The sequence below is a fragment of the Ixodes scapularis genome, unplaced genomic scaffold (assembly GCF_016920785.2).
Source record: "Ixodes scapularis isolate PalLabHiFi unplaced genomic scaffold, ASM1692078v2 PGA_scaffold0__279_contigs__length_252992795, whole genome shotgun sequence".
NCBI lineage: Eukaryota > Metazoa > Arthropoda > Arachnida > Ixodida > Ixodidae > Ixodes > Ixodes scapularis.
Window position 1 is genome coordinate 252,000,874 of NW_024609835.1, and position 288,358 is coordinate 252,289,231.

Below are 288,358 nucleotides of genomic sequence, written 5' to 3' on the forward strand. Positions count from 1 at the left end.
ATAACCCAGCTTGAAGCTGGGACCAGGTCAACCAACACGACCAGCATGCCAAACTGGGCATGATGGGGCAATAACCCAGCTTCAAGCTGGGACTAGATCAACCAACATGATCACTATAAGCAGTATGACCAGTATGACCAGATCAACCATCATGGCCAGCATGCCAAACTGGGCATGCTGGGGTAATGACCCAGCTGAAAGCTGGGACCAGCTTTAGCTGGTTCCGACTTAAGCTGGAGAACCACTCTGTGCGTCGGTTAGTATACTGTGTCAGCTCACAGAGAATTCTCGGTGCAAAACAAGCAATTTTATTAAAACCGGATTGCTTATTTCTTAACACCAAAAATACTAGACACACGCCAAAAACAGGCAATGTATCAATAGTAAATAATACAGGTATGAGAGTAGCGAACCTGGGTCCTCTTGCTTCGTCGGCAGAGGCGGGAAATCCGTGTGGCTTGGATGGCATTGGCGATACTCCTCGGCACCACGACATTCACGAGCACACACACGTTCGAAGACACGAAGCGACGCCTCAGTCGGGACTTCCGACCTCTTCTCGCACTAAATTAACTGCCGCTCGTTGTCTCCTCAAAACCCGCTACGCTTGCACCGCCGTTGAAGTAGTCTCCAGACAACGCACACAGAGCCGTCCCTTCGAAACTCTGGCCAAGATAGCCAAACGTGTCTCGAATTCTCTGTACCTACCAATCTCTCTCTCTCTCCTCGCAAACAAAGGAAGCTCACAGCGTGCCTGAAGCGCCAGGTTGTTCAGCAAAAACGAGAGGACAAAAAACAGGGCGTGGCCTCGTCCCAGCCCAACCCAACCTTGGCCCGCGCGCTCCCATCAATGCCAGTTCGGCCATCTCTAGTCGACCTTGGCGTGCGCACTCCCAGTAAGACCAGCTTGAACACCACGGTTATAAGTTTAACCAGCTTCAGCAGCTTGTCTCCCAGTTTGACCAGCTTGTCTCCCAGCTTGACCACACTGGCTCCGTGGAAACCCGGTTTCACCAGTTTGACCACTTGGCTACACAGTATTGAATCTAAAACCAGATTCTAGTTAGACCATGCTGGTTTTTAATTAAACCAGACTGACCAGCTCAAGTTCTAGCATGCCCAGCTTAAGACACTTTGATTGCCAGTTAAACCAGTTTGACTACCTCATTCACCAGTTTGACCAGCTTAGTTACCAGCATGACCAGTTAGATTTTTCTGCTGTTTTTAATAGGGGTGACATGAACGACCGGGTGCTCTCACATAAATAATTGATTAATTTGTTTTTTAAACCATACTGGATTTAACAACAGGATTTAAACTGGATTAAACAAGTGTAAATTAACATGATGGTAAATTCATAAATGAAACCTTTGCCACGTACACTAAACTGTGAAAAACTGTTCTGAAGTGATTTTATATTTGTTTTTGAATACACTTCACTGGGTTAATTTATCGCTCAGAGAAACATCTATTATAAATATTTGGCCATTAATACACGAAGAGTGTTGTTCAACGTGCAACTTTCAAACCACGCCCATTCCTTATTATTTTTTGCGCCCATAGTGCTCGCGTCTCTACTGTTTCTCTAGTTTAGCCGCTCATTTTAAGAAGACGCTGTTTAGGACAGTTGTGGTCTCTCGTGGCGTTTTCCCAAATTTTGTAGTTTGGGTTCTTCAACCTCATTAGGATTGTCTATTCATGTTGTTCTAACATGAATATTCTACAAATATTTTCTGAAATTTTATATTGCGAATGTCGTCCTGCATTCCAGCACAATTGTGATATAGAAAAAAAAAGCTCAAACTAAACTTGATAATTTAGTTTGAGTTTGAGCTTCACAAGGGTGAAGCTTGCAATTTAAGGTTATAATTATAATGCAATTAAATGCAATGGTTAGCTCAGTTGGTAGAGCGCTCCACTTGTAATGGAGAGGTCCTGGGTTCGATACCCGGACCAGGCGGGTTTTTTCGGTCGCTCACCAGTCACCTAGCTGTGCTTGGAGATCTATATTTGTCCTTTGTCCCTCTTGTTCCCCTTCTCCAGGGATTACTTTCGTCATTCTTGTCCAGCTCGCTTGCACCTTTGCATTTAATTGCATTATAAATAATGGAAAAAGGTCACCATACAAAGTCTTCAACAACTAGTGACAATCACAGAGCATTGCCGAACGAATTCGCACTACTAGCAATGTCTTAGTAAACAAAACAAATCTAAACACTGTACACAGTCACGCCTCACTGAGTGTAGAATAACTGATAATTACTAAATATTCTTACGAATAAAATAGGATATGAATGAGAAACTGAAAAGAAGCATTCAATGAAATGAAATCATGAGTACGAACTTAGAGTTAAGCATAGCAGCATGTTACGCCGCATACAAAATGATCGACAGTTCCGAAGCAGAGGCAAACGCTGCTTTTATGCACGCGGCGCGTTCAGATATCTTAGAAATTAAAACACTCGACGACATAAGTGAATGGGCGAGAATTTTCCAGGAAAGTAATGAATTATTGAAGAAAGATTCGGGTCAAGCGGCGTTCGAACCCCGTTTCTCTGCATGGCAACCTCGTCCCGCTGCGACCTTCACCGCGGACACGGCAATATTACTGAAGGCAAACACAAAAAAAAGCTTAAAATATTAGTCACATGATATTAATGGGCCCGACATGCAATAACAATGTAACTTGCGTTCACTTTATGTTTAGACTTAGTCTTCACACAAATGTCTCCAACATCCCCATAGTTGTCTAGAAATTAAGTTACAAGCTTTGTTGTTCCTAATATGCTTGCATCATTGAATTAATATATATTTAATATCTGAGAATGTAAGTAGTTTTTCTATTTTAATATTTTGAGGATAGAGCTTACAAAATGCTTCTTGGTCACCTTTGGTTTGTTTACATATTTCTATAATAATAATAATAACAATCAATCAATCAATCAATCAATGGTTATTAAAGTGTCCAGGAACAACCAATCGGTCTTAGTGCTGGCACACTAAAAAAATGAGCAAAAACACACGGATACAAACACGCATACACACGAGTGCAGAAGGAGGACGTAGTTCTCCAGTCTGAGAATAAAAATATTAACAAGAATGAGAGACACTCAGATCAGCAAGGGAAATCAAAAGCACAAAATAGAGACATCACCAGGTGTGAGAGCGAAAAGCAAATACTACATCAACGCTTCAACTGATCAGCCCTTTTCCTGCGAGAGGAAGATTTTAACAGCATTTCCGAACTTGCTCACGCATGAGTTAAAAATATCAATTCTGTCAGAGTAGCGATTATAACACTCGGCCGATCTTTGGGTCGGGTTTAAGTGGCTAAAATGTCGAGCTATATAAAAAGATGATTGGAGCCGTGGAGACACACGTGGAACTCTGAGGCTCACCTCGGACAGAAGGCTGGGAGAGTTAATCGAGCCGTGCAGGGTCTTAAACAAAAACAACAAATCTGCCTTCACCCGACGCTGCTGCAGGCTCAACAAGCTGACAAGTTGCGAGTTACACACACCGTTCAGACAAGGATCACCTTTCTCAAGGTAACGATATTTAAAGATAGAAATAAATTTGTTTTGGACTCGCTCGACAGATAAACTGCTAGTTTTGGAAATGCCGTTCCAAAGAACCGAGGCGTACTCTAGCTGGGATCTAACTAAGGAACAATACAGCGTAAAAAAAGCGGACGGGCTTTTGAACTTCTTTGTTATGCGAGACACGGCACCTAACGTGCGCAAGGCCGATTGAACCACTTTGATAACGTGAGTGTCAAATCTCAGGGTTGAATCGAAGACAGCTCCAAGGTCCCTCAGTTCACGTACACGTGACAGCAGTTCGTCATGATAACTTTATGGAAAGAATATATCATGGGTCTTGCGAGTATATGTCATTATTTTTGTTTTAGAATGATTCAAACGGAGGTCATTGTCTAAACACCAACGACCGAAGGAATATGCGTCATTCTGAAGCGCGATGCAATCTTCTAAGGTCGGTATTTGTTTGTAAAGTTTTATATCATCAGCGCACTGCAGAAATGAAGAATTTAATATAAATTAAGAGACATCATTTACAAAAATATTAAAAAAGAGGGGGCCCAAGACAGATCCCTTAGGCACTCCAGAGCTTGCCTCGTACAAGAACGAGGTAGTAATTTTGACGCGGACGTAGGCTTGCCTATCAGACCAATAGCTTTTTAACAAATTGTATACCGAACCACATACTCCGTACGAGGAAAGCTTGTATAAGAGGATGTTGTGGTTGACTACGTCGAATGCCTTACTCAGGTCGAAATAAAAAACGTCAAGCTGACCTCTATTACAAACTACTTCAGAGGGAGCTGACAATAATAATAATAATAACAGATAATAATAATAATAATAATAACAACAATAACAATAGTCCTATAATAGTCTATATTTTATGTGCCCACAAACAGCGCAGGCCCTTTTGTGTGGTACACAGCAAATGCCGACAAGTTAAAAGTATAAGCACTGAGAAAACAGAGCTATCGCACGAAAGCACTTTCAAAACTAACGTAGAACACATAGCGAAATCTGAGAAGTGAGATAAGGTAAACGAAGAAGAGACACTAAATATACTAATACAGCAAGCAAAAAACGCTCCAACTGCAAACCACTGGGATCATGCAAACAATATACTCTCTAGGTTACGCCGAAAAGTTGACTTGTCACTGAAAAATTCTAGGAGCGAACAATCCAAGTTATTAAAATCATGCTGCGGATGGATAGAAAAAGTTGCGATTACGGCTCGAACGTGGTGGGGCGTGAAAGTATACATAACCTAACAAGACAGGACAGTCGGCAAGCCCATTGACAATTTTTTGTAAAAACAAGATATCCCGACAGCGTCGTCTGTCAAACAGAGTGCATAAAGCCCCTTAAGCAGCCGATCGTGATTATATTAAAACTTGCGTAAAAAAGCGACTGAAAAATATGCGAATAAAACGCTTCTGTACACGCTCAATAGAAAAAGATGTATCATTTATGCTATTCCACACTATACATGCAAACTCGAGGTTTGAGCGAATAAAATAAAAGAATAAACTTCGCATGATACATGCGTAGGAAGAAAATTGTCTTGTGAAACGTGAAACTGCTCCCAATGTTCTAAGTGATGCGTTGCATGTGACCAACACGTGATGATTAAAAATTACCGCCTTATCTATAAAAACTCTAAGGTCACGAGCAACACCCACTCGTTTGATAACGACGCCATCTAAGACATAACTGAACGCAAGGGGCTTTCGCTTTCTACAAAGACCTATAGCCTGTGTTTTATGTTATTTAAGGAGAAGATCATAATTAATGCACTACCGAGTTGTTATCCACATCGTTTTGAAAAAGTGTTCATTCAGAATGCGAACTAGCATGACGAAACGGCTTTATATCGTCGGCAAATAAAAGCACTTTAGAATTTGTTCCCGAAATAACAATGTCATTTCCAAAAATTAAAAACAAAAGGGGACCCAAGTTGCCCCGCTGAGGCACCCCTGACGACGAAATCAAGGTTTTAGATACACATCCCGATACACGAACACAGTTTTTTACGATCGTTAGAGTAGTTCCTACACCAATTACAATACAATGAGCGTAGGCCGTAGTCCTCTAGTTTACGCAGGAGCCGATCATAATTGACCCTGTCGCACGCCTTCGACATGTCAAAGTAGATGACGTCTACTTGTTGATGGCCCTAAACAAATGACACAGCATAATCTAAGAATGCGCACAAATTTGTTTCCACCGACTTTCCCTTCAAGAATCCGTGTTGCTCAGGACACAAACTAGTAAAGAGGGGTATAGCCTTGACATGCCTAAGTGCGGCTCTAGAAAGAGTTGTAATCACCGGAGGAAAATCAGTCTTGAACGACAATCAAAATGATTAAGAGACTTTCGTACTTACCGCCTAATCGTTTCCCCCCAAATAAAACATTACAAATAAAAACCGTCCTAGTTGTTTTTCAGTGTAAGTTTAACTTCTCAAAATACCTGAGATATGATTATTTGAGATTCACTTACTTTAAAAGGGTTTAATAAGCTTTTGGAATTCAGCGAATATTTAGCGACTTCCTGGCGGATCTAGCGACTGTTTAGTGGCTTCCTGGTCTCCATTTAGCGGCGGCCGCATGAAAAAAAAAAAAAAAAGATGGCAACACTGCCGGCTTTCTCGCTTCCCCAACATCGCTCCTCGTCGATTTTTTCGTCGGCCCGCTCGCTCGCTCGTTGCGTCTTTTTCGTTTTTCTGTTTAATTCTAGATATTTTTTTTCTAATAATGAGAACATAACGATGTTAAAAACATGCTTTCACGGTAGAAACATTAGGAATCTATGCCGATCGGTGGTGTTCATCACGCGTATGCAAGCAACAGACTTTGCATCGTAAAACATTATTTCATGGTTATTTCTTTGGAAAAACAATCCAATTAATCGAGTTCCGAATTCAATCTGTCTCTAGCGCAACCGCGCTACGCACTTACAAAATATAGATTTTTTTAAAGCTTTTTTTATTTTGTTTGGTTCTTACCCGTTGAGGCGCGGCACACCCGACTTTTCATGAATGGGGGCACGGGGGTGGGGGATGACACGGGATATTATGGTATGCTCATTACACAACATATCTTTTTTCTAAGGAAAGCTTAGAAGTATTTGAGTATAAAAACAATATATGGTTTCAAACTCTATCATTGTGACTTAGAATAAACAAACTTGAATACAACAAAAATTTATATTTTTCTTCAACCTCGTAATAAATGTGTGCAACATGAGGTGGAAATTGAATTTCAAAGCGAAGTTATTGAACCAGGTGTTGTTTCATTAAAATTTAGTTTTACAATATACTGGAGTGGTCTCAAATTCTACCAAACGAAATTGCACCAATTGTAACAAACTTTGTACCATCGCTCCCCCCCCCCCCCCCTTTATGTAATGCCCGTCAGGACCTTTAGGGTAAATACATATTACAGAAGGTGTACACCGATGGATTTATTGGCCCATTGGGTAACACATAGTTCTATTTAACATTGGTTAGTTCACCTCTTCACTACTGTTTTCTTGTGTGGGGGAACACTTCAAAAACAAATGTACAAACCCTGCACTTACTAAAAAAAGCATTGCGCTATGTTTATAAAGGAACGGTACTTTAGTCACTCCGCTCTACTATCTAGAAGACCGAAGTTATTAATCATTCAACATATTTAAAATTTATTAAATTTCGTCGTGTATAACCAAATCATACACGATCCAACTGCCTTTTTTTATTAGGTATCTTTAAAAAAATCACTCACACAATCTTAGGGGCGCGAATTACACAAAGGAAAGTATAACTACAACCAATTCAATACAGAAAATAAATTTCTAAATACACAACCTTCCCAATAAGCTCCCTGATCGCATGATATCATTTTCGAGGGATGTGTGTCTCTGCAAACTCTAAAGAACGTCTATGCGTACATTTGTCCCTTCAATGGTGACGACTTTTTTGGAGATGTGGAGAAAAATTATTTTCTTTATGAGGTGTAGGTAAATCTTTGTCTTGCAGTGTGCTGCTGTATATATTTGTCTTGTGTGTGTGCGAATGCATTGCATGGTGAAACTTTCTGTGCCGTTTTATAATGTCCAATGAGATGATTATGTTGCTTTGTCGCTTTATTGGTGACTGCCTGCCTTTCATTTTCGTTGTATCGTCCTGTTTATGTGGTATTTTTATGTCCACCTTTAATGGCTGGCTTCTTCCGGTCACATGTTTTACTTGTCTCTGTTGAACATCCTCTTTCTGTGGGCTTGTTAAATGATGTTACCGGGGAAGGGGCGCTTGGAGGGTGCTGCCGCCTTGCCAGGCATGTCTTTGCTTTTTGTGAAGCGCTCCCGCACAATTGCGCTACCCGTCGGTTGTCTTAATAAAACTGATTTTGAATTTGATTGACGTCTAAGTGAACGAGAAAAGAGCATAATCGTGTGGTTTCAAATTAAAACTCAAAAACGTTTTTAATGCATGGTGAAAATTACTTTTTTTTAAGTTTAAAGACACTGCAAACCTTTTAGTAGCAAAAGATATCTGAATGCGTGTAATAAACATATGGAAGCAAATACGATCACATAAGAACTCACATGGCCCATATATGCGCCTTATTCAAGTTATAAAGGTTCTAATGAGTGTCATAGGTAAATGATATTTTTTTCTTTTTTACAGTCCTAACGTCTGCATTGTTTGGTTGTTTACTTACACAGCTCAACTAAGAACAGCTTATGATATATATTTAAAATATGAAATTCTTATGTAAATGGCATTTTTTCTTAGTGCTCGCTCTATATTTAATGGAATTGCGTATCCTCAACATGTGCTCTATATTGTTTTCCTTAATATATTACAGACACATGTTACCGGAAAGATTTACAACACAACCGATCCCAAATAAAGCTTGCGCTGAGTAGTGGTCCCGGTACAAAAGGGCATAGTGGGAGTGGGGACAAATCTGGAGTCCAGAACAAAAACAAAAGAGCTGGTCAAATCAACTGAGGCCACCAATGTCAGGCAAATTCAGCCTTGCCGACGAGTAAGCTTCTTACAAAATAGGGAGACGGTAGATGCCCGCCACACGAGCGCTTCAATTTTTGTCGTTGCACTTAAAGAAGCGCGCGATATTGCCCGGCTTGCAGTGAGGCCCCGAGCGCCGCTGATAGAGGTCGTCTCCCAGGACCACTACGCCTTGGCCGTCTTCGGGGTAATTCTCGGCTCGGCGGCCCTCTACTTCGCCTGCTACTGGATAAGACTAGCCAAGTGAGCCCCTTCGAAATCAATCAGTGGAAGAAGAGTGTCGGTGCACAGATGCGGAGTACTTATAGATTGAAGTTTGAGCTGTGCTTAACTTCAGCTCACATTTAAGCTGCACAGGAAACAAACTCCAAATGTACTCTTTCAACTTGGAGTCTCTTGTTAACCCGTTCCATGTACAGTGTGTTGATTGGTGACATCAATTAACAACTTGCCAAATGCTTTTCTTCGATTTGAGTTTCGAAATTACAAAATTTCTCTCAAATTACTGGAATGGACGCATCTTGGGGATCTGAAGTGGAGCCGTATTGCCTAATATGAACAGTATCTCTATAAAATAAAAAAACTAGTTTTTATGCAAATGCCTATTTAGTCAATCAAATATAGTTAGGTTATATTGCCCCGGTTTACACACAGGTGAAGAAGGGCCAGGGAAAAACGCTGCAAGGTTGCAGCTTGACAGATTCCTGACACCTTAAACACAGGAAGGACGTTAGGCAGGAAACATTAGACACACCCAACCGGCTCGCCTAGAGCCACTATATAATGCTACGCTTAGAGTAGCGACACTCCGCCATTTTGGGTCGTAAAATCAACGTTGCCAGACGTCGACGGTTTTGGTTTCGGTTTCTCTTGTGCGTGAGCGGTTGAAGCCTCGTTTATGCTCCAAATACAAACTAAAAAGTAGGAGGTAATAGACCTACTTTTGGAAACTCAACTTGAGCCAAAGTTTTAATAGTTTTGTAGGTTGTTATTTTCCGATAAACAATAACTTGAGTATTCAGCAGAAACATAATGATGTCTCAGGTGGCGATGAAAGACGCCCATCTGCGTAGGTTTCTAAGAGGATCTCTATGTCATTGTTATTGCCCAGTACCGTAAATTTCGGGGACAGTAAAACAATGATTCTCTCGGTTGGGTAGAATTCAAACCAGCCACCACGTCACGATCGTTTTTTAAAGGATAGGCAAAAAAACATGAATGGATTTGTTTATGCAGCAATGCTGAAGTGCAGCTTCATAATTGAGTATGCTGTAAATTTCATTTTCTGACATCTATAATATCATATACATGTTTTTTTTTTCTTATTACATCGGTTCTGCTGTAGCAATTTTAAATGAGCTAGCACTCCTACACTACAGGTCGCAAGAAAATAAGGAATCAGAAAAAAGTGATCAAATACAATTTTTTATTCAACAGACTCGCACAAGAGCAAAAATGTTCGATCCCTCAATTACAAAGAATGTGATATGTAAAAGCAGACGAGCTGTCCAGTATTGTCTCTTTAATATGGTTCCCGTTAATATATTCCCAGCAATATAGACTTTCGGAGACGAATCGAAAAGAATGGGCATTTTCGTCTCGTTACGACACATGACAAAAATATTTTTTTTCTTTCAAAAGCTGTTAACTTTGCTGTATTATGAGCTATAAAACAAAATATTTATATGAAAACAAACCCTTACAAATAAATAGACACTTATACAGAAACAAGTCATTACAAATAAATAAAACATTTACACAAAAACATACCCTTACAAATAAATAAAAAAAAATCATCCACGAAAAGCCTCATATAGAAAGTTTTGAGATATTCTGACTGAAATTAGGTCAAGAGAGATTCATGAGACGGTAGTAGTTTGGCATGGTAGGTGAAACAGCTTCAAAAACCAAGGACAACAAAAGAAACGCAAGCAACAGGATCAAAGTGATACACAATTAACAGCTTTCGTCCTCTCGCTCTTGTTTCTTTTGTTGTCTTTGTTTTTTGAAGCTGTTATACATTCTACATCAAAAGACAATAATCATGTCGGTTTTAGGGTGCTTCGCGAATCTCTGACACAGCTGCCCTCATCCCAACACTTTTGGATCCACATTTTGATCTCACCATCTTTGCCCTGCTGCTCAGCTTTCGAAGAGTTGATTCTCAGCCGAAGCATTAAGAAAGCTTTTGTCAAACGCTGTTCTAGGTCGTGAATCCGAGGAAAGTCCCCCAGGAGTTAGTGAGACCCTAGTGTGGCCTTGGTCAAAGAGGCCAGAGAAATGTCGAGCACATTGTGTTCACAATTGCGAAACACCTTGTCTGCATGTTCCAACTAACTGAAAACATGGCGAGAGGGGTGGTCCAGGCGGTTTGGCTTAGATTGCGACCAATAGGATTTCATATTCAAAAGATGATCGTTTTCTTCCATTGGATCAGCCTTCAAGTAGTCCTCGCATGTGCGACGCAGCTTGAATTTCTTGGTAACACTAGGAGTGATGTAGCCTGAGACATAAACAAGAGACTCTATCTCCACATCGTCAAGACCCGGAGCTTCATTCTCCAGAAAGTTGTACTCTACCAAAGAGTTATCCAATGTGTGCTCCATATTTTTTTTCTGACGCAGCTTTCTTGATTTCGACAAACTCGAACAAGTCCAAACTTTCTTGATTTCGACAAACTCGAACAAGTCAGAACAGTCATCTATTGCATAGTTACCCTTGCGGCTAGGCTTAAGAAACTGAGACAACATTATGAGCCGTAGAGTGAGCTTAAATTCCAGGGCCCTTTGCATTGGATTCTTCGATCGGACGCAGGAAAAGATATTCTCGAGAGCACCCTGTTTGAAGCGGCCAAGCAAAAGAAACTTAAATTTGTGCTCATTGTGTAGCTCAAGCTGAATGCGCAATGGGCTTGTTCTTGAGATCAACAGTCCTGCCTGCACAGGTTTGAAGCATGCTCCTTGATTTTTTTTCTTATGGAGAAGCGCGAGAAGAAGCTTATAAACTTCTCTAGTAAAGTAACCGCCTAGTCATGAGAGATTTGCTTGAGCAGGCTCATTCCCATACTGATTCCCCGCGACGTCATTAGAGAGAACCAATGGAAGACTTGCTCTACAAACCAGGCGGTTGGAGGGCCTCCGGTGGAAGGAGTCCAAACAGACAAGCACCCGCATTGCACCCCCAACACCGTGGTTTACCACAGCTACCGCTGATGTCATATTCATCTTTTCAAAGTGGCTTGGGGCCAAGTAGCTACTCTTAAGGTGAAGTGCCAGCTTGAAGTCCCTCGCAGCATCAATTTCGGCCTGTGCTTTGGTGTGCTCCACCGATACTTGAGAGACACAGAAGAAAATAGAAAATTGTTAAATACAAATCGCCTGATTCAGTTAATCGATGACTGCACAGCCATTAAATTTGAAATAAGTCTGCACAAGTGCAGATGGTTTTTGCACTTTTACTTACTTCGTTGGTTTGGAGGTTGTATTTGGCGACAGTGTCGTCTGGCAAAAGGAACGATTGTCCTCTCGCCAGACTACCCCTGATGTTCTTCTGAACAAGTGGCGCATCAGTCAAGAAAAACAGTTGTCGGTTGGTGTCGGTTGCGCATGGGTGGTGGTAGGAGACTACAGGTGCTGTTGTCCGGGTTGCAGAGATGCCACAGTGGTTCTATAGGGCTTTGTTGCTCGGTTCCATGTCGGAAATTACTGCGTCCACACGACAGCCGGCTTCTTCGCACTTCTAATCACAGAAACGATTAGCTCCTTCAAGAATGACCCATGAACTGAATGCCCTGGAAACTAAAGGAGCGCGAAACAAGATAACAATGCATTAATACCCAGACGGTTCGTAAATGTAATATGGTAACACCTGGTCGCTGTCAAATTGCATCGCTAATGCTGTTTGCATCTCGATTCAATACTGTTTACATCTCAACTAATACTGTTCGCATTATTTCATGTCTCCAAATGTTTGGAATTTAGGAGTGCTATTTTGATTTACCAGATTTCCTCGCGTCAAACTTCACAACATTGCTCCGGTCCGTGCATCAAGGTTCACCGCTTTGCACCAGCATGCTCAGAAAAGCGTTTGCCGTAAACACAGCTGGCTAGCTTGTCCCATATATTTTGCCTTGACTAAGCTACCTAGTATAAGATGCAAAGGATTGCCTTTTTAGAAGTTGGCAGACATCAGATTATATGACATACACAATCTAGCTTAATATAGTTGAGTAGGTACACATAGAAACGGATGCTTGCCTGTCATGTGTAAGCAAGAACCTGCTTCCAACGAGAGGAGAGTCCGGTGAGCATGATGACCAGGCCGTGTGTAGCGAAGTTCAAGTCACCCGAGCGGGCAGGTTTTGCAAGTGGAACGGTTACCAGGCCAATCGGTTTCTTTACTGTTGGGTCAATATCCAACCCATCAGTAACCTGCATCTCAACCACCAAGAAGGCGCAATGTCTCTCCTCCAGTCGCATGGTTTCCAGCTTAGAGTTGAGTGCCGGAAGGATTTCCACAAGAATTCCTTTAAAAGAAGCAGGTGTGTAGCAGATCTGAACATGCCGTGATACATCTCAAAATGGCATTGACCTACACACCTGGCTCAAATTTGACCACCTCGATGCATCTCGGCAGTGTCCGTTCAGATGGCAGAGGCAGGACCACATCCTTGAGGAGCTCATATCCCCTGCTACCACACGTCAGCCGCACCTGCAGAGTCTTTTGCACTGTTTGGTTGTTCCACCTGTTGCCACGCTTGTCAGCGTTCTGAACACAGAGCACTTGGTCGGGAGCAAGATGCCCATGTTTACTGCCTAAAAAAAAATACATGAACAAACGGTGAGATCGCAGCCTTTTCGTTATTGCAGAAACTGCAGCATGGGGGGGGGGGAGAGTAAAAACACAAAACATTGCACAAGGAATTTGTGTTAGCGTCATAATTCCGCATGCGTGTGCGGTGGCCGAGTGGGAACCGCACTTGGCTTTTAGGCAGAGGTCCCAACTTTGAATCCTGGGAGCGGAATCAGTTTTTTATTAATTTCTAAACCTGTGGTTTCAGAAAATTTGAGAACGTTCTCGTTTCTTCTAGAACAGAATTTTCTAGTGTCGAATGTTCTAGGAATATTCCAGAAAGCGAAGTGACTATCGGCAAGGAGATCGAACTATAGGGCACTTTGTCGGGCTTGTTTGCCACACAGCTGAAAGTTTACGTGCAGCATCATCACTCTCTGCGTTGCCCTTAGCAAAACACTCCACATCGCTTTCGATGGTCTGGCAGTGGGTGCGTCTACCGGTGCATTCTTCAAGCAAAAACCTTTACATCAACACATTTTTGTACGCCCTCACAGCCCATGAATTGTTGTTTTTGGTTCATCAGATAAAAAAATAAACAATCAAAATATGTTTGTTCTCCACAGAGCTGGAGTGGGCCGCTAGAGGCTTGACTGCTCGATTTTCTCCCCAATAAAGCAACAGCCCGCGTAGACATATGCAGTCAGTCTATTACCAGCACTGGACCCTGGTGTCACACCGACATTTGAGGCCTGCGATGGTGGTTAGCAACATAGCTAGGGTAGTTACGTACCCTTCAACATGAGTACATAGCTGTCGACAAGTGAGCTCAACACACCTAGCAAAGCAAACTAAAACTATGGTGTCAAGCTAGCACGCGCTAAAGTTGCCGCCGTTGGTGGTGCGATTGCGCCACTAGCAGAAAGATTTGATTTGAAATGGGGAAAATCTACTTCTTTCACTTGATGGGACCATGTTTGATACCACGAATGGGCAGTATTTCAAATACAAGTATTTAAAATACGTATTTCAAATACTTTGTGTATTTTGCATTTGTATTTAATTACAAATTGGGTAATGTATTTGACGAGTGTATTTACATACTAAAACGTGGGCATTTCAAATACAATTGTAATTAAATACAATTTTGTGAGCAAAAATACATCCCTCAAATTCATTGTCACTGTCCAGAGCAGGAAGAAAACTATGTTTTGCACCGAATTCGGTGTCTCTCAATCAAACACAAGCGTTTAGTGACTTTGTGATTACGGTGCTAGTCTAGGGCAAGAATAGTGTCGAAATCGACGTTCACGGGCAGACTGGCTAAATAAGTGCCTGTGACAACTTGTGATGCTTTCCAGCCTGATGTCCATCCATACTTTTGCCTCGAACATACTAAATGCCCGAGTCATCCAGATTTTCCTAACTGTTGCGAGCTGTAACAATAAAAAATTCTCTAGCTAGCGCTGCGCGTCTTGGTCGTCTAGGTTCTTTGTTGGTCTATACCAAAAATGCAATCGACAAAAAAAGCTCCTTGAAGTTCTGTACTTTTTTCGCCTATTACGTCCAAGCTGATTACATTTTTTGTGATTATATTTCTATTACGTTACTAGAGCCTCGCACGCTAACTCCCGAGCGTGCGATGCAAACTTAAAATGAGATACCCAGAAACCCGTTCCAGGTGCCCTGAAATCGCTGACGCAAATTTTGAGGAAGGTATTTGGAAAAGTATTTGGAGGAGTCCAAATACATTTGGTTGTATTTGTATCTTGTACTTAAATGCTTTTTTGGAAATGTAATTAGATTTGTAATTAAATACATTTTTGACGAAGTATTTTGTATTTGTATTTCGATACATACTTGCATGTATTTTGCCCATCCCTGTTTGATACTAAGGTGGGAGGTTTTGACGTGAATCATGTCGGCCAAACCAGAGCCGTGTATAGAGAGAGTTTGGTCAATGGGAGGCGCGGGCAGAGCCAAGGCGCTCGCCAGATTCAGAAGGAGGGTTCTACCACTGATCTCTATTGTAGTAGGCTGGATCGCGGACCGCGGCCTCGGCAGCTGGGGCCGAGTGTCGCCACCGGCGGCCATTGATTGACACCAGCCAATGCATGGGACTCTAGGGGAAGAACGAGAAAAAGTGACGTTTTCCCCTGTTTCTAAGCTATTGTCGGCACTGAAACTTTTTGGATGCTTTTCGATACGCCCGCCAAATAGCTTGCGTACAAACATTAAAACTGACAGCCCTCGCAGTTCTTATGAATAAATGTTTTGTGGTAGAGAGTGACTCCGCTGTAGTGCACCTCAATCAGGCGAAAGTTACCTAGAGTTTTCGCGGAGTCGGTGGCGGTTTTGTTGAGTTGGGTTTAGCAGACGATAAGCTCGAAGGCTTTGCTACGCGGAATTCGCTCACTCCCGGAAAGCCGCCGTAGAGATGGAACTTCTTTGTCATTCATCAACTTGTGGGCTTCCCTGAGGACGGTCTTATTGACGGCAAGTTCCTTTGTTTACTCCACTACGAGAGCAAGCTTGCCAGCTCAGCCGTAGGTGCTCCGGTACGTATGATTTTTTTTATTCGGCGACCGGACGTTTAGCAATACCGATTCGATCTCCAAACACCCGATGTAAGGATCGCAGCGCACCATAAGATACTCGCCTTTGAGCACAGCGTACATGCTTCAATATGATTACTTTTGTGCGTTTCTCTCATAGACTTGCGTGCATTGCCTGGTGTCAAGCAATGGCCGCTGGTGGCGACACCGACGGGCTCCCGATCCGCGATCCAGCCTACTAAAATAGAGATCAGTGTGTTCTACATGATCTCTTGACCAACCAGAAGCTAAAACGAATTCCCTAGCGGTGGTAGCAAGAAACAGTTTTAAACAGAGGTATATAATTTTAATATGCGCATAAGAAGTTAAATGACGTAACCTTTTATGGTTGAAAATAGGGCACACGTGATTCTTCGATTATGATCATGCAGAAAGATTTAAGAAAGTAATGTGCCACTCGAACTCTGTTTTGCTCGGACAGAGTGCGACCACTTGGACGGCAGATACCGGCCCTCGGCACCTGGCGTACGGATTATGAAAATCGTTCCGCTAGTCAAGCTCTTCCAACATGATTTTTGATAATCGTGATAGAAACAGTAGGTGCACCATATTTTCAGTCACCGAGAGCTACTCCGACGCATTTATCATTTTGCTTCTTGCGACCACTACCAGGGTATTATTTCTGGCGTCTTGTTGCCCACATTCAAATTTGTAAAGACGAACTAGAACACGCCCAGCACACTTTCGGTCAATGATGCCTCCTCATTCGTCTCCTATACTTCTCAATGAATGGCCAAACTTCCTACATGTACGGCTCTGGGCCAAACATGCTTCAATGCGCAGGAGCAGTTTATCATGTGTAAAGGCTGCCCCTTTGTGTTGGTGGTGGCTGAATGTGGGCTATATAAGGAAGCGGACTAAATAAACCTGGTAGCTGAGTTTGAGACGTCATCCTGCACTTTTCTGTTCCTTCGACTTATATGCTCATTTCTGCCCCAGTCTCAGGTTTATTCGACATGATTAGCGAGACTAACTATATCGACGTAGTTAATTTCATTGACTTATAGTTAAACGACGGAGGTCGTCGTTTACCTGTAAAAAAAAACACTTTTCTCCTCTTACTTAGGAAATGGTTTGTGTATGTTAATTTCGCCTCTTCTTACGATGCTTGTAACTTGCGAACATCTTAGCCAACATATCTTAAGATGAGACGCTTCTTGTCGGCCTCTGATTATCAGCATTCCACACAATTGTACAATTCTTATAACTGCTGATAATTACAGGCTCACCAAGAAGAGCCTTCAACTCCTTTTCCAGCTTCCTTATCTTCTTCTGCTGTAGATTTAGCTTGCGCTGCAACTCTACAATAGTAGTCTGGTGCACACACAGATGTCCACTGCATGGTGCTTCCTGAAAAGAGCTCTTTGCCTCACAAAATGTTCAATCAACAATGCAACCACATAGAGCTAATAGAACAGTCCGACCACTCCTCTCCCCACTCCAGTGATTGGGTAAGTGCCGTCAAGTGGTGGGTAATTGAAATGAAGCCGCTAGGGCAGCACACTTCGACGAAGAAGACTCCTTGAGGCAGCCAGTTTCTTGAGGCAATGAAACTTTTAACTCTCCCCATGCATGCCCAATTATACTATAGCATAGTTTCATAACTGTTTCCGAAGTGTTTTTACAAAAAAAAAATAATAAAAATTTATAATAACAAACATTATTGCAGGGTGGAAGCACAAAGTGAGAGGTGTACTAATTTCGTTTAAACAGTAACCTTGGGCCGTTTGATGTTTAAAATGGTATACTAAAAGAAACAAATGTACAGGGCGCTGCTAATCTGCGAAAATGCAAAAATAATGCACAAAGGTGGCAAGAGAACGAAAATGGAATTCATATGGCCTATGTTCTATGCGAAAAGTAGTTGCTTCCTACATACCTTTTCAAGAGTTTCGCACGTGCCTGGAACCTTACGCTGTTGCTCACTCGTCACAGTCATCCGAGGGCACTACGTTTGCTGAAAGTGCAATAGATCCACAGGCTTGTCTGTATTAGACATGTAGAGTACCTTGTCGAGGATCCTTCTCAGTTAAGAATTAAATAATCCGAGCAGTAAATGTCGTACCATTTAATCGGCCGTTCATATAGTTCAAAAAACAACAAAAAAACCTCCTGCCTCCTCGTCGTCTTCCAGGTATAGCTGTCGTTTTCACTTCATCCTTCTCGATTTTCCACATCCTCCCGAGACGGAGAAGCGTGATGAATCTCAAGGAGATATAGCTTTTGGACTGGCCTTTGAAAAACATCCGTGTTGGTCCCTGACGATGCACGCTCGAACGTGACCATCTTTCTCTTTGACGTAGTCCTGTAACTTTTACCAGTTTCCAAAAATACCGTGGACATTTCTTTTCTTCAAGAAAAGAATAGTTACCTACATCCAGGTTTGTGGACTTGATATTGGGGTAGTGATGAGCAGATCGTAATTCCAAGAGGTATTCCTCTCTCCACCTGGTCCAAAAATGGTCCAGCAGCTGTTGTCGGTATCGAAGCTTCTGATTTGCTTGACATTGTGTCAGGGGCGTCAGAATCTCGTCTGTGCAGTTCATTTCTGGTAAAACAGTCAAGTTTTGTCCAACCAGAAAGTGAGCCGGGCAAAGTGGTGCCGGTTCGTCAACTTCTGATCTGACGTATGTTAAAGGTCTCGAATTAATAATAGCTCCCACTTCAGAGAGGACTGTTGACAGCTCTTCGAAACCCAGGCTGCATCTTCCTGAGTGTTGTCTTCACTGAGCGCACCAGCCGTTCCCACCACCCTCCCCACCAAGGAGCTCTTTCAACAATAAATTTCCACCGTATTCTGTGTTTAGCAAGGCAGGAAATGAAGTCTGGGTGGTTCAGGCTTTTCAGGATGTTCCTCAAGTCATTTGATGCCTTCTTCAATGTTTTAGCATTGTCGGAGAATATAGTACTGGGGACTCCTCTGTGCGAAATAAAACGCCGAAATGCCAAAAGAAAGGCGTCAGTTGAAAGATTAGTTGATAATTCCAGATGAACCGCTCTCGTTGTGGCACAGGTGAACAAGACTATGTAAGTTTTAGCATCGTTCATTTTTCAATTCTGGTTTTTCGCATAGAGTGGTCCTGCAGAATCCACTCCCGTTACCTCGAAAGGTTTTGTTTCGTTAATTCTCTCGGCTGGAAGTGGAGCGAATTGCACCTGAGTTGGTTTAGTACTGAACCTACGACACTTACGACATGTACCAATTATCTTCTTGGTTAACTGTCGTGCTCGAGGTATCCAGAATCGTTGTCTCAAAACAGTCATCGTACTTGTCACACCTTCATGAAGCAACTGGTTATGAGCATTCAGAAAAATCAGTTCTGTAAAATGCTTGTCGTTCGGCAGAATGATAGGATATTTCACTGCACTTGGAGCGTGCAGCTCCTGTAACCTTCCTGTTACCCTGGGTATACGATGTTCGTCCAGAAAGGGGTGAAGATCAGCCAGGGGTGAGCTCTTTTCCACTTGATGGTCTCTGGTCAGAAAGCTGACTTCCCTTTCGAAGGCGTCGTTTTGAACTTGCCTTATCCAACATTGTTCCGCTACGGCATAATCAGCAGCTTTCAAGTGTTCTTTTTTTCTTTCCCGATTTTCGCTCCTGCAATTGCTGACAAACCTGATAACCTAGGCTGTAACTCGAAGCAATCTCGACAGGCTACTCTACTTCGTCACATCAAGGATTGCCATCGCTTCAAGACTTATAGCTTGAAGGTATACTTTGGTGATGCAGTGCTCGTTGCTTTTGAGTTCTAAGTGAGTATCTGAAGTAGGTAGGTCTTTAGGCCATTCAACTGCATCTTGAACAAGCCAGCGGGGTCCTTTCCACCACATGGAGCTATCCCACAGCGTTGCTGCTGATTCTCCTCTCGTGAGCAGGTCCGCAGGGTTCCTGTTCCCAGGGCAGTGCCTCCAGTTTTCAGAAACACTTTGTGATTGGATTTCTAGTACGCGATGTTTTACGAAAGGCTTCCATCTTTCTACTGAGGCCTGAATCCAACTAAGTACCACGGTGGAATCCGTCCACATGGTATATCGAAAAGGAATGTCAGGGTACGTGTTGAGCAGGTAGTCTAAGAGTCTCGTTCCAACAACAGCTCCCATCAGTTCCAGACGCGGTAACCTTAATGTTTTGATCGGCGCAACCCTTGATTTAGCTGTCACTAGAGCCGTTGAAACTTCTCCGCTTTGAGTTTCGATTCGCATGTAAGCACATGCTCCATAGGCTTGTGTACTTGCGTCGACAAAGATGTGCAACTGCGTCTCTATGACTTCTGTCAGCCCATTCTTGAGGTGTCTTGGAACTAAAATATCGTAGAGCTGAAACAGCTCTGTACACCATTCTTCCCAGTCTTCTCTCTGGCGCTCCGGAAGCTCTTCATTCCATTTTAGTTTAAGCCTCCACAAACTCTGGAATAGAACCTTTGCTCGTATCGTGAATGGTGTAATCATCCCATTGGATCGAATACTCGTGACGCTGCTTGTACCACATACCGTTTAGTGTCTCGTTTGTTTTGTGGAAATGAGATAGCACTATCCACTGAGAATTTGAAGCAATCGTTGACCTTCTCCCAGGTCATCCCCAATACTTTCGAGATCCTCGAGAATCTTCTGTCAGTGTCTTCTGCTATCACGTTTGTCTCTATTTCATCCATAATTTGCTGCAGTTCAGCGTCGTTAGAAGACCATTTTCGTAGCTTCATGCCTGCATCGTTCATGATGATCTTGGAGGTTTTCTAAAATTCGGTTGCTTCTTCCAGCCTATCTGCACCCACAAGAAGATCGTCGGAGTAGAATGAGCTCTGTAATATTTTTGCAATGTTCTCTTGATCTCTAGTGACATTCTTCAGATGGTGCTGTATGGTTGCAGACAGCATAAAGGGACTCGACGTCGCTCCAAAAGGAACTCTTGTCATCCGTCCTTCCTGAATGTTTTTAAACTTTATCTGGGAAAGAAGCTCGTCTTCAAACCACAGGAACTTGAATGCGTTACGATCTTCCTTTCCACCTTCGATTTGTAGAAACGCTTTCTCGATGTCTGCAGTTAGTACAATCGCATGCGCTCTAAAGCGAGGAAGGATTTGAAGTATTTCTGGATTCAGGTAAGGACCGTTTTCGAGGAAGTGATTAAGCGGTTCGCACCCTTTTTCGTAAGATGAAGCGTCAAACACCACCCTCAACTTCGTAGTAACAGACTCTTCTTTGAGGATTTCCCGATGTGGCATGTAATATGTTCGTGTCTCAGCTTGATTGTGCTGGCCGAGCGGTACTAGTTCCGCATGTCCCATCTTCATATACTGGCGGATTGCCTTGTCATAACGCCGAAGTAGATCGTCCTGGATCGCAATTCGTTTGATCAAGCGGTGTAGGCGAGTCAGAGCTATCTGTCGATTATCCTTCAACACCTCCACACAGTCCTCTTTCCAGGGCAACGCTACTTGGTACCCTTCACCAACCATGACAATACTCTTGTCAAAGCGCGATACTACACTCTGTTGAGTGTTAGATGTCTCCACGTCTGTGATGCCCATGCTGTCAAGTTCCCAAAAAGCCTTGAGAGTTTGGGTCGCTGTTTCCTCGTCGGTCATGGTTTGTGCGCTGAGGACACTCACAATCAGGGTCGTTTTTAATAGTATTTCCTTTTGTATCGAGGGTCCTTGGAGAATCCATCCCATCGCAGTGTTTAGGGCTACCAATCCACTGCTCTTCTTGGATCTAAGGATTTCACCTGTTACAAGCTTCCATAGTTGATCTGATCCGATGAGAAGACTTATTCCAGGTGTTGCTTGTACGGCAGAAAATACTATGTCATCAGCGAGATTTCTCTTCTGATCCTCAGAAAACGGGCGAAAGTGTCGTTGGCAATTAAAGTAGCTATATCCTGGCAAATTACCGGTATGGTAATTGCCTCGATTGTGCACTCAGTTTCGTTATACTGGCTTCTTATTCGAACCTCATCAACATTGCTATGGTGCAAGGTTTTCCTTGAGGTGCTAGCAAATGTATTTAGTGCTAGCTTCGTCTTTCTTAAGATTCTGAGATTTAGGCAGCGTGCGATATCTTCTGTGATGAACGACCGTTGACTGCCTCCATCAATGATGCCTCTGAAATAGCTACTGCCTGTTTCACTGATGGCCCACGCACGAAATGTTTGCAAGTGGATGTTATTGCTCTCATCTAGCTCAGCCGAAGTCTTCTGCTTAGGATCAGAGGAAGACACGCAAACGACTGAATCTTTCTTCATGTTTTCCTTCCTCGTCCCGGCGAATGACGGTTCACACATCGTTATCGCGTGTCGTCCGTTACAATTTGGGCACCATGACTGCCTTATGCAATCTCTTGCGCGATGTCCTTTGGTGGTGCAGCGGAAACATCTCATGGCTTTTCCCAGTAACTTCTTCTCCACAAGAGTCTTCTCAGAGTCACAAGAATGTGTGGCGTGCCTTTTTGAATGGCAGAAATAGCACTCGCCTGCTGTTTGCTGAGAACTATGTGAGCTGTGAAGCGCCGAAGCAGACGCACGAGATTCTTGCTTGCGCTCGTTTGCACGGGCTCCGCTGTAGTTGCTCTGACGTAGATGCACATGCAGGTGATGAAGTGGCGTTGCCCTCCTCTGCTGCTGCTTTGTATGGAGCCTTGTAAGAAACTTGGCTGTAGTATTGCACCACAATGTCATGAGGCATCGATGTGATGAGGATATCGCAAAGCATGGCCGCGAAACTTCCGGTCGGCACGTTTAGTGAGTTGAGAGCTCCATTGTTCAGCTGCATAGTGTCTTACAAGTTCCTCAGACCCATGGTGTCTGTAGAAGATCGAACACGGGGAAGATTTCGAAGGGCCGCCAGGTGTACTTGCTCTATCCTCGTTTGATCACCGAAACGTTGCTTTAGTAGTTGAATGGCATCAGCATAGCACGCTTCCGTTGTGGGTAGTCCTGCTATTGCAGCTGCTGCGTCTCGAGTCAGGTAGCGGCGCAAATAATGAAATGTATCCGTCGTTGACAACGTGCGATTTGAGTGAATTGTTCCTTCATACTGTTCCCAAAACATCCGCCACTGGGTGACGTCCCCTCTGAAGGTAGTGATGTCCAGTTTTGGTAGTCTGGATCCGCTCATCCTGAAGACTGTGTCATGCGCATTGGGTGTGGTCGTTCCTGTCGCCTGAACCATGGGGCGTCTACTGTTCTTCAATTCCGCAATCTTGAAGCCAAACTGCGCAATAAACATGGCGGCATGGCCTTGATATTCGGCAGCAGCAGCGTACTCGTCCTCGAACTCCTCCGGTGATAGCAGCGGCTCTAACTCCTCGTTAATTCTATCAAGCTCCGCGTTGCTCGTAGTCAGGCGTTCTTTGAATCCGATGAGCCTTCTCAAGTCTATATCAGGGCTGTTCAGCAGTGTGGTAGCGTCATTTATCATCCTGGTGTTTTGGGCTCGTCGAGTGGTACGCTTCGCCTTCAGTCTGTCCATTGCGATTCGTTAGGGTCGATTGGCTTTCGCTTGGTTGGCAGGAATCCCTCTTGAAAGATCTTCGCGTTACAATCCCGATGGTTTGCCTCCGTCGTTAAAGTCTCCGAGTTCCACTGTTAGGGTTAGCAACGAAAGTCACCAGTACCTGGTACATTTGCAGCTTCGTCTAGGCTCGGAGGTGATGTCGTGACGCAGTTTCCCGGGTATCAGCACCAAAATTTCGAGGATCCTTCTCAGTTAAGAATTAAATAGACCGAGCAGTAAATGTCGTACCGTTTAATCGCCCGTTCTTATAGTTCAAGGTATACAACAAAAAAACCTCCTGCCTCCTCGTCGTTTTCCAAGTATAGCTGTCGTTTTCACTTCATCCTTCTCAATTTTCCACATACCTCATTGTGCAATGAAAGCAAAATATATTTATTTTGCTTTTATTGTAATATATAAAATTTAGTTTCTAGCGATCAGCGATCCTTGTAATATATAAAATCTAGTTTCCAGCGATCAGTGTAATATATAAAATTTTGTTTCCAGCGATCTCAGCCATGTTCCTGCCAACTTTTTATAGAAATAGCAAAGATGCAAGCGAGCTGGTGAACTTTCAACATTGTAAAACACGAGATTTAGAAAAAAGAAATTAAAATAGGGAGAACACAGACGCAGGTCTCTGTGTTTGTGTTGTCTCTTTTTTGTTTTATTTTTCCTATATCTCTGGTTTTACGAAGTTGACCCTCCTATGTTTCTGAAACGTGCACGAGCAGTGGCATCTCTCATCACAAGAACGTAACTTTGGCTGATGCATTTTTCACCGAGTGTAATCTATATTGATCCATTCAATGCTTTAAAGGGGGGGGGGGGGGCTGCGCTTTTTCAGTGGGAGGGGGGGGGGGGAGAGGATGCGCCGTTTTGGTGGGAGGGGAGGTGGGCGGATGCACTTGCAATAAAGCTTTGCTTTTTGCAAGTGACTATGCATTTTTGTCGTCCTTGCAAGACAAACTGTACGAAGCTTTTCATGACAATGTTGCATAGAGAAACATGCCAGCGCCCATGGATGAGAAAGAATCCTGGTTTACAATGACGGAGGCCTTCATAAGCAATATTAAAGCAAAAGGCATGTTGTCCCTTACCATTCGCTGCAGACAATTCTATGTCTTCCCCCTCGGCCGTTTGGTGACACGTCTCATCCACCAAGTTTAAGAATGAACCTGTTAATGATAATAACATTATGCATATTATTATGAATATGTGTATCAAAGCTGCACTAACTAGGGAGCTCTATCCTCCCTTACTAGTTTTATCAGGCATGGCCCAAGTGTCCAATGGGATATCTCCAAACTCCAGAATGCACTCACGCACTCGTGAGAAATTTCTCAAACAAGTTTCCAGTTGTAATAAGTTAAAAGACAGTTTTGGTTTTCACCCTGCTTTCTTCTAGCTAGTCTATTTCAGCTATCTTTACTTTCCAGCTGGTACTTACTAGTTTCCTCAATCGTAGTTGAGATTTCTGTTTCCATCGTTGACAGCAGCAGTGACGTTCCAAGGGGAGACGTGCTCTGCCCTTCACTGGCTGTCGCAGGGCTCGTAGCAGCTGGAAATGCATAAATTACTTTATAGTAATGCAAATCACTGTACACTGCCCTAGTGTCACTAAGCGTAGCTTTGTATAGTGGCTCTACACTGCCCCAAGCTAGCTAATGTTTTTGTAATTTTGAGGTGGCCGATGCTAGCAGCGAGGTGGTGACCCGTGAGATGCTGACGTGTACCGGCGCAGGATTACGTGGGTGGCCTTGAATGGCGGTGGTGGCGATGCCTTGCCTTGTTGCTGTAGGGATAAAGCAGCTGCTGCTGCTGCTGTAGCCGTGGTCACGGTCGGGTTTGAGGCGCGTTGAAGGCAAGACCCGGTAACGGCCGGGGTCCGTGTTCTCTCCGGACCCCGCCGAAGGCGAGGAAGGACCCGTGACTGTCACCTTATTTAATCCAGATCCCAGGGTCAACTGTTACAGATCGATACCAGCACGAGCCGAGCATGCGCCACTGTGAGTGGGGCACGAACTTCTCTCGCTCAGAATTCCCGCTTGTACGACCGCTAAACTTAGAATACTACAATGGCCGATCTCGCCAGTCTGTTTGACTACGCCACCGCTGCCGTAATGCATCGAGGGTGCTTTAGTAGGCATGGGTGAATAGAGGATTTTGGGTCCGAATAGAATTCGAAGCGAATAGTGATTTTGGCCGAATAATTTCGAATCGAATTTTACAAACAACAAATACCACAAGATATCTTTAAACTATCGTTTTATATTTGCCTTTACTTGGTATTAGAAGTATTGCAACTCTTAATTTCAAGTGTACCAAGTTTGGGAGCACGAAATGTTCAAAATGGTCGGAAGCTTGTGCCACCTATCCGGATATTCAAGCCAGACTATTCGTAAAGGTAGAATAATTCGATATTGTCGAATAATTTAATATTGTTGAATACTTAAATTCGATTCGAAGCGAATGCTGAATAGAACAGAATTCGATTGGCTATTCGTAATAACCGTATATTCGCCCATCCCTTAACTTTAGTCTTTCTGCACGTGCGACAACCCCGCTGGAGCTCTTGTGCGCCTTGAGCACGAGACGGCATGAGGTCTCGCCGTGCGTGGCCGTCTGCCTCCTGTAAATTAAAGTTATGGTGGCGTCACGCTTGCGCCAAACGCTTAATGAGTTTGGTCTATTGTTCAGCGTGAACAACATTCTGATTACTTGGATGGACACAGAAGAGAACGAAGCAACAGAAGTCAGAAAGTGATGAAGTCAACGATGATTGAGTTCAATCAACCACCTTGTGGAAGCTCAGTATAGCTTAGGAGACCGTAATTACGTCTTAGTAAAACAGCCTGAATTCCTCAGTTAATTCAACTTGTAATTTTGTTCTACGACTGAAACTGACTAGATTCCTCGGCTGCCGGTTTGATTTCGAGTACTGCTGTTTATGACTGCACTGCGCTGTCTTGCCCTGGTGTGACCTCAGGGGACGCTCTCCTTTGCAATTTGGTCAGTGCATCAAGGCTGGTTGCTGCTTGAAATGCATGAATTATGTCTCATATTAGTTGTGTAGGTTACTAAAAGAACATGCATACATACATACTAAAAGGGCTACATACCGTGGAGGTGACCATTGGTTGACTTTTTCCGGACTTTGGCTCTTGCTCTTTTCTGTGTATCGTCAGATGCTGAAATTTTCGGCACAGTATTCCTCTTGAGCAGCCGTCGACCCTCCGCCCTTTTTACCTTAGTCTCTGAGTCCTCGAAATGGTCCTAATCAAAAATAGACAAGGTGGAGACCACTAAAAGGGACAGTTTGTTTAGATGAATAATTTACAAGGATACACTCTACTCATTTTCATATTTCTAGCTGGATTCGCAATTTTTGAAGCACAGCAACTTCACGTTTATATTGGCACTCTATACCAGACCACTCCACAATTTGCGGATGCAGTCAGACGCATTACAGTAGCGTTTATCTACTTTTGAAGTCGTTGCGTCCAGATGTCCAATTAGAAAACACTCTAACTGCGTGCAATTATGTCGAGATACAACTACGGGTTATCAAGAAACTGTGCTTCCAAAGCTGCAGGGCAAATAACTCATGGGGTAGCTTGACACATCGTACGTACATGAAGCACGGACTCCCCGACATCTCGCTCTCGAATCTCGATGTAACATAGCCAAACAGTACTGTGTGAATAGATCCAGACGCGGGAAAAGTTATTGTCACATCGTATAATACTCTCAAGTTGTCGGTTCAAGAATTCCGAGAACGACACGGTGCGCTAACCACACATGGGCGAGCGATTTCAACGGACTGAATGCTCCCCAAAAACGAGCGCTTGACCTGTGGAAGCGCATGCTCCCAACAAAAGCGCTTGAACCAGTATGAGTGAAATGATGGCAAGTTGATTTGAAGAGTTATTTGCACAACCGAGAAGCACGGCAGCACTGGAGGATCACTTTTCTGTACAATGCGCTCGACAAGCCTGTTTTGGACGGCACCCGAATGTCATCAAGTAATGAACGGTTTCAAGAAGACATCTCTCTCTACATTAGACATTTTCTGGAAAGGAACATACCTCGGAGGTCCTTAAGCTTGGCGTAGGCTGAAAATCTTCGCGGTCGGTGAGCTTCACACAAGCTCGCAGCCTGACCCCGTCTTTTTTGTCCAACGGAAAGCGCATCAGGCGATTTTCATTCTCCTGGCCAGGGACTCAAACCAAAAAATATAACGTTTCGGTGACGGTTACGGTTACCACTTCCTGTTGATAACGGTTTTGTTTCAGTTATTTACGGTTTGAATTTTTACGGTTTCAGTTACCGGTTGCACGTTCCTGAACACCGGTTTATTTTGGTGCATCCTCAGGCGAAGGGACGAAGGGCGAAGGAAACCCAAAAAGCCATGCGTCGCGTGGGCCCTGCTCGTGTCGCTTTATCCATCCTCTAATAAAATACTTTTAAGTGGAACAAGTAATACAATTAAGAGCTGAGCTAGTTGGTGAAAGTCAAACACAATGTAAATGCAATAACCCAAAACAAGGAAGACTATTCTCTCGTGGAAATGGAGTGTGCCGGTTAAGTTACGGTGTTTGTGGAGAATAACATAGAGGACGAAAACCGGACTTCCGGTTTTCGTCCTCTACGTTATTCCCCACAAACACCGTAAGGAAGACTAAGGAGATGAACAAAGAAAACAGTAACAACACAGAAACCTGTAAAAATATGTTGTGTTATTCATTCCTTTCACTAATCTTCGTTGTTGTGCCATGTTACACCTACGTCATAACAAAAAATTTAAAATGAAGTGCGGGCGTACTTTATATATGTATTCGAAAATATGCAGATGAATAAACACTTCATCGAATGAATCAATGTTTTACAAAACCGCCGAAAGTCAAAATAAACCGCGGAGCTAGGATTTGAACTCTCAGCCTCCCAATGTATTGTCGGGTGTGGTTATATTACATTATATTGTATTATATTATATTATATTATACTATACGGGCCGCGGGCCACTTGACATTTTACACTTCTCTTTGCGGCTCTGGATTTCTTTTTTCTTCCACCTGTTTGACACAGTTTCAAACCGAATTCCTCTTGCACCCAATTGATTTCCCTTTCTTCTGCTTGTTTGGGTGACATTGCCGCACTGCCCACCGCTCCACCTCCCCCGCTACCCGACAGCCCATGGGGAGATGCCTCCAGGGCCGGTATGGGGTACTTGTTTGTAGGGGACTGTGCGCAGGCAATCGTAGCCGCTCTGCCGAGGCCAATATACTTTGTGGTAAGGTTGCCTTGCTGCATGCCCATCCGGGAGGAACAACACGTAGCCGGGGTTTCCATAACGAGAAACTATATTTATTAGAGTAACAGGAATGGGTTGTTTGTATCAACGTAAAACATTGCCGGAGCGTTCGAACTGCACGCCTCCGTGGCCACGGTCCGTCTCCCCCTTCTGTGGGCGTGTGCCCTCTTTTGTAGGCTACTGCGCCTGTCCCACGTGCGCTGTTGCGCGCCTCAGATATTCTCCAGTTTGGGCGGCCGGCAGCGGCCTCTGGCCGTGGTGGCTGACTCTCGCTCCCACAACCTCTGGGAAGGACTCGCCGTGTTCTGGTGCGTGTTCACTGGCGTGAAAAAGACTCTTCTACACACGGACAACACAGCTTTGGCTCTTGCGCTGGACTGCGGCCATGGACGAGCTTTTCCTTCGACTATTGCCAGTGCCGTCTCTCTTTTTTTTTTTCTTAATAAAGACGTATCAATAAAATGGGTACTGTCGGTCATGAGCTCGCCGACGTGTCTCGGCTCGAGACATCTTTTCCTTCTCGAGCGGAGGGCGGCGGAAGGATCGAAGAAACGTCCGAAGGGTTTCCCGAGGTTTTCAATAAACGTGAACAAATAAGTAAATGATGAAAAATGGTAATGGCAATAGCCCTTGGAAAAGCTCGTCCATTGCCGTGGCGCAGCGCGAGAGCGAAGTTCTGTTCTCCGTGTGTAGAGCCCCTTTCTCGGCAATACACAAGCACCACAAAACGGCGAGTCCTTCCCAGAGGTATATAGGCCTCGGCGGAGGGGCGATTATTGCCTGCGCACAGTCCCCAACACAGGTAGCCAGGATTCTACGCCGTAACCGACAACGAAGGCGTCTGCCCATGCGCTGTTGGGTAGCGGGGGGAAGTGGGAGTGGTTGGCAGTGCGGCAAAGTAGGCCAAACACGCAGGAGGGAAGCCAGTTGTGTGGAAAAAAAATTTGGTCTGAAACTTTGTCCTTTGTCCAACAGGGGACGAAGAGGACAAAAAAACCAGAGCCATAGAGAGAAAAGTAAAATGCCAAGTAGCCCGCCGCCCCCTGGAGCGCCTTGAGGGGAAGCGGATGCTCCAGCCAGCGACAGACACGAGGAATGGCTCGAAGCCGTTCTGGCGTGTGCGAAATGGTGTCATCGGCTGTGTCGAGCCTGAACCCAAGAAGAGCCATGCGTCACGTGGGCTCTGCTTGTGTCGCTTAGGCTTAATGAAATCCCGGCCGCAGCCAGTCCTCCACGAGGAGGCGCACCATAGACGCCAACTTGCCTGGGTCGGGATGGACGCACAAGAAGTTGTCTATGTTTGAAGAAACCCAGAGTCCACTCGCGCGCATTTCCGTGGCACTGGCTGTTGCCAAGAGCTGCATGTAAAACGGCGCCGGGCGTATCACGAAGGGCATATACGGCCAAAACGGCAGTAACGGCGGCCTACTCAAAAATTTGGTCAGGTTACAGGAGGAGGGGTGAAGCGTGACATTGCAAAAAGACATCGACTAGGTCGAGCTTCACCATATAGGCTTGGGGCGGGAGGGGGTTTATTGTGATGGCCAGGGGTAGCGGAGTAAGGCGGAACTGAGGTGCCTGGAGGTAAGGAGTAAGTTCTGCGCAGTCTAAGACAAAGCGGGACTTGGTGGCTGACTTGGATACGAGGAAGACAGGGTTGAGGTAGGGACCACGTAAGGAGCTTTCGATGATGCCACCAACATGTTGTTTACGGCGGCATCGATCGTGGGGACCTGGTCAGGGAGAGCGGGGCGGGCCGTGAAGCAAGAAGCCTTCGTGCTTCACGGGCGGCCCATTTTAGCTACATGCCTCACTAAACACTGCCTTGTTGACTTTAGGTGCCTGCTGGGTCGGGTGGACTGGAGGCGGAGGTCCCGTCACTTTTGACTTGTAGGCGGTGCCACCCAGGTCCGACTCGGAGTCTCCGACGTCGCTTTGTTTGTCTGTAGTGTGTTCCTTTGTCTTGGTGTGGTTTTTCTCCTCGCCACTGTAAGTGTTGAAGGACTCGTCATCGGCGTGGGGCTTGATGACACTGTGGGTGCAACTGAGTCACTCCAGGATTCGCTCGGCGGCGGTGGCCGTGGAGTCCGGATTCAATGGGTCGTTTTCTTCGGTCGAAGATCAAGCACGGGCAAGGTCGGCCGAGACGCCAGCCTTGCGAAATGCATGGGCGAGAACGTCATCACCCGGGCAAACGTCCAGGAGCATCGAGAAGACGACCGTGCCGTCGATGACGGCACTGGTGGGTCTCGAAGACCCAGAGTAGCTGCCGCACTCGCTTAGCATTAGAGGGCATCTTGGACTTGGTGCCTGGGCGATAGCTGGTGTTTGCGGAGCACGCGACGTGCGGCGCGTCGAGGCTGGTTGGGTAGTTGGTCGGGGAGCTCTCTGAAAACCTCAGACTCGAGCCTGGACGTCTGGGATAGGATAGCCGCCCTCCAGTTCCCTCTCGCGACGACGTGGAAGAATGTGTTTATCAAAAATGATGTGCTGGTGTTCGGGCAGCATGGCATACCCCAGTAGAACCGATACGGGTAGATATGCCGGATCTCGTGGACATATCTCGTGGACAACCTCCTGGTGTTCTGATGGAGGTCGCGCAGAATTTCGTAGGCGTGACGGACCCTCGCTCCGGGAATGGGGGGTGGGAGCTCTACCGGAGGTAGTCGGATAGTGTTGGTGGCTCTGGTAGAAATGATTCCCGTAAAAGCCATACCTCCGGCGGAAGCAGGGGAGGGCTCTGGCGATGCTGGATGTAATCTCTTGGCGCGTCTGTGGATGTTCGAGCTCACCGTGCTGATGTTCGAATAGGTCGCGTTCAGAGTTTTCCGACAGGGACTGCTGAGACTGCTGGCCGTGTGGGGCGAGACCGGCCTTGGCATCGACGATTGGAAGCAGGGCAGCTCCCTCTCTGTTGGACGAGGGAGGCTCCGTCATCGGCCGCCAAATGCGTTGCCGCGTTCGAAGACAAGGCATCCTTCTCCATGGCTTTTTTTATTGTCATGCTGAGATGCGTGGCAATGCCAGTGGCTGCCACTCGGTTCGAAAAAAGGTATCGGTACGAGAAGGAAAAAAACAACTCGGAAACCCTTTTTTGGACGTTTTTTTTCGTTCCCTCCGCCGCTCTGAGTTTGAGCATATATATATATATATATATATATATATATATATATATATATATATATATATATATATATATATATATATATATATATGTATGGCCGGTTTCATTCAGATTCAGGCAGTGGGTCGGAATCGTATTTTTTGTTTCTCTTTATATTTTATATGTTGTGCCGCATACTTTACCTAGAACAACGCTTTTTGCTTCAATCGTCGGAAAGTTTTAGTTTTCGAGAAATAAATTCTCAAAGGTGCGGGGAAGAACAATGTACTTTTGACCGCTGTCGCGTGCAGCATGTTTGAAGCTCGTTCGGTTCTAGACTATTGAAAGCAGAGTCTTTATAATATTTTGTGGTAATCTAAGTATTACTGAGTGTTAGTTTCTCTAAAATTATATTTTCTACTGATAATTGAATTTTTTTTTTTAAGATAGCCAAACTTGCCACCTCTCACGATTATGCACGAAGATTCAGAATTAATTTTATGTGAAACTTTTAACGCATGACATTCATTTTTTTTCTCTGACAGAGCATTTTATTGCCTTTTCAAAAATCTATGTTTCATTTGTCTATGGTTTTTTGTACCGAAAAATAAATTTTGAAAATTATGAAGTTTTCAAAATTAGGTCAAATTCAGCGCGCCATTAAAAAAAGGCTATTTTTAATATCTTTTTAGTTTCTTTTATTTTACTCTACTGATATCCTTATTTTATCAGACATATATTTTGATAGGTGCACAAAGCAGTAGTTGAGCATTGCCGAGCGTCTCAATATGCTGTAAAACAATAACCACTGACAGCAGATTTTATAATACCTGCCGCCTCTTTCAAGAGCAAAGTTCTCAAAGAAAGTAAACGTCTGCAAAATCGTCTCAGCTCCCATCGGCAGATAACGCTCGTTTCTGCTGTGGCGATACACTCTAAAAAAAAAGGGTATCACCTTACACCCTTTTGTCCCATATAATACACCCCAAAACTTCATTTCGACGTACAGCGCCCAATAGGCGAACTGACGGCACCAAATTTTACCAGTGGCTTGATAACGGTGCGATATAACTTATTAAATTGCTAAAGTTCGTATCAAAGACCAAAGAAAGAAAACACGGAGCTTTTGCAGTACAGCCAAGAAAACTCCAATAATCTTTTTTGTAGTTATTAATACGTACATCAGCTATCTTAATATCTTGTACCACACGGCTATCAAGCCCCTCGTAAACTTTGGGGCCGCCTGTTCGATTATGGGGCGCTGTACGTCGAATTGAAGTTTTGGGGTGTATTATATGGGACAAGGGGTGTAATAATACACCTTTTTTTCTGAGAGTGTAGAACCGCTTCCAACGTTACCGAGTTGCGTGGTCACCTGTGCCGCGAGATGGACCTTGAACCCAGCAGTGCGAGTACTCGACAGCGGGATACCCGAGCTGCCGCTTCCGACCTTGAGCCATGTTGAACGTTCCTTGAACCCCGCAGAGCTTGAAGGGAAGCTCTCACGTATCAGTTACGTAATTTGTGTGTTTACTGCGGAAGCATCCCAACCGACTGTTAAAGCCGTTCCACGGGAAACGCAGAACATGGAGAAACTTGGTGGAGCCCAAACAGGGGCCAAATATTTATCAGTGTTGTATAGAGTCTCTGGCACTTAGTCCTAGCCCCTCGTGCAAAGAAGGTTTGAAACTCATCGAGTGGAACCGGGAGCGTTTGGCAGAATACTCTTTCGCGTGTGTGCGCGTACGGACTATCTACGAATGCTATGGCTGAGACGTACAGTGGGAAGCGCGTTTTCTGCGCGGACTATCGACGACGGCATAAGAAAAATGTGATGTGGCAGACACGCTTCAGGTCTGTGAACGATCTCGATCTGAAAATGCTCAGGCAAGTTTTGGATCCTTCAACTATCATCTCGCGGACGGATCAGCTGTGCCACAACTGCTTCAGGTATTTCAGCTCCCTCGTTGTAGATCGGCATGAAGCATTCAAAGCCGGACTCTCGGATGCCCACGACGAGGACTTCGTTGACAAAACAACGTCTGTCAACGAAATACACGAGTGCGTATCATTGCTGCAGATAGAGATCTCACCAATCAGGATGCCAACTGAATTGAGCAAAAAAGTCGGCTCGTTTATACGCGGAAAAAAAGCAAAGTCATGTCGAAGAAGCGGTGAAACGAATGCGGCGTAAGATCAGTGACGCGTATGATGTGCCACAACAGACAACTGGAGCATCTTCGTCCACAATGTGAGCCGAGTGGGAAGCAAACGTGCAAACAGCATTCCAGAAGAGCGCGTCTATCAGTGAAAAATGTCAGTTGCTCACACTGTTTCCAAACGATATGAGCAAGCAGCAAATAATAAGCGTTGTTCCCGAGGTAACCATGTACTTGATCAACAAAGCAAGACGGCTTAAAGCAGCCCAGGAAGTATGTGCACTTCCTGATCCATACACTGCGCACAAGCTCAGGGAATCGGATATTGCGACGGCTTGTCGTGTTTTCTTAGAAGACGAGATGGGCTGCTCCATTCAAAGTCCGAGCAAGAGAGACGTCATCGCGTTAAAAACATCGGGGTCGAAGGAGTTTGTAGAGAAACGATATATGACGCGCTCGATTCGTGAATCCTACTTTCTTCTGATGAAAACCTATCCGGACATCAAGCTCGGCCTAACCAAATGTTATACGCCGCGTCCGAAGTGGGTGAAAATTGCTCTGTACAGAGACCAGTGCGTGTGCGCGATTTGTGCGAACTTTCAAATCGTGGTGGCATCAGTCAACAACGCCTCATCCCGCGCTTTCTCTGAAAAGGACATTACCTCTCTCTGCATATGCTCCTACCATTCAGAGGTCTGTATGCTGCAAAATGCAAAGAATGCCCTAGAGTGAGGAGTCTAAGTGCACGTACACTATATCTTCATTGTCAGGAGGATATTCAACTGGCGATTTGGGAGTCGGGAAACTTGATAAAGAAGACGCTTACTGTGGCCGGTTTCCTCAAGCTGACGAGAGATTGCGTGGAAAAATACATTCCTCATGAATACATTACGAATATTCAAAGAAAACCAATACGAGATGTTAAGGCGAATGTAACACAAAGGTCAATTATGTTACACTTTGACTTTGCAGAAAATTGGAGCATTTTTCTTCCAAACGAAGTGCAAGGCTACTACTGGCGTAAAAATAAAATCAGCATATTCACATGTGTTGCCACAACAGCCAACGGAGCAAGAAGCTTTGCCACACTTAGTGATGATCTTCGACACGGTTCTGCGCATGCCCTTCTGGCGCTAACCATCGTCATGATCCTTGAAGAGGAAGAACCCATCTTGAAAACGATAATGTATGTGTCGGATTGCGCCGTGATGCACTTCAAAAACAGATTTCAGTTATATGAAATGGGGAAAATCGCGTCCTGTGGCGGTGGTTGTTCTCTGCAGTGGCCAGGGAAAGAACGCCTGTGGCGGCGTTGGTGGCCTTTTAAAGCACCATGCCACATTACACAACATCAGAGAAAGTGCTAATTCTGAAATCCTGACTTCTCTTGACTTTGCGTCTGTCCTAAAAGTGAAGCAAGTCAAAACGCGCGTTATCCACTTGCCCACCGAAGAACTCACGAAGTTCAGAGACGAAATAAAGGATCGAAAACTGGAGCGGCATTCGCCAAGCGCCTGGACTGCGTTCGTGTCACGTTTGGTATAAGCAATCACCTGAAGCCGCCATCGGAAACAGGCTGCACGTAGCTAGGACTCGAGAAGAAATTAATTTTTGAACTAGAATCATTACTTCGGTTTCGAAGAGTGCCTAATGTATAAAGTTGCATTGTGCTATGCCTCCAGCATTCAGCTGCCTAGCTTACACTAAGTAAATATATCTTACGGCGCTGAAGCGAATTTAGTTTTCATGTTTCCATGTATATTAGCTTTTCAAGGAACAACTGATTTAATTACATTATGAAAAATGTTTGACCATAATAAACAGTATGTATCGTTAAAAGATTCTAATTTAGCGTGACCATAATGTTGTTCTTAAGTAGTATTTGATAACACAGCAAACTTGGTTACATTAGCTCTGCTATATTGTAAAAAAGAACGTGCCAGAATGTCCAGCTCCTTCCCCCAAGAAAATACTCTGTGATTACTCTAACGATCCTCCTCACCGTCAGCAAATTCATCCCCGCCTACTTATCTCTATTTGTTTCCCCTTTCTCTCCCTCCCCAGCCCGCCCGAGTGTTGTGACTGCCAAAGTGAGATAACATTACGCGCAAGCATACCTCTTTCCCGTTTTCAGATATGCAACAACATCAACAACTCCCAACGGTCCCGACCTTCGTATCCCCATATCACACGTCCATACTGCTCCGCAAAGTATCGCACTCTTCCACACTTGGAATGGAAGTCGCTCAGTTCCATTTTTCTTTTGCCTGCTCGTATGCACGAACGCAGGCACAAGTTCAGGCTCTTCGGTAAAAACTCGTAATCTTCCGTGAACGTATTTCACAGCTGTGATCAGGTTTTCGGAGCTTCGGGTAAACATAGTTTTTTCTTTTTCGCAGTTCAATGCGCAATGTCGACAGATACCAAAGTCATTACTTATAAATCAGGTGTGATGTTGTCCTTTACGTGGTGTCGAAACTAATTGATAAGCGTAAAATCACAAATACAATATTTTTCGGGTGTAGTTACAGTTCACAAAGGCGTACGTGATGTTTTTTTTTTACAAAAGTCAAGTTCACCGATATTATTTTTTTTTTAATATTTGTTGGCTATATTTAGATTGCTAGAAAACAATGTACACGTTTTCTTAACACTACGTTATGCTCGACTGTATCAAACACGGCGCTGATAAAAATTCGCTCCAAAATTCGCCGTTGGCGGCTGCTGTTTCACAGCATATTCAGACGCTCGGCATTGCTAAACTACTGTTTTAAACCTATCAAAACATGTGCTTGATAAAAGAAGGATATCAGGAAAGTAAAATATAAGAAATTAAAAACTATTAAAAATTGACTTTTTTTAACGGCGCGCTGAGTTGACCAAATTTTAAAAACTTCATCAATTTCAAAATTTATTTTTCTGTATAAAAAATTATATACAAATCAAACATGCCTTTTTTGAAAGGGCAATGCAACGCTCTGTCAGAGAAAAAATTTTGAATGTCATACGTAAAGGTTTCATCTGAAAATAATTCTGAATCTTCGTGCATAATCGTCACAAATGGCAAGTTTGGCTATTTAAAAAAAAATTCAATTATGAGTAGAACATATAACTCTAGAGGACATAACACTTAGTAACACGTAGAGTACGTCACAATATTATAAGGGCTCTGGTCTTAATAGTATAGAACCGAACGAGCTTCAAACATGCTGCACGCGACAGCGGTCGAAGCTAGAGTATTCTTCCCCACACATTTGGGAATTTATTTCTCAAAAACTAAACCTTTCCGACGATTAAAATAAAAGCGTTGTTCTTAGTAAAGTTCGCGGCACAACATATAAAAATATAAAGAAAAACAAAAAATTCGATTCCCACCCACTGCCTGAACCTAAATGAAACCGGCCATATACATATATGTCATACAAAACGCCAATGTCAAACCTCTGGCATTTTTTTCGTTCTGTGTTGTTTCAAATTCGTCACTCCGGACACGTTTCAAACTGAATGAGTACCAGGTTTTTTTTCCGCCAGCTCTGCATGATGGTCTATTTATCTCGTTTCTTCATACTGACTACTGAATGTCTAGAACATCGGTGGTTTTGATAGAACCAAGTTGGATGCACATCTGAGAATTCTAACTTATTAGTTCATACCCTGAAGGCGACACGTACTGAATACATATAGCGATGTTGGAGTGTGGGAGATTTAGAAATATACTTTTTTATTATAAGCTCGACCACTGATTCCAACTAAGTATTCTTAATACTAAAGTTAGATAGAACAGAAATGTATTACTAAATGCACCACCCGCTGACTGTACCTCTGTCAAATGGCCACGACATTTCAAGATCCGTCCACCAGGTCATACTTGAGAAAAACTAATTTTTATTTTTTTCGATTAATATCGCTTAAAACCGGTTACCGGTAAATCATTTACGGTTACGGTTACGGTTTTTATAAATTTCAAATAACGGTTTCGTTCCGGTGATGGTTACTGACAAAATTTCGTTCCTAAACGGTTTTCGGTTTCGATTACGGTTACGGTTTGAGTCCCTGCTCCTGGCAGCTAAAACAATCGGCGACGGAGCAAAACGGCATCGCTGTTGTCTCTTGACCGCTTGTCTGGCGCATGAAGTTAGAAAATCATCTCAGTTCATGCGTAAGACCGTAACCACAGCGCCTGTTCCCCCCGTTAATGCGCACACGAAGCTCTACGAGCGAAAATGGCATTACCCTCGAGCAATCATCGCGAAAACAAATCCCACGTGACCCGAACGGACGAATGACCGCCGAGGCGGCGTCAGGACAGTTGGGGAAAAGAGTGCCGATACTCTAAGCGTAGCTTCGTATAGTGACACTAGGCTCACCCATTTGCTTACTCTTCCATCGTCGTTTCTTGAGGTGCCTTTAACTGTTTTTAACATAGTTCCTAAATATTATTCGGATATATAGTTATTCTATCCCGGTGTATGGCGCACGCAAGTCCATCTTTTAAAAAGTGTGATTTTATTTCGTGGCATCATCCTACATCGATTTGAAAGCATTGATATTGCAGAGGAAAAAAACACCACGGCTAACTCTCGTGGTTCGAAGGTAGCGAAGCGGTGGAGAATACAAAAAAAAAAATAAGAAAATCAGCCCGTCTGATTTTGATCAAAATATACAACAGCATGATTGCCTACACTTCTCGTCATTATCAACATTTTTTTTTTGTGGGATATGATACTGACGAATTTAACTTTAGCACAATATGTGACCGAAATCTTGTATATTTTAAATGTTTGAATTTTGGAAGGAGTTTATCATGCACGCATACTTTTACCTATTTTAATATAGGTATGTGTCAGCTAGTTTTCGACTTAAAATTTAGCAATTAATGCTACGTACATCCGAAGTCTATGCGAGCAATCGCCGCGATCAACTAAATATTATTACCTTGTTATGACTAAGGCCTTGTCGCTTCTTACGAAAGATCATCATTTCGGAATACCTTATAATCTTATCTCTTTACCGTTTTCTTAGATTGCGTTTGAAGCACACACGTCAATCAATTCCATTCGCTGTTCTGAAACGAACTAAACGTTTAAGGGGGCGAACTTGTGCTCAAAACAAGAAGGAAACAGGAGAAAACAATTGAGCGTCGCGGGCGTCGATAGCGGCGTAACAGCAGGATCGATCGCCGCGGCGAGACTGACTCCGGCTCGCCACGCGGAGCACCTTTTGTACCCGCGTGTGTCTCTGGAACATTCACCCTAGAACAATTCGGCGCTTAGAACATTCGGAACTCGACCAGACGAGAATGTTCTCGAGCTTACGAGAACGCCAAGTTGAAATAATAAATAAAAATGCAGTCCGCTGACTGGAATCGCACCTAGACCGTTCGCGCGAGAGTCAAGCACGGTAACCATCCGGCCACGCATGCCATCGCTCAGCGACGCGCGTGGCAATATGGTCACCCCCAGCTCGACACGTAAAACACTAGTTTTGAGAAGAGGGGAAACGAGGGTCAGATTGGGCAGAGTTAATGAATATTTATTCTATCTCTCTCTCTCTCTCTCTTTGTCTCTCTCGCCTTGGCAGAAAAATTACAGCCGAAGCCCGAAGAGAAATGAAGCTGTTTCAGCTTGTCAGACGCATGCGCCACGAAGACATAGAGCAATAAAAGACCGTTGCACACCTTTTCAACGTGTTTTCCTCTCTTCCCTTGTCAAGCATAAGGAAGCTACTTAACATATTAAGGAGATCCCTTTTTAAGAAGCAAGATGGATGTTTCGGAAGCATGGTGTTTTCACGTTAGATCTTTCACGTCAAGCTTATTGTGTACTAAGATATTAAAACAACATGCTCTCTTCTCACGAGCTTGACCTTCCTTACACAGTATGATCTTACACAGTATGACCGGTCAAACCGCAAGTATCTATTAGCGATGAACTTTTTTGTTTTTTTGCTTCACGGGTTCGCCGCCTAAGAGGCACAGATAAAGGCGTGGTGCCTGACAAAGCCTATGTTCCCTAAAGTTAAGCAAATCAAAATAGTTACATCATAACAGATTCTGCAAAACGTTATACAATTAAAATAAAACAGAAAACAAAACAAGTCAAAGAAACGAGGAAAAATAAGCGGGACATTCATTTGGTAAAAATACACTATAAACTTCAGTAAGTGGTGGTCGTGAAAAACCGAAGACAGAAACAACAAACAAAAAAAAAGGCTCGAGGTACACTTAAGCCCTCCTTATGAGTTGTGAATTCGAAAGCACGCACGCCGCTCTTCGCTCCCTTCTTTAGTCGGCGGCGTACACCCAACACCTCCTAGAAGAGAAGGCCGTAGCCCTCCGACTGCTTACGTCACAACGTCGGAGAAGGAAGTCCATAGCGCAACTGCGTAAAAACCTTTTCTGACATCGACGTGAAAAAAAACAAAAAAACGTTTCTATACTTCGTTTCAGCTTCCTTCCGAGCGCAGCCAAAGGCTGAGGGAGGGTTTGCAACTTCGAGTAGAGCATTCCTACGCAGCACAAAGTAGTCCGCAAACGTTTTTTTTTTTAATAACTGTTTTGTGCTTAGACATTGCACAATACTCCAGATGTGTAGTGCTGAGAATGATTTGCAACTAAAGGAATTAAATATCTGAAGTTTGTTTTTATTATTATATGTAAATACATGTGGTTTGGTGAAAACACGTACATACGTTCGCAACACGGCTGCAGCGCTCCGTTTTTCTGTGCGATTTCGTTGCCATAATGGCCGAATCATGTGCTTCGCTGCTTTCCTCACCGAGTCACTTCAAAACGTCCTTTCGAAAATGCACGTTTGGGCGTCAGGCGTGAGAGGTCGTGATGAATGTCTGCTTTCAAGTTCGGCAGGAGACTCCGGCCGCGTCGTACCGCGAATGCGTTGTAAGCAAGAAAAGCGTCCGGGCCACCCCAATAGGTGACATTCACCTGACGTCACTCGCTAGGTTCGCTGGCATCGCCCACCACGGTCGCCATCTTCGAGTTCTCTTTTTATCGCGGGTGTCGTCTGGCCGGACCTTTTGAGCGTGGTTAAGCAGCATTTTACAACATTAAAGGGTCTTTCTGACCGAAACTAGGGGTTATGCTTACACTTTGGTGCTTTTGAAGCGCCGTAGGAATATTTTTAGTGTGCTTTAGTTCGTTTTTGTCGCTATCGGACTCGTTCACCGCGACCGGGTTGCTCCCTCGGCTCCATGACGAGCTCCGTGTCGCGCGCCGTGCCCACGGCGGTAGCTCTTGCAACAACTGATTTTTCTACTTTGGTGCTTTTGTAGCACGGTGTGATTACTCTTTGATTTGTTTTGCTAGTTTCTTTATTGTTTTTCTCTAGCAGATTTTCTGCACTACGGCCGTGTAACCGTGTTGCTCCATCGCCTGTGTCGTGCATACGTCGTGAATTCGGTGTTCGTTCCTGTGCGGAAACATACCGTGCGGCTCACAGAGTGCGCAGCTTAGGAAAAATGCGACGCTCTTTTCGTTAGCCCAAGCGATTTAAAAACCGCATGTAAGCGATGTGACGAGCGGCGAGACAAGCGACGGCGACCCGCTTCGCTGCCGCCTTGCTGCCGCTCGGTCACTCGCGCGACGAGACAACCGCATGAAAGCGACGGGAGCACACGACCAAGGCGATGAGCGCTAGGTTTTCTAGAAATCTCAAAACCGAGCTACGCGACGAGCGACAGTGAAGGGTGAGCCGCATGTAAGCAATTTAGCGAGCGACGGCGACAGCGACGGGAGTCGGCGACGAGCGACGGAGATTTCTCACGGTCGGTGGTCACGTCGCTCGGTTTTTGGATTTCTAGAAAACGTCGCTAATTGCCTTTGTCGCTTGCTCCCGTCGTTTTTATACGGTTTGCCTCGTCGTGCGAGTGACCGAGCGACAGCGAAGCGGGTTTTCGTCGCTCGCTAAATTGCTTACATGCGGTTCAGCCTTTACACACGGTACTCGGCGGCCACAAGAAAACTAAAACGGCCCGCCCCCGAGATAAACCTTTTTCCCTCGTTTGTTCAACGAAGCTTCTTCAACTATATGAAACTAGCACACACTACGAACGTACGACCGCGTACCCAAGCCAGTCAACCGCGACTTCGAAGATGGCGGATCGACGGTGGTACTCCCTGGCAAAATCAAACTTGCAGGCCCAGTCAACCGCGGGACTACGCGCAATCCCGCAGATCCCCACACTTTTCGAATGAACCGGTCCGCTGCGATTTTTTCATCCCTCGTATACGGGCTCTGATTCTGGTAAATTTACGTTGTATGTGAGCTGCTGTCTAAAAAGGAACGCTGAGACTTTCTGAAAGGAAGGGAAACGAATAGGAGCAAGAGTTGGGTCGACGACGTTAAGCCTCCCACATCGCTGCCGCCCGCTGCTCTCATATGTGTGTGCGTGTGTGTGTGTGTGTGTGTGTGCGTGTGTGTGTGCGCGCGCGCGTGTGTGTGTGTGTGTGTGTGTGTGTGTGTGTGTGTTTCTTTTGATCCTTCCCCTCGTTTCTTGGTCGTCGCCACAGTTTCGGGTAGTTTTTCTGTGTTCGCTTCATATTACGGCATTTATGTTGATTCGCTTAACAAGTCCTGCTACGGTTTGAGTGACATGTGTGGCAACTAGCCAACGATGACACTGATCGATTATCGATAGGCCTCTATTCCGACAGAGAGAGACTTAAAGTTCGTGTTCAAATGTTTTCGTTGCGGATATTGTGGGACGTATGGATACGATCGACAGGTAACAGCTTATTTACGGGCTTTCTTGGTCACGTGGGACGCGAGTAAAGTGCTGCAGTCGGGTTTTTTTTTGTTTTTTGTGATAGACTGGCATCTCGGTCGTCGTTATCCGTGTGCGGTTGCGTCGACATTTGTAAATATGCGTGTTAATATCCTACTTTTCACTGGAAGGTGAATAACAAGTTTGTGTGATCATACAAAGTGCGTTGTTTGCGCTTATGTGTTTATTTATGGTAATGTTATTGTATTGATTTTACCGATCTTATACTAGAATCTTAACTATATTAATGTAATAGTTCTATTGTATAGAAATTAAGATATTTTGTTCTAAGGCAGCCCGAGCCCATAGGGAGAAGTAAATTATTTGACTGTAAATAGTAAGTTTAGCAGCCCTGACACACGGAAAAGTTAATGTGCTTTCATTAAATGATATGGGAAATAGCCGAAACCTGATTTATCGACCCCATAATGTCATTCAATCGAAATTACGTTACTTTTGCCATGTGGCCGGGGTATGATGCAAGAATTCAGTCACTGCACGCGATAACCTCGCTTACATGATCGTAAGTGACACTTGTCTAGCCGTGTCCGCGTTCACTACGTCTACCTGATTTTTAACTGTGATCTGCGTTGCTGTGTCTAATCACTGCGTGTCTCGCCATTTTTTCGAAGTATTTCTGTGTAAAATATGCATTCCTACAGCAATAATTCCGTGACTCAATATTTTCTCTTTTACGCCTACCTCGTACTATTTCATACCGATTATTAAGCGGCGTAATGTTTCGCCCGTGTAATAAAATATTTTCGAGACCCCTTGCTATGTGCAGATTTCATTTTAGCTAATAAGACACGCGCATGTGACTAGAAGCGCGTTACGACGGTCGATCCACGCGTGTTGCCTTCGCTTCGACGCGCGCCCCCGATGGCCGTCCTTCGCGACGTCACGAGAAGAGCGCTTCGGCCTTCTCTTCTAGGCGGTGTTGGTACAACGCGCTGACTAGAGTTCCTGTATAGGCTCCCTACGGGAGAACCGTAGGTAGCATATACAGGAACTCTAGCGCTGACCTTGGGCGTGGAACGGTGGAGCCGCTGCCTCGCGGACACGCAGCGCCATCGGGTGAGCGATCGTTCAAACTGTCGTGTGCCTTGCGGCGCGAGGAAGGAACAGACAGCAACGTAGTTCCCAGAAGAACGAACCCCTTGGTTTATACCAGCGCCGTATATGTTGCCACGCGCCGTACAACCGATAAGAGGTAAGCGAACGCGGTGATCAGTGATAACACAACAGTCTGATTACACAGTCAGGATGACACCACACAAACTGACGCGTAGTGGCCAATGGGTGCCTCGTCGACACGCGCCAGCCAATGGGACAGAAGTGTAAAAGGTGCGGTTGGCTAGCTTTGCACGTGATTTCATTAAGGTGCTGTTTTCCATGGTTTCCAAGCTGATGACATCGGCTCGCTCCATGAGACAGTTAATGCTTTTGCATTAAAAATTAAAATGCAATCTTATGTACCTCCAGCGTATCAGCATCAGAAGCAAGTTCAGAAGAAGCTATACATTACAACATATATTTTTGAAAATAGCTGTAGCTTGTGACTATGTTATTGGTGCAACATAATATCCAAATAAAAATCCGACGAGTGTAAACATTTTTTAGTCCATTTACATTATGTTTATGATTCTTGTATTTAAATGTATAGATGTAAACTGACCTTCACCTTTCATTTTTTTTATTAAACGCCTGCCAATCGTAAAAGTTGCAATAAGGTTGAATGTCCTCCATCACAATAGTTTTTCGCGTACCCCGTAAGCCTAGTCATCTTATTTAGTGTGTTCTTTGTTTAGCTTCAGCCAGGTTAGCAATCCTGAGAGCATCTGCTAGCTTATCCTTTCTCGCAAACATTTTCCCACCCGAGGACCACAAAAACTTACAGCAAACCGTTTTATTCTTGGCCATCGCGGCGCTGAAAATGTTTTTGTTTGACCTCGTCAGATGTTTGTTGACGTCAAACAGGGCTGTTGTTCCCACCATAGTTAAAAATTGAAGTTGTCATTTTCTGTTTTTTCGCTTTTCGAAGAGTTTTATCTCATTTTGTGCATTGCACGAAGCGGACAATAATGTTCTTTTCAGAGGGCTTGAAGGTGGGGACGCTGTGACATATGTCAATACCCGGTCGAGGATCGGCTCATTCAGGAGACTCCGAATACCTTTAACAACGTCCCATGCGTCACCTTCCTCTGACACTCCTTTTTATTTCAAGGTTGTTACATCTTCAATACTTCTCAAGTTCTTCAATTTTTTCGTTTAGCCTTCGCTTCTCGACGGTTAGTTCTTCATTTTTGTTTTGTTATTTTCTTAACATCTTTTCGCACTTCCTTCATATCGTTTTTTATTTCGTTTACTCCGTCACAAATGCCGTTACAATACTTCACACTGTCTTTTAGAGTTCCGAGTTCAGCCCTTAGTTCGCGTCTTAGATCTCCAACGGCTTTGGCAACGGCTTTCGTTTCATTACTCATTATAGATCGGGAAACAAAGGAGCAACACCCGACGGCACGGTATTTCGTCACTCTCACGAAGACAGCTTCAATATAATAAGTGTTGATACTGTGTTGGGAAGCAGTGCACAACCGCTTTACTGAGTTTATACAAGAAATACGTGGTTGTCATTTGCAGAAACACAGATGGTGAGATGTTGCTTCGGTGCGCACTGCTGCCGAACTGAAGTCCGGGATGCCGGGCAGGCTTCCTTTGAAGATTATAGCCGTCAGTGGCACACTGGTCCTGTCCGTCCAGGCACATGGTGCTTTCGGCGTTGAACGATGACGGGCGATGTGTGGCGCAATCAATCCTCGCGCAGCCAGGGTACTGCAGAAAAAAAATGATTAGATGTTGCTTTAGTGCCCACTGCTGTCGAATAAAGTCGAGGATGTTGGGCAGGCCTGCTTTATAGAACAAGAAAAAGAAGACAAGGGATACCGGAGGCTTGTTTTTTTTACGATGCTGACGAGGTGGTAAAGGAGCTGAGTAATGGCGCATTTTGTTCAACCAATCGCTGGGGCACTTGTGTTTGTGCCCCATCAGTGACCCAGTACGAATGAGAGCTTTCGTATTAACACTTATGTACAGTGTGAAAGCAAAAAAGGTGAAGTGTGGCGATTGGGAATGTATGGAATATGTGCCTTGTCGGTTTCGCGGTGAATGTGTTTTCCTAAAAATTAAACCAGTTATAAGTTGCGCTCTTGTGGTGTGTGTCTCTTCTACACGTCCGTCGTTTTTTTTAGAATTTTAACCCCTCAAGATGTTCAATCAGCTAGCCCAGATTTAAACCCTTCTACAGGTGGTCTCTCCTGTCCATTTTAGTTTTCCTAATTTCCGTCCTTTTCCGCCTCGCTCAACACACCAATATGGTCAAGGGCTTCAAAAACAAAGAATGTCTACATTTCCAACTCACCGGTCATGTGACGTACGAGCAAAAACGATTTTCTTTTTTTTTCTCTCTTTTTCAACGTCTTTATATTTCTCATATTGCATTTGTTTTGACACAGGCACGATGTTGTAATGGCTGACGTTGTGGCCGGATTATATTCGTTGGTTGCTGATCTGGAATGTTATGTGAAACAGCAACGGCGATAGCATGACTTCATCTCGACACTGCCCCTGAATGTGCGTTTTGAGTGGAATGCGCAGAGCACAAAGTGTGTTGTTGCGGAGTTTCAGTTCGACATAGGACTGCTCAGATGGTCGGTTACGGCGAGACTCAAGGACGAGTCTCGACGTGTTTTCAGTAACTCAGTTTTAGCGATTTAGGTGGCCATTTATAGTGACTACTAGACTCTGGTGTTGAAAGCGTACTTTCTACAAACGCTTGAAGTTGTTCCGTTTGAAAAAAAAAGTATTAGTATTTAGAGGTGTTTGGATAAATGCTCACATAATTTCGTGGGGGCAAATTACGTCATTTGTACTTGAAAAATGTGAACGCATCAGTGTTTGACAAGATAGTTGGGTGAATCTGAGTTAACACACTCGTTAATTAGTATTCACAGAAGGCGCGAAGCTCTCCTATGTAATGTCTGAACGGTCGTGGCACATCAAAGAGTTGCCAGTTCCGTCCGAGTTTGGTCAACACTTTTAGCCGTGCTTGGCTAAGTGCGCCGATCCCCAAGACGAGCGAAATATCAACTGTCTTCCTGGCGAGCATTTCTTATGCCTTCGGGGACTAAAACATATATACAGGTCCGAGGCAGACTAAAGGCCGCTTTTGCTCGCTCACGCCACTCGGTTAGCTCCTGTCGAGCGCAGTTAGTCTCGCGCTTTTGAGCACGATACCTAGCTTGAACCAGAGGGTCCTTTCGGGGAGCAACTGGGATTTCAGAGGACTTAGTGCAGCCGTTAGTCCTTTTAAACCATCTTTTTCCTTAGAGTGTACCGACCCTTCGGGAGTTCCAGTACAAGGTCATTGTCACGCCCAAGTAAGTTCTAGCCCTCAAGCAATGCAAGGCTTACATTGGAGGGTCGATACGAGGGCCACTGCAAAAGGAGCTCAAGGCAAGCTCCGTAAACTGTCTACTTGAAGCGCAGAACAGTATCATGTTATGTAACAACAAGAGGGACGACGCTGTAGTGATAGCCGGAATCAAGTGAGTTCGCTTCCCTGGAGGGTACCTGGCGGGGGAGGCGTACCATGTAGCACCGAGAGAGAGCACACACCGCGGGGGATCCAAAGGGTCCGGCGGAAATTCATGAACAAGGAAATATTGAGGAAAACGGGAGCCGCGGCTTTTGAGGTCCTTGATGCGAGGAGGCTGAGGCGGCCGCAGTCGACCGTCATAACCTTCGCCACGAAGAAATTTCCATACGTGGTAGACCTCGATTAGATGAAGACACCGTGCTTCATCGACAAAAAGATCAGGGGGTATATGTTTGGCAAATGTTTCTTTTCTCCTGAAAGTAATGGAAGTGACGTAATCGCGTCTGAGTGGTCAGAGGCTAAAATGACGATAGTTCCCTATAAAAACGTGGGCGGAGAAGGGTAAACCGAGAAAACATTAAGATGTCGCTTCCTAGCTGTTTCGTCTGAAAAGAGAACGAGTCCGTCGATGGTCTATTTTGGCGTGAAACCTATTGCCTTTGTCTCATTTTAGTAATTGGTGCGTTTTTATACCGGGAGCGAGGCTCGGTTGTGTTTATTTGTGTGTGTGACATGAATGAAGAAAGTGTTACTGGTATCTGCCGCTGGCAAAAGGCGCTTCAAAATGGATAGTGCTACCGCGTCTTCGAGAGCGCAGTGGTGAGGCCGGCGACGCTACAACGGCAACGTTCGTGTCCTGCGGGGGCGTGCTCGTTTTACCACTCACCTCATGCAAACAAAGCTGTGTTGGTGCCGTTTTGTTAACGCATCGATTGTGAATTCTAGCGATACCGGCGAAACACCCAGCATTGCGTTCGTCTCGGCAGTAGACGTACTACGCCAAGTTGCCACATCGAGATCGCCGTGGACCGTGTACTCGAGTTCACACTCCTGCTAACTTCTGCCACTTCTGCATATGAGTTACCGTCAATTCAGCGTTACTACCACGGTACGTGTACTTTTTCTCCGTCTTCAGTGCTAGTCATTTAGCCGTGGCAGAAAGCATACCAATATTACGTTGTCCCACCTGTTGTTTTGCTGTACTCCTAATAATCACAGTAATAATACCTATGTTTGCTTGACATATGCGTATCCGAGAGCGAACATGGCTTGTGCACAGCTATGCCCAAATAATGAGTCGACCTGCACGCCTGAGATGCGTCCGAATAGATTTATGACCTGCCACGGGTGGTGCTTTTATCGTACCATCTAACTTGTCGTTCAATCCTGAAAATTAGCTGCTGAGGAATATGTCAATTTAAGCTGGGTTCGTTGCAGTAAAATCTCGCTAACTGGTACAATCGTGCCGCACGCTTCCCTAATAATCCCAATTTTAGGGCCTCCACAGTGCTCTGCATCTATATTACTCTTCGTGTTCTCAATCATTCCGCACGCCAGCAACATTGAGGATGTATGTCTGGTAGAAGTTCCAGATTGTCAGACAGTGAATGTAGCTTGAAAACCATCCGTGAAGATGGTGGTCGCTGCTCAGGGTTTCAGCTTAATCTAGCTACACAGCATTGTCTAATGAGTCTTCTAATTAATTTTGCAGGTTACGACAGTGATTCGCCCCCTGTTGGAATCCATCCCAAATCTCGGACCGGTGTCGTGCAAAGGATCTTGCTGTTGGCGTGACACATTTGCCAAGGTCTCCAGCTCCCGCCATTCTGAAAGATCAGTTCCCTATTGAAAATAATTCTAAAGGGCCCATCAGCCTTGAAGGATTATGGGACCGCACAGGCCTTCAAAACCCTTCAAAAATACCCTTCAGATATACCCCTCAGAAAAAACCCTCCAGCCCCACATCCCTTCAACCCCAACCCCTTAGCCCATCAACCCTTTAGACGCCGAAATGACTGTGAACCATAGACAAAATTTCAGTTCAAAACGTTATTGAAAATTTATTGCGGACATTGAGTTTTACATGCGTATTAACACTCAAAAAGACAATAAAAACCAACGCTTGTTCAAACCCGGGCGCAAGCAGCTGTCGACGAAAGAGATCATATAAAATAGGAACAACTAACTTCTTTATCACAACGAAAAATATATTTCAAAGTACTCACAATGCCGTTGGGTAAATTCCTGATGTACGGTAGTTCAGCTAATAAAAGGGACCAGGTACACCTCACGTACACATACACAGTCTCAGTAAGCACGTTTAGCGAAAACCACGAACTCGCAAGCAGATCCCGTCACCGTTGAGAAATTCCGAGCACAGTCACGGTTTCGTCCACGATGTCGTCGGGGCGGCGTCTTTGACGTATTTTTCGCTCGCTGGATTCTTCTGAGGCCGGTCGGACGAAGAGGCGCAAAGAACAAGGCGGGACAGCGGCCGTCATCCGCCGTCTCAGGACCCACAGTGCCATGATCCCGGTGCGTAGGCACTACATGCGGTTGAACGCTGATCCCGGCTGCCAGGCTTGCTGCGAGTAGGCCGACACCGGCCACAGTCTCCTTGAATGCGCTGAACACGATGGTGCTCGAGCGGTGCTGAAGGCGGCCAACGCCAAACTGGGGTTCACCTGCGGAACCAAGGAAGAAATGGCACGGATTAAAACAGACCAAGGGGCGAGCCCTGAAAGCAGCGCTTACCTTTCTGGATGTAGGAAACGGTGTGTTCCAGATCTCCATGGCGGTGAGAAACAAACCGCCCACGAGCGGAAAGAAAATGGCTATAGCGGCCTCCTGACTTCTTCGGCTTCCTCACACCACTCTCTCCCGCCGACCATTGGAGAAGCGTGCCGTCCGGAGCTGGCGGTATTGCCCCCTCTCCCCATTGCCGGGGGGAGAGAAGCGCAGTGTGTGTGTGTAGGCATTGTAAAAGGGGGGGGGATTTGAGTTGCCTGTTCGTGTTTTTGGCGACGGCGAAAAAGAGAGGACTTCCGACTCTGGTGAAAAGCAAAATAGTTTTGTTTATTTCCTTTTTTTCCTTTTTAGGGACAGTCCCCCGCGGGGAAACAGGTTCCCGGCACGAGTCGCTGCCGCTTCGCCCTCGGAACCTCCCCAGCGCAGCGTCCCTGAATTTGGGCAACGCGCTGCTCTCGGCTTTCCCTTTTTATTATTATTAGTGCAACAAGTAAAGCTTGTTCTCCTCAAAACGCCGCTCGGCCAACAACACTCGGCCCGCGCCTTGTTGATTCTCCACATGGGGCGATCGAACCCGTAGCCCCCTTGGCGACCGAACACCCGGCCACTGACAGACGGGTCGAGGAGCCCAGTTGTGTTTGATAGAAGAGCAGTAATGAAAAACTGACCGTACAGACATACGATCGACATTCTCCATATAATTATTTGTTTTCCCTTTGTGAACAATACGTAGCTATGTTCTAATTCTGCGACATGTATTTTCTCCACCTTGGCCGTGTCCCCACAGAGATCTCAAGAAGCCTGAAGGTTTTCCCGACCCTATTAGAAAAGTTCTTGACACGGTTTCAGACATTTCAAGGCATTGTAAAGGTTACTTCAGACATTTCAGGAGAGCCTCTGACGGGGCCAACGAACCCACCAGGAAATATCGGTTCACCTTTCAAACACCACAAGAATTCCTGAAGTCCCCTTCACACCCTTTAAAGAATTCCTGAAGTCCCCTCAGAGCGATTTTCAATAGGGTTCCCAAGGTGTGAACCTGTCGGACTGGCACTTTCTGCCACCTGATGAGTTTACCAAGAGTGCATGCACTTTCCCAGATGGCTGCAATGTAGCAGTGGCGACAGCAGTATCCATTAGAGCTGCCGTCTGTTACGCCAGAAATAAATGAAAGTAAACCAATGCTAGATATTTCTTTCTTAAAAAAGATTGTTATTTTTTTGCTTTGATTGGAAGTAGCTTGACTTGCCAAAGATCAGGTGAAGGTTTCTTTGTTTCACTCCCCTCACATAGCGGAGCACTTAAATTCATAAAATCTGCACACTTTGAGGTCAATAGCCTGAAGAGATCACTGGCCCAACAGGGTTTGAAGCTCTAGACGGCCCACGGATGATGACCACCAAATGGAGCTTGAATATCTGGTTGATAACTGCAACGTTTTGTGTGTCCTTGTCCCGTTGTCTGGGCGATCAGGCTGTTTGAAATAACAGTAAGACAGGAATTAATGACTTACAGAGTGTAGAGAAATTAAACTAGTCTGCTTATGTTTTAAATAACAGAAGTGGTCATGTGTACATTCCCGATGGAGTATTCCACACGTTACTCCAAGACTGTATGGAGCTTCACACAGCTCGTACTAGCAATCCTTATATACTGTAATTAAATTCCATACAAGGTGACTCAAATATCTAGAGAAGGTAGCAATGTCATTGACCTTCTGACGGTTGTCGCCGTACATGCACAATGGTGATTACATATTTGAAAGTGCCCGGCTAAACGCGAAACTGGAGACACCGCAGGATGTGCTGCTATTTGTTATGTTTTTGGCGAACTATACACATTACATTCTAACTTCGTTTCACATTGTTGGGCTATTTATAGTTTCTTCAAATCACACGCTCTGTGCACGTGATGCTCACTCCTCATACAGGCTGCTCTGGTGGCAGTGCTCATGGGAGGAAGCGCAGGCACTTGAGATATAAATTTTCAACACTTTTAGGCTGTAAATCGAAAGGATGGGACCTTCTTATCCGACGGGGAAGTTGTGTAAAGTACCTCCAGTTAGGAATCTGAAGCAGCTGGAATGTTGCGGAAGCGAATGCGCTAAAAATAAATGCAAATAGAAGAAAGCCTAACAATAATATAGCTGGAGAGAGGGAACAAGGGGGACAAAGGTCAAGCACAAATATCCAAACACAGCTAGGTGACTGGGGCACGATTAAAAAAAGAATATGTGTGGTCCTTGTATCGAACCAGGGCCCTCTCTATTTCCTGTGGAGCGCTCTACCGACTGAGCTAACCGGATGTTCGATATTAGAACCAGGCGGATTTTTTCAGTCATGCAGCAGTCACCTAGTTCTTTTTGGAGATCTGTGTTTGTCCTTTGTCCTTCTTGTTCCCCCTCTCCAGGTATTATTATTGTTATTCTTGTCTAGCTCGCTTGCACCCTTCCATTAATCTCATTATCACCGAAGAAAGGTGACAATTGTTTTGCCTTTATGATATTGCTTTTTAAACAAAACCGGACAACTGGGAATCAATGAACAAAATGTAGGGGCGCAAACGAGCTGGTGTACATTGCACATGGTTGAAAAAATCCCGAGCCTGCGGGTAAACGACACAACACTATAAAGTGTTGTGTCGTTTACCCGCACTCTCGGGTTTTTTTTAGCCATGAACTGGGAATAGTTTTCGGAAGAAAGAAAAGCTCGACCGTTCTAAGGTTTAATAGGTACTGTGTAAAAAAACAATGCTTTCGTGACCAGTTTCTGGGAGGTGCAATGCAAATAGTTGGTGCATAAGTCGCATGCTTTGGAAAGCGGCGAACACGGCTGCAGGATTGTTCGTCGAACGACAATTCGTCGCACGTGAACTGGTAGCAGGGCTCTTCGTCACCTAGGGCAATTTGTGAAACAATTATCTTTTTTTCCCGTTTTTCTGGCTTTTATTTTTTTGTTTATTGAACGCAGTTCTTCCAAGTGAGTAGAATTACCGGCGACCTCCTTCCTTCGTTTAATTATGTTTCTCGGTAGAAGAAATTAGACTTTTACCAATTTCTAATGGACACTGACAATTGTAAAATTCCGTGCATCTGGCCCATTTTACACTAAGTGCCCATTCCCAGATTTGTAAGAGCTGAGAAAATACGCACAGCACATTTATATATAATATTAAACGGTACAAGTGCCATCCCCCATTTTTCCACAAAAATCACAATACTGAGTGGCGCGTGCCCGGTCTTTTACGATACTTATCTGCCTTGTTCACCACAATCTTGGCACCTCTCTCAGTCGCTAATCGAAAAACAATCAATGGAAAATTGCCAGGCAATCGCGGAATACTGCGTGAAACGTTTCCATCGTGCAAGCGCAGTCTGTGTCCGTCCCGCAAGCGAAGTGTTTGGCGCGCACATGGATCAGCTACATTCTTTTCGTGTCGCACATATACCGTATCTGTGTCGTGCATTGTCAGTCCATGTCGCACACGTGGACGAGCTATGTAGAGGGCGCGTGGCGCAGTCAACTATGGGGCGCCGTCTAGGTTGACATAAAAAGGGTGTACGTGGATAAACGGGGGCTTCTTCTGCCGGGTACTCGGAGCGTCCGTCTTTCCTCCACGGCCCTCGGCTCCGGCCGCCTCCTCCGCCGCTTCGGCTCGAACCCGCCCACTACAAAGTGTCAGGAGCGGGACCCCTTGTTCCTGCGGTGCGACATGGCTGCTAAGGACGCTCCAGTTCCTTGCTGCCGCCAGTCTCCGGAGCCCGTCCCCATTCTCCTTCGATGATGCCGGCAAGTGGCTTCCCGGGTTGCAGCAATTCGAAGACTGCGCCTTCGCCACCGGCATGCACGTGGCGCCGGACGAGACGCGGGTTAGGACCCTCCTCTATTGCATGGGTTAACGGGCACGCATCGTCCTCAGTTCGCTGATGTCCGACAAACAGGCCTACCAGTCCTACGCGGATGTCACTCGCCGGATCACCAGCTACATCGTGCACCCCGGAATTGAGGTGCATGAGAGCTCCTGGTTCTACAAGCGGACGCAACAGCCAGGCGAGACCGTCGACAGCTTCTTCACTGCCCTTCGGAACATGGTGCGCAAGTGTAACTATCCGTCACCAGCCGTTGAAGACATCTTGTTCGCGACCGTTTCGTCGTGGGTTTGGCGGATCCTCGTCTCTCGAACAAGCTGTGCCGCAACCCGAACCTTACCTTGGACGACGCACTTGAGCAAGCCCGTCAGCACGATGACGACGAGGGAAAGAAGCAACGCCTGTCCCTCACAGCTGGTCAACCGACAACGCACGTGGACGGGGCGACTTCACGTAAACCCGCGCATCGCGCATGGCGCGCACACGGACGGGACTTCAGATGGTACTATAGCAAATCTGCGTCACGTGACAGGCCCGAGGGTTCTTTAACCAGCAATGTTCAAGAAGCTTCTAGAAGCAGCCAAAATGCGCAGTGCCTCTTCTGCGGTCACGAGTTTCACCGCGGTCGGACTGCCCAGCTGCCAAAGCGGTCTGTAACCACTGGACGTGGGGACCAGCGCAAGCCTCAGCATTTTACACGCTCAAGACTATGCTGTCCTCAGACATCTGCCTCGCAAGGTACAACCCTGCACTCCAGACAACAGTCTCCGCAGATGCCAGTTCCTTCGGGCTGGGTGCAGTGCTTCTTCAAGACCAGCCGTCAGGGTATCGCCGACCAGTAGCATACGCCTCTCGTGCACTGACAGAAACGGAACGAAGATACAGCCAGATCGAAAAAGAGACACTCGCTGCCACCTGTGCCATTAACCGCTTCGACGAGTTTTTGGGGGGCCGTCATTTCACCCTGGAGACCGATCATCAGCCGTTGACCAAGCTCCTTGGAGCCGCGGACATTGACCTCATGCCACCCCGGATCCAGCGCTTTCGCATCCGTCTCCTCCAGTACCAGTTTGACATCAAGTATGTGCCTGAAAGCAGTTGGCTACCGCAGATGCACTCTCCCGGGACCCGGTCAACCAGCTGCCCACGTAGGTTGAGTTGTACCTCCAAAAAGCGCTCCGCGCTATCCCTCCAACGTTTTCGGTCCTTCTCGACGACTTCCGTGCCCACCAGGCTGCGGATTGGGAATGCGCTCAGCTCAGGGCATACTGCGAGCAAGGGTGGCCGTGGAAAGAAAGTGCTGAACTCACTATCGGCGACGCCCTTCTCCTTTGCGGGGATGTCTACTGGTGCCTGCTCCTCTGCGGAAGCACGTCCTGTCCCCCATCCACGAGGGACACCTCGGAGTGAACCGTTGCCGCGCCAATGCCAAAGAGGCTGTCTGGTGGCCGACCATGGAAAGCCAGACAAAGACAATGGTGGAGAACTGCCCCAACTTCGCCACCACGCGGGTCTAGCGAGAAGCCACTGCTTCCTACAGTGACGCCTAACCACCCCTGGGAGAGAGTCGGTGTGGACATTTTTCATCACGAAGGAACAGACTACCTTCTCCTCGTCGATTACTACTCGAGGTACCCAGAAGTGCTGCCCCTCCGCACGACGACGTCCACGGCGGTGATCTCCATTATTAAAAGCGTCTTCGCAAGGCATGGCATCCCGTATACTCTCGTCAGCGATAATATACCTCAATTTTTATCAGCAGAGTTCCGTGCCTTCTCCCAGAATTACGGCTTCTCCCACGTCACCAGCAGTCCCAGGCACCCCCAGTCCAGCAGTGAAGTTGGGCAGATGGTGCAGACTGTCAAGGAACTTTTCAAGAAGTCTCCAGACTGGCCCTTGGCCAACTTGGCCTACAGCCCCGCTCAGCTGCTCATGGGACGCAGCCTCAGGACTCGCCTCCCAGTCCCAACAGCCACGTTGGTTCCAGGATCGCCACTTGCTGAGGATTTCCACAGGCGCAACACTGCCCAACGACGTCGCCAGCGTCAGGATTTTGGCCGCCGGCATGCTGCGCATGATTTGCGTCCCCTGGGGGAGGGGGAGAGATTGTGGATACGCGACGGAGAATGTGCTGGCACAGTCCTTAGCCCAGCACAGCGTCCACATTCCTGCGTGGTCCAGACGGATGCAGGTGCCCTCGTCCGCAATTGAGGACATCTGGTACCGCAGCAATCTCCATCAACGGGTGGTCGCGACCTTGGCAGCTCCTGTCCAGGGCCGCAGGGATCTCCAAGTCCGTCACAGACTCCAAATCATCCAGAGCCTGTGTGCGGCAGTCCCACTCCCAGTGCAGCTACTCCTCTACCAGCAGTATCACCACAGGTGGCCCCTGCTGCTCCCTGAAGACCACCTTCGTCGGGTGTGCGCAGTCGGTCCGGACGTTGCATTAGGCCAGCGGTGCGGCTGAACTTATAGGACGCCATGTGGCATAGGTCATTCATTATGTTACGAGGGAGCTTAGTGTGGCTTTCTTTTATTTTCCCTAAAGGGGGGATGTAGAGCGCGTGTGGCGCAGTCAGCTAGGGGGCGCCCTCTAGGTTGACATAAAAAGGGTGTGCGTGGATGAACGGGGGCTTTTTCTGCCAGGTACTCTGAGCGTCCGTCTTTCCTCCGCGGCCCTCCACTCCGGTCGCCTCCTCGGCCGCCTCGGCTTGAACCCGCCCACTACAGCCTACATTCTATTTGTGTCGCTGCGGTTGTTGTATTTTCTCCGCGTTACTGTGACTTCGTGCGGATGGCAGTGTATAAAAATCCATCACGGAGTAGCACGTCTCCTACTATTTCCAGCTGGACGACTTCCATGGTAACTTCAAAGATAGATGCGCGAAACCAAACGTTTGCAGATTCATGAACAAGCCAGTGGAAGTCACATTTCAAAATATCCAATACCTAAGCCAACAGTGCTGAAGAAACGAAAGGGTGTGGGACTTAAAAGGAAACAACTAGACTAAACTTTCTAAACACGACCTGAATAACAAAAGCAACCAAACGTTAAAAGAGCTAGTACGCGAGCAACAAGATCGTCAAACATTCGACAAGCTGTATTACTGACAAATCACCTTAAGATGAATTGCCCTGTATGACGAACTTCACGGCTGCAAGTTGCCCTCTTACGAGTTGTCTTTCGACGAGTTCATTCAAGCTCAAGTTCATCCTTAGTAGAAGTGCAAAATACAGTCCGTTTTTTATTTGTCATAATCTGATGTCAAAAATAAGGATCTAGCATTTTTAAATAGCGTGCTAGTTTTCGTCTTTTCCCATAAACGATATGCATGACGATATTAACCCCTGGAAAGGCGAACAAGGGGGGCAAAGCACAAACTGAAAACTTCGAACAGAGTTAGGTGACTGGTTCCCGACCGAAAAAATCCGCCTGATGCTGGTATCGAACCAGAGAACTTTCTATCTCCTGTGGACAGTTCATAACGATATGAAGACATTAAAATTATTTCTCAAAACGTTTTATGCTCACTTTAATTGAAGCCAGATTTCGGGAAGCCGTGACCTGGCATATCTCGTGACCTCAAGATCAATTCAATTTCACGGCTAAATTTACCGAGAAAAATGATGTCACATGACTTCGTGTCGCTTGACCTTTAAACAAATTCAGTTTCGCCCTAGATTTAGCAGGAAACTAACGCCACGTGATTTCTGCGCCAACACAGTTTCCCCGCTAAATTTAGCGGGGAAGATGAAGTCACATGACTTGATGCCACGTGACATATACACAAATTCAGTTTCCCCGCTAGATTTTTCGGGAAAATTGATGTCACGTTATCTGAACTCCAAATAAGTTTCCCCGCTAAATGTAGGAGGGTGAATGATGACACGTGAATTCATGTCATTTACCTCTACACAAATACAACTTTCCCGCTATATTTAGCGGAAAAATAAGGTCACGTCACAAAATGTGACAGGACCTATGAACAAATTTAGTTTACCAACTAGATCTAGCGTTAAATTAACGTCACGTGACCGCAATGCCAATTTAGTTTTCCCACTAAATGTAGAATGCAGAATAATGTCACATGACATCATATTGTCACGGGTGGTGACTAAGAACAATAAATGAACAGGAAGAAATAAACGTTTACTGTGGCGAACTTGTGCCAAAAATAAAAGAGTACAAAAGATAATAATAGAGCGTCGCGGGCGTCGAAGTCGGCGTGGCAGCAGTGTCGAACGCTGGGGCGAGACTGACTGCGCTCGCCTGGTGGAATCCCTTATGTACCCTCGTGAGTTTCTGGATCGTTCGGCGTAGAAGGTTCGGCGCGTAGAACATTCCAACCGCGAATCAACAAGACGGTTCTCGAATTCACCAGAACATCAAATTACACTGTCAACAAAAATGTGTGGCCGCTGCAAGGAATCGAACCCCGGCCTTCTGCGTGAGAGGCAAGCGCGATAACCGTTAGGCCACGCGCGCGCTGCCTACTTGGCCAGCTGCGCGCGCGGCAATATCACGTGACCTAAACATAACTGAGCTCCCTGCTAGATTGAGCGGAAAAAATTGGTGTCACGTGCCCTCAAACCAATTCAGTTTCCCCGCTCAATTTGGAGCGAAAAATTACTTCACGGCTTCGTGTCACATAACCAATACACGAATGCAGTTTCCCCACTAGCTTTAGCGGTAAAATTGACTTCACGTGACCTCAACGCCAATTCAGTTTCCAAGGTAAATTTAGCGGGAAAATGATGTCACATAACTTCGTGTCACATGACTTACAGGCAAATTCAGTTGCGCAGCTAAATTGAGCGGAACAAATGACACCACGTAACACGATATAACTTGACCTATACAAAAATTCAGTTTATCTTTTAGATTTAGCGGGAAAATTAATGTCACGTGAACTGCATGCCAATTCATTTTCCCCGTTCAATTTTGCGTGGAAAATGATGTCACCTGATTTGTGGGACGTATAACCTATACACAAAAAGCGTTTCCCCTCGAACTTTAGCGGAGAAATGGACGCCACATGGCACGATGTCAAGCGACCAATACACCAGTTAAGCTTCCCCGCCAAATTTAGTGGGAAATTTACATTGCGTTACGCCGATTGCATAAAGATGCAGCCACGAAGTGCAACCGCTCCGAGTGGACAAATTCGGATAGCAAATTCTGTCACGCATACGTTTAACTCCTACAACTCTTAAGCGTACTCCCAGTACGCGTTAAACTACCGAATGAAGAGCGCCGTGAGAATATCGCTAAACGTCCGCGATACTCGAACGTCTTACGTATGCAACACTATTGCCTAGCAATTCGGTTAACAACGTGTTTTAACTCCAGCGTTTCGGGACCGGTCGGATATTGAACGTAATGTCATTGTGCCGTCCTTTGGGACAAGGCACAATGACAGAACTATTCTGTCAATGTGCCAGTTCACAAAGCTGGTAAGAACATTGACATAAAGAATAGACCTTTTCCAAGAAGCGTTTTGCGCACGCGCGAGCGTCCAATGCCAAGCGGCGGAATTCGGCACGAAAAATCGAAGAAATTCGGAAGGAAGCTGTGGGTCAGCGAGTAGAACACGTAATTGCAGCATAAATATTATTGTGTTACACAAAAAAGGAAGGTGGATGGAAAGAAAAACACGACATTTAGGTGCACGCCATGGATGCCCCTCTTTCAAGTCGCGTTGGGCACTTGCCGCAGCTCAGAGATCGAAGAAACTGGTAGCGTAGCTGCCATTATCGATTGGTAGCACAGCGTCACTTCCTCGATTTTTAGTTCGTGCAGCCACCGCCTGGTGCCGTCGGGATGTGGAAAAGGTTCATTACACACCGGTATCCTTGCTGTGTGCTTCTGCGGAAGTTTTTCAACCCGTTTTGTTTGAACATTTCTCACGATTTTTTCAATATAAAGTTAGCATTCCACAACATGGTTTCTTCTCTAGCAGGTCTGTAGAGACCAATCTAGTGTCATTTTTGTACTTTGTTTCGCCAATTGCCGATCAGCGTTGGGAGGTGGATGCCGTGTACTTTGATCTGTTGAAGGCGTACATAAATTGGGGACATATATAGTAAATACCCAGCTTCGCAATTCTGTTTTCAAACTATCTGATGGAAAGAAAAAACTTGGTTCGAATAGTAGGACATCATCTTAGACATTGTGTCTTCTTCTGGTGTACCACAGGGGTCCATACAAGGGCCAATTTTATTCAATGTTTTTATAAATGATTTGCGCTCTTGTATCCGCCATTCACATTTTTAGCAATATGCTGACGACATCAAATTGTTTACGCAGGTGTGATTCAGTTATGACTGCGAAATGATACTCAAGGATGTTAATGCTGTGCACCATTGGTGTTGCAGCAATCTGTTAAAACTAAATCCTAAAAAAAAACTGTAGTTATGTCATTTTCTAAAGGATTGGAAATCATACGTTTTTGTTACAATCTTGAGAACCTACTTCTGCGTAGGGTTGAATGGGCAAGAGATTTAGGAGTACATGTTGACTCATCAATGTCATTCAAATAACATGTTTCCAACATCACAAAGGCTGTCTATCGGACGCTAATGTGTTATATCGAGAATAACTCGTGAATTTCCTTCGTGAGGTTGTGTATTCATTTCGTGTATTGCATTAGTACGTAGCAAGATTGAATGTGGTTCGGTTGTTTGGAATTGTATTGGTACTGCACACCCGGCAAAATTCGAAAACGTGGAGCGACGTTATACTCGTATTATTTATGATGGCTACATTGGCCCGCAGTGTTTATTATGAGTATAACAAGCTTTTAAGGCAATGTGGTTGTATTACACTAAGCTCGAGAAGACTTAAGCACGATATAATATGTTTGTATAAATGCGTTCACGGTCGTATTGAGTGTGCAACCCTCACATTACCTATTAGTATACCTGTACCTCGAGCGCAATTGTGAATAAATCCCACTTTTTCAGATTAAAATATCAACCTTTCAAGTCCCGTGAACCGCATCCAGCATTCTTATAACATGTTCAGTACAACCAGCATCGACATTTTCAGCACGGCTTCTGGAAAATTTACTCGTGTGAGACTCAACTACTGGCCGTTACTAACGACTTGTTCTCTGCTATGAATTGTTTAATTCCAGTTGACTGAATTTTCATCGACTTTTCTAAAGCATTCGACACTTTCTCTCATAGTCTACTCCTCTGTAAATTAAGAAAGCTTAACTTGGACCCTAATATTTTAAAAGGGGTAGAATGATTTTTGTCTAATCGCAAGCAATTTGTACCTGCCAGCGATCACAACTCCCCTCAACGTCCCGTAACGTCCCGTGTCCCGCAGCGGTCATTGCTTGGGCCCTTGCTTTTTCTTGTTTATATTAACGACCTGCCTAACTGCATTTCTTGATGTATACAACTTTTTACTGATGATTGCGTTTTTTATTGCCACATTCTAGATCCTGGTGATCGTACCGCCCTTCAGTCCGAACAAGATATTTCATCTTGGTTTGGTACCTGGCTAATGAAACTTAACGCTACCAAGTTCAAGCCGAGGAGTATTTCACGCCATTCTAATCATGTGTTACCGTGTGACTACTGCCTTGACGATGTTTGTTGAATGCAGGTCTTCTACTACAAGTATCTATGCTTTACGATTTCTGATACCCTTTCATGGCGAAATCACGTGGACCGCACCACAAGAAACGCTAATCGTTCACTCGGTTATCTACAGCGTAACTTTTCTGCAGCCCCATCTGACCCAAAACTTCTGCTCTATACATCTTTAGTCCGATCAAAGCTAGAATACGCATCATGAATCTGGGACACTAATATTAACCCTCTTATTTTACAAATAGAAGCAATCCAGAACCGTTTGGCGCGTTTCAACTTTTTAAATTACTTCCGTACTGCCAGTGTCTCTTCAATGAAATCTAATCTTAACTTGCCCGATCTGTCATTGCGTCGAAAATGTCCCGTCTTTGTATCTTTCATAAGATTTATGATTTTAACTCTTCCCTCAGTGATCCTCTCTCTTTGCCACCATCGTATATTTCTTCCCGCAGTGACCAGCTGTACAAGGGTGGCGCGCCAAGCAGCCGCACTCACTTACATTTCTACTCCTTCATTCCCAAAACATGCGTTGACTGGAACCACCTCCACGCCTCCATCGCCCTGATCACCGACACCGTCCGCTTCAAATCTGCCATCTGCAACCAGTTTTGTCGCCCTGATCTTGTGATTATGTTGACGTTTATTATTATTTTTTTTTGTTTATTTCGCCCGCTCCTCCTGTAATGCTTCGGCCTTGAGAGTAAATAAACGAAATGAAATGAAGTGCTCAAGCGTTTAAGCGTTCAATGGCTGATATTTAACCGTTACCCATTTCCTGTTCCCCGTAAAATATATTATTTGTTGCAAGTGCCGTAGATTTTCGTGTGTACTCCCTTTGACTATGTGCATCATTACTTGGGCTACTCGCCATTCATGCGCACGGAAAATGAATGAATGAATGATTCATTTTTCCCAAAGAAAGTTGTCCCCGAGAAAAGTACACATATCTGCACCTCCGTTCCCCCTCGTCCTATCAATGATGAAGGCCTTCATCGTTGGTGCAAGTACGAAGTGGAGGCGTTGTGTGCGACAGAGTCCCTCACACAATGAGAATGGCAGGGCGAGTTTTCTTATCTAACGCCCGGCCTCGAAGACGCGCCTTATGCCCTTAACCGTGCTTTGGCTGCGCTCATGTGCTCCAAGTGCACGATGCGCCGTGGCGTTGCCGTAGCTAAGATGCCCGCACAGGCGGCGGGGAAACGGAAGCTCCACCCCGCCGTTCTTACCTTGTCAGGGGCTATATACGGCGCGGTAGACGTCCCATGGCTTAGCCTGATCACCTTCCGCTCTCCCTCTTTCGCAAGCGTCGCTTAAGTAGCACCGCCATCATCACACTGCATGGATGGCTAACAAAACTAGATTTAGCGACCTCTCCTGACCGAAGCATTGCGCAATGCATTCTCTCACGCTTAAAACGATTTTGTTAGCGTGAACAGCCTTAAATGCGCAACCTGCGTAATGCTGTTTTCCTTTTTTTACAAAAAGTGTTCAGCACTTACCTGTAGTATCCTTTTTGAAGGTCAGCTGACGAGAGAAAGGCGCCACTATTTTGTGTCCCTAATTTGTGAGGTTCGTTTTTTTTTTGTTTCGTTCTAATTCACTAATTATCGAAACCTTTCTTTGCTTCCTTCCAGTAAAATTGCGATATAAAATGTATACTGGAAACACATGTCAATATACTTTTCTTATAAAAAGCCCTGCCTAGGGTTATCAAATCACTACCTAAATCAAATATTCCTTCCAGTTGGAAGGGAAACATTTCAATAAATGGCGAAACAAGGAGAGAACTTTGACGGGGTGCAAGATTTAGATATGTAGTCGGCATGCAAAGAGGCCCGGTGGCTCAATAGTCTTAGAAATAGCGGCACACCTTTCAGTTGTCCTGACATTGTGTCGATCTGTTGGCTCCTCCTTCGTGAGAGTTTTCTTTACTTCGTACCTACACTTACAATTTTAACTACATAATGTGTGAGCTTTAAAGGTAACACCAGAATTAAACTGTTATCATCGATGAGCTCGAGGTTCAGGGAGGTGACAGGAAAGCAATATATTGGTTGTTTTCTCTCATCCGTTTTCTTTATTTCGTAATTGTTTTTCCTCAAGTCGCGTTTTGGAGGCTTGAAGAAGTGTCACGATTGTCGAGATCGCTTACGTTTAATGTTGGGGATAACACACCAACGACAGCCAAATCATATTTAAAAAGGAAATATTTTATTCCTTAAACTTTTCGAGCATAAAAAAGCCAGAAAGAACGTAACATGATCAGCATAACTTGGGCAACAAGAGGAACTTGAAAATGTACATGAAGGTTCACTTCTCCTTTCTCGTAGCGCCATCTGGCACTCAGTGCTCGCAAAGCAAGCCACAGATCAAATTCAACAAACGAGGGACAAAACTAGAACTACGACAAATGACGCCAAATTATCGCGTACAGAAATGTTCGCTACGAAGATGTCTTTCTCGCACCGAACACTTTGCTGAGTTCTGGGGCTCATTTAAATCCAGCGCGCGATTGGTAAAGGCCCGTCGGACAAAAGGCGGCCCCACTACAGAGAAACCGTATGTACAACCGGGCGCACCACCTGTTCAACATTCGGAAGGATGTTTTCATCGGCGCCTCCCTCCACTGCGTAACCTGCCCATTCTTTGAGAGTCCCTCGATGCTCTTGCGCCTCTATTCATGCGGTTAATATAAATAAACCAGAATGAACCATGTGTCTCTGAAACGATAGCGATGTCAAAGAACCGAAGGAAGCAACACTGGTCAAACATTCCGCGGCCGAAACTTTGAAAAAATTTGTCCTCATCATTGAGTCAATAGCGTGCTAGGAGTCCGCCTGTGATGAGCGCTGTTGTTCAGAGCAGAGATGACCATCATAGTAAACAATACGCACATGATATTGCGAGGTGTCCCCTCAGCGTCACCTGAAGTGCTTGCACTTTATAAATATTTCTCGTGACACACTTAACACACATTAGCACTGAATGATATGAACTTAAAGTTATAACACGGTGTGAGCCATGTCAATGAATAAAGATCTACCCCACGTAAAAGTATCTTCTGTCGTCTCTTCAACTTCACGTGTCGGTATATGCCCGAAAAAATTAGAAGTGTAGAAAAAGAAATTAAGCTCCTGGGCGAGTCAATTCGCTTCCCCAAAATACGCGCATCTATTTTCAAATGTTTTGTGATTTAAGGGTTTCTATTTTACGTGTTAGGTTAACTTGGTCGTACCGAAGCTACCATCACCTAAGTTCTTTTGTCCACCAGATTTTTCTTGAGAGCGAGAAAACTTGGTTTATCATTATTTCAGTCTTCCTGTGACATGTAAGCGTCCCGTATTCTTATCCGCCTTTGCTATGTCCACAACCCGTCTTTCTACCTCGTCTCAGTTCACACACATCCTGAATGTGAGGGTGTGTGATGATTTTCCACCAATCATTGGGAGTAAAATGCTATCGCCAGTACCTATCATACATTTATAAAATATATGTATAAACTGCCAGCGCACCAAATTTCACCGGTATTGTGGCCAGCGATACTTGTTTAGATCGCTAACAAAAGACGTAGCTCGCCAAACAGTGCGTGGACATGCTATTTTCATACCACTGTACAGATAAAAGGAATCTTAAAAAATATATATATATATATATATATTTGACCTCAGCGCAAAATGGTGACTTCCACTCTATAAAGCGACTGAGTGACTAGCCTGCATTCGCTCTAGTTCCAAGGGGATTGAACTACCCTGTGCCGACTATGACGACCAGACTTTGGAGGACTACGGACGTGCCGATTATTTTAGAAGTGGATAGAACAGGTGCTAACGACTTGTGCTGTATACGTTAGTGCAAGCAGGAAGCAAGAGACGCTGCACTTTGTTGCGATTCCCTTCTCAGTGAGGAATATGCTAATTTATCTACGATTGAAATCGACGCAGTCAGGTCTAATGGAAGTAATTTAAGGTCCCTCGAACGAGTCGACATGTAAGATTTGCAAACTCGGAACATAAAACGATAGCTTGGAGAGATTGTTACACTAGAGATTCATTTTTCGCATACGGAATCCCGAAGGACTGCCGAATAAGATATAATGAGCGTCCGATGCAACAGTCTCTGGAAGTTTTTTTTTTTTTCTAGGCCGTGCATGAGCACACTGACTCTCCGGTTTCGTGATTCATGAATGTATTTTTCATAAGGTAGGCACACGGTATGAACAAAACATTGTCATTTTTGTGATGAGACTTTCTTAAAGAGGCGAACAACACTAAGTCAGCGCAGACCAGCCGGTACCGGTTGGCATGGGAGGTAGAAAGGAAGCACGTTTAGTATGTTGCTTTAGAACTGAATAATCATTTTTTTTTTTTATAATTTCATCTTTTAGCGTTAGAGCACTAGAGAGGCTGCAGTTCGTAAACATTTTCGTTCGCAAAAGGCGAAGAAGGTGGCGTTGCATTGTCAGACCTTGGCAGACTCAGTACCTCGTTTTTCTAAGTTACGGAAACAATTTTCATCGCATGCTAGTATCTTGATTGGAACGATTCTCAGACTGGTGTGTTTCGCGTCCACCCAGACGTTTTAAGTTGTCCCGAAAGATTAACAAATAGTGCCACAGGAGCCGGCGTGCTAAGCTGTCAGATCTTGTGGCGGTGTGTGCTGCAAATTCTTTCGAAAGGTACGAGCGAATTCGAGTGTCACTCTCGGTGCAGCTTCAAAGCATCTGGCTGCTAAAACTTTTATGAACTGTCATTTACTTTGCGACCTACAGCATAATAGGAACCAGCCCCGTCTCTCTCCACTGCAGTGCCACCGCCAGAATTGTGGCAGCCAACAGCATGACAATTAAGCGACATCATCATATCAAAATAGGAGAACCACAAATAAGAACAACATAAAAAAAATGACGTCGGAAGGGCGCTCGAGGCACCATACTACCTAATAATAGAGGTTGTGGATCTCGAACAAACATTTTCCAAGCTATAATAGGCGATCCGTTTTAATTGGAGAGACGGGGGGGAGGGCACCTGAAGAGCGAGTGTGTCGCGGCACTTAGCAAAGATTAAACATTTGTACAAAAACGATGTTGCCTTAATCTTCCATCGTGGCATTCCGGTCTGATTCACGAAGCGATGAATGAAGTTTAAAACATACTGCTATCCGTTCTAAACGACCACTCGAAAACTAAACGAGTTATTGTCTAGGAAAAACGTGCACGCTAAAATTTGAGCGATATTGGCATGATTTTGACTTTTCGGATTTTTAATTTTAAACATAACACTGATATTTCACGCTTGAAGCGCCATATGTTTTTTTTATGAATCAGCTATGAGCAAAGGGCATGGTTTGCGCTTTTAGCCGACGACGACAAAGCGACTAGACACACACGAGCGGTGCGTGTATCTAGCCTCTCCTTCGTCTTCGTCTAAAAGCGCTACCATGACCTTGACATTCCAACACCAACTAGCCCAGCATTCTGCATTGACAGATATGAGTGCATGTAGTTTTAAAAATAGTTGCCAGTACGCATTGCATACACCTGAAATATATATCTTCGAGTCTATATAAATTTACTTTTGCCACTGTGGTGCCAACGGTTGAAAGTCGATGACAACAGAGATAGAGAACTAACAACTGCATGGTGTTCGTGTGTCAATTAAGCAAATAAAAAAAGCTTAGTGAAACTACTTCTTAATTTATTTTGTTTTATTTACCATCCAAATATCTTGTCTAAATTCATTTTGATATTTCTAAAGCCAAAGTGAAACACAAAATGGTATAACTCTATTTGAACTCTACAAATTCAATCGAACTTTTTATATCTTTATCCCCTCACCCTGTAATAGAAAATCTAAAAATTGAGTGAAATTGTGGCATGGCTTTTTTCAAAGATGCGAACAATCCCGACCTTCAACCCTTACAACCCCGCCCTTTAACCTTAATAATTTGAGTGATTATAATCTGTGTTTGCTCTGAGAGTAATTATCTTAATTCGTTCTTACAAATTAAAATCCCGTTTTCTTGATAGAGAGCCGCGAACAAAAACTTATTGCAGCCATCTCAACCTTCGGACCAGTCACTTTCTGTATTCAGACGCCGAAACAATTAGGCTCCGTGAAAACGGCCATTTTGAATCATTCGTAAAGTATGAGAATCTGAGTTCGTAGTGACGTTGCACGTGCCCCATTATGCGCACATTTTAAGCACAGACACATTCCCAGCTTAGAATGCCCAAACGCGCATCGTGCCTTTCCGACAAACACAAGTTCCACGGAACACAGCTATGATTTACTGGTTGTTCGTTTGATTATTCTTTGACTGCGAAACATTTGTGCACGCAGATACGTCAGGAAGGATGCTTGCGTTTTCATTCGGGGATATGGTCTGTTTTAAATGCACGCGTGAACATTAAGTTGCATGTTTGTCGCATTCGTGCACGTGAGAGAGTCTGCATCGGTTAAGTAGCGCAAAGCAAGATGTCAAAATTGTCCAGAATAATATTACAGCCGGACGGACAATTCTTCATTGAGAACTCAACTGAGTTACCATAAAGTCTATCGCTTGCTCACATGGCTCAAATTAGGCGGACTATCTTGTCTTTAGTGGGATCATAAATGTGTTCCTTTATTGGGTTAAATATGTTTAGTTTGAAACTACTTCATTCTTCCATAAATAATACTAAATTCTTGCTTAATTACCTCAGCCTGATGATGAGATTGGCCTTTAAAATGGGCGCGCTTGGTGCTTTTATCTCGAAAATTGCATTCAGTTTGCCGCAAGTCGCATGTTACTCAAATGTTTGCAGTTGCATGAAGAATTTACGGACTCGAACCAAGTCAAACTGACGCAGCAAGAATTTTCACGAATACTTTTGAACCAGACTAAGTTTCACTAAACTCGCATCAATACGGGTGAATGTAGTTAGCAAGTTGGCTTAGTTACCTTCCGGCACCAAAGAAAGCAGCCTGACCCGGCTGCCTGCTAGGTTTAATTAGCTTCAGCAGCGGCGCGCTGCAACTCTTCAAGATACTATGTAGCTACTTTAACCTCCATGCAGGTATGAGAAATGGTAATATTCAGCAATTAAAAGTGCACTTCTTCCAGTGTTTGCGGAACTAAACATTTTGCAACAGTTGGATACATTCGGCTGAAAGTGCACAGAACCCTTTTCATACATTCTAAGTACAGCAACGTTCGTATTTGGACGGGACGGTACGCGCTACAAGACAAATAAATAATCCCCAAAGTTGGTCTTCCATAAAAGAGTGCGGCGTAAACGTGCATAATGTGGGGTTCGACACCGGTTTCAATACATCGCTTTCCCAGTTGATGTAGTATATATCAAATACCGCTGCCACGTGATGAGGTCTATGGGCGGCAATGATGCGATAATGTTGGAAAGCAGTTTCAGTATTCCGTTGTGCACTTAAGGAACGTTGTGAGTCATGGAGAACTTAAGGACCGCACGGCGTATTATCTTCGGGGGTTGTTATCCGACGTTCTTCTAGACGGTCACCCGATTGGCTGCAAGACGTTCGGAACTCGCTCCAAATTTATTAAACCTTCCGTGACTAGAGACTCGTAATATATGTTTGTTTTTTCTACTTATACCCAGATAAAATTAGCGGTCAAATACTCCAACCGGGCGCCTGGAGAAGCTTACAACGTTCGGCAACACGGCCCCAATATTTCCGTTAGTCACTACACACAAAAAATAGCGAATTTCTTTATCGGACAATTTGGCATGCTCGCTCGACGGCGCGCTATAAGATGACGACGGCATGTTCGATCACGAAATGTTTTTGGTCTTTTGTTCTTCATTTATATGAACCTGTTCTAGAGCTTAATAAAACGAAACTGGATCGTGAGTTCTTTGCCTGTTATTTCCACCCACTTCTCACTCATTTTTCCGCTGTTTCATTTTTCTTGTACTCTAAATGCATTACACCGAAAAACCTGCTTGGATAATGTTAATAAACCACGCACTGTTATAGTCGCAGACAGGTTGACAACGGCAGGGGCTTTTCATTTGTCCTCTCTGCAGCGCAAGCGTCGCAGCTCCACTAACGGCGTTTGGTGAACCTTAAGCGTGCTCGCGAAGCCAAACCTCGACGCAACAAGCGCATAATGTGTGTCCCGAAGAAACGCCCTGCCATCCTCGTCCTACCCGAAACTCTAGCCCATGCGTCATGGCTCCCTGAGGCTAGAAACGGAGTCGAGAGACTGACCTAAGAACTCGAACCCAGCAATCGAATGGCGCCCCACAGGCTCGGTTTGATGTTGAGTGCAACTCTGACGAACACTACTGTCTGCTTGCCACCGACAGAGCCGTTCGTCATTCGCTTACATAACGGAACATCTTCGCCCAGCCGTGGGAAAAAACATTTCACTCTGGCGCGAATCCTTTTTTGTCTACCAATTGCACGAATGTTTTACATGTACTCGATAAATTGCTCGACTACGGTTATTTCTTCATAAAGAAGCTTACATTCTTAAGAATCATTTTTATTTGGGGGATATAGTACATGTAAATTAAGCGTCCGCGTGGAAGCGAAAAATGCAACTGATAAGTGCATCTTTAAATGAACTGCCAACTTATCCCGCGGCATTAAATAAAAAATGTCCCGGAATGACTCAGAACGGCCGGCGACGCTCAAAAAAAAAAGAGCTATCGTTTTTTTTTCGTGAGCGTTTTATTTCAGTTTTAAAAGTGCAGGAATTTAAGTCGCGATAAAAATACGCCTAGTACTGAAAACGTCAAATGACGAAAATAATCCCTAGGGAAGGGAAATAAGAGGGACAAAAGACAAACACGAATCTCCAAACACAGCTAGGTGACTGGTGCGCGACCGAAAAAATCCGCCTGGTCCGGGTATCGAACCCGGAACCTCACCATTTCCAGGGGAGCGCTCTACCATCTAAGCTAACCAGGGGTCAGACATCGGTAGAGCAAACGGGTTTTATCAGCTGCCACGAGTCTAACACCAACAAGAGTGAAGCTTGCAATTTTAGATTATGATAATAATGCAATTAAATGCAAAGGTGCGAGCGAGCTGGACAGTAATGACGAAAATAATCCCTGGAGAAGGGGAACGAGAGGAAAAAAGGACCAACACTAATCTCCAAGCACAGATAGGTGACTGGTGCGTGACCGAACCGGGACCAGGCGATCCCCGGACCAGGCGGATTTTTTCGGTCGCGCACGAGTCACCTAGCTGTGTTTGGAGATTCGTGTTTGTCTTTTGTCAAAGTTTAATGCCTTCAACCCCCTTTAAACTTCATTACCACTTTTATAATTCGTTACTGCTCGACTTTGCTTTAAGTTAATTTGTTTTACACATATGAATGTAGTACGACGCTTTTGTTGGGTTTATTAGCTTTCCTTAAGTCTACGACTGCTTACGGGATGCACTCGGCTGACCGAGGTGTCCAACGGGAAATATTAGAAATTGAAGTGTTCGTCTATGAAAATCTTCTACAGCAATTCTATGCGATGTACTAGTAGACTATATTCAGGAGATTGCATTGACATCATGGAGCACGCTGCAGCAAAGAAAAAAAAATGTTAGAAGCGAAATTAGGTGGCAGGAATAAAAAAACATGTGCGATTCACAGGACAAAAATAACGTCCAATGTAAAAAAAATAATAAATAAACGCATCGGGGGAGTGCATTAAAATTGAAACAATACAATTTTCTTGACTTATTGTAATCTTACCATCTTAGCGTGTTTCTTGGCAAATTTATAGTTCTACGAAATATCTTTAAAAAATTATCGCTTATGTTTCAAAAGGAATTGTGGGGTTTGACTTATCCACTGGGTTAAAATATCATAAATCATGGCAATATGTTTTTTTTTCTATTCCCGACTGCACAAGAGAGTGCACAATGAATTGGTGAAAATGAAATGGCCACTTTATTTTCATACTGCCACTAAAACGCCGGTCATTGGTTTAAATGAAGCACGAGTTGAGTTTGCCAAAACATAGCTGGGCTGTTGTTTTGTTTTTTGTTTTTTATTTATATTTTAAGATATTTAAGCATTCTTATTGTTTTACTGGATATCATGCTTCAATGCTCTTTTCTATGTGGAGGCAATCATTCTTTCCTATAGGTTGTAATGTTCATAATGTTCATTACATTAAAATTTAATAAATGAAACACGGTTGAGCTTGTGTCAGAAGTGTAATGTAAACTTTAAAAAAAGGAAAGCTCAAATTCATATATTGAAAAAAAAAATACTAGAGTGATTTAGTAATACCTGATCCTAAAAGCAACATTTTCCATAATTTACAAAGAAGTTGGCGTTGATCATATAGATTTGTCAACCAGGTTCATGGCGAATTTGAGCACATTCTTTCGGATTAGCAGCTTTAGTGCCATTTGAGAATAAAAACAGCCTATAAAAGTCGGTAACCGCGTGATAATTGAAACCGTGTCGCGCTGGATAATTTCCAAATGTCACAGCTCAACGAAGCGATAAATATTTGTCCCGAAAAGTCCCTATCGCTTTGTTAAATGCTGTTTATATGCTTCAAATAGTAAGGATTGCTATCTATGCTTCATCACTGATTTATATAAGATTTCGTCATAATACTGATTTTCTGCACTTTTCATAGTGGATGTGTGTATAGTGCCGATGCCGAATTACAGGTTTGTAAGAGCTGTGTCCAGGTAGTTTGTGAAAAAGTACGGGCGTGGTTAAGAAAGAAACGGGCATTTTACGCATAGTGTCGCGATTATGTACCTGCAAAATAATGGGATGGTTCCTAAAGAAACCCACAATGATATGTCTAGAGCTTTGGGGAGTCTGTTGTGTCATTTATTAATACAAAAGACAATGCCGGGGACTTAAATGTTAGAGAACATCTTATAAAAAGGATAATTGTAGTGGCCTGTAAAAAACTGTTAGCACACAAGAAACCGCCAACAACATATATGCTATATCGATGCAAGATCTACGAGAACCATCATGAATATAGCACAGAAAACGGGTGTCTCATGCCATGTGGTACACCTAATATTTTCAAAAAGTATTTGACATAAAAAGTTAACAGCTAAATGGGACACTCGAACTTCAGCCACACAGAAGAAAACGAAGGTGATGCTTTGCGTGCAACCTTTACGGACTTTTCGGAGGAAGAAATAGAACTTGCCTAACAAACGTGACGATGGATGAATCCTGCATCTAACAGCGGGTTTTTCTCAATAATAACGGAGCATGTGCGTGTGACAATATTTTCATCGAATATTAAGATGACGGTCTGCAGATGCGGGTTCTGCAAAGGTTGGACAAATCTTCCTGGAAGAGGCTGAAATGTAGGATCGCTAGGACAAGTGTACTCGATTTTAGAGAGAATAGAGAGAATACGTGAAAAAGGGCGTAGGAACATTGCCAGCCTTTCTTCGAAAATGAGTCAGGGTTGGAGCATAGGGATCATCCTACTTCTGAAAAGCCGATTGAACAAACTACTACGTCAGTGAAAAGGGGGAAAGGGGTTGGGCGCCTTACAGAAATAATGCGATAACCATCTCTTCTCTGTCTTCGACATTATTGAACGTAGCATCACACAATTTGCTATCCGGTAGTGACCGATAAAGTTTTTATATTAGTATATTTCCCGTTAATCTTATATCCTATATTTACTTTATTCAGGAAATTCCACGCGGCTTACGAGACGTCTATTAATAAATCAACTTTTTAGATATCTTAAATAACAAAGTTTTTATTGTGACTCTATGGGGTGTTCCTCACTATGTCGTTCGGCCCGGCCGGATAGAAGTTGCTGCCCATTTCACACAAAAGCCTTGTAAACGTTTCACCCATAAAAAAGCCATTTTATCTATGCATGCGAATATGATATCTACGTGTGTAATTTCGCCCGCTCTCTTGTTTTTTTTTCTATTTATATATATTTGTATTTACCTTCAGGCACACCATGTTATAGAAATAGGGCGCATATAAAAATAATGGTGAAAATAAGACATTGTGAAGTCAAGCTGCCGCTGTTTTAACTGACATCTATGCTCTCGCAAAATGACTTTTCTGGCTTTGTGGTACTGTAACAAACAATAAAAGACGTGCTAATTGTATTATTCTATGAGCTAATTGGCGAATTAGAAAAAATCGGTCTCCACACTCATATGAAAGCTTTATAATGCAACTCATGGAACGCCAAGTACACCAAAATTGTTATCAAACCTTACACCTTTACCTACACCAAACCGGTGTAGGAACAGGTGAGAAAGGGAAAATGGTTTCATAACCAAAAAATAGCTTCAAAATACAAGGACACAAAGAAGGAAACACACGGGAGAAGGCCTTGACTATCAATTTTCTTATTATAAAAAACACATTCTAGTTCACGCAGGCGTATGGTCTTTTTTTCACTCTGTGGTTGCTTCTCTCTGCTTTCTTCGAATGCGAATTTCGAAAAAGGCTATCACTCTATCCCTGAGGTTCACAGATGGTCAGCTCCCGCACGCTGTTTTGGATTTTTCTTTCGTTACTCTATGGTGGGCCCTAACTACCTCCCTAGATAACTGAACTTTATGTTTGTATATGCCATTTGTGCTTCGGGAACGCGGTTCGCAGCCGCAGTCACGGCAATGCATTGCTAAAAGGAAGAAAGCTCCACCTTTTAACGAACAATGATGTTCGCGAAGTCGGATTTCCGCGTGAACAAGAATCTGTTTTCCATAACAAGCAAATTGATATTCAGCGCCTTCTCTTGTCTGACTGTTTGTTCTCTCCTTAGTTTCCTTTTATTTGTTCTGTTTTTCATTATGAACGTATACCAGCTAGCGCAACTCTTCATTTAAGTGAAATGTCTACAAAACAGCTGGTTTGTAGACACTTCTTTTTGGTGAATTTCACGTAGGGCAATGTCTCACAATCAATCAAACAATGTACTATTTAACGTTTGAATTGCAGCATAGGCATTTTGTTTATTTCATGTCGGCGTTAAAACACTGCATGGTACGGATACTTGTTTTCCACATTGAGGGGAGAATACGTTTGCGGTATGACTGCCAAATGTTCCAAACAAATGGCGAAAACTACAGCTAATTTTCTAAAACGAATACATTCACCGCGGACGATGTTCCCCACAGATTTCGTGACAGCAATACGCAATAGATATTAAAAATAATCGTTTAAGAGCAAACTTTATAAACCGTTGGGGCAAATCTGCAAGCTCAAAATTCGAGGCGAAATTTCGTCAACAGGAACCTCCATTATAACCTTAAAGGCAATCCTTCAGGGAGAACACTTAGCCGGGGTTTGATGAGTTCCCTGTCAAGGCAAAGTCTGAATAAGCAAGTCAAGAAAGTGTGCGTCTCTGTGCGCGTAACACAACAAAGTAGCAAAAGTTACAACTTCCAAAAGCGTAAAGTGCGCGGCAGGGGTGGAGAGCTTCAAAAATATACGTTCTGTGATAGAAAGTGGGCAGCAGCGGCGAAGGCTCTTCCCACCCCTCTGTTGGTGATAGCTACCACCGAACCTCTGTGGAGTCCACGCATGCCTATGTACAGTGGATGGTACCTGTCGTACGGACGAATCCAAAACCACAACCGCAAGTGACTCGCCTCCATCTAGCGGAGGTTTTTTTTTTTTTTTTTTTTTGCGTTTTCCCGCTGAACCAGTTACAAACGCGAAGCTAGCGTGAGAGAGTGCCATTTGTGTAACTTGTCTCACAAACGAATGCTGCCAAGCAGTTCCCTCCTCTTTTCGTACTAACGGATATCCGCTCGTCTCTAGTACCAAGGCAGCCTAGACAACTACGAACGCATTATAGTGGTGTACACCATTTTACCTGCCCTGTCGCATTTCATGGCAAGGGAAATGTTTCATATTTAGTTTCAAATAGAAAACAATTTTCCGTCAGATTCCTACAGTGCCAAGTTTCGCTGTGAGAATTCTTCCGAAAATAACGTTTTCGAGCGCGATACGATGGGAGGGGTGGGTCCTACACACCTTGAAGGAAAGTAAATGAAGCTAGATTCAAGACAGCGCCAGATATTGCAGGAGTAAGTGAAATAGGTCATACTAAAACTTTTTCAGTGATAAAGCACAGCTATCGCATTAACTTGCTTTGCTAAAAGATTCAGCGGGCCCTCAGCTCCAGATGTGTGGCGTTCCGCACTAAATGACAATAGCGTAGCCTACTCTCTGGAATACAAAATGTATCTGGAAACAAATGAAAGCTCTCTACATAGATGAACTTATGATAGACATCATTAGTGGCACAATATGTGATTTGCTCTCGAGTATATTCAGTGTACAGCTATCGAGAAGCTGGCGAAGTGCAGACAACCTGGTTTTCTCATGAACTTGTATCCTCGATGTCTAAAAAGCAATTACAATTTTATAAGCGCTTGTATTATAGAAAAATCGCTGTACTTGTAGCTCCCAGATAGGTCAAAATTAGGTTTAACAACCTAATTCCAATGCGGAATGGTGTTCTGTACCATAACTGAAACTACGAAAGGCAACTGCACAGGTCAGCAAGCTTTCACCTCAAGAATAAAGCGTATGTTAACAAGTTTTTATAACTTTACAAGGAGTCCCTTATCTTCTTACTTTCCAAAAAAAAAAAAAAGGCTATTAGATTCTTAACAGGTTAGTTGGCGCTGTCCTGTTGAACGGTATTGTCTCGGATGATGGTAAAAAGCGCTTTCCTTTATTATTATTATAGAAGACATATAACTACAACTGTGAGTATCGAAAAACTTCTCTTTGCATTTGCCCAGTGGGACGTCCTTCGGTTTACTACAGCACAAACTACACGCTCCTGCGTTGGCTTCCAATGCGATAAAAGGGAAACGCGACGATATATTGCGCTTCATCTTGCATAGAGTCGCCAACGTCCCCGTGTCTTCGCGCTTGCAAGGTCTGGGAAAAGGGACATATTTCATTGCTCTCTGCAATCGCGAGGGTCGCGTGTTTCGGAGCACGTTATGGCGGGTGCAGATGACACCAGTCCTCGACTACGATGAAATAGGTTACATGGTCGGGTACAAGTTACATTTCAAATTGCCATAAAGCGGCTGGCCAACTCTAAACAAACTTCTATATACTATAAAACTTTCGAGAGATCAAAACATCTGTACTAACCTCCTGCAAAAATCGATTCGCAGATAAAAATAATCTTCAGCACGTTGAGTGATGGTTCCCTTGAGGTCGCAGCCATTTTACCAAGGAAGCAAAGAACCTAAGAAATATTCAAACTTTTATTTCCTGCGCGCTCGCCTGTCTCTTTTTATGAACTAAGTGACATATCAGCCTGAAAATCAAAGTGTGGTTTTCGCCAAGACAGTCCTTGCAAAATTGAATGGCCGAATAGAAAAAAAATGTCCACCTTAATAATGGACCAAAACAAGCTCCCACCCACTTTTTTTTTTGGTCATGTCAGAGTAACCAACCCTGAAATTTAAAATCCAAGTATGGCTTTTACATGTCTCCAAAAAAATTCAGCAGAGAGGAGAAATTCCACTTCTTATAACCACGTAGTTTTTCTTTATGCAGGGCCGAATATTATATGGAAAGCTTTCGAATCATTTCGATACCTTTTTGTTTCTGTTTAATATCTAGCACTCCTTATCAAAGACAGAAGGTTTGCGGGGCCTAAGGTTGGTGTGGAACAATTGCTTTCTTTGAAGCAAGAATTTACAGCAACATGGCATCTGCGAATCTCAAGCACATCGTTAAGACTCACAAGCCAGGGCATTTCCAGTCCCAGAGCACTTTCGTTGCTCCTTCGGTAAAATGGCCTGAAGTGCGAATACTCAGTGGACCGCGTCAACCCTACATAATTCTCGCAGTGATTTGTACACACGCCGCTCTTTGTTCGCCCAGTCACACTGCGTTGCGAAGACCGGTACGCACGGCCTCCATAGGGAGTGTCTAGTACGTACGTCTCAAGTTACATTGCAGAGAGTATGGCGGATATTTCCGAGAGAACAGGAGCGCCGTAATCTGCCGCATGCCGCACCAAGCCGCAGATATGCGATCCTTTCTGCAAGCGAATGATTCACCATGGACATTCAAACTCCGGTAACGCTATACAATTTTTCCCAAGCGCTTACTTGCAATCTCCCGCCAGGTAAAACAGAGTAAGGCTTTCGCGGGACGCGCCCAAGCATGCAGGGCGTACCTGCAGAACACACACCCATACGCGCAAGCACCAAACCCGGGCGGCAGAAAGAGAGATCCAAGGCGCCACACGAGGCGCCGCGGGCGCTAGTACTCGATGAGCTTCCAGTTCTCCTCTGCCAAAGGCCCGATGGCGGCGTAGGCCAGGAAGAACCCGAACGTGAAGACGCCGAACAGTACCGGGAACACGGTTCGTGAGAAGTAGTCAATAGCTTTTGCAATACGCGGCTTGGGCGGCAATTCGGTTGGGAAGAGTTGGGGCCGTCGGAGCCAGGCGAACACCGAGGCTACGGCCCGGAGTCTCTCAGTCCTGGGCCCGGCCCCGTTCCCCGTCATGGCGGCCGGCTCTCCCGTGCTGAGGTCGATGCCCGCTGCATCCGTGGGCGTGGGTGCCGACCCCGCTGTGGTGCCTAACCCGGCCAGGCCCGCCGAAGCAGAGAGCGGACGCACAAGACTGTTCACGTCGTGCGCTGCAGCCGGCTCCTGCAGGCCTCCTGAGCTCGCCTTGTGGTTACTGCTCTGCTGCTGCTGCAGCTTCTCCGGGAAAGCGGGGAGCAGGAGGAGGGAGATGGAGTGGTTCGTAACGGCGGGGAGAGCATGGCACGGGATGGGACGCGTATGGACCACGGAAGGGCAGGAATGGGCACAAGCACGAACCAAATCAGGGCACGAGGAACCAAGTGCGCACACGTTGGATAGATACAAGCCGGTCCAGCATAAGCAGGATTCATGTCCAGTCGCATTGGGTAATTATAGTGCAGTCGTAAAAGTGATCAGCGTTGAGCGTTTGAAAGCAAATGGGGACATCAGTTAGTGTCAAATGTCGGCAGTGTTTAGCGGTGCAAAATTAGGTCATGTGTATAAGGAGTCGAAAGAAATTATTTCAGATGTTAATTCATTGGCGACGAGGAGGGACGAAGTATGTGTTTTTATTTATTTGTTGGTTTGTTGAATGTGTCAATCCAAGATACGAAACAAAACGCCGTTTGTTGAAGTCATTTCAAGGGCCGGATTTAGCGAGATGATAAGAAGGTAAAAAGAAAACATATAGAAGCACCAAATGTGCACAAAAAAAATAAATGCGCGAATATGAAGTCATATTATACAAAATAAGATTATAAAATAGGGATGGTAGCAAAAATAGATTGGCATGTATGTAAATAAACGATTGTAGGATATGCGGGAAGAGTGTTCAATAGAGGGTAGTGCGCATCACAAAGGAGTTGGGCAGTGCAATTTGGTTTGGGAAAGGAGGAGAGGATTTTGGAAGAGAAAACAAGGGTAGGACACTATGTTATTGACTCGTACACGTATGTCAAAATACATCCTCAAGTTGCGCGCATATCGAATCAGATGTAACAGCTTTGAATCACGAAGCCCTTACAGACTTTTGAACTTAAGAAATAAAATTCAGCCGCTAAGTCTAATGTACTGCGCACACAGTACATGCCTAAACTTCTTGAACACTGCAAATATTAACACATTCATTAACAAGTGGCGTATTATATTCTTTTAGGTATTTGAAAGTCGAGCTTCTATTTATTCTTAGTGCATTTCGTGAGCCTTTTATTGACGGAAACCCCAAGTAGTAGCTTAAATTTGGAGTATTGCGGTTCTTGCCCTAATTTGAAGACTCAACTGCAAAACACAAGAACAAAACATTCTTAGAAAACCTGTTGAGTATGTCATAGATAAAGGCGCACTTTAGAGCGGACACATTTCATGTCCGTCTAAGGCGGCAGAACTGTTGTGAATTGCACTGAATTTGAAGGAATGGTGTAAGGAAAAGGTGGGCTTCAGCGATAAGCTTGATGTGGAAAAAAGAGTTCATTTTGGCGAGAACGTGCAGGTGGAAGGCACCGGCGCTGCTCCTAGCCAGAGCTGTGCATCTTCAGCAAAATGCCAGTCAGGGGAAAGAGAGAGAGAGAAAGAGAGAACGACGTGCATAAGGAGTCTCGATGCAAAAGAGGAATGGTGGGGCGAATAGAGGAGAAGTGAGAGAGAAATAGAGAAAATATGCCGAGGAGGTGTCGCTGCTGAGTGGAAAAGGTTTACCTCAGCCATGGACCCCCTGGTGACGTCTTCTAGAATGCTTCCTGAGATGTCGGAGCGGGAAGACACCATCAAGGTATTGTAGTCGTGGGGCTATACCGTTTGTTAGGGAAGGAAGGGACCAGAACGAACCAGCATTGTTAGTGACCGCGTGGTTCTTCTGGTCGGTTGGACAAACATAGGTTATGCGGGGGTCAACGTGCCCACTGCTATCCCTCTTCCTTTTGAAAGTGACAGATATGCGGCGAATTTGTGGGGTATGACTAGTTAGAATAAATCGCCTCATCAAGTATCCCGGTTATCATTAGGTGAAACTATCAAATGAAATCGATGTCTCTGAAGGACTACCTGACTAGCGTAATGTGTGTAACAATCGGCGAATGAATTGAGCCATATTTGGTAAAGTCTCAAATTTGGAAACAGGTATGCCTTCGTCCACGTGGCAATTAAATGTCATGGGAATGGCTCCACCCTCGAAGTGCCGTTCTTTGACAACGTCCGTGGTTTAGGAACATGGTTTTGTAGATAGTATAGAAATTAGAGCTGTACCTCGGTCATAGTTTTAAGACCACCCTCGACAAAGCCCTGCTGTGACTGTAGCACCAATACAACGGCCACCAAATCTGTATTGGCAACTCATAAATAGCTCATAATAGAAATCGTGAAAAACCCATAAGAACGCTAAATATTATTCGCAGGACAAAAAGGACATTTTAACGCAAGTTGATATAATTAGTCTAAAAGCAGTATAATAAATAATATAACCTCTATAAAGGAGCTATATGTTGTTTCTCACAGATAGCTTTTATATACAGATCGTTGTCCACTACATGATCTTACTGTTAGCAGGTGTTACCAGGTGTATTGTCATTTAATACTTGCCAACGTACACCTAGAAATGGTACAAAGGCGTGCGGTCAAATTAATCTATGTAAAATTCAAAAGGTTATTTTTTCCATCACAGTTCATCAAAGCAAATAACCTATCAATGCTTCAACTACGCAAAAATCTCGTCAGGTTGAAATTCTTATTTTTTAACTAAAATAAACAAACAATGTTAGGTTTAATACGCATAATTATTTTTTCCACTAATATCACAGCCTTCGTGGAACCATAACGAATACTAATTAACACCCATATTTGCAGGCAACAATAGTTTCAAATTTTCGTTCTCTGCCCACGCCATCTTGGAAGGAAAGTTCTTACGTACAAGCTTTTTTAGGCTAACAATTTTTGTGGTGAAATTTGAATTTTTGTGGTGAAAATAAACACAAATAGAAATACAAGTAAGAACGTGTCGAAATACGAACACAAAATGAATAAAAGCAATTGTATGCCACGAGGCTACACCAGCAATACTAAAGACGTAAATAACAAAATTTGAAATCATTTAAATTTCATGAAAAAGAAGGGACCTCCCTTCTTTTTCATAAAATTATATGATTTAATTTTTTTAATTTACGTCTTTAGTATTGCTGGTGTAGCCCCGAGATGTACCATTGCTTTTATTCACTTTGTTTTCCTGTTTCGACATGTTATTACTTGTATTTGTATTGGTGTTTATTACTATTCCCTCCTGCTTGAGCCAGTTTCTGGCCTGCAGAATGTTCCAAATAAATGTCACATAAACCTCCATTGTTCTGATTTTTAGTGTAATATTTGGTGGAAGTTCAAAGGGTCAGTGAACAGATTCACGCGATTTGCAAACGTTTGTATTTTCCAGGGTACCCGACTTGTCTAACGTAATTTGGAACTTTCAATAACATGTCTGAAAGCATAGAATCCTAGTTCCTCTGGTTTCTGAATGTCTCTGTACTGTTCACTAGACGCATTTCACCTGGGTGACTTGGAAAACGTATTAATGTATTCACGTCCATCTAGAGCATATATTAGGTTCGAGATACTATTCTATCAATTGTGTCGGAAGTGTTACTCCGACGTGCAATAATATAAATGACGGTAAGAAGAAAGGATGACCCAATGAGGCTAACCTACACTATAACTTTGGTTATTTATAATTTAGAAATCTAAACTAAAAACATTTTAGACTGCTGGAAGAAAAGAACAAAAAAACGTTATCGTGACGAAAAGACAGCTACACGTCCCGTCACCCGCAACACTGCTGCTGATTTAGTTGTTTTCCCGCTAAAAAGTAAAAAAAATGAAAAAAGGCGAAAAAGTGAACACAGTTAAGGCAAAAAGGCAAATTGTCGAGGAACACGAACACCATTTGCAGATGGTAAAAATACTAAGAAAAAGATTGAAGATAAAAGAAACATAAAATTTGACACCAGGTTACTTGTCGTCAAATCGTGAGATTAAGGTTGCAAAGTTCCTTATGCGATAAGGCAATCGGCGTGCCGCTGATGCACACAGCCCCACTAGAAAAATTATTCGGGCTTCATACAGCTCGCGAGTTCTTTAAGACCTGAAACACCTAAGGACTTTTGGTATGGTTAAACTTCGCAGTGCACATACAATCCCTTACGTGTATTGCTAAGTGGCCAGGTGGTGACGACCTCGAGGATAAGGCATGCTCTTGTAGCCGGTCATTGAAACATGTTCCTGTCTGACCCACATATATTTTGCCGCAGGTGAAAGGAATTTCATACACCACGCCTCGTTGGCAGTCGACGTATTTTCGCTGATGGTTCAATTTTTACTCAACTTACTGTGCTTGAGGATTGTTGATCCTCGGACACAACCGCTTGAGTTTGTCCAATGCAGAAAGTTCCTCTTAGACATTATATTTAGATGCAATCTTTTTCAAATTGTGTGAAATTCGATGAATGTTGGGCAGCACTGCTGGTCGGGGGTTCTTGTCTCATGTGCGCTCTCGATGTCTGTCGGATGTGATCAGTGGCTCAGGTACTTCAAACAATATACCGGCTGATTCAAGGATACGGCAGGCTATTTAAATCGACCGCAAAATTCGGTTTCTTAACCTATCGCGCTACGACTTTGTGCAGCGTTGCCCACAGATGGTGCTTTTTTTTTTTTTGTAGAATTTGCAAAGAGCGAACTTACCTGAGGGAAAAGTAAAGAAAGAAAAAGGCTTAGCTCCTATAGAAACGCCGCGACGCCACCGGTCTGCAAACAACACGGCACCGTTTCGCACAGGAGACAAGAGATGGCGCAAGCGGTCGCGACGCCAACTGCCGCCAACGAACGAGCAGACGACGCCGAGAGCCGGCGCATTTAGCAGACAAGAAACTGCAGTTCCTTGTTGTTACCGCGCCTGTTTTTGTTTCTGCGGCTGTCGCCGCCTGCGGAACGCGCGCCGCTTTTGAGTCGAAAAAATTCTCTGCTAAAGACGCTGGCTCTCGGCGCCGTATGCTCGTTCGTTGGCGGCGTTCGTCGTGCCATCTCTTGTGTCCCTTGCGAAACGGTGCCGTGTTGTTTGCAGACCGGTGGCGTCGCAGCGTTTCTATCGGAGCTAAGCCTTTTTCTTTCTTTACTTTTTCCTCAGGAAAATTCACTCTTTGCAAATTTTACAAAAAAAAAAAAAAAGAAATGCACCATCTGTGGGCAATGCTGCACAAAGTCGCAGCGCGATAGGTTAAGAAACCGAATTTTCCGGTCGATTTAAAGAGCCTTCGGTCTCTTTGAATCACCCGGTAGAATGTAGGAACCCCGATGACTTCAGACGCAGCACTTGCGCTTGAAAGATCCCAGCCGCTTAATATGTACACGAATCTTTCTAGGCAGCACTCATTGTACTTTTTACAATTCCTCTCTTTATGATTTTTGAGCGTGCCGAGTCCAATTGTAGCAGGCATGTTTTGGTTCTTGCTGAACACTTCCAGCACGTGCGCTTGTCTTTTAACATTAGTTGTAGATCCAGAAATCGAAACTTAAATTTGTATGAGACTAGAGTAAATTGAGCCCGATCACATTGTGAAAGGTAAATGTTACAGAGGACTGGAGCCACGCAAGACCATATACATACTCCTTTGTTTTGTAGGCAAGACGTATCTTCGTACGCTACTACGCTGGCCGATAGATAGAACCGTAAAAGTCTAGGATGGAATCTGCCAGCATTCAACTTTCATTTTAAAAGAACATAATCCCGTTAGCCTCAGTACACTCTTTGACAGATAAAAACATTTTGTTGTTTTAGATTGAATAAAAGAGTTCCTCCGCATCAAGTGAAAGCCCGTGTTTTATTGCTGAAATGCTCTGTTGTCGGTGTTGCATAACCTCCTCTGAGCTAGGGAGGAGGAATGGGTCGTTCACTTTGAGGTTAGACAGATGTTGCATGAGAATGACCAAAGGATGTGGGCAATATGATTTTAAGATTTGATACTGGTTCCTGAAAATTCTAAACAACGTCAGACGTGTTAAATATCTATACTAGAGAATATCACTTTTTTGTGAAGCACGCAATTCTGGTCGCTCAAGCCTTAAATTGCTAGCAAATTTTGAAATATTACATAAAACATAAAAAGTATTAAAGGGCAACTCCGCTTCATTTTTGGTTTTGAAAAAACAATGCAGTCCTCTTCAGTATCGCCTAGGAAGACCACACGTCAAATATTACGACGCAGTTCTGTCTAAACGTTTCTTAAACGGTCCGGCAAACTTTGCAACTCGCCAAGTTGCCGAAATCGGGTGACTCGAGCGGGCGAATTCAGGCGCAACCAACAGCGCAGTCAAGGCTACGGCATGGGCGGAGCCAACATTGAGCTAAACGTAATCATCATGGCCCCCTATTGCTTGTTTTTACTTCTCCGATCGAGCGTAGCGCGTGACGTCGCAGCGTTGCCTCTCGGCGCTCAGCGCTGTCCACGTGATTGGCGTACGCGCCTGCGCAGCGCGCTTCTTGGGAGCAGGCCAACCGCACGCCGTGGTCCCGCCGTTACCGCCGTCTTCCGCGTCACAACCACCGTCGTCGTCTCACCGTTTGTGATTATTGCCTCTCGGAGTTTCGTCCACACTATGGACACCACGTGCGCAGAGTCGCACACTTATGCCGCAGTTGTGCAGACGTCGTCGAATGCCGTAGACATCAAAACGTGGGGAAGAGTGCGGTGCAGACGACAATCGCGCCTGCCGCACGCCCGCCCTCCCCCATCCCGCCCGTCGGTGGGCCGAGGATCACGTGACCTCTCGTACCACGTGGTGGCCATTTACTTGGCGGCCCGAGGCCAATGTTGCCGGACGGAGCCGAAGTTTCGGTTTCGATTTCCGCTCGTGTTTAAAATTAGACTTAAAAAATATATATCCCATTTTTCGCGAAGCAAAAGAGGTAGTGTCTTTTACTGGGGCTTTTTAATTCGAAATCACTCATTATCCCGAAATCTTCGGAATCGAGCGGAGTTGCCCTTTAAGGTGTACGTTGGCAGGTAAGGCTAGACAAGAAACCTGCTTACAATATGATCATACAGTGGATATCGTTCTGTACAAGTACAGCCCTTTACTGTGATCAGACATTATGGCAAAAATCCTCATCGATGACCCTTCGATATAATCAGAAATAAAATGTTTCCCTGTCTTGTCTTGTTGAATTTGTCGCACTGCAATTCGTTTCGTCAACTACCCGCGCTGTGATGAGCAAAGGGTGTTTCTGCTTCCTAAAGACGACAGAGCTCTGGATCTCCCGCTGCAGTGCAGCCATTACCTAGTCCTACTGTGATACGTAGCGAATGCAATTTCGCATCTCTTTTATTAAAAAAACGAATTTTAGTAAACCAGGAGTACCCAGAAAATGGAATCACGCCACATGCCATCACGCATCGCATGTGTTTCACAAATAGACAAATTTCGCTTTTTGGCACCAATATGCCCTGATAAAGGCAACGCCGTACCAAACGCCACATTGTTTTTGTTTTTTCTTCTGTGGTGTTGTCGGCAGCTGGGATAGAGGCAATCCTATGACGGCTCTGACTTATTTTCGGTACTGTCCTTCAAATTTCTATTTTCCATCGCAGATACCTAACAACTCGTTGCGTTTTTTTTTTTTCTTTTTTACTTTGTAAAACAACTACGAACCACATTAGCCAGGGATTAGATTTGTAATAGTTCTCTGTACCAAGATGAATGGATGTAATAAAACCCTAGTGAGGTGTAGAAGTTTCTAAATGGCATAAAAAAATGTATGAACCAAGTTTAAACGTCTTTGTTTAAGTTTAAACTGTAAGTATAACCCTAAACAAACATACAAAAACTGTAAGTTTAACATGGTTACCAATCCCGCACAAAGAGACGAGGACAAACGAGCGAAAAAGAAGTTGCCTTCTTGCGAACATTTGACTTTGACTGAACTGTTTACTCTCTGGTGCCATTGTCATAAATCGTGCCACATCTTTCTTTTCTTCACTAAATATACCAGAGTTGTGAGTGCGCGCCTGTCTGTGTTCGGTGTTCCTTCCGCGTTTGTCCTCGACTCTGTGCGCGATTTGTAACCCAGTTCAACGTTTACCAACTCGCCCAGCTTACTACTTTACTGTAAGTTGAAACAAGTCTACTAACTTACCGAGGGTTATCTTTTTATAGACGAAGGCTGATCATATGAAACTTGTTTGTGCCGCGTCACGTAGCCTGGCGCACGGTGTCTTTCAAAATAAATTGATAAGCGCAGCCAAAGAACAAGGGAGCAGTGTTCATTCTCCTTGCATGCCCGGTTTCTGTTGACAGCGCTATCAACGTGGCGAGAGTGATTATGAATCCGTCGAAGCTGGGTCAGCGAGTGGTGATTCAATTCGCAACGACCGAGGGTTGCGAGGAGGCTACAGTCACCTTATAGTCCCTGTATGTGAACATGTTTTTCGTGTCTTCGAATCCCCAAAGAGAGCTTTAAAGTTACAATTGTACTGCGATGCGGCCATCAAGGCTGCGTTGACTAAATGGTTCAAGGAGCGCACACAGTCCTTTTTGAGGACGGTATACGCCGCCTCACCAAGCAGCGGGACGCGTGTCTGAATGCCTAGGGCAGCGTCTTCGAAAAAATCATGGTACAGGTTTCGTCTCTTATATATTGCTCCGTATAATTTTATTCCCCCCGCTGATGTACATACCTTGTTGTTTGCACTGCTAAAGGGACACGAACTGGTTTAATTTTGTTTCAGCATATAGTTTCTACACAATGCGGCCATGTCTCAACAAGAAGGACTCAAACGAGATGGGAGTGCGTGAACATCATAGACTAAAATCCATATGTTAGGCAGGACAAGAAAAGACACGACATCATTGTCTAGAGGCAGCTCGGCCTACACTAGGTTGCTTAAAAGCTACCTCTTTAGGGCTGTCTAAACAGAACACTTGAAACACACGCGAAGTGACGCTTCTCCGCCATAAGCAGAGCGGCGATCTGCTTCCAGCCATCTTTTTTGCCAGCGAGAATGCTTCCCTCCGCCACGCCAAATGTGTCCCTCAAGGAGGCCTAGAGCATGCTGATCACGGGTTTCCAGACAGCCACTCACGCGCTCTGTTGGCTGTCAGTCAATCGCTCAATGACTGCCCTGCGCTTAAAATCCCGGGAACGAGATAAGGGGGCGCGGCAGAAATGGTGGACAGGCTTACACCATTGGCAGGTGACGTGTGACGCCAAGTCTGACGAGCACTAAGGTCACAGAAAAGCAGAGATGGCGAGGACAAAAGACGTGATGGTTGTCCGGTGACTGTGCAGACGAAAAACGGCTTGCCGGACTTCGACTTTGACTTCATATTGCGGATAAGTGTGGCCTCACGCGTTTTGAAGTATCGAGTTTTGACATAAATTTACTCTTTGACTATGACGCAGTGATTCGTACAATAGGTAGTCATCGAATGCATACATTGGCTCGTCTATCTTCGCCGCACGTCCCGATTACTTAGGCTTGCAGTTTAATTCTCCGAAACTCACTTAAATTTGCATGTCTTAAATATAGAAGGCCCAGAAGTGCGCCCTAACATAAGCTTCCAACACGTCCTAGTGCCATGACCATCGACCGTTTGTCTTGGCGCGAGTGGGTCCTAAATGAAGGCCCCGCCGGATCATTGAGCCCCGCCGTAATCGTGCGGCACCGCGCGCAGCCAGAGAGGTGGCGGTACCTTTTTCATCATCTCGAAGTCCTGCGCCCGGCTCCTGGGTGCCTGCAGGAGCGGGGCCCGGACCCCCGGGGCCTCAGCGGCCGCCACCGCGCCGCCGGCAGATGACGAAGGTCGACTGCTCGGGTGGCCTCCGGCGCCGGCACCGTGGTGGGGGTGCTGTCTTCTGCCCAGGTTGCGGTACAGGTAGTTGACGATGATGAACTCCAGCATGGACGCGTAGATGAAGAACATGCAGACGCCGTCCCACAGGTTCATGGCGGTCAGGTTGGACACCACGGGAAGGTTCGAACGGAAGCTGCGAAAACAACACAGAGGCTCGCTTTTCGGACTGCATGAACTGGAGATTTTGTCATTCAATTGAAACGCAACTAAACGAGGCTTTCAACAATCAACAAGAGGAACTCAATTATTAGTTCAACGAGAAAAAACGAAAAAAGGTATTGTAGATAACACCCAGCTTCGTGTTGACTAGAAAAATCCTTATAAAATATTTTTTCTGCCCATTTGAACTAAAAATGGCGTCTTTCAATGTTTGAATTTTAGTTTAAGATAGGGCATCTTATTAAGTAATTAGGCGGTCCCTTATATTTGTCTGGTAAGAAACAGTTTTATGTTGGTTTTTATCTACACGGGTTTTATGCAAAAACCAGAAATTTAGAGCATGATATCAACAACAATAAATTCACAAAAAATCACAAAAAATACTTTTCTTTGAGTTCAAAGGCTTCTTCATCCAAATTAACTTTTCGCACAAATCCCAGACATAAAATATTTGCCGCGTCTCCATTGGCATGGAATGACCCGGCAGAAAGATCTGCGGCCCTGGCAGAACTCATTCGTACTTCCACAGATGAATAGGACCGATGGTGAAGAAAACGTGACCGACGTAAAATGGCTCTAGAGTCCTTTCACGACCTCCGGCCTCGGCCAACAAGAGTGGACAACTCGCCTATTGGTGGTGGTGCAAAAGTTGAGCATGGTTGTGACGCCGATCATGACACGGGCCGGCACGGCGTTAATGTCCAACCAGAAGCTGATGAAGGAGCTCGTGACCAGCACGATGCCCGGTACAAACACGGTGCTGATGTAGAAGGACTTGTCCCTCGTGAAGACCAGCAGCACTCGGAGGCAGCTGTAGTTACCTGCGCAGAAGACGGGGCGCTCAGTATGTGTGTGCACGCCCATTACAGATCACACATGTTTCCGGGCGGTTGTTTTAACGATGCGTCTCTTTGTCCTCGTGGGTATAAGAGACTTTTATGGTACGCAACCAGCTCTGTGGGGTCTGGAAATACATAAAGGTAGTGACTTTGTTAATTCTACGTATAAGCCTTTTGAAAGTGCAATTGAATTCTATTGTTGCGTTTTACTTTATATATATCTTGTAATTACCCCCTGATGTAATGCCCTAAAAAGCGTTTTTGAGGTATTGGGAATAAATAATTAAATAAATAGATAGATTTCTGCCCATATCTCACATTGGAAAGTAAACATATTCGACAGATATCTGCCTGGTTGGGTGAGAGTTAAAGTCTGAAAATATATCTCCAACCAAAAAATGAAAGGCAACCCGACGTTTCAAAACCAACACGGTTTCTTCTTCAGGGGTGACTGAAGGCGCGCGGACACAGCAGCAGCTCCCAACCTCTTCGTCTTCAAAAAAGGAAAGAAAAGAAAGAAAGAGAAAAGAAAAAGAGAAGTTAGGAAATTGGAAAAATTGTAAAATAACTTGTTAGTTATGAAGATGGTCATCTCTTCAGCTTTTCCGTCAGGTCACGGAGGCCATGTGCGTACACAGAGGGCAGAGCGCCCAGCGACCTGTTTAGGTTTCCTGGGGTGTGCTGGATGTGCCACGATTCCAAGAAAAGTCTTCTTCGAAAATTGGGCTCTGTGTCCACCACGTGCGCGTTCGCGAAGTCAATGCGATGGTCTAGGGTATCGCAATGTTCGGCGATGGCGCTGCGCTCACTGTCAAACTTCCGCACGTCGTTCTTGTGTTGGCGGATACGCTCGGGAAAGTTCTTCGTCTCGCCGATGTAGGTTGCGGGGCACTCTGAGCAAGGAATGGTGTAAACCACGCCCTGTGCTTTTTCCTTTGGTGGACGGTCTTTCGGTCTTAGCATAAACCTTCCCAGTGTGGACGTGGGCTTGTGGGCCACCAGAATACCTTTCTTTCCCAGTACTCGTGCGAGCGCTTCGCTGGTTCCCTTTACGTAGGGAACGCTTATGCGCGCGACTCGATGGGGCTGTCGTTCTTCTACTGGCATCTGGTCTTGTCTGGCGAGACCTTGCCGTCGGGCGATGCGCTCAATAAAGCTGCTAGAGTAACCATTTTTCTTTAGGTCTTCAATTATGGTCTTCTTCTCCTTCTTTCTATCGGTTTCCGACGAGCAGATAGTCGTTGCCCTACGCAGCAGGGTCGAAACCACTGAGGCCTTATGACCCGTTGGATGGTTGGAGACAAAATTTCCTAACTTCTCTTTTTCTTTTCTCTTTCTTTCTTTTCTTTCCTTTTTTGAAGACGAAGAGGTTGGGAGCTGCTGCTCTGTCCGCGCGCCTTCAGTCACCCCTGAAGAAGAAACCGTGTTGGTTTTGAAACGTCGGGTTGCCTTTCATTTTTTGGTTGGAGATATATTTTCAGACTTTATATCTCACATTGCTTTGGTCTCAGAAATACGATTAGAATCGTAGAATAAAACAATTGGAGAAACTTCTAATATAAGGGAAATAGACAGAATCAGTCTATATCAGAAGCTGCAGGCAAAGTAAAGTTTGGCGAAGGTTGTGCTAAGCGAAAATATGAAGGAACGAGCAAATCTTCATGGTTACGTCTAACTTTTAAACAGGTGTTTGGTGACGCTAGAATTGTTTGTGCTTCTAGTCGAGCGGTTAAACAATGAATTGTTTCGTTCCCGTCGAGAACGTTCCGCAATCTGTTCCATCGTAAGTCCGAGCGTGAGTCTAAAGCCAGTTGCAATGCAAAGACAAACTAACCAACTGAAAACGCTACAAAACAATGCATTCTTAGCATTTTTTTTAACCAGACAGCGGTAGCACATGCATCAAAACACGGACAATCCGCGCGACCTGGCACTTTCTCAAAGGCTTGATTCGCTCTCCGAAAAGGGGTGTAGTCTTACACCCTTTGTCTCACATAATACGCCCCAAAACTTCAGTTCGGCGTCCAGCTCACTGACGTCGAGCCGACGGTACCAACTTTCACAAGCGGCGTGATAGCCGAATTGTACAACTGATTAAAATAGCTAAAGTACGTGCTACAGACAACTACCATATCGGGTTTCCTTAGCGCTATAGCAAAATCTTAGTTTTTTTTTGTTTGTTTTTTTTGTAGTCTTTTATTCGTATGTTAGCTGTTGAGTAAGTTCTATTGTGCCGTTATCGAGCCCCTCGTAAAAGTTGGAGCAGTCGGTTCTACGACAGAGCGCTACAAATGGAACTGAAATTTTGAGGTATATTATATGAAACGAGATGTAAGGGTGTAAGACTACGCCCTATTTTTGAGAGTGTTTGGCCTACAGGCTCATAGCGTTGGTGGGAGGAAATGGAGCATATTTTCTAATCGGTGCAAAATTATATATTAATGTGAAACGATATTTTGCTAGGTGTTGGACATTTCGTGAAGCCTGGGTAAAAAAGTGAAGTCTACTAAAAGCGTGGCTTTTTGAGAGTGTGTGTGCTTGGGGTGGAAGGGGATTGCAGTAAAGAAAGCATAGGCGCCAGGCGGGACGCGGACGCAGACCTTGTAAATATTCTTTTCAACGTGTCACGACAATTTTTATATATTTATTCTGGTCGCGACACTTTCCTTTTCTGTATTGAGTGCATAAAACAGACTACCAGATCTTTAGGGCAGTCGGCGAGCTAAAGTTCCTTCATACACAACGACAACTCGTCCATCACTTTCCCGAGTAAGCACTACGTCTATAGGTTCAAAAACACTATTCACCTGGGCCATAGGCTCAGTGAAATTGTGCGGAGCTGTTTTTTTTTTCCGCTGAGTGGCGTACCTCCATGCGGGATTTCCACAAACCAAACAAGCATAACACCGTAATCGTATCAATATGAACACTGTCGTGTTTTGTTGATTTTTTCAAGCGCAAAAAATTGTATTGGGTGTGCGCTTATCCATAGGTATATTTTTACAGTTCGCTTTACAACATCCCAGAACATAGCTGCATCCCAGAAGTTCATAGACACATGCTTATTTTCTCGGGTTGCTTGCACAGTAGTTCACTGCCTACGGTATACTCCAAGAAAGAAAGAAGAAACAAGCTAGCAACGGCGCGGTTTTCTCCCTTCCACTGACGCGATCCCAAAACGGAGAAGAGAAGAAGGGAGGACCGAGACGTTTTCTTCTCCAAACAGACAGAGGAAAGGTTCCGCCCTCTCTCCTCATCTTCTGATGGTTTCTTTTTTCGAGCACCTCGCCCGCGTTGTTTAGTAAAGGTTGTTGACTTGATTCAGCTTCATCGGCAGCGAAGGCCGCCTGTATTTCTGTCTCCCATTCCATCTCGTATGCATTCACGTTATTACCACTAATGTTATCAAATGAGCAGGCGAAGCCGTAAGAAACAGCGAAGTGCCGGAATAGTGCTAGTAGCACTGGGCGAAGATGGCCGCCTTCGGATTGCGGAAAGACGTGTCGACGTGGACAACGTTAAAGAAACCGCGGAAACTGCGTCCAAGACGGACAGGTATTGCTGCCGGCTGCCAGCGTGCCTTTTGTTCCAAGTTCCGTTCTGCTTTCTGATGCCCAGTGCCAATCGCCAATCAACGTGGTTCTGTATTTTTACGTGTCAGCAACATAGCAGCAACAACACGATGACAGTGTTGCGTGTTGTGAACGAAGACTAGAATTTTCGCCGATGTGACCTTGTGTTCGCGTATCAGTGGTGTACGAGCAAGATGAGATGACGTAAATTGTCGGGCATTGATGCCGCTGATCGGAGGGGGCGTGCTATCGCATGTTGACATTCTGCTTTACATTAGGCAGTTCTAGCATAGCGTACGCTAGGGTCATAAGGTAGTTTTTTTAGTGCACGCTAAAGCTTTGAGTACGTATAATACAGCGTTGTCGCCACTGAGCGTACGCCGAACGCAAAATGTGGTCCCCGCTTTGTGTGCGCTATTTTAGCGTACACAATATTTCTGAAATTGCGTGCGTACGCAAACAGCCTTTGCGCTACGTTTTGCTCCTCCTAAGATGATTTGTGATGAGAAGTTGGCTAAAGCCAAGACCAGCCAAGACGAGCAGAGTTTAAAAATGGCGGCTTCCAGGATCGTGGCTGCAGTCGCTTTGGAAGAGCCGTGAGCGCGACGTCGGCGGCATCCTCGCGACTCCCATTTTCAACCGATGACGACATTGCACTCGGTTTGGAAGACCTGATAAGGTTGGCAACGATCGTCGGTAACTTGATATTCACGACACGCAGCGATTTCTCGGCGAAGGTATAGGTGTGCGAAGGTCAGTACCCGAGACCTCTCTTACCGAGGCGACGCAAGCGGACACGACCGGTTGACCGCTCCCGTTGTACTCTCACATGTTAACAAATCTAAAACGTTACTCTGGATAAAAAAAAAAAACTTTTGTTTCGCAAGTTAGAGCATTTCGTGCGCGAAATAAAAATTGTGATCATCTTGGTCGCGTTGCAAGCGCGAGATGCTTGGGCTTTTGCGTCGCCGCGGAGAAATGCTATTCTAGAACTTTGCGTAGCGTGCGCAAAAATTGCGCTCTTTATTCTAAAACTCCCTACTGGTGCACGCTAAAACTTTGCGTTTGCAAGGAATATCGTGCTAACCTCTGCGCGAAACGCTAACCACGCTTTGCGACGCTATTTTTCAGAAATTGCGTTCGTACGCAAAACGTCATTGGGTTCCTCCAAGGTGGATTTGTAATGAGAAGTTGGCTAAAGCCAAGACGAGCACAGTTAGAAAATGGCTGCTCCCAGGACCGCGGTTGAGGCCGCTTTGGCGGTCGCCATGAGTGCAACGTCGGCGCTATCCTGGCTATTGCGATTTTAAATATAGGACGACATTCCTCTTTTACACGAGGTGCACGTCACAGACGGTTTGGAAGACCCAGCCAGGTGGGCAACGATCACCGGAAACTTGCTGCTGGCTACGCGCGAATATTTCTTGGCTAACGTACGTCGGGTACGTCTGCCAAGGTCAGTGGACGAGACCTCTCGACCCCTCCTGCCGAGGCGACGCAAGCGGACACTACCAGTCGACCGCTCGTGTCGCATTCTCATATATAAACGAAGCTAAAAAGCTAACCCTAAATAAAAAAAGTTTTTTTTTTTTTTTTTCCAGTTGAATTGTTTCGTGTGCCAAATAAAGATTGTGACTTCATCTTGGTGGAGTTGCAAGCGCGAAATGCTCGGGTATTTGCGTCCAGGCGATTGAACGCTATTCTAAAACTCTATTTCGTAGCTTGCTCTAATGGCAGCTCTAAATTTAGCGCACGTCTGCACTAAAATTCCACATGTTATTCTAAAGCTCGCCATTAAAATGTTTTAAGCCCGCTTGGGGGATCACGGTGCAATCGATCGGCCTTCGGATATTCATGTTGGAACATTAATCTGAAGCAGCTCCTATCACACCCTGGTCAATGTGACTGTCGTCGTTGATATCCTCTATAGCTATGTCCGACTTTCAAGAAACTAGAAACAGAAGTGACGCAGGGGGGAAGGGGGGGGGGGGGGGCGAACGTGATTAAGCAACGGCGCCCACCGCAGAACCGCCCTCTTCGACGCCGAGACGACGTGGCAAAATTGGCGCTAAGATTGAGGTGGGCTAGTTGGATATGCACGATGAAATAAAAATTAAATAGCGCAAAGGTTACTCTTCTGTCACTCCTCTGAAAGACGTCGAGAGTCAACTCTCGAAGAGCGGAAGGAGCTACGCTGTCCCCGTGCCGTGCCTACGCTTTCCCAGCCTTACCTACTTGGAACCTAGTCTCTACGCGAGCGTCCGCTTCTCCGGTAACCGGAGGAGCTGTTCGGTTTCCTAGCCTAGCAGCGGAAGTCAATCTTGCGCGAGCTTGACGGTCGCGTCGCATTTTATTAGGGCGCAGCTCTTAGGGGCCCGTTTCCGGCTTGAGCGGCGTCGGCGTCGGCGTAACCGTGGGGTCACGTGACCCCCCAAGTTCACGTGACCCCCTCCCCCGAGGTCACGTGACCCCCTGACGTCCCACGACCCCCCCGTGAGGTCACGTGACCTCAAGGAGTAACCTATCCTTTAGTGCGCTTCCATCCTCCTCCTCAAAAGCTGCGCTCTAACCAGCGCTACAGGGAATTGTAAACGGCTTCATTTTTAAAATAAACTTCTAACAAAAAAACATTCCTCGCTACGCTGACACTTATTGTTGGTCAACATAGAGTGCTATATAAATAAAAATTTTAATGTAGGGCTAAACATATTGCGAAAGATGGTCCGAAGCTGTGAGCCTCCGCATCAACTGTTTCGGAACATGGCAGATGTCCGAGAGACAGCGGCCAAAAAAACGCCTGCAGAGTCGTGGACGAAACGTGCTATTGTTGTGACACCACCGTACTTGTCACAGCTACTTTATTGATTTCAATTAAGAACTTGGCTACTATTAGGGCCGCGTTTCCAGCTTCCCGAGCCCCGACTTTGAGAAAAGAATGTAGCGAACCTCCTAAAAATGAGGCGATCGCTTTCAAAATGTGCGACCGGTAGATAACTACGTCTCTGCTTACAGGGAGAAGCCAACTACGAAGACAAGTATTCACCTGTTATCGCACGTCACCTGGTGGGAGTGTCTGCTGACTTTCAGGTAACGAAACAAACACAAGTATCACTGATTTACAATCTGCAAAAATCGTTAGCGTGAAAAGGTGAGCTCGCTTAAAATATAATTCATGCAAGCTCTCCTTCAAAGGCGAGCAAAGGTTATGACCATGATCATTTTGCTCTTCAAGGCACGTGAGCGCCTGAGAGTGATACGAAGGCAACCAAGATAAAATTTCGCGCACGCCAGCACAATTCACAAGTTGTCTTCTTACAACACTTATGTCGCGGTCACACATTGAATCCATCAGATGAAAAACCGTCTGCAAACACTGTGTTTAATGACGGGTGCATTGGGCATACAACAACTGTCTGCAGACAGATGCGTACATGAGGCACCTCTACCCTGCTTGAGGCGTGTCCGCATGTCATCGTGTCCGCAGTAAACACTTCCCTTTGATGTACGAGCAGGGCGGCTCCACAGTTGTATATCCGAGCACGCAACCTCCACGGTTCATCAAGTGTGTGTTCGCAAGGATACCGGCCGCTCGTCGAAAGACAATGCGTAATAGTGCAACTCCTAGCAGGGAAATTCTTCATGTAGGAAATTTCGTCATAGGGTGATTCGCCACTTGACGAAAAAACGGAGATAATGTATAAAGCTCTTGTTTACCGCAAAATAGCTTTTTTAGCGTTCGGTCGCTTTCGTTATTCACCTCCTGTTTAATAAATTTAGACTAATTGTTTCCTTTAATGGCGCGTTCACACTGGAAGCGGATCCGCGTTCGCGAAGCGGATCCGCGCGTTCTCAACCGCAAAGCGGCTAGGATCGAGCGGTTGGAGCGCGTTTTTGCCAACCGCTTCGTTACCGATTTCTCCTAACCGCTTTCACGAACCGCAAAGGGGCAACCAATCAGAACGCGACGCTGACGTGACGTCAGTGACTTTCAAAACAAGATGGCACATTGGCACCTGCCGCTGGTGAGGCGTCCAAGGCGCTGCAGTCTTAGCTTTCGACAAATCAACGGAGAAACTTGATGTTCACGTCCGTCACTTGAATCCGCCGCGAAAAAAATTGACTCGGTAATTTTAACGGGCCTCGCACCGGTGAGAGTTTGTTGATTATTCCGGGTGCCACAGCCCAAGCTCGCCTGCCTTGTTAATCTCTGCCTATAAAACGTCGGAACCCGCCCCTGACCGACCGAAATGTCAGCTTTTCTACCCACTAGGATAGTCGCGTGAACTATCGAAAGCTTTCGACACCGTGCATGACCACCACGAAGGCCGATAGAGACGTCGTGAGCTTGATTGCGTAGCCAACGCACTACCGCAGAGGGGGCAGGGTACCTGCGCTAGCCCGACCTGTAACGTTTACTACTAATAAAAAAAATAAAGGGAACCTACTCAAGGAATAAAGTGTACGTACCAAACAATGCAGAGGTAATCCATACGGCGTTTATTTGAGCTTAATGTCAAACAAACAGTAGACTCGATCGACGAGCGAATGACGTGAGGAGAGTCCGCCACCAACGAAGCCACGACCGGCTAGCACCGGACATATTCCCCCGCACCACGGTCCACCCCACCGCTCACAACTTCGGAAATGATAACAACGAGGGGGGAAAACTGGCCCTCTATCCCAAAAACAAGGTCAGCTATTCATGCGGGAAGGGTCCACTTCGAAGAAAAGGTCGGGGGCATCCTGTTCTGTGTCAGCAAGGCGCGCCTAGCTGGGCTTTGCTTGTGAGCGAAGTCGAAAAAATCAGAGGCCAATTTGGCGGGTCCATGCTCCTTTTTTCGCTGCCTGAACTCGTGATGCGCGCGAACATCCCGGAGAAAAATATTCCGAGTGCCAAAATAGCAAAAGTTTGGCTTTGGATCTTGAATTAAAGTGGATTTTGGATTGTAAAACAGGGTTGCCAAACGCAAGTCTCAAAAGATCACGCGTGATTGCCGAGAAACCGCCAACCGCCTCTCGGTGTGTCTGAACGGGGTCGCTCGCGAACCGCATCCGCGACCGCTTCGCGAACGCGGATCCGCTTTCAGTGTGAATGCGCTATAAGTCCTCCACCATTGAGTTTTCTCAGCACTGTTAGCTTAGTTATTAGGTATCGTGAAATGTGAACTCCAATGACGCGTTCCTTAATCAGCTGACTGCTATAAAAGGTATGGTTTCGCGAATCTGCTTTTGAAGTCGTCATGAAAGTTATCCAGACGACGGAAAGAGATCGAGAGATGCTTGTTTGCGATTAAGTTTTATATACGTCATACATACGAAGCCACAGCAACACGGAGATAATGTAACAAACAACCACAGCGACACGAAAAGAATGTAGATCATCCACGTGCGCGACAGACACAGACTGCGCATGCACAATTGAAACGTTTCACGTAACCTTCCAGAATCGCCAAACAATTTGCCACCCATTTGTTTTTTTAGTAGTGACTGAGAGCGCTGCCAAGATTCTGGTGCAAAAAACATAAGTATAGTTACTGTCTAATAGAAATTTGTAAAGGTATATATCTTAAGTCGAAAAAAAATTAAATCAAGGAAGGGGTTTGTTTGTAGTTCTACTCACTTGGAAGAACTATGCTCGATAAGCATAAAAAATGCTAAAGAAACGGAAAAGACTGTTAAATAAACTTGAGGTTTTACGTTCCAAACGAACGAAGGGCATCTGGCACGCCCCAGCGGAGGATTGAGGATTAATTTCGACCACCTGGGGATCTTTTGACGTGAACCCGAAAGGTCGATTACAAGGTGCCTCCTCCGCAGTAAGCCTCCGTCAGATTGCGGGCACCTCGGTCGGGATTCGAACCCGTTACCGGAAAAAATTGTTAATGGTTTGACGAATTATCATTGTGACGAACTGCCTCCTTACGTATTGTCCCAGGTGACAAATCACCCTGCTACCAGCTCACGTGTGACAAATTGTCATTCGACGAACGGCCGTACAGCTGTGCTCGCCGCTTCGCAAAGCATGCGTGATAAGATCAAGCAAGGGACATTTCACCTTCGAGAAACTATTCACGAAAGCCTAGTTTTCTTGCACAGTATCTATTAAACGTTTAACGGTCGAGTTTTATTTTTCCCAAAAGACGATTGCCAGTGGTACGGTTTTGTTTACAAAGTAATAGAATAAAGAAAGGGTCAATGCAGAGGCTGCTCAGTTAGAGTGCTTGCAGGTTGTTTAGGTTTAGAAACACCAAGTGAAAATATTGAAGGCGAAAATTTGTCACCCTTCTTCGTTGATAATGCAACGAATGAAGACGTGCAAGCGATCTGGACAATAATAACAATAATAATCCCTGGAGAGGGCAACAAAATGGACAAAGGACAAACACAAGTCTCCACACAGAGCTAGGGGACCGGTGCACTACTGAAAAAATCCACCTCTTCCTGGTATAAAACTCCTGGTTAGCTGACTTAATAGGGCGCTTCAGTGGACATGGAGATGTCCCTGGTTGGACACCAGGACAAGGCGGATTTTTGTCGATCGTGCACGAGTCACCTAGCTGTGTTTGGACATTTGTGCTTGTTCTTCGTCCCCTTTGTTCCCCCTCTTCAGTGATTATTGTTGTTAGTCTTCCTTCCATTCGCTTTAATTTAGCGCATCCGCTTCAGTAACATTCTAGCTGCTTCAGATTCTTAACCGGAGGTACCTTACACAACTTCTCCGTCGGATGGTGAGCTCCCATCCTTTAAATATAATTCCAAAACGTGTTCGAACTCTCAATTGGAAGCGCGTGTACTTCCTTTCATGGTCACTACCGACAGAGAAGCCGTCATGCAAAGTGAGCGTCATGTGCGCGGGGTGTCTAATTTAAAAACTATAAATAGCCTAGCAATGTGTAACATCGTGTGAGTATAATGTGTATAGTTCGCCAAAGATGTAGCAAACAGTAACACCTCCTGCGATCTGTGAATTTTCGCGTTTAGACGGTCATTTCAAATATGCAATCACCACCGTACATGTACGGCGACGACCGTCGAAGGCATAATGAGATTCCTAAATTCTCCACAAAAATTTGAGTCACCTTGTGTGGAAACTAATTACAGCATATTAGGTTTGCCAGTACAAGCTGCGCGAAGTTCCATTCAGTCATGGTACAACACGTAGACTACTACCTCAGAGATGTACACACGATCACGTCCGTTACTTGAAACATAATCAAACAAGTTTGATTTCTCTACACTGTGTAAGTCAACAATTGCTACGTTCTATAGCTTGTTAAACCCGTCTTATTGCCCAGACAGCGTGAGAAGGGTACACATAAAAAATTCCAGACATCAATTAAATATTCAAGCTACAGCTGGTGGTCATCGTCCATGGGCCGTCTAGAGCTCCAAACCCTGTTGGGCCAGTGATCGCTTAATGCTATTTACCTCAAAGCAAACACATTTGCTTAACCTAAGCGCTCCACTATGTGATAACAGTGAAACCAAAAAGAAAACATTCACCTGATTTTCGGAAAGGAAATTACTTGAAAGCAAAGCAAAAGAAAAAAAATTGACAACTACTTTGTAATAAAACAATATCCAGCATTGGCATACTCTGATTTATTTCAGGCGTAACAGACGGCATCTCGACTGGATGGTGCTGTCGCCACTGCTACATCACAGCAGTCTGTCAAAGTTCACACGTTCTTGGTAAAATCGTCAAGTGGCGGAAGCTCCCATCCGCGAGGCTCGGGTATCTGCTGGCGTCTGGGAACTAACATTTCAGAATAGAGGGGGTTGCAGTCTTTGAGCATTGTGACACGCCAGTAACAATATCCATTGCACGACACCGGTTCTCGATGTGGGGCGGATTCCAAAAAAAGATATCCTGACGTAACCTGCAAATCTAATTAGAACGCTCTCATCAAATAATATCGTGTAGCTAGTTGAAACTGAAATCTGAGCAGGAACCATTGTGTTCACGGATGACCTTCATGCTACATTCACTGCTTGGCAATACTGTGTCATCTAGAAATTATACCAGGCACATATTCTCAATGTTTCTCGCGTGCAGCCAGCACTTTGAACATAATGAAAAAGGTGGATGTAGTACATTTTAAAGGCCCTGAAATTGGGGTTATTAAGCAAGCGTGTGCCGCAATAGTACGAGTTAGCGAGATGTCACTGCAACGAACAGACCTTAAAATAACCTGTAGTAGAGTAGTAAGCTGGCGGAGTTGGTAAACGTTGAACATGGTTATATTTCGCGCACACAGAAACGAGGACAAACGGGGAAGGAACACAGAACACAGACAGGCGCGCACTCACAACTCTGGTATATTAAGTGAAGAATTGTGTTCCTCACCAGAGTCGTAAGTGCGCGCCTGTCTGTGTTCTGTGTTCCTTCTTTATTTGTCCTCATCTCTTTGTGCGCGAATTTTAACCATCTTAAAATAATCTATTTTTCAGCAGCTAATTTTCAATATTGATTTGAAACGTGGACGGTAAGCTAAAGGAACCAGCCGTAGCACATGATACATCCATTCGGACACATCCCAGACGTGGAGGTGGACTCAATATTTATGCGTAGCTGTGCAGGAGCAATGTGCGCTCTTGAATAAGTATATCTCAAGCAAACATTCCTATTATGAGTGTTATCATTAGAAATACAGTAAAAGCAACATAGCAAATTTGGGAACGTAATTTTGGAATGGCACTCAGTTGGTCGACGAACGTTTTAGCGAACGCCGACTTTTCATCGAAAGACACGTTAGCGAATGGTCGACCGCCGCGGAGTGGCGTTTACGGGTGGGCCAAGGGTATTACCATTTATGTAAAGAGCTGCCATAGACTGCCGCCGCTAAGCGGTGTGAACGCAGCGTGTGAAAGGGCGGGGGGAGGGGGGGGGGGGTGTTAGCGCGCTTTTGTTATTCGTTAAAAGGGTCGATTCGCTCAAATGGCGCACATCGCTAAAACGTCGCTTGCTCATGTGATATGGACCCCGTAATTTTGATGAACTCACTGCCCACGGCTAAATCAATTATAACCAAATCACTGAAGGCGAAGAAGAATTACAGATACCGTGCTCGCGACGCTGGATTACCGGTAAGTTATTCGCACTAGTGACACCCGCTAGCACAAGCGTGAACCCAACTGCACGGTCCTTGACGATCTTGATATGTCCCCACGTCAACACGGCATAGTACATGAACTACCGACACGAACACAGCGCTGGGTGTCTCGGTGGTCTCGCTGGAACGCAAAACCGATCCGGTAGTTACACGACATCAGCACAGCTTTGTTTTCATAAAGGTAAATGGTAAAACGAGCACGACCCCGCAGGATATAAACGTTGACGTTGCAGCCCCGCTAACCTCGCCACTGCGCTCTCGACGACGCGGAAGCACAGTGCATTTTTAAGTGTCTTTTTCAAGCGGCAGATACCAGTAAAACTTTCTTCCTTCATGTCACACACACAAATAAACGCAACCGCGCCTTGTTCCCGGTATAAAAAGCACTCATAACTATAATGAGACAAAGTCCATCGGTTTCACGTCGAAAGAAACCATCGACGGGCTCGTCCCGTTTTCAGACGAAACAGAAAGGAAACTAAACACTTTTACTTTGTCGCGGGGGCTGTAGCCTTCACAGTTCGCCAAGTTATCGTGAAACGAAGAGCTTGTTGAGCAGACAATACGACTGTTGTGAGAGCCCTTTGGCGCGTTCCGCATTGTCCTCCGGTTTCCCCGTCCCCCGCGATTGTGGAGCCTAAGGTAACGTGGCATTGCTCCCGAGAAGCGTGGGATGGATCTCAGAGTGTCAGCCAATGGCTGGGTGACGCGGCCAGGGATCGCGCTGCGGGTGGATAACCGAGCTACTAATGAGGACGAGCGGACACCGTTAGCTCTATCGTGGATGTTGGAATGGACTGCGAACGAGAAGGACGTCCCCAGCTGCTGGCACGGACCCATGGAGGCGTCGGCACTGGGCCGCCACCCTGGGTACCGGCGCTGCCTGCTGATGACCCTGCCTGCCGCAGGCCACCCGACCACGTGGACGAGGGGCAACAGCCCCTCCAGCGACAACGGACGGCCACTGAACTACCATCGAGCCGAGCATTCGCAGGACCACACCGTGAGCAAATAAAATTTAACATGACAGCTTGCCTCCGATGTGATTCTATTTGAAGGAGATCGTTTGTGAACGTAAAAAGCACCGCAAGAAAAAGACTGCTTGAATAGCTTCTACGGCAAGAAATTTCACGGGCATAGTATTTCTTCACAATATTTTCGGTTGTGAAAATAAATTTTTTCTCCAGAATAAAAATTGGGCTGCCGGGAGTACCAAGGACCCGACCGTACCCAAATAAGCGAACAAGACGGGCAGCTTTCTCTCTAGTACAGGGCGGTGCTCGCTGTTTCCGCTCATGAATGCCAAATGGAGGCGCCCCTGGTCGCAGTGTTTCTCCGACACAAAAGGCGGCCAGACGCCCGAATGAGGCGAGTACTGGAAAGAACGAGATGTCTGGATCACAAAATCTAATTACGTCGTCCCGTTCCATTCATTTCCCCGATACCAACTCGGAGGGTTCAGAGCCCGGCCAACTCGGAAACAAATTAGTCTATTAACGGAGAGATCCGCGCCCGCAGTTTCGGGGAGCGGCATTTCTTAATGTTCCTTGCCCGACCCCGAGCGATTTTGTTTTTCGCGCGCTTTTGGAATTTTCAATCTTGGTACTAACAAAGAATACACTATATATGCTCGTTGCTCTGGGCCAGGGGGTGCGAGCCCGTCCGCAAGTCGCGACCATGTAAAGCATGCATGAAGCATAAAGTGGCGCTGCAGCGTTTGATTATGCACGAGCCACGGCGGGCGTTTATACAAGCGTGTGTCAGCATCTGTCTACGCGCAGTAACGGAACGTTTGAAGGAGCTCAATCCAGACGCAGCCGCGGCTGAGCTCAAAGGGCCCATCAGAGAGCGTCAAAAGCGCAAAGATCTTTCTACATCATTCAATTACTTTTTGTTTTCGAATGTAGGCGACAGTCACTACAATCCCGGAATTTTGTTTTTTCTAAGTGATTAGTTGGCGAAATCAATATTCTTTGAACCGACTGACGAGCTTGAGGTTTTTTTTTTTTTTTTTTTTTTCAATTTGCAAAAGTCTAAACAATACAAATAGCCTTGACTCTCATAATATACACAGTCGCCCAGTAAAATATCTTTTGCGAATAATTACACCATGTCTGACACACATTTATAATGTAGCGCTTATGACGGGACAGTTTCCAACAGCTATGCAGCTAGCTAGAGTAGCCGTAATCTATGAAAAAGGGTATAAGACTGACTTCGGTAACTATAGACCAATACCAATACTCCCGTTTTATTTTCTTCTAAAGGTTTAGAACGAATAATTCATTGCCGCTTCAATGATTTTTTCTTAAAGCATTTTGTAATACTCCATAGTCAGTATGGGTTTACTAAAAATAGGTCAACGGAACATGACTCGCTTGCCCAAAACGAATATATTTTGAACAGTTTTGAATCACGAAGTCTCACTCTAAGTATCAAACGCTTCAGTAAAGCGTTTGATACTCTAAATCATGAAATACTTTTTGCTAAGCTCGAGTATTACGGTGTACGAGGACACGCCCTCAACCTTATAAAATCATATTTAAGCTCGCGATTACAATATGTTGTCATAAGTCACTCTCGCGGCAATTCCCTTAATATTCATAATGGTGTCCCTTAGAGTAGCATCCTTGGACCAGTCTTGTCTAATATATAGGATTGTTCAAGTCACCAGGCTCGATCTAAAATGGACCGTAGAAATCGACCCCTGCACGTAGCAATTGATACTTTTCCTCAAAGATGTATTTCACAAGTCGGTTGTTTCTCGTAAAATTGCAAAGCGCAGTTCTCTTTCTGTAAGCAATAGGGCCAAAAACTTTCCAGGGTCTACGGCGGGCTGCTACGCAGACGACAGGGGCTCAGTAGCAGGGTGTGTTTGGCGTTTTTATTGATAGACGGCGTTGGGAGCAGCGTTCGAAGGTGCACCCGACCAGCGAAAGAAAGCAGACGACACGCAGACGAAATCCGTTGGCTGCAAAAGCACCGTCACTACACAAACACGTTTTTTTTCCTTTAAGTTTTGCTTTTATTGTCCTCGTTTATTTTTTAACCGAAGGTACGTTTCAAAAAGATTATGTTCATTTTAATCAACCACGGTCGTCGCGAATCGTCGCAATGAGGAGGTAGCGCCATATATCAATAAGAACGCCAAACCCCGCTACTGAACTCCTGTCGTCTGCATTACTGCCCGCCGTAGACCCTGGCAAGTTTCTTGGCCTTATATTTTACAGAAAGAGAGCTACGCTTTGTAATTTTACAAGAAAAAACCGACCTGTGAAATACACCTTTGATGAAAAGTTTAGATTTCTACGTGCAGGTGTCGATTTTTACAATCCATTTTAGATCGAGCCTGGTGACTTGGACAACCCTATATATATAAATGACATTCCCAATATTGGTACTCTTGAAAAATACGTTATTTAGGCTGACGATACGAGCCTTCTTTTTTTCCTCCTCCGACGTTGAACAACTAACTGGCGCTGCTAGCCGAGTATTGAGATTATTAGCACGGTGGTCATTAGTCAAGCTATTAAATATAAACAAAGAGGAAACTAAAGCCGTAATATTTCGTCCTAAAGAAAATCTTGTAATGCACCCACCACCCTTAGTTTTTAGTGATACCCTCATCGTGTACGTAAAAACGTTTAGATCTCTCGGTGTAAGTTTTACTGCAGCGATGGCCCATGGGACGCCCACATATTTATTTATTTATTTATTCCATAATACCTTGAAGGCCCCATTACAGGGCATTACACAAGGGATGGGAAAAAAACGTTTCAATGTAGAAACAGTAATACAAACTCGTGAGCACAAGGAATGGAAAACTAAACATTTTAATATATAAACACAATAATACCAACCAGTGAGCAGCGATAACAAAATACAAATTAATACTAAAAAATAAAAAAAATGAAATGCACGTTATTACCATGCTAAGACTCGGCATCGTTTGCGCAGGGAACTAAATGTTCACCTAGTGGCTTCTAGACATGTCCACATTGTCAGTTGTAACTATGTTATCAGGTAAAGCATTCCATTCTAGTATTGTCAAAGGGAGAAAAGATTTGGCGTAGGAAGTGGTGGAGGCAAATATGGGCTTGATTTTACAGCTTTTGTCTAGTCGTGGGAAAAACGAAATGGGACGTGGGAGTAAAGTTTTCTAAACGTAGGGTTGAGGTTGTAGATCTTGTAAAACTGAGTCAATCGAGATATCTTCCGCCTTAAAGCGAGCTCGGGAAGATTCGCTCGCTCTCGCAAACCAGAAACACTAACGTAAAAAGAATAATCCGAAAAAAGTGAAAGCCGTTAACGCCGAATTAGAGCGCAGCTCTTGAGGAGGAGGAGGGAAGGGTACTGGGGGGGGGGGGGTCAACTGGCCGGAGGGGGGGGGGTCACGTGACGATGACAATTCCGATGATGTAATCAGTGACGTCACTGATGTCATCAGTGACGATGACGATGCGGATACCTATAATGTTATTAGTGACGTCTCTGATGACGTCACCAGTGATGATGACGATGACGATGCGGATGTCGGTGACGTCATCAGTGACGTCATCAGTGATGATGACGATGACGATGCGGATGCCGGTGACGACATCAGTGATGACGATGACGATGCGGATGCCGGTGACGTCAACAGTGATTATGACAATGACAATGCGGATGCCGGTGACGTCATCAGTGACGATGACGTCATCAGTGATGATGACGATGACGATGCGGTAGCCGGTGATGTCATCAGTGACGATGACGTCATAGGGGGGTCACGTGACCTCAGGGGAGTCACATGACTTCGGGGGGTCACGTGACCGCAGGGGGAGTCACGTGACCTCGGGGGTCACGTGACCTTGGAAGGGGTCACGTGACCTTGGGGGTCGCGTAACCTTGGGAGGCGTCACGTGACCTTGGGGGTCACACGACCTGAGGGTCACGTGACCTTGTGGGGTCACGTGACCTGGGGGTCACGTGACCTTGGGGTGACCTTGGTTACGCCGACGGCGACGGCGACGCCGCTCAAGCCGGAAACGGGCGCCTAAGAGCTGCGCTCTAAAAAAAATCTCATATCTCAGTTTTGCACACTTTCTAGTTCTCGTTTAAGGTAGTTTTGCCATGGGGACCATACGGATGCAGCGTACTGTAGCTTTGGGCGGACTACATTTAGGTACGCGGTCTGTTTTGCTTTAGGGAAACGGACCGCGTACCTTCCGTTTCTTCGTAGAAAACGTAGTGTGCTATTTGCCTTAGGGATTACGTGATTAATACGAGTGACCCATGTTAAATCGCTTGTTATATGAAGACCAAGATGTTTTAGAATGAAGCACTACTGAGTACTGTGTCGTTAATATTGTAGGTGTAAGAGGATAGTGATAAAATACGAGAAAAGGTTAGCACTTTGCATGTATATAAGTTCTGGGGCATATGGCACTTGTCACACCAATGGGCAATGGCTGATAAGTCGGTTTGCAAGGATGAATGATCGTCACTATTCGTGATTGTGCGATAAATTACGCAGTCATCGGAAAAGAGGCGGACGGTGGAAGAGACACAGGGAGGGAGGTCATTCATGTAGATTAGAAAAAGGAGTGGTCCTAGTCCGCTACCTTGAGGAACGTCTGATGTTACGTTAGATCCAGATGACTCTGAGCTATTTGCGACGGTGTATTGGGAGCGACCAGAAAGAAATTGGGATATCCAGGCGATGATAAGGGGATCAATTTTAAAATTCGGAAGTTTTGTTAAAAGACGATTATGAGGTACCCTATCGAAAGCTTTTGCAAAGTCAAGGAAGGTGGCATCGACTTGTTTTTTTATGTTAAAGGTTAGAGTGAATGTTATGTACGAATTCTAGGGGTTGCGGTTCGCATGATAGTCCTTTCCTAAGTCCATGTACATTAACATTGAGAAGGCTATTGGACTCAATAGATTTTATGACATTTAAAAATATGATGTCTTCAGTAATTTTGGATGGGATACTAATGAGCGATATGGGGCGATAATTAAGAGGTGAATTTCAGTCTCCTGACTTATGTATAGGGATGACAAGGGAGTTTTTCCAGTCAAAAGGAATAACCAAAGCAAAGGATTTGCGGGAAACGTCAGACAGGAAGAGATATGATAAATTTTTAGTGTTGAATAGGGACTTGGAGTTGATGAGGTCATCCCCTGTACTTGGGGTAAGTTTCTGATTTTCTATGCTTTTTAGAACACCGAACGGGTTTATAGTAATCGCTTCCATTTGTAGGTGACTAGGAATATGAAGCTCCAGAGCAGTATTCATGGTTTCGTTCTTAAATACAGAAAACAAATATTTATTTAAGCAATCAGCACACTGCTTGTCAGTTAAAACCAGTCCTTCGATGTTAATAAAAGCGAGAGGGGTGAGAAGTCTAGGATTGATCATATTTCAAAAACTGTTTGGGATTATCGGACAATACTTTAATAGGTCTTTTTCATAAAATTTCGACATAGCTTTTGGAATTTCTTGTCTGTATAATTTTTCGCATTCTTCATATTTATTCTATGCCTCCTTATTGACGGGTGATAGCTTAACTATCTTATATAACCTCTTCTTTTTGTTGCCTTTTCTCTAAATTGCTTTAGTAATCCATGGGATCTGTCCGTCGGTTTCAATATTAACCAGGGGTACATATTTCCTGGCTAAAAAGGATAACTTGATTTTTAACTTGGATCCAGCTTCGTTCTACTGTGCGCTAGCGAAATGTTTCATGAAATTCTTCATAAAATATTTTTAATTATATGTTAATTGAAGTTTAGTCAGCTTTATTTTAATCCCTAATTTGTTTCTGATGAAGACATTTGCGTTTAGTAAGAACGGGAAAATTAAAATGTGCTATGAGGTGATCGCTGAGCCCAGCAAGTAATGAAAGGTTAATAATAATACTAGGATCTTGAGAAAGACAGAGTTCCAGTATGTTTCTGCTCTGGACAGTAATTATTGTTGCTTGATTAATAAGCTGTTTGAGGTTGAAATCTAAACACATAGCCATAGATTGTTTTGATTCATTATTGCTGGTAAATAAGGTGTCCTAATTAAGGGCGGGACAGTAAAAATCACCGAAAAGTACAGGAGTTGCTTTGGGAAATTTTGAAAATAAGTTGCTAAGACACTCGTGTAATTAAGGAACAAAGTCTATACTCGTGTCTGGTGATCTGTAACGAAGTCCAAGCCGTATCTGTGTTGAAGGTGATGAAATATGAATCCCCCACCATCTCCAAGCCAATTCCTGTAAAAACTAACGATGAAGAAGAGTGGTTGTTTATCGCTATCTGTACTCTTTTGCCGCTTCTGTTAATCCTATCGCATCTGTACATTGCATAATTTATGTTGGAAGGAAATATTTCAAAGTCATGAACCTCGGGTGTCAGCCAAGTTTCGGTTAGAAGAACGAAATTGGCTTGCAATGAGTCGATAAGAGAGTACATATTGTCACGTTTAGGAAGCACGCTCCTTATATTAGTAAACAAAAATAGAGTAACAGCAGAATCTATCGTCAGATCACTTTATTGACGAAGCAGAAGGAGCAGAAAAGACATGCTTTTTATTCTTGAGTTGCTATACGCTCCGGGGAATGACACAGTGGTTAGTATAATCATAACCGAAACAATTTACAACAGTCTATAGCTTATCAAATCGCAGCCTAAAACGACACTTTTTTGGTTTCACAAATGCAAGCCGTTTCCTTCTGGCAACACGTATGTTTGCCGGAAAGTCTTCGCCAATCGATGTAGTAGTGCCCTTCAGTTTAAAACCGGCCGAAAGAATGGTTTTTATTATCCTTTTTTTAAGAAATAAAACTTTGCAATGATTTTTCTTTGGTTTTCGGGGTTGAAGGAACTAAGACAATTTGTTCTGTCTGTGGCAAGATCATCCAACTCAATATCAAGTTTTTCGGCGCATTCAGAGCGGACGAGATGCTCCAATTCGGCCCAGGTTTCCGTTGCCTTGTCACGAAGACCATAAAACAGCAACGGAAAAGGCAGCTTATAACGTGTTTTCCCAAATGTTTTTTTTTTTTTTTTAATTATTATTATTGACTTTGATCTTCCTCGCCCACTTGACGCCTGCAGTTTTGTGGCTGCCTCTCCGTTTTCCCTCGGTCAGACTTTCCAGTGTTGTACATTTCTTTTAATACTTTTTTTTTCTGGACAGGTTTACGCTGGGGGCTTATTTTTCGGGCTAGGCCACAAATAATCGGCTTTTGTGGCGATAACTGTGTCGCGTCTATCGTGGGGCTCTTGAAGGTGCCAGTTGTTTAGAATTAGCATAACCCTTGACGTCAGGGCCCCGTGATGTAACCAAGGTGTGTCTATATTTCGTCAGATGTAACCGGTCTCGAAAAAGGTGTTCGCAGGCCGAAACGTCGACGAACTTTACGAGTAATATGTTTTAAAAACTTTAACAACCGTCTCAAGTGCGTTTTCTGCCGCATATATATATGTACATATGTGTGTGTGTGTGTGCGCGTTTGTTTGTGCGTCTGGGGAAGAAAAAGGCGGGCTCGTCGGGTCCTTCCCCCCCCCCCAGTAAATGGAGAACTTTTCGCCTACGTCCGTGAGTGCCATCGCTGCCCGTCTCAGGCCACGCGACTTCTATGACAAGGAAAAGGGGAACCTCGCTGAACTACCCGGACACTGGCCCCCGCACCACCATGCCATGAGCAAATAAACGTTTTCATGATAACTTTCTGAGATACGAATAAATTCGGAGGTGATGAGAATGTGGAACATTTTACACCCACTTACTTGGAAAACATCCCGGTACCAGTAAGAAGAGGAAACAGACAACGGGTGTGCTACCGATTGAATCAGCCGATTCAGAACAAACCGCTCAATAGGATTTTGTTGTTACCAAAATGCTTTCAACTATTAAGGGCTCCAACTACAAGGCCGAAACGCTTCACGAGGGTGCTCTTCTAGTAGAAGTTAACACCAAAGGCCAAAGCGCAGCAATTCTGCATCTGACCAAGATTGTAGACGAGATTGTAACCGTAAGCCCTCCAAGGACCCTAGACACTCTACGTGGCGTGCTGTCCGAAGACGACCTTCTTTAAAGTATCAAGGAGGAGATCCTTAAGGGACTTCGACTATCTGGGGCCGTCACTGTAAAGAAAATTATGTTCCGTCGTGATGGAAAGGAGACACCTAGCAACCACATAATTGTAACATTTGAGCAACACGCACTCCCCACCACTGTTAAGGCAGGATATCTCTATTGTCGCGTTCGACCTTATGTAGAAAATCGTCGACATTGCTTTCGGTGCCAGCGCTTCGGTCACGCGTCGAGACACTGTCGAGGTTCGGAGAACTGTGCAAAGTGTGGCTCATAAGGGCATGCCGCTGACGTTTGCGAGCAGTCCATCGAATGTTTCAACTCATCTTGCCAACACCCCGCCTACTCACGAAACTGCCGTATCTGGAAAAAGGAAAAGAAAATTTAGGTTTTGAACTCGACAGAAAACATCACTTTTCACAAAACCAAAAAGCGTCTTTCATTTTTATCAAAAGGTCAGAACACCAGCGTGGTGCACAGGGGCCCTGCACAACGTACGGAATCGAGAGCCAAACAGGTCTCGGTTGAAGTATAGCTGCGGCTCTCAAGGACCCATCTTTACAGCTGAAGAAGCCGCTTCCCCATTCCTCTGAAGGTGGTGCTCCTGCTGCTGCCTCCTCTAAAGACGAGACTACGGCCACAGCAGCCGTCCCCACCCTGCGGTCTTCCATCCTGGAGAAGAGGCGTGACGCTCGCCCCAGGTCTCGCTAGCGGGCTTCCTTGAAGAGGCGTCATCAAGCTGCCCCTCCTGGCACCAAAGGGCATTAAGAGGTCGACTTCAGCGACTCCTCACCCAGAACATCTCCCGATGCAGCGTCTTGGTCACGCCGTTGGAGGGTTTTGTTATCCGGTGCCCCCTGTTTTCCCAAATCTGGTGGGAAAGCCACCAACAAATCTTAGGGAGTGGAACACATGTACGAGGTCTCTGACCTGCTCATTCAATCTTCTGACCAGGAAGACATGGATGTGCAGAGAAAAATCCTAAAAACCTAGAACAAAAAACGAGTGACTGCGCCAGAGTAGACCGCCTTTACATGCCTGCTGCACTTAACTTAAATCTAAAGGGTTTTTTTTCATATATGCTTTATTTTAGTATATTTTTATATATTTATTTTGTGCAGTAGAACTGTAAAAACCTTTTGCACTACTATGACAATATTCATTCTTTGTTTGAAAATACCACCACATACTTGTCTGCATCAAGGAAACACATTTAAAGGAAAGCTAGTCAAATTTTCTAAGGCATTTGTACTTTTTTTAAGAAAGATCGTCTGGATGCAATTCATACCTCTAAAAGAGATCAAATAGTTTTGCAGGAACGCACTTCCTATCTTGAAGTTTCTCTTCAAACTGACGAGCCAGCTGTGGATGTCCCAATGTTATCGGGTCTTATCATAACTCTTTGCTTACTTTACAACCCTCCAAGTTTTTATTTAAAATAAAAAGATATTCAGTCACTGACCTATGCTCCCATCTCCTTTCATCATTCACGGCGATTTTAATGAACACAATGTTTTGTAAAGTAGCTGTAGACGTGACGCGCGAGGTGCAGTTATTGTACGGGTTCTCTCCTCTACTAATTTGTGTATTTTTAATACAATGCAACCCGCATATCGCAGTGCGTCCATCAACTCGTTTACATCGTATGACTTAACTATCTGTGACGAAACTCAATGTGCTTTGGTTTATGACAGGTTATTCATAACCCGTTGGGTAGCGATCACTTTTCCATCATTTTGACAAGAAAAAAATGCAGCTGTGACACTTCCAGCCGAAACTCAAGGGTTGGAAGTTTGAGAAGGCGGACTGGGCAGAGCTTAGCCAGTTATTACTTTTTGCACGTACTTCTGTGAACGACCTTCCAATTAATGAGGTAACTGAATTTCTAAGCCGCAGCGTCACCCAGGGAGCCATTAAAGAAATCCCCATCTCCTCAAGACACCTTCTCCAACGTTCCAAGCCCTGGTGGAATGAGGAGTGCCAAGAGGCGAACAAAAAACAAAACAGAGCTTGGGTATATTCCAACCATATCTTACACCTAATAATCTAGCTTGCTTTAAACAAATTAAAGCTCGTGCACGTTACGTTCGTGGGCACACCAAAAGGACAATTTTTCAAAGATATATGTCATTAATAAATAGTAATACATCCCCCAACAAATTAAGGCCCTCACGCACATACACGCATATCTAACGTGTTTTAATTGCTTAGATTTGAATGTCAGCCCACCCTAATCATTATTTACTCGTCTAAATACGAATCATGATGCCAAAATGCCAAATAGCACTCCTCGAAAGCGACCGAGGCGTGCGTAGTCGCGAGTGGCACAGGTTGTTAAATAATAATATATAAAAATCATGACTAATATCTAAATAATATTGGAGCAAGTAAGACAACCCTTTCTCTGGCACTTGAGAAGTTAGCCAATATTCTATGTTCAATGTCCCGCTTTTAACGGACTAACGGTGTGTCATGTATAAAGTTAAGAACGCCGATTTGTTATCATTAATATTACGTGAAAGTAAAAGGATGATTTTATGTCTTTTTGAAAGTAATCTAGAAAATTATCGTTTGAACTTCTTCTATTACAATCAATTGTGTGTGTGTGTGTGTTTTTTTATGCCAACGAACAAATGTACCAGCCTTTAAACCCAATTGTGAAGACGTCCGCCGTTTCGGACGCACTTGAACACGAAGACGTGTAGGCGTACTTTTTTACAGAACTCCAGGCTACAACTTGAACAAACTAGTACACAGGCGAATCACGACAGTTCCCAGCCGGCTTTAATCTTAACATAGGCTTCAGAATTAGCGACAGTGCATTAAACAACCGCAGCGTACCAGAGTAGCGCCTGTTTCCATCCTTCAAAAAACAACAAAACGCCGCGCGTGCATGTGTGCCTCACAGTCTACACGAGAACGGCTAAGGCGAGCTGCAGAACCCCTGCCTCCTCTCTCGTCTTCCCATCACAAAGCAGCGACCAGCGGCTCAAGATCACGCCGAGCCGCCCTGAAGCGAGCCGGAGCCGAAAAGCGCAGATAAATCAATGGGTCACATTTTCTCCTTGCCCACAACTCGCAGAGAACCAGCCATACGAGCTAACAGCGCCATTGTGAAGAGAGCGACAACTTAACTTCCCCGAAAATATACGAAGTCTCCTCGACGTCACCCCACAAACCCTCATCAAACCCATGGCCTGTAGGGACCTTAATGCATCGCCACACTTATAAACTTACCGACCTTGTGAACTCACACCCCTCACCGAACTCACAAACTCACGTCCTTCACCGAATTCATGAACTCACCAAACACAGGCCCCTCACCGAACTCACTGAACTCACAGAATTCATCAAAATAACCGAACTTATGAGCTCACCGAGCTCATAAACTCACCGAACTTACGCCTTTCACCGAACTCCCGCCCCTCACTCAACTTCAAACTTATGAGTTTTTTTAAGCTTATGAACTCACCCACCCCCACCTCACGCCTGATCGGCGAGAATCATTGCGGTGAGTGAATGCACTCATGTGTGTGTGTTTTGCCTAAGTATGGTAAAAAATATATCCAGTTTTTAGATTTTAAAAAAATTGTTCACCTCACGGTTGTGAACCCGCTAGATTGAATCAATGAAACCACAACTGGCAGCTGCTTTACTGTTTCAGTTGAAGTTCGAAGAAATGGTTACAATGTGTTCGAAGATTTATGTTGTAAAATAAAGGTAAGATCAACAACATTTTACTATCGTTTGTGTTATATGGCCATACCTGGATACATCCTGTGAAGACGCTTTCACGATAATCAACTGAGGGAAAAGTGATCCATTTTTCGGTAAGTTACAAAAAGCCCCAAAATGAGTTCTGGGAACGGAGTAGACGGCATGCACGCACTATTTGATATTCTCGCGTTTAGCGGTACGCATGACTGATATTCATCGTGTTCACCCTCAAATGTACCACATAAACCGGAATATGGATCGAATTTATTTTTGAAAATGAACCTGAAAAAGTCGATTCTCGTTTCATACTACGATCATTAGCGGAAAAGCAAAAATAAAGTCGCAACACTGGGTGGCTGAAGCCGCCATCTTGTTTCTCTTTGCAATCGCCTAACACTCGTCCACTTGTCATGATGGTCACGACTCACTTTTACTTGTGCTCCTTGGTTTGTTACATCTACCGTTGCTGCGCCCGGAGTGATAATGAACGGCTGTAGAAGCCTTCCAGAAGAAGGCAATCGCCTATGCAGAGATCTACGGGAATCTTGCAGAGCAGCGAGAGTTTGTTGGATCGGAGAAAAGCATACGCTACTGGCGAGGCCAGAGACAAAAACTGGCGTTGTGCAGCAAGGCAAAGGAAACTTCATTTCATGGAAGGACTGCGGTGTACCCCGAATTAGAAAGGAAGGTGGCAAATCTTATTCTGGAACTGCGCGCCAGATCGCTACCTGTTACGTCAGAGTGCATACGTACGAAGGCCTTCGTGCCTTCGTGCCCCCGGGCTCTTGAGGGCGCAATTTAAGGGGGCAGCCTCGTCCCTTTGAATTGCGTTAGTGAGCTCGTCGTCGGACGAAGATTCTGAAGAATTTAAGTACTAACGCCCGCGCGCTTCCTGTTTTACTGCGTGCGAAGCAATAAAATAATTGTGACGTCCCTTAGCAAAAAGAGGCTGTACATGAAACATAGATGAAATATATTGAATATGCATATTAATTTTGTATTAATTCTGTATTATCTGTCCACATTCGAAATACGCGCGTAAGGTATTCAAAATGTATCATAAATATTAATCAGAAAAGATTTTAAATGTACCAAAAATATAATTCATTACCCCTCAAGACGCCATTTGCGCATTAAAAAACGGTACACAACTTTTTTTTCATTTTGTTTGTAAATGGTGTCCCTGTGATATTTAAAGGTACTACTTACATATATCACACAACAACACATTAGAATCGAACACAAACACAAACGCCATGACGCACTGAACACCTGAATCACAGTCCCTTTGATTGTTCCAGAGACTTATATAGCCTACATACTGAAGGTAATCATTCGGCCGGTGACCACCTCTGGCCTTACTAAGGTTCCAAGTATTCGTTTTTTTCCTCGGGCGTCTGTCAACGGGAAAACAGTGTTTTGACGTTCGTGGACGATATCTCTTATTAAAAGCATTGGTACAGCTAATAATATTTCGGCGCAGTCGGTTAAAAATCATATCCACAAAAACGGCTCCTAGAAGGAATGTTATTGCTTCTCTGCATAACACCAATCAGGACGAAGCGATTCAAGGCAGTTTCTTCACCTAAAAATAGTTATTTCGCTTTTCTTTGCTGATTGACCATTTAATATGGTCATTGACGTCACTATAATAGAGTCACCACTCACACCACGTACAATGGTGAGTATACACAATCAGTGAACTAATACTGTCCTAACAGAACCACGTTAAACTTATCTACTCAGAGAACTTGCTGAATCTTTGCAGCATCTGCAAGTGTTGTGGTTGTAGTTCTCGAACCTCGTTTGTGAATGGTGCTCAAGAAACTCATCAGGTCTGTTCTTGATAGAAAAAAGAAAACAATAATATAAACTGGGCTGAATTATAAGTGCGGTGCTGCACAACTCTCATTGACAAACTAATCAAATGTTGCATTTAGGCACTTCAGTGAACTCCACATCTGCTTAAAGTGACCTTATGATAGGCGAGCTTTTCATAGTTTGGTAGTTTAAAAAACTACCAAAGTATTGAAGTGAAAATATACTTAGATTATAACACACTAGTATTTACGATTTCCAGGCATCTTTAGAGTATTGTGCACATATTTTGATCGCTGCATTTTTTTAGGGTTGAAGTATATTTTGCATGAAATAAATTAATATTTTAAGAAATCTATGTGAAAGGTATTTTGTGCATACTAATTTCGTATTTACATACTTCAGAACGCATGAACAGTACTTCAGATATAGTTTAAATAAAAATATTTTAAAAATACTTTAAAAAATATATTTTAGTGCTAAGTAAAAAAAAGAAGTCTATATTTTCGGTATATCTTTTGTGTACTTACAATTATGAACTCTACTTGAAATGGACTCAACTTAGAATGTGGTATATTTCAAGCGTCTTAGTTTCCGCTAAGGGATGTTTCCTCATCCTTCCGTATACTCGGCCAATTCTGTTACCAAGGTAAGGTTACATTGTCTCGCCATAAAAACGTTTTTTCGCTTTTTTCAACTTGTAAATTAAGGGGTCGATCGATATTCTGGTTCGACATATATTCCAGTATATACGGTAAGTTCCGTTGGCAACGAGCTGTTTCCAAACATTAACGTCCGTTCCGTTCCCTGAAAATCGCTTTTATATGAACATGCTGCTGATTGTTTGTGTTTTTTTATTCAATGCGCCGGAAAACAAAACGCTATTTCCTGTCAGAGCCATCATTTATTTTGTTCAAGAGTCGAAATTTTATAATACACTAGTTTACATCGCACACATTCGTTTTACCTATCACGAAAGTCGAAATTCATACTTCCATCACTTCTCCGAGATTGACAGAGCTGTTGAGCCCATTAGTTGATGTCGGTTGAAAAATATGGCGAGTAACTCTGGCGAGAAGAAGCACCACTCTATTAAATTACGGCCCGAGAACAGAAGAGACCATTTGAATTCGTCATAAGTAAATAAATATGATATAGTCACAATGTCGCATATACGTTTTAATCTCTCCTGCATGTATTTTGAAAGTTTCTGTTACTTTAAAGCACTTCATAGTGTCAACCTACCATTTTTTTTTAGTGTAAATAACTGTACATTGTTTTAACCTCAAATTTGCTCTCCACATGTGAACTGCCTTCGGGACCTAATGGTAAATCAAATCAAATAAATAAATAAATAAATAAATAAACAAACAAACAAATAAACAAACAAACAAACAAACAAATAAATAAATAAATAAATAAAATAAATCAGTAAATAAATATGCTAGAGTCACGCCGCTGCCCACGTGCTTCCGGTCCTCGGATTAGCAAGGCAGGTATTGCTTCGAAAGTTTCCCCTTGGCAGAGCACACAAGTACGTAGAATATCCGGCACAAAATGTTGAGGCACGTTGGTAATTCTAGTCCTTCTACTCAATATTGTTATTTCTATTCCAATTTATGTTATTTAGTGCTAGGCTCCCCTTTGAAATCCGTGTTACAATTTTCGTAATGTCAGGCTCAGATTTTCTAGAAAATATTTAAAGGCGAATACTCCAAGAGCTTTCATCCTGGTCTTGGGTTTTCGATTTTGAATGTTGAAAACTACATATATGCCCCACATCACATTCTTAGCCAACAACGCATAATCGTCGGAAACGTTTCTCAGCGTTCATTTCATAAAGAGCAGTAATGGGACATTTGGAAACCCTCTGCTTTCGTGTATTACTTCAACGAAAGATGTATAAGTACCCCTGTCAATGCGTGGCACCCTTCACATTGTGACTTCAAATTAAAAACCACTGCTCAAGGTTTTTATTTTATTAAGTGCATTTCAAACAAAATCAACATTGTTACGGGTTTTTTTTAATGTAGAAATAGTTCTGCGATCGCTTAAAAACCAGTATACCAGATGAGTATAGGTTTTAGTAGTACAAGTACCTAAGGGTTTTTAACAATTAGATATAGACGTATTCTGTATTATATATAACAAAACAGCGCAAAAAGACGCTACACAAAGTAGAAGTACGAAGGACATACGATGATTGTTTGTGTTCTGTAAAAATAAACTGTCATGATAGTGTCCTGGTAATGTAAAGCCTCACCTGTGAATTACTTTAATTGTAGCCAAGTTTTAACTGAGTGAACATTGCTCAATATATTTATCTTGCGTTTACCAAATAAGTAAGACTTCTTCGCAGCGCTTTCGCTTTTTTACTTACTAGTTAGCAATTGTCACTCGATGAAAGTCAAAAACACCAATGAAACAATACAAGTGTGAGGATATGAACGGGACTTGAACGAAGGAGACGAGGCGGTGGGAGCGCGCGCAGAGATGCGATCGTGGCAGAGGACCGAAGGCAGTGCCCGAGAACGAACGCATCGCGACACCGGTGAACCAAACAACCAAGTTTAACCCCGGACAGGTGTCGAAAGCCCTGTGGGGGCTGAAACTAGGCTTGCTGGGGATCTGCCGCCTGCTCGGTGTCATCGCCCTGAAGAATCAACATCCAGGCTGAAAGCTGCTGCCATGCCCAAGAAACCTCTCTGACTGACTTTATGTGGACTTGTACATAGCTCGCTGTGCCTCCCATGGTTCTGGATTCTATTTTTGTAAATAATATTTATTATTTTGCACACAGCGTTCTGGAATCCCGAGTCTCCATTTCATTATTTTTTTATCTCAACACGTTTCGTCTGAAATGTCCTTACTGATAGGTGATGTTAATTCGGGGTGCTTGAGACTTCATTAAAAAAACAATATATCTCAAACCATTTTTCAAAATCAAAAGCCATCATCAATTGGTGATTTTTAATAAATATTGTTTTAATGGTGTTTTTAATAAGTTAAAAATAACAAAAACAAACTTCTCTTTGTGTTTGTCTAACGTTCAATCTAACCTTGTTGTGTCAGCATCAAAACTTCAGAATGAAGGTGGTCATCACTTCATATGAAATCCGTGCACAATTTGAATCGTAACTAAAGAAAAATACGCGACCGGCCAGTACGCGGAGCAGTATATAAATGCTTTTGCTATCTAGAGAAAACCAGTATTGAGGAGTAAATAAAATATATTTAACTGGAAGACCTTCCGAAAGTCGTTTTCTACAAGCTGTGATGCCAAGGATTAAAGATTATCTGTCCTTGTATACAGAAATGCTCTGTCCACCAAGGAGGACTGTTAACAGCCATAATAATCTTTCTTTAAAAAAAAGCCTATCATTCTAAATTCAGATAGCTTATATTTTGATGCAGGTGTGATGTCGTTCTTACGGCCATGACCTACCTCTCCAGGTGTGCCTGGTGTCGCAGTAGCCGGTCTCGTTCTTGGCCAGGTAGGCATTGTGTGCGCGCAGCGAGGTGGCCGTGCTGATGGACGGGTCTGTCCAGTCGATCTTCAGCTGGCTCTCCTCGTATGACACTGCAAACGAACGAGGCCGTTCACGTCGCTGCGCCAACCTTCATGGCTCTTGACAGTTCGCTACCGTCGTGATCGCCTTCACTTGTATTCAACTTGCCCCACAAAGACCCGTCCGCCTAAATATGTAGTGTAGCAAAATGATCACGTGATAAACGGCTGCTGTGGCCTACAGTCACTACCAGAATAAGAGCGTAAAGGGAGGAGTTTCAGTTGTCCAAGGACGACCTTGCAAAACTTCGATGATGCTTCGACTTTTCGTGAGCATCGAGTGTTCATGCGATGCCAGAGCACGAGGAACGGCAACAAGTGCGGACTAGAGTCCAGGCGTTCAATACCAGACGCTGTCCCGTTCTCATTTTGTCGGTGATCGCGACTTGGCCACTTACATCAGTAACGTAGGGAGCCAATATATTGTCATGAATGACAAATGATGAGGCGGTGAATAACTGGAAAACTAAACATTTAGCGGAAACAAAACGTGTGCCCCCCCCCCCCCCAAAAAAAAATAATAATTGTAACACCAGGAGTCGTAGGCGAGTGTCGATGTCGGCGCAGTGGGAGGATCAAGCGCTCACAAAAAACTGACTACGTAGAGCCACACGGAGCACCTTTTGTAGACGTACGGGCTTGGCGAACATTCGACAAACTAGAATGTTTCACCTTCGAACATTCTTTTTTGTTAAGCCCATTTAATATATGTTTAATTGAGGCTTGGCTTATCCCGGTATTCTTGTTAATAGCTATTTTCCTCCTAATTTTACGGTGTTTCGTCAAGACAGAGACTATGCTAACACGGGTTTTGTAACTCGAGGGTAATGTCCTGATTGCTGTAAATTCTTTAGTTTCCTGCCACCGAAGGAAAGATCTCGAATCCTCTGCTGAGTGTGTTTGGGTTGAACTACAGGCAAGCGATATTTTGAACTATTAAATCGAAAATTACTGTTTTCCTTTTCTTTTTAGCGCTCTACAATTCATCGAACATTGTGAAACACTACAAGAGAAGTACGACCTTCCTGTTGTTGTTGTTGTTTTTGTTTTTTTTCAGATTCTAGGCGATTTGAACTTGCCTGGAATTGACAGTGGCACTGGCATTCCTTGCGAAACTGGCGTGACTTCTAGAAAAGCCGCCTGGTTACCTTCGTTTATAAATTGTTTCTGATGTTCATCAATACAACGCCATTCAAAATTATTGTGGAAACATTAGAGATATTTTCTTATCTAATGCATCGCTTGAGCCGGCTGTATCAGCTGCAAATCCATTCGTACCCGCTGATGTTTATGATCCACCATTCAAAACAAAGTTCTGCTCATTATATAGGCCACGTGTGAAAAGTAGTATTGTGAGGTATTCTTATTCTCAAGGATATTATCTCGGCTTGTATAAATTTCTAGAGAACTAAGGCTGGTAAATTGACTTAACTGATGACATAGTGGACTCACCTGCGGTAAACTTTACGACGATAGTTAAAGAAGCCGTGGTGCTTTCGTTTCTAAACGGTTGACACGCAACTCCCGTTATTCTAGTTGGTTTTCAAGGGATTTAAAAATCGTATTACGAAGGAAACCGCACTATCATCGCTTATACAAAAAGACAGAGAAGTGTTTATGGCATCAAAAGTTTAGTATTAATCGTTGTCTCGTTAAGAAACTGTATAAAGATAACTGTTAGCACTTGGTAGCATTCAGGAAAGTCTGAGAAAAAATCCGAAATACTTTTGGCGCTTTGTTAAGCAACACTTGCGTGGAAATAAGGAACGTATTTGTGTTCGAGATAATGATGGGTACCATTGTTTCACGGTCAAAATAGCGAACACCTTTGCCGACTTTTTCAGTTCATGTTTTTCTCCTCTTAGGACTACTTCTTTTGGTTTTACTAATCTAGACTGTACCACTTTTCTGTATTCGTTTACTGTTGGTGAAGATGAAATAGTAGAGGTCATGAAAGAACTGAAACCCAAATTGTCGCGCGGTTTTGATGAAACACCTATGTTGCTTTGTTTTGTTTTTTTTATAAAAGGCTGCTGTCCTTTGCTTGCACCTGTTTCGATGCACATGTGTAACTTGTCTCTTGCTCAAGAACGTTATCCCAGGCCCTGGAAACTCTTTGTAGTTGTTTCTATTGCTAAGAACCGTGATTCTACATTGTTTAATAAGTACGTCCTGTGTTATTCCTATGTAGTTTTGCAAAATATTTTTTCATTAATTTTTAAGCGTGTTTACTTCTTTCTCAGCCGAATGATATCAGCACACGGTTTTTTGAAATGGGAGTTCTGTTGAGTCAAATTTATGCTCGTTTTCAAGTTACTCTGCCCCAGTGGTGTCAAGTAGGGGACAAGTAGATGCGGTCTATTTTGACACGTCAAAAGCGTCAATTATGAATGTTATAATTTACTGCTACAGAAGCTTGCCTTGCATGGTTTCAGCCTGTAACTTTGCTGGTCGTTTTCCAGTTATCTAATCGGTAGTCGGAACTCTATTTACATTTCTAATAGCTATTCCGATGAGTTTATCTCGAGTTCTACTGTACCCCAGCGATCCATCCTGGGACAACTTTAGTTCATTTTGTTTATAAATTATCTTCTTCCAGTATTACCGATTCAGAAAGTATTTTGTTTTCTGATGATCTTAAACTTCTTCATAAGTATGAAGTCATTGTCGGATTGCTCCCTTCTCCAGGCAGACATAGGACGTGTTTCTTAATGGTCGGCCAAAATCGCTTGTCACTTAACCTCAATAAAACTAAATCCATTGTGCTATCCAGAAAGCGCGACGTACTGTATTTTTCATATAATCTGGGTTCCTCGAGTTTCTCTTATGATGCATCTGGGTGTATCCATAGATAGTTCACAGTTCTTTAATAATCACGTATCTTTAACCATTAATGCAGCACTAAGATTACCGGGAATGGTTTCATGATTGTGTCGCCAGTTTTCTAAACCCCATTGACTACTACAATTGTTCAGCACATTAGTGAGGTCAAGATAAGAATTTGACTCATTCATTTGGAATTTATTAACTTTACAACAGGCAGTTGCAATAAAAAATATGCTAAACCGAATTACTAGAATTGTGTACGACCATTAATTGTAAGAAAATATATTTTACGATTATGAAACGTTACTTGTTTGATTTCCGTTGCACAAGCTTGTCGTGCGGAGGCAATACAGATAGTTTATATTTTTTTCGCGAAGCTACGCACGGGGAAGTGAATTCAAATGATTTTTTGCGTTTTTAGATTTTCATGCTCCGTCAAGGGTCAGCAGGAGTGTGCAAACTTTTTGCCCATCTTGGATGTCTTCTGTGTCTCTTTTATCGAGGATTCAATTATCCTTTAATAAGGCTCATCTTGACGTTTTTCTTTGTTCTTACCAGTTTACATGTGCGAAAGTGGATGTCTTCCAATTACCTATTATAAGGCGGGTTTTGTGTAGCCTTTTCTGTTACTGTTATATCTTTTTATATACTTATTTTAACGTGTTTTCTTTAATTTTTGATACAGTACTGTGTTTTAGTTTGCTTTCTGTTCACCGCATTATAGACAGTAAAGTTGTTTCTGGGCACGAAAAAATAAAGATTTATTATTATAATATTATTAAATAAGAAGCTTTTCGGACCACTGCAGAAACTAATATTACAGCTCAAACAGTTGCGCGGATTCAGGAATCGGACCTGGGGACTCTGCGTGCAAGTAAGGTGCGTTACCTCTCGGCCACGCACCCGATGATATACATAAAAGACAAACCCTATTCTCCCTTCGATTGCGCGGCTTCTCGTGGTTTTACGTCCGGGATTTCAGGAAGCCCGTGCACGCTTAGCTCATATGCTTTTTTTTTTTCGCTGTACTTCAATTGCCCTTAACCAGCGTCAACATTAATGATGTAAAACTATTTTGAAATGAATTTTTAAATATTGACTCCGTTCAGAAACTTTTGTTTTTGTTTTGAAACAAAAAATTGTGATTCTCACGATTTTAAAGAGTGGAAATGCCTGTATAGTTTTAAATTTACAACTAGTTATTCTCCTTTGTGTTTTTTCGACGGTTTTCTGAATTTGTGTAGGAAATCGAAAGGTGTTTCATTTCCGTCAATTGAGACCAATTGGTGAACGTTCTTAGAAAATTCTGCTCCATTTGTAATGGCTAGAAGAAAAGTATATTCAATATTTTTTTTTTTCATATGGCAATAGGATTTCACAAAGTTGGTCCAGAATTGTTATGGCCTACATCAGATTCATTCGGAGATGGTCGGTAACTTTTGCGAATGGTTTGAGAGTTATTTGTCAATTTGATTTTCTGTTCCCGTTGTCAAAAGTAGTTAACCCCCAATTAAAAAAATATATCTATATATTGTCTCCCCAAGGATCGATTCTTGGCGCTCTTTTTTATTTATTTTTTTATTTTTTACAAATAATATAGAGCCGCGTTTCATAACTTTCTAAATGCAATTTTTTACGCATGACATAAACTTGTTCAAAAGCCTTCATAGTCTAAAAGACTCTGACATCTTACGAAATGAAGTAAAACGTATTACACAGTGCTGTAACCAGTTAAACCTGCCGCTTGACCTGAAAAAATAAATAAGATGCATTTGTAAAGACCCCACGGTTTTTTGACCAACTATTATATTCGTATATCACAAGTGATGTACGTGCCACTCGAGAGAGATTTTGGACTCCTTTTAGATAGTGCTACAGCTTTTAGACATTATGTATGTTAAGTCGTAGCTAGTGCATTCAAAGTATGTAATTTATGTCTCTTTAGGAATGGCATTTCAGAACCTCCTATTTCATACACCTCTTCAGTCATGTCATGAATAAAGCTCGCGTGTACCATTCAAAATTTAGTCCCCGATGGTGGGAAGACAGCTTGAAGACTAAACGATTACACAAAATAACAGGGCAAGACACAGACAAATCTGACTATTAATTACTCTTTAATTTTTCATCTTCCCTATCCATCGGCCAAGTATTCCTTCTCATTCACTTGACAACTACATGTATACGAGTTTTGATAAATTGAATACAATTTTCACGCACGTTGAGTACGCCATGAAACACATCGCGGAAAAAGAAGCAAGACATAATAACTGAAATAAGAAACTGTAAAAAAAAACACAACAACGTTCGCACACGCGTCACTGGCCTCCGCACATCACCATGCACTTCCACTACGAGTCAGTGGGCATCCACACATTGTAAGTAATACAGTGTATAAAAAATCCTTGCTTAAAGGCTTTCACTATGAGTCACTCTGTCGCCGCACATTCTCGAAATTGACTTTTTATGTTGTGAACCCTGAGTCAAAGACTGCTGACAGTCGTCTTTATTTTCTTCGATAGCTAGTGCCTCAAGCATTTAGTGACTCAAGCTGGTAGAGGCTGAACTACACTCCCGAGTCATGCAGTTGGCTGAATTGACAGGAGTCCTGCTCATCTGCTCTTCACCGCCGCTGCATGCTCTCTGGTTCAACCATTCATGCATGGGCCCGATGAGCCCATGAAACACTTTCCTGACGATATAGTAATGTGGTAGACCACCCCTGCTTCACACTGGGAATATGTCGTCCTGTGAGCAATGTTGGATGCCTTTCAATGGTTGGTTGTCTTATTTACTCGGCGACAGATTTAGTAGACTTTGTTTGGGGCAATGTGTACCACCTGCAAGTTTTGTAGTCTGTTTCTAAAGGACCATAAAGTGGAGATGCCCCTTAGGGTGGTTGTAAACGAAAACGGAACGTAGCGAAATGTTGTGTCTAAGTAATAAGATCATATGACTTGCTAGTTGCACAAATTACACAAATGAAGGTAGCACTAAAGACGCTTGTCCGCTTGTCCGTGTGTCTGTCTTCAACTTGTCCTCGTCTTTAGCAATACCTGTATGTGTGTATTATGTCGAGATTTCAACAGCATTGGTTAGGTCGGGTGTATCTTGATAAATACCTATCGTTGAAAACTATAAAATATCTTATTCCAATCATGGAAAGCAACCATGAGAGAAAAGGCTCGGTGTTCTCCATGGATATACATGTTTTATACTATTCTCTAGAAAAAGAAATGACATGAGCGCAGTGAAGGAGGTGTTAGAGTTAAATTTGGAAAAGTATCGAGCAGAATCGGGCGTGCTAGTGGATGGCTACCTTTCCGTGATGGATCTCTGTTTAATAAGAACAGTTATAGAACACGATAATCGAAAATACATAAAAAATATGTCTGCATAGGCTCGACTCACGCATCTTTGTTAGCTGCGAAATCGAAACTTCCCTCTGCAGTATGGATAGTTAGTTGTTTGACAAGAGGATTGAGTTGACGCCGGACGTTGCCTTCATCAGAAGATATGTTGATGATATTTTTATCGGCAAGCTTAAATATGGAAAGTCAGACAATCTTGAGAGGCTGATAAGGTCAACGGCACGGGAGCTGCAGTTCACAGTAGAAAAACCAGAGGATAACGTGTTGCAGATTTGGGACATGCGCATTCAGGAGAAAAATTGTTTATGTTGGGATTATGGTAAGAAAATGGCTAAACCGGTGCTTCCTAAAGAAAGTTATCACTAAGATTCTTAAAGTGGGACTTGCCAAATCACTGATTGGTCATGCGCTGAAAAGTTATTGTACCGAAAATCTTAGTCAAGTGTTAAAAGGCAATGGGGATGATTGGAAGGCGCGGAATATGACGAAACTTTTCTAAAACGACAACATTTCTTTCAACAAAGAACTAAGCAGGATGAGCCAAGTGTGAGGAGCCGACGAGCTCCTATCCAATATGTTCATAATATTTCTCATAAAAAAAAGCACCTGCGAATAAGTTTGGCGCGGGGACTATTCACGTCCAACTTCAAGTTATGCAAACTCATGCCTTTTGAATCAGGAAAGAAATAATGCCGAAAAATAACATCGCGAAAGGCCGGTTGCGTGTGAGAAATTTTTGGTTGATGAGATCCCTTCGGACTGAGAATTTAAGTATGCAGGTCACAGGTCGAGGTGTATGGTAACGCAGGTGTATGGTATTCAGGTGTATGGTAATGCGAGGTGTATGTTATGCAGGTCACAGGTCGAGGAGGCAGGTCACAGGTCGAGGTCGAACAGAAGCAGAATGTGAGAAACATCGTTTTCAACTTCGAGGAATTTCTACAATTTTAATTATATTATGTGCATTTTTTAAAGGCAGGTAATAGGTGGTTATAAAGGACGCGGATTTGAGTAGGCAGTTCTGAAGCGTTAGCAATTCTATGCGAGCATCATTAGGCTGCGTGGTTTGTTAAAGAAACCAAAGTGATATTCATTTTGGTGCGTTCACAGAGGGCAAGGTCGTTCCTTTGTATTCGGTTCTAGCGTACGCTGAGGAGAAGGTGGCCGTTCCGTTGAACTGTGACCCTTTGTGTAAATGTCTCGTAGCCGAGGTCAGGGGAGATAAAAGAAGGTTTACCCCCGTTTTTATTAAAACTGTGTGTGTGTTTATTTTGTATCTTTTTGTTTTATTGTGTCCTCCTTTTGTGAGGTTTTGTTCCTTCTGGTGATTGTGCTGACGGCGTTGAAGATGTGGTATATGAGGCGTGTACAAAATAAATTCGGCAGCGGAGTTTGAGACGTTGCCTGTTTTTTTCTGTCTTTCTTTTTGTTTTTCTTTTCCTTTCCCAGTCTCAGCTTTACAAAGATGTTAAACTTCCACCAGCTTGCCTGCACTGTGACGATTTGTTCGTTAAACAACTCATAGCAGCCTTTGTGACATTAGATCCTATATGTAGAGAAACGGAGCGCAGGAAAAAATTTCACAAAACATCAGGTTTCAGTACCACTTTTTTACAGCAAAAAGTGCGATGCTGGCGGACAGCTTGGGATTTATAAAGGCCGCCTCGGATTTATATTCTGTAACTGAAATTGTAAATAAAGTGTGTATTTGCAACCAGCCTCTGTCAGATTGCGAGACCTTCGGCTGTGTTTTGAATCCACTAACTCAGAATGCATACGCCGTCTGTTCGCCTGGGCTCCTCTGGAGTTGCCCTTAATCCAAAGTATGTCGGAATGGAGATGCGAAATCACTTTATGGACACCGCGTCACTATTTAGGCAAATATTCTCACAGTATACTTTAAATTAAATTTGTATCCTACTTCGTTTTTATTTACTTTTCGAAATAGGTTGCAGCTAGTAGCTGGGAACAAAAAGGCACCGTTTTATTTTCTTTCCCAGAAATTAGCGTGTATTAAATGCTCCCAAAAATTATATATATATATATATATATATATATATATATTTAAACTTTATTCTATACTTTTTTTCACTTTCACCAGAGAAGTATAAGTTCATTCAAGGGTACTTACTGCTTTCAACGGCGAAAGGGCATTTTGGATTGTCAAAGGGAAAAATCTTGAGATTGCCCTGACACACCAGGGTCATGTGCCTCCTGAAAATAAAAGAATGGGAATAAAAAATTAAAAATATTTGCCATTCACGCAGTCCTTTTGCAAGCATCAGACGTCATCTTTCGAATGAAGATTTGAAGCGCAAAAAAGACTGTCATGTTAAGGACATACATAAATCGCTCATCGGCAAACTACAGAAGTATGTAATTATGATGTTAAACAAGCCAACATTAATTACGTTCGTGTCGTGTCAACATTTTCAAAAAAGATTCAGAGAACACAACAGCCACTCAAAAGTAACTTTCTTCAGTTTTCATATATCTTAATCGGGGAATTTATTTTTACGTACAGACTCCATACGGCTCTTCGTCTTTGGGTTTTTGTTTATATTGGATCACCGACGGGGACTGAACAAACTCAGAGGCGTCGAAACAGAAACATTTATATACACCCCTTGCTCGGCTTCTTGACCACTACAAATATTTATGTTACAATGCGTAAACATAGACTTCTCACCTATGGGGGGGGGGGGGGGGGGGGGGGGGGGGGGGCGAAGCATTACCACCGCAAGTCGCTCTTCGCTGCGATCATAGAAGTAAGATTCCGATAACATAGGGTGTGAAGGAGGTGAAATGAACTATATCCGGATACTCTAGGTGAAACATGTAAGGCTACAACGGAGCGTGACTGCATAAATCAAATTGCGTGGATGTGGTACGAGCAAGCGCGAACATACCTCCGAGCAAGAACGCGAGATCCTTGCTTGCTTCATTGCGCTACGGTGATGCAAACTGAGTTCACAAAGCATTTCTTTCGCGTTCATAACTTATTTTTAGAACGAAGGTGCGTCTCCACTCTCGTTCGGAATGGCATCCCGTGTTTCTTTGAGTTTACCAAGCAATCATCCATCAAAAACTCCGACGTGGGTTATCAGTTTTGTTTATTTATTTATTTTGGTTTGCCATACGCGCAACTCCTGGGCGCCATGGCAACCCTTAGCGAAAACTAATACGTTTGAAATATACCACATGCTAATTTTAGTGCATTTGAAATACAGTTCATAATTGTAAGTACACGAAAAATAGACCGAAAATATAAACTTCTTTTTTTTTTTACTTAGTACAAACATATACTTCTAAAAATCATTTTAAAATATTTTTACTTAAACTACATTTGAAGTTCCCTTCATGCGTTTTGAAATATGTAAATACTAAATTAATAGGAACAAAATTCCTTTCACATATATTTCTTGAAATATTTATTTAATTCATGCAAAATATACTCCAACCCTAAAAAAATGGAGCAATCAAAAATACGTGCAGAATACTCTTAAAATACCTGAAAATCGTAAATACTGTTGTGTTATACTCTAAGTACCTTTTGACCGCAATACTTTGGTAATTTGACTTACACTACTAAAATATTGAAAAGCTCCCCTTCAAGAAGTTCACTTCAAGCAGATATGGTGTACACTGAAGCGCCTAAATATAACATTTGATTAGTTTGTCAACTGAATTGCGCAGCAACGCACTGATAAATCAGCCCAGTTTATGTTATTGTTTCCTTTTTTCTATCAAGAGCACACCTGATCAGTTCCTTGCACACCAATCACAAACGGGGTTCGGGAACTACAACCACAACATTTGCTGATGCTGGAAAGCTTCAGCAGGTGCTGTGAACAGGTACGTTTGGCGTGGTTTTGTTAGCACAATGTTAATTCACTGAACGTGTATACTCACCATTGTACGTGATGTGAATAATGACTCTAATATAGTGACATTAACTACCATATTAAATAGTTTACTACTAAAAAGGAAAGGGAAAATAACTACTGTAATAGACTTATTTTTCGCGGGCTCAATATTTAGCGATTTAGGTCAAAGTGGAGTTTTGGAATAAATCGCAAATTCTAATTTTCGCGACGCGCTGGGATCGCAATATAGATTTCCGTCCCCCCTTTCTATGTATCTTCCTCATGTCTAGATTTTAATGTTTTTGCATTTTGCCGGAATTGTTCACAGGACCCATTTTTCGGAATTGTAGGCGATTCGCGAACTTTGAGAGAATTAGGTCCTCACGAAAATAAAGTCGTTTACAGCATCTTAAAGTGAAGAAACTGCCTTGATTCGCTTCGTCCTGAGTGGTGCTACGCAGAGAAGCAATAACATGTATTTTATGAGCCGTTTGTGTGGATATTGTTTTAGGGACTGCGCCGAATTGTTATTAGTTGTACCAATGCTTTTTAGTAAGAGATATCGTCCACGAACTTCAAAACACTGTTTCCCGTTTGACAGACTCCCGAGGAGAAGATCGAATACTTGGAACCTTAATAAGTGCAGAGGTGGTCACCGAACTTATGATTACCTTCAATATGTAGGGTATATAAAGCTCTAGAGCAATCAACAGGACTGTGAATGAGCTGTTCAGTGCGTCATGGTGTTTGTGTTTGTGTTCGTTTCTAATGTAGCTTTGTGAGATGTATTTAGTAGTGCCCTCAAATACCACAGGACACCATTTGCTGACAAAATCAAAAATAAAAAAAAAGGTTGTGTAACCGGTTTTTAATGCACAAATGGCATCTTGAGTGTGAAGGGATAATGTTTTTGGTATATCGAAAATATTTTTTTATTCATATTTATAATGTATTTCGAATACCTTACGCGCGTATTTCGAGTGCGGCCAAAATAATACAGAATAAATACAAAACGAATACTCGTATTCAATATATTTCAACTTCGTTTAAGTACGGTCTCTTTTTGCTAAGGGAAGGGGAGAGAAAATTTCCAGTTCTCCAATGTATACCCTGTTTTCGATTAGGTACTCAAAGACATTTGGTTCACGAGCGAGCAATTGCTTCAGAGCTACGCGCTAGAAGTGCCCCAGTGTCGTACTTTTGAGTGACCGATGCGCATAGAAACGAACAAAATGTCCCAACTGAAGTCCTTTCGATTTTCTCGAGACGAGGGCGCCATGGACACTGCCGAGATTGGGGGATCGCTTGACGGCGGCGTTGAATAAAAGGAGCTCGCCTACTTCGATGTGCGGGCGTTAGATGGTGCAGATAATTCTGCTTGGTAGCGCCTTGACCAATTATTTCTGTACAACAATAAGTGCCAACCGTAGCGTTAAGGTACGTAGAGATGCAAGGTGAAACAGAGCTGGAAAGAAACTTTGAATTCCGAAGCAAGCAAGTCTAAGCATTAGAAACGTCCACGTGACAGAAAGGAAGCTTTAAGAAAAAACTTTCGGAAGATCTTCTACCAGAAAAAAAACCACCCAACTCTTCCACCCCTGGGCGGATGGTCGGCTCGGATCTTCGTTTCCCGGAGAGAGGGATGCCCATCGCGGTGCCCAGCCGAAGCCGTTCACAATGTGGTTGAAAGCGTTTACGGGCTTGTAGTTTCGCTCTCAGGTATATGGGCCAGGCGGCTCGATAACTAGTCGTGAAGATGCGCCATTATAACTGCCACAGGTTTGTTGCTTTTTTTAGCAAAAAATGCTCATTCTTCTTATCCAAGCGACCAGGAAGGCGTGTCCATCCAAAATGAGTACATTTCTGAAGGTACCGGAGTCTGTCCTCCACGCTGACACTTTGAAAGTACGCGCTACCCATTGGAAGTCCTAAAAAACAAGCAAGCCTAACCAATGCCCTACCCAAAGAAACGTATTCCCCACCGTCGTAATTGCAGTCATGTATCTGTTTTTTACCTTTAATTTTCATACAAAATGTGAAGCAAAGTTACGTTTAACGTTTATATGCACTAAATACAAAGCAAACACGGGCTCGCAAATACGTACATATAAAACCTAACAAAAATTAAAATTTACATTTTGGTGTGTCTCCTTCTGCCAATCAACTAAATACCACACAAGCAAAAAAGGAAAGGGCAAGATTTACCCACAAACAATAAAGTACTTTTACGTCAGATCGTGCAAAGATGGTCCGGGTAATTTTTTTTCTAGTTAAGTAAAAAATGTATCTTAAACCCAGGTTCTTGAAAGAAGCATTCTGCTATAGGCGAACGCCGCAGCTAGCTTCCTTTGTGAAATATAAACATTTAAACCCCACCCGCGGATATTCCCAGAGCTGGCAGTAATGTAATTACTGTAATGAAATTACAGTAATTTAATTACTTGTTCCAGTAATTAGTAATGTAATTCATTACTTTTTGTAGCGGGTAATTTAGTAATGTAATGAATTACTCCAACGACGGTAATTGTAATTAAATTACCTAATTACTTTTTCGCACCAGGCATATTTTTGTGTCCACAATACACAAGAGCGCTTTTATTTTTATTTTACTTTTTATTTTTCCTCTACACCTTTCCAAAAAACGCCCTTCGGCTGCCGCTATGTTGCTGATGCTAATGCGGCTGGTGCGACTCTCGCGCCCGCTATCAGCTAGACATTTTCTGCCACTCTCTTGAACTGTGAAAACCCGCTCAGCGCGATTCTCTACCTATGTTTTGCGGTTTTGCATTCGACGTTTTCTGGCCCCTCTTGAAAGTTTCCACTTACTTTTTCTGATGCATGCTGCGCACCCTCTGTGTGTTATCTTTTACTGTGAGAAATAGGGCTGGTAAGTGCCTGCCATTCGAGCTTTTCTGCTCGACATTCTCGGGAAACGAAGGAGGGGAAGTAGGTCGAACTAAGTAGAGCACTATATAGCTCCTTCGGAGCAGAGTAGCGCAATCTAGAACGCCGTCTCTCGGCGACTAGCGGCGAACGCCCGAAGGTTCCAACTGCGGTCAGAAATGCATGGAGAAGGTGAGAAAATCGTTGTTTCTTCAGTTTTGTGGGGATGTGCGGAATGGAAATCATTTTTGACATAATAATGAAACATTTTAGAATAATATGCGATAAGGTTTGTGCCATACAAGAACGTAACTTTTTTTAAAAAATTGCCTGAGCGGCATCATGCAGCAGACGACGCGGCGACGTCACACCATTCACGTGACCCGCTCCGGCCAACCCGAAAAGCCCATCTCCGCTGCGAGCAAAAATCGTCTGCTTCAAACGCCATTGCCTTGGAAATTGCCTTCTCAAAATTTGCACACGCATCCGATATTATTAAAACTTTGATAAAGTGTTTAGCACTTTACTGACTTCACGACAGGCTAGTTTTGAAAAATGTGAACTCGCCGTTAGTTTTTTAATCAGCCGTGTTATGTCGATCTCCATGTATTCTCCCATAGGGCGGGCCGCCTCCTGGAACCCTGAGTACCACGTGACTCGCGCCGAGCCGCTCTGTCGGCCATGTTGTCGGCAAAACACGGGGTTCAAAGGATTGCGCTACTCTGCTCCGTAGGAGCTATATAGTGCTCTAGAACTAAGGCCCCTGGTGGAACTAGAGCACTATATAGCTCCTACGGAGCAGAGTAGCGCAATCCTTTGAACCTCGTGTTTTGCCGACAAGATGGCCGACAGAGCGGCTCGGCGCGAGTCACGTGGTACTCAGGGTTCCAAGAGGCGGCCCGCCCTGTGGGAGAATACATGGAGATCGATACAACACGGCTGATTAAAAAATGAACGGCGAGTTCACACCTTTCAAAACTAGTTTGTCGTGAAGTTAGTAAAGCACTAAACACTTTGGCAAAGTTTTAATATTATCGGATGCGTGTGCAAATTTTGAGAAGGCAATTTCCAAGGCAATGGCGTTTGAAGCAGACGATTTTTGCTCGCAGCGGAGATGGGCTTTTCGGGTTGGCCGGAGCGGGTCACGTGAGTGGTGTGACGTCGCCGTGTCGTCTGCTGCATGATGCCGCTCAAGCAATCTTTTTAAAAAGTCAGGTTCTTGCGGGTCACAAAACTTAGCGCAAATTATTCTAAAATGTTCCATTATTATGTCACAAACGATTGCCATTCCGTATATTCCCACAATACTGAAGAAACAACGATTTTCTCACGTTCTCCATGCATTTCTGACCGCAGTTGGAACCTCCGGGCGTTCGCCGCTAGTCGCCGAGAGGCGGCGTTCTAGATTGCGCTACTCTGCTCCGAAGGAGCTATATAGTGCTCTAGGTGGAACAGCCTCGACGCGAATTTGCGAACAATGACAATTGTTCTTTCCCCCAGAGATAATCCGCGTAGGGTCCTCAGTCATCTCCAAAAATAGTTGTACGGGTTGGGGTGGGAAACGGATCAGTCGCGTGCGTTCCTCTGTCCATCGGTAAACATGCAACAGAGAGTTCTAGCTGTGTGCCATGAACTGTGTAAATAATGTAAATAAAGTTATCTGTAAGAGGAAGTTATCAATAGCTCCTTTATATCTAAAAGTATACAAAAGTAATGCGAAAGTAATGTCATTACTTTCAAAAGTAATTTGTAATGGTAATTAATTACTTTCTGGCTGTGGTGATTTGTAATGTAATTTAATTACATTTCAGCTATTTTCAGCAAAGTAATTAGTAATGTAATTCAATTACAAAATATGAGTAATTTGGCCAGCTTTGGATATTCCCAGGGTTCCGCTATGGTGCTTTCCACAGCTGTCAATTTCACAACGAAGCATCCACGTAGTTAGATTTTTCTACTTATTTCATGGACGGTACAAAGATTATCAAAAATTACATAAAAGATTTCTATGCAAAACACCTCACAAAACTTATCAAATAAACAGGTCTTACAGCCATATTCACAAATTATTTACCAACGCACTTCATCATATTAACCGACTCAGAATATTAAAAAAATCGTCCTTAAATGCATCTTACAAATATATAAGAAAACTATCATTAGCCATTATTGTCGCTCCGTTATGAATGGAGAAACGCAGCTCATTTATTGAAATGTGTCAAAGTTGCACGTGAATATTTAAAAAAGAAAAAAAGAACATCCGCTTCTTATTTTTTTAATCTCTTTCAACCCTTTACAGTCACTTCAACTAACTTCTGATGGCAAAACACCGAGTAACACATTGTATCCTTAAAAAAAATAATGACAACAAACCTTCCCTCAAAATTAGCGAGCGTGTCCTCGTTTTGGTTGCTTTGCCGCACAACGTCTGCTCCAGAAAGACATTTTCTGGAACCTTGGATATAATAGTTTTCAAACATTCCCACCACCATACTAATTGAAATTGTACTTTTAAATTTAAAAGTTATAAACACAATTGCGAAATGTTGTTATTAACCTAATTATATCAAACGCGTATTTTCTTCTAAATGCTCTTTGGCAGGAGCCAATATTACATCAACACTTTTCCTGTGCGATGCGTACTTTTAACAGGAACGACCTGCCCCCCGTTTTATGAAACACCTTGCATGTATAGCTAAGTGCTTCTTTCCGGGGCATAACTTTCGTATAGTATATATTTTACAGAAATGCAAAAGATGACTCGGAATGTCACTGTACCAACTGACATAGAAACTGCCCCCACCTCCTAAAAAGATTATGTTCCACCTGTGTTCCATTGTTGTACGCGTGGATACTTAGAAAAGGTAAGCCTGTCCTTTTTGTCGTGACGCAATGTTGAACACCGTGATCCCGACTCTCCAGATACTACTTCCCTCGCCTTGTTTTCGCCGTGAAAGATCTCCTTCATGAGAGGGCTTTGGGGTTTACAGTTATGGCTGTGGATCCACTTCTCAACTGCAAACAGCAGTGGCGTCATCCAACAGTCATTTCTGAGCTAATGAACCGTGGAGGAGGGGGAGGGGGGGGGGTTACAGGTCTTCTATTACAGTTTAGCGACCCTAGGTATTTATTTGATTTAGGGCACCGACGTTTTTACTGTAAATGTAATTTCATGTAGCCAATCCAGCCCCATTGTGCTTAATATGTTTATCTAGACACCGCTCCTTGGGCTCTCACAAAACACAGGTGTAGTACAAGATTGGCTTAACGTTAAAATAAAAACAAGTTAACTTTATTTTTTCAGAACAGTTACGAAAAGTCGTCTGAACACATTGAACACACGGATGGCTTAAGCCGTGATTAAGTGTAAGTGCGTAATACGGAAAAAATTTCGTGATTTAAAAGACTATATATTGGATTGGCATCTCGTTCTTGGTGCACAGAAGAAGAGCTCTTCATTGTTCATGAAGAATAACATAATCATTGCAAACCAAGAGCTGTGAGTCAGTGCTGAGTGACGGTTATTTTTCAGTGTGCCGTGTGTCCGTGTGTGTTTCTCTTGTGGTGCGCTCTACCGGTAAATAACATGAGCCCCAAACTCGCCCAGTCAGCAGCCTTTAAGGGATATTAGGAATTCGCAGCTTGGCAGCGGCGCTTAGGTGGGAAATAGTTCTAACCAGGGTCGTCAATGCGGCAGTGACCGTAAGGGACAATGTACCCTGGGTTGCTACATTAAAACATTTTGTTGATCCTTCGGATTGTCGGTAGAGACAAAGTGTGCTTCCGCGGCATTCTTTGAGACTTTCCTCACTTGTGCTTCATGTTTATTTTCCTTGATTGTATGGAGATATGCAGAAAGATTCGGACGAGAGCGCGGGGGACGTCAGTGAACCAAGCTCTGGTTGGAATGATTAGTGTGAAGACGACAAGCTAATGCGAACGCCAAACGTCGGCGTCAGGCGTTGGCGTTGGAGAAGACCATGGGACTCTAAACCGCGCCCCGCGGGCCAAATCCGGCCCGCTGAGTTCTTCCGACCGGCCCGTGGTTGGCTGTAGCCCTTCCAATGAAGCCCAGCCCGCGGCCGGATTCCAGCAAGCCCGCTGCTTCAGGTTCAGATATAAGCGGGAGTAAAACAACGGCTCAGCAACGCGCTACAACCGCGTAAACAAAAATATCAATCGAAAAACGATATAAAACTGCCATTGTAAAGCGTGCCCTCTCAGTATATTATTCATTGGGCATGGGCATCACCATCACCAGTGTTAGTCCCCTTTTTTTCATATCTCGATAACCGCGTACGTTAAAATTCCTTTCTCCCCTGTGCAAACATGGCAAAGCTCCTATGCGCTCTGATTTATGCCTAATGGGTTTTCTGCGTTCCAATTACTGTGAAATGTCTCTTTCGGCTAAGTATTAATTTTCGAAATAAAATATATGCCTTCACCCAGCACCGATGCTTTTGTTTAACTTTTATTTCGTATTTATATGCTTATCTAGGATTATGTATTTAGGTTTACCTCATTTATATTCGCTTATTTATTTTCCGGCCCTCGAGACATCGACAGGTCCCCGATCCGGCCCCTCAGCCAAAAGATGAAGGCCCCGTGGAGTACACTGCTTTCTTCCTTTTCGCAAATCTTCCGTTTGGTGCAACGGTAGGGTGGCTGGTCCACACTCTGGGGTCGTGCGTTAAATACATATTTTCTACTGAGGTATATGTAACACATTTCCCAGTTTTACACACACTGCAGCGCACTATTGAAAACAACACTCAATCCTTATACAGAAAAAATAACGCAAAATTCAAACAAACAGCGCTGACTGACAACTCGTTTGTATGCATACTTTGTCTTGTTCTACCTCTTGCACTACCGAGTTTCCAGAATACGCGCAGCGATCTCCTAGACGCCTAAAATTCTTTTCTCTTTTTCTGTCAGGTTTAAAGATCGTGTGCTGATACATTTTTTATAATTCCTGGCGATGTTTTCAGCTTCTAAGATATCTCTAGTTAATTGGTTACTGTTCCTACCTAAAATTGTACAAGATGGCAGGTGAACCTCGCACCCACAATCACGGCAGTATATGCCCAGATGGCCAGAGTTAGCTCTGGTGCTGCTATTTTTGTGTTCTTGGAGCCTATCATTAAGGCATCGTCCGGTCTGCCCTATGTATATTTTCCCCCACGAAAGGGGAAATGAGTGCACCACTTCTTCGGCGCACTCAACGAAGCTGTTCTGATGTTTTTTGGTACAGCTTACTGTTCGGTGGGAATATGGTGAGTTGACTTGTTTGCACAAGTTGGCAAGCTTATTAGGAGCAGAGAAGAAGACGTTGATGTTGAACTTGTTAGCGATTTTCTTGTTGCCATGGGAGAACCTGTGGAAGTAGGGAAGAACGACTGGTCTCGTGGTTCTATCTCTGGCTCTTGGTGTGACAGATGTTCCCTTATTTTTTTTTTTTTTTTTCAGGATGCTTTGTGCAATCGATGTTAATAACGAGATGGAATATCCGGCGGATGTTAATCTTGAAATTTGCGCGTCAAAGCTTACTGAAATAGATTGCTCGCAGGATTTTTGAAGAGAGTTGTTTAGACATAATTTTACGACAGACTCATATTATAAAAGCTGCAACGTTAACATTTCCCAGCTTTTTTTTCTGGTGTTCTATCTCACATTTTTAGGAGATCACATCCCTTAAACATATTAAAACGGGCTGCGTTTTTGAGGTGCTCGGTTGCAGACTATGTCGAAATGTGATAGCGTGCCAACGTTTCATTTATCAAGGCCATATTTGTATCATTATAGTAGACGAACCTCGTCCCCTCACTTGGCCATCGGTCGTAGCAAAACAAGTCCACATTGTCTCTCTCTCCCCCTGAACAAGCGCTGTTCTCTCTCTTCCGGTGTGTCATTCCCAAGCGCGTATCCGAGCAACCGCGTCCGTGGTCGAAAGGTTGTCGTGATTAGCTACCGCGCAAAGGGCCCAGGTTCGGTGCCTATAAGCGGACCCGCCTTTTTTGGTATTTCTCAAAATTTCGCGTTCTGGTAAATTCGAGAACCATTGTTGCTTGTGCGAGGTTCGAATACGTCGAACATTCTACACAGATTGTTTCAGAAGCCCAAACGTGTACAAACAAAGCACTGCGTGGCGAGCCAGAGTCAAGGGCGATTCACAGAAACTTGTGTCGAGTCTGACCGATTGCAATGCAACGGCTGGCAACGTACGTTGGGCTATGGCCACAGCTTTGTCGGCTCCAACAAAACCGGTTTTGGCACCGTTTTCTCTGAGCCAAACAACGAGTTGGAGCCGACGCAGCTGTGGTCGATGCAACCCGTCCGTCTTAAAGGGATACTGCAGCGAAACTTGAAATACACCTATTATGGTCAGAAATAGGTTCAATATGATCAATGATATTCATAAATCATAATCGCGCGTTTGTATTTTGAACGGATGGCTATATTTTTCACCCTAATGGGCCCGATTGGGCGCGCGCTCAAAAATCGGCCATCGGAGAGCGCGATGCGTCTTGGGATATTGGGCGCATTCGTGACGTCACTTGTGCCAGACGGGAAAGGCTACGGCATGAATGTTGTGGTTACGAGCGCTGCCACTTGGTGGCGCGTCGACGATTTACGACCTGTGACAACGTGGCCGTTTGACATGTGCAAGGGCTGCACGCACACTGCACCACGGAGAGTCGGCAACCACGGCAGCAGTGACAAAACCAGCTCTGAGGCCGGATTCTCAAAGCGAACTCACGACGAAAAAAGTGCGTACGACAAATTTGAGAGAAAACCCGTACTCTCGAAACGAAATTGTCGTAACCTTTGCGCAGGTTACGACAGAATCCTACGGCAGCTCCGAAGCTGTCTTACGCACATTTTACGATCAAATCAACAAGACCGACAGCGTCGCTCATTTACTTGGTATCGGCCACCAACGGACATTTATTTTTCTACGTGCTCTTCTCGTGCGTCCCGACTTCAACCAGCAAAAAAAAAAGGAAGGAGTACTTGAAACAGACCACGACAATCAAGAACGCAGGATCCACAAACACACGAGAAGAGCTACAACGGCCACGATTCTGCCGACCGAGCGAGCTCGGCAGAATATAGTAGGCCTAGCAGCAACATCGACTCGGCGCACCTTTGCTCCGGCGGTCCTTGGCCAAGACCGTCTGTCCATGACCTTCTGGCCTGCTGAATGGAATATGCCCGCGCGACCCTTGTGGACCCTTACCGGATGAGTAGTTTGATTCCTCAACTAAATTTCAGAGGTCAATATTTTCCCCTTGTCATCTCGATCTCCTTGTTTTCCGAGACAGCGGTGACGAACGCTGTCGTCGAAAAGGGACTCTCATTGATTCTATCTCCTTGTTTTGTGTGATAAAGAGCTGAAATAAACTCCATACGGATTACCTGCGCAACTCGGTATGTACACTCTGTTATTAGTATGCCATTTTTATTCTGACTCGACGCTACGTCACTGTCGAGCTATAGCAGTTCGTGGGAGCTACGCGATGTCGGTCTAGCCTTTCTTTGCCGAGTGTCATGTCAGTATCGAGTTGCAATCGTAAAAGATCGGTCCAGAAGCGCTTACCGAAACGCGGTCTAACAGAGCGAATCCAGCACTTCGATCAAACGCGCGTGTCCGCTCCGAGTGTGAACAGGTATTTGCGTGGCTCTTGCTGACACCCTCGTAGTTCAAACATATCCTTTGTAACGTCGGCTCGCAGCTCGCGACTCGCCGCAACTAATACCGGCCGTGCCAGAAGCATGCTCGGGTCGTGTCGTGCAAAGAGCCGCAACGAGAACGAGCTCACTGTGGCCAACTACGCTTTGGCTTTCTCCGCCAAGGCTTTGCAAACGCGTGCAGGCCTAGGCGAATTCTGCCGGCACGCCATATTGCCGCAGAACGGCGCTGCTATTATGCCACAAGTGATGTCACGAGAACTTCCCCCATCCACCAGATGAGAATTTAAATCCTTTAATTATGTTTAAAATTAGTTCTCCTGTGTTTTACAGCGCAATATTTATATTTCCGAGGTGGTGCCTGTCCCTAGCCCATATTTATGCAACAAGATCGGCGCTAAAATTTCGTTTCACTACCCTTTTAAAGGGATACTACAACGAAATTGCGGCGCTCATTTTTTGGTCTATATGTGTTCAAAAGAGCAGTATCACATGGAACATACCAATATCTTGTTAAAAAAGTCTCGAAAAGAAATTTTAAAACGAATTAAACAATTAGGAAAGAGCACTTGGTGGATGTCGCTAACGCCTCGTTTGTAATGCTCCTCTAGGAACCTTGACACTTAGTGACGGAGGTTGTCTCGTCTCCGGCCATGACGAGAGAGGGGGGGAAGGAGGAACTCCCCTCTTCCCGAGAAGGCCTTTTGTGTGTCGCAGAAGTCGCTATTGTCCCCCTAGAAGATTATAGAAGATTAACCCGTCACTCGAAATTCGTACAAAAGCAGCCGCGTCGGTGGCTGGAACGACTAGGCCATCCTCTCGACGTCAGCCTCGCCGTAGCTTTGCTCGTCTTGAGACGACCTACGTCACGACTGTGTTGGATGTCACGTGCTCTAAGCTGGGCCTTCTCCGAGCGCTTGCCAGAGTGGGCCGTTTATAACAAAATATACAGCCACCAGGATCAAAATACAAACGTGCGATTGTCTTTTAAGGCCTGTTCCCACATGCAGCGGAGCGCTACAAGCATAGCGCTTACCTCGCGCTAAGCGCGTGCTGATGGGAGCGTTCACCAGCTTTGTATCGCACCGTCAAAACTGTTGCTCATGGCAGACGATAAGTAGCTGACGGCACGTGAGGAGCGCTACATCAGCGCTTCGCTGCATGTGAGAACCGACCTTTACGGATATTGTGGATCATATTCAACCTATTTTTGAACACGACGGGAATATTTCAAATTTCGTTGAAGTATCCCTTTAAGCCTTGAGAGTCGCACCCGGTCCAGGGGCGGATCCAGAACTCCGTTTTGCGAAGGGGGGGGGGGGGGGGGGGGCAGAACATTTTTAAGGGTACTATTCTCCCATTCTTTCTTGTGCAAGGAGGGCGGTCCACCCATGTCAAATTGCCCTCTGAGAATGGGGGAGGGAGCGGGGTCGAGTTTGTTTATTGGGGGTGGGGGCTAAGAAAGAAACCGGTGTTATCAAACACCTGTTTCTTTCTCATATATTGTTTTTGTTACCTATACATTGCTAAAGGTGATTTCTCTTTTTTTTCCTTCGCAGTTGTCTTTTTAGAGCGCAGCTCTTAGGCGCCCGTTTCCGGCTTGAGCGGCGTCGCCGTCGCCGTCGCCGTCGCCGTCGGCGTAACCGCGCGGTGCATTATGGGTAAATTTTTCCGAAGGGAACCGAGGACTCCCGAAGGAACCCGAGGTCGTCCCGAAGGAACCCGAGGTCCTTCGGGAGGACCTCGGGATCCTTCGGAAGTCCTCGGGTCCCTTCGGTAGGACCTCGAGAGGACTTCGGGTTCCTTCGGGAGGACCTCGGGTTCCTTCGGGAGTTGCATGCAACTGGCATGCAACGAGTGGTATGCAACCTGTTGCATGCAATCCAGGCTGCATGCAACCTGGTGACGCCATCGTCATCCGCATCGTCATCGTCATCATCACTGATGACGTCATCAGTGACGTCACTGATGACGCCATCGTCATCCGCATCGTCATCGTCATCATCACTGATGACGTCATCAGTGACGTCACTGATGACGCCATCGTCATCCGCATCGTCATCGTCATCGTCACTGATGATGTCATTGGCATCCGCATCGTCATCGTCATCATCACTGATGACGTCATCAGTGACGTCACTGATGAAGTCATTGGCATCCGCATCGTCATCGTCATCATCACTGATGACGTCATCGTCATCAAATCGTCATCGTCAAGGTCACGAGACGATGACGACCGAGGTCACGTGACCCCCCGAGGTCACATGACCCCCTGAGGTCCCGTGGCCGCCTGAGGTCGCGTGAACCCCTTGACGTCACCCGACCTCCCATGAGGTCACGTGACCTTAAGGAGTCACCTGTCCCTCAGGACGCTTCCATCCTCCTCCTTAAGAGCTGCGCTCCACCCGGTGTTACAGGGAATTGTAAACGGCTTTCATTTTTTGACATCTTTAATCTCTTTTCTATTGAGCTATTCTGCTTGTCTGCCCATCCCCTACACTAGTCTATATGAAATTTAATGCCAGCTTTCGTGTTTGGTTAGTTCGTTCTGTGTTTTAATTCTCAATATAAATGTTCCTGTATAACATTCGTGTCTACAGCTTATCCCCCATTTCAGGTAATATTTGACCAAATTTCGCTTTACTATTTCCCTTCTATTCTCCGAAAAGAAGCGCCCACGTGACTCCGGTGCGTGATGGATCACAGTAAGCATACGGCGCCGCGTCTGCAAACGAATGCGCAGAAGCATCGATCGTCCAACAGGGCTTACACCGGATGTAGATCTTCCCGACCTAATTACGGCGCGGTAATGAAAACCAAACGCCGTCTGAAACAAACAGCCGAGACCTTTAACGGCCTTCTTCGGACCGCCACGAAAGGAAACGGACAAGCACCACACGTGCATCACTATCTTGTTCAGAGCCGCATCGTCAAATAAATTTATTCTCCGTGACGCGTATACAACTCATCGGGAATATTCGAACCCTCACAATATTCGAATGCACTTAAAATAAATCGTTATTGCAAATCTTCGTGATTGCAAGGCCGTAGTGCTCAATTTTGCTGTCATCTCGCAGAGGCGAGGCACAGACACAAGTGCAGCGTCAGCATTCCGCTGGACTCGTCTTATTGGCGAGACTCCCAACACTGACGCGGGACTCTCGTCCGATCCCTGCCAGCGTTTTGTGGGGGACGCTGCCACCAGTGGCATATCCAAGGGGGAGACTTATGGTGCTTCAGGCTCCACCCTCCGAATTCCAGCCGACCCTATAAGATATACATGCACTTTGACTCCTCTCCCCCCTCTGCACGCCAATTTATGGGCGTCCCAGCCACCTCAGCACCTCCCCCTCCCCCCTCTTCCCTTCCCCCCCGAAAGAAATTCCTGGCTACGGCTCTGGCTGTTAGAACCGGGGCATCGCTATTAAGGAGATGTTAAAGAGATACTTGAACGAAATTTGGGATATGCCCGTCGTGTCAGATGTAGGCTGAATATTATTCACAATAGCCGTAAATGACAATCGCACGTTTGTATTTCGAGCCTGATGGCTCTTTTTTTTCGTTGTAAACGGCCCGGTCTAGCATACGCTCGGAGAGAACCCAGCGGAGAGCACGTCACATCCGTCGGAATCGTGACGTAGTCTGCCTCGGGACCTTACGTCCGGACGCAGCGGACGCTGCGAGCTATCCCAGTCAATCCCGATTTGTGGACGTACTTTGAATACATTTTAGCGATAAAAAACAACGACAAATAGACGAGAATCAGACAGCGCAGCGCACTTGTCTGATTCTCGTCTTCTCCTTGCTTTTGAGCGCTAAAATGTATCCCAAGTTCCAGAACCAACTAGCCAACACTCTACACTGTTAGCAAGTCCCGTGTATTTGGCGAATATTTGGGGTGAAAAACAAGCTATTTACACAAATTACCATAAATTTACACGATGAGTAACGGATAATTCGTTCAGAAATCATGCGAGGTTGTAAAAAACGTGTTTTGGTTCGGTCATACACGCATAACCGTGTAGCCGACCTCGATAACACGCATCGCCCCCGGCGACGACCGCGGCATTGCCGGCTATCGAAGCACCGGGATGCTTGGGGACACATTTAGAAAGAACCGTCGAGACAAATGCCGCGGAAAGAGACATGTCTCGGAGACAGATATGCACCAAAAGCAATTGCGCCATGTCGCAGGACGTTGGCGAAACCCGCGCTTACCGTGCTCGCCGCCATCTTCTGGTCGATGACAATGCGGCTTCCCTCATGTCGCCTATGTTTGTATTTAGTTTAGGGGTCCTGATAACAGTTTCTTAGACACCACAAATAAAGTCATGGGTCTAATTATTCGTTCCAAACAGTTAAGATGGATATAAAAAGCGTGTCCTCGATGTGAACAGGTAACATTGCAGTTGGTTTCGTTTTTGCTTCAACCTTCTACTGCAAGCGATCTGGCCACGGCGCAAGCGCAACGCCGATGTACGCTGGAAGCAAGCGCCGGTTGGTTTTCGTTGTGTTGTTTGACCGGAGAAAATCTGGCAAGTACGCATGGCGCCGCTACTGTTTTGGTTTGACGGGACGCGAGAAGCTTCGCATAGAGCTTCGGAGTTTGCGAGCACATAGTGAAGACGTGACCGGAGAAGTGCCCCTGTGATGTTCCTGGAAGACGGAAAGTAGCATTCGTAATCGTGGTGTGTGCCTTGAAAACGAAGGGAGTCACAGGGTCCACGAGTTCGCAACCACAAGCCAAGGTTCACGACAGCGCGGCGTTGATTTCGGCGATCTCGTTCTGTTTGGTGCAACCCGGCGATGCGAAAAAGAGCTGAAACATTCGTCGTGTGTGGTGCGGTGCTTTGTATTCCGGGTCTGTTTGAACCACGCTTTTAACACGGAGCGCAAATTGTTTGTTGCGTGGTGGAGGTTCAACGGGTACAGTCCCGTCGTCGTCAGCTGATCCGGTCCAGCTGGTCCGGGAGGACGCAGCGAGCGTTTTTAAAATTAAATCTTCCTTCGTTCCGTTTCAAACTGTGGAAGTATCCCGACACATACCGTGAGTAAGAAGCAGCGGGCGTTTTCAACACAATTACGTTGTTTTAATTGAATTGTAGCCTCCGGATTGTTGTCTTAAATCTGTCGTTTTTTATGCTTCGTGTTGGACTACGTTTGCATAGCGACGCACACCGCTCGAGTAGATGATTCGGTCCTGCAACGAGTTTGTTGCGCCAATCATGCGGCGTGAATAAATTAGGGCAAGGTTTCCTACCTGCCCACAGATGCATGTACTGAGACCATTTTTTATGTTGTGAACGTAGTGCTCTTTCTTTATTTTGGAAGACGCGTTGGTGCATTTATTATGGTACAATCACTTGAGAGTTGAGAAATCGGAGAGCGAGCAAGCTTTGTCAACTTTGTCTCTTTCTCTCTGGCACTGCCCTGTTTCAGTCTCAGTAGGCATATTTACTAGCAGGTACAAACTGCTCTAAAACAGGTAAAAAACGAGAAGCTTAGGACGGTGCGGACTCCGTCTTTCGCGCTTTTCGCAAGGTGACAGGGTAAATGCTTTTGTGAGATATGCGGAATATGCACGCGATTTTGTTATGCCCCTCGTTTGCGTCTCCAGCAAAACGAATAAGATGATCTACTACAAAGGCGCAATCACAAGCCAAGATTTAAGATAGCAGTCGTTTGCTTTGGTGATCCGTGCAGCTGTATTTTACCCTGCTCTCTGCAACACCGTGTCATGACGAAGAGCTGGAATGGTCACGGTTTGTGCTGGCCTCCCGGTTGACAGAAACCCGCGTCGCCCGCATCGGCACCGAGTGCGATTGGGCCGTTGATGCTCAAGCCTTTCATCCGCGGCTTGTCGCCAGCTCATCCTGCTGCTCAACGTTGAGGAAGCGGCGAGAGTAACCTCTGAAGTGAATGTAAATCCTCGTTCATTCAGTTATCCGGTGTCAAAGTGTGGAAGATGTCCAACGTGTACTGAGGGCGGGAACTGCGAGCGTTTTGCCTTGCTTTTATAACCGAAACCAGACCAACGAGATAACTGCCTTGCGTACTCTAAAATGACGGAAGCAATAAGTTTCAACAGGTCGAGTACGTCACCGGGGATGTAGGCGAGACGGTGCACACTGTTTAAACGCTTGCAGTATCCACGAGTGGTACCAGGAAAGCGACGTCAACAGAGAAGGAGCTCGCGATTCAGCATAATTAGGGTTCTGCGTTTTCGGTTTCTATTTTTTCAAAATTCGGCGTACTTTTTTCGGTGTTTATTTTAAAATTCAATTTTCGGTGTTTTTCGGCGTATATTTGTGCCCACAAAAGTTTATCGGCTTTTTTCGGTGAATATAAAATAAACACCAACGGACACCGGATTGGATGATCCTTGTAGCTCTGATACTTGTGATCACTCAAAGAATAACGGCATAGGTACATTGAAAAAGAAATGAGCGCTTTATTTGGCAAATGTGTGCAGCTCTAGAAGAAACAAGGAAAAACCTGAGAAGCACGAAGAAGTCAGATATGAAGCCTATGCCCGAAAAACATAGAACTTCACCTTCTGTACATCGGGATTGCGGTATCTTATAATGGTAAACCCAGATGTACATTCCGAGGTTCTCCTGGTTGATCCGCACTCTTTCTTTCCTGTTGCTATATGGCCCTGAGCTTCGAGAATGCCCTCTCAACACTAATACTGGACACTGGCAGGCTGAGGAGAGGAAGCGCTGCCTGAGCCAAAATCGGCCAATCAACCTATTGTGACCACCACCACTTCAAGTTCCGATCGATGGTGCGCACATTAAACCAAAACGTCGTGATGGCATCCCTGTATCCCATACATTCGGACACGTTTCGATAGACACTGTCGTTCTACGTTTTCGCCACGGCTCTGCGGTACGACTGGAAGGTCAAAGTGACCTTTTCCGGTTAAAACTGAATTTTAGAAAAATGATTCGACATACTTTTATCGGTTTTAATAAAAAATTCCGAACCTAAAAACTGACCTTTTTCGGTTAAAACCGAATTTCCGAAAATGGATTCGGCGTATTTTTATCGGTTTTTATCGGTTTAAACCGAAAACCCCGAACCCTAAGCATAATGCACTGCTACGGGCCCGTGTACCTTCAAAGTTCGGGGTGGTGGCAGTATAAAAAAAAGACGCATCAGCGCCCCACACCAGTGTTCACGAATAACACCGGTCACAAACTCCCAAGCCCCACCGCTCTTCTCGACACCGACACGACATACGACAACAAACTGCATCAAAACGCCCCAAAAGTGAAGGCGTCTGCTCCCGTACTGCAACTGCTGCAACTAGCGGAAGTGAAGTGTTGGGCGGATGTCCGGATGTCCTTCACAAAAATATATAAAAAATGCTTTGCGTAAGGATCATTTTCATTTATTGTTGTATACGTAATGACAAAATCCCAATAATTTGTTTTCCTATCTGATTCAAGCTAGTCGGACTGCTCATAACACTGGTCAAGCAAGAAAATAACAAAAATTTGAACTTTTTCATGACCGGTTTAAGATTTATTGTTAACATATCGTTATTTATTGCAACGCACTAACATTATAGATTTTGCATCCATACTTTTTTAAATGCAAACAGTTCTAACACACGGCTGTCCATTGCGCCGTGTTTTGTGTATTCTTCTATAAATCTGTAATGGTCAGCGACCAAAGAGCTCACCCGCACATGTCAAGCTTATATGCGCCGCGGGGAGAAATGGATATCGAGTAGGAAGCGTCGGGCGTAGTGTCGGGTGTTGTATTTGTGTACATGTCGGTGCTGTGTAGCTGTGTGCTGTGTTGCCTGCGTTGTATGTAGGGTTGCTGTGTAGTCGTGGTCGTTCGCAGCGTTAACAGACTCGTCTTTTCTTAAAAAACAGGCTGCCAGAAATCTCGGTAGGTGGCGCAAGTTACCGCCCGATTCTAAATAGTTTGCTCAAGTTATTTATCCATGTAAGTTCGGCATTCGTTTTTTTTTTTTTTTTTTTTTTTTTTTTTTTTTCTTAGCGGTTTGTTGAAGCTACCGACGCCGCCGACCGCCGACAACGCACGTACGTACCTTTGCAAGTAGCTACGTCCGCCGCTTGGAGACTTTACTGTGTATAACAGACATCGAACGAGAACTAGCGCGCCCTGTGTGCTTTCAATTCGGCTGACAGGCGCGCGGCTCGCTGGGCTCGTCTCTCGCCTGTTCTCGGCCGCTGGCCGCCATGTTTCATAAGGAACACGCTGGAAACGGTTTCGCGGAAGGCAGACACGGTGTAGCGTGTTAAGTTTACACAGCACCTCATGTGTAGACGAAGAACACAGATGGCCTCGTGTAAAACGAACACGTTTCGACGTGTCCGCTATGGGACAACGGTTAACACGTCTGGGCGTGTTATTTTTGCTAACAGTGTACTGTGCACGTAGCCCGTGATACGCTTTCCGCGCGTCGCTGTGCCCCTCTCCAAGGTCACGTGACATTCACACGGCCTTGGATAGGCCCCGATGGCTCGTAGCTTCCGCTGAAAGCAGTCGAAGCACACCAGTGGTCGGTCCACCGCATGTAACCCCAAAGCTACCTTCGTACGAGTTCTGAGTGAACGGTTAATCCATGTAATCTTGTAGAGTGACACTTGGCGACTCCAGCAAAACGAACGCCACCAAGCGGGAAAACGGGAACCAGCCGGAACAGGTTTGCCTGAGTGTTCATTAGTGTGGTGAAGCCTCAGTGGATTGTTTCTTTTCATCACGCGTTTGAAAGCCCTTTTAGTCCACAACACACGGTCGCGTGCTTTCGATTTCTTGGATGGGGAGAAATCACCAAAAAAAGTCTCTTGGTAACTGATAAGTGGTTTCTTTTTAAGGATGTAGAACAGTGGAATGAAGGCGACAGACGAGATGTTTCCCCGGAGGGAACACCAATGTTGAAGTCAGGTGAATGGGAAGGCTCGCTAGCTGCTTCTCTTTAGTTTGGTTGTGTTCGATTAGCTTGATATTTGAGTCCCCTACGCTGGACGGTGCGTTGGCTATTGATCTTGGCTGCTTTTCGCCGAAAAGGCCTCTGGACCACACCGAAGGAGTTGGGCTGATTCCGCAATTACTTGATTCCGGAAAACCTACTCGCTGCATACAATTATTGAGATAAATTCTCTGCTTTCAAAAGGTGCGGGACGCGTCTCGCAAAGTTAGAAGCTGTCACGACATTATGATCTATCGCACCTTCAATATTTATATTATACCCCCGTCGAAGCCAGCAGCAATATACGTTACATTAATCAGGTTCTCCGGCCACAAAAAATACTATTTTTTTCCGTTCAGAATTTGAAGTCAAGCTGAATGCAAAAAGGTTCTGCGTGAATCTCCGATGAAGACTCTCTTCAGTTTGTCCACATTTGTCTCCATGATGGCGGCTAGAACCATTTGGCTGAGTTTAAGTAGTACCTCTCTGTCTGTCAAATATACTTTTATTCAGCAGTTCATATAATAGCAAGTCAACTAAGCTCATATTTCCACCCGAAGAATATACTAGTTTTGCTTTAGGGGGACATAGCACGTAATATGATACATAACCCGATAATTCGTCAAAATGACTTCTCGATTGCTACTAAAACTTGAATTGAAATACCAGTATCAGCTGCTTAGTGGTGCGCCAACGAGTTAACATGCTCCTTGGTTCAAGAAGCACTTGCTTAATTTTCGTAATTGTCCTGCAGCCTGTGTTGTTGACCGAGCAGACGGCTGGAGCTGTTTCTTAAACGCGGATACGCACAAAAGTTCGATTTCGCGGACAGAGAAGTCGCATGGTCGAGGCATGCGAGTTAGCTGAAGATTACTTTCAGTGGAACGATTCTGTAGTCATCGCCGCTTTCCCCAGCTGATCAAGACTGATTAGAGTATATTACAGTCTCTCCGGAGCCAGTACAGGGTGATTCAAGGAGAGGCCAGGCTCTTTAAATCGACCGCAAAATTCGATTTCTTAACCGATCGCGCTACGACTTTGCGCGGCGTTGCGCACAGATAGTGCATTTCTTTTCTTTTTTTTTTTTTTGTAAAATTTGCAAAGAGCGAACTTACCCGAGGAAAACGTAAAGAAAGAAAAAGGCTTAGCTCCTATGGAAACGCAGCGACGCCACCGGTCTTCAAACAACACGGCGCCGTTTCCCACGGGAGACAAGAGATGGCGCAACGAACGCCGCCAACGAACGAGCATACGGCGCTGAGAGCGGCGCCATTAGCAAACGATCTTTTCGACTCAAAAGCGGCGCGCGTTCCGCAGGCGGCGACAGTCGCAGAAACAAAAACAGGCGCGGTAGCAACAAGGAACTGCAGTTGCTTGTCTCCTAAAGACGCCGGCTCTCGGCGTCGTATGCTCGTTCGTTGGCGGCAGTTGGCGTCGCGACCGCTTGCGCCATCTCTTGTCTCTCGTGCGAAACGGCACTGTGTTGTTTAAAGACCGGTCGCGTCGCTGCGTTTCCATAGGAGCTAAACCTTTTTCTTTCTTTACTTTTTCCTCGGGTAAATTCGCTCTTTGCAAAGTTTACAAAAAAAAAAGCACCATCTGTGGGCAGCGCTGCACAAAGTCGTAGCGCGATAGTTTAAGAAACCGAATTTTGCGGTCTATTTAAAGAGCCTGGCCTCTCCTTGAATCACCCTGTAGTTTCTGTTTTGAACGAAATCTCCGAAATAAAAGGTTGGCATGAAAATAACAAAAAAGCACCGGGAAAACAAAACTATGTTCTGAAAGTTTATGTGCTCCGGCTACACTTAACCGCACCAGTTAAAATACCCTTCTCGTCGTGGCCGGAGGCGAAACAGTTATCGCCACTGCTTGCCAAGGTTCCTAGATGGGCATTACAAGCGAGGCGTTAGCGACATCCACCAGGTGCTCTTTGCTAATCGTGTAATTCCTTTCAAAATTCCTTTTCGTGTCTTTTTCAGCGAGAAAATGGTGTATCTGATGTGATAATGCTACCTTGAACACAAATGGACCAAGAAATAAGCCTCGAAATTTCGTTGTAGCATCCCTTTAAGCGGAAGCGAGCAGAATGAGTCATAGAAGTAGCGGATGTAGTGCGCTTTTTCGACAGGAATCTAAGCTCCCAGGCGTACATGTGGACCAAATGCTTGTTTTCTGCTTTTTCAATTCTTTGTTTTTTACCGTTATTTGTTAATTTGGACGACTCACATCATGGACGAGTTTTACCGGTAAAGGAGACGTCCGCATTATCTAGACAAGACTGTAACATCCTGGAGAGTGAGCTGTTTACAATGGCACTAAATCACTTTCCTCCGCTTGTAAATTTATGATCATAACTAAATCTAAGCATTCTAAACAGAACAAAAAAGAAACATTACATTCATACCTGTTTTCTTTTAGTCCAACAGTGCCCTCTAGTGTCTTCGATAATCCCGAGGTAATCCATCTTTGATTCCGTATTTAAAGAGAAATCTGTCCCTGATGAATATAATGTGTATTTATTAGATGCTTAGAGCACATACATTGAGTTACGACCATAAAATACTATTTCAGGAAGTGGTTTGGCGCGCCTTTAAGAAGAAGTCATGGGGAGTTTGCATGTTCGCTTCTCCCCCTAGATAGCAGTGAGACGGTACAAGAACTAGAGTGCCTCAATGTTGCTGGGCCAGCGACCCTCCCGAGTGAGGACAGCTCTGCCATCTGCTGGCCAAACCGCTATCTTCCCACATGTGCATGTGTAGCCGGTTATGAGTTGCTTAAGCAGTTAATAATCAGTACAACTAATAAGATGACGCGAATAATTTTAAGAACATGCAAAGTGACGTGTTCCGTCAAATACGTGTTTGTTTTCGCCGCTGCAAATAATGATAATGCGAAGACATTGCGCAGATTACCGCATTTGCGACACTCCGTTGCATTACCGAGTCGAGGAACTCTACATGGAATAATGTCTCCCGTCCGCGCCAAGTACTGCATAATTTGGCATTTTCATGGAAACAAGCAGATCTACTGGTCTCAGGTATTTGAAGTCAACACATCTCACAAGAAAAAATGCTGGTCGCGGCCAAAAAGGCGGCACATGCCCTTCTAAAGCAAGAAGCAACCAGCAAGCAACACTGAGGCACTCTTAACAAGATTTAAATGGCTTCGGAGGACATGCAACCACCCTCCGAAGCAGCCAATCGTCCGTGGCGCTGGGCGGTGGCGCGGCCGATGTTTTTGCTGCTCGCTATTTTTCCCTCGGTCGCCGTTCGAGGAGGGGGGGAGGGGGGAGGGGATTGTTTGTCTGTCTATTTTTACTTCTTTTTCTGCGCTCGGTGTGCGCTGTGGCTTTGTTACGTTTTTCAAAAGAAATATTGGAACGGAAAGCGACGGCGGGCACCGGTACGGGATGTTGGGGAACCAGGGAATTTTACGTGGTTGTATACGTAGACGTTCGGTCTGGTGCGCGCTTGTTTTTGGGACGCATACTTGAGTGCGTCTATATTTTTCCGTAACATTCTCTATCAAAGCCATTCCTCATTTAGAGCTAAAAGGGTTCACGGCGCGTTCTATTTCCACCTTTAATTCGCGAATCTACTGATCTCAGATCCTGCAGCTGGCCTTGCCTAAATAGGACTCGGTTGTATTAGGCGGTTTCGTTTCACTTTGGGCACTCATAATGTGCATGAGCGATTAACTATTCTTGACATTGGTTTGGTCACACGTTATGGGTATACTCTATTGCGTGCGCATCAAAGCTTCGATCCTCTTATGAACGGTCCGCAAACATCGGTTTTTTAACGTATCACGCTAGAGTATACCACAGAGGTGCTCAATAATTCAGTCAATAATTGGGGGTACGAATACATAAAACCTTCGGAGTAAGAAAAAAGAAAAGAAAAACTGGTTTTGTTCATGGAAAAATTACCGCCAAGCTATTTGTCTCATAATCATCAAAACATAGTTCAAGAATATTCTGGCGTATATTTCCACTGAACAATCAATGAAATGGAAAAGAAAATCCAATTGGCTTACCTATTCTTCGCTTAAATTGGCCCGAATAAGCGCCACAGTTACAAATATATTATTTCAGTGTACACGCAAGTATGCGGAAAACATAGTCTTTTTTTTATTTTTCGTATTTTACTCAGGTGAGCCAATATTTCCACAATCTTAATGAAACTTTTCCCCACCTTTGGGCACTTCGGTAGTCAGTCCTAGCGTGATGCGCGAAGAAAACGATTTCTGCGAACCGTGCGAATTGCGATCGAAGCATTAGTGCACACGCTGTAGGTATAAGTACACTGCGTGAAATACCTACCGCGGACAGGACATATGCGCTTTTAGGGTTTTATTCAGACGCCTTACTGACTAAGAGAATTGTCTTGCCGTCCGCGTTTGTTGCGTCGACAAGCAGATTCTATTTCACTAGTAACTTTGTTGGTAGTGTTTCTAGCGTGAGGGGAAAGAAAAGCCGGCCACAGCTTGTTCGCGCTGACTTTCACTCGTTTTACATTGAATATCGCATTCGTTTGCTTGGCTGTGGTGCGGTCATTCAATGGAATTAGATCCAATATTTATTTTATGACCAGTATTTTATCTGCATATGCCTCAACATGGACGCACCGTTGTAACGTGCGAGGATTTCGACGGTGTGTATGTGCGCGTGACGGGTCATCTTCGTGCCGCGTCGTGCACGCGACGAACTGTGTGTGCGCGCGCGTCATCTTCGTGGCGCGTGCCACGTGACCCGCAACAAAAATGAAAAAGAGGAGGAAAGCGGAGAACAAAAGAATGGAGTGTGTTCGACCGGCCAGACCAGCGAGCGGAAGGGAACCGCCGGGCGTCCAGACCCCGGTTCTTCGAGGCTTCCATCTGGCCTGAACTCCGGCTCTCGCGAAGCCTTCACCCAAGTGGAAAGCATGTGCACGTGTTGCGGAGTACACGTCAAGACCACAGCGGCCCCGTCTAGTCCAACACGCCACCCCAGACGCCGACGCCGTGCCAACGCCGCCTCCGATCCACCGGCTTCAAGCTGAACCATATATGGTTTCCGGTACGTGCTCTGTCGCTGCTCCATCGCACAACACCTCGTAAGACCCAACGCCACGAAACAAGAAAGCGATACGTTGTTACAGTGAACTTTCGGGTTGCCTTTAGCGAGCAGCATTGAAACAGTGTGCCGACATTGCGAGAACAATCTGTCGAACTTGCATTCCTGAAACTATTTCCCCAACGTCATACCATTCGTTGTTTTTCGTGTGTAAATTTCATTTGTCTGTTTTCATCTTGGCGTGTTGTTTTCTAATATAACGCTGTTTTCTACTTCAAACGAACTCGTCTTTCTTAACTCACGTACCTGATACACATGATTCTTCACAACGGTAAATCTCAGTTTCGTTCCAAGTCACTTTGCTCGTAGCATCCCCGGTATTTTAAACAAGCTGAAAAAGAAAAATCTGTTTGGCTGTGCTCGACGGGTGTTTATCCAACACAACGCCTGTGAACCGGATCCGTCACCTTGATCGATCGAGCGCACCAATTGAGCAGGACGGCGCTCGGCTGGGACTCAATACTTGCTTCACTGACTGATCACGATCCCCAGCCGCCCATTGACACGTCACATTTCTATCTTCAAGGGATACTTCAACGAAATTTGAAATATTCTCGTCGTGTTCAAAAATGGGTTGAATATGATCCACAATATCCGTAAATGACAATCGTACGTTTTTACTTTGAGCCTGGTGGCTGTATTTTTTGTTATAAACGGCCCACTCTGCCAAGCGCTCGGAGAAGGCCCAGCGGAGACCACGTGACCTTCAACGCAATCGTGACGTAGTTCATCTCAGGACGAGCAAAGCTTTGGCGAGGCTGACGTTGAGAGGATGGCCTAGTCGTTCCAGCCACCGAAGCGGCTGCTTTTGTACGAATTTTGAGTGACGGGTTAATCTTTTATAATCTTGTAGGGGGACAATAGCGACTTCTGCAATACACAAAAGGCATTCTCGAGAAGAGGGGAGTTCCTCCTGCCCCTCTTCTTTCGTCGTGGCCGGAGGCGAGACAACCTCCGTCACTAGCTGCCAAGGTTCCCAGACGGGCATTACAAGCGAGGCGTTAGCGACATCCACCAGGTGCTCTTTGCTAATCGTCTAATTCGTTTTAAAATTCCCTTTTTTGACTTTTTTTAACAAGATATTGGTATGTTCGATGTGATGCTGCTTTTTTGAACACATATAGAGCAAAAAATGAGCGCAGAAAATTTCGTTGTAGCATCCCTTTAAAGGGATACTACAACGAAATTTCGGCGCTCATTTTTTGGTCTATATGTGTTCAAAAGAGCAGTATCACATGGAACATACCATTATCTTGTTAAAAATGTCAAAAAAATGAATTTTAAAACGAATTAAACGATTAGCAACGAGCACCTGGTGGATGTCGCTAACGCCTCGCTTGTAATGCCCGTCTAGGAACCTTGACAGCTAGTGACGGAGGTTGTATCGCCTCCGGCCACGACGAAAGAAGAGGGGCAGAAGGAACTCCCCTCTTCCCGAGAATGCCTTTTGTGTGTCGCAGAAGTAGCTATTGTCCCCTTACAAGATTACAGAAGATTAACCCGTCGCTCAAAATTCGTACAAAAGCAGCCGCTTCGGTGGGTGGAACGACTGGGCCATCTTCTCAACGTCAGCCTCGCCGAAGCTTTGCTCGTCCTGAGACGACCTACGTCACGATTGCGTTGAAGGTTGTGGGAGCCGAGATTGAAGGACGAGCCAGAGGGCACGTGACAGGCGGCCGTCGAAGAAGACACGAGCTGGCGCGAGATAGTGTGTGCTGAGCGAGGCTGGTAGCTGGACAAGGAACGTCGAAGCCAAGCTGGCCTGGCCTGGCCCATAACAAACCCCGGAGCCGTCCACCAGTGAGGTCTGGAGCAAGACCGGTGGAAACGGCGTGCCCGGGCCATATGACCTGGGCTATGTCGATCCCGGGGTGGTTCCGCAGCGAGACTCGGGCATTGATAGCCCGGGACAGCCAGCCAGCGCAGCGCTGGCGTGGGAAAGGCGATCCGCAGGCCTGGATACGGACCCCGACTGTGAGCTCTGATCGACGGGTGACAAGGGTCGGCGGGCCCGGACTACCGGCTCTCGACGACGGGCAACCGAGAGGTACAGTAAACTCATTCGCTGTCTTCTTGTTGCAGTGTGCAACTCCCTGGGTGACGAGCGGAGCGCATATTGATAGGGCAGGATTATTAGTAGATGGATCTCTCCGTAAAGAACCCCACATAAAATGGCGCATCCAACGTGGGGCCCGTTCAGTATGCCTCTGCTTCTAGTCGTCCCAGGGAGACCCATGGATCCGTTAAGCGGGTTCTTCACTAACGCTAACGATGCCCGTTGAGACAAAGTATTTCGGAATTTTGGTGACTTGTCTCACAGCAGAGCTCAGCAGGTGTCTCCTCGAATCGAGTACTTAAAGGTCTCGAAGGATGAGGTTGCGGACGCGCTTTCTCGGGTACCCCAGAATAGTGGTTGGCAGAAGGTGACGCAACCGGGGGGACCACGAGGAGCGCGGTTAAGATGTAAGAAAGTCGTCTTCTGAGGCAGAGGAGAGGCACGGCAGGTTCGCTGGAAGCCAGGATAGCGACTGGCAGGAGGGAAAACAGCCAGGACTTATTGCATCTTTAGGATTTAGGCTTGGAGTGATGCAGTGAGCCAGTAAGCGCTTGTCGAGGCCCAGGGTGCAGATGGGTTTTTGTCAGTGGGTGTCGGAAAGATTGCGGGAATTGCAGTCGACACCGGGAACACTGGCGGACGAGATTGTCAGCGGGTGTTGGGTAAACTGGCGTAAATTTCAGTTGACACCGGGAACGCTGGCAGGCGAGATAAGGGGCCCGGCAGTATGATTTGTAACCGCTGGGCCAAGACGGCTAGTTGCTTCGCGTCACTCCAACAACCGACGAAGGGCAGAGGGACGACTCTCCCTTGAGCGGGGTCGTTCCGAGAAAGCTACGAAATGTTTTATAGGATACTTTTTCAGCTTCACTCTGGCCGGTCGTTACAGTGACAGCAAAACTTTTAATAAGTTATGTCGCGTCACGACCTGGCCGGGGATGAGGCGGTAGACATTCGAGTGGCTTGTAGCTGTCTAGCTTGCCTTGAGTCATGAACGGTTAAAGCGGGCTTGCTCGCTGAGCTGCCGCCCCCTCCGAGGACCGAGCAGTCCCTAGAGCTCGTATACACGTGGACGGAACGGGACGCTGACGCTTACATCGAGTACCACATGGTATATGTAGCCATTTTGGAGCGCGGGCATGGAATATGGCCGTCCCGCCACAGGCATTGGATCCCTTCGCTTGCGCTAAAGATGGACTAGGTTTACACCATCGTTACCTGTTCAGAAGGAAACTCACGCGTTGAGCAATGCAGCTAGTGGGTTTGCCGTATTGCTTGCTCCGAGGTGAGAAGGGCACCCGAGGTACAAAGACGCGTGCGTCGTGTCTTACTTCAAGGCTTACTCGGCGAGATACAAACGAGGAGGCTTGCCCGGTTCACATCGCTGACTTGAAAAGATATTACCGTTGTCGCGATGGGGAAGACGTATAACATGAGGTTGCGGTAGGACACAAGAAATCCCTCGTTCTTGGCAACCCAGGAGCGAGCTCTGGAATGCAGACTGGCTGAGTTAGCCGCATGGTACACGAACCCGTCGGCAAGCTATTTCGCGGTGGAAGCTATGGCCACTGCCACAGTCTGCGGCAGAGTACTTGTTCGTTGTGTGTTGTTTTAACACTTTGTTCTGCGCAGAATAGCTTCTTGGAAAGACGGCCGTAGACGGCGTAACCCAGGAAGCCAACCGGGAGGAAAGACGGGCCCATTCGTTCTTCCAAGTGCTCAGGGTGGCTGACAGAGTTTCGGCCTGACGAACGGTTCAGGCGGGCAGTTCTAAGCCCGCTGTGACCTCTAAGCGGAACGGGGCAAGTCCGTCTGCGTCGGCCGGACCAGCTTACAGCAAGCCCCCTGCTGCATCGCGGTGAGTGGGACAGCGAGCGACAGACAGGTCGGCATTGTCTGCCGGCTTCGCTAGCCACCACCACCAACGCCGCTCTCGGACGCTGCAACGTGGCCACTCCAGCAACAGCAACAGCGGCCGCCCATGAAGCCCCCCGGCTCCCTGAAGCCCATGAAGTCCCCCGAAGTCCGGGCCTTGAGGGGGGGGAGAGTGTGGGAGCCGAGATTGAAGGACGAGGCAGAGGGCACGTGACAGGCGGCCGTCGAAGAAGACACGAGCTGGCGCGAGATAGTGTGTGCTGAGCGAGGCTGGTAGCTGGACAAGGAACGTCGAAGCCAAGCTGGCCTGGCCTGGCCCATAACAAACCCCGGAGCGGTCCACCAGCGAGGTCTCGAGCAAGACCGGTGGAAACGGCGTGCCCGGGCCATATGACCTGGGCTATGTCGATCCCGGGGTGGTTCCGCAGCGAGACTCGGGCATTGATAGCCCGGGACAGCCAGCCTACGCAGCGCTGGCGTGGGAAAGGGGATCCGCAGGCCTGGATACGGACCCCGACTGTGAGCTCTGATCGACGGGTGACAAGGGTCGGCGGGCCCGGACTACCGGCTCTCGACGACGGGCAACCGAGAGGTACAGTAAACTCATTCGTTGTCTTCTTGTTGCAGTGTGCAACTCCCTGGGTGACGGGCGGAGCGCATACCGATAGGGCAGGATTATTAGTAGATGGATCTCTCCGTAAAGAACCCCACAAGGTCACGTGGTCTCCGCTGGGCCTTCTCCGAGCGCTTGCCAGAGTGGGCCGTTTATAACAAAAAATACAGCCACCAGGCTCAAAATAAAAACGTACGATTGTCATTTACGGATATTGTGGATCATATTCAACCTATTTTTGAACACGACGGGAATATTTCAACTTTTCTTGAAGTATCCCTTTAAATCCCGTACCGTGTGTTCCAAGGTGACTGTCAAATTTATATCCAGTGGTCTTTGTTAGGTTTGTTATATATTGTGCACCTAAGATGTAATTGCCCTAGGGGGTTTTACTACTCTTGAAATCCTGTTGCACTCTTTTAAGCTTACTTTAGCTGTATGTGCAATGCATGGCAAAGTTAGTGCGAACAAGACACCACGACGCATACGGGTTTTGCTCAGACACATGTATTATTAACACAAATCTTACCTCATAAATTCGTGCTCCTAATGTACACATATTCCACCACAATAATATTTGTCATAATTATTTAAATCTGAAAGAAGCAGTCGAAACACCTACGCTTGCTAGTTAAGGCTGTGTCGCGCTATTTACTTGACCTTTCTATCCAGCCTTGTTGGTTGTTGCGATGTCATTTCATTAAGCTAAAATTAATACATATTTTATAACGACGAGTACTGCATGTACATTCACCTTAATTTATTCAGAACTTTGTTATCTATTTTAAGGAGAGTCAACAACACTGCACATGTACATAATCGGATCATATACAAGGAGTATCTTATGATGCCTAGCCACGGAGTGGTCTTCATAAATAATTTCGGTTTTAGCAACAATGTTTACAGACAAGAATAGAAAGAACAAAAAAGCCGTTCATATTAAAATAAAAAAGTCTGGACCATGTCCGTTTTGACTATATCGTAGCGCGTTCTTCGTGGGTGCAACAACAACACAATGCAGAGATGGTGACGTCGTGACTGAAACTTCCAGGTCACTCTTCTATGTGGCATTGTCGGTAGGGCTTCGAGAGCTTTTTTGCTTGCGCTTATTCTTCATAGAAGGTTAGAAATCGAGAAAACATATTAATTAAAATCTTCGAAAACATTCACTTTTTACAAATTATTTAAACTGGTCTTGCCACTCATGGCAATCGCCTCCAAGATCCAATATACACTGCGACAGAGACATGACCTATAAAGTCAATAATGTATTTTATTTATTGATTCATTTACAATACTACAAACCCCGTTCGGGATTATTGTAGGTTTGTACAAAATGAACACACTACGAAGTGAATAACTACTTGATACTCACACTCGATATAAGTTGCATGTTAGTCAGCCGCCCGCAACACCAATGACTAAGGAACTTTTTTTACATCTATAATTTTTTCAGCGACTCTATACCAATGCATAGGGAGAAAATTACTAATGCGTGGTTCTTAGTATATGAACGTCAGGGATTCATTCTAAGTGGTATTCCCGCGAAATACACAAATCGTTGCACAGCCGTTTTAATTCAAAGATCCTAATCAAATTCCCCAAACACATCAATTAAAAACGAATCTCCTCATTTACATTCTCAACGTCACAACAGCTGCCTCTGTCAATTGAAACACACTTTGTGAGGACGCTTCTTCTTTCTTTTTTTTTTTTTTGTTCTTTCATGTTGTCACTTTTCATTAGAAAGACAGCTGATCTTCGCACTTAGTGTGCGATGATAACAGACGGGCTAGGAATTGGCGTTTTTCTTTTACATTTGTGATAGTTAAGGATATCTTGTTGCTTTTTTATTATGGTATTTTTATTGCAGCTTTTCGTGACTAGACCTTATCTTCATGTTTTAAACCCTGACACAATACGATATTCATGTGCTTAATCTTTGAGCTCCATGTGAAAGGTCAACTGTCAGACATCAATGCCCTTTGACCATGCTGGTTGTTATCAGCTGTGCCCACCCCCTTCCCTTTTATCAAAACAGTAATAACAAAAAATGTAACAGCAACGAACACCGACCAAGTAAGTCATTGTAGCATTCGCATATAGGTGTTTGTTTTTGTTTTTACGCCAGCAACCTGCGACTGAACACGAACAGCATTACCAACGATATACCGAGAAGAAAAGAAAAAAAAACTAGCCAGCGCTCAAGCCCAAAAGATATGAATGAGGTCACTGTAACCTTTGAAAATGCCTGTAAAATAATTTTTTTAACCCAATTGTTTTTACTATATCACCAATGGCAAATGTACAGCCTCATTTAAAATTCGACAAATCGTTTCAAATAGAAAGCTCTATGAATCATTTTTAAAATTTTACATTATTCTTCACTCTGATTGGCAGTCCTATGGAAACCTAAAGTGTTTTACTGGGGAAGACAAAAGTGCTGTCTATTAGAATAAAATATCAGCCCCAGCGTATAATGTTGTCCTTTTTCGTTCTCCGAAAAGTTTTCCATTTGCGAACTCAGCCAATTATTTGGATAAAAAAATGTATCGCGATAAAAGGGTACGGCAACACGGAAAGCGACAACATGGCTACACCCTTGTTGTTCATAAAGATGTTGCCGTTTTTTTTTCGTCGACTCATCACCGATAATATTACGGACGGAAGCGCAAGTCAGAAAGTATCCAGGAATGGCACAACTCGGCTGGGATTGGTAATTCTTCCAGCTACGAGCGACTACGTCAACCGATGAAGTGCTATTTAGGGACTGGCATGGCACTACACCCTTCAGAGGGCACGGCAACACGGAAAGCGACAGCCTGGCTAAGCCCTTGTTCATACAGGTTAGCCCACTACCAGACTTATACTGTTAGAAAAGTGATTTTTGATGTCTGATTGTTCTGCCGCGCCCTCGGAAGTGTTGCGAGATTGTTGAAGAGTGTTGGAGTGTTGTTTTATTGCTGCTTTCGGGCGACATTGAGACCGATCCGGGACCGATCACAGCACAAGAGGACGACCTTTCAGCGAAAGAATACTTCACCGTACAAAATCCCCCGACAGGACAAGGCGCGATTTTGGGCGCAATCAAACTGCTGAATGAAAAGCAGAAAAAAGAGAGACGAACGTATCGAAAGCCTAGAGCAGCGTGTTTTAAAACTTGAAAGCTCAACTAGCGCACCAGAAAGCAATATCAGCGAACAAGTTTCTATCTTGCAGAATGAATAATCCGGTCTGAAGATAAGATATGTAGACGCAGAGGCCCGGTAGCGTAGATCAAATCTTCTCTTTTTCGGAATCAATGACACCGAAAAAGAAACATGGGCAGAATCCTAGGAACATGTACGAAAATTCTGCCTTGATAGACTAGGGCTGGAAATCCAGTCATCTGAAATTTAAAGCGCCCCTCGCCTGGCCATTTTGTTTCAAATAAAAAAGCCCCTTTACAGTGAAATTTTATTTCTTCAAACCGAAAGCAGCTAGCTGTCTTACCGTCGGCTTATAAGCTAAAAGATAACGGCATATCTACCAGCTAGGAATTTTCACTTGATGTTCGCTTTGCTCGAAGAAGACTTCTGGATATCGGCAAAGGGCAAACGCACCGAATTACACTACAATACGATAAGCTGATCGTTGGCAACTCGATTTACGTGTATGATGCTTCTGCTGATAAGGTTAAACTGATACACCAAAACGTGACACGAGTTCCGCACAACGAAAACTTAGCAACAAATCCCATATGAAGCCGGCTCAAAATGTTGAATGTAAATGTAACAAGCCTTGTGAATAAAACCGAAGATTTGGAGCATACGATACTCCTCGATGGACCGACCATTATTGTACTACCACAAACATAGTTACACTCTAACATACTATATAAAGAACTTATACCACCCGAATACGTAATTGTATGGAAAGACAGATTGACTAGAGAAGGAGGGGTTGCGATATCTCTAAAGAACAACATATCATGCCTGCAGCTTGAAGAACAGGGGTCAGCAGGAATGCTTTGGTGTAAAATAACGATTGAAAATCTATCCCTTTTAATATGCACTTTTTACAGACCCCCTGGCAGCCACGTTTCCTTCTTGGAAGATCTGAAAAGCTATATGCTGAGCTTGTGCACACTAACGACACAAATATTCTTGCCGCAGATTTCAACCTTCCCTATATAGATTAGAAATTCTTGTTTGCAGGATTACCGGACCGTGAAAGCTCGGAGTGCTTATCAGATAGTGCGTGTATTTTGACTTAGAGCAGCTCGTTTCATCACCCACAATAATTAAAGTGGAACCAGATTCAACCCTTGATCTAACTTTTTTTAGCCAGGAATGTTCGAAATCATCTGAGGTTTCTATTGAGGAAGGACTAAGCAAGCACAATAGAGTACTTGTTACACTTTCATTCAAACCGGTCCCGTCTAGACCGGTAAATAAACAAGACGTATTCGATTTTGACAAGGCAGGTGATAACTCCATCCTTGACGTTCTCGAAGAAAATTACGAGGGGTTTCTCTCGTTTCGTTGTAGCGCTCACGCAAATTTAGACGCCCAATGGGGTGAATTCAAAGATGTTGCAGACGAGTGCATTAACCCTTTTGCGCCTAAGATATTATAAACCCAGGCAACACGAGTCCTTGGATTTCTCGATAGATAATACAGTTGGGCAGAAAAATTAATAGACTGAGAAAAGCTCCCAAAAGGGCGCACTTACCGCTCATTCACACTGGAAGCGAATCCGCGTTAGCAAAGCGGTGGCGAACGCGGTTGTATAAAGATCCAGTACAATCGCACGCGCACTCGGTGACATCAAGTGCGCGTGACACTGTACTGGATCTTTATACAACCGCATTCGCCACCGCTTTGCGAACGCGGATCCGCTTCCAGTGTGAATGAGCGGTTAGACCAAACGTCTCACACCCTCCAGCGTCTTGTCCCAGAACATAAAAGTAAAATTGAACATGCTAAATTTCATCACCATACACAACCCTCATCAATTTCATAAAAGCGTCACCTGCGAAGTTTTGGCGCCACATTTCGCCGAAACGTGTCTCCCTAAATAGCTTTTCCGTCGACGGTATTCTAACTGAGGCTAGCAAAACGATAGCAACCGGTTTTAATGGGTACATTGCTTCTGTCTTTCCGATAGATAATGGTGAGGCTCCTATTTTTTTGCACTGTAATCATGACCCTTCTCTAAGTGATCATGTTATACACGAAGGTGTTCCCAATTTATTGATCAATCTCGATTGCAATACAACGAACGGACCTGATATGATACCCAATGCATTTCTGAAGCGGTACGCTCCACGGATAGGAATATATTTGTGTATCAATTTTGAACAATCTCTCTCCAATGCAGATTTACCAATTGTGGTGAAAATGGCTAAGATAGCACCAATTGAGCAAAAAGGGATAAAGCAACCGATCGTACAAATTTAATAACATCTCAGTGCTGCAAAACACTCGAGCATATAATTGGGAAGGATACCACTAGCTCTCTGGACCAATATCAAATACTAAGTCCGCACATACACGGATTTTGAGGGGGCTACTCGAGAAACTAACAGTCGTTGCTTACTGTCCCTAATTTCCCTTCCGCACTAAAAATAAAACAAAACAGGTGGATGTTACATTTTAGATGTGGCTAAGGCTTCTGATGTTGTCTCGCATACTAAGCTGTTACAGAAGCTTTATACTATAATAAAAAATTACCAAATGTTAAATTGGCTACGCGCATTTCTGACAAATAGGCTGCAATTAGTTTCCTTTGGTGGTTAGGCTTCGAATATATACAGTGTTACATCCGGCGTGCCGCAGGGTTCTAGTCTCTAACCGCTATTATTTTTAGTGTTCACCAACGACGTATCTTGAGATAGTAATGTAAATATCAAATTGCTTGCTGATGATTGTATTCTACATGGCATCATTGATTCCCCTGATGACCAGCTCAAACTAAACATGTGTCTTTCTAAGGTTGCCTCCTGGTGCAGGACTTTTCAAATGAATTCGAACCTCTCCAAGTGCGTAAGCATGTCCATAACACTAAAGAAAAACCCTTATCATTTTAGCTACAGCGTAGATGGACATACACTTAACAGCGTTTCAGAGTACAGATATGGGAATTACCATTTCAAATAACTTGTTTTGGAACTCCCACACTGCGTCTGTTACCTCCAAAGCCACAAACAAACTCTGGAAACTAAAATGATCACTTAAATTCGCAACCCCTGAAGTTAAATTACTAGCATGGCAAACCTTAATTAGACCAACACTGCAATACACTCGCGTCGTCTTGCACCCATACAAAGTCGTCAATATAGAAAAATTGGAAATGGTGCAGAGAAAGGCCCTGCGATTTATTTCTAATAAATAAGGGCGGTACGATTCGACGATATCATTAATAAAACAGACTCCTCTCCCAACGCGCAATAACTGCCAGGCTAAATACTTTCTTTTTTGATCGTCACGGACAGCCTTCACGTCAACACAGACATGTTTAGCCTCTCCACCAGAACTAAAACTAGAGCTTCACGCACAAGATATATAAACAGTTTCTAGGTCCAGACAAATTGCTTTAAAAATGTGTTGTTTTTTTCCACGAACTATATCCGATTCGAAAAGCCTTCGTCCCAGCATCACTAATTCAGATTCACTTGAAAACTTCCTTCACCGGCTGGCCGCCATATAGCAAGCGACTTGCTGACTGTGTCGAAATGTAATCATATATATATATATATATATATATATATATATATAGTGGTTAGTAGTGGTTAGCACACCCGACCGGACATTGGGAGGCCCAGAGTTCAAATCCTGGCTCCGCCGTTTTTTGGCTTTCGGCGGGTTCCTGAAAACTTGGATTCTTTAATTCATTGGATTAAGTACGGTTCATTCAACTGCACATAATCGTTTATATCCCCCTCGGAGACCACGTACGATGGTGTGAAGTGCCCGTGTTGTATACTCACTAACGTGGCTCTTGATTCTCGCAGATGATGATGATACCGTGTCTCTAAAGCTCATAAACAAAACTACTACTACATGTACACGGGGCGAGACAAACAGTGGGAGGATTTCTGGAGCACAAACGAGCACGTACCACGTGACACTAAGCGTCGTACCGCGTTCCACGCGGCGGCGTGTGTTTCCAGAACACCTCCGATTGGATACATTTCTTCTCTTGTGCATTAATAAGACAGGTAGGAAACGCCAGAAAGCCAAGGTGGAGTGGTGTAGTGGAAAAAAAGAAAAAAAAAGGTGGAGTGGTGTAGTGGTTAGCACACCCGACCGGACATTGGGAGGCCCAGAGTTCAAATCCTGGCTTCGCCGTTTTTTTTGGCTTTCGGCGGGTTCCTGAAAACTTTTATTCTTTAATTCATTGGATTAAGTACGGTTCATTCATCTGCACAAATTCATTTATATATATGTATATCTATATATTGTAACCCTCTCCTATGATGCCCCCATGTGTGTGGTAGTAGTAATTTAAAATAAATAAATGAAAAAATTAATTAAATAGTTAGGCGGTAAATCAATCAATTCCCCGATTCTATGTAACCTACACACTGATCACCCAAAACATTATGACAATTAACCTACCTAATACCGTGGTAATTAGCCTTCGGCATGCAAAACACTTGAATGGTTCGTCTGCTGTTCACCCGTATCAAACAAAGTGCGATTAGCAGTGTGCTCAAAAACACCTGAACCTTGAGCTGCATTGCACCTTGGTGTGAGTTGAGTCACAGGTAGCTGCCCATTTCTCTTCACCCAGCGGGGAAAACCTTCAACTTCTCCCTTCTGTGATGAGGTGTGGACGTGCAACACCTCAATGTCTACTAACAGTATTACTGTGTTACTTCAAGATTCGATTAGTGCTAAGGAATCCACCTGGCGAGCATGCACGGTACTCACAGTTTCCGAGATACTTGTTCCAAGCCCCCGCGCCATCGCGATCTGAACTCTGTTAAAGTCACCTATATATCAGCAGTCTTTCATATTACATGCGCACGTAGTCTATAGAATTGTCACTCGTTACGCTCGCAGCCGTTAAATACTATCCACATCAGGAAGTAGTACATAAAACGGATGGCGCTTCAGCTATACAGCCCCTACACACAGTGCAAGGTGTCCCTAATGGCATGTCTGATAAGTGTAAACATACAATGGTTAATATAAAAAAGGACCTCTGAAATACATCGAAATAGTGAAACATATCGTTTGCGTTTTGTGCTCGTCAAAAGGTAGACAAAAAACGAAGTTTCTGAAATTTGAGAGCCTGCATATCGTTCGGGGTGCCCTTCTTAGACATTAGAGATTCGGGCTACAGCATATTTTCATGAATGACAGGCAGAGAGACGGTTAATACAGTCAGCAAGGAAGCGGTAATAGAACGAACTTGTGATAAAAAAAAGCAACAGAAGTACAGGCGTCGGGGCCCTCTAAGGCGGCGCGACAGCCGGATCGAGCGCTGGCGAAAGACTGCCCCTGCACGTCGCGGCACGGCTTTTATTAAGGCTTCCCTGGAAGCCTTAATAGATTATTGGATCTCAATTGTTCTGGAACTGTACATTATGAGTATGAAGAAACTATATGATTTGCAAAACTTCTAGAAACTTCGATTAATTTAAGGAGATATAAAACAACAGGCGATGGCAGGGGTCCAGCCCTGGCCACCTGCGTGCGAGGCAAGCGCGCTGGTGACTTAACTACACAGACTTTTTTTTTTCCTTTATTGGTAACTTCGCCGACTTGGCTATGCAGCAGGCTGCATTATCTAACCATACCAACACCAAGTGTTTTAGTTACTAAGGCAAGGCACCAGAAGCAAGGTTTATAAACGAGCAGGTCGCCTTAAAAGTCTCAGCAACTGCGATCTAAACCAGGGACCTCTAAATCGTTTGCCTAAGGGGCCGGAAAGAAGACCTGTTGCAGTATCGAGGGGCAGGGAAAATAATAAATATTAAAATATGAACGGCCAAAAAACGTAATAGTTAAAGATAGACAAGCATTTAATCACGGAAGTTCAACTTAACGTAGAACTTATAAAAATAATGAAGGTTTATTAATACTCACATCCATTCGATATTTATTCTAGCTAATTACAATATAATGCAATATTTGCTATCCGGAAGACTCACCGGTTATAAATCAAAAAAACTTTGAGATATTACCAGAGGGAAGTTACAACAAAAAGCAATCCGTTGCTTCTTTGCCTTACTTCCAACATTACTGTACTCAGCTAAGAAACAAAGGGAAGAGGGCTATTGAAGCGTTTATTGTTGCCACCAATCCGAATGATTGACCTTGAGTATTTTGAGCAACTGCTGGCTCTCGTGAATTTTGTGAGACATCTTGCCACATTTCTTTGTGAAAATGTCGATTACTAAGCTGAGCACGTTTTCAACTAAGGCACTTCATGGTAGCACCATATTGTTCCTCACGAATGCTTGATGCACTCCATTGTGCTTCTCCAGCGAAACGATTGAAGTGCGCTTTACCCTGAAGAAAAAGCAAAGATTCCTCGTGGCAGTGGTTCCTGATATTGTCGGAATCGCGAAGCAGTAGGCCTTATACAACTGGGAAAACATGGAATAGGAATTGATTTATTTACGCCTAAGCTACAGGCAAATATAGTCAGACGGTAGAAAATTGAAGTTAGTAAGACAGGGTAGTGACACGTGACACTTAAATAATTAATAAGGTTTCGATCAATGCTATTTTTTCCTTTGACAGCGAACAGGTCGAGCCTTGGTTGAGGCAACAAGATAACGCGGAAATCAAGCCGTCTAGTACTTGCGCGGGGGTTGCGGTGACGTCAAAATGAGGTCGAGTTCTGATTGGCTTCGATTGGAAGGATAGTCGGTAGACTTGAATGCTAGATTCCTTGAGGCCTACTTACTAGTTTCGACAATCATCCAATAAGAGCCCGGCGTTCTGAAATCAGCGCAGCCCCTGTGCAAGAAGCAGACGACTTTTCTCTTCACATGAAACGTTACCCCTTGTCTGAGATAGACCCGACTACCGGACGCCTTAGAATTAAAACCCAATAAACTTTCAAGACAACTTTAATATATGCTCACAATGTCGATCTCCGTAACTCCACTGGACCAACCCTTTAACGCTGTTCAGAATGATGTTTAAAAACATTATGTTAAAAGGAAAGTTCAATGCAAATAGAGTTTTTTTTTATAATTCACATCTTGATAAAAACGACAGCCCGTTTTAGTCACTCATGAAAGAACTCTTGTACGTTGAATGCGTTATAGGGACTTCGGTGCAATAAGCCGAGCCGCTAGATTACGCTTAGTTTTAGCGGTACGTAATCCAGCAAAATGTTGCTGATATTGTCACACCCGTATTTACTTTTTGCTGTGTTTTTCTTTTTTAATGTTGGTCACTTTCTAAATAGCCTGGTTTATAAAGCGATCTATGTTAAAAAGAACATTATGAGTTATAACAAATATACTATAAAATAACATATATTTACGCTGAGAGAAAAATCTAACAACCACGTTTTCGTCACTCAGATTGGCTGTTTCCAAAACATAATCATCCAGAATTATGACTACCTGTCATCCTAATGACTGCAAGAGTGATTGACCCGTATCATGCAGATATCGAGCCACCTTAAGAATGCCGTGATGTCTCTGCCTTACGTCAATAATCCTTGAAACAAAAGGTTTTGGTGCAACTTTGCAGGGGGCACTTTGCACGTGCTAGCAGCTGTTGAGGACTCTATCGTGCAGCAATGCCTTAGTGATTTCAGAACCCCCCAACCGCTGAATCTCCATCGATGCTGAATTTCGAAAGCGTGGGTTCCTGGAACATCAATGGGTAAAAGCGCAGAAAAGAAGGACAAAGAGTAGGTGCGGTCACACACACGGTGGGCTTTTAGTCTTTCTCCTTGTTTTGGGCGCTGCAGTCATGAAGTGCCAACTAGGCTACGTGCACGTTTTGTTACAACAAAGATACATTCCTTGTGCTCTACAACGAGTGATTTCGCTATGCACGCGCATGAAGTTTTGGAGGTCTAGTATAAAATATTTTCCCCTTAAGTGCCATCTTCACGACAACTAAAGGCTGGGTCCCATATTTGCCTTTGACTGCGGTCGAGATTGTTGCGTTTCCTCTAACCGAGTATCACACTGGCACAAGTATGCATTCCATCGGATATCTCTGAATCACTTCTGACCAACTTATATGCTCTAATATATATTGTTACGAATCATTATTTGGCCGTGGTACCAACTTAATTCTCACAATGTTACAATCTCCTACATCTGGAGGTGTGTAGATTTCATCTCGCAAATACTGAAAACCCTTTAGTATTGTTATATCAAGATTGAAAGTGTGCAGGTCTACTCGATAGATGGCGTAAGTGGAAAAGTGTGTTGAGCGGTTTTGTGGTAACGCAACGCACTCAAGCGCAGTTAAACGCAAGCGTGTGGAGCAGCCTTACCAGCGCTGGATCGACAGAAAAACAGCTGCCCCCCCCCCCCCCCCCAGCCCACCCAAAGGGCATTGATGGGACTGATCATTATTGCAGTAGGCTGGATCGTGGATTGGGAGCCCGCCGGCGGCACCATCAGTGGCCATCGTTGATACCCGGAAGTACATGCGAGTCTATGGGGGAAAAATAAAAAAAGGGACCTTCTTGAAGCTTGTCGGAAGTGTCTTGAAAAACAAGTTTTATGAGGTTTCCTCGGATTATGAAGACAAATAAGTAAATCAAATGAAAGCAATCTCACTTTTCTCCGCAGGGTTGAATGCATTTACTGGTGTCAAGCAATGGCCGCCGGTGGTGCCACTCGACCCTAGCGAAAGGCATGAGTGATTGATTGACGTGAGTATCGGAGTGGGTGTCAACGTTATTAGATTACCTTAGTTGAGGAACTCCCATGGAAGGAGGCACCCCCCCCCCCCCCTCACTTGAGTCCGCCTCCCATCGTTCGAAGCGCAATATTGATTTTCGTTTCATTATAACTGTGTGTTCTATAGAGTACGCTGGAACGCCATTTAGACGCTGCGCTTTGAAATGTACGTATCGCCTAGACTACTCTGCAGTTACCATAGCAGCCGTCCGGCGCGTCTAACGACGGCAGGCGAGTCGTGGTGATTGAGGGGGGTACTGCTCGCGCATGCAGCGTTTATAGCCGTTTCTCAGCTCAGCTCATTCTAACAACGTTGGAGTGCCTCTCAAGGCAGGCGCTCACCTGAGCGTGTAGATGACGGTGCCGTTCGGGTATAGCCTGAGGCTCATGTGGATGGGCGTGAGCGGAGACTTGAACTCCCCGTGCTTGAGAAAGTAGATGTCGGGCTTCCAGACGCGCGACTCGTGGAGCAGCCCGTTCAGGTGACCCATAGGAGTGGCCACGTCGTCCAGGAACCGAAGCCGCCTGTCCTCCCACTTCTGGTGCAGTAGGAACTCGATCTCGTACTTCTGCGGGGAGGGATAGACGTCGCAGCTGCTTCGATGGCACCTCAAAGCGCCGATTACGCGAGGAAGGACGCAGGTACAAACACAGTGGACGTTGCAACAGCAAGAGTGGTTGCTGTCCATGTCGCGACACCTGTCATGACTTTAGAATTAGAAGTATTTTGCGCACGAAAAGACGGGGACCGAAAGAGACGCGTTGTCTTTCTTTCTCTGCGCTGTTTTATATTGAATCTGTGGCAACTAGCAAAATTTTCGGCTCTTCTAATGTAGATTTTAAGTGAGAGCGTCAGATATTCGTACATTCTAGCAGCGTCTACCATGCCAGGAGTAGCAGAGAACCGTGAATATTGAAACAGCCGCTAGTGGCGCCTTTCACGCATTATTGTCCCGCAATTTTCGGCCAGGTGCGCGATTGCCTAATAGTAAACATGGGCTTGAGAATGCGACTGTGCGTACCTACATTATCAATATTTTATTACAATTTTATTCCTAGGAGCCACGTTATTATTTTTGTCAGTGATTTCTGCTTCTAGTTGATGTCACTTCCTAAGCATCTAGTGTGAGCAGTGCTAAAAATGAAAACTAAAAAAAAAAAAACATGTGAGCATTTTTTCATTTGTTTTGTAAAGATGTGGCTGTATATTGCAGAATCTGCACCCTGGGGGTCACGGGAGATTTAAAAGGACGTTGCCCGGTAATTACACTATCCCTTAAGTAACACTATAGATAATATAATTACATTGCAATACTTTTTAAACTCTTCACTCAGGAATACCTGGGGCTATTCTCGGCCCCGAATAATAACACAAAGTTCGCGCATTGCGGTGCCGTGAACGTGTCTCCTACCGTTGTGTTTTCCGTCCTATTCCGCCCACGCTTCAAAACTGGTCCCGAAATGGCGACGAATGACGCCACAAAAGCCGCGGTGTCATGATGTCAAATGTCGCGATCCTGGCTGTTGATCGAGAAATGCTGGCGAAGAGCACGAGCGAATGTCAGTGTTGCGGTCGTCGTGGTGTCCCAACTACTGGCTGCCGAAGCTTCCGTGAACTGTCAAGCTGAAAATACCAGCCCGCCTGGCATCCGTTAGTGTCAAGCTGGAGCGCGACATGTAACAAGAGAGGCGTCTGTCACATTCAGCACCGCTGCTCGTGACGCCGCCAGGATTGTGGCAGGCGACAGCGTTACACTTCTATGGTGTCATCAGGCGGAAGTCGAAGGACCACTTTTTGTACGCGGTAAACATACCGGCGGGAGACGCCTACCAGGCACCGTCCACGTACGACTGACCGCTTTACAGCAGGGAGATATAAGGGAGCGCGTCTAAAACGCATCAACCATTAAAAAAAAACAAAAAACAAGGCGGTAGTCGTGCTAGTAGTAACAGCATGCAACATGCAAACATTACAGTCCGCAAAAGCGTAACACTAATGGACGAGTTAGCCTCGTGAAAATAATTCGATCTGTCGTTTCGAAGGAGCACCGAAACGTGAGCTTAGACGAACATAAAACAAACTCACCAGGCTCGACTCGTCTGGGGAGGACAGTGTCAGCAGCAAGACACTCACGTTCACTAGCGTCTTCTCTGCGAGAAAAAATCGCACACTAGAGCATGACCTTAAAATGAACAAAGTAAGAGTCGACTTAGGTAACTCCGTACAGACCCGTAAGACGTTCCCGAATTAAAAGTTTATGCAAAAGTCGAATGGGCAGCCATAAAACAGATATCCTAATTACGAGGTTAACAACCGACGACGCCTAAAACTCCCAAGATGGCGGCCAGCTCAGTTCTAATTTGCTATCCTTCCAATCTTGAAGCATGTATATATCAAACTAAATCAATCACCAAATTCTCTATCACAATATGCATTTATTCGCTCATTTCCACAACGGACGTCAGATACTGCAAGAAACAAACTAAATAGCTGAATAGCGAACTACCATTTACTCATTAACTTCCAAATGAGTGAAAAGAAACGTATGGCTCCAATCAGAAACTCGCTGAACGTCATTCAAAACCCCTAAATCAGTAAATATTAAGTGTGATGCGCGGGGCTGCACTGTATTCACCACTCCTACAACAGGTACAAGGGTGGCGATGCGAAAAGGCCATTGATAAAAATACCATCCACATTTTTGCAACGCCAGTCCGTACAGACGCATTGGCAATGGCATACACACTTGCGGTCAGCCGATCAACATGTTTAAAAAACATTTTGCCCTCCGCATTTCATCAAAACGGGGAACTCTTGCTCATTTGCCCCATTTAGCCAAATGTGCTTTTTTATTAATTTTTTTACAAGAATCGGGCCTGTTTTTGCCATCGGAGCTGCTTGGTAGAGCAACATCCCACCTATAAAAGGCCAAGCCAGTCTCTCCCCTATATAAGCACAGAATCGGAACGCTTCGATCCAGTCAATAGCCATGGCTTCCACGTAGATTACTACCGAACGCATGCGAGCGTACCGTCAGCGTACGAAGCAACTACGCCAAAAGCACACACCAGCCTCTCAGTGCATCCAGAATAAATTTGCACCGCCCGAATCACGCTGACAAATATCAGAGAGCACTGCATGAATTAAGTGTAAACCCACATAATGCGCGTGGTTTATAGCAGCCCCGCGCAACCCCGCTCCCACCAGGCCCACCCGCAAGCCACACGCGAATTGTGCACCTCATTGTTTTATACTCTAGCCTTTTACCGGCTCCCTGATTGCTTACGGTTATCACTTAAGCAAATATGAAAGCCGGACAAAGGCTAGCGATTGAGTCACAGAAGCGGGTTTACCTAAACCTCGCCCGTCCCCGCTATCTCCTCCCTTAAAACCACACAAGGTGATCTTCTTAAAAACAAATAAATTAGAGAGCCAAATTTTAACAAAAATGTTGGTCTACAAGTTTTTCCGAATACGCATCCGGTCTATGGTAGCAAGTGTCTTTCTTGTTAGGAAACTTCGACCTGCCAAATATGCCGGCTAGGTAGTGGATTTGGTTCCTGTGAATACTCAAGTACAGTGTTGACTTGAGCAAAAGTTAAAACTGAGGAAGACAATTTTGCTAATTACATCATTAAACGCAAAAGAAAGGGGATAACAAACCTAAATTTGCTCCCGTTTCTTGTCCTACATAATGAGATGTCATAATGAACCAGTGCAACGGATTTAAAATTGTGAAGTCAGAAAAGATTAGGCCCTAGCTCTTGATACGTAAAATTCAATTGATTTTTTTTTTTTTTGCTCTTTGATAAGTCTACAAAACAATCGCACTACCTTGCGCTATATTTATGAAATAATGTTGTGGTAAGAATACAAAATGAACCTTATTTTACCTAAAACTGCCTCGAAAACTATAAAACGCGAAGAAAAAGACAACCGTGGTTCAATTAAATTTTACGATGAAAATAAAATATCGCTCGGATACCTCAAAATTGAGAAGCGTAAAACAAATAAGAAATAAATAGCATACAATGTGAAAAGAAAGCAATTCATTCCCTCGTTGTTATTCCCGATTTTCAGCAGAAGTTCCCATAATCATAGATATAAATCTGAACTGATCAAAGTGGAGGCTTGGCGTGTCGGTAAGGCATGCTGATTCAAAGGTATGGCGACATATAGCGTATTCCCGTCGTCGCTGTGCGTGTGTCCTCGTTCTCCTGTTTTGTCTTTGTGCGCAGTACGTTCTAATCGTCGCAAATAAAAACTTTCTCGTTTCCATTACACAAAACTTCATCAGAAACATCCTACATTGCTCATATTGGGATCGCAGACGATCTCGTGGAAGAAGATGCCGTTAAAATGTGTTTGTGTCTTACCGGAGCGTAGAGAGAACGGACGTTTGTAAAAAAAAATGTACCCTCTGGAATTTTATTTTGACGCTTAGGTTAGCTGTACCGACACTTTCGACGCAATAAACCTTGGAGAAATAAAAACATAAGGGAAGAAAAAAACAACAACACTGGCTGCTCATTTTTACGAAGCGCCGAAAAACCCCACCAAGAGAACCGATGACGGCCTGCGTGAGTGCGCACAGAACTGCAACATCCTGCTACTGTCGACGTTTCTCTCTCGCTTCTCACTCGGGCGCGCTCCAAGCCTTTGGCGCCCATCTTGAGGAGACATCTGTCAGCCTGGCCGCCCAGCGTGTCTTCGACTGCCACCGCATTTATTTCTCTTTTGGTGGAAGACTGGCGGTTGAGGGCGCTAACGAGCGAGCACGGAACTCTACCCGTAATAGATTAGAGACCGTCTCCGATGTCCGCTGGGGTGAGACAAAGCGGCTCGGTCCACGTCAATGTACGTGCGTGCGTGTACGTGAGCACGTGACCATGACAGAAGAGGAATTGCCAGGAGATCAGCTGACAACACATCCGTTGGTGCGTCAAAGACATATTGGAAAGAATCCTTATGCTTCATAAACAAGCGAAAGAATTCCTTCGCTTCGCTAGTACCTAAAAGACCATTATAACTAACTCTTTCAAAGAATAAGTGCATCAACTCCCTGTCTCTACTCTGCGTGTACCCGATGCAGTGCACCATTTCGCCGCCGAATTTCGACGGAGTTCTTTCTAAAAGTCTTGCAACCACCTCGGTGGCTCCGAGGCGAGAGCGTCGGCCTACGGATCCCCATGTGGCTGGTTCGAATCCCGGCCGAGGAGCCCGCAATCTGACGGAGGCTTATTGCGGAGAAGACGCCGTGTAACCGAGCTTTCGGTTGCACGTCAAAAGATCCCCAGGTGGTCCAAATTCATCCCCAGTCCTCCGCTGGGGCTCGCCAGATGCCCGCCGTTGGTTTGGCACGTAAAACCCCCAAATTCGACTTTTGACTTTGTCTAAAAGTCTTTGAGTGCCCGTAGAACCTCATTATTTTAAAACTCCGTCGTATAACTATGGTTCCTGGAGCGCGTCTCCGACTGGTGTGTTTAGCGTCCTATCCCGCCCATACATCAAAAGTGGTCGCCAAGTGGCAACAAATGACGTCACAGAAGCCGGAGTGTCATGCTGTTGCCCGTCGCGATCCTGGCAGTTGGCCATAGAAATGCTGGCGAAAAGCACGAGCCAACGCGAGTGTCGCTGTCATCGCGGCGTCCCAGGCGTCCCAACTTTCCGCTGCTTCAGCTTCCGTAGACTATCTCAGTAAAGAGCGACCTGCAGCAGAACAGGCGTCTGCCATATACATCACAACTGTTGGGACGCCGCCAGGATCGCGAACGGCGTCAGCATAACACTTCAATGACGTCATCAGGCGGAAATCGAGGGACCACCTTTTGGCCGCGGTAAACACAACAGTCGGAGACGCGTTCCAGGCACCATAGTATAGCGAACCGCCGAAATATACTCATGCAATTGAACCCATATACCTGTGTGGAAGGAACGGTCGCATTTCAGCCTAATAATATACGTGTACAAGTTGCTTTACATCCCCAGAAATCTGTGCCATCGCATGCTAGCGCCATCTCTTGGCGGATTATGGCAACGCTGCCATAGAAGCAATGTATTAAATATAGAAATACGGCAATATTTGCTCAACATCACATTTTTTCAGATTTGCCATGCTACCCGTCCAATCTCTGACACGATCCAATCCTTCCGCAAAAAAGTCAAGATTACAGCGCATAAACTGCAGGTTCCTCATTCGAGTAAATTATTTGATGCATAGCCACTATGGGTGGTATCAGGTTTGATCGGTTTTTAAAATATATTATTAGGTGAGTGAAATAAATTTTAATTTTATATTATAAATACAACCCTCCCCCAATCATATGACAAAGTTTCGTGATTTGTATGATATTTTGTAATGCGTAGAAAAAATATCCTTCTGGGGCACCTCTCCCAAACGTGCCACACAAAGTGATTTTCAAACCTCCCTAATTTAAAAATACAGAAAGATACGAGATTTGCCATATAACTGCGACAAGGCAAAAACATCCAGGAAGCGTAGTGTACGCTCTGTCTTCTCTCAAACTTATTTGCTCGGGTTCCTGAGACCAGTTTGTCGAACCAGGCGCATAATCGATCAGCCAGCTGTTCAGAATCGTTTCCTGCATTCTGCTGCTGGGATCACTAAACTACCAAACAAAGAAAGCAACTATTTGTTTTTTCATTTAGAAATTTTATCATGGCTAAGAAAAGGTATAGAAATATTGTTATTAATCATTAAGAAATTATTGACCTTGGCGAAGCTACATTTAGGGCGAATAAAGTGGGAATATTGAGTGATTATTTGGCAAGGAAGCTGACTGTACTTGATGGTCTCTTCATGACACGTCAAGCACATAAATTCAAAATATCAAGTAAAAAACATGTCGGTCGATCCAGCTAGGAGAACATTGGAAAATGAGAACTACGTAACGTCCTCGCTCGAACGCCTTTCCCATCGAGGAGGTTTATTTTCAAGGATATGCAGTTGTACCATGATTGATTTGATGGACTTAAATTTTATCATTTTTCCCAGTTAAAGACCCGAATGTTCTAAACAAGTTCCTTGTGGATGAGCGGAGGCCCAAATTTGAAAAGTTGGACGAAGCCGTCAAAACGGAAAAACCAGGTCTAGTTTGAAGCGGTTTTTCTCAAGACAGATTTATTTCCAAGTACTTGCCATGGCACCAGCATGTAGTAGAGGGATGAAAATGATATATTTCGCCCAAAATGGGTGCATGAGCCGTGCTCCAAAAGTTCCCTGTGAAGGCGCGGGTTCTCAAACTTCAAAAATGGGACGAAACCGTCGAAACGGAAAAACCAGGTCCACTTCGGAGCGGTTTTTCTCAAGACAGATTTATTTCCAAGTATTTGCCATGGAACTAGCATGTAGTAGAGGGATAAAAATTATATATTTCGCCCAGAATGGGTGCATGAGCCGTGCTCCAAAAGTTCCCTGTGAAGGCGCGGGTGCTCAAACTTTAAAAATGGGACGAAACCGTCAAAACGGAAAAACCAGGTCCACTTTGGAGCGGTTTTTCTCAAGACAGATTTATTTCCAAGTATTTGCCATGGCACTAGCATGTAGTAGAGGGATGAAAGTTATATATTTCGCCCAGAATGGGTGCATGAGCCGTGCTCCAAAAGTTCCCTGTGAAGGCGCGGGTGCTCAAACTTTAAAAATGGGACGAAACCGTCGAAACGGAAAAACCAGGTCCACTTCGGAGCGGTTTTTCTCAAGACAGATTTATTTCCAAGTATTTGCCATGGCACTAGCATGTAGTAGAGGGATAAAAATTATATATTTCGCCCAGAATGGGTGCATGAGCCGTGCTCCAAAAGTTCCCTGTGAAGGCGAGGGTGCTCAAACGTTAAAAATGGGACGAAACCGTAAAAACGGAAAAACCAGGTCCACTTCGGAGCGGTTTTTCTCAAGACAGATTTATTTCCAAGTATTTGCCATGGCACTAGCATGTAGTAGAGGGATGAAAATTATATATTTCGCCCAGAATGGGTGCATGAGCCGTGCTCCAAAAGTTCCATGTGAAGGCGCGGGTGCTCAAACTTCAAAAAATGGACGAAACCGTCGAAACGAAAAAACCAGGTCCACTTCGGAGCGGTTTTTCTCAAGACAGATTTATTTCCAAGTATTTGCCATGGCACTACCATGTAGTAGAGGGATGAAAGTTATATATTTCGCCCAGAATGGGTGCATGAGCCGTGCTCCAAAAGTTCCTTGTGAAGGCGCGGGTGCTCAAACTTTAAAAATGGGACGAAACCGTCAAAACGGAAAAACCAGGTCCACTTTGGAGCGGTTTTTCTCAAGACAGATTTATTTCCAAGTATTTGCCATGGCACTAGCATGTAGTAGAGGGATGAAAATTATATATTTCGCCCAGAATGGGTGCATGAGCTGTGCTCCAAAAGTTCCCTGTGAAGGCGCGGGTGCTCAAACTTTAAAAATGGGACGAAACCGTCAAAACGGAAAAACCAGGTCCACTTCGGAGCGGTTTTTCTCAAGACAGATTTATTTCCAAGTATTTGCCATGGCACTAGCATGTAGTAGAGGGATAAAGATTATATATTTCGCCCAGAATGGGTGCATGAGCCGTGCTCCAAAAGTTCCCTGTGAAGGCGCGGGTGCTCAAACTTTAAAAATGGGACGAAACCGTAAAAACGGAAAAATCAGGTCCACTTCGGAGCGGTTTTTCTCAAGACAGATTTATTTCCAAGTATTTGCCATGGCACTAGCATGTAGTAGAAGGATGAAAATTATATATTTCGCCCAGAATGGGTGCATGAGCCGTGCTCCAAAAGTTCCCTGTGAAGGCGCGGGTGCTCAAACTTTAAAAATGGGACGAAACCGTCGAAACGGAAAAACCAGGTCCACTTCGGAGCGGTTTTTCTCAAGACAGATTTATTTCCAAGTATTTGCCATGGCACTAGCATGTAGTAGAGGGATAAAAATTATATATTTCGCCCAGAATGGGTGCATGAGCCGTGCTCCAAAAGTTCCCTGTGAAGGCGCGGGTGCTCAAACTTTAAAAATGGGACGAAACCGTAAAAACGGAAAAACCAGGTCCACTTCGGAGCGGTTTTTCTCAAGACAGATTTATTTCCAAGTATTTGCCATGGCACTAGCATGTAGTAGAAGGATGAAAATTATATATTTCGCCCAGAATGGGTGCATGAGCCGTGCTCCAAAAGTTCCCTGTGAAGGCGCGGGTGCTCAAACTTTAAAAATGGGACGAAACCGTAAAAACGGAAAAACCAGGTCCACTTCGGAGCGGTTTTTCTCAAGACAGATTTATTTCCAAGTATTTTCCATGGCACTAGCATGTAGTAGAGGGATGAAAATTATATATTTCGCCCAGAATGGGTGCATGAGCCGTGCTCCAAAAGTTCCCTGTGAAGGCGCGGGTGCTCAAACTTTAAAAATGGGACGAAACCGTAAAAACGGAAAAACCAGGTCCACTTCGGAGCGGTTTTTCTCAAGACAGATTTATTTCCAAGTATTTGCCATGGCACTAGCATGTAGTAGAGGGATGAAAATTATACATTTCGTCCAGAATGGGTGTATCAGCCGTGCTCCAAAAGTTCCCTGTGAAGGCGCGGGTGCTCAAACTTTAAAAATGGGACGAAACCGTCGAAACGGAAAAACCAGGTCCACTTCGGAGCGGTTTTTCTCAAGACAGATTTATTTCCAAGTATTTGCCATGGCACTAGCATGTAGTAGAGGGATAAAAATTATATATTTCGCCCAGAATAGGTGCATGAGCCGTGCTCCAAAAGTTCCCTGTGAAGGCGCGGGTGCTCAAACTTTAAAAATGGGACGAAACCGTAAAAACGGAAAAACCAGGTCCACTTCGGAGCGGTTTTTCTCAAGACAGATTTATTTCCAAGTATTTGCCATGGCACTAGCATGTAGTAGAGGGATAAAAATTATATATTTCGCCCAGAATGGGTGCATGAGCCGTGCTCCAAAAGTTCCCTGTGAAGGCGCGGGTGCTCAAACTTTAAAAATGGGACGAAACCGTCGAAACGGAAAAACCAGGTCCACTTCGGAGCGGTTTTTCTCAAGAAAGATTTATTTCCAAGTATTTGCCATGCCACTAGCATGTAGTAGAGGGATGAAAATTATATATTTCGCCCAGAATGGGTGCATGAGCCGTGCTCCAAAAGTTCCATGTGAAGGCGCGGGTGCTCAAACTTTAAAAATGGGACGAAACCGTCGAAACGGAAAAACCAGGTCCACTTCGGAGCGGTTTTTCTCAAGACAGATTTATTTCCAAGTATTTGCCATGGCACTAGCATGTAGTAGAGGGATGAAAATTATATATTTCGCCCAGAATGGGTGCATGAGCCGTGCTCCAAAAGTTCCCTGTGAAGGCGCGGGTGCTCAAACTTTAAAAATGGGACGAAACCGTCGAAACGGAAAAACCAGGTCCACTTCGGAGCGGTTTTGCTCAAGACAGATTTATTTCCAAGTATTTGCCATCGCACTAGCATGTAGTAGAGGGATGAAAATTATATATTTCGCCCAGAATGGGTGCATGAGCCGTGCTCCAAAAGTTCCCTGTGAAGGCGCGGGTGCTCAAACTTTAAAAATGGGACGAAACCGTCGAAACAAAAAAACTAGGTCCACTTCGGAGCGGTTTTTCTCAAGACAGATTAATTTCCAAGTATTTGCCATGGCACTAGCATGTAGTAGAGGGATGAAAATTATATATTGCGCCCAGAATGGGTGCATGAGCCGTGCTCCAAAAGTTCCCTGTCAAGGCGCGTGTGCGCCTTGACAGGGAACTTGACAAATTTGAAAAGTAGGGCGAAACCGTCAGTACTGAAAAACCAGGTCCACTTTGAAGCGTTTTTTTTTTTCAAATTAGAGTTATTTTCAAGTATTTGCCATGATACCAGCATGCAGTAGAGGGATGAAAATTATATATTTCGCGTCGTCTACCCCTTGAGTATATAGAGACCAGGGTTCGAGGAGATATCATAGAAACAACATCTGAGCGGATGAACACTGAAACCTTTCAGACTCGCCAAACTGCTTGGCCCATGGACAACACGACAACGCCCAACGAGCCTTCAAAGCAATTCTAAAAGCGCAACGTGCGCGCGTGCGTGCATCGTGTATGCGGACGCGAAGTGATAAGCTAAGCTATGTTTTTTCTTTAACACTAACTTTGATCTCCCCTTTCCTAGCAAAGTAGCCAGACCCTCAGTCTTTGTTCAATAAAACGGTGGCCGGAAGCGTACTGCTGTAGAAAATTATGTTAGCCCTGGAATAAAGAGCATTGAGAAAGAAACGGGTATTACTCTGTCTCAGTCACAAATGAACAGAAAGGTACTTCACGAACCTCGGAACCAAACCAACACAGAGAGTGCGCCACGTGATCAGACGGTATTGCGCAGCAGTGCGAAAAATGTAAAGTCATGTGGCACGCTCACCGGGCTGGGTTGGCTGGGATGAATCGTAACGTTTGCTGCGGTTCATTGAAAAGAAAAATTAGATATAGCTATAAATAAGAAATTATAAACCAAATCGTGTAGGAGATTCTCATGGAACTCGCAGCATTTTGCACCGTCTTTTATGGCGTAAACGCATCTTCGTTAAAGGGGTCTGGAACTGTTATGGAACTTCCATGAATCTTTGTCGACTTCCGTGAGGTCCTTTATATGGCTTCTTCCGTGAGTGCTTTTTTGGAATTCTGAAGATGCTCCGGAAGGGTACTGCGGGGGGATCACGTAGTGGTCGACGGTCACGCGTGACCCCACGGATCATGGGCACTTGACCGTGCGACCAGCAGGTTCGTTATTTCTAGTGTGGCTACGTGGTGGACGAAAACCGATGGGCCATGGTCACGTGACCCCCACCCACAAACAAACGACGCTTACGCATGAACATGTGGCCAGCAAAAGTGCGCTATTATCAGTATTGTCAGGTTGCTTCCGACTCAGTCACGCGACCATGTGTGGCCATCAAAGGTGCGCTATTTCTTATGTGGTCACGTGGTGGACGGGACCCCACGGACTATGGTCACGTGACCTCAGTGACGATGGACAGGTGATCCCTTATGATCATGATCACGCGTCCGTGCGACCACCGAAGGTGCGATATCTTATGTGGTTGCAACCACCACCCCCTCGACAGACCGACCGACGTGAAAACTGAGAAAGGTTTTTTAACTTTATGATGTGTGAGGGCAGACATTAACATAAGCTCACGACGTTTTTGTTAGAGTATTTGAAGGCCTTGAGGAACACAGGCTCTAATCATTGTAGTGAGGTCATGCTATATGATCAAATTTTAACGACTGTGTCTGTTTAAAGCAATTAACGGAATAGGACCAAAGAATTGCATACTTCAGGAATATATCGCATATTTACTCGAATTAGTTTTTATACTAGACCTCGGCGTTTGGACAAAATCAAAGATTCGGGAGTTCCGCTCGTTTCAGCTGAATTTACTGTGGAGTTATAAAGTCGTTCCTAAATCCTCCGATTTCCTCTTCTTACTAGCAGGAACCAATCTCGCTCGGTGGCCGCTGTGTCAGCGGAGTAGTACTCACGCATTAGAATAAGAACGGCGTTGCATTGCACTTTTGGAACTACCTTTCTGATAGGAGTATCAGAAAGTTACGCTGGAATTATGCGCAAGCGAAAAAGGCAATATCATTCCTGTTGTTGACAGAACAACATTTGTATTTTTCCACACGTACGTGTTTTTGATTATATACAACGCACATGCGCAGCAGCCTGTTTCTTGAAATGTGAATAATCTTCACAATCTCGGTGCAGCAGTCCTCACTACTGCTCTTAAGTCATGCTCCAAAAACGTGGTGGAGTGTGCAAATATCTGATAAGTACTAAGAACTCCTGATATGGTCATAACGCCGTTTTGAGCTGAATTGTGGGAGTTTGTCACGTGGGCCTGAAAGCTGAGGTGAGGTATTACATAGCGAGCGAACGTCAAAACAAACGAAGTGTCTGGTTACTCGAAAAGGCAATCTCGAGTCCTCGGCCACATATTTGTGCGAACTACTCCCCGCCATTTAAATATTAATACCCCAAGGCGAACTGTAGGTAATAAATAAACAAAAATAATAATGCCCCAAGGGCGAACTGTAGGTAATAAATAAACAAAAATGAACAATAAACAAATGTATTTCATGCATTTCCTGACTTTCTCACGGAAAGCGTAGCCACAACTTTATTTATTCTTGAGCGCTGAAAACGTCTGCCGCGGAAGAGGTATGTAGCACTAATGTAAAAAGTGATGACATGTGAATAAGCCCAATAGTGACACACAAAAAACAAAGATACAGTTTAGAATATTCCTTCGACGGCAGACGAACGTTTTGTGATAATCGGAATAAACGTGCTTTGATAAGTAAGCCCTTGGGAGCAAGAACACAATGTAAGGGTTACAATAGCTCAACAACAGAAGAAAAAACTCAGTTTGTTGAGTGCCAGCCTGGTGGAAAGAAACTGTTAACCAGTGCACCGCGCAACTTTTTGCGATCTGATATGGTGTCAATTATTGTCGGAAAGATCGTTTGAGTTCTGGATGGCACGAGGAAGTGCTGAGGTTTTAAAAGGATGGATGCTGAACGAAATATTCGCTGGAAGCTTTCGCTGCTTTTTACGAAAAGAATCCGGTGGTTCTTAATAAAATAGAAAGAAAGAGAGGCAGAGAGAGAGAGAGACAGACAGAGAGTGGGGGGGGGGGGGGGGAGCAACGCTATAAAAAATATCAGGACGGACCTAGCCTTGCCGTTGGAGCTGGCATTGCCCCGCTTGGCAGTGGTTCCAAAAGAGGTGAACTGGACTGACCGAAGTTTTGAAGGAACCGATGAAGTAAGCAAAAGAGCGAGATTAGTCGACGAGTCTGGAGAGGATGAATGAACTTACATTGCCTAAGATCTGACACGCTAATAAATCGAGAATGAGACTATATGAATAGCGCGGTACAGTTTTAGACGGGTTCTGAATGCGTAATTCTGTACGTTTGGTGATATCATTAAGTATTGTAGACTAAGAAAAAGAAGGTGCAAGCTTCCGGAGACTAAATAGACACGGAAGAAACTAAGAAAGAGGAAGGAGAGAGCGCTCGCACTGAAAGGATCGAGATGACGGTCGGGTACAGTTCAACGATACCTCCAAAATAAATAATTCATTATTTCCTTCTATTTTAACACAGTTCGCATAATTAAACCGGCTTTTTATTTTTATCGTCACCGTGGAGATCCTTCCTCCATTTACTTAATAAAGGCTTCTAAATATATTAGGCGTATTCCGGTTTCTGGGGCGGACGTGAGTACTATAAGTATGCTTCTGTGTTTTCGGACAAATTCGATAAAATCGAAAAAATACTTCCGGTAAAATTTTTTAATATTTATATTTACCCAAAAAAACTCAGACTTTTCAGGACCGCCAACTGCTATGAATCCTACTGGTCTTAATATTTTCCAGGGATCTTCGAACAAGTTTTGCTCTACTTCTTTATATCTAATATTTATTTATTTATTTGAAAAACTGCAGGCCTTTTTCAGGCCCTCGCAGTATCAACCTTCGTTTGTATGATCACAAAAAACTTCCGTTTAGCTTCTATTTTAAAAAAGGGGAATCGTCGAACACGTTTCTCATTGAAAAGGATACTTTTACTAAATTCACAAACTGCTGTTTTCAACCTTTCGTTCACTTCACCGAAAAAGCCGAAAAACTCTGTACGATGAAAGAAAGCTCCAAAGAACTCCGAATTTATGGTAAAAAATAAGCACTAAACAACACTCCGCGATTTTAAGCAGAAATAAACTCCGAAAACGCAGAATCCTAATTATAAGCTGGATTTCGTATATGTTGGTGCAGCTTTTAGATTTCGTTATAACTTATAGGTAGGGTTCCGTATTTTTGTGTATTCTTTTTTAAATTTAAGGGTGTCTTTGGGTGTTCATTTTTTCAAAGTTCTCTGTTTTCGGTATCTATTTCTGGTGTCGACCAGAAATCAGGGTTTATCAGGGCTTACGTCGTAAAAGCTATTGCACATCTATCGCGTTTTTACAACACACAATGCTATTCGCGCCAGTTATCACTAAGTGGCCCATGCAGAAACAATAATTGCAGCAGAAGGAAGCAGCCTCGCGGAAAAGAGCGGTTTGTTTTCGGGGTCAACAGAAATAAAGCAATTTTTCCAGTTAACCTGGGGTTTCATTTAATTCAAAAATTTCAGTTCGGAGTTTTTCAGTTTTACCAATTTCAAGAAAAATCCCAAGAAAAAGGAAGCCAGACATCAGCACAGCGAGTGGTCATACCAAAGAGAATATTTCGCTCCTGATGACTTCAGCGGAGGCAGGGTAGCGATGCGATGGTTGTGGAGTTCATGAAAGCCTAATTTAGGCAACACAAAATATGGATCCTTTTTGTTGTAGTTTACTCGACACACTCACCAATCTGCAAACAACTTTCCAAAAATATCGCATATGTATTGTCGGGTAGCTTTTCGAATACTTGTTCGGAATTCTTCCGCAGATCTGACTCTTTTGCTTCCATATCGCTAGATATGAAAACGCGGAATAATAGTGTTATCGACTTCTTGCAACCGGGAGGCGCTGATACGGCGTGCTCGTCCGCTCTTTGCGCCCGTCTTGCGTTTGTTTGCCTCAAAATGCGCTTACAGGCTGCTTTTACACTCTCCCCCACCACACGCACACACACACGCGCGCGCGTTCACACGCACACGCGCACGCACGGACGCACGCACACACTGACACACACAAACAACCCGTCTCGTCGAATTAACCACCAACACTGGCGCGGCTTTTTACTGCCGCGTCAGCACGCTCTCTGCGTGTTCTTTGTGCTGTCCATCAATTGATCCTCCCCCTTTCTGTAGTACTGTTTGAGAAGCTCTGATAACGTAGCTCTATTTTCTATTTTTCACAATTTTATTCATTGCACGCGGAACGCATTTCGGTTTGGCGGGAATTTGCACACGACGTAAAAGTTAAAGGTGAATACGCCACGTGTCGGTAAATAAGTGAACTAGAACAGCTTGTCACACATTTCTGGCCATGCGCGTGTGCAGTGTGGTCTGCGTGTGCACGAGAATACGTCTGCATATCCGGACAGGCGTGCCCTATATAAGCCCTCGGGTTTCTACACGCCTACATGGGGTACCATCAATAAATATTACCTGAAAAAAAAACGTGCCGGAAATATGGGCACCTGCGCATAGATAGCTCTAACTTTACACTGTGGTGTATTTTGCCTGGGGAACTTGCGTAGCGCAGCTTTCTTCCAGCGAGGAAAATAAAACCAAGAAGTTTGCTATAGTCAACGGCGGACCTGTTTCGCAGACGACCGAGCTTGAGATGGCAGCATCGCTACTTGTAGCGCCATGTCCCCATACGCAGCATGCCGGCGAAAGAGTGGTCTGCTCGCTTCGCTTATCTACGGAGGTATACACGGGCGACTCGCCGCCTTCCGCGCGTTTAGTCTTATTATTGCCTATAGGACAAAATACAAGCACATTACATTCGCATTAGCTGACACTTTTAGTATAGCGTTGCTGGCTCTTACGTACGTAATGCGCAATTGTATAACGTACGCTGAAAACCGACTCCTTGAAGCGATTTTAGGTGCGCGTTTCGCAAGCGTTGCCGAATGAATATCTCGCATAATCTTCTCTATTCAAAATGCCGGAACCGTAGAATTCCGCGTGCTTACAGCACCACTACGCTCCTCGAAAGAAATATTCAAAATAAAATTGTTTCCAATCAGTTTATTTGAAATTACGTCCGTCCGCAGCTGCCAGGTAAAGCGCGCTTTCCGGGGTATGCAGAGTACGACTACGAGTACGAGCGCACGGCGGCCTAAGTCGACTGCGGTCGGTCCCGGAAAGGATCGCCGAGCAGAACACAGCGTAATTTCACGTAACACCGTACTTGGCCAACACCGCGTCGCTCATGTTGCGCCTGTCGAGGAAATCGCCATATTGAAACTGGGGCTCTCGCTGGGCGTGGCGTGCGTATTCGACATGCTGGCCACTTTTTTTAGTTCTGCGCATGCGCACGTCCGACCCGCAATATATTTGCGTGCGCAAAGCCTTTGTGCATGGTCTACAAAAACTGTCTAGTGTTGTGTGCTCCGCACTGCGCATGCCAAAGACGTACGCAACGCAAAGAACTTTCATAGTGAGTTTTAGTATTGTTTACACGAGCGAACGCAAACACTCTACGTTTGATTTAGGGTTGCGTGTTCCAAACTGCGCATGCGCGGAGCACAAACCGCAGTCTTCAGTTGGCGCATGGCAGAGAAGCGCTTGCGTGGCGTGGAGCTCGCAACGCAACGCAACGCAACGCTTCCTGTGCGAGTCGAGTTTTAGTACCGGGTAAAACGCAAGCGGCGTGCGTTTGCGTTAGCGTTGCGTGTCCCACGCTGCGGGAGCGCGTCGTCCCCACGCGCCGATTTAAAACCACCGTTTGTGCTTCGCGCACGCGTACTTTGAAACACGCAACGCTAACCAAAACACCCTTTCACCCGTGGACGCAATAGTAAAACTCGCTACTAAAACTCTCTACTCTACGTGCGCTCGCGCTCGAGTTTTGCGTGCGCACGCAGCGGTTCTCGGCACTCCCGTGTCGTTGCTGTCATTGCGCACGGGATACGGATGATACTCAATTTTAACATTCCGAATATATCATGGAACAGTTAACCGCCCTCTATACATCCCGTCTTCTCTATAGCCACTGAATTCTTGAACTTGTGCTCTGTATTTTCCTTTCCACAGCTTATTAAGCAACCTACAAGGACAACACAATCTGTCGCGAACACCCTTGATCTTGTTTTGACATCCCAGCCTGATCTTGTCTCCGACATTAGTTACTGGCCTGGCTTAAGCGATCAATGTTCGCTTACTTTCCAGATTTGCTTGTCGCGGCCGAAGAACCTTAAAAACATTAAAACTATTCGTAACTATGCAAAAGCAAATTTCGAAGCAATTAATTATGAACTGTCTATTTTTCTTGATAATTTTTTAATGGTTTTGATAATCGCACTGTACAAACTAATTGGGACATTTTTGTGGCTAAAGTGAATGATTTACCTAATAAATACATTCCCACTTTCTCCATCACATCTAATAGTGCTGCTCCGTGGTATAGCCGTAACCTCAAACGGTTATCAAACAAACAAAAAAAGGCTTATATAGATCAGCTAAACTAACTGGAAATGGTGCCCCCTAAACTGTTTACAAACATGGCTCCGACAAATAAGTAGCTGCACTAAAAATGCTAGGGAAGAATTTCATCAAAGCACTTTGCCATCAATGTTAATAAACGACATTAGAAAATTTTTGCGTGTTATACAACCAAAAAATGAGGATACAATCACTTTAGTTGACAGCACTGGAAACGTGATTCCTCCTAGCCAGTGTGCATTGGTACTGAATGAAGTGTTTTCATGCAACTTTTCTGTAACGTCAGGTGTCCCCATACCCGATACTCATGGCTTTGACTTTCTCGCCATGTCTCCCATACTCATTGAACCTACTTGTGTAGAGAGCCTCATTAGATCACTTAAACCTTTTTCGTCTCCTGGATACGATTCAATTAATCCCAAGTTTTTGAAAAGCACACGTGTTTATTCTTCTATTATACTTTCTAAGATTTTTCAGCAGTCGCTCGACTACGGTTATCTTCCTGGGGAATGGAAGGCCGGGAAGGTGATTCCACTCCATAAATCAGGTAGCAAGTCTTCTCCCCTCAATTACCGACCCATCTCACTAACCAGCATTCCTTGTAAACTTATTGAGCACATTCTGTTTTCTCATCTCGTTACATTCCTTGAATCAAACTGCTTTTTCACACCTTCACAGCATGGCTTCCGCAAAACTTACTCCTGTGAAACTCAATTGGGATCATTTACGCATAAACTAAGCCTCATTCTTGAGCATTCCTCATTTGCCGACTGCAGTTTTTTAGACTTCTCTAAAGCATTGGAAAAGGTATGTCACAAACCTTTACTATATAAACTACACCAACTTAACTTTGATCACAAACTTCTCACATGGCTTGAATGTTTTCTTCTTAACCGTTCACAGTTTGTTTCAGCAAAGAACTCTAACTCGCAGCGAACCGGTGTTTACTCCGGTGTGCCACAGGGTTCTGTTCTTGGTCCTCTCATTTTCCTTACCTACATAAACAATCTAACTTCTTGCGTTTCTTATAGCATTCTCTTGTTTGCCGACGACTCCGTGGTTTTTTGTGAAATAACTTGTGACGACGCAATAACTAATCTTCGGTCGGACCTTAATGCCATCTCTGAATGGTGCAAAGCATGGTATATGGACCTAAACGTTAATAAATGCAAATATATGGGCGTATCTAGAAAAGCAAATAGTTTTCCCACCTACTTTCTAAATCACCGTCCCCTTGATGCCGTCACTTCTTACAAATACCTGGGTATTCACATTACAGCCGATCTCACCTGGAACACTCACATCTCGTATGTTACTAACAACGCTAACAGAATGCTTGGGTACATCCGACGTAACTTTTCAAAAGCCCCTTCGTCCTTAAAACTTTTGTTATATAAAACACTAATCAGTTCAAAACTTGAATATGCTTCATCTGTATGGGATCGTTACCAAGAAAACTTAATAGGTTGATTTGAAATGGTTCAATATAATTCAGTTCGTTTTATCCTATCTAACTATACCAGAACTGCCAGCATAAGCTCAATGAAATCTAGCCTCAATTTGCCAACTCTAGCATCTCGCCGTAAATTATTTCGACTATGTCTATTTCACAAGCTCTTTCATCACCCATATCTGCGCCACGATTTTATTTTGCCTCCCCCGTATATCTCATCCAGGTTGGATCATGCTTTTAAGGTTGGAATTCCACTCTGCAAAACTAACGCTTTTTTTTTCAGTCTTTTTTCCCACCCACATCAGATGAGTGGAATCGCCTTCCCGCACCTACGGCAGCCATCGAAGACTACAATCTTTTCAAGAACACCTTAGCTATCATTGTATGATTAGGAGCCTCTTATTTGTCTTTATTAATAACTGTACAATGTTGTACTGTCTTATGAAATGTAATCCACTCCCCTCTATAATGCCTCAGGCCTTGAGGGTAAATAAATAAATAAATAAGTAAATAAATAAATTGACTCGACCGAATATCTCGAGTGGAGCAGTTTACATGGGTTCATCAAGACGGCACTGCGACGGATTTCTTATCCGCTTACGTTCCCCTGCACTAAAAGTGCAAGCTTGACGCGCTCCGAAGCATTCCGCGGGGATCTTGCGCGTCGGACAGAGAGCTAACGCGGGGCTTTTTATGCTATTCTAAAACTCTATTTTGTTTAAGATTTTAGAACTACAAAAACTGCGAGTTCAGGCGTCAACGACATCGACTGATTCCTCTCGCTCGTTCCGCATAAGCGGTCGAAATAATAGTTGTCTACTACCTTTACTAGAACGACGAATATATGGCGACGTACAGAATGATTAGGCCTGGCGTTTCATTGTCAAGAAAAGCAGTCAAAATCATGGTGAATCGCTCGTCTACGATTGAAAAGGCCCATATGAAATATATAACTAGCTTACAAATATTTGTACGTGAAATAAAGTACGCAAAAGACATAACCGTCAAACAAAAAAATTTACTACAACGCAATCCAATTCACACTTCGTACAATGCCGCAGGAACGAGTTGTGCTAACTGTTGAGTGTTCAAAAAGAACTCGGCCGATTTTTTTGATAATCTTCAATTAGGCAGGCATTTGGGAGACTGCATCATTAACCCTTTCTCAACAGGTATCTAAAATAATTTATAAAAGTAAAAAAGGTTTTCTTGAAATTATTGATGTTTTTTTTTTTTTTTTTTTTTTTTTTTTTGTTTACGCCGGGCGCGAGAGTTTTGTGGGGCGACTTTCTATTGGCAACGATAAAAAAAAGTCCAGTTTTCCTCCCCCGCGTACGTTACCGGCGGGCAGGCGGACGAGCTACTTGGGCAGCTGCGAAGAGGCTTTCCAGGAGCCAGCGATAGAGACTATTCTAACGCGAAAACATTACCTGTCTCATGGAATGAGCCGACTTCATCAGCTTTGAAAGCTTGCAAAACGGCACCTTAATTAAATCACGCGCAAAGCTAGCCAACGGCACCTTTTACACTTCGGTCCCATTGGCTGGCGCGCGTCGATGAGGCTCCCATTGGCTGCTGTGCGTAGTTTGTGTGGTGTCAGCCTGACTGTTATCACACTGTTGTGTTATCACTGATCACCGCGTTCGCTCGCCTCTTATGGTTGTACGGCGCGTGGCAATATATAGACCAGTGTCCGATATCCTAGCCCCCAGCGATAAAAATGGGAAATAATAATCTCAAACGCAGGCTCTTGTAAAGAGGGGGGCTGCGCATAAAACAATATTTTTGCTTTTTACAACGCTGTTGGCGTCGGTGCGGTTCTTGGAGCTTCGTGACTGTGCATTTCTTACCTTCTTGCACTATACTTCGTTTCACCTTATGTCCGAGCGCGGACGATGTTATGAGCCGAAGGGCCAATCAAACAGCGCAAAAAGCGAAACGTCATGGCGTGCTCCCTGCGCTTGATAGGACTAGCCGGCAGAGGAGCACGCAAAGAGGGACGGCGAATACCGGCTATTCCTATCAACTGCAGAGAGCATACCATGACGTTGTGCCTTTTTCGCTGTTTGATTGGCCCTTCGGCTCATAACATCGGCCGCACTCGGGCCTAGGCTGAAACGAAGTATACGATATGGGCAAAGGTTTCTAAAAGAAACTGAGCCTTTCAAAAAACGCAGCCCCCCTTCTGTGTCATGACGTCAGCATAAACGAAAATGGCGGCGCCCATGGAACAGAGCAGACACTGGTCTATACGGCGCATGGAATCAACCGAGGCGTTCGTTCTGCTGGGAACTGCGTTGCTGCCTGTTCCTTCCTCGCGCCGCAAGGCACACGGCGGTTTGTCCGATCGCTCACCCGATGGCGCTGCGTGTCTGCGAGGCAGCGGCTCCACCGTTCCATGCCCAAGGTCAGCGCCTTGTACGCCGCAGATTAAGGAAGGGAGCGAAGAGCGGCGTGTGTGCTTTCGCATTCCCAACTCATAAGAAGTGCCTAGGTGTACCTGAAGCCTTTTTCACGGAATCAAGGCTGAAAGTTCCTTTGTAGTGGGTTGCAATGTGTTCTCCGCGGTATATTGTAGATATACTGACTAGAAAATCTTCTCTATTTACCCTTGTGTTCGTGGAAGAAAAAAAAATGCTCTCCCTGGCAGAAATGGAGGCTAGCCACGTCAAAATGCTTTTGCGCGAATTATGTGCCGAGAGGACTAGTGTCACGTGAAACTTTCTCACTTATGCTCGGAATACTTTACAGCCAGGTGTTGCGGCAAATATTATTGATAAACTAAGTGATCCCTGCCTTCTGCGCTGTGCTTTGCCTTGGCTCGTCGAAAAGTGTAATTTTTAGGAAAACAAATCCTTGATTATAAGAGGCCAGATCTGTAGGGACTCATGTCCAGGTTGTCCGTGTTTTCCAGAACATTCTTGAGTCCTTTTAATGGGCGTTCAGTGAAAGAGAATCGGGTACAACTTCGGGGCCCACTATACGAATTTCAAACTGCCTTCATCCCTGTAGTAAATATCGCAGAATAAAAGGTTAAAAAGCGCGAACAAACGGGGACAATAAATGCAGACCGTGTCTGATAATCTAAAAAAGGTAGCTGGTGGATACGACATTAACGCTGGTTTTTTCGACACCGTGTAAACTTGCTAGGATATGTCCTATGTCGACAAGGCAGAAAAAAACACCGTGCTCTAAGAAACAAGCGGTGCAATATACTGCGTGCGTCACGAATGTGGTGTACGAGATTCCAGTTAGTTCTGGCAGAGTCTACATTGGGCAGACTGGGCGATGCTTCAATAATAGATCACGAGAACATAATTTGTCTGTGCGCAACAACGCGGGGGGCCATCTCGCTGATCATTGTAGGCGATGTGGCTGTAAACCTGACCTGACTGGCACAAAGATTTTAAAAAAGGCAAAAGAAAAAACGGAAAGAGAGATGATAGAGGCATTCTACATAAAAAATAAAAAAAAAACAATTGCGTCAGCGCTCCGTCTTTGTATTTGCTTTAGAGTGAGATTGTGTTTCTGGAAGGTCGGCTCTGATTGTGGCGATTGAATTCGATCTGGTGCGGGCAATGTGTATATATATAGGTGACAATGGTGTTAATAAAAACCAGTTGAGAGCGAAGCGCCCATCCTGTTGTCCGTGTTTCTTTATTGTCCCCGGTAGGTCGCGCTTTTCAGTCTTTTATTCAGTAATAAATCAACTAGCCCAAACCGAAGTTTTAACGTAAATATTGCACATTGTACACGTCCACCGTAATTTACAACTAAAATAAAACTTGCGAAGAACACAAACGGGATAACACTGGAACTCCTAACATGCGCATGCTTTAGTTTGTATAAAAAATTTGAAACCAAGGAGTTTTTTTAACGCTGATGTCTGAAATATGCTGCGGGAAGATCTGAAAAAGTTTTTGATGGCAGCAAAAACTCAAGCTGCTTATGTACCTCCTTCTTGAGGTGGACGCTCTGCTTTGCTTGATGATTCCATACTGGCTAATCCGTTTAACGAGTTTTTTCTCGGAGTGCATTTGCTGAGGAGAATTACTTTTCAGATTTAACTGCACTACAAATTTCACTGGTCAGCAATATGAATGGTTTAGTTATTTCTACTCATGGAGTCGAGTGTAGCATTGACCGCATTCCTACTAACTTAAGCCGGGATCAAGATGGCATCACTACCAAGCTATTAACATTAACCAGACAAATATCTCGTCATCTTCTTGGAAGCCTCTTCCATACATCCCTTTCCACAGGCGAATTACAGGATGAGTGAAAAAAAAAATTAACGTGTCACTCTCATATTTCAGGCGGAAGATAAGAAAACGTATTGAATACTTACATATCTATTTCACTCACATAACCTCCTAGAATGCATTACATTGTCTCAAATCATGACCTACTTATCCTATCACCTTATTTTACTAAGTAGCACGGTTTTCAGAGTGACTGTTCGTGCAAGACGCAGTTGTTTGATCTAGTGATTGATATCCATAATTGTGTTCAATCGTCCAAGCTCGTTCTTGATATATTCATTGATTTCGACAAAGCCTTTGATCACGTTTCCCACCAACGGCTAATACATAAACTGAAGAAAGATAACTTATGCACCTTCGCCGTTAAACGGATAACAAACTTCTTTACTAAGTGACGCCAGTTTGATGTAATTGGCCAAGGACTTTCCTCCTCCCTCCCTGTTACATCCGGTGTCCGGCAGGGATCGGTACTTTGTCTTTTGCTTTTTCTAATATATGTTAGTGTTCAAACATTTGAAGCATTGCTTTATTTCCGTCTAAACCGATAGGGCAAAACCAAAGTGAAAAGCAGCTTTTCTCAGCTTGACCAGCCCTTGGTGCCCCTACAAGGCAAGCAACACCAAGATAAGCGGGGAAAGAATTTGTAAAAAAGAGGTAATAACTACTATACAATGTTAGGTATATCATTTTTGCTCATTGACATAACGTGAATTTCTAGTGACGGTATATAATTTAGTAGGTAGGGAAGTTCATTTTTTAATTCTTTGACTTCCAAAGTTTGTTCGCGCTTGAGGCTTTTGCCATCGATGTATCTGACGCGTTTGACAAATTTAATTGTGCAAATGAAGGTCAACAATGGTGAGAAATGTTTCGAACTTTCATTTCACGACAGACTGGAACGTTAATATTAATATTTCAAAATAAATATTTGATACATGAAGTATGGAGCAATCCTCAAAGAAAGGCGAGGATGGGGAGAAAAAGGAATGTTTGCTACGGCTATGATATCTATTATGATGTCGAATTTTGCACTTTTCAGATCGAAGATGATTGCTCCATCTATCGTTCAATCACGGGTCCTCTGGAATATAAAATTTGGAAGGATGGCTCGTATATTATCGTCGACTGGTGCGCCACGTGGTCGATGCAAATAAACAGAAACAAAACGAAAGCTATAGAATTCACTACAAAACGTCATTCAACCCTTAATCGGAAATGATCCTAACGAAAAAGTATCTTCATTTAAATATTGTAGAGTTCATCGTTCATCTGAGCTTACCTGGAATACTCACATTCAACATATTACTGACACAGTATGGAAAAATCTTGGCATTCTGAAACGAACTCTCTTCAGGTATACACAGAAACAAAATTCGTTGCCTACGCTGTTCATGTTAGTTCCCAACTGTAATATGCATCCATCATTTGACATTTTCAGCAATCAAATCTGGGAAAGAATATGGATTTACGACAAAACAAAGCCGCTCGTTTCATGGTTTGTGACTACTCTCGCTTTACCGATTAACTTATCACTCCTTCAGACTAGAAGGCATCTCGCGCGCCTATTCTTTATTCGCAAACTCTACGATAGCTCTTCAGCTTTTAAAGGTGTTTTCTTACGGCCAGCTTGCCATAAATCGCCCCGTTTACATCATCTTTTTTTTAATTAACCCCATTAACGCACGAACTAACATGTTCAGAAATTCGCCTTTCTTGCAGTTTCGGATTCCATTAGCCTTCCAAAGGAAATTGCCTCCTTCAGAGGCAATGAGTTTCTTGTTGTCGCCGTAAACATGATGCTGCTTGCGTAAGCTAAGTTTAATCGAAAGTTTTATCTTCTGTTTTATGCATATATTCTCAGAGTACATTTTCTAGATATATATTTCAATTACTGCTAAATATGTCATACTGCGTCGAGATGTCTTTTGCAAGCATCCATGGTATCCTTTTTTGTGTGTGTGTTGCTGCTTGGTTTTTATTTTGCTAATTATTGTACTGTTTCTCCCCCTATGCAATGCCCGTGAGGGCATTTCGGTACATAAACGAATAAATAAGTAATTAAAATTATTATCAGTTAATCTTACATATATTAAGCTATTATTCGACGTACCCTTTTTCAATGTTAATGTATTTGTCTTATCGTGGCACAGGTTTTTAATGGCGTAATCATGAAACTTTGCCACCTAATTCCTTCACTAGCATCTTCATCATTTACCGTGAAGAGAAGTGGCGCCCACTGATCCATCATAAACATTTTGTGAATTATTGCTTATGTATCTGCAGGCCCATAGGTTACAAAATCGGAACATCAAGTGCATCGTTTTTATTTCTTTATTAATTTTATACACCAGATATTTTCTGACCAGCGAAAGCCTAATGCACCGCAATGCACTATGAAGGCTTTGTCACCTTCCATAAAACTTGCCATTGATCTTTCAGAAGTCTTTCGTTTATAGCGTTCAGTCTATTAAGTGAGCAAATCTGGCAATGTATCCATCGGCATATTCATATGTTCGGCAGGGATTGACGTTTGTCGCATATTAAAAAAACTTACAGCAGACTGGGCGTCAGAGACCTTGTGCGGTTTTGTTGACTTAAACAGGATTAATGCGAACCATAAGCCTCAAAGGTAAATACAGTTTTCCCGAAATGGCGTGAGGATTTTAGTAAAAGATGGCAACCGTACATGCGCAACGCAGAAGTGAACGCTCTCCCGCAACTTATACGCGAAAGAAGCTTAATTTTGGATACACTAGAGCGCAAGATAATTTTGTAGGGAATAATCAAAATGATGCACAAAATGTTTTGCATGATAAAGAGCGTACTGAACATCCGGCACAGCTTATACAATATGAGCAGTGTAAAACATTAAACAGTCTCTGACGCAGACCCATTCTTAGTCCGAAAATACTGAATATGGAGAAGTCTCACCCTCGTCTACATTATGCACATTATACACGTACGAAAGCTTATTTGCTGGATTTTTGAATGGCTCCTAAAAATCCGAAACGGTGTAAAAAGAAAATATTGAACTCAGTGGCCATAAACAGGGAATGAACGAACCGGCCGGCAAGCTGCCATTTCCAAATGGGACTTAATTTGGGATTTCCTTTACGTTTGTTTTTCGTTTCGGACTTTATGTCGAATTTCTTAGGCGGTATTTTAACGACCCTATTTAACGACCTGTCGACCTAAGTTAGGGCTGGAACAAAAAACGAAAAGCTGTTTCGGGACAAAACAACCGAAAAAGAAGACCCGTCGCTAATATAATGCCTCAAATAAGATCAATATTTCAAAGCGATTAAGCCATATATCTCGTTTTAATTATCTCCAAAATATCTGCAAAAAGTTCCCGATATTACACACCCACCACCAATTTTAACGCGAGCTAAAAAGTTTAGTAAGCGTCCAGGAACGCATAAAAGGCATGGTTGAGTTGATTGCCATGGAGTTACCTTCAGCCCGAAAAATCTGTATAGGCTGCACTCAGTAAAGCAGGTAAGCAATCTATTTAAATGGATAAATTAGAAAAAGTCAGGTAAAGTTTACAAAGCGTTTTACTTGTGCTGCGCCGTGTACTTTTGAAAAAAAGGCCTTAGTTGAATTCAAAAGATGACAGAGGTAAAAATAAATAGTTTTATAAATGTTACATTTTGGTACCACAAATAAGAACAATTATCCGATTAATGAGTGATATTTACACGGCTAGCGATTCACACACTTGGTCTACAGAGGAACCATATTGAACCGCTTAAATCTGTATAACTCAGCTGGAATTGTTATAAGAGGTGCACGAAGGTGCACTTTAAATAAGATATTTCCATTCCTTGCTTCGTTCGCCTGGCCTATCTTATGCCGTTTGCTGCTGGCCGAAGTACGGAAAAAAAAATACATATACACAGACTTTTTTATATGTGAGGTTACTACTTACCAATAGTATTTACGCAGTTCATAGCGTAATATGCGTGTGAAACAAATATTCTGAGCTCAAATATCAGACAGTCAAGAAACAAAATGTGCCGAAATCGCAGCAGTTGCCAGACGAAATGCATTATAATTTAGCGCAGGGGTTCCGACTCAGCGTAGGATTTGACTTGCAACCTCGCAGCAGTCCCTATGCATTTCGGTCTTCGGAGGTCCGATTGGTTCTCCCGAGCGTCGGCTGGTTCAGATGCCGCCAGCACAATGTCCCTTAATCGCCGCCTACGTTCCGCATACTGTTCGCTCTGCCTTCGCTAAATGTATACCTTACACTGCAGTATGCCGAGCAGGAAGCTCCTTGAACTCCCGTAAATTGTGTACGCCGCTTAAATACGCGTGGTTGCATTATTTTCTAAGGCGAGGGCAGCTTCAAAGTGGCCATCAGCGAGCAGACGGCGCGACAAGCACGAAGACCCTTGCGCGTGCGCGCGCCGAGTGATTCGGTCGATGCACGAAGGAGCACGCTTTGCGTCATCGTGCGTGCCTTCGTCGCGTCTCCATGAAGAGCGAAGGGAAGTGGACGTGCGAACGAACGCAGCGAAAGAGCACCGCTGGATCCCCGCCGCGACGTCGCTATACCAGTCGAAACCATGACCGTTTGAACGAAAAACGGCGGCATGCACCGGAGCAATTAATGCTAACGCAGATTAATTAAACAAAAGCACGCTGCTATACTTATATTGCTTCCCCGGTACAGCATTAGGTACAAGGAATGTAAATAGCACATATTGCGGCGAATTAAATCGTGCATATGAATCTAGAATTAGAAATACACGTTTAATGAGGCAAACTACGGCCTACAAACTTAAAGAGAACGTCACCAGGCATCCAGAGTCAGTGACGAGAAGGCCAGTCTCCCGAAGTCGCGATTTACCGCTGAATTTAAACGCGTGGTACGTTCACGAGTGTTCCAACCCAGAACACACGATGACAAACAGGAATGTGCTGCAGCTTCCCAGAAGAAAAAAGATGGATAAATAAAGAACTGGGCTGGCTGGGATCCCCGATTTTCTGCGTAGAAGCCGTGTGCGCTGAAAACTCCGCCACGCACGCGGCAATATATGGATGGTGTCCGTGACGTTTATTCGGTAGTAGAAAGGGGGCCGGATAAATAAGCCAGAGAACGGATTTGTACGGATATTTTTACCAAGTCACCTTCAGGTGGCGTACTTGTCGTAGCAAAGTTTTGTTTGACTAGGGTGCCAAAACAAAATGCAAGAAAGCAATCCCGTATTATCCCCACGTAATTTGGTAATTTAAGTGGTAATTTGTAGTCGTAATTAATTACTTTTGGCTAAAAGGAATTGTAATTGTAATTTGCTTACTTTTTTGCTTCAGTAATCGCGAAATTTCCGGCATAATTACAATTCTTTTTGCAAGACATTGTGGCGCCGACGGAACCTCTCGAAAGCCTCAGCGCTCGCACAGGAGGCCTAGCGCTCGGTTGTACACTCGCACACATTGACACGCATGCAGACGCACGCACAACAAAAATAGCGTCAATTTTTTTTTTTTTTGCTTACATTGCGGGTTGACTGAAAATTTTCTTTGTAGCCTACCTCAACGACGCCGTGGAACGCCATCTGCGGTGCGAGGAGATAATAATAGGGTAAACATGCCAAAATATTGAAAAAGAAAGAAAAAAAGATTGAGGTTCAGCTTTCATCCGAGCTTGAAAATTTTATTGTCTATAAAGTTACTTTTCTTTTTTGTCTTTTGCCAGTTTTTTACGTCCCTCTTCCAGCACTGTCGTATATTTGTTTCTTCGTATTATTTTGAAGTCTATTTAATTGTGGTTTAACTTCTGATATTATTTGCATATGCATTTTGGAGACTGATCTCGCACCTTTGAATTTTCTCACCAATGATTCAGGAGCCACCTATTCGGTCCTTATATATCTCTGAGCCATTATAATTCAACTCAATCTAAATCATTTACAATAACATGAAGTTTGTATGTGAATGTGGTTGTATTAGAACTGTGGATGTTAGTTTTATGTCAACACTTGTAAAATATTCATATATGACTAATTTTCGCAATTTTATTTGCCTTGAAAACAAAAGTCTCTCAACCCAGTTTTTTCTTTGCCGATCTGGCGTCTTCCAGGATATGAACTAGTTTAATAATATTTATTAAAAATGTAAGAACCTGGCACTTCATTGCCCCAAACTGTCAAGCTCTGTATCAAGGTTAATAAAATTCATAAATGGAAAGTGCCATACGTGACATTTATGCATCTATGCTCAGGCCTCCCCAAACATTAGGGAAAGGAATGAACATATGCGTTGCATTCAATAGAACATACCCGCAGTCGGGTCGCTCTCAAAAATAAGTAATTGCAAAGTAATTTTATTACTTTTTAAAAGCAGTTTGTAATTGTAATTAAATTACATTTTGGAAGTAATTTACCAATTTATGATTTATATATATATATATATATATAAGTGAGAGAGAGAGATGGAGATAGAGGGAAAGAGAGAGGGAGCATGTAGTGTCGTAGGAAAATAAAGTAAACGAAGTTCCCAGTGGCCGATTGCTGCAGGATCTTTTCTCGAATCACTAGTCCGTAATATGATACCTCTTTGTACACAGTAGTTTCTCCTCACTTTTACTGTGTGAACGATTGCTATAGTAATCAATAACCTCATATCTGAATAAAAATTTATGAAAGATGTTGTTAGTTTCATGAAACTGGATCTCAGAGTCACTTCTCGTATAGGGCACTGAAAGGACCCTATTTTGAGGAGTTGTGTCTTTCTCAAACAAATAATGCAATATGTTTTAACAGAAATGAATGCCAAAACAGAGTATGACAGAGTACCCAAATTTTCAACAAAAAAAAATAGAAGGTGGTGTTTTTGTTTTATTTGCATCGGAATGTTTGGTTGTTTGATTTTTTCCCCATTTTTGCCTAAATTTATTCCAACTTTTCCATCACTCAGATACCTTACATATTTTTAAATAATAGTCATGTCTAAGTGGAATACTATCCGAAAAGTATACGATAATGACTAAATTATTTAATTAAGTACAGACCTCCAAATTGCGCCACTTGTCGTTCAAGCAGGCATGTTTAGAAATTTTTCGAAAACGAAATATAATAGAAATAAATATAATGACTACATATTACAAGTACGCTATACCCATAGTTCATTTCTAAAAAGTATCAGAATTCTCCTAATTTTAACATTTTAATTATTCACTTTCATTCGCTCTATCGTCCTATGCTCGAGTACGCGTCAATTGTCCGGGATTCATGTCTCAAAAAACAAGATATAGAAAAACTGGGAAAAATCCAATGATTGAGTGCGCGATTTATTTTTTCTGATTCTAGGCGCTTCTTTTTAGCGTCTCTAATGTTACAAAAATGTAGACTGGAATCGTTCAAGACCAAACGGAACATTGCTAAATTCGGAATCTTTTATAAGATCTACAATAATAAATGTGGTTTAAACAAAGACATACATTTTTCCTCCTCTCCGGTACTCAAGAGGTTAAATCACTAAAAAGATGTTAGATCATATGTGCCTAAAAATAACACATTTATATACTAATTTTGTACGAACTGCCAACGAGTGGAATTCATTGCCATCTGACTGTGTAGATGCTCCAAATATTGATTGTGTTGACTTTTTTTGTTTTTTTTTTTAGAAATGCGATGTGACCCTCTCCTTCTAGGATGGTGAAAAATCATTGCAGTATTTTTTTAAATAAGATAAATAAGTAAATAAATGGAGTCATGCACTATACTTTCCAAAAGCAAGGACATTGACTTCTATACATCAGCATTTATTATTCCCTTCTTTCTGCATTGTCGAGAGCACTCTCCCCATATCTATCATTCTGGAAAGTTCATTGTTTTCTTTGCATCGGTTTTTTCTACTACCGAATACTGCTCGCGGACACGTAGCAGTACTTTTTGGTCCTTGTCAGTGAAATATTGAACGTTCAAGGTTATAGAAAAAAATGGCGACCCTCACTATCAACGTCTTTTAAAAAAAAGACTAGCACAAGACGGCAGAAAGCGTTCAATCGTTTGGTGTAGCGAACACTCGGTCAAAAGAAACAACAGTTGTAAAGTACTTGCTGCGTCTATCGTGAGATTGCACGTAACAGGCGCGATTCTCAGCTGGATAAACACCTGCCCCCGCCGTAAAAATGTTTGAGGATGTTAAACTTATTTTTTCTTCGTGTTCATGTTCTGTCTTCATGTGCGTGGAAAATCTCCCAATAAAATATAGCTTGGAGCGAACTATGAACTGGTTGCAAGCCGATGCCTATTTTCATGACTCATTTTACGGCAAGTGCGTCGATTCGTAAAACCTTATAGATGGTACGTTTTATATGTGTTGGTTGCAAATGTTGCATTCGGTTGTAAATTGACCACATATGAAAGATAAAAAGCTCTTCACGTAGGCTTGTCGACCAGGACTGCCAATTCGGAAGCAAATAAAAAGTAACTCCCCACATACGCGGCCTTACTTTACGATACCAGAGTTATAGCTCTATTTATGATGCGGTAAATAATTCTACATTTAGGCGTGGTCCTGAAACTTAGGCGGCAGTATCCTTCACTTAGGCCGATACCAAGATATAAATAGAACCGCACAAAAGTGGATAGTACAATTTAAACCCTATTTACGTATGTCCCGGAAACAATATTATCGCTTTATGCAACTGCCATAATTAGGTGCTGATTAGCTTTTTGTTAGTCGCATTCGGAAAGCGCAACATGTTCTGTTGTTCGAACGGCTGACGTAGCTCCATAGTAAAAACGCTTACGTATAAGAAACTTCATTGCCCAGTAAACGAATATGATCAAATAACATTATATAAGAGCATACAAGAACCTTCTAAGACCATGCAAGAAGAAGATAATATTATATAGCAAGTTTTAATAAAAATTTTATCAGGTTTTTATAACATCTTACGTAATCTCATATTGTCCTTTTATGTTCTTATAACGTTTTTGTATGCTTTTATATAATGCTATTTGGTTATATGCGCCCATTGGACATAGAAATTGTTTATACACATAAGATTTTTTTACTTGAGAGCGACTTGATATTCAAACAAACGGAACGCAACTGCACGAGAACAGAACCGCGCTAAAAGCAACGACAAGGCAGACTTACCTTCGGGTCTTATTCTGTGGTCATACCGAACGGGATCCAATAGATAGTCCAGAATTTGCTTGTCCGTATAATTGTGGAATCTGCGCAGACCGAGTTTCAACACAATATTAATTAAACTACAACCAAATCGGTTGTGATAACAGTTCGTCGCACATTAGAAAGAAAGCTGCGTAGTGCGTTGATATGCATCAAATTAAGTGGCCCTCGGTGCTCATTTCTTGCGAAAGTCTTCTAACCAGAAAGGGCAACACTTTCTAAGAATCCTTGCCAAAACGATTTTTTACCGGCAATCATAAGAAACCATTTCTCAGCTTGTTAAAAAAATACTCAGAATCAAAATGTATTTAATTGCTAGTAGAAATCATGTGCACTACCAAAATGAAATTTGCCTCCAAAACGTTCAGTTCAATATTGAAGTAACCAAACTCGTTTTGATCCGAGAGAAATTTCGAAACATGCGTCTCTTTAAGGACGTCGATTCCCAAGTAGATGCACGTCGAAAATAGTCCCTGGAGAAGGGGAACAGGAGGGACAAAGACCAAGACAAATCTCCAAAACACAGCTAGGTGACCGGTGCGCAACCAAAAAAATCCGCCTGGTTCGGGTACCGAACCCGGGACCTCACAATTTCCCGTGGAGCGCTCTACAATCTGAGCTAACCAGGGGTAGTCGTCAGTAGAGCAAACAAGTTCTATCAGCTGCCACCTGTATATGAGCAACAAAGGTGAAAGCTTGAAATTTAGAGTTATCCATTACAATGCAATTAAATGCAAAAGGTGCAAGCGAGCTGGTCAAGTAGCGCACCAGTCCCATAGCTCTGTTTGGAGATTTGGGTTTGTTCTTTGTCCATTTTTTTCCCTCCTCCAGGGATTATTTTCGTGATTCTTGTCCAGCTCGCTTGCACCTTTGTATTTAATTGTATTACAATCATAGATGCATATTTCGGTATCACTCAAATATGAATTGCGACGTCAATATGGCTTCGTAATTGCTATTCTTGTTCGAAAAATCACTTTTGTAAAGTGCGTTGTCTAGAGATGCACTCAAATGTTTTTGACAGTTTAGGGTCACTTTAAGTTGTAACGATGGCGTGAGTGGACACTACTGAGTACCTTCGGTGTGAAGAAGAGTCGCCCAGAAAGGAAATTAGCTAAAATGAGAAATCTTGTGTCTAGTAAAAGAAACACATCCTTTTTTTCAGAAAAACAAAATTGTTTTATAATATATGAGGAAATCGTTCGCATTCTGAAGAGACACGCCCACCACCAATGGCCGCTATTGTCACATTTCTTTCTTTTAGCGGTGATTTCGTACGGCTTATTTTTGTACAAGGAGATTAAAGGTACTTTATTGATTTTTAACGACATTTTAAAGATGGATGTAGCAATAACAAAGGCACAACATGGTGAAGCAGATAACCTTGTAGTGTATATGTATTGGACCTTTTAGGGGATGTGTCGTTTTAACCGGTGTTTCGGGGCTTTTTGTCAGCCTTATTTTTTACCAGCTTATTTGCTCCCTCAGATTTATTTAATAGCATCTCAAATTGGCCATTCAACATGACAAGTATACCGTTAACCCGTTTACGGCTTTATATTATTTACTTGATTTCGATGGCTTTTTTCTATAGAATCTACATAGAAGAGAGGGTCTATCTCAAACCATGCGAATTGTTTCTTATTTATTATCGGACGCCTCCTGCAGAAATTGGTCGCCAGTGCGCCTTCACTGCGTTTTTGCGCGGGGAGGAGAAAAACAGGCGGAAAGGCGGAGATCCTTCAGGATGATCGACGCTTATGTCACCTTCTCGCAGCTCGAATTGCGAACGCGACCCATAAACCACGTGACCCCCATGGATCAGTACGAAACTCTCTGTAATATAGATTATCTAGCTCTTCCTGGCCTACACTGACGACACCGACACTTATCTCCGAAAAGTTATGCATTTTGTTACTGTCGTCAGCGTGATGTAGACAAATTTACAAAACGCTGCCCGCTTCTTCATGTCTATCTTCATTTAATATTGATTTCAGCGGAGATCTCATAAAACACACAAGCACATGCATACTCGTTATGCGTTTTAATACAAAACGTATAGATATGATACGTGCAATTCATGCAAATGTGCCTGCGAGCTGGACAAGCATAACGATAATAATCTCTGGAGAAGGGGCACAAGCGGTGATGTGGTTGTAGTTCCCGAACTCCGTTTGTGATTGGTGCGCAGAAACTCATCAGTTGTGTTCTTGATAGAAAAAAAACAATAACATAAACTGGACTCATTTATCAGTGCGATGCTGCACAACTCAATTGGCAAACTACTCAAGTCCTGTATTTTCGCACTTTAGTGTACTCCACATCTGCTTAAACGAACTTCTGATAGGTGAGCTTTTCAATACTTCGGTAGTTTAGGTCAAACTACCAAAGTATTGCAAACAAGGGATACCTAGAGTATACCACAGCAGTATTTACGATTTTCAGGTATTTTAAGAGCATTCTGCAAGTAATTTTGATCGCTGCATTTTTATTAGGGTTGGAGAATATTTTGCATGAAATAAATACATATTTTAAGAAATCTGTGTGAAAGGTATTTTGTGCCTACTAATTTAGTATTTAACTATTTCAGAACGTATTAAGAGTACTTCAAATGTAGTTTCAATAAAGGTATTTTAAAAAGATTATCAGAAATATATTTTAGTACCAAGTAGAAAAAAAGAAGTGTATATTTTCGGTATATTTTGTGCACTTACAATTGTTAACTGCACTTGAAACACAGTCAAATTAGAACGTGGTATATTTCAAACGTCTTAGTTTTCGCTAAGGGAAAGGACACACACAAATCTCCAAACTCACTAAGTGACTGGTTTGCGACTGAAAAACTCCATCGCATCCTGATATCAAACCAGGGACCACTCCATGATCCCTAATCCCTGGTTGGATACCAGGACCAGCCTGATTTTTTCAGTAGAGTCACCTACAATTTTTTTTAGTTTTGTGTTTGTCCTTTGTCCTCTTCGTTCCCCTTCTTTAGTGATTATTATTGTTAGAGATGATACGTTTCACTGGAGTGTATTGCCCGAAACCCAGTATAAGGAAACGTCTGACGGCTTGGAGCTGAGCTAGTTGGTTCATTGCTTATAGAAGGTGCAATGCTTGGGAAATTTCTGGCTTGCAGTATGAAGGCTACATGCAGAGAGAGACATTCAGAGAGACAGCATATAACAGTTTTCTTTTTTGTGTGCATTTTTTTGTTGTGTGCCTATATGTTGAATGCATCCGTGTCATGAAACAATCATAAAATGTATTGTTCGTGGGATAGTGCGTTAAAATTGGTAGTTTTGCCAACATTCCACTCCTGTAACGGCCTGCAGGCCAACAGTATGAATAGATAAATAAATTACATTAAAAGTGTTGTGTTAAGTCACTAGCTTTAAACCTTTTTTACCAATTTACTTAACAACTTACCAATTTTTACCAATTTGCAATATGCACTCTAAGAAAAAAAATGGGCTTGAATTACTAGCCCAAGGGAGCAAATACGCTGCCACAACCATTAGTTTTCTAGGGCAGCAACGGTAATGAGAGCAACCTTTGCTCCCCTACCTTTAGTCCCTCAAAGCTGAACCGCCAGGGCTAACTTTTGCACTCTTGCTTAAAGACCACCGGCACTAAATGCTGCGCCCTCATCTATTTAATTACTAAACTGCGCCCTCACACACCCAGGTGGCGCTAGTCAACGTCAGATTCAAAACTGGTAAAGATACGCTGTCACTGTGGTAGATCTTTTCCACACTCATTACGTTCACCTATGAAAAACGCTCATTTCCCTTTTTCACACCTATTATGCAATTTAACATAGACAAGGAATTAGAGCACAGATGACACACGCGCAACACAAACCCGCAGACACGCTAATTCAATCGCCACCCCTCTAGGATACCCATGCGCCTTTTATACTGATCACACGAAACGAGTCATTTCGTCAGTGTCCATCTAAACCGTGAGCGATGTTACAAATGTGGTGTTGCTTTCGCACCAATATTATTCTTCAATATGCTTCTCCAAAATTGTTGCTAAACTTTCCAATGAGTGTATCTCTTACTAAGAAGTAGCGGTAGACACAGTAATTATTTGTGACAGTCTATAAAACAGCGTCCTCATATAGGCTCCCAGCAGCCATGTTCTCGCTTCCCCGCATAGACTGCCCTACTTGTCGCATGAGCGTCTCCGTGGCAACCACATCGTCTCTTGCAAAAAAAAAAGGACACATTTTAAGATTACAAACAAAAAACAGAATGAACTTTCTTTGTCTTTGGAAACGTTTTTACCACGTGCTACGTGGTTATTTTCATGTCAGTTAAACAAAAAAAAAAGTATGAACGCTTTCAAAGCAGGTTCCAAAGAATGAAAAGAGGAAGGACGCCAGGACAGTGGTCAAAATCCGTATGGCCAGTGCAACAACAATGGCGGCGCTGGAGTCAACGTTGGCTTCCACGACGTGCTGGAACAGAGGCTGCGATCGTTATAAAGTCAGCTCCAACCCTTAAACATGCCCCCTCCTTCAATTCTTGATGCTACGATTGTCTGCGGATACCTCCCCCTGCGTTCTGAGACATCAAGTGCGTCGCTAACGCTGGCCATCGGCGATGCAGCAGACGCCGCCATCTTGTCCGCGCGTTTGGAAAGGTGCACCCTGTCTTAGGAGGAATAATGGCTGCTTTTGCTCCCGCGCGCCCCTCGGTTAGTCTCGGTCGAGTGCAGTTAGTCCTCGACATTTGCGCACGGTACCTAGCTCGAACCAGATTGTCTCTTCGGGGAGCAAATGGGAGTCCAGAAGACCAAATGCGGCCGTTAGTCCTCTCAGACTATCTTTTTTTCTTAGAGTCTGGTGACTGGCACGCTCATATATCTTTCCTTTTGGAAACTAAGCGAACATAAAGACTCCATTAATGATACCATTGGCTTTCACCACCTATCTCACCCGGTGTTTTTCTATCGTGTCGCAAACACAGCTAAAGTTCAATCAAAAAAAAAAAAAAAAAGATCGGAGTCTACACATTTCTGTTTATTTTTGTTCACACAATAATCATAAATGCTTACCTTGTTACCATAAGAAAAGTATACGGTTATAACCTATGGCGTTCTTTACCACTGATTTATGCCAAGTCATACCACAGAGTTTTATTCTTAGTGAGATTTGATGCCATTGAAATATTAATGGGGTTTGTTCATTTTTTTTCTGATCTAAAGCCCTCGGCTGATTTAAGCGATGGAGTGGGGAATTATGAAATAAAACAATCAAAAGTGAACCACACCTTTTTCGCTACAACTTCTTCCACGGTAGGATCATAGAAACTGGAACTCGGACATCGTTATTGTTTCTTATTAACGACTCATTATCAAATCGCAAGCAATGTTGTAATTAGAATGAGGTTAAAAACATTGTTCTCTCATTTAGTCGAGATATTATCGAAAATCTGAGAGAGGTGAATTTTTGTTAAGCAACCTTTGCAAGGACGAATATTCTCACCGAAATTAACCGAACGGCGGTGACCCTCACTAGGCGAAACTGGACGCTCATGGCATTGCATTGTTTTCGCCATTTGAAAATTCTAGGCATTCAAAGTTTATATCGAATATTACTCGAAGTTGGGCTGCTCTTGTCCACACCCTTCATGGACGAACACTCCCTGCAAGAATTCTCTGCTGCCAAGGCGCTTTCGTTCACTTGGCCACAGACACTGACCTGATGAGGTGCGCCTGGTGCAAAGAGGAGGAGGTGGGCGAGGAGGAGGGCGCCTGGGCCGGCAGCTGCCTGACGAGCGCCATGCAGACAGCCAGCGCCAGCGCCCAGCACCACATCTTTCCAGCACCTGCGCACGCGCGAAGACCGATACCAAATCATCAGCCCGGATGCACAGCAGAAGCAACGATGGCACCGATCAAACAAACAACGTGAGGCGAGGCACATTACACGGAGCTGACGATACAGCCGAAAACAGGCTGCCACAGCTCGTTGCCAATGACACTGACAAGAGACTGCTCGTTAGGGCCAGATCTGGTTCTCGTCCACGCGCGGGAGACGTGGCAAACAATTGCTCTCGATTCCTCGGTTGCGCTCCTTATCTTATTTGCTCTATGGTATCGACAAGTGCGCAATGAGTTTATGCGGCAAGTGCAAAGCAGCAGTAATGACGTATTATAAATTTGCATCGCACATATCCTCTTGTGTCACGTCCTCCGAACCTTAACACGATCTCTTTACATAATGCATTTAGGCTGATACCTAAGAGTTTCAAGAAGTTTCGGTGAGTGAATTTCGTTCAAGATGGCTGTTCTATCAGGTGCAAATAAGGGAACAGAGTTCCGCTTGCAGTTGTGAGTTAAGTAACAAAAGGGCGATAATTCGGTTGCACAACATTTTCAGAGCTTGGTCAACAATCTATTATAACAGAAGGCAAAGGTCCAATAGTTCCTACTATGAACTCATATTAGTTCTTTAGGTGGAGGTTGAATGGTGCTGAGGTACTGAAATAGGGGGAGCGTTACATATGCCAAGAGCTCGCTTCCGTGAACGGTATCGGCTCCTTATATAAGCTGGCATTAATAGGGTTAATGGCTGTAAAACGAGCTGAAACAATACGCACCTACTGGTTAAAGTTCGATTTTTTAGCAAGTTTGTATTTTAGAGTTTAATTTTACATTTCACGGCATAGCGCAATTCCTGCGAAAAATATTAACATGCTTAACATTTCGAATCACAGGCTCGGAACCAGATAACTGAGCCGCCCGAGAGTCTCGATAGTCGGGCTTCTACCGCAATCTACGCTGGGAGCACTTTCAGATTTGGTTGTGGTTAAAAGGGAGCTTGATTTGCATTTTTGTTCACTCTTAATATTGTCACGGGTAGTGACCAAAAATAACAAATAAACAGGAAGAAATAAACGTTTAATGTGGCGAACTTGTGCCAAAAATAAAAGAGTACAAAAGATAATAATAGAGCGTCGCGGGCGTCGAAGTCGGCGTGGCAGCAGAGTCGAACGCTGGGGCGAGACTGAATCCTGCTTGCCAGGCGGAGCCGCCTTTGTACACGCGTTGGCTTCTGGAGCGTTCGATGTAGAAGGTTCGACGCGGAGAACATTCTAACCTCGAATCAGCTAGACGGTTCTCGAATTCACTAGAACATCACATTACAGTGTAAACAAAAATGCGTAGCCGCGGCCAGGAATCGAACCCTGGCCCTTCGCGTGGGAGGTAAGCGCGATAACCGTTGTGCTACGGCCGCGGTGCCTACTTGGCGCGCGGCAATATGCATGACATTTTCCCACGAATGAGACTACTAATCTGGACTGTGACTTGGTTTATGATTTAGGTACTACCACACCAAGACCGGCTGGTCTTTCTTGTGCATATGAGAAATAACGCATAATCATAATGATGATGATAATGATAGTGATTATTATTATTAATATTATTATTATAATTCTTATTATAATAATTATTATTATTATTAATTATTATTATTATTATTACTATTATTATTATATCAATTCCACTATTCTGCTGTGTTTGTAACTTTGTAGTCTTCTTTTTACGTTTTTCGTTTTGGTGGAAGTATTATTTTTGTGTGTTCTTGTATTGTGTTTTTTTTTAACCTCTGCGTGTTGTCTGCGGTTCGCATGTTTCTCTTCCAAAGTTTAGGTAGTTTTTGCGGGTTCTCCTTTTTTCAAGCTCACTCTTCATTGAAAATGGCATCACTACCCTTCCGAAAAAGCCAGTATAACTTTTCGCTAACTAGATTACGGGACAAGAAATCTAACTATGTATCTTGCTGGAAACTTGAAATTTAATTTGCAGACAATTGTCTGCAAATGGAATTTGAAGTTTCCAGCGATAAATCCAGCTAGATTTCCTGTTACATAATCAGGTTAGCAAAAAGTTATACTGTTTTGATTTTTTTCTCGGTAGGTTTTCTGTCATCACATTGTGCTCACTAAACGCAATTGCGGGTCCAAGTCCCACAAGCCATTAGAGGCTTTGACAGGCTCGAAAAACCTTTCTCGACTCTTTACGCGTGTAAATAATGTCATTATTAGCAGCAGTAGTAGTCGTAGTAGTACTAGTAGTATTAGTGGTAGTAGAAGTAGTAGTTACAGTAGAATTTGTAGGAGTATTATTATTATTAGTGTTAGTAGTAGTAGTAGTAGTAGTAGTAGTAGTGGTAGTAGTAGTAGTAGTAGTAGTAGTAGTAGTAGCAGCAGTAGCCGTAGTAGTAGTAGTAGTAGTAGTATGTCGTCTCCTTTAAACCGAATGCTTGCTGTTTCTATCAGAAGGTGGTGTCATATAAGCACAACTATCGAGCGACTCCGTGGTATTCCTCGAGGTCCCCTGTTGAAACTTTCAAGGATGCCATGGTAATTGAGAAGAAAACTCAATTAAGCCTCGAGATATTGTAACGCAAACATCATCAGTAACTTATATTTCATTGAAAATTTGACCAATCTGCGTAAAGATGCCGATTATATGTGCTGGTTTTCCATCCGGTATGTTCACAAGGAACGTAGTGGCGTTAATGCCACTGTGTTTCTTCTGACATTAATGCCTCAAGGAACGCAGCGGTCCCACTGTCTCTATATACTCTTAACCAGTCATTTGAAAAATAACTTTGCAGGCATCACTGCCACAGCAATGCACAATTAGACTCGTTTGCTTTTGATTCGGAATAATGAAAGAAAAAATGCGTATAGCGCAGGAGAGCTAATGCATATTGAACACGATAATAATTCTAGAACTGGGGAACAACAGAGCCAAAGCAGTAAAGGGCAAAGAATAAGAAGGGAGAGAGAAATCGTCTGGAAGGAGACGCTGTCTTTTCTCTTTCCCTCTGCCCACTTACTGTTTTGACACTGTTCTTCCTCAGTGACAGGCTTACCATAGTGGCGTTCAAAGTATACTTCGTTCAACAAGCTTTCTTTATATTTAGATCGTCTAATCTAGAAATCTGGCGCCCTGAAACCCTACCCTTCATTACAATAATGGATTTCCGAACCTACATATTGCTAGCAAGACCTCCTCCGCACTCTAAAAAAAAGGGTGTCACGGGATACACGCATGGGGGGTGTAAATGCTTGTCATATATACTACACCCTTTGGGGGAATAATTGCACACTCCAAATATGGGAGTACGTGTACACCCGTTGGTGTGGTGCACATGTGCACCTTTTTCTACAGAAATCTCACACGAAGGGAACACAGGTGCACCCCATTCAATGGTGTACGGCTACACCTCTTTCTACACCCAATGAAAGGAAAGGGAACACAGATGCACTCCGTTCGAAGGCGTACCATTGCACCGCTTCATAAACCCGCCTCACACAAAGGGAACACAGCTGCATCCCGCTCAATAGTGTACAATTACTCCCCTTTCTACACCTACTGCTCTCATAGAGAACACGGGAGAACCCAGTTGAATAGTGTACTGTTAGATTTCTTTCGATACCTACTGGACTCGAAGAGAACACAGATGCACCCGATTCAAAGGTGCATGGTCACACCACTTTATGCACCCGCTTCATAACTAACTTCATAAACCTATATAAGACATCAAGGAAACCTTTAAAAATGTATGCGCCCCGGTGATTGGAAAAAGGCAGGTAAACGGACACACGGTATTGTTTTCAAATCTCATAGAAGTTTATTCGACACCTTATTCCGTAACGAGAAAAGAGTCAAAGTACAGGCTAGCTGGTGGAAGTCAACCATTTCGTCGTTTACCCTGAGACTGGGGGGTTTTGTTGAAGAGCAGAAGAAACAGAAAAAACAGACAGGTCTCAAACTCAGCTACACGTTTATTTCAACAACTTCCTTTTATATAGTTCGTTTTCGTCGTCAACAACCAATCACATACGACTTGTCCTTTGCACCGTGACTTTACAGGTTCCACTATATCACAAAAGAAGCGGACACTCCCAACGTTTCCAAGTGAAAAGGTTCTAGCAGAAGATATGCCTCACAAAGCCCCAAGCAACTCTTTTTTGTGTCCTCACAATAAACAGGACAACAGCCCACAACAACATCCCACAACAACATCCCACTCAAAACTGGTCACCTCCAAAATTGTAGAAAACAGACAATACACACCGGTACACACCACAGAAAATACACACCAAAGAAGCCTTTCAGAATGACTAACTAAAAAAAAAAAAAAAAAAGCACTTAAAATTGTAAAAATTGCTTGCAGCGGTTCCCTATTTGCATAGAAGGTTGACTAATGCAATTTCCCAACGATCTAATCCTAATTGTTTCTCTTACCACCCTTTTAACATCGTTCCTTTCCTTAACAACTACATCCGTTCCAGACCAATCCGTTGTGCAGTTTCTACACTCCTCCAGATGCTTAGCCAACTCCGAATTTGCTGCATTATTTTTAACATTCCTTTTGTGTTCTGTTAAACGATCGTTTAAACGAATCCCGGAGAAAAGCTCACCGGAGAAAAGCTCACCGGAGATAAGCTCACCGGAGAAAAGCTCACCGCGAAACCTGCAGATGCGGAGAAAAGCTTACCGATTTTTTTCTTCTTGTTATATAGAGACTGTTGGATCATGCGTAACGTATATCAATTTATTATCATTAAAGTTCGTCAGCTGTGTCAAAAAGAAAATGTCTTTTTTGTATTATTTGCCAAGCTTCTTAAGTATAGTGCTCCCAAATTAATAATGGCGGGATAGTTTTTCCTGCGGCTTACTCTCTAAGCAACTAAAGCCTAAATGAAAATTTTATGAACTTGAATACCATAAAAAAAGTTCGAAAACTTATGTCTCCCTAAAACCTAAAAATGAAAACTGTAAACACCAAAATCCGAAAGTGCATGCACAACAACGCGGTGCCTGAAATTTTCTTAGAAGCTTTTATTAACCTTTGAAAACAGGATAAAACAGTCAGCAGGATATTGAGGCTTCTTTCTTCCCCGGACATGGACGTTTTCAAGCCGTTCGTGTTGGTGTTTCCGCACGTTGCCTTTGTGTGCTAGTGCCCTTCTAAGGTGAGCCACTCATGACTTTCAGAGCTACACACTGGCACCGTTGTTAGTCGTGACCTATATAAGAAATAGTCTTCTGTAAGGTAGCGAATAGGGCGAGTTCGTAAACGTTATACATGATGAAAACCGCTCAAACGACGACGACGGAGTGAAGACAACAAACACGACAGGACGAAGCTGTTCTTGAAACTGAAGTTTTCTTAGTGAAATTAACAGAAAGAAAACAGCGTAGCCGACACTGATTGCATCAACAAACACCTACTTAACTATTAGGCACTACAGAATATTTGGAGCTGAAACGGTTCACACACCGCTATTAATATTAGCTCACAAAGAACAAACCTCTTTATTTAACAGAGCTACCGACGGCGCACCCTGAGTTGTCAACAAATTGCTGTCTTTTTTACCGGTGTACGATGTTTTGATAACATTTTTGCGGCTTCAATATTATACAGAATGGGTGATTACTAATCTCTGAGGAATTAGTAAATATGCCCAATGACCTTCAAGAATATTACAAGAAAGAGGACATTTTTTTTTAAATGAAGTCGCGAATGCGAATTGTGTTAAATTGCCTCTTGACGCAGAATCCGCTAAGTTAAAAAAAAAATCGGTGAGCTTTTCTCCGCATTTGCCGGTTTTGCGGTGAGCTTTTCTCCGGTGAGCTTATCTCCGGTGAGCTTTTCTCCGGTGAGCTTTTCTCCGGTGAGCTTTTCTCCGCCGCCCCGTTTAAACACCGTAAACACCGTATTCCGTAAACAAGTACAAACTTACAAGCAATCCATGATACGTGAAGGGGTACGAAGAAGCTGTTACACAGCTGAGAAGATTACTAAGCAAAGAAGAAACAGAAGTGAGTCTTAGGTGGTGCCTATTCTCCAAGCAGCCGGCAGAATTATTTTCACGAAATTCCACCGGCAGTCGCCATTCATTCATCGAACAACGTTTCATCGACAGCTGTACCCGCGAAGTGACGTGTACGGGGGGGGAGGGGACAGGTTGGTTAACATTCTCGTAATGAGCCGCCGCAGACTGTTGCAACGAAGCGGCGTGAACGGGTGGGCTGAGTCGGTGAGCACGCGCGTCAGAGATACACGCGCGACAAAATGTCCCTACAGCGTGCATTTTGCATAACGAGTGACGATGAAACGTTGGTGTCGATGAAACCTGTCTACAGAACGTGTATCAACGAAAACGTGTTTTCACAGAACGCCACTAGAATAAGAATGTCAGTATTCTACCTGCAGTTGTCACATAGTTCTAGTCAGCTAATAGCAGGTGACTGCGGATATAATTTCGAGGAAATTATTCTCCCGGCTTCTTGAAAATAGACACTGCCTAATTCTAGAAGCAATCCGGAACGGAACGGTCAATTGCATTGCAGAGCGCTTACGATGAAAATGCCGGACTCGAAATATGCAATCCAAAATATACGTCGACACGGGCACTGCAGCACAACACAAACACAAAAACGAAAGGAAAGGGGTCCGTGAAGATTCAACACGATGTGGCAGAAGCAGTAATTTGCCAAACCGAGCACTAAACACATCACATGAATTCCTGGACTTTTTTGAAGAAATCGCTTGTTGCCGATATACCCGTAGGACTTTTCACACACTGGAAATCTTGGTACACTCGAATACGTTGTCGCGGACGAAATCTAGGGCAGCCCCGCTGGTCGCAGTACAGCACACAAGAAACTAGGCCGAGAAGCAGACATTCCGAGGTTGGGAAAAGCTTTTACGTCATCCGTGAAACCTTTACCACATGATCACGCTCCTGCCGTCACCCGCGCCCAGACAGCGGAGTCGAGGGATGAAAAAGCCTCCGGTTCATTGGTCCGGCAACTGCGCACCTTCTTTAATGCTTTCAGCTTAGGGAGAGAAAGAAAAGAAAATAGCAGCTCCTTCAAGGCCAAAAGGGGGGCGCCCTCGCAAAGGCTTATGTTCAGGGGCAACCCAACAGAGAACACAACGAGAGGATTTGTCACTTATATCCTCTTGAAAGTTCGACTCAAAGTTAATAGTGCAGTGGATGCTATCCGTGGCCTTGGCTTTCAGGTAGATGCCGTGCTCTTCCTTATCTCTAGCTTGGAGACTAGTCACGTGATCCTACCCGGAGACCCGATTGGCCTAAAACAAGCATAGCGTCCACCCTACTGTCAATACCGAGTGTACAGGATAGCTCCATACTTCCGAAGAAACTGCCCAACCCAAAAAGTCAGCCCAAGAGGGAATCCAACCACAAGCTGATCGGCGCGCGTGGCTAGAGTAATGGTGCACTGATACACCTAGCGGTTTTAAGGGAGAGGAGGATGGTCATTGTCGGTGTACAAGTACACTGGCTGGGTAACGCCCGATGCACCCGACTACACCCTTTTTTTCTTAGAGTGAGTACGATGAGCATCATATAGTCTCTTATAGAGACGGCAACTTAGTCTTCTTTTTGCATATGGCTCGCGATGTTGTCTGAACGCCTCGCTCTTATTAGGTGACTGAAGAAAATATTGAGTATACCCCAAGGCATCGAGCATTGCGGTCTACCCACTAGCCTCTCAAACAAAGCTTCTCAGAGCTCGGCTTTGTTCTGACGTCAGCGCAACTCCTGCGCAAGACTTGCTCTCTGCAGAAAAATGAGAATAAGTCACAGCGCCCCCCCCCCCCCCCCTTCTTCTTTTTTGCTACACCTTAGTCAGTCAATCAGAAATCCTGAGAAAAGCCCATAAACGTTGGCAGCGACCTTTAACTTCGGAGTTCCGTAATGCATAAAATGCAGTATATAGGAGCGATTGTTTCAATTGTTTGGTAGGCGTTAGTCTAGCAAACAATTGAAGTAGAGTCCCTGTACTCGTATCGATTTCGGGGAAGCTGAATTGGTGTGTTAAGTGACCAGAAAGCAGCTGGAAGGGAGGAAAATGGGGAGGGGGAGAGGTCCCCGTAGGATGGTGAAAGAAAGGGCTGGAAGAAGGAGGAATGAATGGAGAAACAGAATTGGTGTGTCACATGACCAAGGAAGAAGGAGGGAGGGGATTTGAAGGGAAGAGCCGGGAGAGCCGCGTAGAATAATGGGGTCAGATGGGGAGGGAAAGGGAGGGAGAAGTATAAAAGTTGAGGTAGGTTTAGAGAGAATGTAAAGGAAGGAGAGAGAGGTGAAATGAAGGATGGGGAAAGAAAAAGAGGCGGACGGAGTAGAAGGATGAGAAGAGAAAATGTGTGTGTCAGGTGACGTACATTTCCCGCTAAAATTAGCGGAGATACAAAATTGTTGTATAGGTCACCTGGCATCAGGCCACGTTACGTCGGTTTCCTCCACTAAATATAGCGGGGAACTGGATTAATGCTTAGATAACATAAGGTAAATTTTTCCGCTATTTTTAGCCGGGAAACAAAATTGGTGTATAGGTCACGTGACGCCAATTTGCCCTCTAAATTTAGCGGGGGGAGCTGGATTTGTGTTTAGGTCACAAGACGTGAAATTTCCTGCTAAGCTTAGCGGGTACAACCCACAACGCACGACGCTGGGGCATCAGCAAGCAAGCATTGGGTTCAAAATGGTTTGCCCCCACTTTTTATCCTCCACGTTTCGAACCTGTGGCAATGTGTTGGCGGAAGCGAGTTTTCGAAGGCTTGATTTTCTTTGATGAAGCGATGAAAGGACTGCCTACTGTCGTTCTACGGTGCTGGTGAGCGTTGATAAACGCGGAATGTCTGGTTCACGCCATCGCGTAGGTTGCGTTCAGAGCGACCTGTGCAACACTTTGATACGCCAGTAGCGTCAGAGCCAGGGAGACAACTGTTCTATCGCGCAAACCACCGACAAAATGTAACGACGGAGGCCACAAGAGACAAGCAGGAATCGCGAAAGGACCTGTACCGGCCAGTTCAACGTTTTCCAGCTACGTGCCGTCCTGTTTTGCTGGCGTCGCGAATGGGTACGAGCTAGAGCCACTAAATGGGCTACGCTTCAGAGTACTGACACTTCAGCCATCCTAGTACTTAAAATTGATTGCCAGTTATCTAACGATTTATCTGAAATCGCTGGAATTGATTTTCCTTCCTCCAGAAACAAAGCAAAAGAATATCACCCGAGCTTCCTAACATCGTTTCTAAAGCTGAGGAAGTCGCATCTTTGAATTGTGACGATCGCCAGTTGCGTCTAATCTACACTACGCACGAAGATGGCGGTGCCTACTAGCTAATCGGGGAACGGAGCGCCGATACTCTAAGTGTAGATTTTTTAGTGTCTATAGTGCGAGCCGTTACCCCAATGCATGTCAAGACATTGATTGTCACGTGTCTGCTTCGAATTTTCACGCAGTGCCCGTGAGCCGCATGAGCCACCTTTAATATCGTCTCCGCGAAAATCTCCGTGATTGAATACGAAATTCTACGCATCGCGTTGTTGACAACACCAGCGATGCAATCTCCGCAGCTTTGTCATCAAGTTTTGCGAAGGAGAGATTGAAAAAAAAAATTTTCATCCTGAAAATTACGTAGCGACGAAGAAGCTTATTGGTTAGTGGCTTTGCGTACGACAATGCTTGGAATTCATTCGTGCTAATAACTTTGCGTAAAGTGGAAAACACTTTCTGAAATCGCTGCATGGCCTCTTTAACTGGTGTCGGCTTGTAAGACGCTAAAAAATACTGCAGAGCACATGAAAGAGCTAGGCTGTATTGAGGTAGTAGTCCGATCTGTGAGTTGTTGCTGCGCTATTTATTAAAGATGATTATGTGTCGCTTTTGTATTTTCTTCAAGAAAAAGTGTTAGGAACAAGTGAGTTGTAAGGAAGCTGGATATGCGGTCCACAAGTTCGTCTGCTTCTGGCGCAGATGGTTAGAGCGCCGAGCTCTGATTGGATGGATAGTTTGCAGAGCCTAAGTTAGCTGCATCAGTGTGTATTCCCTTCTCCCTCTCCAATCAAAGCGAGCAGAACCGTCCTCTACTCCTCGCGCGCAAAAGAGTAATGGCGTAAGCGTCTGACGTTCGAATGCTGGCGTTGTCTGCTAGTCCCAGAAATGACTTTCTTATATTTTCTAGGCGTTGAGTACTCCATAGGTTCTTTACGAACAGGAACTTAGACTTCAAGAAAATTAGTGCAAAGACCTAAGAAAGTACCTTGCTTTTTTTGTTGACTGACAGCTTCCAAGTGCGTTATAACGAACGAGGAACCCATGACCGAGAAGCCGTGGGTTTCTCCTTCGCCGTCTACTCCTGTTCTGTTACCAAACAGCTTCGGCGTGTAGCTTCGTCGCACACAAGACCATTTCCATTGCTCTCGGATCATTACCTTCCCTTCTAGATTAGGACCCCCCCCCCCCCCCCCCCCCTTTGTGCGCAAAGAGATAGTTTTATAACGACTTGCTTGGCGAATATACACTTCTATGGTTTAAAAATGGTGCCCAGCATGCTATTGTTTTAGGGAACGCGGTGGTACTGGCTGCAATTTACTTACAATATAATTACACATAAAGGACAGAACACGGACAGCACATCTTCAGTGCCGTCCTAGTGCTGTCCTTTGTGTGTATCCCAGCATTCAGCGTGTTCGTGGCTTCCAAAATCTAACAACGCACGTACAAACTCTTAAGATGGCACATGCCAGAATCTTTATTGCATGAACCGCTATCAGCCTCTTTTGGATGTCAAGCATCCAGCACGCGCGTGTGGCCTTCCGTCGTGCTTTGGCTGCGTGTGCATTGTCGAAGCTTACAAGACGCCGTTTAAATAAGAATGCTCGTTATGAGGGTTGAAGACATCTCTGTAGTCTTTATTTATTCAATGCGTAAATAAAAAAAAAAGATTAGGTAAAAATATAATCCTTTTTAGATAAAGACTTTGCATATGCCCGAGCACACCCTCCATCCTCCTTGTTTTGAAATATTGCCCGTATCAAAAGTTGGAGAAAGTCTAGACGCGTGAATTTAAGCGGGATGATTTAGGAGGAAGCGGCAATAGGCGGAATAAACGCACGAGTGCTGGCGCGTGCCTATATCAGAAAGAATTTCCAACTTTTCGATTGGTGTCAAGTTGTTTAAGGCTCGCATTTGCAATATGAGCTGCGGGAGCTGACAAAGACGTTGATCATCGGCAGGCGCTTCCACTCCTCCGCCGCTTTCCTCCTCGTCAAAAGACAACGAAACGCCTGTGCACATGCGACCAATCTGCGCAGAAGGTGGTCACCATTAAATTTCAAACGCTTTCCTGAGTTTCACTTGGTCCCTCTCTTAAATCTTCGCTCTTTAAGGTAATAGCTCATGAGCAGCACTTCACGTGCCACTCCGCTCCAGGGCTAGATTTGTCAGGGGGTCTCTTACACAGAGGCTGTTTCGAACCATCGAATGAAAAGTGTTTCGAAAGACAAGTCAACCTCTGGGTGCCAGCATTACAATAAAAATATATGAAGTGTCGCGAACAATATGTCTTATGTCTTTGTTCCCCAACCTTGGACCTTCGCAACAAATAACATTCAGCGGCTCACCTGACTTTATACTTATATTTTTGTAGTTTTTGCTGATTTGTTCGTTGCAACACTAACTTTCCACCGTCGACTCTGCGTGCCTTTGCAGCAATAGTCTTACAATCAAGGTCGACTAAGGAAATGTTGCATGCTATTAAAACAGCGCCCACAGTGTTAACCACCGAAGCAACATTCCTCGAGTGCTGCAATCTACTATTCAGTTCAATTCAATTCATCTTGATCGACTCCAGTTTGGAGAAGAAGAGAGGGGAAAAAGCTTCATTGCGTAGCTTGAGAGGTCCCTGCCTCGGACATAGACAGATGGCGAATTTGAAAAAGAAGATATATATAATGGTTCTGTTCATAGCAAGCATCAAACGCATGATGAAAATCACTGGAGGCTAGAAAACGGAAATGAAGTTACTTTTCTCAACATATTTGCCCATCTCAGGCTTCTTTTTTTATAATCGGAGAGATCCAATGTTTCGACGGGATGACAATTCAATGCGAGTTGTTTCACACTTCTTCCACAGTCGTCGAAAAAAAATTGAACAAAATTCGCTCCATCTGAAAGGTGCCCACTGCCGCTTACAAAGGCGTTTCTCTAATTCCTTCAGGCAACAAATCAACGGGCAGCGATTCAAAGCCGCCATATACAAGGTTTGCTAGGTTGGGCAGCTCTGATCTGTTGCCATTTTTTAAAATCAAAAGCGCAAGCACCAAGGAGAAGAAGAGGGATAAGGACAGAACGCTTACACCAACTGGGTGTTTAATGCATTACGCATTCAACGAGTTGTTATATACATTAAACACCTCGTTGGTATTTCCTTGTGTTGAATCTTCGGTGTTTGCGCTTTCAATATGTAACAATGTATAGCCAACTAGCCCTATCAGTCAATTTTTTTTTCCAGTTGCCATATGGAGGATGTCATACGTCTGCATTTATCTCGAGAGTGTGGCTACGAACTTGCAGCGTCTAGGAACTGTGCTGAAATGGCAAAATGGTCAGGGTGTTCTTCACGGGCGTGAAAATATTACGCTTTTATTTAGAACCAATTATTTGATAAGCGTTCCGGCCACACTGCATTTCAGATAAAAACTCAAAATCAAGCGTGCCGTCATAAAAAAAAAAAAACATTAAATTTGCTGCAAAGGTTTTTGCGGTTGTACAGTCACTTACCAATTTGAAAAGGGAAATGCGATGTTTTGTATCATATGTTGCCCGTGTTGTACAGACGGTACGCCTGTGATTTCCACGGCACAGCCCTTTGTAGAGACAAGACAAAGACGCAGAGGTGCTGGGATCACCAAATTTATAAAAAACTTTCGAAACGTACCTTAATTTATTCGGGCGCTATCCTGATGCCAACTTAACCAGCGTTTCTCTGACGTAACTTTCAAAGGAACAGCTCAAGCGGAGAAGAGTAAATGCTGAAATCGTGACTGGATTTGCACAAATGCAGTGCAAGAGAGTTTAGGAAGATCGTGGTGAAAACTACGATAACGATACCTGATATTCCTTTGACGCCTTTGCGCATGCGTTGTATCGTTATAGTGTATCGCTATCCGAGGTATCGGAACTATCGAATAAAACTCCTTGCTGTTACAGAAAGGGCGATCCTGATTAACCCTCGAGAGAGCCCCTCTCTCACTCCAAGTTGTATCCGCAACTCCATCTAGAAAAATCTTAAACACTATGCCCTTTCATAGGTCACGTGACCGACGTCACGACGAACGATTCCCCGCTCTGTGTTCTACCACAGCTCAACCCAAACCAGTTGATCCTGGGTACATAATTTTAAATAAATTGTGCTTCAAAATATTTGATCACCAGACGTTCTATCCAAGGTACATTTGGTACCACCATACCTCGATATTTGCCCAGAATGTCTAAAGTACCCGGAATAAACGAACGCAGAATGAAGTGTCTTCAATCCTTCATTCGGTCAAGCTGGATGCTGCCCGACATTTTCACGATTTTGACTTCTACTTTCCACTTTTTTTCATGTCTGTGCGCTTGAACATTGGGACGCCAAAGACGAGAACACTTGGCCGTTGTCACAATACTTGTGAAAAACAGCGCGCAAGAACCATTGACACTCAAACACGCTCACCAGTAAAAATTAATAACTTACTCAGCGCCACACATGTACGTAACGCGTTACGAGTAACGAGTTAGTTCTACCTAGTTACTATTTTCGGTAAAGAGTAACGTATTTAGTTACTTTTGTAGAAAAGGAACGAGTAACGTATTTAATTAGTTTTGTAGAAAAGGAACGGGAGTAACGTATTTAGCTACTTTTAATGCCAACTAACGAGTAACGGTGTCTCGTTACTTTTGAGGAGTAACGTGTACAACACCGCTTAAACGGCCTCGTTTTTATTGTAACCTGAGTATGCGTTGATTGCGAGAACGGTACGTGGGCAACCCGAAAAGCAACTAAACTGTATGGCAGTACAGCAACGTATATTGCTTAACACGTCAGTCGAACAGTTCGACTGACGTGTCCAGCGATAAACGTTGCTGTACTGAACTCTACAGCTGGTCATGCCCTTCACCCTGCGAACACAATCAGGTTTGTTGGTTGGACCTTCTAATTCTAGAACCGGGTACGGACCGAGTGTAAACCCAGAGGTTGCGAATACAGGAAGGCACAGAACCCATTACCCGCTGTCCTCAATAAAGGCGCAGTTCCCGAAGATTCACAAGGTCTTCCTGAAGCACAACATTGCCGTTCCTTCGAGCGCGTCAGTAGAACGACTCTTCAGCGTCGCTGAAGATGTATTCCCAAGGAAGCGAGGAAACGTAACTGACGAAAAATTCGAGAGGCAGATGCTTAAGTGCAACGACTATTAAAATAAAACAATAAAGCATGAAACAAAAACAGTTGTGTATTCGGTCGTCAAACGAACGTGAAAAGTAACTGGCTACTATTGAGGTAACCCACGCGTTCCTTTTGAGAATCGGTAACGAGTACCGGATTTAGTTACTTTTTTTTGCTAACGTGTACATGTCTGCTCAGCGCTATAGACTGAGTCGTATTTCGTCTTTTTTAACACCTCAGCACATCAACCACGCTTTGTTATTTTATTTTTGTTCCAAGGTAAAATAATAATTTCTAGGTTAACGTTAAGGAGGGGTTACTAACTAATTTTTCTTTCAGATTCGCATTGTTCTCAGCCTCAATAATTTATCGCGCGAATCGTTGACAGTTCTTGCTGAGAACAGTGCAGTTCTTACTAAGTCTGCTGAGCATCCGCGATCCCGCCAATTTATGCATAGATGTCCAGAACGTGCTTTTGTATGTTGTGGGTGTGCTCTCTTAAGCGGCCATTTACACATCTTCATGTTAATTCTAATATGTTTGCCACCTGAGAGGGAAATAGCATACACCAGTCCTCCAGCGCACGGCATGCAAAGGGTTAGAGGCTTGTTTGTGCAGCCTGTGCTGTGATTTTCGGTAGAGTTGACTCTTTTACATAATCCTAAGAGTTCATTGGGGGCTTAAAGACTACATCTGCATTTACATGGTTTCCAATCTTCTTGGGATTGTGTTAGATGTTATGAACGTAATATACAACTGCACACCTTTTCGTCCTGTCTCTTGACTTTCGTGCTGTACCATCATCATTCCTGACTTTTTTATGGAGGTTTTCAGCTACATAGGTTAATAGGTTTGATGGGTATCCCGCTTGCTGTAGCCTAAATATATGTTTCTCAGAGCTTACTTGGGCTGAATGCGGACGGGACTTGTTAATAGAGTTATTAATATAAGAGCATAGTAGGTTTACTATGCTCCTTTTAACAACTTGGAATGAGCCGAGTAATACCCGTGCCACACGGGCAACTCGAGTGCCATTTACAACGAATGACATTTGAGCAAACGGCCAATCAGCGCGCGACACGCCGGGCGCAGCGCATTCCACGCGTGACAGATTGCGAGCTGATTCGCCGATCACACAAATGTCATTCGTTGTAAATGGCACTCGAGTTGCCCGTGTGGCACGGGTATTACACTGAAAAAGTGGCTTATTTCCTCTTGGTTCATGTGACTAACAAACATGGCGAGGGTAAGATTCCGAAACCAGAGTACGCGTCAGACTTTAAGGGTTTTCAAGACATGGTAAAATGCACGGCATGCTTTATACTTGTCTAAAGAGGGTTGATATAGGGGTAATTGATGATGCCCAGTAAGTTTCTAATTGAAACTAGGGTCTTAATATGAACGAATAAAAGTTATATTTAAAAAAAAATTATTACACAGTTTTTTCTAAACATTATTTTTTCTAAATGGGCCCTTGGGCACACATTAACACGGCATCAACCTTTTTTCTTTGCGATGCTTAGTTTTCGCAGGAGCAATTTGGCCTTTGTTTCTGAAACACCCTATATATATATATATATATATATATATATATATATAGGTGAGGCAGAGTAGCTTGAGAACAATGGACCGGGAAAATGTAATAAGTCAGAGATCCGTACTTGCGGAGTTGCTATGCTAGGAGTTTATTGCATGTATTTCGACAGTTTCGCCGAGAGGCTCGGCTTCGTCAGGAGATGGCATACGTCAGGAGATGGCATGTATGCCATCTCCTGACGAAGCCGAGCCCCTCGGCGAAACTGTCGAAGTACGTGCAATAAACTCCTAGCATAGCAACTCCGCAAGTACGGATCTGTGACTTATTATATATATATATATATATATATATATATATATATATATATATATATATAATGATGCAGACGCCTTTTACCATAGTATTGTGGGCAATACATTCAAGAGGCGTTTTGTTTCAGTATGCATTAAAGTTTTTCGAACGATAACACAGCTCGAACCTTTAAAAAGCGGAACAGCACTTCAGTAGTTTTTTTTTTTTTTGTAAATCACTCTTATTAATTAAATATATCATGGTGGTAAATACGCCTAAAAAACACGGACGTGTTTTTAGGCGTATTTACCACCATGCATAATTACCAACTAGCCCAACTCGCAGTTTTAATAAAAAATAACTTTTTACGCATCTTTTATAGTGATTTCGTGCGATGAAGTATTACCGACACCCTAATTCACGCGTGGTGGTCTTGACCAATGACATATCGATCATTGATTAACTCTTCCGAGAGACCATTGCTAAAAAGCGAGCCCCAACTAGTCGGTCCTGCTCCGGTTCTCCGAGTCAAACATTGCTTGGGCACGTGCTCTGAGCACGTAATGGGCACGAGGGGGTGCGTCAGTGTTCGGCGTGGCTCAGCTCGCGTCGAGAACGAGAGCTATCGGCTAGAACTCAGATCCAATAACACGGTTCGTGCCCAAGAAATGGCGACGAACAATGTTGCTCGGCGGAATTGGAAAAATGGCCTTCTTCCCTATTCAGGCGTTTCAATTATAAACACAAACACTCGATTACAAGATTACATATAGCTATTAGAATGCATACCACTGCCAATGAAAGAAATGTGCCTGCAAAATATTCCCGAAACCGATACATTTCAAGGCTCGCAAAATATTGCGCCGCTCTAATAATTATGTTATTTTTTTCATTATTCATTTCAGCCGCCACTTACCACGTTAACTACATGAACATAATTGTTTCCGCTATTTGTTGTGCTTTGTCCCAGTGTCTCTCGTCATTCCGCAGGAATGAGTTTGTATAGACATCCATGTCTCCCCACCAACAGACGAATTCGATTAACTAAATTCACGCAACTGCGCAAGCGCAGACGCTCCTCACAAGTCTCTGCACAAACGCAGTCCTAGTGTGGGCGCCGTGGGCTTCTTTCAAAACACGGTGTTGGTGGATAATCAAACATAAATTTTTCCGGTTGGAGACCATGCCATCTTTCTGTTATAATCAGTTAGTGTTGGGAAGTACTTAAAGTACTACTTCAAGTAGAATTAGATAACTTGTACTTTACTTGAAGTATATTTTCTGAGTATATGTACTTGTACTTTACGTAAAGTATTTTTTTTTTGTATTTTCCGAGGAAAGTATAATTCCTGACTTCAAAGTACATTGCCCAAATTTGATTTCGTTAATTTTTTTATCACGATATGACTTTTTTTTTTGTTAACTCCAAAGAAGGGATATTCTTTCTCACCGAGATATTCTACTCTCACCAGAAACATGAGCAGACGACGCATCGCTCCATTTGTTTTGAGGGCGACTCTCCCGTACCTTTTCGAGCTCTCGCTACTTCTCGGACAGCGCAAATAAGGTGGTTTAAAATATAATGACAGCATAATTAATCATAATGTAGCACCTGAGACTGCGGTGCGGAAAAATTTAACTTTCAAGTAGAACAAACAAACAACCGAGGAGAACATTGGAATGTTTTGATGCATTATCTTATGTCTTTTCCTTTGACTTGGGAGTTCCTTAATTTTTTTGCACCCCAATCTCAGGTGCCACATTATGACCAATTATCACCAGCTCGCTTGCACACTCAATGTTCTTTCATTAAGGAGAGGACGCTCCTCTATGAGAGGATTGCTAGCGGAAGCTACGAGGATGATGTCATGCTCTCTTCTAGTACATTCAACCCCCTTGGGTGCAACAATCCAGTGCAAGCGGCGCCAAATTCAGAAAAGGGAATTCTGAATTTGGCTTCATTCCTAAGATTAACTCCTCTGTAGCCACTTGACTTTATCAAATGTTTCCCGCTGTTTTTAAAAATAGGTCATGCACCCCTGATTACCCCTGCATAATGCATACCAAGGGAATGAAAGGTCATCATGAATGATTGTGTTAAAATACTTGTACTTTACTTTAGAAGTACACTGTATTTAAAGTACTTTACTTCAAGTACATTGCAGCCAGCGTACTTACTACTTGAAGCGCAACACGTTTCATTTACTTTGTACTTTACTTGATGTACCTTTTCGATGTACTCTACCCAACACTGGTTTTTACACAATATATTATGAATTGTACGCCTTATTAGGGTGCCTGTATATTGAAATCTTTTTTTATATCCCTTATCTGATTTGTTTGTGTTATTCTATCTAATAAAACACCCTTTTTTAAAAAAAGAAAGCCTGGCTGCTACGACGGTAAATATTCGCACGATTCCATCACTTCAGAGGAATACAGCGACACATATTTCCCCCTATAATAACGTGTTAGGAGAATCGCGCACACCTTGTCATCTAAGCTACATCGACATAGCTTCGTGCTGAATTCGTCAGTGATTAATTGAATGCATTTTGACTATATGCTGATTGAGTAATCGTATAAGTAATAAGTTTGCCAATCACCTGTATGAATGCGAGCGTAGATCACCCGACCGACAAAAACTGCTGTGGTGTCCCCGGCCCTGCTGTGATTCCGGGTTAAAGCGAGAGCAGTCTCCCCTGCTTGTGCGCGTGCATTGCGCGCTAAGTCATAATGTCGCGGCTTAGGCCACCGCCGGAATAGCGCTTCTACAGCATTAGGCAACTTTTGTTCAGCGTACGCTGCGACTGAAGGTCCTGAGGCCTGCCCAATCTGTGCTTCCAAGCGGGGCTGGACGCAGATAGTGCAAAAAGTATTCGGAAATACAGATATTGAGGTATGTATTTTAAGAATAAAGGTGATATAAATTTTTAATTGTAATTAGATATCCTTAAAATGCTTCTGCATAAATGACAAAATAGTGATCCAGAATACATATAAATGAACCATTTGAAATGCTTCTCTGAAGGATTTGATAAGGGGCCTCATGAGCGTTGCATTGCGAAAATTTATAAACAATTAGATCACAGAGATTCTCAAACATCATTCCCACTACACTTTCATTAACACGAATATGTCGTGCGAGTACCCTGTAGCGAAAAATAGGGGCTCTAACCAAAAATTTAATAAACATTTACCCGACGTTTCGGGACCAGTTCGGTCTCTTGTTCATGGGTGAGTGACGAAAAGAAAAGAACACGTGTCGTCTAAGTGTACATACGGATGTAGGGGGCTTTGCTCACGTCACGCAGTCCCGAGACGTAGCTGCTGGGCAGGTAGCCAAGAACGATTCACATTACCCTTTGTGTGCTGGATAAACCAGGACTCAACGAAGAGCCGCTTTCGCCAATTCTTCTCCAAGGCCAGCACGGTGCTTCCCTCGAAGTCGACAATGTGGCCGGCAGCTTCTGCGTGCTCCGCGAGGGCGCTCGCCTCCACATCCTTTTTCTGGAGATCATATTTGTGTCGCGTGCCTCTCTGCGAAGTTCTTACTTTCGCCAACGTATGAGGCCGGGCAATCCTTACATGGTATGCGGTAGACCAAGCCTTGGGCCCTTTCTTTGGGGGGCCGATGCTTCGGGAGGGGGAGGCGATGACCGATTGTCGACACGGGCTTATGAGTCACCGCAATCCCGTAGCAACCGAGGACGCGGGAAAGGGTCTCGCTGGCGCGGCTAATGTAGGGGACACAGACGCGATCGGAAGGGGACTGCTGCGTCCTAGGGGTGGATGCCTTGATTTCTCGAGTATCCGAAGAATAAACCGTTTAGGGTAGCCGCTCTTGCGGAGATCCGATGTAACGACCTTGATTTCCTCTTGGAGGCTTTTTGTGGAAGAGGTGGCGAAGGCGCGCCTGAAGAGTGCAGAGGCCACCGACGCTTTATGACATCGGGGGTGGTGGGAATCAAACCCCAAGTATCTGCCAGTATGAGTTGGCTTCCTGTAAACAGAGAAGCTTAGCCCACTGCCACTCCTGGTTACCAGTACATTCAGAAAGGGAACGGAACCTTTGTCTTCGCGTTCGACCATGACTTGTAGCGACTCATCTACCGAGTTCAGGTGCTTTAGAAGACGATCCACCTCGCTGGTTTTAACGACGCAGAAACAGTCGTCCACGTAACGCAGGAACATTCTGGGTTTAGGCTCGAAAGTGTCGTGAGCCTAGCGTTCGATGTCCTCCATTGTGAGGTTTGCCGTTGTCACAGATATGGCTGCCCTCATGGCTGTGCCGCCGGTTTGCATGTAGTACTTCCCGTTGAACGAGAAGTATGTGCTGTTCAGGCAGAGCTATAGTAGTTGGCAGATCTCGTCAACCGATAGGCACGTTCTCTCCGGGAGTTTTTCGTCTGCCGAGAGAGCACTTCTTGCAACAGATACCGCCAACGACACCGGGATGCTGGTGAACAAAGACACCACGTCAAAAGAGACGAAGCTCTCGTCGTCACGTAGCTCTAAATCGGAAACAAGCTCTATGAAGTTACCAGAGTTTTGCACGTACGTTGGAGTCTTTCTGGTGAGGGGTGAGAGAAGCCTGTTGATGTAGTTGGAGACGGCGCGCAAAGGTGACGTTGTGAAGTCCACAATAGGTTGAAGTGGTACACCGGCGTTGTGTATCTTGGGGAGACCGTACATCGCCTGGATAGATCCGTTCCTGCAGATGAGCCTCATGTAAAGGCTGCGGGTCAGGGTATTTCTGGAAGATGATTGCCAGTGTTTTGTTGAGCGTTTCTTGCACTTTTCTCATGGGATCTCTTGGCAAGGATGTGTAGGCACTGCTGCCAAGGAGCTCAAGCAGCTTTTGGTCGTACTTCACCCTGTCCATGACGACGGTGGCGTTTCTCTTGTCTGCCCGCAACACTACGATGTCTTTGTTGTCCTTGAGGCGACGCAAGGCCTGGTTTTCCTCGGCCGAAATGTTGAGAGGTTTCCGCTGAACTGCCTGAGATATGACGCCGATTGCTTTCAACCGAGCCTCCTCGCGAGTAGGCGGGTCCAACCCACGAAGACCGTCTTCGATGGACGCAACCATAGCGGGGAGGGGCAGCTTGCGAGTGGTTAAGTTAAAACCCCGGCCTCTCGCCAGTACCGATGTCTCTGAAGGGGAGAGCTCTCTCGATGAAAGATTGCACACGAACCTTGTGTCGACTCCGCGGAGGCTGGAGGCTGAGTTGTCCAGCTGAATGCCTTTGTCTTCGCATTCGACCGTGAATTGTATGTGCACTTAGACGACACGTGTTCTTTTCTTTTCGTCACTCACCCGTGAACAAGGGACCGAACTGGTCCCGAAACGTCGGGTAAATGTTTATTAAATTTTTGGTTAGAGTCCCTATTTTGCGCTTCATGTCTACTCCTAACCAGGCAGAGGGCTGTCGAACGTTTATTTTCGAGTACCCTGTAACCTTTGGCGTCCCACCGGAAACCGTTCTAGACCCATTAATACTTTTACCATACACAAATTACTCGGAGAAATTACTACCACCTACTGTGCGCCTATTTCCGGATGACTGCTTCATTTACAGATCAGTCCAAACCCCCAAATGATCATGTAGCACTACAAAACTAACTGAACATAACCGAACAGTGGCGCCATGACTGGCACGAGTCTCAACATATAAAAATACAAAAGTCTAACATTCACACCTAGTGCCACCTTTTCTACTTTCTGTTCCTACCTAGGTAGCATTATGGTGGTCATTGCCTATCATATAAATATTTAAGAGTTCTGCTCTTCATCGAACTCACGTGGGACAGTCACATGAAATAAATTGATTTAAAAACAAACCGCAGAACTGGATATATAAGCCGTAATCTCAAGTTAGCTTCACGATCAATAAAGTCGTTAGCCCAGATAACCCTGGTGACATCACAAATTTAATATGCTTAATCGATATGGTGCAATTTTAAAGTTATTCGACTAATGAAGTCGAGAGAATCCAGAACAAAGCATTTAGGTAGTTGTTTACCGACCATTATTTACATACAAGAGTCACATCACTTCGCAGGCATGGAAGTCAACAAATACTTGGATTACGACGTAAGACCTTTCCTACATCTCATTTTTAATAAGATATGTTATCACATTCCGCGGATGAAAACGGACCTTCTCATCAACCCGACCGGTTTTCTGCCAGGATTAATGCTACGTGCAAAATCAAATTCCTTCAAGCTTCATCTTTTTTTACCAACTCAGATCTACCTCTTGCAGTTCCGGAATGAAACATCTAAGCAAGTTTGTTATAAAACAAACACAACTAAATTTTAATAAATGCTCAGTGTCTTTATTAATCACAGTAATGAGGCTAGGAAGTTTATTTTTACTCCAATTTTATTATTGTCTCAATTTTATGCGTGTACGTGCTTGCGCGGCTGGATTATTTATGGGAGTAGTAATCCAAAGACACGTGAAAAGTAAAAACAAACACGTTATTTTTTTATTTGTTTTCGCAGTTTTTTAGATAAATGGTCCTTTACTTCTTCGGTGGGCGATAGACACAGCCCCGGGGTCTAGAATACAGCTGACCCTCCCGTCAATTAAAGTGAGCGATGTTCGTTCAAGGGGAGTTGTCTTGTCTCTCCGAATTAAGGATCGATGTTTTGCTCAATCTAAGTGGCAAGAAAGCCGAGACGTTTTATAAATAAAATATTAAGTGTCTTCAAATACATCCCTTCAAACACCCCTGACTTTATTGCACATGCGAGATTGCGGTTTAAACTTTCATGACGTCCTCAACGTGTGTGTGTGGTTTTCTTTTTCTTTTTTTTTTCTTTTTTTTTTTAATTATTGAGTCAAATAATGCATTGATAGTTTTGAGGTCTGCTATTTCGCTTATTGTAAATTTTAGTGGCACGTTCATTTGTTTCTTGGTTTTTAAAACTGGGTAACTGAATGCAATTATATTTTTCATCAAGACATTTATAAGCAAGTAGAGATATTTGAACAGTCACCAGCGAGCTTGAGTATTACCTTAGGGCGATAAACCGGAACCCACAGCCTGCAGCGGAAATCAATGCCCCCCCCCCCCCCCCCCCCCGTTGCCGCCATCTTGCCTGTTTGCCACATTAGTGATCACGTGACGTTAAGATGGTCGCACCCAGAGGTAAGCTAGAGCAGATTTGTCAGATCACGGTCAGCAGACGGGACATCTGGGGTTGTGTTCCAATCTTACTCAAATCGATCCGAGTTAGTCCGCCGGATCAAGTCACATGACAAGACTGATACAGCAATACTGGACGCGGGTGGGTTTTCGAACGCAACGGGTGCAAGACCTTTATTCGAGAGAAATTAAGTAAATTTTGGAACACCGCCGTCTGGACGGAAACCGAGCCAACCGAGCTGACCGAGCGACCGAGCCGAGCGAGCAAGTGCAAGCTGGCCGAGCGCGGCGACGGCGGTGCGAGTCGGATTTCACCGCGATGATCGTGGTGTGCAGAATGGAAAATCTCCATGTGCGCCGTGTTCGGCTAGGCAGACGATGAACAAATAGGACCGGGTATGCACACATCGCACAATATCTGACCGGGTATGGGCACCGCTCCAAAAGAATCGGTCGTATGTGTCAAACATCGCGTGGATATCTTGCGTGAATGTTTTGCATTCGCTGCACTCGACCAGCGGAATGTTCATGGCTCCTTAACAAAGGTACACGGGGCATATAGTGTACCTGCAAGTGGAAGCCGAGAAGATATGCGTGTCGGTGCCCATACCCAGTCAGATCTTGTGCGGCATGTGCACACTCGGTCCTATTTGTTCATCGTCTGCCTAGCCAAACATGGCGCACATGGAAATTTACCATTCCCCCACAGCACGATCATCGCGGTTCAATCCGAGCACTGCTATCGCCGCGCCAGCCCCGCCCGGACAGCTCGCACCTGCTCAGCTCGGTTTGGTGACTTCGGTCCTCATCCAGGCGGCTGTGTTCCAAAATTTATTCTATCTCACTCTTGGTTAAAGGTCTTGTACCCGTTGCGTTCGAAAACCTACCCGTGTTCAGCGTTTCAGTGTCTGTCTCGTTACGTGACTTGAGCCGGAATAACTCGGATCCATTCGAGTAAGATTGGAACGCAGCCCCAGGGTGCCCATCTGCTGACCGTGATCTTGCCAATCTGATCTGGCCCACCTCTGGGCGCAGCCATCTTTAAGTCACATGATCACTAATGTGGCAAACCGGCAAGATGGCGGCGACCGGGGGGGTCGGGGTTCCATTTTGGGCCGCTGGTTTACCGCTCTAAGTTCACTCAAGCACGTTGACAGCCACAGATGGTTTATATGAGAGGCGGTTTGTGGAGAGACTTGACTTCTTCAAATGTGAATCATAAATGGACTTACGGTGCTTTGACTCTGCCATTCATTAGCTACCGAAAAACAATGTGGAGTGCGCACCGGGGACACTCGTTACATCAGATCAAAAACGTATTTCTTTTTATATTTTAGGGACACTTATGATAGGTATGTAAAGGAGTGTTAAGCAATTTTCTGTTATTATAACAAGAAAAACTCAAGAAATCGCGCTAGAACCCGAGCGTTCCTGTAAAATAAAGAGCCTGTTTTCGGCTTCATCCATTCAAATGTGAAGCCAAAAATGACACGAATTTCTTTATCAAAAGTACACCCACCTACAAATCCAGGCAGAGTCTTAAGGGCCGCCCACACTAGCGAGAAAACGCGCGTGGCACGCCGATCGCGGCAAGTAACAAAATGTCGCCGAAGCACAGTCAGCGCCACGAGCGCGTGCAGAGACACGCCCTTTATCTTCCCGCTTAACCGATTTATCGGCGCGCCGGGCGCGTTTTCTCGCTAGTGTGGGCGGCCCTTTAACTTATAGCGCGCACACATCGGATAATGAGATTGAGGATGATAATAGTTAAACTTTCAAGGTGCGGAACAAACAGTTCCTTAATATATGCTTTTGCGTACGACCCTAGTTATTGAGGCAACACTGTGTTGAACTCTATACAATTAATCATAACATGATTGTAAAAAAATTGCGGCAGCAAAGCTTATGTAAACCATCGTTTTTGCGTTTCTTGCCTTGGCTGAGATTCAACGACCTCTTCGTTCATCTTCTTTTTTTCATCTCGGAGCCCATCTGTTTACGTGAAGAAGATAACTAATCTAAAACAAAACTAGATTACAATCCTTTGTTTCTGCTTGATTCCTGCGGGTGATTTCTAATGCTAGCATAATGTTTCCTTTTAGACGAAACGGTGATTGATCGTGAGCAGTCATCAGTGTAGTAATGCAGGAGGAGGCATTACGCTTGAACGGGCAATCTCAAACAACGAGGCGATGTGGTGTTAACGAATGCGCGCCGTTGGCGGCTCACGCGTCCTTTATGTTTAAATCGGCTTTGAAACAGCGAATTCTTGCATCGCTGAATAGTTCCGCTTTAAAGCGCAGTATGTGTGACAGCTAGATTTCGCGGCAATATTGCCGCGTTTCCCTTTTAGGAGAAGTCCACGTCAGCTCATGCCGCCCGTCGATTAGGCATCGCGTTTCGGAGCGTGAGGAGCCGCCCTCGGATACAAAGGGCACAACGGGCCTGCTTAGGCTACACACTGGCGGCACCTCCGATTATCAACGCGATGCCCGTCGTCTCTTCCCTTGCAGCTGAAAAGACAGACAAGGGAAAGCGGCAGTGAGCTCCGTTCTTTCTTTCGACCTAATTGTGTCAGCTATCGTCGCCGGTGGCGTGCTGTGCAGCGAAGAGGCGTTAAGAAGTGACGCCGGGTTGTAGTGCGAGAGTTCAAATTCAAAATTTTTTTTCTCGATTTAGATAAAAAAGGCTTTGATTAAACTTTCAGAATCAAAAGGCAATCGATTGTTCATGCAAACCCATTATATTTTGTATTTTTAGTTAGACCACCTCAAGGTGAAATAAACGGCTGTTTATGCTTCATAACGCACTTTTTGCTGTTTCAGGAATTTTTTTTTTTACTGCGAGTCATTTAATTGAGCGGTTGAAACATATTTTTATAGATTATATACCTGCAGGGCAGCCGGCGAAATGTTTTATTGAGTCCCCGGAGTAATTATATATTTTGTAATAAAAATACAAAAATACCAAAACTTAAAATAAATGCATTAAAAAATAATAAAAATAAACAAAACTGCACAAGCCCAACCACATTACAAGCCGAAAGCCGTGCAGATTTAAGAAAAAAATATTGTTGGGAGTTTCATAAAAAAGCTGATTTTTCATAAATTATTGAGCGTCCTAGTTTCTTGCTATTTCTAAACGTTAAAACCGCGCTCACACCATCAAAATATATTTCGTCAAAAATATTTTGGGGCATGGTGACAATGCGGCGAAAAACCATGAATTTTTTTTTTTTTTTTTTTTAGAAATCGAAGGTGGTCGACGGCAACGCATGGGACGTTTGACATGTAATAACCCTGGAGGCCAAATGAAAACGATTTAGGTTTTTTCCGAGAAAAAAAAAAGAGCGCGCGTGCAAGAAAGGAGCGCACAGACGCAGTGCTAAAGGAGATATCAAGTTTCAATTCTCTTGTAAATTTGAAACAAAAACATTCAATTATAAGTGTTGGTACTTCGTTCTTCGTCCTTCTTTTTGTTTCACGCTGGTTCCACCTCATGTGTCCTGCTGATTTCAAGGAACTACACCCGTGCAATCAGTACCACATTATAATCGTTGAATTCAAAGCAAACAAATTTAATCCGCCACAAAAAAAAAAAAAAAACGTAACTTTTAAGAGGGCATTTGCGAAGCGCGCGATGAATTCTGGTAAAGCCCTGTACGCTCCTCTTTGCCCCTGCAGCATGCTGCCCGCCGCACAAACACCTGGTAGGTATAGCAAGGGCGTATACGCCCTTGCTATACCTACCAGGTGTTTGTGCGGTGTTTGTGCGGCGTAGGTGATGCCGAGAATTCAGCACTATAGTGCTGAATTCTCGGCATCACCTAAAAGAAGGGCGCAGAGTGGATTGTTGACTTAGCGTTGTGCAGCACCTGACTGATGGAACACGACTCCCATCCGTTGATGCAGCATCGGTAGGCCTCCTTTACGTAAGGCCGAACACTCAGCAGTTCGGCCTCGCTATCTGCGAGGTGGTACTGAACAGAGAGAGGGAGACTTCAGCTTCAAATTCTTTTACTTGAATCACTGACAGGACAAAAACAGCAGGGAGTAGTTAAAGTTGTCCCATCACATGCTCCGTATATGGTTAAAGTTCCGCACAAAATGACGGAAAGGGGAGAGAATCACGTAGACGACAGACAAGCGCACACTCACAACTCACATAAGTTAGAAGGAAGTTTCTCTCCTCTGTCCATGTCATATGGGGCCAACTTTAACCACGTTTAATCAGTACCAACCCGCCCGAGTGACTAACTTACTAGAGTTCCGTACCCTCGACAACGCTTCAGAGTCTCATCAGCCTCGAGCAGGCACGCGCAGTCGAAGCAGGGGGGAAGGCAAAGAGGGCGGACATTCGAATGAAAAGACATTCTCACGCAGCCAGTGACTCTAAAAGAATCCGATTATTTGCTTTAGACAGCGCGGCTACAGCACGAAATGTTCCCGTAGCGGTGTGGGTACTCTGCGCGCGAGAGAACGCATGCGGACCGCGCTGTCCACGCTGTCGCGCTACCGTGATGCGCTGACGGAGAAGTTTGCCGCATGCACACCGGTATGTGGGATGCGTGAAGGCAGCAGAGACGGCTGTCTCGGGTGTCTCGATGAGTTTCCAGGATGTCAGATGGTGGCAGCCATTTCTCCCAATGCAAAGGAGAAAACCACGAGGCTGCTTGCCTCCAGCCATTCAAACTACGCGAAGACTGTGGCCCCAAGGCCATTCACGTTTCACGATATAAGACTTATTCTTTAGTAAACTACCGGGCAGTGCAGTAGTTCTCCGATACTGAACCGCGTACCGGCGCACCGGCTGCAGCGGGCGCTGTAGGCGACCTCGGAGGTCGCCTCCAAGGTCACCTCGGCGTCTGTTACAGCTTATTCTATACAACTGTTCCCGGTATTCCTTTCGACAACGCGGACGGTACTGCACGCTGTACAAAAGTTCAACTGCCTCGCTCCGCAGAAGCGCGGGTCAACTTATTTTATTACGGCTCACATTTGAACTGCAGCCTAACTCCTTGGATTGTGGCGCAGCTATATATTTGTAGAGCCCAATCATGGTGCCATAACCCTATGTTGTTTGGAATAGCCGGCATCCATTCCCCGCATACCCTAATTTTTCGCATGAAAGTTAATTGCCAATAAATGAGAGGCATGGTTCCGATGATTACTAGCACGTGTATACTGTCGAATTTGGACAGGTATTGTCACTTTGAGTTAGCAGGAATGGCGGACGCTGATTCTCAGCGGTTCTCACCGAAGCCATAGTTGAAGGCTGCAGAGCTTCCGCGCTGAGTTAGAGGCAATTCCCATCGTACGTATACCGGAGAACATGGGTCAGCGAGGAAGCAAGGGAGGCGTCGAACGACCTCCATTAAAGAGTGATTAGCGACTTCACGACGACTGACGGGGCTTAATTAGCCTTCCCCTCTCGGCGTCGTCCTTTTCCATTGCGGCACTCCAAGTGCTCAATTTTTCCCACCAGACATCACCGTGGTCTCGGAGACCCTGTCCGGCGCGCGCAGACTGCGTGCATCTATCTTCACACAAGGTTGCCCGCGATGGTACAGATTGTACGCTGCTATTCCGGCGTTTCGTCATAGGCTAGACTACGCAAACAGTTACGCCAGTAAAACCACCTGATCTCTAGATTTAATTTAAAAGGAGCGGACGAAGCAACAATGCGGAGACCAATGTGTTTTCTCTTTCTTTTAAGTTCACATGTTGTGCCAAGATGTCCAATTCACCTTCTTTTTTGTGACTCTGCAGATTCATCTCCGAGCGCGAGCACATAGCAAAGAAAAACCTGGAAACTAATGCGAGTAGCTGGGCTCGTAATTGCACAATGTATTTTCGGATAGCATCAGAGCAGCCACACACGGCTTGCATAACTTGCCCAAGCAGCACATAAACGTGAAGAAAACGTCGAAAGAACGTCGAAGACGTCTGTAACGTGACGTCGTAAAACGTCGAAGGTCCGGACGTTACCTTCCTTCGACGTCGATGAAACCTTTAAATGTCCGCGAGAAAAGGTGCACAGAAGGTCGAGGGGACGTTCCAAATGACGTTTGTTGCACGTCACATGCACGTCTCAGTGGGCCGTTGCGTCCTCCCTCGACGTTTATGATACGTGTGTTTACGACATCCGGACTGCCAACGACGTTCACAGAACGTCGAGAAACCTTTCCAAATTACGTTCCCTAGCCGTCGTGGGAAAACGTTGTGTCCCCCCCCCCCCCCCCCCCCTTTTCCATAAAAAAAAGTAATTTTTTTGTATTATTGCGAAGGCAAGTTGCTATAATGCAAGTACGAAGGAAGTAACTAAAACACAGGTTTGGTACGAACTGTTTATTTGAGCATTTTCAGACACGATCGAAAAGATGTCCCTGGATGTACCAGCCTCAAAAATATAAAAGAACAAATTCATGTAAATAAATAAACAAGAGACGGTGTCACGCAGCACGGAATGTTCCACCGCTTACCTCGTCCTGCTTCTGATTAATGTGCCGACGCGCGTGCTTTAGCCGCCCCATCGCAGATAGCTGGTACTCTCGCTGCGTGCAAGGGAATGGTTTCAGAAGGAGGATCCCGTCCGCTGGGCGTTCTTGATTGGGATCGTCGGAGGCGTCTCAAGGGTCTTGATCGGAGACTGGACTTGACGCGCGGTTATGTGCACTGCCACTTGTTTTCTGGGGGGCGTCATTCGTATCCTCACAGGCACCTTGACCCGAGCAGTAGTACGATTCAACGTGTGAAGCGTTATGGCCTTGAAAAAGGTCCTCGAGTCGTGACCGAATACGACGGCGTTCTTAGCGATCACCGACTTCTTCATAGGGGCGACTTGAACGACTCATCCAACCGCAGCATTTACAGTGTATGCAGACTCGAAAAAAAATCACGCCGACACAGCAGCCTGCCTCGTAGACCCGTAGACGTGACGGCCGGTGCTACTGATTGGCTTTCGGAAAAAGCTGGACCGGGTCCCAGAGCTGTTCTCTCTGGGCCAATTCGAAGAACAGAACATTCAGTGAAATATTTTGGAAACGACTGAGAAAATACGTGCACCCGGAACTTACGCTTGTCAATTGTTCGTCGTCGCTATCTTCCCCCCCCCCCCCCCTTTTCTCTCTCGCCCTCTTTTTGCCGAGTTTCCCGACGCATCGCATGGGGCTCTATGGAGCTGCCACTGGCATCTCCTCTGCCTACCTTTCCCTCTCTCTCTCGCGCCGGTGCCGGCTGTTTTTTTTTTCTTCTTCTTTTTTTCTTCCTTTTTTTGCGTTTTTTTTTTTTTTCGGCACGTAGGTGCGGACTGGACTTGAACGCTTTTTGGACCGTCATCTGGGCCATTCAGGTTTCCACAAACCGTTGACGGTATCCACGAGATTTCGTCATTGCTGGGCTTTCTTTTTTTTTTAGTCAACTCCAAAAATGCGCAACTGTGCAGTGAAGTGCTCTGATATAGTGTGTGCTGGCATGTGATTTTCGTTTCGGTACGTCACCAGTGGCAACGAAAGCCAGATCTGTACTGACAGTCACGTGACAAGACTCTGCGCCCCGACCTACCGAAAACGCTAAGGCGCTGGAAGTTGGTGTTGTGGATGAACTGTGATGTTGATGCGAATTTTTTGGTTGTGCGCAGGTGAGCATGGGTTAGAAAATACGAAGAGAAATTGACGAACCTTAAAACAATCTCGGGTGGTCGCGGAGCAGTATGGATGCACCTAGGAAAAGATGCAGGATCAATAGCATTTTGAAATACGCAAATTAATGTATAAATAATTAAATTCCTCAACTTCTCAAAAATCAAGTTTTGTTTGCGGCTCTTGAGCACTGTCACCTTGACCACAGTGATTCTGCGGCTAGAGATGGAGCTGCAAAATCTAAAAACGTCGAACAAAATGTGAGTGGTCGACGTTGCCAGCACGTCTTGTATGACGTTTACGACATTTAGGTGTGAACGCGACGTCGCTGAAACGTCATTGACGGGGTAATAATGTAATGTCATCCTGGACTTTATTTTAACTTCAAAGAAACGTGAGTGTTCGACGTTGCTAAAACGTCTTGTCTTGACGTCGTGGCGACGATGACGACGTTAAAGTTGAAACGTGACGTCGCCAGCACGTCACGGACAGGACGACAAAGGAACGTCATTTATGAACTTCAGTTCAACGTCAAAGAAACGTGAGCGTTGGCCGTTCTGAGAACGTCGTGCATCGACGTCGTGGGAACGTTGACGACGTTTGAGTTGAAATACAACGTCGTCACAACGTCACTGATTGGACTCTAATGGAACGTTATATAAGGACGTCACCTCGACATCGAAAAAACGTAATCGAAGTCATGCGGGACGTCACGGACGTCCGGGACTTTTTCTCGACGTTTCCACGACGTTTTGTGCTGCCTGGGTGGGATCGCCCTACAAGCATCTCCAAAGAATCTTAAGCAAGGCGTTGCTACCGCCGTGGGAGAGTCGTGCTAAAGGCTGTGGAAATTGACATTTTGGTAGAAGGGGAGTGCTGATGCTGATGTTTTCGAATTGGGCCCGATAGTTGCTGCCACAGCGAGTTTTATTATCTTTCTGCACGGGAATACTAAATAACGAGCCGTGGAAACACGAATATAAAAGGGTAAGTATGCTAAATAAACAGAAACAATCAAATATTTGGCGCGGTTATATTTTACTTCAACTCACTGCATAATTACCATTCGACGCTTCGACGAATTGCACGCACAGAGCTTTGTTATTTGGGTAACACACCCTGTGACACCTATGCCTAATGTCTGGCAGGAGAAAATACTACTTTCTGAAAGCGACAGATATCTTGGCGTTGCTGCTGGTCGTCACAAAAACCGAAGCTCTACCGAGACCACCGTAATTGTGGTGCTTATCTCAGAAAGGGCAATTGAGATAATGTCTGCCAGCTGCGTGTCCTCCTAATTGACAGAGGTGAAAACATGAGAAGGTACGCGTCGGATGTCTGGCCCCCAAGTAGGTTATTTTAAACATGTCTCGTGGTCATTACCATTTACAAACGTCCATTTCCTTATGCGTGCTGATATTTACATATGAAAACCAAAATCTCATATTGTGAGGCCCTTAACTGTACCTGCAAGCTCTTTAATAATTGAAAACGTGGAAAATAAACAATGGGAGATATTAATATCCGCCTAAAGTTTTCTAAAAACGGCCCGTACACAGCGCAAGATTTCTTGCATCAGCATCAAACATTTCTACAAGCAGAGGCATGTCTCACCCATGGTGTCTGCAATGGGTGACACTGTCAGCACTAACGAAAATTGCCAGTATTCCTGGTGTGTGTAAATATACCGGACATTCGTGTCAAACACTACGATATTGTTATGCACAAATTCACGAATGAATTATCTCTGGTCGAACGCTCTGTATCCGCCAAGCGTGTCACTAGTGGTTGGAACCGGATTCCAAATTTCCAGAACTTACTGGTTTCTCATTAAAAATACAAGCGATTTACAAAACGTTTAGGTGAGAGACTGCGGTTTGTTTTCATTCGCAGAAGTAATTCATCTTCATGTACTTGCGGGGGCGTCATTGCCCACCATTTTATCATTGAAAGTGCAAAAAAACTTCCATTGAAGGCACCACAAAATGTTGCACCCCTAAGGGTGTCAAAACGCTGTTCTAGCGACTTCAATAATAACTACACCCTTTGTTCATTCTTATTTCGACCTAGTAACCCCTCTAATATATAAAGAGAGATAATGATGATGAACAGTCTTCATATTGACGGGGGTAAAAATACGCGCGACGGGGAAGTGAAGCGGGCAACCTTTTTGAAGGATGTTGCCTACACTGATATCCTCCATAGCCGATTTGTTTTTATCTACGAGCTTAATAATTCGGGCCTCTACCAATACCTTCCACTAGGATATAGATTATTTGAACCTAGATATATTACGCAATACTTCGTACTTGCCTTTGACATGGGGGAAGCTGCACTTCGGGGAGTGAATACATTTAAATTGTAGAGTGTATATGGCGGGGGAGCAGCTTCGAGGGTAGTTACTCCTCCATCGCGCGTAATGCCTACTGCATGCATTTGCTCTTTCGGAGTGTGTTTGTAGAGCTGTGTGTGATACACGTTGTTTGCACGCTTGTTGCTCGTAAACAAAATATTTTTAGGATGCTGCGAAAATGGTCAGCCTCTTATTCTTGGGAATTCCGCCCCAATCCTAAGGGTATTGCTGTAACGCCCTTAGGGTGTTAGCAATGCGAAAACCTAATTTACACGCTTAGGGAAGTAAATAGTTTTAGTGTAAAAGTTTCTATCTATACATCAAAGTCAGATAAAGGTGGGCCCTGAAACTTGTCCAATTAGTCCCAAACGTGCAGTGTTCTAAAAGGCGTTGGGAATGGAAAAAATCTGTGTAAACTTTTCATTTACATACCCTGTATTTAGCGAGGAAAAATTGGTTTCTCGACAAACGTCTATTTCCGCAATGCAAAATTGAGCTAACATCGTGTCGCGCAATACACTAAACAACCGCAGCACCGCTTGGAGGAAAACAAATCGTCGCGTTAGCCATCCTGGTGTACTTGCAGGCAGGCTTAATGGGAGTGTGTAGAAACAATACAAAAAAGGGAGATCAATTATTAAGAACGAAGAGCAGTAGACTATTTGAGCAACATGCGTGATTATGCTTTTGCATTCTTCTTTAGCTTCCTCATTGAGTGCTTTAAAACCACAGCGGGAGATGAGGCGAACAGAGGCTACGTGTTCTACACGTTCCTAGAAACAGTCAGTTGTTAAACCCAAGTTCTCACTCTTTCAGAAAGTACCAAAATCGAAGCGGCGCGTTACGAGGCCGCTGCAGAGAATGCGCAATCGAACTACAATATTTTTGTTATTTGTGTAAGCGTCCTTTTTTCGTTAACCATTGCATCGCACGCATTTACTCATCTGCCCTGCATCATTGGGTTATGTGACAGAAAATTACGGACATACGCAGGTTGTGGCACTGTCGCGCAGCCATAGTGAAGAAACGTCATGATCATGATTGGAATTAAACGTGAGCCTTAGGTTCGCACACATTTCGTTCCTTTTTGGTCGCACCAACGATCACGCGCGGATTAAAAGCGCGTTCAAAATAAAAAAAAAAAATCAGAAGAAAAACCTAAAACAAGTTAGGCACGCAGTATAATCAGTTGTCCGGGAACATCGCTTAATTTGAGCTAAACTTTCCGAAGAGTGGTTGCGGCTCAAATGCGCCGATCACGACGCCTTTCCCATCAACGACGTGGGATTTAGTCATCCGGGCCCAGTGTCGCCATCCATCGTTCTCGGAAGACGACGGGATCTCGAAGTGGCCCACCCGAGAGGAAGCTCAGTTTTCCGCGATAAATCAGCCGCTCCCGAAATGCGATCTTTCCGTTGGGTTGACGAAGGACGTGTGTTTCGGGAAAGCTCGGGCTCTAAGCCTCGCTATTAGCGGACGTCTCTCGAACTAATGAAGCCGCGGCGAGAAGGAAATACACGAAAGACAGAGCTGGCCCTATGTTAGCCACATGCTAGCATAATCTAGGGTCTTCATTACAAAAGCGCAAAGGACAAGGACAGGACAAAGAATGAACAGGACAAGTGTTCAGATATGTTGATAATTAACTTGTCCCGCTGCATGAACGACCTGAACAAAATTACTCAACTGTAAACAATATTTGCACCACGTTCCTTACACAATCTCAGGGACTAAAGATTACCCACGAGATACCGGATGAAAGCAAGCTCCAATTCCTAGCTCTTCAGCTTTCCTTTGACGAAAACCATACATGCTGGACATACAAACCACGGTACAAAAAATCACTTCTACTATTTGATTCTGCTCATTCTGAAAAATTCCAGAGAAGAATTGTAAAAATCAGCTTCATAGCAGCCTTGCAAAAATCATGCGAGCACACAGCCAAGCAGAGTTTTGAGGCACAAGTTCAAAAACTACACAAATCTACATAAATTTCCCACATTTGCACGAAATTCCGTGCAAATGTGGGAAAGTGTACGTCGGTCAATCTGGGCGCAGCGTAAATGTACGACTACGAGGGCATGATCTTTCCATACATGCGTCACCGTCAGTACACTTGGCCATACATGTCAGAGACCGTAAATGCACTCCTCTATTCAATCAAACGGAGTACTGAATGGCTTTCGGAGCGAAAGAGCCAGAGACATGTTTAAGGCAATAACTACAATAGAAAAAGGAGACACGTGCATTAGCACACCATCAATTTCACTGTCCGAGAAAGAGATGGGGCGGCTCAACCTTCTTTCTCAATCTGGCTGCTTTTCTTTGTATTTCTATTTTTCTCCACGTCTCTTTTTTAATTTAATTTTGTTAATTTTTATGAAATAATTTTTAAACATTTTACGTGAAAATAAAATTGGCTTTTTGATTTAGTAATTCTCCTCTCATTTTCGTCTTTCTCTTATCACGCATTAAACAATCAGTTGTTAGTAAGCGCTTGTCCTGTTCATTCTTTGTCCTGTCCTTGTCCTTTGCGTTTTTGTAATTAAGATGTTTAACCAACTAGCCCCACAGTTAATTTTAATTCATAATCTAGGGGTAGAATGACATCTTAATACGAAGCGGGGACGAACTAATGGCTGATAAAGCTAAAGTAGAATTAACCAAGATATCAAATGGTGATAGAATATGGTAGCCAGTGTTCTGTAATAGTAATCATGTCTTGCATCGCTGTCACAGGAGCTGTTGTTGCTGTGTCCTTGATGCTGAACGTGCACCTTCTAAAGCATATATTTTTTCAACGCAAAATTTGTTTTTCTCTGCTGGAACCAGCACGACTGACCACCAGCTTGGTGCGACGACGCCACGTGAGAGCCGTGCATCTATTCAAATATGAAAATCTTCTGCTAAGTATACTCAAAAGACGACGGAGGCAGCGGCGCTTTCCCAATTATTATTAGTGCGCAAGTTTTAAAGTAAGCAATGCTTTTTAACGCAACCCCAATACACAAAATGTTGTTCGTCCGTCTGTCCGTTTGTGCATTTTCCGCCATATTCAACGGGGAAATGGACGTCACGTGACCTAACGTTACGTGACCTGTGCACCAAGTGGGAAAATTGGCGTTACGTTACCAATACACCAATTCAGCTTGCTCACTTAGCGGAGAAAATTACGTGTCCTGACCTATAAAGACTAATTCAGTTTCCCTGCTAACTTTAGCGGGTAATTCACGTCACTTGAATTATACAATTCAGCTTTTTCCGCTAAATATAGTGGGAAAATTGACGTTATCGAAGCACCAATTCAGTTTTCCCGCTACACTTAGCGGACGAAATTGACGTCATGCGATACAAAAATATTTCTCTCTATCCCACTCCACCCTCTCACTCCTCCCCCTCACTCTCCCTTTCTTGCCTTCCTTCTCCAGCCCCTCTGTCTCCCTTCCGCTCTTTCCTGTCTCTCCCCCATCCCCTTCCCCTCTCTCCCTTATTCTCTTGCGGTGCTCTTCCTCCTCCTCTCCCTCTCAATCTTCCCTTTCCCCTCCCTTCCCCTTTCTCTTCCTCCTCTATGCCCCCCCCCCTCTTCTCCATCTCTGCTCCAATCTACAGTGCCATCCCTCGCCCCCCTCTCTCCACTTGCCTCCTTCCCCCTCCCCACTCCCTCGTCACGAGACACACCGGTTCAGTTTCAAATTTATAAAAAATAGGGGTTTCCAGCTCTCAGAATAACTGTTTATTCGCTTCCAAACAGTTTAAAAAATTGCTCCTAAATATGAAACTTTTTCCACTAGAGGTGTTTGACGGTAAAAATTGTTGGCATTTTTTTTAGTTTTATGTTTTAAAACAATATTAAAACACTCCAATTTATACTTCCGTCAATGATTCATAGTTGGGTTCTACACAGGCATTTAATGAGTATGTTGGATAATTCAGTATGCCTTTTTTGCTGTTGAATTCATTTCATCAAAAATATTGAAGTTAGGTCACAGTGCCCAAAGTCACGCAGGGCCCTTCGTATAGTCACATGCTTGGGTACTAGGGCACTTCGTTAAAATTATTTGCCAGAAGTATTTTCTTTTTATAATTTCATTACGAATAAAATAAGCATTTGAAGTGGAACTCAAGTGGATTCTGAGATCGTCTTTTTACTGTAATAAGTCCATCTTCCTGCTCTAAGCATCCTAAAACACCCGAAGTTACATTCAAGAGGTGCCGATTTCCCTATTAAAAGTCCAATCAAAGATCTTGCCACGCCCCCCTTTCTGTGCCGTGGCGCAGAGCTCATAGGGCCACCAGCTTGACGGAAAAGCAGCAGGGGAGGGCACGTGAAAGCCAATCACGGGTGACGGCTTCCCGGCGGACTGAATTTCCGAACACGCGCGCCTTTGAAAGATCAGTCCGCCGGGAAGCCGTTACTCGTGAGTGGTTCTCGCTTGCCCTCCCCCGCTGCCTTCTCGTCCGGTGGCGCCCCCTGGTGTTCTGCGCCACAGCGCAGAAAGAGGGGAGCGGCAAAATCTTTGATTGGGCTTTTAATAGAAAAACTGGCCGTTTTTTAATGCTATTTCGGGTTTCTTTAGGATGCTTAGAGCCAGTAGATTGAGTTTTGACAATAAATAAACGATTTTAAAATCTATTAGCGGCTTCAAGTTTTACAACGCCAAATTGGAAAAAAAAATGTGTTCTAAAATTGAATAAAGTTGGTAATTACATGCTCATTGTCGAAAAAAGGCACTCAACGGAGCTTGAATCTTAAAACTTTGTCTCGCGTGGCTTAATGTTTTATAGTGACTAAACGTTCCGATCAAGCTTGTTTAGATATGTCCTTATTCATTGACAATAAGGCAATTCTGGTAGCATATTCTACACGGAAGGAATACTCATATTCGAAAATGGAGTATCGCATTCGTGCCATACTGTATCCTGTGTGACAGGAAAAAGATCTTGATAAGCGTAAAATTGTTCTGCAAACCGGGATGACCCAGTGAGGCTGGGCAAACTTCAAAAGCCACCATCCGAAGGAGCACCTTTTTTTCAGTATGTTCGCATCGTATACTGCTCCCATATTCATTTGAAGAAATGCGTGTCTACAAACATTATCTTATATTTCACATTTGCAGGCACTGGTTGTTGGTTGCGGTTCAGAATACATTCGTCGTTTCGTGGTGCAGCCGTCTAGCATCTGTGAACTACCCAAATGCGGGGAAATATTTCCTTGGAATGGTAAAAAGCGGAAGGAATTTGCGAATGAGTGCACCACTGTTAGACAAGATCCTGAGAGTTTAAAAAAGAGAAGTCGTGGCGAGACCGGAACCTCTTCGTATCAATGCCTAAGATATTGCGGCGTCCGCCAACGAGAATGTGATTACAAGTGCAAATATTTGCAAACTTTCACACCACACGTTATAATCCCACTTTTTTCCCCTGTTAATAAAGTGAAACGTCAGGTAGTCTTTTCCAAGCCGCCTACCAATCCATTTCTTTGTATTTGTTGGATATGGCCTAAAACTGTAAGTTGAACGAGCAATTTTATTCGAATTGGTTGAAGCGTATTAGCACCGGTTGCCTCACTGATATCTCGGGAGGATGGCAAAATAATCTGCTTGTATGGCGAGGTCTCTAATCGAAGCCTTGACCGGGCGGTTGTTCGGATCTGCTCACTATACTTCGTTTCAGCTTCGGTCCGAGCGTGGCCCATGTTATGAACCGAAGGGCCAATCAAACAGCGAAAGAGGCACAACGTCATGGCGTGCTCTCTGCAGTTGATAGGACCAGCCGGTAATTGCCGTCTCTCTGTGCGTGCTCCTCCACCGGCTAGTCCTATCAAACGCAGAGAGCACGCCATGACGCTGCGCTTTTTGCGCTGTTTGATTGGCCCTTCGGCTCATAACATCTGCCACGCTCGGTCCGAAGCTGAAACGAAGTATAGCCACCTAGAAAGCGGCAGCTCAAGTTCATTATGAGAGCGCTATATGTTTATCCTATCGCGAACCTAAACCTCCTCGGCATTCCCCCTAAACCACAACTTGCCCGTTGTACGTCTTCAACGCGGAAATATAAATATTCCCAAATTTATTACAGTGGTGGTTGGCATACTGAACATAATACAGCCTTCCGAATTACTTTTTCAATAAACAAACCAATTCAAAACGCATACTCGCGATGCTATCTTGAAACAGGGAAAATCTACATCTTTTTTCTTCTTTTTTCCAGGTGCGCGAACATGCAGCTCAGATTTTAACGAGTATCTTTCCAAAAGAGAAGTTACAATATACTAGTTCACTTGGTTCAACAATCAAGGAAAATAATTATTTTCTCGCAGAAAACAAAACTGTTATCGATAGTTTGCCCTTCGGGGTCCCGATATGATGGAACCACGGATTAGAAGAATCGAATGGAGATTGAAATCTGCGTATGGAACAGTTTCTGTCAAAGACCGCTGGCATCGCAAAGCGAAGAGCTCTTGCAGTCAACAATACTAAACATACCACGCAGTTTCTTTACAACAACTGAGTCTGATGATTTTTAAAGTTGCATAGTTCTTTATTTTTTCGCAACTTTATTCTCGTATTTAACATGAAATCAGCGGCGAGCTTTCGAGTAATTAATAATTGGACCGCGCGACAGTCTGCTTAAGTGCCTGAGTGTTTGCAATTCACCTGTCCCCCTTTATTTTCCTTTGTTACCCAAGTAGTAATTGCGAGAAAGGGCAAAGATAAAGCACAAATAAAACGGCGTTATTTTCGTATCATTGTTGCGTGTAAATGTTTTCATTAATTTACGTAATGAGGTGCAGTTTTAGTTTCCTTAAGTTTCTTTCTTGGCGTACTATTACAAGTAATGGGATGACAAGGCGGCTGCCCACGGAATTGTGGTAAAGCCCAAACGATGATGTTATTTCAAGACACAAAAATATACGTAATAAAAAATGTGCCTTTTAGGAAAGCGTGTGCCGTGAATTAATTTATGCACAATTCATTGACTTTCTGACCATATGTTCTTTCTCCGTTTAGCCTTCTCGACACTATCCCCTTTAGCAATTGCGCGCAAACGACAGATGGCCAGAGCCGTGCAAACTGGACGGCTATGCTAACCGCGCGGTTTGTGTACGGCTCAGAGCGACGTGAGAGGAATTCATTACAAGCTCATCAAGCCTGGCACAATTCCTTTAATGATGACGTTAACGTAATTTGCATACTCATCGCGGTTTGCAAATAACGAAAGGGAACATGCGATGCGTACTGGACAAAAAGTACAGCTACATAAAAAGCATGCCCACGATGTTTCCTTTGGATAAAAAAGCTTAACCTCATCAATGACATCTTGGTTTGTTTGCTCTACAACAAAACGTCTGTTCGCACCAGAATACAGAGTGTTTGACTTTAATTCAAACATACCAAAACGAAATGGTGCGAGAGGTGGACGAGTGCCGACTACGCATGCCTTTGACAGGCCCGGTGGACATATTGTGATGGGGTGACAATGGTATGTTGGCCGATTTACTAAAATCGGTTAACAATTCTTTTACTTATTTATTTTAGGGGTTATCTGCCCTTTCAGCATTTACAGCAATTCGTATTGGGGGGGGGGGGGGGGGGGCGGGGGACCAGGCCAATTGAAAATATTTTTTTTATAAATAAAGTCGGAGCTCTGGGGATATTATTAGATACAATTTAACGTTTTCTAACCCGATTTGTAAATTGCGCGCAAAAAGCGCGCAATTTACAAATCGACGTATTCGGTTCAGTTCTGTCGTCATTTATGTCGTCGGTGCACTCACCAAAGTTATGCTGGCGAGAAAGTTACGGCAGGATTGCAACATCTACAACACTTCTCCGAGTGTCATTGTAAGCAGGTCTTGCAGCGCTAATTTGGCGCACAAGCTTAAAGTCAAGCTGAAGAACTGGAAAATGTAATAGTTATTATCTCAAAAACCTACCATGTTTCCGCAAATTTTCTCAATTGGTCTGGCCTCTAATGCAAATTGCCATCAATACTGAAATTCAAACTTGATCCCCAATATTAATAATTGAAAAGTTATTTAACATATTCTACCTAATTAGCCAAATGTATTTTTGGAATACATATTCCAAAAATGCAATTCCCGACTTCCCAGCGAATGTGCACGAGCCATTACCCGAACGCATGTCGAGGCATCGATTGTTGCGAGCCAAATTCGAGTGCCTACGCAGTCTTCGTGTCCACTGTGTGAGCAGCAATTAAATATCATCACATCGGAGATAACAAAAAAAATTAATGACGTACTCCTAGGGATCGCATTATTGGCGTTGTCCCCACAGCTCCGTCATAAAGTTTTGCGAGGAGAAACTAAAAGAAAAGGCGCGCTTTTTTGCTAGGCTTTAGACCGCGACAAAGGCGCTTTTTGGTCATTGGTGTTGCGTTCGAGTATTCTTGGGTCCCACTAGTGCCACTAAAGTTGTGTAAAGTGAGAAAAGTGTCTACCCAATATCGCTGCACAGCCCCTTGAAAGATAGCCAAGTCGAACATCGTTGTCTGGTGAAGAAAAATACTGTTACTAAAGAAATTGCACTTTTACGCTGATAATAAAGGCACATTTTAATCGCTGCGCCGCAAATACGAAAAGTGAAGTGTGTTATTTTCCAATCAAAAAAATGTACAAGCGTTTTTTGTTTTTGTTTCTTTATGGTTGCACACAATTATCCCCCCCCCCCCCCAAAAAAAAAAGAAAAAGAAATTGGTTGTTCCTTTTTTTAATTTGCTTACGGGAAGTCTCCAAGACAATAGCGCCAGTTTAATCTCTAGGGTACATAATAATACTTATATGGTCACGCACTCCAGGTTCAGGTTTGATGTCCTTTCTTCTTGATAACGTTTTAGGGAACGTTCCACTTTTTATACGATAGATAGGTTCGGCATTCAATGCAGTAAAATTCTTTGGAAAATTGTGCCGAGTATTAGAGAGCATATTAGTAGAAGAAAAAAAGAGGTTTAACACTTTTTACGTCTAGGAATGCGAAAGCAGTAGTCCGGCAGTGACATCACGCTCCCCCACTGCGCAGGCGCAGTCTCCCCGCCGGCTTCACGGCTTCCGTGACGAAGCATCTGCGTTGCTGCGCTTTTCTTTTTGTTTTATTTCTGAGGGGCGTCCGCTTTGACCTTGAGAGGCGCGTGCTTGATGACGTATTTTTATGGCCATCTTTCAGGGACAACGGCGACGTCTTTTCGCGTAATGGGACGTATTAGGCTTTCACCTTAATATATTTTTAGAGGACCTAGATAGGACACTTTTTTTTCTTTTCCGCGCAAAAAAAAAAGAAAAGCTTAAGCAATAAATACGCCTTTAGACGCACTTTAGGGAAAGGGGGGGGGGGGGGGTGGCCCTGCTCTAGGTGCTGCCCATAACAAAAGGTGCTTAGCTAGCTAAGCACCGTTTCTCCGCTCCCATTGGTTGGAGAGATGATTGACGTGTGAAATGTTCGTTGCGACGTTGCTTCTTCGTGCCATAATAATGTTTTAATCGACGATATTTTTATGTTTCAGAAACAAATAATCTAGATAGGGTCATTGCTGTTTTCAAAAATATTCCGAGATTGCCTTTTCCGTTCTCTTTCAAAAGATAACGAACATGGTGGCCGTCGTTCGCAGCGTACTCAACAAATGTAGCTCGTTGAGATCGTTTTTTTTTTTTTTTTTGAGTTCTAGTCGTTTTGCGATTGCCGAGGTGTCCAGAGGAACATCTGCTAAACCGACCTAGTTTGTGCCAAACAACTGAAACGAAGGGCTGTATGGGCGCTCGTTTTCGTAGTGGGACTGGCCTACGTTTGGCGTCCCACGTCAACTATGCTTGTCCATCTGGCTTGATTTGTTCATTTATAAGTATTGATGCCGAATAAAGATATGTGTTGTAGTGAAACCGGCTCCGCAGGTCTGCGAATTGTCAAACCGTTGTGATTGCAAGCATACTTTCTACACCGAGAAGATACCTACATAGGTAAGAATTTGCGAGTCATTTGGCTGGATCCAATCGGGCGTTCGGCTCGTATAAAGTTTGTCATACCGCCTGGAAAGGCATGTAGCTCTCAAGTTTCGCAATGTCCCTAGCTTTCCAAAGCGAATATTTTTAGGTCTCGTTTTAATTATGCGTCATGAAGCCTACCCACCTACCTTGCTCGCGGATGTCATGATGAATAAACATGAATAGAAAATGTAAAAAGAATGCGTATTTATTTATGTTAATGTTTGTAGTCCTCACGGGCGCGCTTTAGCGCGCAGGGACTGATGCTGACAAACGGCTGTATACGACGGCGGCTCGTCTATGATGGAAGGTTAGAGCGCCGCTTTCATGGTCGCGTCTTGCGAGCTTAGCAGATGTTTTGAACGGGGGCGGAATAGCAGACGGACGAAGGCGAAAACGGACGCCCACGCCCAGCTTTCATGACCGCGTCTTACGGGTGTAGCAGACGACGATAGACGGTTCTGGAATAGGAGACGATGCCGGAGGCCGCCACGCGTCTTATCGCAACACTAGCAGGTGTTGTAAGACGACAGACTAGACGCACCGGATGTCGCGAAAGGGACACTCTAGGCTTCCGAGCATGTTCGGCTGACAAGCCAAGCCAATCCAGTAGTAATGAGCGGAACCACTGATCTGCGGGCGGGATTTAGATTGCGTCTAACGGTGAAAATATTGCACGAAGAATTGCGTTGCTAGGGCCGACGCAGATAAGAAGCTGCGCAGGTGGAGCATATGGCGTCACAAAGAGTATGCCTGCGGGTACGCACAGTTCGTCGACAGACAATGATACGCGTGCGACGTGAAGACGCGTGCATCGTGTAACCCCGAGAAGTCCGAACCAGTGCAAGCCAAGTACGACCTGATTAGGGTTCTGGATCTCACACACAGCTGATCTGCTCGAAAGCCTAGGCTAAGGGTTGGGAACTTTCTAGCAGGTAGTTTCATAGTTAGCAGTTTGATCAAATTTGTTACTATGTGTATTTGTCTCGCCTAAACATTATTCTGGTACAAGACTGAAACTGCGCTTGTGTGTGTGTGTGTGTGTCCGTGCGTGCGTGCGTGCGTGCGTGCGTGCATGCGTGCGTGCGTGCGTGCGTGCGTGCGTGCGTGCGTGCGTGCGTGCGTGCGTGTGTCTGTGTGTGTGTGTGTGTCTGTGTGTGTGTGTGTGTGTGTGTGCGTGTGTGTGTGTGTGTGTGTGTGTTATGATGAAGCTCTCTGAATGACGGCCATTGCGCTTAAATTGGAATCTTCGTTGTGTGAGTGACTGATGCACGACGCTCTAGAAAATTTGAACGATAGCAACTGTCAATCCCTCATTCCCTAATATTTAAAGTAATGGCCCGATTCGTTTTCTTTACATATGTTTTCCGGCAGGTATATCAGATTGAATAGTTAACCTAAGATATTGCTGTAGTCTTTTCAGAGTGAGAACTTTCGGCATTGGATTCTTTTTTTTATATACCATAACTGCAAAACTTGTTCATGTGATATTATAAGCTATGAGTGGTATTTTCGTTTTATTTCAAATCATGTATGGCGTGAATATTTTTAAATAAGTGTTTTTAGGAATTTCTAACTATATCGAGAAACACACTTCGATAGTTCCTGTTTTTTCTGTGTGACAATTTTTTTTTGTTTGATACGATTTTTTTAAATGTTATTAAAATACGAGAAAGGAAAGAGAAGTGCGCGTGACCGAGGCCCCAGGAGGAAGGTTAGCACGGAACACCCAACGGCCGGCAGCCAGGACTGGGCGCTTGGGACGAGCCGGAACCAGGGCTGGGCTGCTCGGTCGCAGGTTACAATGGCGCCGCCTTATCTGCGCTACCCGAAGACTGTTTCTTCCAGTCAAGTCGTCGTCAGGATACAACCTCTGTTCGGTTTAGGACCGAGAGGATTCCAGAAACTCTCTCACCCCGATGTCACAGCACAAAGCAGCGGTTTTGCATTTTACACGGATCCAACACCACAGGCACCAAAAATGATGACGGCACTCGATTGTGTCGAATCCTTGGACTGACTCGGACAAAGAAATACCCGGTAGCTCTTTGGGAATATTCCAATGGCGAGTTTATTTTCTATTTTCCGTATTTAGTTTCTCCTTTTTTTTTTCATAATACCTATTGCCGACCTTCCAGTCGTGTGTCTGGGTTCTACTCGCATATCTCTCTTTATTGTCTCCACGCCTCTTTATCATATATCACACATTATATTCCTTAACACTCTTTGTGGCTCAGGAGCGCGCTCTTTGGTGATGTATAGATACATAATATGCGGGCCACGTTCTCCTTTTAACCTACTCTGCCCGAGCTTGCGAAAATAAGACGATTGCGGAGGGCTGCCAGGCGTATTCCCTCGTCGACGCTCGGCATAGAACTCTGCTGGGCCGGGCGAACAAATCGAAGCGGGGGTGAAAGAACTGGTTCGCAGGTTGGCGGCAGCTCGGAAGGTCGGAAAAACGGCATCCTTGCTTTTCAGTCACAGTGGCACGAATCTCAATTTCATGCCTGCGAATGGGGGAACGCCACGTTTCGTAAGCGTTTATATTAGGAGACGTCGGTCACTGAGTAAATGAGAAGTTAACAAAACAGATCTCATGAGTGTATGAGTCTTCAAATTCAATTATTTGCGTGCGTTATATACAAAGTTTTTTTTTTCTTTTTTTTTAGCTGCATTAAATCTTAAAAAAAAAAAAAAGAGAACGTGAGATAGAGAAATTTAAGCCCTCGGGAAGAGTTAATGGCCATGGCGGCCTCTAGAAAAAGGTGAAATTAGGTAATTAGTTAGCGAATTAACTCAAATGTTTTAACTAACTTCTTAATTTTTTGCTCGAGGGCACATAATGTATTTAGAAAATTGAAGCTCGACCTCAATATGGTCTAGCCCTGCCATCAAAGTTTGGTTAAAAAATTTGTAGTAGGTGTTTCGAGGTCAAGACCTCTGTGGTACACGGCGTCAAACAGAAACCGAACGAGAAAGAGCGCCGGTAAAGTAATCGCTCCGCCCTTCCGGACTCCGTGGATCGTCGTTATCGCAGCCAGCTTCGCCTAAGCAAGTGGAGCCGGCCGCGATGATAACAAATCGCATGCCCGAAAGGGCGGAGCGAGAACTTTACCGGCGCTCTTTCTCGTTCAGTTTCTGTTTGACGCCGTGTACCAAAGTGAAATTTCTTGACCCCGTAGCACCTACTACAAATGTTTTAATCAAACTTTGATGGCAGGGCTAGACCATATCGAGGTCGAGCTAAAATTCTCTAAACACATTATGTGCTCTCAAGTGAAAAATTAAAAAAGTTAGTTAAAACATTTTAGTTACTGAGCTAACTAATTACCTAATTTCAACTTTTTTATAGAGGCGGCCATTGCGATTAAAGCTTCCCCAGGGCTTGAATTACTCTATTTCGCGTTTCCTTTTCTTGAAAATTTGGTGCAGCTAAAAAAAAACACCCTGTATATATATATATATATATGTTAAAGGCAAGCTATTGCCTTCATGCGCGAGGGCTTCTATGAATAATCGAAATAAATTGAGATGAATTGACGTCCTCCACACGCGGTAGAGCGAGGCGGGAGGAAATATAGGGTATATAAAGCGGAGAAACCGAAGCTATCATCGACTTATACCGACGCTCTGCGGATGGAGCCCCCCGGGGTTCAAACCCTCCACTCTGCGCTCCGGATGTCGAAATAGAGGCTCCACTCCACGCAACCGCAGATTCGTGGCAGCAGCAATGCTCCCTGCACCTTGTCCCCAGAGGCAACGGTTAACGATACCTGTGACCTAGAGCGCGCCCGCGCTTTCGACTTATGCGAGTCCGTTCTGTGCGCCGCAAAGGCCCTTTGAACTCGATCGCCGAATCTATCTCGAAGCAGTTCTCGCTTCACACATGTGAGTCTTGGTTGTTTGACATCCTTCTCATACGCACCACTCTCTTAGCGGAGCTGACCCACAGCTCATGAAGCGAAACATGACACGATATTAAGCTAAGACGTTTTCGGAGGTGTAAGGATCGACGAGGGCTCCGTGGGTGGGCCGTTAGCACCAGGGAGTCTAGTCTTGCGGGAAAGCGTTGGCGTAAACATTTCCCGTGGGGGCGACCTCGAGAGACAGGCGTACTTTACGACGCGAGGTTTAGAACGCGCGTTCACTGCCGAGGGAATCGGAGCGTGCGTTCCGGCCCGGGAGAACGCGGTGGCTCTGGCCGGCACCGCTTACACGGCGCGTTTACATCGGTTTAATCTTTCTCGTCCGCGTGGTGGAGTCACGGCAAAATGGCAACGTCAGACCGCGTCTGGCAGAATGAATGACGGGATGGTTCACTTAGCCGGTGCTATCCACACCGGGGTCGGGTGTCCGCTTCGCCTTGCGAAAGATGGTTCTGCTTGCATCCGAACCAGCCCGACATTTGGCCGTGAGATGTACGCAGACCGCTGGTTCTCACGGGGAACTATAAGCGATTCCCACATGGCGAGAAAGTTAGCCGATTGGTTGTGGCCTTTTGGCCAGTGGGAAATGCCTGACTGACGACGCGTCGAGGACTCGCCGGTCCACTAAAAGGGGATGGACCAACGAGTGACTTTGAGAGGAAACTCAGCAAGTGAGTTCAGTTTGTGCTGGGGCTCGAGAGCTAACGCTCCGGAATCGAGTCAGGTCGTGGGATTCCGAGGGACATTTGTCCCCGTATGCGGGACGTAATCCCACGAGCCAGCCAACTCCCGAGCTTGGATAAGCTAACACCCGACCCCCTCCTTCCCAACCCCGTGCAGGGGAAGTTACCCTTTTGCAGTATTGTTTCGTTTATGCATTTTCATTCGCTACAAAATTAATAAATTGGTTATTGAAAAGTAATTCCCAGGTTCAACTGCATTAGTCGTCGACGGCCAAGTGAAGCGACTTCGCCTCCGGCAGACAGTTTCCCACAACCAAGTCCGGCACCCCATCCTGACCCGGCAACCCGGACGGCGCAAGGTGACCGAGAGCAAGGAGCCCGTATTGGAGGTCTTAACTTAATACTCCTAGTTATGAAATATTTTTATTTAGTTGTCAGATGAAAAGGTGAACGCAAATAGAAAAGAAAAAAAATAGTCAAGCTCAAGCTTGTTACGCTTTAAGACGTCCGTGTGGTATTACACACGATAAGCTTAAAAATGGAGTATAAGATTCATTTACATTCCTCCATTACCAAATAATGCTCTTTAATACTGGCTAAGCGACAGTATTTAGTTACAGCGCTGGAGGCGGATCTGTTGATCCCTGTTACAACGCAATGCCAGCTGTGCCATGAACGAACCCACTGTCCAAAATAGAAGCTTCGGATCCGAACGAAAGCTCCTGTTTCCTCGCTCTTCCCGGACGTCATGAGCGACGGCTACTTTCAGCTCGGTTCCTTTGTTTCCTCGCTGGCACAGCCCAAACGGGAGAGGCTTCTCGTGGATTCTGTGTCGACTCGAAGGACGCCTCAGTGATCAGGCCCATTATGCAACTGCCGGACTTTGGCAGACGTCTAAATTGCCCGCGTCTCGACGAATCGATATCTGAGCTTCCCTGAACGGCAGGCCCGTATAATGGGTGTTGATAAGAAAAGCCTACTTTCCGAACCGGGATCTGGTGACCCTTACTCCATGACTGCTGATAAGCGTAGGCGAGGAGAGACGGTTGCCAGAGCGTCTGTCCGCCTCGTCGTCAAGCGGGACGTTGCTCTGAGACATTCCAGTCTGCCTAGCGCAGTCTGTCGATTCAGGACACCAAAATAGCGATTTTTGGTGAACATATTGTTTTCTATATGGCATCATATGAACTTTAGTCTTACATTAGTGTGAAGCGCGTTTGGGCTTCATTCAAACGGACAGGCTAAAGAATCAAATGTTGTATGGTATTTAATTTTTCTTGCAGGTGCCAAATATTAGTGAAAATTCGAACTTTTTTACGTGGATACGGTACTTAGAAGGATTGTGATCACTTCGTAGATATTTATTTATTCCCAATAATTCAAAAATAGGGGAGAAGTAAGTAGAGCGTACAGGGTGTTTCTTTTTTACCGAATAAAGTTTTTCTTTTTTTTTTTAAGTTATAAAAGCTAGAAAAATGCGGCCTGTGCATGTGAGTAATACGGCCTGGCGGTTGTTACGTTCAAAAGAGAGTGCGAATGAATATGAATGATTCACGAAAATTCACGAATAAGGCTTTTTAATTAGACATTTGAGGGAATATGTTTGTATCTAAGAAATGGAGGAAATTAATGTTAAAGTCTAACAGTTGTTTTTTGTTTTTCTTTTTAAATCCTAGATGGAACACGCCGTTGCAGATATTCGTTGTCAAATTTTGTTCTGAAAATCTGTGGATACCGAAAACAAACTCACGATGCCCGCCGGAAGGACAAACCTCGTTTTACGCCGGATTGTCACGTGTAAATTACGAAATTTTCAGCACTATTTTGCGTCACAGCGCGCCGGAACTGATTGCAATCGATATTCCGTGGGTGGCGAACTAAACCTAAAACTCACCTTAGCGGCTGCGACAAGCAAAACAACCTGTAGCGGCCGCTGAGTTGACTTTTAGCTTTAGTTCCCCACCAACGGAATACCGACTACAAACAGCGCCGGCGTGCAGTGGCGCCAAATAGTGCCGCGAATTTCGTCATTTACACGTGACACTCCAAAGTCAAACGAGGCTTGTCCTTCTGGCAGGCATTGTGCGTTTGTTTTTGGTATCCACAGATTTCCAGTGCAAAATTTGGCAACGAATAACTGCGACGGCGTGCTCGATCTAGGATTAAAAAAAAAAAAACTGGGCTGGACGTTAACTTTGATTGCCTCCGTTTTTTTTTTTTTCGAAACAACTACTGGGAGACGACGGTGGAAGACGACAGTAGAAGACGACGGGGCGGAGAGCCCGTGACAGGCGGTCGGCCGAAGAGACGCAAGCTGGCGCCAGACAGAGCGTGCTGCGCGAGGCTGGGGCCGGGCATGAACGACGGAGCCGGTCTGGCTGGTCTGGCCTATGGAGATCCCCGGAGCGGTCCACCAGCGAGGTGTGGAACATTACCGGTGGGCAAGCCGATCCCTGCCATCCCGGCCTGGGCCATGACGATCCCAGGGTGGTTCGGCAGTGAGACTCGGGTCATGATAGCCCGGGACAGCCACAATGCGCAGCTCTGGCGTAAAAAGGACGACCTGCAGGCCTGGACACGGACTACGACTGTGAGCTCTGAACGACGGCCAACAACCAGGGTCGGCCGGTGTTCGATAGACTGTCCACCGCAGCGCGAAGCGCGAGGCGCGAGCTCTTTAATTCCTTTTCCTCTACAAGCTGTATATATATACAACGAGACTACAGCGCTATATAAGAGTCTGTGCCTCACATCTTCCCTTTTCGAACAAGGAAAGGTGAGGTGGCGTAACGTTTTGGTCGAACAACACATCTTCCACTTTTCGTGTGTGTGTGGCTCGTGTCGGTACATTCAGGAACGGACAGGGGTACATTCACTGTACTTCTTCGATGTTTGGTGGTTCCGGCGGTCGCTTCAGGCATCGGGAATAAGCGTCCTGTTGCGACGAACGGACGTATCGCCAGAGACCACCCAGTATGATCTCGGCTTCTCAGCTGACCTGTGGACAGCGCCGAACTTCTCGAGGTCTACTACCCAGACGTCCGTGTCGATGTTTAGGTCGGGAAGATTTCGCACCCCCATGGCGAGAATCAAATCATAGTTTCTGCTTTTTCCTGCTTTCTTCTTCGTAAGCCTTTAGTTTCTTTTTGTCTGGGAGACGAGGAAGCAGGCTGTTTGAAGAAGTTGGAAGAGTTGTTCTGATTCTTCCACCCCTTAGTAACTCCGCAGGTGAGTAACCGTTCTTGAGGGGGCTGGCCCTGTAGGTAAGAAGGGTCTGGTACGGGTCTCCCCACTTTTTAAGAGATCCCTTGATTCTTTTTACGGCAGCTTCTGCTAGACCCTTACTCGGTGGATAGCGGGGGGCTTGAAGCTATGTGTCTGAGCCCATATCCTTTCGCCAATACTGCGAACGATGAATCGGATCGTTTGGAAAACTGTGGTCCGTTATCATTGATGACTACCTCAGGTATGCCATGTCTTGCAAAGATGGACTTGCAGTTTGTGACGACAGCGTTGCCAGTCAAGCTAGTGAGCCTCACTAACTCGGGAAACCTCGTGTAGTAATCTGTGACAATCAGCCACCACGACCCTCCAACAAAGAAAAGGTCCATGCCGACCATTTGCCATGGTCTTTTCAGAAACTGTGTTTGCTTCAGTGGCATTTTCCTATTTCCTTTGTGTTGGAGGCAAGTCCGACATGACTTCGCCAAGCCATGTCGGACCCATGAAGTACACCTTCTCGTAGACGGGCAACCGGGAACTACAGTTAACCCATTCGCTCTCTTCTCGGTGTGTTGTGTCACTCCCTGGAGAGGAGCGAACCGCAGACCGATCGGGTGGAGGCTATTAAAAGTGACCCCACATACCATGTGCCCTGAGATGTCTAATTAAACAAGTAATTAGCAAATTGTCGTGAATTATCAATATTTTAGTTGCACTCTCTTTCGAACATAATCTCCGCCTGGCCGTATTACTCACTTGCACAGGCCGCATTTATTTAGCTGTCATGGCTTTTTTTCTTAGACCTATTTTTGATTCTTGGGGAGACCGGAAAGAGCTCTTCATATTTCGCCCTGCATATGTCAAGTAAACTGCCACAGTAGCGAGAAAATGCACTCGAAAAAAACATACATTTAGCAAAATAAGAAATACAAAGCACACACTGTGTTCCCGAAGAAAATCCCTACAACCCGTAGAATGGTTTCCGGAAGTAACTCTACCGCAAAAAAAAATATAATTCGAAGGAAGCCCAGTATGCCGGGAGGTTCTGCGAACGCTTTCGAACTTTTCTAAAAATATGGTGTTCTAGAAAACAAAGCACACTTTTCTTAAACAAATTTTCGGCCTCGGCGAACGTCTAGGATTGCTGAAAGCTCGGTAATTAGCAAAATATTTACCTAAAGCTGACGCGAATGATAAGAATACCATTCTGGCTTACGCATCGCCTGCCTTGGAGCTGCTGTACCAATCGTAACTTCAGCCCATCCCAATCCTTCCCACCTGCTTTAAATCTTCCCAAAATTGACCTATTTATGGGATTGTCAATGACGCTCAGCAAGTGTCTATTTCGAAACGTACGTTCATTTTTCCTAGTTCAAAGTTAATTAGTCAGCTTTCGGTAATTCCTAATTAGTATTATTTTCCAATTCATGATGTACGAAGTGGCTCACAGTTTGTTTCTGTAAAAGTTCCTTTACTCTCGAATAGAATGCATTGTAAAAAAATTTGCAGAAGACTCCTGTCTGTTTAGAACACTCGACGCAGGGGGTAAATTTAAAAGCACTTCGAATTGAAGTACCTCGATTATAGCATGCGTCCTTTCTTTCCATGGAATGCATAAATATGTTCAGTCCTGTAGCCTCAGAATATTATGCCTTACAAATGGTAGGCCTCACAGAAATACGGTTAAGATTTCACCTCTTCCTCGGAAGTAGCCGCGACCTATTCTTTGGAAACCCGCCAAGTATTTGCTTCAAAATAATAGGTATTACGCCGGATGATCAAACTTACCTCTTACGCTATAAAATTATCTATTCCTCATGGTACTCAAGCCAACGGCAAATTATTCGAATCTTTACACCACCGCTCTGTAGCAACGGCATCCAAATTTCGAAAATGTACGTTCGCAGGAACAAAACTTTGAAGGCTCCTTCCCGCTTCATCCTATCTCAGAAGAGCCAAATTAACAGTTCTTAACGACTCGAGTAGTTGAAAGCTTACACACTCCAAAGGCCAAGGAAAAACAAATCTGAGATATTATCACGTCGTACTGGCAGTTGAAAGTGACATTGGTTTGTTGCCTCGTGGTTACACAGGAAAAGTCGAACATTTCTCATGTAAACGCTTCTGGCCCGTTTTAGGTGCAGTTCTGCCCGAATGTTTATCAAATAAACTCTGACATAAAAAAAGACCGCCACCTAAAAACGCACGGAGTAAAATCATGTTTCTCCCCTTTCGGCGCTCTCCAACGGCTTGACTCCCAGCGGTGTCTTCCACGCAATTTGCAGCTTGGCGGTACCGAGCTTCTCGCTTGATATCCCAGCGGGCCCACCCCCTCGCCGAAGTCAGTCGGTGGAATGCGTCCGACGCCAGCGGGCCCCGAGGCAACCGACCGATCAAGCGGCCGACACTCTAAAGATAGCGTCCGACGAGCGGAAGAGTGTCCGTGGAAGGAAGCACCATCTCCAAAATACTCGCTTAATCAAAAAGAAAGGGCTGAACGTGGTCTAAATGTGACACCGGGTGAAAAAAAAAAATTTGCGGTACGGTTCGGCAGCCCGATGCCCCGTGGCTATATCCAAGGGGCTCAGGCCAGACCTAAAAATCTTAGCGCACCTCGCACCGAATGTTGCTGAAAAAGACGTCCAATACTTTTTTTTTTTTTTTAAGACTGCGTATTGCGCCCAAGAAACCGCGAACTTGATGGTCCCGGTTCCTCGGCGTGTTCTGCAAATGGACTGTGGCCACAGCCGAGGCGCTGCACGCAGCCGCACTGCAGTGTCGACATTTAACGGAATCACGTCCAGCTAAATATAGCGGACGGTCTTTGCTTTACGCTGTGACGTTGTGTAACACAACATCACGTGACATTGTGAAGTCACGTGGCACTATGATTTCACGTGACACAAAACTCTCACTACATTTTGACGAAAATATCCGTCTAGCTGTAGCGAAAATCTTTTCCCGCCGAAATTATTCGCCGAAAACACTTAAGACAGCTTACGTGTTGGAATGCGAAAGCATCATAGTCTGCGGAAATAAAATTTCCAGTTTTTTCCTGTTTTTTTTTACGTATAAAGGTTGTTTCTGCCAGTATTCTATGCGGTGTGTATGTGTGTGCGTCTTCTGTTTGCTTCAGGTGTCGCCCGTTGGTGACATCACGCTCCCCCACTGTGCAGGCGCGGCGTCCTTGCCGGCCAGACGGCTTTCATGAGGAAGCATTCGCGTTGCTGTATTCTTTTTTTGTGTGTGTTGTATCTATTTGGCGCGTCCGCTTTGACCTTGAGCGCCGCGCTGGCTACCGGGACGAAGCATCTACGTTGCTGCGCTTTTCCTTGTGTTTTATTTGTTTGGCACGACCGCTTTGACCTTGAGCGCCCCGCTCGCTACCGTGACGAAGCATCTGCGTTGCTTCGCTTTTCCTTGTGTTTTATCTATTTGGCGCGTCGGCTTTGACCTTCAGCGCCCCGTTGGCTTTCTAGCTCTTTACGAGACATTATGTGACACGAGCGTCGCGTAACACTGTGCTTTCCCGCGAATTTTAGCGGTGAAATACTCCACACAAGTTTAGCATGCGGTGACTTGCGTACACTAGAGACATTCGCTGCGAAACGTCACCTGTAACGGCTGTCGCCGTGAAAGTGGCCTGCTTGGTGAGGTGCGCTATGTTTCTGGGAGTCTCATTCCCTACAGTCCCTGTATAAACAGCTGAAAATATCACGGGTCACGGGGCTCAGTTCTAGACGACGATTCATCGGCTTATACTTGAAGGCGCCCTGAGGAGGTTTCTGAGATTGCCTAAATACGGCGCTAACTTACTCTGCTTGTTCTAAGCATCCCAGAAATCACGAAATCATTTTAGGGAAGTGCAACAATTGTTTTCCTGAATTCAACAAACGAGGTTTGCAACCAGAAAATTTGATCAGTCTGGACGTGTTGTTAAGAGTACCCTTAGCATCCCATCTGCAGGAAACTGTACGTGTGTTTTCAATCGGTTTGGACAAACAAACGAAAACCAATTAGCAAGAACATTTTTTTTTACGAAAAGAGTGGAGGGGTTTATAGGGTAATACAGACGACACAGTCGTGTGTAATCGGTATTGTCTATTTTGCAACTCTTTCTTTTCTATAATTTTTACACCAAGACGCTCAACCATCCAAACCAAACTTTTTTTCTGTTTGTTAGTGTGCATCTGTGCTTTGTTTGCTACGAGAAAAATTTGAGAATTCATTTTCTGTACATTCAAGGTCACCTGCATGGTCCAAACCTTTATCTCGTGGTGGTTGCTGAAGGGCAGTGTTTTTGTTGTTTCCCAGCCTGAACGTCGCGGGGTTGACCTTGTAAAGGGGGGTTTCAAAATTCGACTGAGGGGTCTTCCCTATCTAAAAGGGTTCGGTCTTGAATAAATTCAGCCGCTGACCGAACCTTTTTACATTGTATGCTGTTCCTCTCTTTTGTGTTTCTTTTCCTTTCCGGTCTGAGGTAAAGTTACTTCACTATGACGTCGCCGTAAATCACTTGGTGACGGTGTATCTCTCACCTGCTGTAAAAGAAGAGGCGCACTCTTTTGATGCGCGCCGCATTTTTAAGTTTGCCTCTTCCGCATCTCGACGCCCATGACGCCCCCCCCCCCCCCCCCCCCCCCCCCCCCCCCCCCCCCCCCCCCCCCCCCCCCCGTCCGCAGCCGTTTCCAGGGCCGGGGGGCATTATTATTCCAAAGACGCAGCTGCGCTCGTTCGCGCTGGTGCCGTGGAACTGTTATGTCAGTGGTGGGGACTGTTAAGATGAGAGGGGGGGAATGTGGCCAACAGGGGTGCGAAGCTCCGTTGTAGACCCTTTGGACAGCGTTCTGAATCAGCCAAGTACATTGTGCGCTGCTGTAGATCGCTTAGCCAGCAGGCCAGTGTGAGCTTATTCAAAGCTCCAAGTTTCAGAGATCGTGAGGGCTACTTAGCGTAAATAATGTGTCTGTCTGTGTGTGTGTGTGTCTGTGTGTGATAAACGTTTTCTGGGGTGAGATGTATTTGTTCATGCATGCGGAAACGCCATATTTTACGGAATATTACATTTATTATTTCTTGTATTTTTTTTTTTTTTCTTTCTTGACCTGCTCCAAAAATGGTATGATATGGTGCTTGGTTTTGAGCAAGCTACGAATCACTTTTTTTATTTATTTGCTTTTTTTTGAACGCCAACATGTCTGATATTGCTAAATATTCACTGCAGTTTAAGGTAAACGTGACCATGTTCACAAAAGGTGGGAAAACAGCTTGAACAAGATAAATACACTAACACACGGAGAGGACAAACACAGACAACTATCAACCATTCTTTTTTTTTTTTATCTTCTTCAACTCCTGGTATAGGACTGCAAGGGTGTCTCGACCATTGCAAGTCTATGAAAACAAATAATTTGTTAACATTTCATAAATTCAGAGATACGAAGAGATATCTTAAAAGAAAAAAAAAGAAAGAAAAAGAAACTGAAAAAAAATTAGAATTAGGCAATATTAATAATTTAAAATAAGCAACATCAGTCATACATGTTAACTATTAGTCACTAGGCTGCAGCACACCACACATACTGGGAAGCGTGATCTAAGCAATGTTAGTACAATTCCCTGGCCACAGCTAACTGTAGATATTCATTTTCTTTGTCATGAAGCGTGACTGAGGGACAGCTAACCGATCATCTGCATTTTCCTCAATGGCTAATGCCTAGAGTATCTCTCGTGCTTGTTGACTTCTGGTCTTTGCGAGAATTCGCACCTTGATAAGGGCTGGACTACACTCACACGTGCTTCAGTGGGCTGAAAGGTGTCCTGTTGATGTGCTCTTTACTGCCGCTGCGTGCTCTCCAACTCTATCCTAATACATCGGCCTGTTTGGCAGATATAGCACTTGCCGTGAGATTGACGAATGCGGTAGACCGCTCCAGTTTCGCAAGGAGTATATCGTGTCCTATGAGCAGTGTTTCACTTCTTCCCTTGGCTCTTATTTACACCGCGCCGCACATCGCTGGAAGAGATAACGTGCAGTTTGGTGTGTCTCATTTTTTTGTTTGTTTTCTACCAACCAGGTCCACAATACAAACCCCCTGCACGTTCTCTCTTCCAGCAATCTTTTTTAATATCTTTCTTAATTCCTTTAATATGTTTTTAATCTCTCTCCTACTCCTAGGCACTCTTACAGGCCCAACCCACGTTTACCTTCTCTACAACCCTCCACCCATACTTTCCTTCCCATCAACCTCCTCTGCCGTTCCCCCACGTCGGAAGGGAGTTTCCAGTTGGTACTCGTGCTTACGAACAAACGCGCGAGCCTCTAGCGGCGCCAGCTTTCGCCCACTCCTTATCGCGCATGATAAGCTGTGGGCGAGAGCTCGCCTTCCTTCGTTTCGTTGTATTATTAATGCCTGTGCTTCTCCGACGAAGTGAGGCGGAAAGGTCCGTTAGAGAGGAAAGGTACAAGAGACGCCTACCTGATCCACTTACATCTTGTATGTCGAAGGAACTTACAGCACTTGAAATGTATAGAACGTGTTCTGTATTTTTTGCGTGTTTCTCGTTTTTGTCATGGAGTGGGTAGCTTGAAAGTGTATAAACCATCATTGTGTCAGAAACAAACGTTTTGTATGTGTTTGTATTATTCGAGGAAATCAATGTGCTAATGTGATGGTCGATATAAGGAATTCTAAGATGTTCGGTTGAGTGTTTGTCCTATATTCTGTCAATGAAATCCTCTGGACTGGCACATACAAAACGTTTTTTCTTATGTAAAATCATTGTTAACATAAATTGTAAAAAATACCGAAGCAGAAGAAAATTGTCAAAACTTTAGCTGCAAGGCTGCCCCCCGTGACGATTTTTATCCAGTGACTTGTCTGTTGCTTAATAAAACATCCTGTAATTGTTTAAAATTATTCAGATCATGCTTCGCTTTTTGTTTGTTTTCCATATTCACTAGCCTCCTAACCAGATCTACAGAGAATGAAGACATATCAAATAATGTTTTCTAAAATGAATGTATTTCGTAATAAGTATCTTAGTTGTCTTTGCAATGTATTCACCTATTTGTTTTTTATTTCCAAATACATATTAGGCTATCTGTTCAGCCCAGCACAACCTTAGGACGCTTCCGAGTCAAGCTTGAAGTTTACAGAAGTGTTTGTCCACGAGTGCTAACATAGCATAGAGAAGACAAGCTCACCAAAACTCCCGTCTTCAGAGTAATATGAGGCCTTTCGCTAGGAGCCTCCTGAAGTCTAGTTACACGTGCAACACGTGCTGGCGTCTGCAGCCCAGGCTTGTGCCTATCTCAAATACTCTACTCAAGATACTGTATTTAAAATACTTTATGAAATGTCTTGGTATCTTGGAAATACTTTTGATCGAGAGTATTTAATACTAAATTTTATTTAAATTTTTAAGTATCATGTACTCATTATCTCAAATACGTTTTTGACATTTCACCGTTTTCCGAGTTTTTCGGTATGAAGTGGCGTGGGCGTGGCATGAGCAAGCGTGAGCATTCTTTCAAGCGAACAAATCCTGTTGCTAGCTCCGATTAGCTACGGTGACTTTCACTGAGCCCGTGACAACAATGCGAACGTGAGTGTCAAGAAAATAACAAATATAAAAAATTAGAAGTGGGCACAGACACACACAAAAAAGACTTTTTTATTTTTGTGTATTTGACCCCGCTACGGCAAAACGTCAAGGTTTTCTATGGTTTATTTTCTTTTTGTCGTCAGTGCGTCGATTAATGCTCTCGCGAACACTCTCTGCAAGCGAACATTGATAAGCTGGGAACAGGACAGGAACCAAACTACAAACTGGATGACCTCTCAAAATGTCAACAAAGCGTCCGCCAACGTTGAGTGCCTTTCTGAACGTAACCTACTTGAAGAAGGCGCGACCACTGCCATGGCTATTATGTGGGGAATCTTTGTTACACATTCACTCATATTCGTATCACAAGTTCGTTTATAGTGAACTCCCCATATAGGGAATGTAGATTGTAGTTAAACGATGTGTCTAAGGTGCGCCGCAGGACGTGATATTCAGCGATATCACTATTGGCGAGGCGCTTTGACCCGTGTGTTTCTCCCACACCTCGGTGTTTACCCTAAATAAGATCTGTGCACATGCCCACAGGCCTGTGGGAATGTTCATGTCATATTTTTTAATAGAGCGCGGGGCACGGTGTAATGTAAAAATACTAATAGTAAGCGAAGTGACGTTAAGTGCGGATCACTCCCGAAAGCAGTATAGTCAGAGGATGTGAGCTTGATTGCTTTGTGCTGAGCTGGGCACCGTGCATGCTGCATTGTTCATGCAGGCTGGAGTGGTAAAAAAAGAGGCCCTCCCCTCCCTCACCGAAGAACACGAACTCCAGCCGATCGCTGACGCTGAATTCGGTTATGTCAGCCGAGTTCTGAGTCATTGTATTCGTTGTCCCCATCCCAACTTATGTATTGTGAAAGAAAGAGAAAGAGGAAGCTTCAGACATGAAGCCCACGCGCACCCACAAGGTAAAAAGAAGAAAGAACAAAAGCAGATACATTACTAAGTTGCAGTAGAAAAGGGGAAAACTCACATTATAAGGTCATGACGAAAAAAAAATGAGAACAAAGAAGAAAGAAAACAACAGTGTGGGCTTCATGCAACGTTACAAGAACACTCAGTCGGGAAACTCGCCGTTGAAACCTGGGTCGCTGGCGTCCACCGAGACCAAGGTAAATACGACAACAGCGCCACTCTTTATCATTTGTCTGTACTGTGGTCACCTTGACCTTTTAGAAAGCATGTTTTTGCGTAAAAACAAACGGAAAAGACTCTTTTTGTATTAAATTTATTGGAGTTTAGAACAAAATGAAGGGCGCGTGATGTTTTTATAATCTTTAGTTTGCAAGGTTTTCTTTTGGCGAATATGTGCTGCCACCTATGGGGCGATGGACGAACCTGAGGCGCACTGGGTTGGAGAGTATTTGTAGAGAAAACAACGTCCACGTTAGGCTTCTTGTGTGGTACCGGTTCGTTTTCTTTTTGCTGCTCTTAGTTATCTTTCGCTGCTCGCATTTATACATCGGCCAAACTGGCCGATGTATAAATGATAGAGCAAGGAAGCACGCAGCCTCGGTGAGAAGCACATCTGTAGGACATTTGTCAGCTCATTGCCGGACCTGTGGATGCGATGCCGAGCTCACTAGCATAACCGTCTTTCATAGCAACAAGAACTCCTTCGCGCGTGAAGTGCTGGAGGCCTTGGCCATCGAAGAAAAAGGAGAAGATTGCGGTCTGCCACACCCCGTTGAATACTCAGCTAAAAGGTTTTTATAAGTGTTTATCTTGCCGTTAGAAGAAAAAGAAAGAAAAAAAGGGCCTAGGCCGGGAAGAAGACAAAGTAAAATTCAGTTGATAGTCAGCGTTGTCATTGTCCAGTTCTTTCCTTCGTGTCCTTGTTTTTTTCGTGTTCAGGTGACCTGATTGCCAACAAAAGGTTCTCACCTTGGGTGAGAACTCGGCTTCTAGTTCTTCGAGGGGTCGGACTTGTCAACTCTCCTGACGGCACGAATCCAGGGGGGCTATGTTGCGCTTTTTGCACTCCCAGGAGACTTGGAAGAGGGAAGTGACGTCAACGACACAGCAAATACAGATTGGATGTTGACAAAAGAAAACGAAATCAACACCCAATCTGCGTTTGCTGTGCCGTTGACGTCACTTCCCTCTCCCTAGTCTCCTGGGAGTCCAAAAAGCGCAACATAGCCCCCCAGGCTGCCCGCTTAACGGGATGAGGCTTAGCACACGGGAAGCGAAAAAAGCTAGTTCCACAACCCGGGCGATAATAGTTCCGACAGCCGAAGGCTACACAGTTCACCGGCATGATTGCGGTGCACGTCGTAATCTAGAACGGGCGTCGTCAGTACGATGAATCGTGTTCACCTTGTTCGCAACATCAAAACTTGAGTCTTGATGGTCTCCAAGGCGCGCAAAGCCGAGAAAAGGAAGATGGCGGATTGTTTAGAACTAGATACTCTCGAACCCAGGCGCATCAAATACTCCGCGCATGCTCACCGCGTATTTCTACAAAACGTCCATTGATATTGTTTTTATACAACCATGCCTCACCGGTGCTTTCAGGTAGCGCGTCTCAACCCAGGTGCATTTTAACTTCGGTAGTAATTCGCGGCGCGTCCGCTTGGGAGACGGGGTGGTACCCCTGTAACCTCTTCCGCTGTATCTGTTTCGGCGCCAAAATGGCCGACTAAAGCCAAAATAGAAGTAACGTGCAGTTCCTCGAGTGGCCGCTGCGGGAGAAAGGGCGGCGGTGTGTTCGCCATTAGCTCGGTTCTGGTGGAAAGATTTGGGCCACTTTTTCAGAGCAGTCTCTATGGCAGTTTCCCAACTGAGTGGCTCTAGTAACGTTGGCTTCATGTCTGAAGCTTCCTCTTTCTCTTTCTTTCACAATACATAATAATATTAATAATAATGCTTTATTTCCATCCTTTATGATGGTGAGGCCCAAGAAAAAAAGCTGCAGTAAGCAGCTTGACGAGTCCCTGGGCCCATACAATGGACAGCAGGAAGCATGCGGGAAAACAAACAAAAAACAACATAATAACGTGCTAGAGGCAATGATGTTACAAATCAGTACAGAAAACTAAAAGCACCTTTTGCAAATGTTAAGAGAGAAAAGGATCATGTACAAGCATATAATAAGCGCAAGTCTCTAAAGGTTAGATTTTCTAGATCAATGTTATTGCTGTTAGGGTTGTTTAACAAATGCGGGAGTGTGGAGCTTAACATTTGAGAGCCATAATTTGTTCGCTGCGTGACCATCTTCCATTTCTCTGGGTTACGGGTAGGATACGGAGGAGAAGTTTTCCTCAGCGACGCAAGGTTTTCCAAAAGACATGTACCTCTTATTTTTTCACTTTTATAACTAGTAGAAAGCCGGTACTGATATAACTTGTGACTAGTGATTATTTTAAAGTTCTTAAATAAATCAGCGGTATGAAAGTCGCGTGGCACGTTACATATACATCTCAATATTTTCTTTTGCAACATAAAAAGTTTATCAATATTGGTAAATGTTGACGTTCCCCAAACAAGGTGGCAATACGTTAAGTGGGAGAAAAATGATGATTTATGAAGCAATAATTTAACATTTGTTGGTAACACAGATCTGTATCGATTTATAATACCCACTACTCGAGCTAACTTTGGGATAAGGTAATTTATATGGTTATCCCAAGACATACCCTCACTAAAAATTACTCCAAGAGTTTTAAAACAACTAACAATTTCGATTGGAGTAGAGCTAAAAGTGAGCACTTTAGACAGCACCACAGGCTTGTTTTTTGGACGAAAAATCACAGCTTTTGTTTTATGAATATTGATTTTCAAGGAGTTGCTATCTTTCCAACTTTTTATCTTTGATAAGGTCAGATTTGCCATATCGATTAAATCGTCGCAAGTATCGGAAGAAAAAAATACGCTCGTATCAGTAACATAAGTTGGGACTCAGCGCCCGGCCTTCCTGTGTTTTGTTATCTTCCTCCTACGCTGTTGCGCTGTTTTACGTATGTCTTATAAGTACCAGCTAGCTCAACTCTATGTTACTACGAGAACAAGCGCCAAATTAGAGCGCTACAGATTGGATTGCGTCGGCTACACCCGAGGCGGGACGGCCGAACGAGTCGAGGCCGATCCAAAGCCAGAAGAAAATGGCGGAAGAGAAGCGTTCGCTTCTCGATCGACGATGACATTTATGTGCTACGCGAAGTGTATGCCACTAACCCATTCCAGGATTCCAGGAGATGGACTCAATTGCCGAAAGGGTCTCCGAAGCAATCGGAAGAAATTTCTCCACGCGGGCCATCCACGACCGGGTCGACCTAGAGCCACTGGATATGGCAGCTCTAGGTCGACCTACTGCTGGCACAGTTTAATACGAAGCACAGATTTGCCGCTGACTTTTCGTAACGTAACGTAAACAAAAAGAAAACGGGTCTGTGTGAACGAGCTTTTAGCCACGGAGTAGCAATACGTCACCATGTCAACAGTTACGACGTATGTTTAGGCTTAGGAACGGCCAGAATCAGGTACGATCTTTGAAATGGAGCGAGCCCACCGCACATTCTTTTTGACTTGAGCGAGATAAAGCAAAGCGAAAGCCGGTTGCACTATTCATTGGCAATGAAATTGGCTAATACTGCAGCGACCATGACGAATTTGCACCGAAGCGAGCGGAAAGGGCGCCGCCATGTTTGCCGACACAACCCGGCACCAAACAATGGGCACTCCCGCGCTATTTCTCGAATTTCACGTTGGGGGCGCGCGCCAACCCAAAACCCCAAACGGAGTTTGGGTTCTACGCATGCGCAGTGCTGAGCTCCTATTTCTTTGGGGCCCCAAAGCTTTGGGACCCCCTATAATAAAACTCTCTATAACTGTCGTGCTGCTTCAGCTACAGGATGGGCTACAAGCAAGCTACACTTAGCAGCATCGTGCCTGTCACCGGGGAATAGCCCGTCGAGTTTACAGAAAATTCCATTGGCGCACATGACAGCCTGGTATTTGAGGACGTGCACTCTCTTGTGACCAGAGAAGTAAATATTCTGATTCAGAGGCGGTCGGCAGATAGGTCTTGCTGTGCCGTTCGAACTGGTGTTACCCTCCATTTGAACCGCAAGCAACAATAAAGTGTTGTTTCAGAGCAAATGTTTTGCGTTTTAATAATTTTTTACTGTTAAGAAGTTCGTTCGTTGTCCACAATGGCGCTGCATGCGAAAAAGGTGAGCGTGCCGCGTTGCGTCGTCTCAAACCCAATTCTATAAGCACGCTGCGTGAGGCGTCGTTGCGTTGGGTACCTCAAAGCGTTGGGTTCCCCAAAGCGTTGGGGCCCCCTATTCAAAACTCTCTAATGAATCCACGATTACTGGGCATCGCAGCGCGAGCTTTCGCTCCACGTGCTACCAATCCCCGACCCATCAGCCATCGCGGTAGATTGCGAGCTCGAGAGGAAAACAACAATAACAAAATCTTCGGTCTGAGTCGTCATTTTATTTAGCACGTTGACAGCAAAATTAACAGGGCAAGTTTATTTTCGCAAAGGTGCCACTAAAACTGTATTTAATTTTGTCGTCATTATCTAAACTTAAGATTGGAGGCACCGCTGGTACGTACGGCCAGGCGTTTTGTAAGGTTTGTCTTCTGAATAAAGATATTTCTTAAAATGCCTCAAAACGCGCTCAAAACAGTCAACATGGTAATATTTTTGGATTTCAACAAACTCTCCAGCGCTCTCAAGGAAAAATCCAAGGGCCGTACGACCTTGATTACATCTTCATAGTTGACCCCCTAAAGAATGAATACTCTCACGCAATCCTTAAACTCAGGTTTGTGTAGCGAAGTTTGCATAGTGAGTGACGAGCCGGTGAATCCCTCCGTGAATGACGTTTCGATCATTTTTTAACTGTTTATAACATTTTAATGTATCCTGCAGTCATGAAGTTAGTGTCAAATTAAGGAATAATTTTTCAACAATACTTTAATGTCTCGATATAACAATTAGTTTTATTTGTTAATATGATTTGTTAATATTCATATTTTAATGAACCACGATCTCTAATATTGAAAAAAGGATTTATCGAGTTATAACGTCCCATCGTCCACGATAATTAATGCAAACATTTGGTTAAATATCACGAATTAAAAATGTAAGCAGCGAACTCTTCACATAATATATATTATAAAATAAAAAAATAAACTTTAAGATGATCTTACTTCATCCTGTTATAAAAACGGAATCACATCAACTATTCAAAATTGCGAGACATGAAATTACGAAGCGCGCTTCACTATTTGATTGTCCAGAGCTTCAATATCGATCAATTACACATAAAGAATATTATTAGACCTCTGTTGTTGTTTTCTGTCTGTTGTTTTAGAATATAAGTATCTAAGCGTTCTTTTTTCCAGCGAACTATCCTGAAAATTTCATGTTAAATACCTGTCCTCTTAGGCCAGCCGCACATCGATCTTCCTTAAACGTAACTTTAAGCAAGCACCTGCAAAACTCAAAGAAACCTTATATATGGAAAACGTGCGTCCGATTTTAGAATATGCTTGCACCGCGTGGGATCTTTACACTAAGACAAGTATAGATGAGCTCGAACGCATACAAAAACGTGCAGCGCGGTTTGTGACTGGCGATTATGATTTCTCTAAAAGCTCGTCTGCTATATGTACCAAATTAGGGTGGCCTTCGCCTGCTGACCGCCGAAAATATCTTAGACTGTCCTTATTTTATAACACATTTAATGACAAAAATGGCATTAATAAAGAACAATACATAAAAGAACCACCTGAATAAAGTGGTTAGTTGGGCGAGTTGGTAATGATTGAACATGGTTAAAATTGCGCACAAATAGAAAGGAAAGAAAGTAAGTTGTTCCTTTCTATTTGTGCGCAAGAACCACGTTGTGTGTCTCCCCGTACAAATCACCCTATGAAAGTTTATGAATACAGGTGCAGAATAAACATATTTAAGTATAGTTTCTTTCCCCGTACAGTACATGATTGGAACAACTTACCAGCTGAAATTGTCTCTGCTCCACATTTCTCATTTTTCACAACGCTACAAAATTTTCTGTTAAATTAGTTATCTCTGTTTTGCTCTCAACATCTTATCATCTTTTTCTTGGTGTTTCTGTGGTAAAGTTGTTGTGGTGCTATCATCTACATATTTTGCTATTGCTGTCATTGTCAATGTTCCCGCGTCACACAGCCTGCTGTTTATTATGTCCTATGCATTTGTGTATATCTTGTACTGTCTTCCCCCCTACAATAATGCCCTAGCAAGGGCGCTGTAGGTAACCGAATAAGCAAATAAATAAATAAATAGCTTGATGTGCATTTGCCGTCCTGAGCTGAAGTCACTGGATCCTGGGAAAGTAGCGCCAAGCTCCCCGTATGGTCGCCATCTTGTTCCTTGAAGTGGTCATTTTCTCATTGACCCCTCCGTTCTTGGTGATCCGATCTAAATTCGCTGGTGAAGGGGAGCTTCAGCGAGACGTTTCTTGTATACCGAGATCTTGTTATCCACACACCGGCGAAACAAGCCTACATCTTCGTACCACCACCACATGCTGTGTCGGTGCTTGGAGGTACTAAAAATAACTTAAACGTTATGAAATACGCAAGAAGAACAAAATAATTGTAAGAGATCCGTGGAGATGGGCATGATTCATAAGCTGATTGCATACACGGTGCTAACGACGCTTATACTGGCGAGGAACGCTTCCAGTACGATGATGCTCCATGGCGATCTTGGCGCGATTGGTTTAGAACAACCCTCTGAACACATTTTTGAAAAAAGCGGAGACGACTAACGATGAAAAAGGGGACAACACACAAAACGTCTCAAAACGCAGCTACTAAACTTTATTAGCACAGTAGTTTATATACCATCTCCCCGACACGTCTCCCGGAACTGCACACGTCACTGGGACTTTTAGCAAGGGTATATCTCGTCTTGACCTCATTTAAACCACCGCACTCAGTTCGTACACAACCATTGCAAACAAAGCCCCATTGTCACAACCCTTAAGGTTGGAACCAACGCACCACACCTTCACACAAACACCAAGGCCTAACTCGCATCTCCTAGAAAAGCCCCACACTGAAACTGATAAACCGAACAGGGGGAAAAAATTATACAGCATTAAAAACTTTCGGGTCGCTTCGTCTAGTGTGATCGCATTTCAAACCTCCGAACTCACTTCGTACACAACATTGCAAACAAAGCCCCATTGTCGCAACCCTCAAGTCGGACCCAGCGCACAACACCTTCACACAAGCCCACACAAACGGGTTTTCGTAAGAACCTCGGTACACACGACAGCCTGGCAATGATTCACAAAGATGTCGTTGACCGCCACGTCAATAGCACACAACCGCGAATCCTTGTCACAGTGGATATTCGAAAAGCCTTTGACTCTGTTCCCCACGCATCAATCGCCTCTTCCATGTACGAGCAAGGACTGGACGGCAAACAGCTAGATTTTGTACGCTCCTTCTTTCATGGCCGCCAGTACGTGGTTAAGCCAGGACACGGCCCCGATGCGGTTGGTAGTAACACGAGGCTGAACCACGTCGGCGTACTCCAAGGAGTGGTACTTTCCCCGACACTGTTTAACACCGTCATGGCCCCCTTCTCTGAACCTTACACGGAATCCTGCACCTCCGCGCCTCGGCATACGCCGACAACATTACTATTTCGACTAGCGATCGCAGCCCCTCAACGCAACGAATTGCGCTCCAACAGGGCCTAGACGCCATCAATAACCATCTCCTCCACGTAGGGCTTGCACCATCACCAGAGAAAACCATGGATATTGTCTTTGGCAAGGAACACGCGAACCTCGACCTCGGCCTTAAGTTTGACAATCAACCCGTGGGCAAAGCACCCAGCATCAAGATCTCAGTTGTCTACCTTGGCTATGGCCCACACGTCACCACAGAATGGGTCAAGACAACCTTCAAACCTCAAGGCCTACATCTAATCTGACGCATCTCGAATCGGCTCGGTGACGCAGCCGAACGCACTGCTAAGCTCCTCATCACCTCGGTTCTCGTATCAAAAGTCGTCTACGCGGCCCGTTTTTACCGCCTCAAGCGCACGCATTGGGATAAGCTCAATACCCCTTACAACGAGGCCCGCCGTACCCTCCTCGGACTCCCTCGCATCACGCACATCGTCGAAGTTCGGAAATGCCTTCACCTCATCGATCTCAAAGACACCCTAGAGAAGCAGATCGAACTGCATGCCGCCCGCCTCCTGCACACACCTCAAGGCCGCGCAACACTCCAGTCAACTTCGTCTCAACATGAATCGCGAACGCCATGCTAAGAGACGAAAGCATCATGTTAGAGAACACCACGCTGAGCTGAACCGTTTTCTTCAGGATTCGTCCAAAACTATAGCTTATACTGACGCGGCTTGCCACAGCTCCGGCGCATCTGCGGTGACTGCAGTTTTCTCTCGCCCACACCCGACGTCACGCGATTCCCCCTCCGTGCGCACTGAAACTTGCCGAAGCGCATGCTGTGCTCCTCGCGCTCCGGACTCACGAAACCTACGCGCGTGAGGCGCCCGACCTCGCGCCACGCGACGGCGCTCTCGCGATCTATACTGACTCCCAATATGTCGTCCGTGCACTTAAGAAGTAACACTTGACACACAGCCCCACAGTGTTGAGCATCTTCCAGACTACCCTCGGCCTATACCGGAACTACGCCATCCGCACATCATCCGCTGGATACAGGGGTGCTATGTTGCGCTTTTTGGACTCCCATGAGACCAGGGAGAAGGAAGGGAAGTCAACAATGCAGCAAATGCAGATTGGACGTTGATTTTGTTTTCTACTGTCAACATCCAATCTGCGTTTGCTGTATCGTTGACGTCACTTCCTTCTTCCAAGTCTCCTGGGAGTGCAAAAAGCGCAACATAGCCCCCCTGGGCACGTGGGCGTAGTAGGTAACAAGCGGGCACACCGAGCAGCGATAGAGGAGATGAAGAAGCCTTAACGTCCCCCTTCCTCGCAGTCTCCCACCTCCCTCTCGCTGCCGCCGTCTCCTGACTCTACCGCCGATGAGACCGCCTACGATCCTGATGATGAGATGCGCCTCCTCAAACAAAAATGGAGGCTCCGCCTCGCTTCTTCCTAGACCCCGGAGCAGTTCCCGATCCCCGGTGGGGTCTTCTGGCGATCACAGATGGTACTCCTACGCGGATCCGTACCGGAGGGGCCCTCACGGCCTACGTGCGTCAGTTGTTTGACACCAACAGCAAACGCAAAACTGATCCATATTATCTTGCCCCGGACACCAGCTGCCAGCGCTGCAAGGAAACGGAGTCTTTACCCAAGCTTCATCATTTAGTTTGGGACTGCGCAGTATTGGCAGCACTCCGCACCGCAGCCTGGTCATTTCTGCCCGACGACGAACGACCGACTTGTTACGATGCCTCGGTGCACCCCCCGAGTGACATGCGAGCGCCGGACGCGAATTGCGACCTCTTTCCTCGACTTCGTGTCGCGAAGCGGGCTAGAAACTTTGGTGTTACCCTCATCCCCCTTCCCCCCTTTTCATTCAGGGACTTGGACGCCACGCCAAAGCAGCGACCGCGTCGCACCGGACTTCTGATCCTGGTGTAATCCCTTGGCTCAATAAACGTCTTAACATTTCTGTGCCTGTGCGGTCGGACTATAGTAGAGCCACTAAATAAGCTACGTTTCAGAGTAATGGCACTTACCCATCTTCGTACTTTACGCCATAGTTGTCCATTATCTAAAGCTTTATCTGAAATCGTAGGAAGCGCTTTTCCGTCGTCCACAAATGTTTAAACAGTTCGCGACAAGGCAAAAAAATATAATACATTAGCTTCCCAACACCGAAACTATTGTTGAGGAAGTCGCACTTTATAATCATGACGATCGGCAGTTGCGTCTAAGCCCGAATATGGTGGTGCCCACAACAATTTCGGGGAAGAGAGTGCGGATATTCTAAGCGTAGCTCATTTAGTGGCTCTCGGCTAAACCAACTGCGGGGGAGTATCGTTGGCCTCTAGTGTACTGGAATACTGGGTAGTGTAAAACCGGAACGGCTCGCGTGAGGCGTGTGGTATAGGAAGTATTCACTGGCGGCCATAGCTGTGTGCGCGACTGCTGAGCGCGTGCTGATGGCGAGCGTCCACAGTTCTTTTGTAACGTGCATTCCGCATCCTCAAGATTCCCGGTCTTAGCAGCCTATTAATGTGGGCTCGTTCTGAGCATGCGCTCTAAACAGCACCCACAAATATGGCGCCCAGTGAATACTCCTTATAGACGCTTTCAGCGCGTGCCAGATTGAGCCGCCATAGCCGACCTTCTCTTGTCTTACCGAGATGCCGAGCCACTTAAGCCGGCGTTGACGAGCCTCCACAATACTTGGGTAGTAATTCCATTACTGTAATTGAATTACTGTAATTTAATTACTTTTCTTGGTAATTTGTAATTGTAATTAATTACTCTCGGCCAACAGGAATTGTAATTGTAATTTAATTACTTTCTAACGTCAGTAATTGCAAAATTTCAGGCACAATTACAATTACTTTTGCAAACAACTTGCAGCCCCGACGGAACCTCTCTGAAAGCCTCAGCGCTCGCACAAGCGGCCTAGCTCTCGGTGAAACACTCACACTCACACACATGCAAAACAGAAATAGCGTCGCATTGATTGTTGTTTTGTTGCTTACACTGCGGGCTGAGAGACAATCCTCTTTGGAGCCTATCTCAACGGCAAAATGGCTTTGCTTAATGGCGCTGTGTTGCGCCGTCTGCTGTGCAAGCAGAAAACAGTAGCGTAAACATGCCGAAAAATTGAAAGAAAAAAAAATTGAGCTTCAGCTTTTAGTTGAGCTAGGGAATTTTATTTGTCCATGATGTTTTTTTGTTGCCAGTTTTTTACGTCCCTCTTCCAGTACTGTCGCATATTTGTATCTTTGTATTATTTTCAAGTTTATTTCCTGTTGGTTTTACTTCTTACATTTTTTGCATTAGCGTTTTGGAGACTGACCTCACACCTGTGAATATTGTTACCAATGATTCGGGAGCCCCGACTCAGTTCTTATATATTTCTGAGCCAATATAATTTCAAGTCAATGTAAATAATAATTTACAATACCATGATGTTTGTATGTGAATGCGGTCGTATTAGCGCGTGTTTACTTTAGTTTTATACTAACACTTGTAAAATATCCATATATGACTAATTGTCGCATAATTATTGGCCGTGCTAACAAAACTCTGCCAACCCAATTTTTTCTTTAGCGATCTGGCGTCTTCCAGCATATGAACTACCGTAATGTTTTGCTAATTATAAAAAAGTATAAGCACGTAGCACTTCATCCCCTCAAACTGTCAAGTGCTATCATGAATTTAACAAAATTCATAAAAGGAAAGTACAATATCTGGCATTTATGCAGCGATTATTAAGCCTCCTCAAACATTGGGTCAAGGAATGAACAAATATGTTGCATTCTATACTACTCGTTTAAAGTTTTATGGCCCGAGTCGGGTTGCTCTAAGAAAAAAAGTACTTGTAAAGTAATTGCATTACTTTTTTAAAAGTACTTTGTAATTGTAATTAATTACTTTTCACGAAGTAGTAATTGTAATTGTAGTTAAACTACTTTTGAAGCAAAGTAATTGTAATTGTAATTAAATTACATCTTGAAAGTAATTTACCCATGTATGGCCTCCACAAAGGCCTTCGCTGGGCAGAAGAACACAGTAACATCTAAAATGGCAGTAACCTCTCCTGCTGTGGTAATGATGAAGTGGAGTGAACGGAATATGAGGCAACCAAAACTCAAGGTCGGTTATGGCAGCGCCCGTGCACAGCTGCCTGTAAGCGTCTATTGGCGAAGTGCGCGATCAAAAGCGTCGCTCTGGTCGTCCTGCCACGATTGGCCGAATGCTGACAATGACGTCAGCAAAGGATTTCCCATCGACGGAAAAAAGAGGAATGGAAGAACTTTCATCTTGACGGTGTTGGCAGTGTAGCTTTTAGAGCGGGATAATTTGGAGCTTCTGCCATGCTAATTACAAACACCATCGAACTTGTTGTTCCCGAGGTAGTGACGTCACGAGAGGACACCATAGGAGGGCGCCACCAAAACTTCTCGTGGCTAATAGATCGCGATAGGTGTCGACATCGGTGCATCGCAGTAGGATCAGTATGGTGGTGGTTGTGCGCGTGCACCACGTGCACATGCACGTGCGGTGGCACGTGCGAACTGCAGCAACGTTCTGCTGCGCTATCCACTGCGGCGCCGCGATTGTTGTCCACACGCGCAGCCTCGCAAGTGAGCATTGTCGAGTCGCGCCGGTTCAAACACTACCCCGTATTCTAGTACGCTGTAGTAGACCATTTGCTGTATTACCCAAGCATCAAGGAGAATGCAGGGATCGGTGTTCCAAGCGCCACACGCGCACGCCTTCCCCGTATAAAAGATTCGAAGTAAATAACCAAATTAAAGTGTTGACGAACGCGCGTGCAAGATACAATTTGTTTTAGGTTTTTGCTTTAGAAAGGTTACTACTGCTGAGGCCAGCAGGTGCGGCGCGTGGAACACCAATCCCTGCATTCTCCTTGATGCTTGGGTAATACAGCAATAGGTCTATAGGCCTCCAGCGTTGCCCAGGGGGTGCTGCGTAAAGGGACTTCTTAGGACTTGTTTTGGGTAGCACAAATTTTAGCGTCTCAAACTGTCACGCATGCAGAAGCGTGCCTGCTCTGGTGCGGGGCGCGAGATCGCGATGAAAATACAAAGAAACAACAAAAATTCGAACGCCGTCAAAGCTAAGACGCTAAGAGCGTGAGCCAAGAGATGCTGTTTCACGCGTTCCAAAGTAGACATGAGGATGAAAGCAAAATGAAAGCGTCGCGGCACAGGTGTTCTGACGTCACCACCCAGAGATAAGAGACGCGTGCTCTAGCGGTGGTGTCATGAATTTGGCACTTTCGATTGTCTTGCAACGTTGAGTCAGGCCCATTTCTGGCGTCCAAAGGTGTTTTTTCGTTCTTCAGCACCACACAGGATTAAAAAAAGATCAACCAACGTTCCATAAGTAGTGCGAGGCTCAATCAGGTGAGCTCGGTGAGCGCCGAGTGCGTTGGTGCGCTTCAGGTCAGAGCACGTGTAGAAATGCACGAGCGGGAGCTCCATTCAAATTACGGAACGCATGCCGCCGAGTTGCAGGGACCCTTAAAGCCCCTCTATCCTGGGAAAAGTGGCGCCATTCATTGTACTAGAAATGCTCGAGGAATGTGCCGCGCGCCACTTCTGGGAAATTCATGGCGTCTGAAATCTAGCTCAGTGCTGCGCTGTGCCGCCATGATCTTCGCAACGGCTGCACGTTGCACGTGCCTCGTGCACTGACGAACCTTGAGCTACTTTTGAAACATAAAGGGGCTTTAGGGACCCTGGCTTCTATCGACCATCTGCATCGCACCGGCCTGTGGTCGTGTATCAATACTGCGTAATGCGAGTTAAAGAATTCGAGTTAACAGTTGTGCTGCACTGGCTAACTTTATAGTCTACAACGCGTAACAATGTCGCCGTACAAAACTCCTGCTGTTTAAAAAACTATCCACTAGTTTTGAATGCGCCCTGACATTGTAAATTTATTGTGTGTTCGCGTGTTCGCGTGTTAGCGTTTTTTTTTTCTCTACATCTTTGATTATGCTGTTCTTACGTATGATGAAACCGAGTATAGTTGCCGGGCTTCAGAAATATTTTTATATATAACTTAGAAAATGGCGCGTTAAAGCAAATGAAAAAAAGCACGTGGGCTCACTTTAGAAAAGAAAGGAAATGAGTGAAAGTATTATACTTTTCTTTTACATACGATAACACTTCACGCCTAAATCAAATTAAGTTTCAGCGTACCAAAATCTATAAAAGCGAGCTACACGCTTTGAACGCCTCTACCAAAAACGTGCGCTTGTCCACTGGAAGAGTAAAGGCCGGCTCACACCTAGTTCAGACACTTGCGTTTGAGTGCGTTAGAGGGCGTTGCGTCGAGAACCGAAAGCGATTCACAGGCGCATCTGTGCTTCGTATGAAGCGTGGAATCCAATTCAAGAAATCATCTTGGCACGCGATATACGCAGCAGGGATGTCTTGGTTTCTCGCAGCCGCAAGCAGTCAAACGCAGTCAAACTCAACTGTCGGAACCAGGATTAATTCAGGGCAGCATGCTCGCGCTTCTTGGTTCCGCTTCGCTCGAACGTTGAAACCAAATACTTTACTGGTAAATTATTTGGTGCAGCAAAGCTTACAATCTGCATATGTGCAATGCCCCAGTTTCCGCGTGATTACACGCTTGCTTATCATTATTCTTTTCCTTTCCCACTGCGATTCAGCTTGATCAAAAAAAAAAAACTGCTCCGTCTTTACTCAACAAGATTAACAATTTAATTAAATTGTTAATCTTGTTGAGTAAAGTCGGAGCAGTTTTTTTTTATCATTATGATTCCCGGCTTTTGGAATATTTTTGCAGCGATTCAGCTTGGGGCTATTTTGTGTGCGAAATGCATTAGAGACCAAGGTAACCCAGAAGCACACTATTTCATGGATTTCAAAAAAGACTATGCTACTTGCCGCGTGTACCATAATCAAGACAGAATATTCTAAACTTCAGATGTGGTCGCTTGCGTGGGTAAACATCCTTGTTCGTCAAGAACAACTGTGATTGTATGAAATCACGCGTGGAAACAAAAACACGTCAGCACGCCACTTTTGGCATGCAGTGAATACTCATAGTCGGCACCGAGATGATTGGTAGCTGTCAGCAGGTGGAGTTTTTTTATCAACCCAGAGCTAAAATATTTAGCTCTGGGTTGATAAATCAGGACCAAATCTAGAGGTAATAAAGTACTATGAACGATCTCAGCGTGAGAACTCAGGCCATACACTGTCATCTAGAGCGAGTAACAAAAAAACAACATGTCTTTGACCTCTTTAGGGCGTGCAGTCCTATGTTTACGTTCTGTGCATGTCGATGTAACCTCTCCAGTGGACGTAACGCACGTTTCATACGCGTTCTAGACTCCGTGTATACCTTCCATAATCAATCAGGCCTACGAATATTGCTTCGATTTGACGTCTAACGGATTTTCTTAACGATGTGTCATGTTATTTCTAGGTCTTTGAAACGTTGGCATGAGGGTATCAAGCGATCTCCCTTTCAAGTTAGACGTGTACTCGACGTTTTTATGATCATTGAATGGGACCTTTGTCAACGTTGATATAAAGTTATCACTTCACTTCCCGTCCAACTCAGACGTGCACTCGGCGTTTTATGGCGGTTAAGGGAGTCATTCTGTCGACGTAATATCTACTTTTTTTTCCCAGACAATAGGCTTCCCCTTTTGTATCAAAGGGACCTGACGTCCAGACCTTCGACGTTCTTTCTACATGTGGTCACTGACATTAACAACATCTTTTCAACATCTTTTCAACGTTTCCATGATGCCTGGGTACGCGGGCTAATTCTCTAGACGGCAATGAAATCTCGAAGTTCTCCGGCAACACCGATCTTGGCTACGCCATGTGACAAACAAGAAGAGCATGCCGCGTGCCGTTCTCTCGACACCAATTGCTAGAGAATCAGAGAGCGACTAGCCGAGTTTATAAACACACATAATATGAAATAAGTGCATGTTCAAGCTAGCTCATAAAAAATCCTCGTGCCTGAGACCAGACTTGTACGTAATCCGTTACAAGTAACGAAATTGCTTGTAATTCCTTACATTTAGCAGTAATTTAGTAACGGAATAATTACATATTTTCTAGAGTAATATTAAAGTAATTCCCTTACATTTTTTACGTAACGAATTCCTTGTAATCCGTTACATTTTCTTATGACCAACCCCCCCCCCCCCTTTACTAAAGAAAAGGTTGTTTATATTTTGGTAAAATCTAGCGCAGTGACACTGTCACGCGAATTCACAAGCGCAAAGGAAGGCTTGGCACTCTTCAGTTTCCCAAAGCCTTTTTCTTTTTTGCAACACCAAGCTCCTGAATCTATATTTTTTTAGACCGTAACAACACTGTCACAAGATCCAAATAAGCATTTCTACAAAAAAAAGGGGGGGGGGGGGGGGGGGGCAAGTTATATCCTATACTACAGGTTTTACTTGAACTATATCCGCTTTTTTAAGTCCGCTTGTTTTTTTCTTTGCGGTCGAAGACGGGAAGAGGAGGACACGAAGTGACTGTGTGCCTATTCAAGAAGCTTGAGACGGTAAGTGCACAGAAAATAATTAACAATGTCCTTCTCGGTTATAGTGACTAAGATCATCTTCATAATGTCACAACACGAGACAACGCTCAGTCGACCCTAAAATCCAATAAAAGAGATGCGATAATATGTGAAGGTGTTATTGCCACAAGCATCCTCGTTCGTTGCTGCACACTTATCATCTTCTCTTAGAGAACAGGATGTAATGTTTCCTACTCCTTTTCACCTAATTTGACACTGTTTTAAAAGCTACTTACTTTTTTGTAGTCCAACTTTTAAGGTTGGCCCACTTTTTTGTGAATTTCCAGCCAGGTATCTGCCTCCCACTCACCCTTTTTTGAGTCAGCTTTTTTCCGAGCACTTCGAAAGTGGTAATAGTCTACCTTCATTTTTTCTTCCTGTTTTTACCCCAGCAGGACGCATCTTATCTCAAGCAGATATTTTTTTACAAATAAAACATAACGATGGCTGGACGTAGCCTTGATATTCTGGGCTTGAGGAGGGAGTGAAACTCCTGAGTGGGGCCATAGCGCGACTTTCTTAGTACTCTACCCTTCGCTGCCGGTGGCATCAGCGGACGTCTATCTGAAGAACACCGGAGTTGAACTGCAGTCTGTCCGCGCTCCGTGTGTTTTTGAGCGGCATCAAGAAAGGTAGACATGGCAAACGTGCGTTTACACTTCCTTCTTTTAACCGACGTTCTAATTAATTGTTGTTATGAGTGTCCTGGTATTCTTCTTTCTTTTCTCGATTAGTTATATTTATATATTGGAGACTGTTTCTTATTCACCAACATCTCAACCGAGGCTCCACCTGTTGAAATCCGCAGAAAGACGAATATCGGGCGAAACCTTATTTATTATTTAATTATTTCTCGTGTAACGTCCGGCGTACCCCAAGGTAGTGTTCTTGGCCCCTTGCTGTTTTTAATATACGTTAACGACCTTCCTGCTAACCTAACATCTGAAATTCGCCTCTTTGCTGACGATTGTGCTCTATACAGACCGATAAGTAATAATAATGATCACCTACTCTTACAGGCTGACTTACTAATAATAGAAGAATGGTGTCAAACATGGCAAATGACAGTTAATGTAAATAAAACGAAACTAGTGTCTTTCACCAGATCACAGTCCCCATCACTTTTTCATATCAACTCAACGACACAATAATTGATCCCTGTACATCTTATAAATACCTCGGCGTTCATTTAACCTGTGATCTATCTTGGGCAACTCACATTAATTTTATTTTATATAAGGCTAATTCATCATTAGGATATCTTCGGCGCAACCTCAAACTGGTCTCACCTGAAATTAAACAATTATCATACATAACATTTGTTAGATCTCGTCTAGAGTATGCGTCTTCTGTATGGTCCCCATGGCAGCATTACCTAGTTATGAAATTAGAGGCAATTCAAAACCGAGCTTAAAGGTTCATTTTCTCAGACTACTCTCGTTTCACTAGCGTAACAGGCCTAAGAAGCAAAGCTAACCTTCACACACTTTCATTTAGGCGCATTCTTTCTCGACTAGCCCTGTTTCATAAATTATACTATAACAATGCCTCTATTAGAGCATCTCTCTTCCTTCCACCCCACAGCATATCTCTCCGCCATGATAACTCCCGCAAAGTTCGCCCGATTTTTAGTTCAACTGTATCATTTTATAATTCCTATCTGCCCATGACAATCAAGGACTGGAATAAATTACCCGATAGCGTTGTAACCGAAACTAACTCTGATAGATTTGCCGAAGAACTGATCACTTACCTGGAACTTACAAACATGTCTATCTGCTCATTTTTTTTTCTTCCTTTTTGTGTTCACAGTGCATACCGTTAAAATATTAATAATATTGTGTAATGTTGATAACTACTTGTATTTTGTTGTTCTTTGATTCATCTGTAATGCTGACTTCCTCTCTGTGAGTGTTAATTTATTTTAAACTATGATTATTAGTGTGTTATTGACCCCCCTTGTATAATGCCCTAACGGGCCCTCAAGGAATAATAAATGAATGAATGAAATGAATGAATGAATTACCTTACTGCTACAACTATGTTTTGCTATCGCCTGGCAACATCTGCCCATATACAGTAAGATGTACACAAATCAATTCTTATTCTAGTTTTGGCTAGATGTATGACTACTTCTACAGCTTCGGGATTTCGACAATAGAGAATTTTAGTAGATCGGTCTGATGACTCCAGTAACGATGCTCAATACTGCGCCGACGCCTTTCCGCATGCATCATATCGCTAAATGCTATCGTCGTCGGGGGTATCAGAGGTATCGGAACAATCTACTAAAACTCCCAAATATCAGGCAACAGCTGCAACGATGAAGCTTTCCTCTATCTTCCAGGTGAATAATACTTCCATTGCTTCACTGAATAAGCTCAATGCAGGGCGTAAAACATTCGTGAGGCACAATATGGCGCTCCCATTCAGTGCCTTAGTTCAGAGGGTGTTCAGCGTAGCAGTCGACATATCAAGTAAGAAATAACGCAAAATGTCTGAC

General features: G+C 44.3%; 1 protein-coding gene and 1 pseudogene across 1 annotated transcript; one reads left to right on the forward strand and one right to left on the reverse strand.

The window, feature by feature from the left end:
* The first annotated feature begins 55,711 nt into the window (after positions 1-55,711).
* LOC121046551 lies at positions 55,712-56,338 on the forward strand (annotated as a pseudogene).
* A 21,363-nt stretch (positions 56,339-77,701) lies between these two features.
* Positions 77,702-212,098, reverse strand: LOC120844255 (glutamate-gated chloride channel; the record flags this gene model as incomplete). The annotated part of the gene is made up of 10 exons (XM_042291251.1): positions 77,702-78,139; positions 87,698-87,992; positions 88,647-88,839; positions 119,596-119,730; positions 128,047-128,129; positions 171,184-171,410; positions 172,928-172,992; positions 203,856-203,935; positions 209,602-209,641; positions 212,053-212,098. Coding segments are annotated over 10 exons (1,602 nt in total), but the record flags the coding sequence as incomplete, so codon positions are not given.
* Between the last annotated feature and the right edge of the window lie 76,260 nt (positions 212,099-288,358).